This window comes from Homo sapiens, chromosome 7 (genome assembly GCF_000001405.40).
Source record: "Homo sapiens chromosome 7, GRCh38.p14 Primary Assembly".
Classification (NCBI taxonomy): Eukaryota; Metazoa; Chordata; class Mammalia; order Primates; family Hominidae; genus Homo; species Homo sapiens.
In genome coordinates, this window is record NC_000007.14 from 12,844,670 (window position 1) to 13,133,027 (window position 288,358).

Consider the following 288,358-nt stretch of genomic DNA (forward strand, 5'->3'; position numbering starts at 1 on the left):
TTGACAAATGGGATCTAATTAAACTAACATCCCATTCTTATATACCAATGTAGGAATCAAGAGCTTCTGCATTGCAAAAGAAACTACCATCAGAGTGAACAGGCAACCTACAGAATGGGAGAAAATTTTTGCAGTCTACCCATCTGACAAAGGGCTAATATCCAGAATCTACAAAGAACTTAAACAAATTTACAAGAAAAAAGCAAACAACCCCACCAAAAAATGGGCAAAGGATATGAACAGACACTTCTCAAAAGAAAACATTTGTGCAGCCAACAGACACATTAAAAATGCTCATCACCACTGGTCATTAGAGAAATGCAAATCAAAACCACAATAAGATACCATCTCATGCCAGTTAGAATGGCTATCATTAAAAAGTCAGGAAACAACAGATGCTGGAAAGGATATGGAGAAATAGGAACACTTTTACACTGTTGGGAGTGTAAAATTAGTTCAACCATTGTGGAAGACAGTGTGGCGATTCCTCAAGGATCTAGAACTAGAAATACCATTTCACCTGGCAATCCCATTACTGGGTTTATAGTCAAATGATTATAAATCATTCTATGATAAAGAGACATGTACATGTACATTTATTGTGGCATTGTTCACAATAGCAAAGACTTGGAACCAACCCAAATGTCCACCAATGGTAGATTGGATTAAGAAAATGTGGCACATATACACCATGGAATACTATGCAGCCATAAAAAAAGATGAGTTCATGTCCTTTGCAGGGACATGGATGAAGCTGGAAACCATCATTCTCAGCAAACTATCCCAAGATCAGAAAACCAAACACCACATGTTTTCACTCATAAGAGGGAGTTGAACAATGAGAACACATGGACACAGGGAGGGGAACATCACACACCAGGGCCTCTGGGGGTTGAGGGACTAGGGGAAGGATAACATTAGGAGAAATACCTAATGACGGGTTGATGGGTGCCACAAACCACCATGGCACATGTATACCTATGTAACAAAACCGCATGTTATGCACATGTCACCCAGAAATTGAAGTATAATTAAAAAAAAAGAAATATCTGAGACTGGGTAATTTATAAAGAAAAGATATTTAATTGGTTCATGGTTCTACAAGCTGTACAGGAAGCATGTCAGTGCCTTCCTTCTTCTGGGGATGCTTCAGGCAAAGTGGGAGCAAGCATCTTACATGGCAGGAGTAGGAAAGAGAGATAGGGAGGAGGCACTACACACTTTAAAACAACAAGATCTCCTAAAGACTCACTCACTATACAGTACCAAGGGGGGATGGTGCTAAACTATTCATGAGAACTTCACCCCCATGATCCAATCACCTCCCACCAGGCCCCACCCCCTACACTGTGTATTACAATTAGACATGAGATTTGAGCAGGGACAGAAATACAAACTATATCATTCTGCCCCTGACCCTTCCCAAATCTCATGTCCTTTTCACATTGCAAAATACCACCATGCTTTCCCAACAGTCCCCCAAAGTCTTAACTTATTTCAGCATAAACTCAGAAGACCAAAGTCACATCTGAGAGAAGGCTAGTCCTTTTCACCTATGAGTCTGTAAAATAAAAACAAGTTAGTTGCTTGCAAGATACAATGAGAGTAAAGGCATAAGGCAAATACTCCCATTCCAAGAGGGAGAAATTGCCCAAAAGAAAGGAGCTAAGGGCCCCATTTGAGGACAAGGAGTCTTTCCAGGGCACACTGGCGCAAGAGGTAGGCTTCTGAACCCTTAGGTGGTTCCGCCGCTGTGGCTTTGCAGGGTTCAGCCCCACAAATGATCTCATGGGCTGGCATTGAGTTATCTGTGGCCTTACCAGGTGCAGGGTGCAAACTGTCAGTGGCCCTACCTTTCTTGGGTCTGGAAGATGGTGGCCCTCTTCTCACAGCTCCATGATGCAGAGCCTCAGTCTGGACTCTGTGTGGGGGCTCCAAGCTCACATTTTCCATGTGCACTGCCCTAGTAGAGGTTCTCCATGAGAGCTCTGCCCCTGCAGCAGGCTTCTGCCTGGACATCCAGGCTTTTACATACATCCTCTAAAATCTAGGTGGAAGCCCCCAAGCCTCAACCCTTGCATTCTGTGCACCTGCAGGCCTAACACCATGTGGCATCTGCCAATGTTTACTGCTTGCACCCTTTGAATTAGTGACTGGAGCTGAACTTGGACCCCTTTGAGCCATGGCTGGAGCTGGAGTGGCTGGTATACAGGGAGCAGTGTTCCAGGGACCCACAGGGTAGCAGGGACCTAGGCCTGGCCCATTAAACCATTTTATCCTCCTAGGCTTCTGGGCCTATGATGAGAGGGGCTGCTGCAAAGGTCTCTGAAATGCCTTTGAGGCCTTTTCCCTATTGTTTTGTCTATCAATCCTTGGCTCCTCTTTACTAAAGCAAATTTCTGCAGCCTGATTTAATTGTTCCCCTGAAAATGGGCTTTTCTTTTCTACCACATTGCTAGGCTGCAAATTTTCCAATCTTTTATGTTCTGCTTCTCTTTTAAATATAAGTTTCAGTTTTAGGTCTTTTCCTTGCTCACACATATGAGCTTAGGCTGTTAGAAGCAGCCAGGTCAATTCTTGAATGCTTTGCTGTTTAGAAATTTCATCTGCTAGATACCCTAAATCATCACTCTCAAGTTCAAAGTTCCACACATCCCTAGAGCAGGGGCACAATACTGCCATTCTCTTTACTAAAGCATAGCAAAAGTGAGCTTTGTTCAGGAGTTCGAGACCAGCCTGGCCAACATAGTGAAACACCATCTCTACTAAAAATACAAAAAATTAGCCAGGTGCTGTGGTGTGTGCCTGTAATCTCAGCTACTTAGGAGGCTGAGGCAGCAGAATTGCATGAACCCAGGAGGCGGAGGTTGCAGTGAGCTGAGATCATGCCATTGCACTCCAGCCCAGGTGACAGTGTGAGACTTCATCTCAAAAAAAAAAAAAAAAAAAGTTGGCCTTTGCTTTAGTTCCCAATAAGTTCCTCATTTCCATCTGAGACCTCCTCAACCTGGACTTCATTGTCCATGTTACTATCAGTATTTTGCTCACAGCAATTTAATAAGTATCTAGGAAGTTCCAACTTTTCCCTTATCTTCCTTTCTTTTTCTGAGCCCTCTGTACTTTTCTACCTCTGGCTGTTACTCAATTGCAAAGCTGCTTCCACATTTTCAGGTATCTTTATAGCAGTGCCCTATTCCTAGTACCAATTTTCTGTATTAGCCCATTCTTGCACTGCTATAAAGAAATACCTGAGACTGGGTAATTTATAAAGAAAAGAAGTTTAATTGGCTCATGATTCTGCAGACTGTAGAGTAAACATGGCAGCATCTGCTTCTGAGGAAGCCTCAGGGAGCTTTCATTCATGGTGGAAGCTGCTGTGGGAGCAGGCATCTTACCAGGCAGGAGAAGGACCAAGAGAGAGAGAGGAGAGGTGCCATACATTTCTAAACAACAACATCTCAGGAGAACTCACTTATTGTACAGTACCAAGGAGGCATAGAGCTAAACCATTCATGAGAACTCACTCATTATACAGTACCAAGGAGGCATAGAGCTAAACCATTCATGAGAACTCTGCCCTCATGATCAAATCACCGGCCACCAGGCCCCACCTCCAACACTGGGGATTGCAATTCAACATGAGATTTGGGTGGGGACACAGATCCAAACCATATCTTCAGGACTTCCAATTGTTTTCTCATGTAAAACAGAGTGGAATTGAACTTTTAAATAGATGAATTTGAAGCCATAAAAATACCAAAGAAGAGAAGAAAATTTTAAAAATTCTTAAATAAAGGAGATTGTTTCCAAGTCAAAAACAAAACCCAGATACTGTAGAAGGACTTTTTATTTTGGCTGTATAAAACTGAGAAACATTTAAAGTAGTATTACATTGGTAAAAAAGAAAAAAAAATAATCAAATGCTTGTTAAGTATCAACTCTCTAAAGTTAATCTATGAATTTAGGGCTAAACTAACTGAAATACAAATAAGTTAGCAAGAAATATGGTTGTTGTTGATTTGGTTTTTTGTTTGCTTTAAACAAATCAATATTTATTGAAATAAATATTAGATAATTTGTACAGATTTCTTTTCACACCCCATAGCATAGAGAAATGGTTTTTTAATGTTTCAAATGTCTCCACCTGATCACGTCAAACTTCAATTATGTTTTAAGTAACAGTGAACCAATTAATTAAATTAAAATGCAATTCTTATACAATCCAATTCTAGAGGGTCCAATGAACTGGGAACAATATATTCTTAAGAATTATATTAAAGCCATCTATATTCTGGAAGCACTATCTTAGAATAATTATGTAAAACTTCTATGAGAGTAAATGTAACATCAATTAAGTAACAAAGTAAATTAAAAAGGCATCACTCAGAATTTTAATTTAAAGGGAGAAAATACATCAGGCATCTTTCTCTGTCTGTGGGTGTTCTGAAGTTGGATGCTCTAAATCGGAATTAAACCTGCACATCTTCTTGCATCCCTGAGCCCTCACAGATCACCCCTCTGCTCCACTGGGGACTGGAGGGTGCCCGGGGTACTCTGACCCTCATAGGCTGACACTGTGGGCCATATGTAGGATAGCAGGCCTTGGAAAAGGCTGGATCTCAAATTCTAATTCAACAAATCTTTGCTTGAACATTTTCTTTCCTTAGATTCTTAAACTTTCTGTTGATCAACAGGCCTGTCAACCAATTTTCTTGAGTTAGTTTCTCATGGGAGCTGACCTGTCTTTTGTTGAATAAAATGGTGCTTTCCATTTTCTTTCTCCTGGTCTTTGTTTTTTTCCTGTAACAGTCAAGCTTTTGCTGTATAAGGCTGATGCATTCATATACAATAGGACATTTCTCTTTTTTCTAAGCAGTCAATTCTCTTCTCCCACTGATTTTTTGCAAAGTTGCGTTTCACATTCTGTATGTAGTTTAGGCAGGGTCTGAAGTACCACATGCAGGTTTTGATTCTAACTTCCAAGCTGCATTTTCACCACTGCTTGGTTAGAGACTTTTGATTTAAACTACAGATCTTTTATGCTTTTTTTTTTTTTTTTTTTTTGCATAGCTTGTAAAATACTTTTTTTTCTTTTCTCTTTTTAGTTCTTTTAAATCAACATTTAAGTTAACATTATCAATGAAGTTTCATCAAGCTGATACCCGACTTATCCTCTTAGTCTCCGTTTATCGATTCATCCTCTCTTTCTAATTCCTTGTGGCTGTTAGCATGTAATATATACATAAAGCAGATAAATGTATCATCTTCAGCACAGATTCAGTCAGAGATTTTAATTGGCTGTCTTTCTCATTTACATCTGGTTTCCTTGTGTTTTGAAGTTTTCAAGCATTTCTTTCTGTTCTTTTAGCACTCATACTCTTTCTGTTTACCAAACGTCTTCTTGGGTGAGTAGTTTTCAGCTTTCTTGAAGGTAAACAGTTTCTTCAAAACCATTAACTGTTTCCCTATGATGTTGTAGTGTATTCTTCTGAGATGCTTTTGAAATAATCTTGGCCCCAATCACATGGAACCAGAGAACTTCTGATGCCTCTTTGAGTGATTGTGTCTGTTATTTAAGACTGTCCATCACCACCCAATGGAATAAAATTTAGGAGACTTTTCTGGTTTTGGTCAAGAAGGTCTACTGTATCTCCTTGTGAAAATGTGGACTTACTCATATCTTTACAAAGTTTTCCCAAACACAGATTTTGTGACTTCAGAAGGCTGGCCTCCACTGCAGGTGACTCAAGAACTTGAAAGGCTATGTAATGAGTCTGTTCTTCTCACTAATTTTATGACACTTTTCAACTCAGACAGAAAATCTTTTGGCTAGCTCATTTCCATTATTTTATTGTACAGCCCATCAAAGCAGCATTTTCTTGGAAAGGGACACTGAAACAGACTTGAGCCTTGTGTCCATAATTCAGACAACACCGTTACAGCACTGCATAGCTGCCACAGGACTAGCTGGAAGGACACTTTTTGTGGCCACCAGCAAGCCCTCTGTCTTAGTCAGTTCAGGCCACTATAACAGAATACCAAAGACTGAGTACCTTAAACAACAAACATTTATTTCTCACAGTTCTGGAAGCTGGGGAGTCCAAGATCTAGGTGCTGGTCTCGAAGGCTCATTTCCTTGTTTGCAAATGGCTGCCTCCTCAGATGGCATAGAGCAAAGAGAAATAGCTCTCTGGTCTCTTTATCCCCTTCTAAGGGCACTTATCTCATTCCTGAGGGCTCTACCCTCATGACCTAATTGAACTTCCAAATACCATCACATTGGGGAATTTAGGCTTTAATACATATATGGTTGGGTTTGGGGTGAGGAACAGAAATATTCAGATCATGGCACTCTTTCTGGCTTCAGTGGGCACTGCAGCTCTGCTTCTGGCCAGCTGCCTGTGGGCTACAACTGCCTACCCAGACCTTGTCCTTGACAACTAGGGCAGACCCTCAGAGGGGTTTCAGCAGGGTCCACACTTAACAAACAAAAATAAAAAGTGCTCTCTAACTTTGCTCTAAATTTGCACATGCAGAAAGGGTTCTTATTTGTGTAGTACATTGGGGGAAAGGGAAAAAGCCTATTATACCCAGAACGGACCAGCCTGTGAGCTGTAAGCAATTTAGGCCTACTCGTCTTCACAGGAAACCTCAGGGATTCAAGCAGTAACATGCCCTCACCAAACCTATAGAACAGAGTGGATAAACCTGGCTTTCTAGTTCTGCTTCTGCCTCTTCAATAGCTTCATGACATGGGTCAAAACAGCTTCAATAGCTTCAAAATAGGTTCAGTAGCTTCAAAAATATAATCAATATTTGAGGAAAGCAATATACAACATAAATCAACTTCCTATAGAACATCGTATTTAAGCCTTACTATCTTATGAGGTTAACCCTCCTAGGAGGTTGCTAAATCTAACTGATAACCTTTAGGTTAAATGGCTTGTGTAAGGGCACAGTTTATTAAGTTTGGGGATTGTATTCTGAATCAAAATCATCTGAGTCCAATACAGATTTCCTTGTAAATAATATATTCCTTAATGTGGATACCTCCCTGCTTTCTGCCTCCTGCTTTTAATTGTGATAAAAATATGTAACATTAAATTTACAATCTTAACCATTTTTAAGTGTACAGTTTATCAATATTATGTTCACATTGTTGTGCAAAAGATGTCTAGAACTCTCTGATATTGCAAAACTAAAACTCTACACCATTATACACCAACTCCGCCTCTCCATTCTCCCCCAGCCTTTGGCAACGACTTTTCTCTTATGTTTCTATGATTTTGACTACTTTAGATGTTTCATATGAATGGAATCTCATGCACTCAATCATACAGTATTTGTCCCTTTGGGACTGGCATATTTGCTTATCATAATCTCCTTAAGGTTCAAATATGTTGTAATTCATATTACATAACATTTCACTGTATGTATACACCACATTTTCTTTAGCCATTCATCTTTCGGTAGACCTTTGGGTTGCTTCCTTTTCTTGGCTATTATGAATAATGTGGCAATAAAAATGGGTGTGCAAATATTTATTGGATTCTAATTTGAGTTCTTTTGGATATGCACCCAGTAGTGGGATTGCTGGGTCATATGGTAATTCTATTTTCAATTTTTTGAGGACGCTTCATATTGTTTTCCTCCGCCCTTTAAAATAGGATGTAATAAACAATTTATAAGGACCATCCAATAAAAAAATTATCAGTCCCTTTATGATTCCTTTTTGCCTTTTTTTATTATAATGGCAAAGTGATCATTTTAATAACATGTATCATTTTTTCTTACCTAGGGTAAGAATGTATCATTTATTACTTACCTAGGGTTAATGGAAGAACTTAAGTTTTAATGTTTATTATCCATTCCGTTACTGCTTTCAGCTCAACAGGAATATGGAGAAACACTTATTAAATATTAACTGACAAACTGCTTTTCTTTCTTTTCAAAACTTAGTCCTCAGAATTATGCTGAAGAGATGCTTTGTAGAAGGAATTGGAATAATTTTAATAAATAATTAAATATCTTGAAACAAATAATTTTTATTTTCCTTGGGTATAAATATTTATTTTGCTTGGTTATAAATCATATAATATTTTAAAGAAAAATATTTTTATTTCATATTTTTATTTCTCTTGTTTGCATTTCTAAATCTGATAGAAGTTATTAAGGCAGATAAATTATTACTGTTGAACATGTTGTTACTATGGTTTCAGATCTACCATTTTTTATTAATTGATCCCCAATTTGAGGATAAGCCTATTTTTTTTTTTTCAGTTGCAAGATTTAATAGAGTGAAAACAGAGTTCCCATACAAGAGGAGGGGACCCAAAGGGGGTTGCCCCTCCCTGCTTGAATGCCTGGGGTTTGTATCCCAATCATTGTCCCTCCCACTGTGCTCTCAGATGATAGATGATTTGAGTATTTCTTTACCTCCTGTTTTAGCCTAATTGGTATTTTAGTGAGCCCTCTTTACTACCTGATTGGTTGGGTGTGAGCTGAGTTACAAGCCTCGTGTTTAAAGGTGGGTGCAGTCACCTTCCCCAGCTAGGCTTAGGAATTCTTAGTCAGCCTAGGAAATCCAGCTAGTCCTGCCTCTCAGTTCCCCCTCTCAACAGGAAAACCCAAGTGCTGTTGGGGAGGTTGGCCGACGACTGCTGTAACTGCTTCCTGCAGAATTGGGGCATAGTAGGGGTTGTGCAGTTGAGATTTCCTTGGGAGGGGTGCCTTCAATGTCATTAACATCGGAGCATGGGCTAGCAGGCCGGTCCAGGGGTCTGCGGTAGATCTTAGTCATGGACTGCATCTGGGGCTCTATTTGAAGAACAATTTGTAGTTTTACAGCTTCGATCTGGAAGAGACAAACTTAACAAGGAGGTTAAAGATACAGGGATTGAAATGTCTGGCCTAAAGTGCAGGGGATTATTTCTTTGGCACACTTCACGGGCCCTGACTATCTACTTCATAGTTTTGAAAAGGCCTGGTCCAGTTAATAATGATTTGGCAGGATGAGCCTATTTTTCTTTAATAATTTATCTCTATTTAAACTACCAGACATATAAAAAGTCACAGCATGTAAATACAGCCTACTACAGACACCAAAGTCACATATTTTAGCCAAATAATCCTTGATTTTTTTCCTCTCTCTTTATTGATCTAAAAAATGAAATCAGTGATAAGCCCCAAATAACAAAATCTTATAGGGATTATAGTTATAATCTCTATATATTAGTGTTATATATAGTGATACTATAACACCTCTCTATATACAGAGGTGTTATAGTATCCCCCAACACCTCTGTATTTCTTTTTCTTTTTTTTTTTAATGAAGGATATTTGTTTAAAAAGATAAGAATAAGCACTAAGAAAATAGAAATCTGGCTAGGTGCAGTGGCTCACGCCTGTAATCCCAACACTTTGGGAGGCCAAGGCAGGCAGATCACCTGAGGTCAGGAGTTTGAAACTAGCCTGGCCAACATGGTGAAACCCCGTCTCTACTAAAAATACAAAAATTAGCCAGGCGTGGTGGCACATGCTTGTAGTTCCAGCTACTCAGGAGGCTGAGGCAGCGGAATCACTTGAACCCGGGAGGTGGAGGTTGCAGTGAGCCAAGATCATGCCATTGCACGCCAGCCTGGGTGACAGAGCGAGACTCCATCTCAAAAAAAAAAAAAAAAAAGAAGGAAAATAGAAATCTATTGCTTCCATACTGTGAGGTGGGGGCGGGGGGGGGCGATCTGTTAAGAAGCTAAAGAAGAAAAATATGTGGATTTCCCAGATATTTTCCATAACCCCCATTAAACACATGCAAAATTCTGCGCATGTGTAGGAGAGGGGGCAAATGTGTGTATTTTAGGAAGAAGAGGCTCCATAGTTTATGTGAAATTCTCAAAGGCTTTTTTAACCCCTCAAAAATTTAAGAATCACCAAACTATAGATAGCTGTGCAAATTATTGTTTGATTATCAAATGCTAAACAACATTTAATTATTTTAAATTATCCCCTTCAAAATGATTAATTAGGGAATAATGATTTAGTTTTTCTTCATGTTATTTATTATTAGTTTTTACTTGTGGTCAGTTGAGGCACCAAGAGATGCAAGGCAGTGGGAGGTGGGAGGGGAAGTTAGAGGGGTATCCATTAGCTTCTCATAAGTCATGCCAAATAAATAAGTGAAATAAAATGCATTTGTTTGATATGAAAATTCAGCTTGAAGACAAGTCTGCTTATCTTTCCTTTCTACTAGAACATTCTCCTACGCCCATCTATCTAGGAATTTCTGGAGCTGCCAAAGTAGTAATTAGTGCTAGCAATATTTAAATTTACTTGAATTGCTCCCTAAAACCATAATTGCTTGTTTTTGCCTGTATCTGTCTTTTCACGAACATTTTGAGTTTAGCTCTGTCTTACATTCCCATCCCTAAAGATCATCAGGACTTTTGTTTTCGTGACAATGCTGGGACCAGATTGGCCTTCATCATCTCATAACACCCTTATTTCCTATGGAAAAGTAAAATTGAATTATTCCAGATATGATGACTTTAGGATATCCTTTTCCCTCTTGTACATCCTTCATTGTATTTGTGTTTTCCCTTTGGTCTCCAACGTCCCCACCACCCCCAATCCCTCCACGACTTTTAAGCCCTTGGAAGCCAACTTGATTAGTCAGGTTCTCTAGGGAAATGGAACCAATAGGATATGTTTATTTATTATGTATTATAAGGAATTGGCTCCTGTGATTATGGAGACTGGCAAGTTCAAAATCTGCAGAGCTGATGTTTCTGTTTGAAGGCCCCCAGGCAGGAGAACTCTTTATTACTCTGGGGGTAGGCCAGTTTTTTGTTCTATTCAGGCCTTCACCTAATTGGTAAAGCAAAGTATTCCTAAACGTAGATAACTTCTGGACCACTCACCTTATGGAGAGCAATTTGCTTTACTCTGTCTACCAATTTAAATGTTAATCTCATCAAATAACACCTACACAGAAACACACAGAGAATGTTTGCACAAATATCTGGGCACCCCATGGCCCCGTCAGGTTGGCAAATAAAATAATTCATCACCCAACACTTTCTTTTTGTTTTTTGAGACAGAGTCTTGCTCTGTCACCCAGGCTGGAGTGCAATGAGGTGTTCTTGGTTCACTGCAACCTCCAGCTCCTGGGTTCAAGTGATTCTTGTGCCTCAGCCTCCCAAGTAGCTGAAATCACAGTTGTGCACCACCACACCCAGCTGATTTTTTGAATTTTTAGTAGGGACAGGGTTGTGCTATGTTGGCCAGGCTGGTCTTGAACTCCTCAAGTGATCTGCCCGCCTCAGTTTCCCAAAGTGTTGGGATTACAGGTGTGAGTCACTACACCTGGCCCACACAACACTTTCAAAAAATCTGTTTTATTTCCCTTTATAGGCTTTCTTGTCCCAGATCTATCATTAGAAGAATACTTATTACTGAATGTTTATTAAATAAACACAAAAGAGTTGGGCTAAACCCTGAAACTAGAGCATTTTCCCTGCATTTCAGAGTATGTCTTCTACTTTTTCAGTATAAAAACCAAAAGAAGGAGGAAGTGGAGGGCAGGGGTTTTGGTGCAGGGGAGAGGCAGGCCATGAGCTTTACAGAGTCACACACTGAAAGTGAGCAGCACCTAGTATCAGTGGAGATTCTTTTTATTTTATTTTATAGATAGTCTTGCTCTGTGGCCTAGGCTGGAGTGCAGTGGCATGCAGCCTTGACCTCCTGGGCTCAAGTGATCCTCCTGTCTCAGGCTCCTGAGCAGCTAGGACTATAGGCACATATCACCACATGTGGTTTTTTTTTTTTTTTTTAATTTTTTGCAGAGATGGGGTCTGCTATATTGCCTAGGCTGATCTCAAACTCCTGGCCTCAAGCAATCCTCCCACCATGACCTCTAAAAGTGCTGGGATTACAGGTGTAAGCCACTGTACTTGGCCCAGCAGAGATTCTTGAAACTTACTCTCTCATGGTGGTTGCACCTCCAAAAAAGACACTACCTAAGTTACCTACTCTCCCATGGAGCGGGGTTTCTGGCTCAGTAATGCTCTCTCTTCTCTTATAAGCTCCCCTCAGGAAATGTCATGTCAGAATAAAAAGTACAGATTTTTACATTCAGTTTTGTAAGAATCCCTTTTCCTTCCTTTGCCTGATTAATTTCTCTTTTCATTCAATTGAAAAAATTTCTCAAGACAGGATTAGAGTTTTTCTTTCTTTCTTTTTTTTTTTTTGAGATGGAGTCTCTCTCTCTTGCCGCCCAGGCTGGAGTGCAGTGGCACGATCTCAATGCACTGCAACCTCCCCCTCCCGGGTTCGAGTGATTCTCTGCTTCAGCCTCCAGAGTAGCTGGGATTACAGGTGACTGCCACCATGGCCGGCTAAGTTTTGTATTTTTAGTAGAGATGGGGTTTCACCATGGTGGCCAGGCTGGTCTCGAACTCCTGACCTCAGGTGATCCACCCACCTTGGCCTCCCAAAGTGCTGGGATTACAGGCATGAGCCACCATGCCTGGCCTCCCTTCTCCTTTCTTTAGATGAATTATTTTTACAGTACTAGTTGTTCTACTTAGTCAGTCTTCTATGTTTCTTTAATTTTTTTTTTTTTTTTTTTTGAGACGGAGTCTCGCTCTGTTGCCCAGGCCGGACTGCGGACTGCAGTGGCGCAATCTCGGCTCACTGCAAGCTCCGCTTCCCGGGTTCACGCCATTCTCCTGCCTCAGCCTCCCGAGTAGCTGGGACTACAGGCGCCCGCCACCACGCCCGGCTAATTTTTTGTATTTTTAGTAGAGACGGGGTTTCACCTTGTTAGCCAGGATGGTCTCGATCTCCTGACCTCATGATCCACCCGCCTCGGCCTCCCAAAGTGTTTAATTTTTATTTTATTAATAACAGAAGAGTAGGATTGCCTTTATTTTTAGTACTTCTTTCTAAGGGAGGTGGATGTTTATAGTAGTTTGGAATAAGTGAAAGTATTGAGTATAGTTGTGGCTGGTGCTAGGGCCCACCCAGTTACAGGGCAGCTGTACAGTTTTCAGAGAAGGGAGATGGTAGACAGGATGAACATCCTCCCCCTCACCCCAAAGTATCTGCCTAAGGGAATTAGTAAAATTCCCAAAAACACGTCCTTTTTGCAGTGACTTGAAAATTCAGATCCTTGAGGTCATGAAATTCTGGCACACACATTACTGTACTTTTCTGAATGACTGCTGTCTTTATAAAACTCCACTTTTCAGGAGAGTTTTGGAGTACAAGTCATTTTAACTAGAATTTGCTGTAGAATTCCATAATGGCAAGGCCACTCCTCAATTAAATCTATTTATTGACTCAGGTCATACCTCATTCACCTTAGTAGTAAATAAAGTGAATGCTATTTATTGATTGATTTATTTATTTATTAGAGACATGGTTTTTCTCTTCACCCAGGCTGGAATGCAGGGGCATGATCATGGCTCACTGTGGCCCTGACCTCCTGGGCTCAATTGATTCTCCCACCTTGGCCTCTGGAGTAGCTGGGACTACAGGTGCACGCCACCGTGCCTGGCTAATTTTTAAATATTTTTGAAGAGATGAAGTCTCCCTATTTTGTCCAGGCTCGTCTTGAACTCCTGGATCAAACAATCCTCCCCCACCTTGGCCTCCCAAAGTACTGGGATTACATGCATGAGCCAATGCACCCGGCCCCAAATTTATTTATTTATTTATTTATTTATTTATTTATTTATTTATTTGGAGATGGAGTCTCACTCTGTTGCCCAGGCTGGGGTGCAGTGGTGTGATCTTGGCTTACCGCAACCTCTGCCTCCCAGGTTCAAGCAATTCTCCTGCCTCAGCTGGGACCACAGACACGCGCTACATGCCCGGCTAATTTTTGTATTTTTAGTACAGATGGGGTTTCGCTATGTTGGCCAGGCTGTTTTCAAACTCCTGACCCTTGATCTGCCTGCCTTGGCTTCCCAAAGGGCTGGGGTTACAGGAGTGAGCCACCGCACCTGACCCCAGATTTATTTTTGAAGAATTCTTTCATCAATGAGAAACACTGCAACTCATTTTTATAAGTTATTATATTAAGTAAACAGAAGGACATTCACAAGAGCTAAATATACTGTCTTACTGCCCAAACACAATTATAGAGTAGCTTCTTTTCTGCAAACACAATAATTAATTCAAATTAAGCTCTTGGCGAGTCTTTCCAACTTGACTCTATCACATGAAATGTTATTTTCATATATTCTAAAGAGGCTCAGATAAGAAAAGAAAGATGAATTATATTTTAGAATGTACTACTTTAAAGCTCTAAGCCCCTACTGTTAGCAGTTCTGTGCACAATTCTTAAATATATAAATCAGTTAATTTTTATAAATGTAGACTCCTATGTAACCACCATACAGATCTGTATCTGTTGATCAATATCAATATGGAATATCTCCAGCACTTTAGGAGGCTGTATCAATCGTTAGTTACTCCTACTAGCCGTATATAAAAGTTCCAGTGGCTCTATATGCTCACAATTGCTTTGTATTGTTATTTTTATTAAACATTCCATTGTGTATTGATAACTAATTATAGTTTTAATTTCCATTTCTCTGATGATTAATCTGTTAAGTACTTATTATATGGTTATTGGCCATAATACCAGTTATCTTTTATAGACATCAGTACTCAAACATTTCTTTTGGCCTTTAGTTTCTTACTATCTCTTAAGATTGTTGCCATTTATTTACTATTCTTAGGCTAAACCTAGTTTTGCTAAATGTAGAAATCACTTCAAGATTCATCCTCTAATATCCCAGAGTGTAGGAGTTGAAGTTTCAGAATGGAAAATCTTGTCTTTACGCTTGTGGTCTTTTAATAGGTTTTTTCTTTTTTGAATAGGAGGCTTAGATATAATTAAACTGCCTATCTTTTGATGCTAATGACAAGCACACACAAAGAAACAATTTACGTTGTTTTGTTTTCTCAATATCAAATTGAGAATTCTGTCAATTAAAAAATTTGTGTATATATATCAATTTAATACATATACATATATATAGTGTGTATATATACATATATATATATATATATATATATGTCCATTTAAGCTTTATAAATTTGTCAATTTATAAAGCCTGAAATAGGACAAGTTTTCCTTGCAGTGGTCTTGGTTTTCAGTCACCACACCTTGGAGAATGGAATTTAAAATGTCAGAGAACAGGGGTTGGTATTAGAGATGTCACATTACTTTTCACTATCATGGTTAAATGCACATTATTAAGATTAGAATGTGTTGCTTTCTGACATAAAGAGTTCCCATAACTAAATGTATTGAAGCAGAAACTAATGGCCATTTGCCAGATAACAAGAATGAATTTTTGCATTTAGTTGTAAGAGACGTTTTATTCTAAGTTTCCTTTTAAACTATAAGGTAATTTAAGCTCACTATACGGGAATTCTTCTTTATGACACAAGAATATCAATTACATGCCTCTTAAAGATACCTTCATGACCATTAGCTCACTTGATCTTAACAAGTCTGAAAAATAGGCTGTTAACATTTTTATTCCAATTTTATGGATGAAGAAAATAGAGCCCTAAAATTGTTCCATCTGGCTCGCCTATAAAGTGGCAGAGCCTGGAATAGGACATCGTTTCCCTGGCACTGGTCTTGGTTTTCAGTCACCACATCTTGGGGCTGGAATTTAAAACCCCAGAGAACAGGGATAGCTTGTTCACAGGTGCGAGAGCTTGCTCACATGCTCTTTGTCATATATGTATATGAAAAACACACACATATATATATATGCATATATTCATTTGGAGGATTTATATGAGATGAAATATATAGTATGAGATGTGATCATGTGCAGAATATGATGTAAGGTGAAAATTACAAAGTGGTAGCTCCAATAAGGTTTGAGTTTACATGAGTGTCTCGGGGTTTGAGAGATCCAACTGATGAAGAAATACATACTGTTAAGAGAGAATCAGTGCAAAAGTTGATATTGTTAGGTGAATGACAAATTGTGAGCATCCCATTTGTCATGTATTGTGGCGGAGAGTGAGACAGAAGGAGAAGTTTGACTATGTACTTGTAAAATTCTTGGTACACACATTCTACATGCCATTTTCCAAAGTTTAGGGAGAATATAAACATTAGCAACAAGTCTTTAAAAGCATAAGAAGAAATAAGGGAAAAGGGAAAAGAATATAACAATTTATTATTTAGCCATAATATTGTATTTATATAGACTTTTAAATTAGTTATTTGGAATAAAAGATTCCCAAATTTTAAGTATCAGCTTGGTAATGTGGGGAAATGTATCGGGCATTATGTTCGATTGTAAATATCAATTTTCTTCAAGAAACTCTTTGTGCTGTCTATCTGTATTGAAAACCAGATGGAAAATCCTGTCCATTTTTTATTATTTCCAGTGTGGCTGGTGTTTTATCAGTTGCCAAGTCATGGTCACCTGTGGCTCTGTCTTGGCAGCTATGTGTTTAACAGGCCAGACATTATGTTCACAGGAAGGGCCTCCTGAAGCATAACTAAAAAGCAAATAACTCACATGACCCAGGTTCTGATAATAAGGATTTGCTGAATACATAATTTGACGTGTTTTGCTTTGAGCAGACACACTATCCAGTGCTTTTGTTGGCATCACTGCCAAAGACTTTTGCACACAAACAATTAGTTGCAAGTCGTTTGATTTTCCACACAGGAAACCCAGCACAGAACAGCCAGTCCGCTAAAGATATATCTTCTCTTTTCCTATTGTTTTCATTCTGTTAAACTCCAGCCATTAACACATTAATGGACCCATAACTGGGGCAGAGGACTCCTCAGGGTGTAACACTCATAGTCCCAAGGCTCTCTCTAAATTTAGTTGAAAGACTTTTCATAATCATCAGAGAGTGGAAGCAGTAAATAGATAAGGTGCATAATTGGCTTGCTCTTCTAGAAGATTCTAAATGATGGTCCATTTTCATATATTCTTGGTAGTCTGAAATATGTCTTTCTCCTTTACAATGGTTTCTTCCATATTTCGCATTCTTATGCTGAATGTGGACTGAGTGCTAACACAGATTCTAATTAGCCATTTAATTACAGGCAAGACTATTAAGCTGTTGGGCTTCAATCAGCCTCACCTGTAAAATGAATGGGTTGGAGAATTGAAATCCTTTTCAGTGGTTCTTAATCTGGTCTTCACACAGATATTGACCTAGAGAATTTAAGAACATGCTGATGCCCATGCCCTACTTCTAGAGATTCTGATTTAACGTTCCAGTTTGGTGTATAATCTGGGTAGTACACTACAATATAAGACTTCTCTGCACAGTAGAATCACCTAGGGAGTTTTAAAAAACCAATGCCTGATCTGTAGTTTTCCCTAAAGGTTCTCAGGTGATGGATTACAAAGTGCTACCTAGCTTGAGAGTCACTGCTCCCAAATAACATAACCTGTCATTTTACAAAAAAATATAAAGGAGATATGTATTGGTACTACACAGTATATGCATATCAGATAGCTCGTACCATTTAGGCTGATTACGTTTTGCAGCCCTGCATACTCTGAGCAAACATAGTCGTTAATCCATTTCCTCAGAAAACATTTATTGACTACTCACTATATGCTACATTCGTTGCTAAGTATTTATTACTATTATTTGTAGAGATGGGGTCTTGCTGTGTTGTCCAGGCTGGCCTTGAAGTCCTGGCTTCAAGTGATCCTCTTGCTTCTGCTTCCAAAAGTGCTGGGATTATAGGGGTGAGCAATCACACCCAGCCTTTACCAAGGACTCATAATCATGTTTACAATGTTGCCATGTTCACTAAAGTTTGCTTGAAATGATAAAATAGAAAAATGGGTGTACCTCATATTATGGTCTAAAACTAAAAGTCCATTTCCAGACTAAAAGTTAATGATTATACCTGATTTAAAAATTAACATGGAGCTGGGCATGGTGGCTCACGCCTGTAATCCCAGCACTTTGGGAGGACGAGGTGGGTGGATCACCTGAGGTCAGGAGTTCGAGACCAGCCTGGCCAACCTGGTGAAACCCCGTCTCTACTAAAAACACAAAAACTAGCTGGGTGTGGTGGTGGGTGATTGTAATCCCAGCTACTCAGGAGGCTGAGGCAGGAGAATCACTTGAACCCGGGAGGTGGAGGTTGCAGTGAGCCAAGATTGCACCACTGCACTCCAGCCTGGGCAACAGAGCGAGACTCTGTCTCAAAAAGAAAATAAATAAAAAATAAATAAAAATTAACATGTAGGGTAGGGGCACAGCAAGATGGCTGTATAGAAGTCTCCACTAATTGTCCTGCCTGCAGGAACACCAAATTTAGCAACCAACTACACACAAACAAAGCATCTTCATAAGAATCAAAAATCAGGTACCAGCTTGGCCATGGAGGGTGGAGTACCAAGTGGGCTCTTGGTGTTACTAGATCCTTGGAATGTTGCTTTTCCAGCCAGAAACTTCTGTGACCAGTGGTGCCTTTGCCCGAGTTCTGCTCGGCCCGCTGGGCCCACTCACTCTGGCAGGCTATGCTCAGCTTGCATTACTGGTCACAACTCTGAAGAAATTGGACTGGAGTGATGAGAGGTGTGTAAGCAAGTGAGCGTGAGGGTCCGACCACTGCACACAGTCAGGCATGCTGGCTGCTGTAGTGGGGTGGGCGGTTCCAGGTGCTGGTATAGGTGCTGGCTTACTATGAGGCTGCAGCTGGACCAGGCACACTGCAAGCAACTTCCATGGCTAGAACCAGGGAATGTGGTGGTGCCTGGAAGCTTGGAGACTCCAGGAATTGCAGGGCCCGAAAGAGGGACTCACAGCCCTGGCTTGAGAAGCTCCCAAGTCTGGGATCCCCAAAGGGCCTCAGCTCTATCTTCCTTCTCTCTTCTCTCCTTCTCTCTTCTCTTCTTTTTGTTGCCCGCAATGTGGCAAGCAAGGGGTGTGTTTAGCCTTGTGTTATAGCTGTTTTAGCACTGCCATTCAGCAGATCCTGAATTCTTGCCCTGAGTTCAGGAAGAATGAGGTATGCAGACAAGTGGAGAGTAAGCAAGACAAAGAGGAAGCTTTATTGAGTGATAGAACAGTTCGGAGGAGACCTGCAGTGGGCACCTCCTCTCTGTAGGCAGGTCGTCCTGTCGAGTGTTCAGCTCTCAGCAGAGAGGGAAGTTCCTCTATGCTGCTGGTTATCCTGTCTTCTCCTCAGCTCTCAGCACAGAGGAGACTCTGGGGTGGGCAGCTCCTCTCTGCAGCTGGTTGTCCCATCATCTCCCCATAGTCTCTCTGTCCTGTGCTTGAGTCTGGCGGAGTCTGGGGTTTTTATGGGCCTCAGAGGGGAAGAAGTACATGCTGATTAGTCCATGGGTGGCATGGGCAGACCGAGGGAAAAGCACCACAAGTTTCCACTCCGGTCTGTGGGACTGGTGGCCTGACCCCCAGGCTTCAGGTTCTCCCTGGTTTGAAGGTTGGGCTTCACTGAGGACCAGCCCCCTTCGGCCTAGGAGCCTGTCTGCTTCCTGCTGCTTGTTAATGGCACCCAGACTGTTCATGCCAAGGCATGCCTGCAGGCCAGTACCAGGCTGTCCTCAGTCCCTCCTTGGCCTGCCTCCCCTGCTTGTTGGCACCCAAAGTCTGTAGGGAGGCTGACATCAGGGAGAAGCCAGGCAGTGGAAGCAGGCACTTTCAAGTCTGTGGTAGGGCAGGGGACCATCCCAGGTGCCTGAGAGTGCAGAAATGCCTGAGTTCACAGCTGCAGAAGGGAGGCTGCAGATGCACCTGGGAGCTCCCACCCCACCTGCAGGAGCGGGGCTCCCACTCGTCCCTGGCTCCCATTGGCTCTGTACAGCATGCAGCCCTGGCTGTACCTCCTTGCAGCCCGGGGTGGGGGCTCCAGGTCCTAGCTGGGCCCCTCTCTGCCTGCTCCTTTATGCCCACCTGCACTGCTCTTCCTACATTGGGTGGCTTAGTTTGGACCCATTGCAGTGGCCCCTAGAGGGCTGGGCTCCCGGGGGGCTCCCAGGGGCAGCCCTGGGGATTGTCTGCCTCCACCCTGTGCCCTCCGCGCAGTGGTGGAGGGTGAGAGTGGTGACACAGGTCCAGGGTCTGAAGTGGCGGAGGCTTCACGCCTGGGAGTGGATCCCCGCCACGTGAGGGTGGGGGTGGTGCAGTTGGCTGCCTTAGGAATGCTGGGCACAGGGGCCACAGGGCACAGGGGTCCCACTGCCACTACTGCCACTCCCACAGCCACTTCTGCCACTGCTCCTGGTGCAATGGCAGCGGGCACTCTGGATGGCTCACTGCTACCATTATTGGGGTCCTCAATTTCAGGCCTTGGCTCTTGGATGGCATTTCTGGACCTGTGCTGGGCCAGTGGGAAGCCACTGCTCTGAAGGCTGAGTTCCAAGCCTGGCAAGCATCACCACAAGTTGACTAAAGAGCCCTTTAGCCTTAAGTGAACATCAGCAGTAGCCTGGCAGTACCTGCTGTGAGTCTGTGGTGGGAGATGCTTCTCTGCCTGTGGAAAGGGGAGGGAAGAGTGGGAAGGACTTTGTCTTGTGGTTTGAGTGCCAGCTTAGCAGTAGAATACAACATCAGATAGATTTCCAAGGTTTTTGCCTCCAGTCCCTGGCTCCCAGACAGCATTCTGGACCCATGTGGGGTCTGGAGGAACACAATACCCTGACATGAAGGACACAAGTCTGTCTGGCTTTACCTCTTTCTGATTGTAGAGCCCTAGAGCCTTGAGTGAACGTAGACAGTAGTCAAATAGTGGTTACAGTGGGCCCTGGGTGAGAACCAGTGCTGTGCTGGCCTCAGGTCTAAAACAGCACAGTCCCAGTGGTGGTGGCCACAGGAGTGCTCATGGCACCCTACCCCTAGCTCAGGTGGCTCAGCACAGAGAGAGTGAGACTCCATTTGTTTGGGAGAAAGTAAGAGAAGAGAACAAGAGTCTCTACAGAAGTTGTAGTTGTAATCCAGAAAATTCTTGTCCAAGACTACTAAGGCGGTACCTCCATGGGTCTGCAGGAACCACAGGATTACTGGGCTTAGGATGCCTGCGAATGCAGACACAGCTTATATTACAACATCCAAGTCCTTTCAAATACCTGGAAAGCCTTCCCAAGCAAGGCAGGTACAAACAAGCCCAGACTGCAAAGACTGCAATAAATGCCTAATTCTACAATGCCTAGACACCAGTGAATATCTACAAGCATCAAGACCATGCAGGAAAACATGACCTTACCCCTGAACTAAATACACCAGGGACCAATTCTGGAGAAACAAAGATATGTGACTTTTCAGAGAGATAATTCAAAATAGCTGTTTTGAAGAAACTCAAAGAAGTTCGAGTGGGTAAATAGTAATAGAATGAAGACAGAGGAATTTTGACAGGTGATCTTGAATAATAAGATTATCCTTAATAGATTTCTTCGTTAATCACAAGGGAAAAACTCTTAAAATTCATTAGAAACTTCTAAAGGGGGAGGAATTGAACGTTGTTTTAGACAGCTTTAATTAGATTAGGTGTCTTTGGAATAGCCCTATTGAAAATAATTATGGATGACTTCGCATCAAAGCTAAGTCTTTAAGAACAAAAGATTTCTGGGAAGCAAAATAGTTTAAGGGATTAGTGATTTGGTTTATAAGAGCTACTTGGACTTAATGAGTTCATATTTTTTTGGTGGTGTTAGTCGGGTCAGTGGGTTTCATTCCTGAGAAAAATCTGCTGTGAGGCAACAGAGCGATGACAATGAGGGCTTAAATAACACATGAGCTTGTAAAGACTTTAAATGTCACCCAGTACAATGTGTTGAAACACGATAACTGGAAGATTCCAAAGGCTAAGACTTTACATAAAGCTTTTAATGTCAGGAAGTAATATATTATAAAATGTCATTATTTCATTTTACAAATGAGACAAATGCAGAGTAATTTTAATAAAATATTCTTCTCTTCAAAATAACATACATTTCAATATCGTTCATATCCACTAAAAGAGGTTCAATTTCACTTAATACCCCAATGGGTCTTTAAAAATAACATATACTAATTCTCTCTTTATTTTTTTAATCATGTTCCTAGCTAATAATATTAATAGGAAATAACTTATTCTGTAGTAGGAAACTTGTGCCACATGTGAATAAAAGTTTCAGAACTTTAAAAAACTTTTTAAAAATAGAGAATATTCTGTGAATATATAATGATTGAAGGTATTATAGGGGTAGAGGTATATTTCTGTAGCCAGTAGGGGGGTGGAGGGGGGTGTAACATACACAGTGCATTAATAAAAGAATTTTTTCACCGTGTAATAACACATATAGAAAAACTTTTAAAAATTCATTATATTAACTTGTTAAAATTCATTATTTTAAGTTGTTAAAGTTTCATTTATACATTTGCAATATGAACATAATGCAAAGTAATGAAATATTCTGTATAAACACTTTATAGAATTGTTTCCTATTGCATAGGTACTGTTCAAAGAGCGTAAGTGTACCATTTAAATCTTTACAGGGCTGTTTATACTATATTAATATACATAGAATTGCCTGGTGACAAACTCAACACTTATGATAGTATTGTAGTACTTATAGCTTCTTTCAGAAATAATGCTAACTCCTCAATCCACAGAGCTCTTCTAGGGTTTACTGTTTTGAATTACTTCAGAGAAATGTCTTCCAAATTGATAAATATTTTAATATTCACAGATTCGATTGGTCTTCTGGGCTTTCACTGATACAGATCTCACAACTGGAATTACTCTGGCCCAAACTCACCTTAGTCTAGCTCCACTGCAGAAACTTCTTATGGAAAACATGAATGAAGACTGTTAGGTAGAAAGTGTAGCAATTAAAATGTGTTTATTTATTTTATAATGTTTTTTATTAATATCTTTAGAGAGGTAGTCGAGGCATAGGACAATCTCATCTGAAAAATGAAATAATAAGGTGATCTAGCAGGTCTTGTTGGCATGTTAGCTCCAAGTCTGCTTTCAGGGAATCTCCAGTACTATGATCTTCTCAACCTCCTCATTCCCTTAAGATTTGATAGTGACATCCTGGACAAGATATCTCTCCATACATTGCTTCAGTTCGGTGGTGATAAAGGGCAGCCATTATCTGAAAGAAAAGTGTCTGGAGATATGGACATTCAAATACCTATTACAAAATTTTGTTACAATAGATGTGTGAGATGAAGCAAAGTTCACAGAAGCCATTTTGAGATGGTCTTATTATGATAAGAACGTTTTTTCCTTAGAGCATTGTACAAAATCAGTATGGGCTTTTGACCAAAATACTCTTGCCCAGTGGATGTTATAGTCCATTATTATGGCCTTAATAATAATGAGTCATTATATATAGATACTTTCTAGTCTCCTTTTGTAAAGAATCGTTCACTATGCTGATTAAAAATGACCAAGAAAATGATACCAGTAACTTCTTATTATAAAAAAGACTTTATCCCTTTTGGATACAGTAACATTTTGTTAGTAGACTGACTTCTTAGGTCAAATGTCTCATTGCCTACTCACTCTACAAACATATTAAGACTCTGTCCACATATATCCTACACTTTTACTTATAATACCATCAATTGAAATAAGTGCTTCAATAATCTGTTGAGACAATATTTCCATTGTAATGGCATAGTGAAATCTAGCATCCGCATGGGCAGATTATGGTTGAAGCAAAACAACAATATTAACATTCCTAGAGGAGGATTGGAAGGGGGGCTGGAAAGGTGAGCTGATTCAATGTCCTCTTTTATGCTCCATAGAAGGTATTAGACTGGGATGGTGATATAGGGTACGTAATGGAGACCAATGGGAAATGATGCTTTGCCTCCTCACACAACAAAGAAGAAAAGTGAACCCAAATAATAAAAATTCAGTTTCAAAACCATGTGCCATTTATTGCTACTAATAGGGTTTTTAGACCATTTATCTTCTTACATTTTGATATTCTTGAGAGCAGACAGAAGTCTTGAAGCCCATAAACTGATATTTGATGAAACCAATTCACTGAACTCGAGAACTAGTAGAAAAACATACAGACGGAAAAATTACTTAAGGTAGCTCAAAAAGTATTATTTTTGAAGCTGATGGTGGAACAAAATAGAATTTCTCCCTAGACTGTTGATTCTGCTTATAGAATTTAACCAGAGAATAGTGACTAATAGTTCTGGTGCTAACTTTCAGTAATTTGAGAGATTCCTAAGAGGCAACTTTGTAGAGCATCTTTGTACCTAGATTCAGGGTTTTAAACCTCGATTTGAAAGTGATTAGTTATGAGATTCAATGCAAAATTCTAATCTCTCAGGAAGTTGTAGCAGTAAATATTATTATGATACATTTGGATTCCAAAAAAATATAAAGACATAATATGTAACTGGTCATGTTTTATCTACATAGAATTTATTCCATGAAGATGATCTTCTGATATCCAGCTCTTTAACATGCATCCAATTGTGGAATGGAGGCTATGCCACTTCTGGAGATGAAGCTGTACTCCTCTGTTGTTTACCAGCTCTAGTACTGCAAAAAATTATTTAACTAACATTATGTCCTTTAGTCCAAGTGCTGAACTTCTTTTTGGTGAATATTCCATTCTAGTTACTAGATAATATTGCGTTGATATCTGCAGAGTGCACAAAACACTGGCCAAAAATTTTCCAATGAAACAACAAAATGGGATCATTCCATCTGGGTATCAGGGCCTCTTGAAGGTTGTTAGAGATCTAGGTCTCTTTCATATTCTAAGACTATCAGCTATGACAAAACAAGGTTATAAAAATTGTGAGTTATTTTAAATATTATAAATTTGTCAAGATATAAAAGGGTGTAGAAAAATAACTTTAACTTAATTTCTATTTTGAGATCTTGTGTATTTTCGATGGCAGAAAACATGGTCTTAATCATTTTTTTATGTTTCAATTATTTCATACACTTGGATGTGCAAAATACAACTTTTACTTTCCTATAGCTCAAATGAAGTCCTATTGCAAGGCTCTATTGTACATTTTGGCAGAAAATTTAGTCACTTCCCATACATGTTATAGTGGTATCTCACGCCTTGCTTTGGGGAGAGGCATCCGTTCTTTGGTTCCCAGCCTCTGTCAATATGGGCAGAAGAGATATGTTCAGTTTTCTGTCTTGTTCTTTGGTGTCAGCCACCTTCAAGTTGGCATCTGCTCAGATGTACTTATTTTTACCTGGGCTTCAGACTACAATCAATTCTATTTTTTTTAAACATTTTTTCTGAATTATGATCATGAGATTTCTTGGAATCCATTGACCTTGTCTTCTCCATGGCAACACATGAAAGGTTCAGCTAATTACCCTTCTATTTGAGGCCACAGAAGATTCTGGGCTGCCTTGGGCCATCCTTGACCATATTTCTTTTCACCAATTTCTACACTACCACTTTTACTCCATTATGGTATTTGAAACATTTCTTAAGATATCACTTCCCAGGTTTCCAGAAATCAACCTAGATGCTCTGCAACAGTGGATTAAAGAAAATGTGGTACGTATACACCATGGAATACTACACAGTCATAAAAAGAATGAAGTCATGTTCTTTGCTGCAACATGGATATAATTAACAAAATATTTTCTTCTTATCGCCAATAACTGGACTTATTCTCCATGTTAATTTTATTAATAAACTACCATTAAAACATTAAAATTTTATTCTTAATATATACTATATAAATATATAATATAATATTAATTATATTATTATGATTAATATATTAATAATTAATATGTATCTTTTCATATTAATAATATATATTATTTCAAAACTTGTTTCCTGAATTAATTATTTTAAAACAGCACTCCATTGGACAGTAAGCACCTTATGGACAGAGACTATGTTATTTATTTTTATTTCCCCTTCACTTCTTACAGCACCTAATGTGTAATAACAAACAGCACTTAAATGTTTGCTGGAAAAACAAGTAATAGAAATGTAAGAGAAACAGATAGGAAGGCATGTAGTGTATACCTCAAAGGGTGTATACTACACTAAGGAAAATGGTTGATGATGTGATAAGCAAACTTGTCTGAAAGTGACCTGGGAGCTCATTCTGTGGTTTGTAAAACCATGTTCTAGTGTTTCATATATTTAGTTGTTTCTAATCTGCTATTATAAATAGCGTGTAAAAAAAAATCCTGATAATTAAATATTTGTGCATTCTTCTAATTAGTTCTTTGAGATAAATTTCTAGATTTGGAACTACTAGGTCGAAGTATGAACAACTTTATGCTCTTTGCACATTACGCTGCTCCAGAAATTTTATACATATTTAAACTTCCACAGGTTACAGTTATGTTAACAGTTAAGGTTAAGTGACCCTGTATGTTGGCATTCTGCTTGACAGAGGAAGAGCTGCTTGCCTTAGAATTCAGTGGAATAATTTGTAAGATAATCATTCATACAGTATTGATGATTATGATTCTTACATTAACCTAGAACTGGAAGGGCCAGGGGCAGTGGCTCATACCTGTAATCCCAACACTTTGAGAGGCCGAGGTGGGCAGATTACTTGAGGTCAGGAATTCTAGACCAGCCTGGCCAACATGGTGAAATCCTGTCTCTACTAAAATACAAAAATTAGTGGGGCGTGGTGGCATATGCCTGTAATCCCAGCTACTTGGGAGGCTGAGGCAGAAGAGTTGCTTGAACCCGAGAGGTGCAGGTTGCAGTGAGCTGACATCACACCACTGCACTCCAGCCTGGGTGACAGAGTGAGACTGTCTCAAAAAATAAATAAGTAAATAAATAAATAACCTAGACCTGGCAAACTGTTTTGGGAAGGCCTATTTACTATGTAAAGAGAGAGAGATTTGTTTCTGTCTCTGTATTTCCTAAGAAAATACAAAATATTATTAATGCTATTTAGGTGAAACATACATGAATCATATATACATATATAACTCACAAACGTATATAACTTCAATCCATACTTTCAGCTTCCTGACATTATCTAGAAACTTACATTTATAATCACGAAGAAGTTCTGACGATTGCAGGAATAGTTCTCTTCTGTGCTTCTGCTCAGATCATTTATAACTCCTTGAATGCTCTTACCTGAGTTAATTCAAATCCATTTCCATGGTAAAGCCTTCCAAGACACTCTCCTCCAACTCTTCAGACTCAGCTATTCCCTGCTCTCTTCTACTTCCCATAGTAACTGTCTTATACCTAATTGAATATTGATTTTCAAAGTGTCTCCACAGCTAGATTGTGATTTACCAAGGAAAATAGACGATAAATTATCAATCTTTATATTTATTAACACTGTCTAGCCCAGAGTTTTGCACATTGTAAATGTTCAATAAGTGTTAACTGAATTGAAATGACATGTAATGAGGAGATAATAGTATCTGTGAGGCCAAATCCATCCCTTTAGGTTTCTATCTGTCATGCCACAGGACTTGGAAAATAATTTCATACTGTAACATGTATGGGCTAAGAAACAGGCTTTACAGGGGACAGGGAAATTTTACACAGAGGAAGGAAAGCATGAGTTGGTGTGAATTTCCCTGATTTTCCCATCATGCTGTTGAAAGGCATGCAGAGGGTGGGGCTGAGCTGTGGCCGCAGCTGTGTGGGTGTCTATGCCAGTGGGCAGACGTCGCCCTCACTTCAGTTGCTCTCACTTTTTACAGTGCAGCCCTGAGAACCACCTCATCTCTGGGAGGATACATGGGTGGCTCAGCAGCAGGAGGTCTGGATTTGGGGTACCAGCTGCCAACAAGTTATCTGGGAATGCCAACTTTATAGCACCAGGAGACTTTGGGCCAGTAGGATGTTATGGTTCCCCATGCTGGAAGAAGAAAGACACTGGTCCTTTGGGAAAGTGAGTTTAGTTGCAGTCTTCCACCTGGGGTATGGAGAGAAGTACCTCTTTCCCTTTTCCACCATCCAAAAAGGTTCCTGGTACAGGTCACACAGAACGGGCTCCCAGGTCACTTTCAGACAAGTCTGTTTATTGCACCATCAACCGTTTTCCTTAGTGTGGTATACACCCTTCGAGGTATGCACTAAATTGCCTTCCTATCTGTTTCCCTTACATTTCCGTGACTTGTTTCTCCAGCAAACATTTAAGTGCTATTCGCGATTACATGTTAGGTACTGTGAGAAGTGAAGGGCAAATAAAAATAAATAACAGTTTCTGTCCATAAAATGCTTACTGTCCAATGGAGCTCTGTTTTAAAATAATTAATTCAGGAAGCAAGTTTTGAAATTACATATATATACATATATATGTATATATAAGGGTTAAACTTTAATTTTAATTGTAGTTTATTAATAAAATTAACATGGAGAATAAGTCTAGTTATTGGCAATAACATGGAAATACTCTAAGTGTTAATTGTGCAAAACATCAATCTCTATGAATATAATCCATCTTTATTGACGTTTTTCTTAAATTCGTCTTCCATTTTCACATTGAACTCATGCCCTCTACCTGGGGAGCGTCTATATAGAGAGAGAGCTTCTATATAGAGAATTATATGGATATATAGTCATTTCTGAAACAAACACTAAAATCTTAAAGCATGTTTACTCATAATCATGTAATAGTTTCCCTGGATTAAAATGAATAAGATGCATAAAGACAAACTATTTATAGCAATAAAACTTGATACACTAAGATAAATTCCAGTGATGAGCTTTTACCATAACATGGATGAAATGCATCCATAGTCCTGATGCTGCAGTTCTGCTGAGCCCCTCTCTAGTGCCCATCTCAGCTGCTCAACTCTTTTTCCAAAACTGTGGCAGATTGAGGTAAAGGGCTCCACATCTTCAACCCTTGGAGCTAACCTTATTCAAGAGCTAAACTTACCCCGATGTACTCTGGGTAGCACAAATTAACCCTTTCCTCTGGGATGCAACAGATCATTCCTAAGATGGATTTGCTAAAGAACATGAAAAAAAATTGCTAAGATACAGTTTAAGGAAAAACAGCAATAATCAACACGTGAATTCTTATGATTAGGATACAGAGGGTAGGTTTACAACCACACTCAGCAGATTTAGTACTTTATTATTTGTGTAAAACACTCAGCTTTTATGACCTCGTACTTTCCACCTTCTCTCTCAGGAGTAAAAGGATGTCCTATTTTGAGACTGGCCCTAGTACTGCCACCCAACTTCCTTGTATTTTCAGATAACTTTGAAATATGTAGTCTACTGTTCTCGTAAAGCTCCATAGTGTGTGTGAAAGAATCTGGCATAATAGGGGACAATGCAGAGCTGGTATCTTTGATACATTCTAATTCCTTTTACCCAGTAGTATTTCTGTAAATCTTAGAGGATGAAGAAAATATTGTTTCGATAGTAGGAAAGTTTGTAGTTGAAGCTTTTATCCAAAGACATTAAACTTCTTTGTAACATACATCCTGATTAATCTTTATAGAGTTATTAACATTTTAAAGGAGCGATAAATATTAAATTATAAATCAAATTTACATTTCTCTTCAGGCAGTTTTTTCAAGACTCACTGGTTTGTACTTAGATTAAATCAATATAATAAAAGATAAAGAAAAGTCACTGATTGGCCGGGCGTGGTGGCTGACGCCTGTAATCCCAGCACGTTGGGAGGCCGAGGAGGGCGGATCACGAGGTCAGGAGATCGAGAACATCCTGGCTAACACGGTGAAACCTCGTCTCTACTAAAAATACAAAAAATTAGCTGGCCGTGGTGGCGGTTGCCTATAGTCCCAGCTACTCGGGAGGCGGAGGCAGGAGAATGGCATGAACCCGGGAGGCAGAGCTTGCTGTGAGCTAAGATTGCTCCACTGCACTCCAGCCTGGGGGACAGAGTGAAACTCCGTCTCAAAAAAAAAAAAAAAAGAAAAGAAAAGAAAAGTACATTGATTAATCCAATTCAGTCTGTTTTCACAGACAAAGCATAAATTGGGTAGAGAAGGGACAATTTGTTTACAGACGGTTCATTCGTATCTAGCCCTGGCATCAGCTGGGCACCGTCTGCCAGCGGCATTAGGGATTTTGGACGGTAGTGAAAGTCATGCTATGTCACTGGGCACCTGAGCCCACTATTTCTTAGCCACAGTGATCCTCCCAGCTTCTACAAATCTGGGGCTGCAAATACAAATGTGTTTACCCAGAGCACAGTATTTGGAGCTAGACTAACATGGGTTGTTAGTTACCTGAGTGACCTTAGACACGTTGTTTACCTATTTGGGCCTCAATTATTTCAGGTATAAAAGGAGGGTAATGGTAACATCTACACAAGGGAGTCTTTGTTGGGCTAATGCCAATTTAGCACTTCACACAGTTCTTACTTATAGTGTTCAATAAATAGAAGCTTTTATACTATGTTATATTTAACAATTCTAGTAAAGGTATGTAAGAGTGTGAGATGCAAATGAGGGGAATGAAAAACTTCCTGGGAGTTTGGAAAAGATCACAAAGAGTAAGGGCAACTGAGATGATTCATAAATGTTGGTAAAACCCAGAACTCTGCTCTTAAAGAGCAATCCAGCAGACCAATATGAAAATATTAAAATAAAAAGTAGGATACAATTTCACTATCTGAATTCATAGAAGTAAATCACTAAGTTCAGGACAATGACTTCACATATTTCTTATTCATCAACACGTATTGGTTCCATTCTTATTTATTTATTTTTTCTTTCTTCTCCAGCTAGGATGTTTGTGGGAGGTGGGGCTGGGGGCAGGTCAAAGGGAGCAGTCTTTGGAGCAACAGGATTTCAGTATGCACAGATGGAGGAAGAGCAGTCCAAATGATGGAAAAATACTATTTAAAGGAATAGAGATGAGATGCATGTTTAAGATATAAAGCATTGCAGTTTGACTAGACTGAAAAGTACTCAAGATTTAAAAAATTAGAATGTAAGACAAAAATAGTAGGATGTAGCCAGATAATGTAGACTTGTAATGCTAATTTAGATAGTGATTATAAAAAAAGAGTGAAAGGATACAGGAAGTCCTATATCACATAAAGAATGTGTCACACATTTATATTGGGCAGTGAAGATGTGGAAATTGATGAACTACATATAATTTAGTAACCGGAATTATGGTAATATCAACCTCAAGAGAAAAATGTGTGCAATTTTAAATAGTATACCATCTATGATAGAATTGCCCCTTTACTAATCATTTTACCCTTTTAATCATTTTTAGTAATTCTTCACTATTTGGTAGAATATAGGAAATAATATCCTGTATATAAAATAATCATTTAGAGACAAAAATGCTTTAAAAAAGCTACAAATTACATAATGCTGATGACTAACTTGAAAAATGAATTTATTACACAAAAATATATTTATATAAACATTAATACTAAAAGGTTCTTTTTTTTAGAAAATTATGCAAGGTGACCCTCAGGAGACAGAAATTGAAATGAGTTTCATTCCACACATATAATTTTAAATGGTAACTACATCAGTAGTTGTTTTCTAGTTTTATATTGAAGACAATTTTTTATGTTATTAATATTTAACATATTTTATCAACATTCAAATATATATTAAAGCCCTTTAACAGAGAAACATTGTAGAAACAGGTGTATTTTAATTATAGGGACTACATTTTTATTTAAGGACATGGATCTTTTCTGTTTTTCAATATTTATGCTTTAAGGTTTACTAAAATGTATTTTAATGCCACAGTAACGTTTATGGTATTAATAACCTGAATCTCTTAAAGGGAGGCAAAAAAACCCCTCAACATAATAGACTTGAATTTAGGGTAAACTCTCTATTAGTATGAGTAGTAGCTCTTTGGGCAGCATGGTGGAGTAGAGACACCCTTGGAATTCAATAAGTATTCTGTATTCTTTGTTTGAGAATCCCACCTCTTTGTCCAAGTAAGCAGACATGGAGATTGACTAACACCACAACAATGAACAATCCATTGTAGTTTATGACTATACAAGCCTCCAGAATACAATAAGCTTAGGCCCCAGGTACCCAATTTTACACTTAAGAAGAAGTGATTTAGGATGTGAGGGCAATCTGGCTGCGACATCTGTCGCCCCACTGATTACCAGGGTTGATTCGGCTGATCTGGCTGGCTAGGCGGGTGTCCTCTTCCTCCCTCAGCCCTCCATGTGTGTACCTCCTGAAGCGGACTGGTCTTCAGTCAAGGGTAGACGAGTAGCTGTGCTCCCCTGCTAGAACCTCCAAACAAGCTCTCAAGAAGGAGTGATTTAGACTCATCAATTTATAAAATACTTTGCTGTACAAGTTGGGTAAGCTGAGTGAGATCATCTATGATCTATCATTAATCATTGTTAACACCAGTTTTCAAGCTCTCTAGTCAAATTACATTTTGTTTTCATGCTAGGAGTAAATTATTTCAGCATTTTTCTAATGTTAAACAATTATCTATTTACATGAGATTTAAAAAATAATCATTTGCATCCTTTTGGTAAATTATAAGCTAAATTAACTATGTCATACATGTAGAAAGAGACAGTATGGCAAGATTCATGAGCAAACAACATAACTCCTTTGAGAAAATGGAGAATGGCATATTTAGAATCAGTGTTTACCCAGCAATACTGCTTGAATTGTTAAGGATAATCTATCGATATTGCGTGACACTTACATGTTGTAACAATTATTAAAATGAGACAATTGTGTTAGGGAAAGTAATGAATGTAAAGTGGAATAACTGCACTCTGCAGGAGTTAAATGTATTAAGATTGTGCAAGGAACACTTAAATGACAAATTGACATACAGATGAACAGTATAATTTGAGGATGATCTTTGGGATCTGAATATTGCTGTAAAATATACATTTAAAATCCTCAAACTTCTGAAAAGTATAAATCTGAGCATTTTTTATACAAAACTAATGTCATAATGTGGACTGTAATTTTTGTTTGTTGTGAGTGCACAATTTCACCTTCAGCAACTGTCTTTAATATATTTGCTCTGAATTTGATTAAAAATACCTTTGTAAACAAAATCTGTAGATCGTTACTAGCATATCAACTCCCCCTCTGGATTCTCTATGTTGTCATGCTGGTCTCAAACTCCCAACCTCAGGTGATCTGTCCACCTCGGCCTCCCAAAGCGCTGAGATTACAGGCGTGAGCCACCGCACCTGGCCTGTCTGCTAATTTAATATCCATTTCATTTTGTATTAGTTTCATTGTTTTATCTATCTCCATGTTCCTTCTTTGGAAATCTGGTAAATTTTTAAATTGAATGCCAGACATTATGAATTTTATATTTTGCATGCTCAATTTTTTTATTTCTAGAAATACTTTTGAGCTTTGTTCTGAGATACAGTCAAATTATTTAAAAATGAGTTGACGCTTTGGAGTCTAAGCTAAAGATATTTGTTTATTTTAATATCTTGCCTCTCTATATTAGCTTATTTTTATATTAAACATAAATTTTAAATAATCATAAGACATTTTGGTTTCAAAGTGGACTATTAAAATATCTAACAGCTACTAAAATTCTTTAATTAGTGTTTAATTGAAGAAAATTGAATAGCTTCCTTATTTATTGTAAACTTATTGTTTGGTAAGAATACTTTTCCAATCTATCTTACAATGTTATGTATATTTTTTAAAATTTCAGATATCTTGGGCCAGGCACGGTGGCTCACGCCTGTAATCCCAGCACTTTGGGAGGCTGAGGCGGGTGGTTCACCTGCAGTTCCAGATCAGACTGACCAACATGGAGAAACCCAGTTCTTTACTAAAAATACAAAATTAGCCGGGCGTAGTGGCACGTGCCTGTAATCCCAGTACTCGGGAGGCTGAGGCAGGAGAATCGTTTGAACCCGGGAGGCACAGGTTGTGGTGAGCTGAGAGAGCGCCATTGCACTCCAGCCTGGGCGATAAGAGCGAAACCATCTCAAAACAAAAACAAAAACAAAAACAAAACAAAACAACAACAAAAAATTTCAGATATCTCATGGATTTCCTTTAAGAGACATCCAAAAAGTTTCAAATGAATGAAAATTGTTTGTTTTACATACCAAGTCCAAAAGTTTGTTTTTAAAATTTCTCATTTTTTAGAGCCAGAGTCAAAATTACTGTAACATTATTTGTATAAAGCAAAATTATATATATGTGATTAAAATTGCTAACAAGATAAAAAAGATAATACAGCTATATTACTATGAGAAAGATATTTATCTGATGAACTTATTTATGAGAAAGCAATCAGGATATCTTATTTCATTTGATATCATTGAACTGGCATTTTCCCCCAAGTAACCAATGACTTTAGCCTGGTATTATAAATTTTGGAACTCATTATCATTATATACTATAAATAATATATAATTTATACATTTAAATGAGGGTCAGTCTTTAAAGACTGTGACCCTTATTTAAATGAATAAATTATATGCTATTACCAACACTTTTGAAAGCATCCTCTAGTGCTTTTCTGTATAACAAAACTTTCCTTTAAACCACAATAACAAATAAAACAGTAATCCATTTTTAGTTTCAATAAATGTTAATTCATTTTACTGAGGAAAATGTTAAAAATTTAAAAATAAAAATCCATTTAAGAAATACCTCAGTCTAGGAAGTATGAGAACTATTTATAACCTTATCTCAGAAGGATAAGATATATGGTTATGTTTTATGCTGATGGTTATTCCATGAGTTGAATATATGACCAGTTTTACCTGAGTCATGCTTGGCAGTTAATTACACATTGTTAAAGTTCTGGTGTGTCTGATTAAAAAAGAATTTTTTTAAGATGCAAGCTTAGTCTTGAATTAAAAAGAAAAAATCTGTTGCAGATAGTCATTACAATACATGGTATGTTTATAAGACTTTCATATGTAGGTGGAGAAATGAAAAATTATTTACATTGTATTCCAAAATAAGTAGCTTGATAGTACAAACTAATGGATGAGGGCCACCGGTGTGGTAACGTTTTCTGATATATATTAACTATAAATAACTTTTTTATTACAGTTCAAAAACAAATATAAATATCAATGTTTTTAAAGATAATTCAAATCAAATGTTAGTAGAAACTCTAAAGCACCCTAATGGAACCCTTGGAATCTGAAGAACACAGTTTTAAACCTATGGAAATGAAAGATTTCTAAAGCCTGGCATGGGGCTACTTTTCCTAAATCTCTACGTTTTGTAGGAAGTGAGTGGAAGGGGAGGTGTTCTGCTTAGAATTTTAGGTGTTATTTTTCCTTAAGGTACAAAAGCAAACATGGAAAATGTATAATAGTGTTTAACCATATTCTACATTAATCAGTTAAAGATTATAAATCAAATTTTATTGGACCTGATAATATTTTTTCTGTATCTATATTTTTTCAAGTATAATGTTAAGACTTTCCATGTAGGTCTTCATTATTGGGCCATTAATAGTTTAAGTTTTTAAAAGCCATTATTCTACTGAGAAAGCACCCGTACTTTAGTCAAATTTAATTATTATAACAACCTATGATATCATACCATTGACGCATAAAAGCAGGTGTTTGCTGGCATCTGAAATCATGCTCAGGGCAAATTTATTTGAGGGTTAACTGTATTTCTTTCTAATGTTGGTATTGAAATTTCCCATGTTTAATGGAAGATTCCATATAGGAAGGGGTTCTTAATTAAACTTGTATTAATAAATGGAGAGCTGTGGAAAGAAAATTAATATATTTATGTATGAACACTTATTTAATGGTATTATTATTATCATTATTATTATTTTTCTGAGACATGGTCTTGCTGTCACACAGGCTGGAGTGCAGTGGCACAATCACCACTCACTGCAGCCTCATCCTCCTGGGCTCAAGCAATCCTCTCTCCTTAGCTTCCTGAGTAGCTGAGACTATAGGTGCGTGCCACCATGCCAAGCTAATTTTTGTACTTTTGTGGAGATGGGGTTTTACCATCTTGCCCAGGCCGATCTCACACTTCTAGCCTCAAGCAATCCACCTGCCTTGGCCTCCCAAAGTGCTAGGATTACAGGTGTGAACCACTGCACCTGGCCTGGTATTCTTTAAATAGAAAGTATGTGTACTATTTTCAAGAGTCTACCCCATCTATTATATTTGCAGAATGAGAGTTTTTTTTTTTTAATGTGCTCTCTGGAGGCAGCCCATGTTATAGTGTGTTTTTCTGCGGCTCCAGTCCCGCTGGAGCCTTTATAGCCCACCACCAACCACCTGGGGTTTGGCGTGTGTACTTCATTCTTTCTATGATACCATTACTGAAAGCACCAGTTCTCTTTACTGTCCTATTATTTAATTTCCCATAAACGAATTAACCCAATACCATACCACATTGTAGAGTTTTTCTGAAGGCTTCGAGTAATGCAAAGAGAGTTTGTCATTTTATGGATCACAAACAACTGCAATAAATAGAAATTTGTAGCCATCAAAAACTAAAGGTATTTATACTTCAATCTTACAATTCCACTTTGGGGAGGTTATTCTACAGCAATACTTGCACATATGTAACTTGTACAAAGTTATTCATTACAGCATTATTCAGAGTTGCCAAAGACTCAGCACAAGCCACATTTTATCGATCAAAAACTTGTTAAATAAGTCATGTTGCATCTATAAAGTGGAATAGTATGCAGCTATAAAGAGAGATAACTCATTATCTACCCATATGAAAAGTTCCACAAAGCATAGTTGAAGTGAAAAAAATTGATTCAATATAGTTTTATCAACATGCTACTTTTTGTACAAAACGGGAAAATGACAATATTTACACTTATTTAAAGCACCTCTAGAAGGAATCATAAAAACTTAGAATATGGATTACACATAGGGAGAGTGTATTAATAGCTACCAACCAAACAGCTAAGATATTATATAGTTGTTTTAGATTGTTCTGGTTTTCAAATATATAAATGGATTACTTATTTAACAATTAAAAACTCATGTTAAACATCACTATTAAAAATTCTCTGAGAATTTCTCTCTTCAGCCATGTTTTCCACCATTTCCCCTTCATCTCTCCTGCCCTAATTCTCCAGTTGCTACATCTCTTCACATCTCCTAACATCTTATAAGTACTTCACTCTTTCTTTTTCAGATTACTTTTACGAATTTAAAATTCTATTTTTGTTATTTTACGACAATATTATATCCTTTTACCTCATCCTCATATATCTAGAATATTCTAATGGTTAAGTCCTTTCTCTTTCCCAAGTTAAAGATCCATGGGAATGTTTGGCAGGTGAAAGAATTCTGTCAAAGTTCTGTCTTTTCTGCAGGTGAAAGAGTTCAATGACCTGGTCTTCAGAGGCAGGGAGTTCAAATATTGCTATACTGGCATTATTTTCCTCCTATTTACCATAGAAAGTAAAATTAATTCAAATAAATGCAAAAAAAGTTCCTTATCTTTTGACTGTGAGATCTAATTTCCATTGTTTTTATTAATCTTTTCAGTAAACATATATTATTCTCTAAGTATATACCAGGTGCCAGTAAAAGACTTTTGGTAAAAAAGTTCATTCCTCCATTGGCTTCCTTTTTTAGTTGATTATTAATCGTTTATCAACTTGTTGGCTTAGAGCTAACCTTATTATAAAATAGAGAATGTGATTTCCAGGTATTACAGAAAGAAGAGGGAGAAGCAAGCATTGTTTGGGAAGGAGGTTGAGGAAGGCTTGCCTCATGGTTGAACACAGATTTTTAAAAAAACATATTAACTTCATGCTTGGTGACGGAAGTGTTGCTGAAACACTAGGGGTTTGGTCTAGATCCTGCTGCTTGCCCCACAGAAAGCCAATCACTGAGACAAGTACTGACAAGAAAGAAGGTTTTAATCAGATGCTGCAGCTGAGGAGATGGGAGCTCAGTCCCAAATCCATCTCCTTGACTGACTACAACTACAGGTTTATGTAGCAGGGAAAAAATGTAACAATATATAAGAAAACAAGAACTAGGGAGGGGCAACGAAGTACCTGGTGCAGTGATGTAGTGAGTTTCAGTTCTCTGATACCTTTCTGAGAGGGCTGAAGATCCTTTCCTGAGGAAGGAACTCAGATAAAACAAATACAAGTTTCAAGCTTTAACAGCAGAAGGGTCAATATCTATGTTAATTCAAAAACAACTGTCTGTTGGGACTATTGGGTGGTTTCAGAAGGAATATTAAGTGATTTATACATTGTCTCAATTACTCATATAGCAATTCTAAACCAATTATTATCATCCTTTCACTTTGAAGAAACTGGGGGTCAGAGGGGCTGTGCTTTTTACCAAGGTCACACAGCTCAGTGGCAGAGGTGAGTTTCAGACCTATCCTCATACTTGAGCACACTCTTGTCCAGAGACACTGAGATGCAAGTGTCACTGCCATAGCTTCAAGAAGACAGAAATACATTTTCAAAAGTAATTTAAATGAAGAACATGTATTCAAACAAAAAGGGAAAAAATAACATTATCCCTCCGAGAGTGAGACTGTTTCCTGTAACCTCTCTAAAACTGCAATCTTCATAGAACTCACCTACTCCCTCTCAGCATTTTTTTTCTTTCCTGGCTCATATTAAATATTTTCTTCTATCCTTTCTTTCACACAAGCATGTAAAATAAAAAACATAAACTGCTACCCCTAAAGGGAATTTTGACATTGGTCAATAGGTGAGGAGGGACAATTTTGGACTCTTTGCAGTCCTGGGATATTTTCTGGACCTTTAAATAACTGTACTCTCAAAAGCAACATAAAAGCAAATACGTTTTTTACATTCATGATTATTAAGCATAATTGATGAACTGGAACCAAGCTTGAAATTCTAAATATCAGAACTCGATTCATTGGAAGGTTGTCACAAAACAGCTCGTTCTGCTTTCTTTCTTTTTCTTTCTTACCTTTTTTTTTTTTTTTTTTTTTTTTCCATACTAAAGCATCAGTATTTTGCCCAGGCTGGCCTTGAACTGCCGGTCTCAAGCGATCCTCCTACGTCAGCTTTTCAAGTGCTAGCAGCCATGGGAAACTGGAGGAAGCATAGGCAAAATATATGGATGGGTAATAGATGGAGAAAGGAGGAAGGAAGGTAGGAAGGAGGGACTGTGAACCTGGAGGAGGGCATTCTATCCAGCTAGCACTATTAAGTAAAGGTTACTTTTTTTTCCTCTTCTTGGTGAAACAGAGTCAGTGTTTCTGGTTTGGGTTTTGTTTTCTTTTTTTCCCCTGAGCCAGCCAGTCTCTGACATTTCCTAAAGGATAATGAAGTGTTAAATATGTTAACTTCAAGTTCTTTTTTCCAAAGTAAAATAAGGCACAGAATCTACAGCTTTTGAAAAAAAAAATTTAGTCCTGACCTTAACTTTAGAAGCCATTAATTTATATGATAAATCTGGCAAGAAACAAGTAGCACCAAGGAAAATTGTTAGAAAAAAATTGATTTTACCTATTATTTCAAGAAGCACAGGTTTGTATGCATGAATCAAATGTTACTAAATAAAAAATGTTCTCTATTACAAGAAGTGCTTTGGCATTAGATGTTTGTCCATTTTTAGTTATTGTATGGCTAATGTCTCACTTTTACATCATAGATATAGAGTCCAAGGAATGTAGTTATTAATATACGTGAGTGGGCTAGGATCTTAGATCATGCCAGAATGTGTGCTGGACTAAACTTAAGACTTAGAGTAATGTAAAAAAAGTGAGATTACAATGAGTAGGATTTTTAAATGCCTTGGAAATTTGATAGTCATGTACCACTTCATCTCTTTCTACTCATGTCTGGCATTTTAATGTGAGTAATTATTAACAAATCAGTTTTCTGTAAGTAGAACTTTTATGTTTATTTCAGATTAACTGTACTTATTCCATTGCAAAGGCTCAGTTATAGTCTATTCTCTAATACAGATTTTAAAATGTATTTACTGCTTCTTTGTTTCTTCCTCAGAAACAAGGATGATATAGTACACAGAAATTACTCAACAAACATTTGTTCAATTAGTTTATCATTGACACCATAGAATAACTGAATTGCGTCAGCATTTCTGTAGTGATATATCTTCATTTCCCTCTAATTATATTTTTCTTGTGTATTTTGATCCTGATTTTGGAAGTTAGGTGTCCTTCAGAAAAACACAACACAGAATTTCTAAACAGGAGCAATGTCGAAGGTGTCTTGATCCTTTCATTTTGCACAATAATTGTATTGTGCACAAAAATAATTTTTAATTTTTTTGTTTTCTAGTAATGCCCTCAAGTTTATTCTAATGTCTACCAATAATACAAGTGTGTGATAATGGCTGCATTTTTGCCAATATACATATACAGAACAAAACGGTTTCTGTAAATTCTTTAACAAAGCTGTGGTCCTAGTATAAGCATGCTTTCCTGGGTGATGAGATCCAAAGCCAACTGACTGCCCCTTGGAGGGCAGCTAAAGATTCCATGCTATGCTTCAAATGAATTTTCTTGTTCCGAGTCATACTATTACTTATTTCAATCATTTTCTTCCTGTTTCTACTAACTGTATAACCACTGTTATTCCTATCACCACACAACTAAGAATTCACACAAAGAGGATTCTTTTTCCTTTTTTGAGTTTAGTGTTAAGTTGACTCAGTCACTTCAATAATTACTGCTGTTAGAAAGTGATATTGATACTTGGATCTTCCACTTAGCAGTTAAGAGATGATAGCACCTTTATTGAGGAAGAGTAAACTCTGGCTGAGAAACTGTGGGCATGGAGAAATCATGAAAGAATTACTTCAGCGTCACCAACTTTTGGCAAATTACCCTGCAGATATGGAGTTAAAATCAGTGGTCTTACTGTTTTGAGGGCAGGGTGGCCTCATAGCAATTGCTGGTTAGGAAGCACCTAGAAAGAGTGATTCAGAGAATAGGTTTAGAAACCAATAAGCCTGCATTTGAAGCCAAGCCCCGCAACTTATTAGCTATATGTAAAAAGGAGTTAACAAAATAAGTACACAAAAAGATGCTGGACATCATTAGTCATCAGGGAAAGGCAAATCAAAACTACAATGACATACAATTTCATACCCACTAGGATGGCTGGAATAAAAAAGTCGTATAACAATAAATGTTAACAAAGATTTGGAGAGATTGTAGCACTTGTATGCTGCTCGTGGAAATATAAAATGGTACAATTATTTTGGAAAACAATCTGGAAGTTTCTCAAATGATTTTAAATGCAGAGTTACCATATGACCTAGCAATTCCTCTTCTAGATATATACTCTAGATAAATGACAACATAGGCACACAGAAACTTGTGTGTGAATGTTTATAGCAGCATTCTTCATAATAGCCAAAAGGTGGAAACCACTCAAATATCCATCAGTGGACAAATGCATACACAAAATATGCTATTTTCATACAATTAAATATTATTTGTCCATAAAAAGGAATGAAGTGCCTGTATACGCCACAATATGGATGAACCTTGGAAACATTATGCCAAGTGAAAGAAACCAGTCACAAAAGACCATGTTCTATATGATTCCATTCACATGAAAGCCTACAACAGGGAAATCTATAGGGACTAAAAGTAGATTAGTGGGGAAGGGAGAAGAGAGGATGGGTATAATTGTTAAATGATACAGGGTTTCCTTTTGAGGTGATGAAAATGTTTTAAAATTGACTGCGGTGATGATTGCACATACATTGAATATACTAAAAGTCACTGAATTGTAAACTTTGAGTGAATTGTACAGTATATGAATTATCTCACCAAAGCTGCTAAAAAATGAAATTAACATCTACCTTATACTATACTGTTGTTTGAGAGCTAAAGGAAATACTGCATGGAAATATTTAGCACTATGCCTCGTAATGACACATAATAAAAATTGTCATTGCTATTATGACCTTTTATTCTTCTATGTCTGGATTCTCTCTTCTTCTATCTCTTCTACTCCTATATTTTTCTTCACATTGTCTTATCCTGTGACACTTGTAGTCAGGATTTGCCCCTGTTGGAACTTGTCAGCAAAAGAAATGATTGTTCATGACCCTTATGATCATACTTTTACCCCAAGCACAAAATATATCTGTTTAAATTTAAATAAGACTAATAATTAGCCATATGTGGCTTCCATTGATTAAAAAGAGAAGGGAAGTTGTTTTCTAGTATATCTCTGCTTTGAATGGAATGAAGACAATTATCTGGATTTGCATTTTATTCAGTTGTAGTACATTTTTCAGTATAATTTTTACTAAGGAAAATCTTCCAAAATTGTATGTGCCATTTTCTAATCTTTCCACTGTTCCTTTACATAGTAGTTATATAGTTAATTTTAATAAAAGCTATGTTGCAATTTTATAATGGCATAGCCATGCATACTCTATCTGAAAATTTTTAAAGGGAAGTAAAAATAAAATCATGACAATAGGTTCAAACATATGTATGCACATGTAGATAGTTATTTGTTATTTAAATTAATTTATGGGTTTACATTATTCAACTGATATGAAGGTTTTAAGTATCATTTAAAAAATAAGAATGATCCATAATTGCCAGTTACTAAAAGTAAATTCCAGAATTAATTTTTTTTAATTGACCATCCCCAACTATTTAAACCTTATTAAATAGTTTGGGGAAAAACTCTGTAGTTCTGTATCAATCATTTTGTTTTTATCATGCTTAAATATCAAATATGATTTAATTACATTTTTTATTTGTATACCTTGTCTATAGTACAAACTATAACATTAGCACTTTTTTATGTTATTCAAATAGTAGATTGAAAGTTTGTAGAAGAGTATTTATTTTAGTGGTACTAACTTATTTTAGAAGAAATAACACAATATGAAAATAAGGATTGTGTATTTTTCAGCAAGTTTATTCAATGCAGGCAATCAATCTACATCATTTTAAAACAGCGTACGCAACATGCAGCCTGCCATTTCCTGCCTTCACAGACAAAATCGCTCAGCCTCCAGGGTACTCTTTATGTCTGAGACTAGCTGCAGCCCCAAGTAATCTTCAACATGGCCTTCTGGACAACCACTACCCATCAGGTAGGGTTGTCAAAGGAGGTGAAACTCATGTGTCATTCTGGATGTTAGATGAGAATGAGTCTTAGGATTTTCATTTTTTTCTTTTCCTACTTGAATGACAGGGATGATTTATCTTACATCAAAACAGGAATGAGGTAACTACTTTTTCATTTCTGATAAACTTGACCTAATAAAACCAAAGAATTCACCCACACTGCAGTGATCTCCAGGGATTTGTCAACTATATTATCAAGGAGGAAGTAATCTTCCAATACATACATTTGGACTATAAGTTTCAGATGAAGAGAACTAAGTCATTACCCTTCTAGAACTTAAAGCTACTCTACAGTACCTTATTTTCAGGCCGTTTACTATAAAATAAAATAACACAGTCAGTGAAATCTCTGTTCTTTGGAGCACCGTAGACAACCATGAATATAGCAGAGAATTCTCTATTTAGGCATCCTAATACAAGAATATTGACTCACTTTCCTGAGTGATCGGGTACTTTTATACTATTATATTAATGAGTACACAGCCATGCCTCTCCCTCCCCAGTTTGAGTGTCATGTAGAATATTAACAATTTTCAGAAGTTGTTACAATTTTCAGACATTGTGTTATTTTTATTTTTTACTTTTTTTTTTAGTCAGGGTCTCACTTGGTCACCCAGGCTGGAGTGCATTGGTGCAATCTCAGCTCACTGCAGCTTCAACCTCCTGGCCCCCAGAGATCCTACCACCTCAGCCTCCCTAGTAGCCAGGACCACAGATAGGCACCACCACGTCCAGCTACCTTTTCTTTTCTTTTCTTGCACCTCAGCCTCCCTAGTAGCCAGGACCACAGATGGGCACCACCACATCCAGCCACCTTTTCTTTTCTTTTCTTTTTTCCTTTCCTTTCCTTTCCTTTCCTTTCCTTTCCTTTCCTTTCCTTTTCCTTTTCCTTTCCTTTCCTTTCCTTTCCTTTCCTTTCCTTTCCTTTCCTTTCCTTTCTTTCCTTTCCTTTCCTTTCTTTCTTTCTTTTTCTTTCTCTTTTCCTTCTTTCCTCCCTTCCTTCCTTTTTTTTTTTTCTTTTTTTGCAGAGACGGGGTTCTCCCTATGTTGCTCAGGGTGATCTCAAACTCTTGGGCTCAAGCAATCCTCCTGTCTTGGCCTCCAAAATTGCAGGGATTACAGGTGTCAGCCACCTCATCTGGCCAAAAGTTGTGGTTTTTTTTTTAAACCACAATTTAGCTTCTGTTTTTTTCTGTTGCCGTGGTATTTTGTTTCCATTCCAGTGGAGTCATAATGTTTTGGAATGATGAAGAAAATTCTGTGTTGTGTTTGAATGGAGAGGGACCTTTCTATTTGAAGGGCATGTAGCCATGTACTTCTGAAATAGGAGAACTAGTCACAGCGGTACTTATGTAAAATTGTCAGTGAGGATATGATTTACTTAATACACATTACAGAGGGAATAGTTAATTTACTTTAGAACAGAATATCTTACTCTTAAAAATTAGCTTACCCCCGGAAATCTTTTGAGCAATTAAATTAGGAAACCCAACATAGATCTTAAAAGAAAAATGCTGTGATTTGTCAAAAGTTTGAATTTTATATATTTACCCAAATGGCCTTTGAACAGACTACTGTGCTATTTGTAGAATTTGTGAAGGAGATTACAAGGATTTCTAAATGATACTGTTTGTAGAAATGAAATGTCATGCAGAGCTGTTTCCTAGTACATTAAATTGAACAAAAGCACAATTGCAATTTTCCAAATGATATTACTTAGTGATTTACTAGCTCTAGTCTTTGAATCCAATGTGAATGTCCTGTGGCAAATTGCTGGCTGCTAGTCTTTTTGGATAGGACATTTAATTATATGGTTCACAACTTTTAAGTTCTACTCTCCATAACCACCTCAATGAATATTTCCTCCAGTATGTTTTACATGTGGAAAATGTGAAGAAATTCTATTTTTATCTTTCATGGTGTTTAGATTCTTTTGACTTAAGAAATGACTATATCCAAATGGAATTTGAGATATTACTACTTTATTAAAAGGGGGGGCCGGGCGCAGTGGCTCAATCCTGTAATCTCAGCACTTTGAGAGGCCAAGGAGGGTGGATCACCTGAGGTCGGGAGTTCGAGACCAGCCTGACCAACATGGAGAAACCCCATCTCTACTAAAAATGCAAAATTAGCCAGGCGTGGTGATGCATGCCTGTAATACCTGAACCTGGGAGGCGGAGATTTCGGTGAACCCATATTGCACCATTGCACTCCAGCCTGGGCGTCAAGAGCGAAACTCCATCTCAAAAAAAAAAAAAAAAAAAGATAAATTTATTTTTTTTAAGTTTTGGCAAATTTATTTGGGCCTTTCACATTTGTACCAATTGGTACTTCACTACCCAGGGGCTACATGGATCAGAAGAAAGAATAAAGTGATGTAGAAGTTACTGAGGGTTTATGGAAGGCAAAAATTGCTTATTTATTTATTTGATTCCTACAGAGGGCCCAATGCTGTGACTATAGAAGATTCAATGATAGTAACTTGAAACTTGCTTTTAACAAGCTGTTACTTTCCTGTCTCTACCTACTTAACATGTTGCTGATGGGTATTATAAAATATTGTTCTAGCTCCCAAGGCATTTTTAAAGCCCGGGATGACATGATATGTAAAAATCTTTTAGAATATAATAAGCTACTCTCTTATGCTAGACAAGCAAAAGTTAGGTGTCATTTTCATTGCATGTCTTTTTAGGTAAGAGTCATAATCTGACTGAAAGAATAAAAAGTTTCAGTTATTCACTTATGTCATTATCTCTTTCAAGAGATTCAAAGAGAAATGTATTTTTAAGAACATGGAGACTTAATGAATCATTTTTGTTTGCTTTTCAAAAGTCATTAATATTGAAGCTTTACTTGGATATTTTGTTAATTTGGTTGTCAATATATTTTTTTTTAAGGCAACACTTTTGAATTGTATTATTTCTAATTTTCTGATTTGACATATTCAAAACAAAGCATCAATTTTTGATGGTATGAATCATTAAACCCATTCTTGATTTAAAAAAAATCAAAAGAACACTTGCCTCAATCAATATTTGTAAAAAAAATCATATGTTGGCCTAAGTTATTAGAGCCATGTAGCATGCGGACAAATTCCTAGTGAGTCAGTCCTCTTATGAAAATCTTGATAATTTCCTTATGATCTTAATCGCAACCAGGGTTGCAGAGCCTTTTCTATCCTTAAAACAGATCCACATTGAGATTCTATTTTCATTACCTAAACCTATTCATTTTGTTTTCCATTGGGCAGTGGAGAGGCAAGAGTTACAGAGACAGTAAAAACATTTCTGTCTTTCACCTCTTTACTCCATTATTATCCTATTGTTGTTATTATTATTCTCTCATGTACTCTGAGAAAATTCTGAAAATTAATAGCTTACCCTGGTATATTTTGAAGAGCAGGGGTGAGCATGAGAGAGTTACTTGGTAACGAGGAGAGAATAATCTGCTTTGAATTTTCTAATGTTTGAAGTATTAGGACCATTGAAGGGGAACTCAGTGTATAGCCCTAGGTTCTAAATCAAACCAGGGAAGTTTTCATATCTTAAAATTTTAGGAAAGAGAAAAAATTTAGAAAAATGGGTCAGTTAAGTAGGGAAAATACATAATTTTCATTTCATAGACACAGGAAACACTATAAAATAATGTCTAATATTCCATCATAATTCTGAATTAACTTTCTGTTAATTAACTGAATTAACATTCTGTAAGCATAATTGTTTAGCTTTTATTTGCTCGTTTGCTTGTTTTAAAAAAATTACTACTTCTATGGTCTGAATTTATATGTGCCATGAAAATTCATATGTTGAAATCCTAACCCCCAAGGTTGATAGTAGGAGAAGGTGGAGTCTCTGGGAGGTAATTAGGTCATGAGGGCAGAGCCCTCATGAATGGGATTAGTGCCCTTACAATGTAGGCCCAAGGGAGAGTTTGTTTACCCCTACTACCACATGAGGGTACAGCTGGAAGGTGCTGTCTGTGAACCAGAGAGCAAGCCCTCATCAGAACCAGATTTCCTGACACCTTGATTGTGGACTTCTCAGTCTCTGGAACTGTGAAAAATAAGTTTCTATTATTTTTAGGTTATCTAGTTTATGGTATTTTGTTATAGCAGCCCAGACAGACTGAGACAACTACCTAAATGTTATTTTTTTCAATTTGATTTTTAAAAGCTTATTGTATCAGTTTACATTTCTAGGGTATTTGCATAAATAACGTCACAGATCATTTATTTTCATCAAGATTTATGAATGATTATAACTGTTTTGCACGGACTAGTAAAAGTATACTTCTGTGGCAAGAAAAAAGAGACTTACAATTCTCCTATGAAGGTTAACTGCAAAAGTGATGGCTTTCATATTCTTATTCCAACATAAGAACCACTTTTTAAAAGTAATTAAATCTAAAATGTATTATCTTTAAAGGTGTATGGAGAAAGATGATATGATATAAGTGAAAATCATATTTATAAGTAAAGTTTTACAACTAAGCTTTTAAAGTCATAATGGACACAAATTATTTCCAGTGAAATTCAGTGTAAATGAAATTTATGTTTCCCCAGGCTTTAAGCCAGGGAATGAATCTCCACAGTCACTAATATCTTACCTGTTTCTGGTCTCTGAGCAGTCTTTTGATTACTGTTGCATGTTCGGGCTCTCCCTCATGGAGAAGGAGAATGCGCTACTTCTTCATCAAGTGCACTGTCTGGAAGGCCAAATGGTATTCAATGTTTTCTCTGTTGTCTGGGGCTGCGTGTAACTCCACAGATATTTCATTAAATATTGTACCTACTACATGTCAGACTCAATGTTGGGTGCTGGGGATAGAGTAGTGAATAAGACAGACATAATCACAGCCTTTGTGGTCCTTAGTGGGGTCCTAGTTGGCAGCTGAACTCATCTGTGAGATACCTGGGAGCTCCTGGCAGTTCCACATTGCTCTGTTGCCATTGTGCCTGCCCAAGTATACTCACATTTGCAGTGGGTACACAGCTTAGGTTTTTACTCTGGGCCTGTTATTACATAATTTGTTGAGCTAGTAAAAAATACATTTTCAATAAAGTATACTTTGGAACTGGCTTCTGATTTGGCACAGTAATATCAAACTCAAGTTTTGCTAATGGGAAATGTAACCTTTATACCTTGCAGAGCAGACAGTAATCTATGTAGTAAACGTAACGTTTATTTTGCAGTCATTCAGCACCATGTCCACCCTGTGAGTTTGCTGAAAGGCAGATTCTCAGACCCCACTTCAGACCTGCTGGGTTAGAATCTCTGATGACAAGAACAGAATCTTTTTTTTTTTTTTTTTTTTGAGACAGATCTCACTCCATTGCCCAGGCTGGAGTGCAGTGGTGCAATCTCGGCTCACTGCAACCTCCGTCTCCCAGGTTCAAGTGATTCTCGTGCCTCAGCCTCCCAAGTAGCTGGGATTATAGGTACGTGCCACCACACCTGCTAATTTTTGTATTTTTAATAGAGACAGGGTTTCACCATGTTGGCCAGGCTGGTCTCAAACTCCTGACCTCAGGCGATCCACCGCCTCAGCCTCCCAAAGTGCTGGGATTACAGGCATGAGCCACCATGCGCGGCTCAGAATCTATGTTTTAAAAACAAACTACAAGTAAGCTTTATGCATGTATGTAAGGTAAAAATATGTTTCACTTAAAGTCTATATTTCTTAAACTTTCAATTAATTTAACCCTCATGAATTTCATGTAATTTTAATATATGGGATATGCCACCTTGGAATTTGGCATCAGGGCTGCCAAGACATGTCTGAGACTAGTCCTGGGATTCGGCTAATGACTTCACAGGAAAGAACTTTCTCAATTTCTCCCATCACCATCTGCTACTCCTCTCCTCATGCTAATGGAAACTATTGTTTCCTGTTGACACACTATCCTTTCAGCTTGGTATTTTTATATTTTCTATTTCTTCTGTTACTCCTCGTTTTGTGTGTGAAATATTTCACCACACTCTGCATAACATTTTTCAAGTGTAAAGTTTTTCTAATATCTGTGGAAAAAATTTTTGTATTATTGCACTTTCCCAATATTGCTATGAATTCATAATGACACTTGTCAAGTTGTACTATAATAATGATAATAGTTTGAATTTCTGTCTCCCCTTGTAAATAAGGAGTTTTCCCAGGACATGATTTGGATTCTGTTCCTCTTTGTATGCCCCATAGCGTCCAGCGCATTGCATGGAATGAATGACTCTCATTCTACATGTGCACGTCAATTCAGCGTTGGGGATATTGTCCACAAAAGCACAATTTCAACTTCTCTTGCTTCATTCAGGAAAAAAGATCCCAGACATGGGATGTGTCATTGTGAAATGATTTCTTCACTCCCCCGTTAATGGTTTAGTTAATGCTTTTCTTTGACTAACGGAGAATTTTTTTTTTTTTTTTTTTTAAGACCGAGTTTCGCTCTGTCGTCCAGGCTGGAGTGCAGTGGCGCCATCTCGGCTCACTGCAAGCTCCGCCTCCCGGGTTCACGCCATTCTCCTGCCTCTGCCTCCCTAGTAGCTGGGACTACAGGCGCCCGCCACCGCGCCCGGCTAATTTTTTGTATTTTTAGTAGAGACGGGGTTTCACCGTGTTAGCCAGGATGGTCTCGATCTCCTGACCTCGTGATCCACCCGTCTCGGCCTCCCAAAGTGCTGGGATTACAGACGTGAGCCACCATGCCCGGCCAGACTAATGGAGAATTCTTTTGCCCCATCGATAAGCTCTTCAAAGTCAATGTAGAGCAGAGGAAGGGAAAGTCACTTCTTACACATTTCTGTGACTCATGCTTTTATTTCAGGCCTCTACTTGTGAGACTGACACTTGTGCCTATAACATGCTGTCCTCACACTTTAAGGAAAGCTGGAGGAGCAAAACACGTTGGCCATCTTTCAAGACATTATAAAACATACCAAGAAATCCCCAAACTTCCAGTGAATGATACTTTATAGATGCTCAACTTAAAATAAAAGGTTAATGTTGCTGTTTGTAACTGTGATCAATCAGTTAAATATGTGACAAAAATTAAGAAGAAAAAAATGCGGATGAAACATTGCAATTTATAGCTGGAAAACATGTCTGACCCTGTGAACCATAAAATGTCTCAATAGCATGTAACTTCTATTTTTTACCTGTATATAGTGAATGATTTCAGAATCTCCCTAATGAGTGATCTCATGGAAAGCCTCTCCAAAGTTCTACCAATTTTAGATTATTTCTATGTTAAGGCTATAGGACATTGAGATAAATTCTATATAGTATATTAGAAAGTACATGAGATTTTCAGTTGGATGCCCCTTACTTATAACTTTTTAAAAATTTTTTTTGGCCAGTTTCATGCTATGTTACTTAAATTATCTTAAGCTCCATTTTGTTGGCTATAAACCTGGGACAACTTATAGAGCTCTTTTTATAAGAATATTGTGTGAATTAAATAATATGATATACATAAACCTGTCAGGGTTACTTAGCTACCTGACATTTGTGAGGAAATCTTAAGGTTGGTTGATCTTCGAGTTGCTGTGGGAAGAAACCATCTTTTGGACTCAGATCTAAGAAAGGGATGGAATCCAATGGCCTTGGGCATTATCTGAAGAGTTCCATTGCTGTGCTGAATTTTCTTACAAATTGGTTATCATTTAGCATGCCTTTACTTCTCAAGTAGAACAAATTGTTCAAAGTTAAAATGTCGAACTTCTTGCAGCTGACCATTAGCTGCAAAGGATTTGCAAGAAAGACTGCATGCCGAACAAATGGGTATTTTCCAGAAAACTGAAATTGGCAATTGGAAGAAGTCTTGCATCTGACTCTAATTAAGGCTTTCTTTGTTTCAAAACTGGCTCTCACAATCACAGGAATGTGAAATGTGTCCCTTAAAATAGTTTACGATTTTAAAAAGCTAGATTCAAATTCAGCTATGTCCTTTTAGTAACTGATAAATGGTTGCACTTCCCCATCAAGTTTATTATTCATTTTTATGGCTTAACTTAACTTAGATCTTGGTTAAATACTTTTAGCTTAATATAATTTACAATCCACTTATTCAGAATACAGAATTAGATTGAAAGTGCTATTATGTTTCACTTAAAGCCTGTCTTTCTTAATCCTTCTGTTAATTTAATCTTCATGAATTTCATTTCGTTTGGATATTTGTCCCTACTCAAATCTCATGTTGAATTGTAATCCCCAGTGCTGGAGGTGGGGCCTGATGGGGGGTGTTTGGATCACGGAGTGGGTCTGTCGTGGCTTGGTGCTGTCTTGCTCGATAGTGAGTTCTCCTGAGATCTGGTCATTTAAAAGTGTGTGGCACCTCCCTCCCCCACTCTCTCTCTCTGATTCCCACTTTCACCGTGTGATGTGCCTGCTCCTGCATCGCCTTTCACCATGATTGGAATCTTCCTAAGGCCTCCCCAGAACCAGATGCCACGATGCCTTCTGTACAGCCTGCAGAACCATGAGCCAATTAAACCTTTTTTTTATTTTAATAAATTATGCAGTCTTAGGTTTTTTTAATAACAACACAAGAATGGCCTAATACATTCATGTATTAAAAAAGATAATGGCATTTCACAGAGGCCTTGTGTTTTCATGCCCCTGACAATCTTATAAATTCCAAAAAAGATAGGTTCACCTATTGATAGATTTAAATGAACTTCTTTCCTTTATCAACACTCTCCCTCAAATGGTGGCAACTATATTATGTTTTCTTTCATCTTGTTAGGATCAGCATTTCCTCCTTTTCCATATTTGCATTTCTCTCCATTTTTGAATGATGCAATTAATTACATTTTAAATAGTTAAGCAGTTCTTATGTTAAAAAAGGAAGGCTACTTCCCTTTTTTTTTAATCTTCCACAGCTGTCTACATTTCTTCTTTATAATGACTTGTTCAGAAAAGACAAGGGCAGAGGGAAAACCAGGCCCCTCGCAGGAGGAATTAGATAAAGAAGAACAGCTCAATAAGTCTGAGATCATAAATGGATTAGCACCTCTCTTAGGCATACCTAACACTGGGGCAAAAGATTTATTTCAGGGAAAAAAATTTATTTCTGATTTATATCAGAGAGAAGTGACTGATATATTTTATGTTAAAAGAGTTTGAGAAGACCTGAATAATCTACAGTGCATCATGGGTATTATAAAATTATGTACAGGTTATAAAACTATAAATAGGATGAGCAAAACCCTTAAGGTGTTACTAAGATATGACTGAGGGTACCCAACTAATATTTGCAGCCTAAATTCAGGTTGGATGTCAGACTGCATTGAAGGTGGTCTACACAATGTTAGAGGTAATTCTCTGACAGTGACTGGTTACATAACATTACTGTTAGCTTTCTGGGCTGCATATCAAAAGGCAAACATCTAGCATACCTACTCATAAGCTGTTTATTCTAATTTCTCTTTGACAAATTAATCACACTCCAAATTTATTGAAATGTTTGTTGAAACATTTCCTTCTAGAATTGTTCTTGAGGATTTGTGATTGTTAAGAGTTATGTCTACAATAGCTTCAAGTGATTAGATTAAAGATAATAGTGCAGTGTAACAGCTTTCTGAGTTAGACTAGATGTGGTAAGCATGTAATATTCTTATATCATTGGTGTGTAGTAAATTCTTTTTAGAAGAACTCATTTATGTAATAGCCATAAATTTTAAGATGCTCTGGAGGTGGATAAAAATGAATAAATTCCTATATTTGGGTAGTTAAAATTTTTCAAAACACTGTTACAAAAATAGTTTTCCCACTTTAAAAAATTAGGTCTCTTATAAACAGATCAGAAATGTTACTATGGCCTAATAAAAATGTTAAGCCTTTGACATAATTTTTTATGGAAGTACATTGTGTTATGTTTAAGATGTTAAAAAAAATTCTGCAGGAATTACCCATGTGAAGATGCTATGATACAATTTCTTTTATATTTGTATACTAGCTACTTTCAAAGTGCACATGAGTTGATTTACAGTAAAAGACACATATACAAGAAAAGGAGACAGCAACTGTATTTTGAGGGTAGAATTAGTGTTTCTGATATTAGGGGGTTGGGGAATGGGTCTGAGCTTCATGGCAACCAAAGCAAAAAAGATATATGGTAGGTCTTATAATTAATTTTCAAATAACAAGAGAAATAATCTTTGAAAGAATTTTTTCCTCATTCTATATCTAAAATATGTATATCACATAAGATCTTACATAGGAGACATGCAGCGTAATAGTTACATCTCTAAAAGATATTCAGTAGCAAACATACACTTTTTTTATGTCATTATAATCAAACTCAGCAGAAATTTTTCTACAAAGGGTTAAATTAATGGCTTTTTAGTGCAACTTAATTCAAGGACAGGAGTCAGAAAATGTAGACAAGCACATAGCAAGATGTCCTATCAGACAATGTCTCCATAAATGTAACTTCTCTCAGCTGGTCTTATGATGACAGCCAGAGAAGAAAGGTCAAGACCATGCTATTGAGGGGCTTAAGACAGCACCTAAACTGGTGCTGTCTCTGGTGCTGAGAGGAGATCCTCTCCCACGTCCACCTCTTTAGGGATCACTGCAATGGCTCCTTAACTGGCCTCCTTATACTCTCATCTGCATCAGTCCATTTTCCACATGACTATGAGTGCCTCAGATCCAAGTTGGATGGATTTTCATGTCCTGCTTAACATCGCTTAATGATCTTCCCTAGACTCCACAGTCAAAGGAGCCCTTTATGGCTCTCCCTTTCTCTCCAGTAGCACATCTCACCACTCCTCCTTACCTATCCCTTGAAATCGGGGCTCCAGCTACACAAAGTACTCTGTAGTTCCTAGAGAGGTGCATGCTATTCATTGCCTCCACACGTAAACTTCTTCTGCCTGGAAATACCTCATTTTATTGGTTTCCTTGGCAGAGCCCTCCTCTTCTTTATTCCTTCAAAGATGCACACGCTTCTGGAAGATGTCTGAAAGCTCTTCCACTTGTTTTCTATACAAGCGCATAACCCTCTGTATCTACTTATATCATAATTGTAGCACATTATGCCTAACTGTAGTCAGTTAGACATTATCACACAAATCGGACTACTTGAGTCATTGCTTTGCTAACCAGTATCCCAAGCTAGAATATCAACTGTCTGGATATGGACTCTTTATCTTCCCTCTGTACAGCCAGGCCCAATCAACACCCGGCACAGTATGTGCTTAGTGTATGTTTGAGAATTTAACTAATCTTTATTGCCTGAATTCCTAGGAGAGTGCTAAGACAGTTTCTGTCACATAACACATGCTCAAAAAATAAAACACTAGTTGCAAGAATGGAGATTGTTGATTGAGTGAGTGAAAGGATGCAACAGAAGTAAGTCTGATATTTTGATGTGAAAGTGGAAGATTCTAACCTAGTTTCACGATAGAAGAGAGAGCTAATTAGTGAGCAGACAAGGCCCCCAGATTCCTTAAAAACCTGAGTGTTCAGTTGAAACACCAGAGGGGATTACAATCTGCAGAGCAAAAAAGTTATTAAGCACCTCATGCACAAACAATCCCTGTCCTTACCCCTGCAGAATGACTTGTTTTTAGCAGCACTGATACATGTGATATTCATAAACAGATCTCTGAGCCCGATGTTTAAGAACAATAAAATTCAGAATATGTTTGGTTTTGACACAGCACTTCTAAAATCAGGTTTTGCTGTGTTTCTTGTCCATTTAGAAATGAATGACTGACATGTGTTTGACTGCAGAAAAAATGTAGTTTGTCAAGACTAGGGCTTCTTACACAAAGGAAGCTGCTTTCTGAGATGTGTCCACAACACCGGAATATCATGTTTCTATTTGGCATTCGTGGGGGAAGCCAGAGCAATCTTGAACTTGTGCTTTACCATTATTTAAATGCCACTTATTGAATTCCACATTGACTCAACTTCCCAGGTCATAAAAATCAAGTTTATAAAATTTGCAAACAATGAAATTAGATATTATATAAGAAATGACATTTTAAATCGAAAAACCATCTGCCCGGCCCAATGTTATATTAATAATAATGTTATTATTTAACTAATTTTGGAAATACCTAGGATATACATGTAGATGACTATGTGGGTGGGAAATTGAAAAAATATGCTTTTATTTTAATGTTTTTGTGCTTTACGAAAAATACAAAAATACAAGCTGATGTACATGTTACAAATATATGTAAGTATATTAATTGTAAGGTTGAATGTGGTCATTTCTACTTATAAAAAAGTCATTTATTAATATAAATTTATTGGAAAATAATATAGAACTAGAAGATAAATCAGTTTAACTGGGAAAATCAGGCATCAAATACTAAAACCAAGATTTACTGAAATACCTTTTTGTCTTAAAAAAAAAAAACTCCATAATTTGCATTCTTTCCTTTTACAATTTGACCATATGGAAGAAATCCAGGATTAATTGCTTGTTACAACGTTGATATAAAGGACATTTAATAATTTTCTGTGTGAGCGTGCCTTTTTCATAATAGCAGTTTCTTTGTTGGAAGCATGACAGATGACTGGCTAATGGCTGGTGGGAGAGAAGAGAATGTTAAGAGTAATGCCACATAGGGAAAGAAGCATGGCAGACAGAGTTCACCAGAAGAAAGACATGATGTAAGATTTAAATTCCAAAAGACTTTTATTGTTTTTGAATCATTTGTTACTTTCTTGGGTTGCACACAAAATATCCATGGTTATGTGAAATAGTTCCACAAATGTCTTATTCGTACTTAAAGATGAAAATTATTTATTTTTGGAGCCTAGACAGATTATATCCTTTTTCTGTTATTCCTACCGTGATTTGTAGGATAATTTTATGAAATTTATTTATTTCATTTTCTTTTTATTAGCCAATTGTAAGGTGGGGGTGGGGGGAAGTTCTTTTTTTTTTTTTTTTGAGACAGAGTCTCGCTCTGTCGCCTAGGCCGGAGTGCAGTGATGCGATCTCGGCTCACTGCAAGCTCCGCCTCCCGGGTTCACGCCATTCTCCTGCCTCAGCCTCCCGAGTAGCTGGGACTACAGGCACCCGCCACCATGCCCGGCTAATTTTTTGTATTTTTAGTGGAGGCGGGGTTTCACCATGTTAGCCAGGATGGTCTCGATCTCCTAACCTCATGATCCGCCCGCCTCTGCCTCCCAAAGTGCTGGGATTACAGGCGTGAGCCACCGCGCCCGGCTAATTTTTTGTATTTTGAGTAGAGACAGAGTTTCACCGTGTTAGCCAGGATCGTCTCTACCTCCTGACCTCGTGATTCGCCCGCCTCCGCCTCCGAAAGTGCTGGGATTACAGGCCTGAGCCACCGTGCCCGGCCGGTGGGGAGAAGTTCTAATTGTGAGACACTACAGATGGTGTATTTAAATGTAGGCATATATTAAAATGATGTTACAGTGGTATGACTTTTTTAATTTGGCAAGCTCAGATTTCACTTAAGTTACATTCTTGGTGACATGGTATAGGGCAGGCAGCAGTTCAGAGCACACACCAGAGAGTGAAGCTGCCTTGGGTGTATGCCTAGCACTATCTGTTATAGTCTGTAAAATCTTGGACAATAAACTTAGTCTTTCTGGGTCTCAAATTCATTTATAACATTAGGATGATGTCAGTCATTTCTAAACTCACAGGGCTGTTATGAAACTAGATGTATTAATGTATTAAAAGCAGCTAGAATACTGTATGGCTCATAGTAAGTGCTATATTGCTAACTATTTTTATGATTAAATGCTAGAACTGACCTCACCTGTACAAAGACCATTCTGGTACATTCAGACAATTTCGGGGTGGGAAAACATCCACAACTCTTCGTGCTCCTGGTAAACGATGATTACACAATTTCTAAGGAATGCCATGAAATAATAAGTCACCAGTGTAGATTTAGGTCTAGGGAAGAAGAAGAGGTATACTTAACAGGAAAAGAGAGAGAAGAGAAAATGAATAAAGAAAATTCATGTGACTCTTGGAAAGAAATTAAAGATTCATTCAAGCAACTTAAAAGAGTGACAGAGAATGAAAAAGTAGAAAATAAACTTAATCAGAGCTGAATTATTCATTTCTCCTTTAGTGAGAGAGACCTGTGGGTGAACAAGGAGGCTATAGACATGGAATGTACCCCTTTTTCTGTTAGTCAACGGATCTTTTCTAGAAAGGCAGCAGCACATGGAGAAAGACTCTATGGCATTGGGGGGAATGATGGTGAAACTCTCTGATTTCCTCTGCTGGAGGGTTTCTATAGATCATCGACAGGGTGGAGAGGTGGAGGAGAGTCAAAGGACAGTTTCCCAGAACCTTGTATGTCTGTCCTAACTTGCCCTGTAGAAAGCCAAGCCCAAATGCTATAACTCCTTCCAAATAATTGCAAGTTGGCTTCGTTTTAGAATAATAATCTGACATTATAAAAGCAGGGAACCAGATAACGACCTAATTTTACAAGGTGAATGAATAATAAACTAGTTGTGCTGTTTTGTTGAAGCTTGGTTGAGCTAGATAATCTTTATTTCTATGGCTACCAGGAAGCATGAACAGATTTATCACATTGATTTTCTTGTATTGTGTGCATAATTACAAACCATAAATGCAAACACTCTCTGAGTGGGCTCAGCCCCAAGAGCCCTTAACCATGGTGGAAAACATTACCAAATTATTTCTCTGGTAACATATTAAGGACCTAGTCTTCAAAAATCAGGATCCACTATTGGTGGTTAAAGTCAGGCTCTGATGTGAAAAAACAGCTTAATTAGTAAATCCAAATAGAAATCACCAGGTTTTTAAAAAGGCAATTTAATTCTATTCCAATTCACTTCAGATTTTTGAAGAAAGGCAGTTGATGAGTTTATCAACTAAACTACAATGTCTCAGAGGTGGTACTGGTTCTAGAGTTACTTTTTGTAAATACTGTAGACATTGACCTTCATTTGTCTACAGTCATGCCTTTCTTTTCTCTGTCCCTCCAATTCATCATGCTTTGTTGCAGCAACTGAGGTTTCCTTTAGGTAACTGCAAACTAACAGGAAGGCCAAGTGAAAAGCCATTTCTTCCCCTGAAGTAAATACCCGTGTCTCATGCCATTTCAGGCATTAATCCTATCCCTCAGTTTTTATGCAGTTGTTTGATATTTGATAAATAATCCACGTCAATAGAATAGTGCCTGACAATAGATTATGTTCCATCTTGTTGCCAATACAGGTCATCTGGAGATGCAATGTCTTAACCCAAAGAAATAATTCTAAATGGTGTATTTTTCATCCTATAGTAAGTTAGCAGAAAGAAAAGACTTAATACGGGAATGCGCTTATGATTCATTGAGTTATTCTTCTAAGTAGTTATCAACTTATCTTGGGAAGAGTCTGTACTTTGCTGGACAGCTAGTACCAACCAGTATATGAGGTAACCACATAATTATATAATTATATAAAATGGATGTTTTTGAGAGTAAAAGAAAGATATTAATAATTATGTTGGACTGCTGGGCACGGTGGCTGATGCCTGTAATCCCAGCACTTTGCGGGGCTGAGGCGGGCGGATCACAAGGTCAGGAGCTCCAGACCACCCTGGCTAACACGGTGAAACCCCGTCTCTACTAAAAATAAACAAATTAGCCAGTCGTGGTGGCACGCGCCTGTAGTCCTAGCTACTCGGGAGGCTGAGGCAGGAGAATTGCTTGAACCTGGGAGGCAGAGGTTGCAGTGAGCCAAGATTGAGCTGCTGCATTCCAGCCTGGGCGACAGAGCAAGACTCCATCTCAAAAAAATAAATAAAAATAAAAAATAATAATCATGTTGGACAACAGATGTAAACCAGGACTGTCCAAGGCAAACAAATGAAATATATGTTCACTTTCTGCCCAGATGGCAGCTAGGTATTCTTCTTATTCTGTCACTATGAATTCCTTTTCTATATTATAATTTATGGCTTAAAGAATAAAAGGTTACTGCTATATTTATTTATTAATTATGTCTCTGGGATAGAAGCTATATTCATAGAGCATATTGTGTCAAATAATTTATGATATTTTTAGAAGACCTTGTACTTCTAAACTGGGCCTACGTTTTTCTGCTTCAACACTTTTATAATTTTATTTTACTACAAATATATGTATACACACACACTTGATTTTAGGCAGTTCAGCAGCAAGAACTGGGCCTTTGGAGTCCGAAGAATCCTTGTTCAAATCTTTATTATCACTATCTGGCTATGTAACTTTGGATATATGACAGTGCTGAATATTTTTTAGGCTCTCTTTCTTGTAAAGCAGTGGTAAAATACCTACTGTGTTATGAGGATTAGTTCAGAGCTGGAAACGTATGGTTTTCCAAAGTAACTGTTATAGCTGATAGATAGAGAGAGAGATAGATACATAAATAGTAGTTTTAATTAAGATAAAATTGTATTAGGTTGAAAAATAAGTTCTATAGAAAAGCAATCACTGGATGTTCTCACTTATAAGTGGGAGCTGAATAATGAAAACACATGGACACAGGGAAGGGAACAACACACACTGGTGCCTGCTGGGGTGGGGGTGCAGGGAAGGAGAGCATCAGGAAAAATAGCTAATGGATGCTGGGCTTAATACCTAGGTGATGGGTTGATTTGTGCAGCAAATCACCATGGCACGTGTTTAAGTATGTAACATCCTGCACATGTACTCCGGAACTAAAATAAAATAAAATAATTTCTAGGTTTCAATTATTTATAGCTTTAATAACTTTACTTTGATAGTGCCAATATGGAAAGACATGGAGCAAGCTATATTCTTCAGATGTGTAAACCAAGAGAAGCTCCCCAACATGCTAAAAATGGTAGCAAATTTGAAACAGTAGTTTTTAAGTAAGTCACACTTGCTTGACAGATGGCTTAGGCATTGGCCATGTTTAAGTTTAAACAATCCAATTTCAACCTGGCGGAATTGAAAATATAATAATAGAGCTGGCTGAGAAAATACAACATCCTCATTACATCATGAAAAACAACCCCTTTAGTTATAAAATAGATCCTTACTATTTCCTTTGAAAAAGGACAAAAAGAAGTAGAGCAGAGAACAACTAATTGGATTTTTGCACATGCCTTTGTTTATAACGTGAACAGTCGTTAAGCGGTTTCACAATTTTGCTCATGCAGAGTATTAAACGTGTTTCTTAAGTAAACTGGGGCAGCTGGGAAGGGAACTGCTACGTATATTTATACTCAAAGCTGGAAAACACATGATGTTCAAAATATAATGAAGTGTAATTTTTCTGCCTAGCTTTGAAAAGTTTTGGGACTAATACATGAAAAATTATGTTGATTCTTTTTCTGCCTATGAATGTAGAGTAATAGTATTGCACTTGACCAATCTATATGATTTTAAAGAGGGAATTGATGATTTTATGTAATAGAGCATCCTATATACTGTGCTTACAAGAGTCTCTTAGTGATTACAGATGTTTAGCATACTAGTGCAGTGGTCCTCAAACATTAGCATGCATCAGAATGATCTGTAAGGCAATGTATTGAAACACAGTTTTTATTGAAATATGCTGCTAGAGCCAGTAGATAATCACATACAAAATAATGCAGTTGTACCCTAACCTCAAATCATACACAAAAATTAACTCAAAATGAATTAGAGATTTAAGTATATGGGCCGAAACTAAAAAAAGTATTACATTTAGAATAAACTAGTGACTGTGGTTTAGACAATAGCTTCACAGATATGACACCAAAAGCATAAGCAGCAAAAGGCAGAATAGTTAAATTAAACAACAACAACAAAATTTAAACATTTGTATTTCAAAGGACACTATAAATAAAGTGAAAAGACAGCCAACAGAATGAGACAAGTTTTTGCAAATAATATATCTAAGGGACTTGTGCTAGAATAAATAACAATTATAATTCAATAATAAAAAGACATGTAACTCAATTACAAATAGGAAAATGACTTGAATACACATTTATCCAAAGAAGATACACAAATGGCCAGTAATCATATGAATATTTGACATTATTACACATCAGGGAAATGCTCTTCAAAACCATAATGAGAAATCGTTTTAAACCCACAAGGATGTTGAGAATCAAAAAGTCAGATAACAACAAGAATTGGCAGAAATATGGAGAAATCAGAACTCTCATACACTGACGGTGGAAAGTTTCTGTGGAAACTACAATGGTGCAGTTTCTATGGAAAACGGTTTCGCATTTCCTCAAAAGGTGAAACACAGAATTACCATATGATTCAGCAATTTCATGTTTAGATATATACCCAGGAGAAATGAAAATATATGTCCACACACAACTTGTACATAAATGCACATAGCAGCATTGCTCATAACAGCCAAAAAGTTGAAACAACCTAATCATCCCTCAATTGATGAACGGCTAAATAAAATGTGGTATATCCATATGATGGAATATTATTTGACAATTAAAAGAACTGAAGTACTTATTCATGCTGAAACATAGATGATCCTTGAAAATATTATGCTTAATGAAAAAAGTCAGTCACAAAAGACCACATATTGTATGGTTCCATTTATATTAACTGTCTAGAATAGGCAAATCTGTAGAGTCAGAAAGTAGATTTGTGTTTGCTTAGGTATGGATGGATCAAGAAATGAAGGTGTGATGGCTTAAGGCATGCAGAGTTGTTTTCAAGTAATAAAAATGTTCTAAAATTAACTGTAGTGGTGGTTGTACAATTTTGTGAATATACTAAAAGTCATTGAATTTTACACTTCAAGTGGAAAAATTGTATGGCATATTAAGTACATCTCAAGAAAGCTGTTAAAAAATACGCTGAGTGCTTGAGTTCACCTCTGTTACCTCTGCATTGGTATATGTGAGAGGGAAATTGAGACTTCACATGTCTGGCAAATTCCCAGGTTGTTACCACAGATGCTGATCCAGAAACCATACTTTGAGAACAACTGCAGTGGTGCTTTACAGCCTTGCCTGCTTATTAGAATCACTGAGAAGCCTGGAAAAAATCTGGATTCCTAGGACTACGACAGTCTCTCTGGCGTGAGGCCCACGTAACTTTCTAAAGCTCTCCAGGTGATTCAAACTAATGTTCAATAAAGTTTGGAACCTCTGACAAATAGGTTAACACTAATAGTTGTGGGAGGGGACAAGAGCCCTACTACAAGTAGGTGCTTTATACCTCTCAATATTCTAAGTAAGAGAATTAGCTTTAAGTGGAAGTTAAGAAAATAATTATCAATTCCAATACCATATTGACAAAAAAGTTGATCTTCCAATTCTCACAGCGAGCATCAAAATATCTCAAATCCATGAGAAGCAAGATTTCTCTGAAAAAAAAAAGAGAAAAATATCAAATTCAAATGAAATCCAACACATTCTTTTTTTTTTTTTTTTTGACAGTCTCTCTCTGTCACCCAGCCTGGAGTGCAGTGGTGCGATCTCGGCTCACTACAAGCTCCACCTCCCGGGTTCACGCCATTCTCCTGCCTCAGCCTCCTGAGTAGCTGAGACTACAGGCGCCCACCACCACACCCGGCTAATTTTTTTGTATTTTTAGTAGAGACGGGGTTTCACCGTGTTAGCCAGGATGGTCTTGGTCTCCTGACCTCGTGATCTGCCTGCCTCAGCCTCCCAAAGTGCTGGGATTACAGGCATGAGCCACCATGCCCAGCTGAAATCCAACATGTTCTTAAAGGTTCTCCATATTATTTTCATTGTATCTCAGGTATTTTTTCATAAATATCTAAGATCCTACAGAGACTTTTTCTCCCTATGTAAGTGCTCCTGCACCAGAACATTGTGTAATTCTGCTGATTTTTCCCCTCTTCTCATCATAAAAACAAATATACACCTCCTTCATTCACTAACAATGACAACAAGAAACAAAGCTGTTATTAAAAGTAATGGGAAAAATCACAATTACTTTTGAACCAATCTAATACTATCATGGCCATTATCATAATTTCCCAGATGTTCAACCCAGGTAAGTAGCACAAACAAAGGTTAGTCACGGTGTACAGGCAGGGACTCACTTGGTCTGGAAGTGGTAAGCTGGAAAGCCAGCTCAGGCAGCAACAAAATTCAAGAACATGGGCATGAGGTAGGGTTTGGCACTCAAAGCTAGCATAAAGGAACAGTCATGAAATGACATTTTGACATGCAGACTTTGAGCAAAACTAGGGCATAAACACTGATCCATGGGAGATTCTGCCAGCCCTCTGCTCTGGTTTAAGAAGCATTTCTCTTGTGGGTTACCAGGAATAAGCAAGACTCAGCTCTGTAGTTGCAGATGAGTGCAGTAGGAGGTCAAGTGCTCTGGAGAGTCCCCTGGTTTCCCAAAGCCCCTCTTAGCCCCACCTGAACCTGAAGTTTGAGTAAAAATGAGCTGGATGACGAGTGAAGATTAGAAAGGAGGGCCAGGGTGAGAGTGTATATAGTGTGGTTTGGCAATAAAGGAAGAGGTATAGGCAGACATGAGTCAAGAGAAAACATAGTAGTTTATAGCGGGGTGTCCAATCTTTTGGCTTCCCTGGGCCACATTGGAAGAAGAATTGCCTTAGGCCACACATAAAATACACTAACACTAATGATAGCTGATCAACTAAAGAAAAGAAAAAAAAAAAAAAATATATATATATATATATATATATATATATATATATATATATATAATCTCATAGTGTTTTAAGAAAGTTTAAGAATTTGTGTTAGGTTGTGTGGCCCGTGGGCAGCGGTTTGGACAAGCTTGTTTTATGGGGACAAACAGAAGTCCAGTTTTCCTGAAGTTTAGAATTCAGAGGGGCAATGGTCAGATACCCACACATGAGCCTCCATTAGATAATGGAACAGAGAATTATCCTCAAGCAGTTTTCTCCCAGTCATTACATTTTATCCTAAGTGATCTATCCTTATGACCAGTTTATAACACTTACTGTTTATATGCCATGATTTAATTGCCAATTATACAGTGCTTTTTTCTGATTATTTCATATATTCTCCTTATCTCTTTAATTAGTTTATAATCTAGCCAAGGATGGGAAAATTTTTCATATTTTTGCACAGAACTAATCTCAAGCCGGGCGAGGTGGCTCATGCCTGTAATCCCAGCACTTTGGGAGGCCGAGGCGGTGGATCACGAGGTCAGGAGATCGAGACTATCCTGGCTATCACGGTGAAACCCCATCTCTACTAAAAATACAAAAAATTAGCCGGGCTTGGCGGCGAGCGCCTGTAGTCCCAGCTACTTGGGAGGCCAAGGCAGGAGAATGGCATGAACCCGGGAGGCAGAGATCATGCCACTGCACTCCAGTCTGGGTGACAGAGTAAGACTCTGTCTCAAAAAAAAAAAAAAAAAAAAAAAGAACTAGTCTCAAAACTGAGCATATGAGAATTAATTTAAAAATTTTTTGAGCCTTCTCCTTCAGCCTCATGCAGACTATCCTCTAGTACTTTGCACTGTGACCTCCCTATCGCTCCTCTGGCTATATTTATTAAATAAGAGATGAGCACTTAAGCAGCTTAAGTAGGTGCTTTGTCTGAGGAATTGGAACAAAGACCAAGAGACAGCCAAAATTACGAATATATGTCAGGAATTGTAGCATGTAAAGTTGGGAGTATGGTATAGGCATACCTAGTAGGAAAAGGGAGAAATGGCTAAAGCCCATCTACAGAGAAAGAGAAGAGAAGGTGATGAACTTCTAGTTTAATTAGTTTTGTTTATAGATGTCCCATAAGATTGAGTTAAATTATTGCCTCGGGTCCTTGAACTGCTTCTTTAGCCTTGAAATAGACCCTGCCTCCTCACCCTCTCATACCCCATCTTAAAATTTGTTATTAAAAGCTAAGTTGATTTGGAACTCTTAGGCACTTTTGCCATAGGAAATGAGAAAATGGGACTGGATTACCTGGATGCTGTTTGAGATCCCAGGAAGCCATAGCCCATAATCAGTTAATAGATGGCCAAAGGTGTGGATCTGAGTCACTCACTTCTCAGACAACTCTATGAATATTTTGTCTCCATTCTACAATGAGGCTCATGAAATTTTCTCATAGTGAATACATTCAAATTCCCTTTTATGGCATCAATTGTAAGTGGAACATGGTGGGACTAATTGTTAAATCAACTCCTTTGGTGAAGTAAGAGCTGAGTCAGATCTTGGTCATGATTTGCGAACTTCACATCCTTTGTCTTCCCTCCAACAATTAAAATTTTTCCATCCATATTTTTTCAAAATTGAAAGTTAATATATTATCTGGAACTTTGTTATTGTATGTGATTTTGAAATTTTAATCTTATATTCATTCATTAACTCTCCCAATTTGCCAGGAACTGAGGGGATTCCTGAATGCAGGCCTTCTCAGGGACCTAGGAAGGTCCCTAAGGATTCAGGACAGCTGGTAACCCCAGGACTGGAGTAGCTGTCATCTGGTCCAGCCTTTCCATTTTATAGATAAAGTAACTCACTGGTTCTAGTGCTTAAGCATCTATAGCAGAAAAGCCTGGACTGATCTCAAGGCTCTCAATCTCTGGCTGACTGCTCCACGAATTCATTACATTGTACTTCTTGAGGCTAGATATGGACACCTTTGCACCCACTCATCACAGCTCCTCCCTCTACCAAATGCTTCCGTGATTATGCTCATTACATTGTTGTGGAATGGATGAAAGAAGAATCTTTAAGTAAATGGATTAAATGCTGTACTGTTAGTATGTATAAGCAGAATTTTCATTATAAAACACCAAATCTGCATGTAAATGGTATATGTCCATTTGAAGGTTAAAAACTAACAGATGTAACTAGTATCAGATCCATCTAGGTTTCTTGGGCCTGGACATTGTGTAGAAGAAATTTGAGGGAAATTCAGGGATTATATCACAAATTTAAATCTAGATTATTAGAAAAGTACAGTTTAGAGTTGTAAGAGTCCCAATAAAGGTGAAGTATGTAATACCCCTTTCAAATGGTTATCCAGTTTGTTCTTCAGTATTCATTGGAAAGCTTACCTCACCAACTTCCAGTGTAAAAATTCTATTTTGGGGTAATACATTGGGACATTTATTTTTTTCAACTGAATTTGTTTCTCTCCCTAAAGTTTCCATCCACTGACCCTTGAAGCAAAAGGTAATACATCTTATTTCTTCTCAGTACAAGACTTTAAATAGCTAAAACCACTAATTTTCATATTATTCTCAATGTTTAACTTCATTAATCTTTAATCCTAATTCAAGGAATATTATTTTATTTTCCTTTCCAACTCTTACTTTCATTTTTGAAACATATTCTAATGTGTACACAATACTTTTGAAATGTGCTCCTCATACCTCATGTCAGATTTACTCTGATCTTTCCTGATACAGTATTTTTTTTTTGTGAAATCTAAAACTAGATAGCTTTGTTTTGTAATCACACATATTGTTGATCTGTTGAGCTTACTATGAGGTGAAAACGTTAACAGTTTATTGGAAGGACAAGAATATTTATATAGACATGTTTCCTGCCTTTCTTTTCCTCCAGTTCTCCAAAGAAGATGATCTTTTCTTCTTATTCTTTTCTAAGGAACATCTTGCTTTGTTAGACAGGCTCTTCTTGTTTTGTGATGGTGAATCAGAGAGCAGGCAGCGAGTGCCAGGGCCAGGTGGGCAGTAAGAGGAGGTTACAAAACTTGGGGACAGAAGGTGGCATTTTACAGAATATAGAGGATGAGAAGAATAAGTAGGTATTAATAGTCTTAGCAGTGGGAGTAGAGAAGTGTGTTTCAGGGAGTCAACAGTGGGAGTAGAGGAGTATGCTTTAGGGAGTGAAGGTTTGGTACTGAAGCAATTGTGTGAGTGAGAACAAGTGAGTGGGGGAGGAAAAAATAAGTGGATCCTAAGAAGTATTGCTGGGGAGAATTGTTTATGACATTTAAGAAATACTACTAAAGGACTTTGGTTATATTGAAATTAATGGGGACTCTATTCTTGTGATTTGGATGTTACTCTAGTACTGACTCAGAAGGGTGAAGGCTTAAAAGAATTGCCTATGTATTTGCTGGGCACAGTGGCTCATGCCTGTAATCCCAGCACTTTGGGAGGCCAAGGCACGTGGATCACCTGAGGTCAGGAGTTCAATACCAGCCTGGCCAACATGGTGAAACCCCATTTCTACTAAAAATACAAAAATTAGCTAGCCATGGTGGCACATGCCTGTAATCCCAGCTACTCCGGAGACTGAGGCAGGAGAATCACTTGAACCTGAGAGGCAGAGGTTGCAGTGAGTCAAGATCATGCCACTGCGCTCCAGCCTGGGCAACAGAGCAAGACTCTGTCTCAAAAAAATAAAAAAAAAAAACAAAAAAAAGAATTGCTTATGTAATTAAACAATCCATGCTTTACAAAGTATAAATATACATGCTTTACAAAGCTATAAATACATATATTTGTGTCTTACCCAGAGAGGTTAGGTTACTTGCCCAAGCTTACACTGCCTCACTGTACTTTCAGAGCAACTCAGTGCGTGAGAATATGAGACCCTGATAGTGGAGGAACTATGCCCTGTGAATGATACTGGAGGGGTAAGTCTAGGCCCATTTCTGCTCACGGGAGCTGGCCTAGGAGGAAGCTGGGAGACCTCTGATGGGGCTTTCTTCTCTTACATCTTGGCTAGCCTTCTAATATGGGCTTTGCGTTAAGACAAACACGTTCACACATGCACATTCTCTATCCTGAAAGATTCCTTCCTTCCTTCCTTCCTTTCTCTTTTCTTTTTTTTCTTTTTTTTTCTTTCTTTTTTTTTTTTTTTTTTGATAGAGTCTTACTCTGTCACCCAGGCTGGAGTGCAATGGCACAATCTAGGCTCATTGCAAGCTCTGCCTCCCGGGTTCAAGTGATTCGCCTGCCTCAGCCTCCTGAGTAGCTGAGATTACAAGCACACACCACCACACCCAGCTAATTTTTGTGTTTTTTGTAGAGACGGGATTTCACCAGGTTGGCCAGGCTGGTCTCCAACTCCTGACCTCAGGTGATCCACCTGCCTCAGCCTCCCAAAGTGCTGGGATTACAGGCATGAGCCACTACGCCCAGACTCTCCTGTAGGATTTTGAGACTCTTAGTAAACATATGTTTTAAAAGATATGTAATGGAATAGAAAATATCCTGTCAAATATGATTATTTTAAGAAATTATTAATGTTTGGAATCTTTTATCTGTGAAGACCATCCTCTTTTCCTTGCTTCCTTTCACATTTCAAAGCCTCTTGAAGATGATGAGAATTCAAAGCTATGGTTTATACATAGAATAAGCATGAAATATATGTGAACAAGGTATAAAGATGTGAAATAGGTATAATCATATGTGAAATAGGTATAAAGATGATAAATACTACATGACATGTAAATTAGTAAAATGATGAGTACAGTGGTTTTCCTCAAGTGCTTGAAGGCATTTCTCTGAAAGGAAGGGGGAAAATTGGCAAGCTGATTTCATCTTGAAAAAGCTTTCTAAGAAGTTTAACTCGCAGAGACGCAAAGAGATTACAGAAGCACATGAACTATGCCTGACCTCACCTTCCATTACTGCCTAAGTTACTGACTGTTGGTTGACCAGTGGGTCACTATGGGAGAAGAAAAGCACTGATGAAAGGGTCAGAGGTCATTCTCCTGTTATTTTGCTTGCATGTTAAATTAATATCTAAACTGACTTTGCACAGGAACACAGCAAGGTCCGCTGAACTCTATAAGTTCTTAATTTAGAACCCATATTTTGCAAAAGTCTTGTGGATTAATTTTTTTTGCTGTTCCCTATATTTGTTACATTGGTTGTTTGTAAAGAAAAATTATTTTATCTAGTAAAGTTATTTTTAAATGAGTATTAGAAGACCCGAAAAAAGTGAGGTGTGGATGTGTGTGGCAAGTTCACTTTTTAAATGAAGAAAACAGAGAAAACAAAAATACTGTAGGAGGGGCTATATTTATGGTTGGTATTTGTTGTTGTTGTTTATTTTTCAGAAGCAGAAGCTCCTTCTCAGATTGGGAGAGATGGAAGGATTTTCCTTTTCTGGTTTTGAGGTTGAATAAATAACAATGCAAATAAATAATACTGAAAATAACTAGGGATTTTGAGGGAATGAGGCAATTAAGGCTTCAGTAGTAGAGTTTCAAAAGGACTCAAGAAATAGATAATTACAAAGTTTTGCTGACAAAGGAACATCAAATTGAGAGTATTTGTCTGGCAGTCATTCATTCACTCGTTCACTCACCTATTCAGCTCCTTTTAAAAGCCAGTCCTGGTCAAACCTTCCTTGTTCTACACAGGAGGAAATCAAGTTACCAGGAAGTCAACTACAAGCATGATATATATATATATATATACACAGTTAATGTTTAGAAAACTGTGTCCATTTTTGACTCTTGTACAATTTTGAATTCAGTTATGTATTATTATCGCCTCAGATTTAAAGATGAAGAAACCAAAGTTCCCAAGACTAGTGAGTTGACTGAAATAATGCAGCTGCTAAGAAAAAAAGCTGAGATTAAACTAAGGATTGATGACACCATTCACTTCTTTATCATTTATTAAATTTTTATTGTGGGTTTACTACATGTCAAAGCACAGAACATACAAAGATGAGTAAAATGCATTTCCCACCTTCAAGAAGCTAAAAGGAGTTAAGGACCTGTTAATAGAAAATATCACTTAGTGTGGTAAATTGTTCCACAGAGCTAGGCAGTGCTTTGGAGGACAAAGGATCGAGAGGCCAGGAAAGGATCCTCAGAAATGGAAGTGACAACTGCACCAAGAAGTGAAGGCTGAGCAAGAGATAACTAGTTTGCATGTGAGGGGAGGGATGTGGAGCATCTGTGAGTGGCTGTTGGACAGTGTTCAGGAAGAAGGGCTAGCACACGGAAAGGGCTGGAAGCAAGTGAGAACAAGGCCCAATTTGTGAGGGAGAGAGGGACTTGAGACAATTCAATATGGCTGGAGCATACAGTTGGAGGTGAGAGGAGTTAAAAGATATGGCTTAAGGTAATTAGAGTCCTTGAATTTTATTGAGACCCTTAACCCGTGTTAGAAAGTTTTTACATTATTCTATATGAGGATGGTTAAAAATTGAAACATTTTAAACAGGGGGTGATATGATAAGAATATATTACTGAGATCTCTTGTGATGTGGCACTGAAAATTGATCATGTAACTGGTTATTGCAGAACCTAAGCTAGACCACAACATAGTTGTAGGAATCAGAAAATTGGAGACATATAAAATAAAATTAGATTATCAAAATGGCATGACTGTAAGATTGATCTGATATGGAAAGCATAGGAGAATAATCAAAGATAACAGTTTTCTGACTAGGAGAACCAAATATTTTCTGAATTGGTCTGTCTCTTCATTCCTATGTGCCCTCCTCATCCAAGCTACCTCCACCTATCTCTGGACTCCTGTAGGAATAGCTTCCTGTTTGGTCTCCTTATACCATTTTTCCTTCTGTTTAATCTTTTCACTTTAGCCAGAGTGAACTTTTAAAAACATCTTATCATACCAGTACCTCTTCATAACTCTTCAATGGGTTCCTTTTGTCCTTAATGTAAAGACCAAACTCTTTAAGAGGCTTGCAAGGTTAAGCACAGTATCTCTCCAGATGAAATACCAATTATCTCCTTCTCTCTCTCTCTCACTTAATATGCTTTAGCCAGAAAGACCCTCCTTCAATTGCTAAAATATGCCAAAGGTTGTCCAACCTTAATCTAGTTCTGGCAGTGCAGTTTGGAAGGAAATTATGTCAATGGCGCTTGGCCTTTGAGTCTTCAATTCTTTCTAGTCTTCATTGAAATCTCTACCAAACTGACGTTTACTTGCTTCGGGCTCTTGTGTAACACTCTTAAATTTTAGATTTTTAAACACTGTTGGCTTCCTGGTAAGAAGTGAGATGGCAGGACCCCAGGCGATCTCATGCACTTCAGCAGTAGAGAAACTATTAAATTACATTCATCTAATTTAAAGACAAAGATCTAGGGTCTTTAACTTGCTCATCATATTTGAGAAGTTTCAAGATTCTTCAAATTATAGGGAAACTTCTTGTCACCATTAGTATAATCAAGCTATGAAATATGTGAAAAACAAAAATTCAGTTTTGGTTATCCTCAAAATAGTTTCTGAAGTCATAAAAACATATTCCTCTCCAATCAATCACCTTTTTATCTCTCTTTTTACACTTACTAATACTTCTTGCTTAGAGGTCTAGTTTCTCTTTTTTTTCTTTTTTTGAGACCTAATCTCACTCTCTCTCCCAGGCTGGAGTGCAATGGCGCGATCTCAGCTCACTGCAAGCTCCGCCTCCAGGGTTCACGCCATTCTCCTGCCTCAGCCTCCCGAGTAGCTGGGACTACAAGTGTCCGCCACCTCGCCTGGCTAATTTTTTGTATTTTTAGTACAGATGGGGTTTCACAGTGTTAGCCAGTATGGTATCAATCTCCTTACCTTGTGATCCGCCCGCCTTGGCCTCCCAAAGTGCTGGGATTACAGGCTTGAGCCACTGCACCCAGCCTCAGAGGTCTAGTTTTTCTATAACAAGAATCAGTATGTACAGCATTGGATCCCACTAATCAGAAAAAGAATAAAAGGATAAATACATCAGGGTCCATATTTTGGCATTACGTAAGGAGGTACAGTCATCCCTCTATATACTCGGGCGATTGGTTCCAGGATCGCTGCATGTACCCAAATTCTCCTGTACTCAATTTGGCTTCCTTATATAATCCTATTTTGACTAAATGGACATATCTGGTCAATTTGCATCCATGGAATAATAGCCTTAATATTTATGTAAACTTTCACTAAATCCGAAAATACTAAATTGACATGTAAAGAACAAGTCAAGCATCCTTTTGTACCAGCAAAAAAATGTGGCTTGAGGAAAATAAAAATATTCTAAATTTTATGCTCTGTTTAAGAAGGCAAATAGAAAGTAATATTTTTAGAATAAAAATCCTTAAAAGTAAGGGAAAAAAATCATAGAAATCACCTTATTTGCCAATATTCCTTGGAAAACTTATTTGAAAATCTGAGGTAGTAGTAAGTGTCCAGAAACATTTTATTTTTCATTAAATCTTGTTTTCCTTCATGTACATTAATACTCCATGTACAGTATTAAATAGCATCTCCATGCTCTGATTATATATTTAGTCTGCTGATTTCAGAACCAAAAATTTTAAAAATATCTTCCCTTGGCATACTCTCCCTGAAAGTTTATTATTTCTTCTCTCTTCCACTTTCTTCATTTGTATATTTTTCCTTGGCTTGGCTTCCTGGCAAATTCCTTTTCCTTGCTTTTTGCCTCATCTTGCCTTATTTGAGGTAAAATAATAGTCCTCATGGAGCAAATGGTAAAATTGTATGTAGATGTAGGATTTGGACAAAAACCTACAATGAAAAATGACCTACCACATAATAATAGCAAAGGGTTATACAACACATTTATTTTCCATGAGGAGTGCTTTGTTATTCTATTTTTATCAGTTCAGTAATCTGTGATGATAAATAGGGTAATTATATTAAAATTACCACTCATCGGAAGTACTCTGCTCAACCTCACCACCTCCCTCCCTCACCCATTGCTTTTTTTCCAAAAGACTTGTGATGGGGTATAGATTACTTAGAAGCACATTATTTAGCTTCAAGGATATAGACAGAAAATGATCGAGAATCCCTACACCTCTCGAGTTTTAAAATGTCACACTTTCACTATATGAAGTGATATTGTTTAGACTCCTGTGTTACATTAATGAGGAAAGCAAAAGAGAAAATTTGATATGAAACTTTCTGGGTAAACTGCTGTGATGTGATAAGCATGAAGTTTCTACAAGTTCATCCTCCAAGGATCACAGGGTGAGGGTGGCATGGAGATATGTGAAGATGCTCATATAGGATTTATTCCCTCTGGACATGCTCGTAACTTTGCCTTTGTGGCTATCACCCTTCCCCACACCCTCTTCCTGGGTTTTGGTTGGTAAATTTGTTCTTTTTTTAAGAGTAAATAATATTCAATTTTGAAATATTCTTTTTTAAAAATATTTTATTTTTGGTTTGGGGTAACATGTGCAGGTTTGTTATATCGTTAAACTTGTGTCACAGGGGTTTGTTGTACAGATTATTTCATCACCCTGGTACTAGGCCTGGTACCCAATAGTTACTTTTTCTGCACTTCTCCCTCCTCCCACCATCCACCCTCAAGTAGGCCACAGTGTCTGTTGTTCTCTTGTGTTCATGTATTGTCATCATTTAGCTCCCACTTATGAGTGAGAACATGTAGTATTTGGTTTTTTCTTCCTGCGTTAGTTTGCTAAGGGTAATGGCCTCCAGCTCCATTCATATTTCTGCAAAGGACATAATCTTCTTCTTTTTTATGGCTGCATAGTATTCCAGGGTTTATATGTACCTCATTTTCTTCATCTAGTCTACCATTGATGGGCATTTAGGTTGATTCCATGTCTTTGCTGTTGTGAAGAGTGCTGCAATGAACGTACAAGTGCATGTGTCTTTATGATATAACAACTTGTATTCTTTTGGGTAGATACTCAGTAAGGGATTGCTGGATCAAATGGTCATTCTGTTTTCAGCTATTTGAGGAATTGCCACATTGCCTTCCAGAATGGCTGAACTAGGTAAATTCTTTCTTTATCTTCAAGAGTTCTATGGTTTGAATGTTCCCTCCAAAACTCATGTTGAAATTTAATTGCCATTGTAGCAGTATTAGGTGATGGGACCATTAAAAGGTGGTTAAGTCATGGGAGAATCTGTCCCCATGAATAGATTAATGCTGTTATCTTGAGAGTGAGTTTGTCATAAAAATGAGCTCTCTCCCATGCATTCTCTTTCCATGTGATGTCTTCTGCCAGGTCCTGATGCAGCAAGAAGACCCTCACGTGATGCTGCCAACTTAATATTGAACTTCCCAGCCTCCAGAAATGTAAAAAATAAATTTATTTTATTCATAAATTATCCCATCTGCTATAGCAGTGGAAAGTGGACTGAGACAGACAACTATATCAAAGACTTCAGAGATGCCTTCCCTGACAACTTCCTTTCAATCTAAGTAGGCACCCCTATGGGGTGTATTTTATCCTTACTGTCATACCATGTTGTGCATACTTTATTACTGCTCTTACTCATTGCTTTTCTTGCCTGACTTCTGAGTTATTTGAGGATAGGGAGAATGTATTTCAAGCATTATGTCTTCAGGTACCTCAGACCCAATCTGTGCTTAAAAATTATGTTGACTGAATGATGAAGTATATACTTATGAGGGAAGGTATAAAGAAAAGAAGCTGCACTTAAAAGCTATTTCTGAATTATTTGACGAAAGTATTATTTGACATAACGGTACTAACAGGTATGTTTTTCATATGTGTTTATTTTTTAAAAAACAGTTGAAAATTGAGATGTTATGTAGATTATATTGCCTTTTTTGGGAAGGAGGTGTTAAGACAATGTAAGTGAAAGGAACAATAACTTTAAATTTTATAAAAACAAAGTCTAGGGATTAGTGACATGCCTCAATGCAGTATTGCTACAGTGCCTTTGGCTTTTGAAACCATCTTTCCAGCCATTTGATTCTAAGATACTTTAAATTCACGATCTCATGTGTAGCAGGGTTCTTTTTCAGAGTGTTTTATATACTTCTAATTGACCTCCACTGTCCTCAGTGCAGAAAAACTGAGGTCAGGGATACATAATGGTCCAATTCCGATGAGAGGCATCATAATTTAGTCTGGAGAGCCTGATCCTGGTGTCTTTTCCGTGTTAGTGGTTGTGGGTATTACGTGTAACTGTGTTATGATAAAAACAAGACTGTGGCACCGCTGAATTAATTAGACAAGAGTATAACTAAAAAGGAAAGCTCTTCAGCTTTGTAACTGCTAATGGTAGAAAATGAAGTACAATTAGTACACACCAAGCTTTGATGAGCTTTGCTTTTGATTAATTAGCAGATTTTAAAGTCTTCTATAATGTGACAGCTATTCTATTGATCCCCCTAATTAAGAATCATGAAAGTAAAAGGGACTCTTCTTCACTTTGATGACTGATTCCACTTGAATCATCCAAACTGCTCCGATGGCTGTACTGAATAATATTGGCCATGTTACATGTGCTATTCAATATGTGTGTATACATTCTTGTGAGGTATGTCTATTCAATTTTTTATTTTACTTTTATTTGGATATTAGGTGGAGACAAATAGGGTGAAATTACTGGGAAGGGGCAATAACTTTAAACTTACTTTAAATGCCCCATCAAATGCCATGCAAAGAGTAGATTTTAATTATTTATTACTATTGACAACCCATTTGACTTATCACATTTATTCACTGGATGCTTATTCCAGCATGAGGCACTGTGAAAAACACTGACACGTTGTATTAAAATTTGCAATAGCTGGGTATGTGATATTTCTCAAACAAATCTATGCTGTAATAAGAGTTCACATAATTGCATGTACTCTTTTAGCCTCGATATAAGACATAGAGAAATAATAAAAGAAAACATGGGGAGTCACAAGTCAACCATGTGTGACAGTCAGGGCCTGTCTTTTCACAAAGGTAGCAACATCAGATGCTAGAAAAAAGTGATGAGAAATTATCTAGCTGGGAGAGTTCTCAACAAAACATGGGATCTGTTCTACATGAAGATAACTCTGGGCCTCAGCCTGCCATGTGGTGTTGATTATCCTTAGGCAGGGACACCAGAAGTTCTGTAATTATTTCCATTTTGGAAAGGTAGAACTCAAGGTAGAAAAGGGTGTTCAAAATGATGGGCAGCTACGAATATCTGTGTCTTCCCATAAACCTCTGGATAACTTTCTTTCCTTCCTTCCTTCCTTCCTTCCTACCCTCCCTGCCTCTCTCCCTCCCCCCGCCCATGCCTCCCTTGCTCCTTCACTCCCTTTACTCTATCTTTTGTTCTTTCTTTACTTCTCTCTTAATTATTTCTTTCCTTTCTCTGTCTTGTGCTCAGTCATATTAATTGGTGTCCTTGTGAAACCATATGAAAATGTTGCAATATAGAGAATGATAAAATGGCATAAGAGAGTATAATATTAAATTTAAGCATTTTAGAAATTGAGACATCTGTGGATTGGTTTAAATTTTATAAAGGAAAAATTAAATGAAGTCTGATTACCCTTCTAGCGGTTAAATGTTTATTTTTCATAAAGTAAGTATTATCTTGGTGAAAGCAAATAAATTATTCATAGTGGTTGTTCTAATTCTTCTGAAAACGTCATGGGCAATTCGTGTTTTGTATAACTGCAAATACCCCATTTGTTACTTTAAAGACTTAAGAAAATGTTGGCCTAGCAGTTCTGACAAGGCAGAGACTATTAACTCAATTTCTGTCTTACACCCACTTGAGAGCAAGTAATATTTTACTCTTTTCAGTGAATAATATTTTCTCATATATATTTTTAAATGTATAAATGAAATGCCAGGCTGCTGCTTTGAATCAGTGGCAAAGAAATTTTAGATATAGAATTTTTAAAAAGCTCTAACATCTGGTAAGTCGGTTGAAGGAAAATATAAATTCCCCCTTTTTAAATAAAATATCACCAGTTTCTGTTTTTCCTGTTTTCATGACAATATGGAATGTAATATAGTTTTCAATATAGTAGATTCTTAAAATTTTAGACATACAAAACATGGTAAACTATAAAAACATAAGACTTTTCCTTTCTTTTCTTTTTCCTTTTTGTTGCTCAAAAGTAAAAATATATCATTATCAAAATGGGGACAGGGCCACGTTAATTATTAATTTGTATCCTGCTATGGGTAAGCTGTACAATTTTATGAAACTACAGATCAGGAATAAAATATTGTATGCTGTTCAATATAGTAGTGGGATACAATACTTTCAGTGTACAAAGCTAGAAATTTCTCAAGACTGTATATAATAATGTTTGGTACTGTTTAAATTATGAATAATGAAGAAGGAGTCAAGTTTTGTTAACAAAAAAAGCAACCATGTCTCCTTTGAGAAATATTTTTTATTTTCAAAAATTCACTTTCCTCTCTTCCTTTAACAATTATATCCATGGAAAGACTTCTGAACATTTTAAATATGGTTCTTTTGAATATTTATTTGAAACTACAATCTAAGTGAAGACAATGAACCCTAAATTATTGCTAATGACTTATTTCCCCCAGTTGCAGGGACTTTATTCGGAGAAATAGCAAATGAGTTTTGAAAATCACAGTCTATTTCCAAGTCGAGCAACTAAGCAGAACAAAGCTCAGATGTGAAGCCAGGAGTCACCAAAACCCAGGGCGCTGGCTCTGCCCAGGAGTGTCTGCTTCTTTATGCTCTAGGATTTCCTCCTTCTGCGGCCACACCCTGAGACCATTTTCCAGGGAGCCAGGATGCATGTGTGAGCTCCACCTTTGACCCTATCCTGACTCTTTTCCTCTTATTTCTCTCTCCTGCAATTGCTAGGGGGATTGAGCTTATGCCCTGATTTTTTCCCTCTCCTCCTCCTCCTCCTCCTCTTCCTCCTCCTCCTCCTCCTCTTCCTCCTCCTCCTCCTCCTTCCTCTTTGCTGGGTCCTTTACTTCATCATGGCAAGCAGCCCAGGTCTTGGGGAGTAGGGAGCTTTTGCCTCTCTTTGAGCTTCTGGACTTAGATTTCTGACAGCTGCCCTGCTACCGCACCCCAGCACATATAAATTAGAGTTGTCCTTTCTCTTTTTAATCTTACCTCTGTGTGGTGAGGAGAAGGTAGCTGTTCTGCACTGCCTAAGTGTTAATTGACAGAGTAAATAGTTTTTGTTTCTGTTTTTCGTGTTTTCATGAAACACAAAAACTTTTGGAGGAGGGAACTTTATATGGATATGAATTTGGACAGTGTTTCTGAGCACCACCATCTTGCCAGAGCACAGTGTTTAATAATCCATAGTCTCTATGTTTTTATGGGGCCCATAGTTAGGTATGTGGTTGACTCAGGTGATTCTTCCTCTGATCTTTAGTCTATTAAACTTGACAACAGCCAGAATCATGTTTCTGAACTTCAAAGCAATGATAAAAGAGAATAATTTGGATTTACAAGATTTCTTGTTCCATACAAGATTAATGTTAATATTTTTCCATATTGTGAGAATAGGTCATAATATACCTGTTCAGTTAATTTCTAAGCAAGACCCTCGAGAAAGATTTACTGCCTGTCCTTGCTAGTGGAGGGCCAAGACATCTGAGGCACCATATTAAGCTGGGGGGCTCCTACTAATTTAGCTCATTGATGAGCTTTACTTTAGTGAAGGGATTCATCTCTGCCAGCTAGTGCTTTGCACATATGTAACAGGTTTTGGGAGTGGTTTGCATGGTGTACATACGGGTCAGTCTCCTAATACCTGAATTTTGTGTCGCAAATACAATTCATGTTGTTTTAGAACTCTGAATGTAGGAAAGATAAGAGTGAAATTTGTCTAAGGCTGATCTCCTGCAAGCTGATCCCTTAGAAAGAACTGCTTCTTGCAAAGTACCATGGAAAGCAGTTATGACTTTATGTTTCTGGTACTAACAAGCTACTGAACTTGGAACCCAGCTTCCCCATCATGCCAAGGCAGGGGCTAGTGCATTCTTGACCAGAATCTTGGTGTGATGAATCCTACTATGACCTTCCTATGCCTTGTAGCTGTAATTTTAAGGCTTGGATGCCTGATTATATAAAGGCCTAGTATTCCGCCCCACAGAGCTGGACACAAGATTCTGCCATGTCACACAAGTCTTAAAAACCCCTCAGCACCACACATCTGGGGGACATCTGGCTTCCAGAGTCAGTTGTCTGATCCTGTGAGATGGCTGTGCATTGCCCCAGAATGTGATGGGGCGACGGTGACAGGGTTACCTGCTACTGATCCTGAATCCATAAGCTTTCTCTGGTGAACACTGCTCCAGAAGTCAGATATATGCCCTGTTTGGCTGATTCCCTTCTTTGCACAACGATATTCAGGTTGCTTTACCTCTTTGTTGTGTAAGATGTTGCTGAGATAAATTCAAATGGTGAATAGTTTCTTGAAAATGAAGCAGTTTGTTAAGTTCTTTCTCCAAGTGGTTAAGTGTCATTGAACTCAACCTATATGATACAGAATGTACTGGGTTTGTCTTATGGTAATAACAGATCTGCTTTTAATCTTGAGGGGGAAATATGACCTATTCCTTAATAATGATAATGAAAGATATATGTAGTAAGGGAAAATCTAAAAGGTATTATGAGAGTCACACGGGGAAAAGAAATTACTTTTATTAGCAGTTTCTAATGAGGCTTTTTGATGGCTTTAAGGATGAATACAATTTATGTTCTTAAAGACCAACTAAATGTCGTTCTACCTGGGAGTGGGAAAGCAGAGGGAAATAAAGTAGAAAATGAGCTAGGCTGGAGTGGATGCTTATGGGACACATAGTAGAAAATTGATTTTGTAAGACAAGTAGCATCAAGACCATAGATTGCCTTGGATGACCAGCTAAATAATTTAAATTTCATTAGAATTAGTCTCCAGGATGATTAATCTGGCAGTGATGTGTAAAAGACTTTGGCTTCGGAAGATTTGTTCCAAGGCTGACGCAATCCAGGTGAAAGGTAGCAATCTGTCAGACCTCTTGGTTTGAACAGAGGAAAGCACTAACAGGGATCTAAAACTACATCTAAATCTAGAAAACTACATGGAGGGATATGAGAAGCATTGTTTGACGTAGTGAAGGAAATATATGAATAGGTTTTAACAGGGCAGCATAATAGTGGCCCTTTTCAGAGTTAATTCTACAAGGAGTATGAATACACTGCATACTAACAGTGTGTCTTGGTAAGCTGTCCTGACTTTGTGCTTATACAACTTGAATTTATGGTATTGAAAATTTACATAAATAAATGGGTCAACAAACTTGGTTGGACCCCCCGTCCCAGCCCCAGTGCACAGGCACTCATTACAGAATGACATCTGGCTTTGCAATTTTACTGATTATTATGAGTCTAGTTGCTTCCAAAAAGAATTTGATATACTTATGATTAAAGACAAGCACATGATTAAAATCAAGGTAAAGGCTCAAACAAAGTCACTGTGATTCAGAACAAAGTTTCTCTCTGTGTTTTCAGGTATCCAAGACAAACATTGTTATGATAAATTACAGACTTGTTAACAAATTGTTTGATACATTTTTTTTTTTCTGGTCCTTGGTGCTATGAGAAATATACTGCCCATTAAAAAGGCATATTTGAACAAAAATGGACAGTACTGTCAATCTAAGTTTCTCTAAAATGTAAAATGGATTTTCATGTAGTTACTTCGTATGATAATCCTTTATGAAAATCAGGGAAGAAAAGTGAATTATAATTCTGCAAAGCCACTTCTGTGAGAAATTAGAGTAGATAGTTCTTATATAAATTTTCTGGTGCTATGATTTGGTAAATGAATGAAGCTTAAGGATACTAGGAATGCTTGTCAAAATGTGATTCTCACTAGCATTGCTTATAATACATGATGAAAATAAGGACTTCTGTCCTGTTGAATTTGAATCTCTGAAATCTCACATATACACACTTTCTTTTTCTTTTTCTTTTTTTTTTTGAAATGGGGTCTTGCCCAGGCTGGAGGGCAATGGCATGATCTTGTCTTACTGCAACCTCCACCTCCCAGGTTCAAGTGATTCTCCTGCCTCAGCCTCCCGAGTAGCTGGGATTACAGGGGCCCACCACCACGCCCAGCTAATTTTTTGTATTTTTAGTAGAGACAGGGTTTCACCATCTTGTCCAGGCTGGTCTCGAATTCCTGACCTCGTGATCCACCTGCCTCGGACTCTGAAGGTACTGGAATTACAGGTGTGAGCCACCGCGCCTGGCCACATATACACGTTTTCAATATGACCCCCAGTGATGCGTGTGTGTGTGTGTGTATTTTGCATATTAACATTTAAGAGCCGCTGATCTTGAGAAATAATTGAACAGCTTGTCTCTTAATCTGCCTTGAATATGTATTCTCTTAACTGAGATTTTGACAGAAGCTATGAAATAGTGGGTCTATCAAAAGCTAACAAGTTTCTAAAATTCAGGTGCTCTCCACTGTTGACCAGAAGGAGATCTGTATGCTTTGGATGTCAGGTATATAGCTGGCAAAGCTGGCCTGCTTTGTTTGCTTGCTCAAGTGCATGCCATCTTTCCACTACTGACCATTGACCTCTGGGGTTTCTTATTATAACATTGCAGACTTCTCAGCTAGAGATGCTTTGGAAATAAAAGCAATATGTTTTACCTTTAATTATTGTATTATTAAAATTTGGGAGCACAAGAGTTTTCAAAGTGAAGAAGAAAGGACGCTTAACCTAAATTATTTCAAAGAAAAAGAGAGGCTTTACATTTGAAATGCTTATTTTCTTATGACAAATAATAGCAGTTGGTAACATGAGCAATGTCATGTACATATTACTGATAGATAATTCAGTCCTTTTCAAAAAATCTGTAGATAAGTTTGTTGATAATTATTAAATATTTAAACTATTTTTAAGTGAAATTTGCAAAGAAGGCTTTTTTTTTTTCCTGTTAATTTTAGCCTCTTATTAGAGACTACTGCCCTACTTTCCTGCCCTGGGTAGCTCTAGTCAACCTGGCAGTATCTTTGCATGAAACCCAAAGAAAAAGCAGCCTGTGCCAGATTCCCTGCTGCCTGCATTCAAAAGTTATCAGCTTTCCAGAAGAATTAAGGGCATTGAAGTCCCCTCCTCTGAGAACCATGTTATGGCTGAGGTCAGCTTTAACTTGTTCCTGGCTGAGAGAGAACAAGAGGCTTTCATCACACCATCCTGGATTTTACAGACAGGAAATGTTTAGAAGTATTAGAGACTTGTATTTTCTGTTACAATTAGGGACAATATTTAGCTTTGCTTATTTTCTTGCCACTTTGGTTCAACTTGGTTTCTCATATGTCTAGACATTGCTCAAAATCACTGTTTATTGTTTGAACAGAAATATCCTAACGTGTCTCATAAAATTTAGCTTTGATTTGGTCTGTCTAGAGATTCTGAATATAAGGATGCCTTTCTGTTTCTTTGCAAAAATCATTATTTAAAAGAGCACAGGGTTTAGGAAATCTGTATATAATTTCTGACTTGGTTAGAATCTTGCATGCAAGAAAACTGGGTTTTGTTTCCCTAGTAACACAAAGATCATATTTTAGTGGTCTAAAATAATTATTGATACTCCAGTGAGCAATTAACTCTTTGGCATGAATAGTATCAGGCTCAATAAATGTTATAAAATAGTATTTTTCTTCCATGGATTACAATTCATCAGATACATCAACCTTCTTATTTTTACACATGTTGGTAGCAGTAGCATGTAAGATATTTTTTCTTTTTGTTTTTTTTTTTTTTTGGAATGATGTAGTATTTCTTTTTTCTGAGAATGATGGGAGCTGTCATTTATTTTCATGGATATTCATTCTAAAGCCCTCCCTGGTGCTCACATCTTTTCATGCTGAATACAGAGGTTTAAAGGCTGCACTGTCTGTTTTAAAGTTTAAATTTATGTTGTAGTCACATATAATTGATAATAAGTTTTTTGTAAAGTATAAAGAAAATAAACCTCAGATTAAACAGACCAGAAATACATAAATGTTACAATCGTTAAACAATTTTACAAGCCCAGTTCAACATAGAATATATTGAGTTTAATGCCATGTAGCCTCCAGCAGGCATTAGGCACTTGGACCAGTGGGACAATACTTTTGCCTATGGCATTTTACAGCAGTCAGAATGATTTTCCTTAGATTATCTAATTTGACCCTCCTGAGATTAAAAAAAAAAAAAGTCCAATAAAATTGACCTTGAGGAACAAAGGCTAAGATGGTTAAGGATCCTGGTGGACAAGCAAGCAATTAAAAGTGCAGGGACAACAAGTTGGACCTCGGCCACAACTTATTAATTTCGTGACCTTGAGGAAAGTTATTTAACTACACTGTTTAAGTTGCTGTTTCTTTGTATAATAAATTGAAGCATAAGATTGTGAGAAGTAAATGTTCCAGGCATATTTGTGAATGAAGAAAAGAGTTCAATTGGATTCAAAGGGAGGAAAAGGATGCACTCAATGGCTCACATCAGCAACTGTAGGAAGGAGAGATTTGAGCTAGCTTTAGGGAGCCCTAGAAGTAAGGGCCGCTTAAACATACAACCCTGCCAGATTCCTTCTCTATCTCTTTTCCCTGCTTCTCTCTTTGTGTATGTGTCTCTGTGAGATAAAGGTTACAGTCGTTTACATACCAAGCATCACATTTTTACAGTTTTGCTATTAGAGAACAAAAAGTCTCCTTTCTTCTAGCCAGACTGAAAAACATGCATGAGAGTGTTCTGAACTAACTTCCTTCCTTCCTTCCCTCTCTTTCTTTCCTTTCCTTTTTCCTTTCCTTTCCTTTCCTTTCCTTTCCTTTCCTTTCCTTTCCTTTCCTTTCCTTTCCTTTCTCTCTCTCTCTCTCTCTCTCTCTCTCTCTTTCTTGGTGAGTGGCGTACATCACCAAGGTTCACCTACTGTACAGTTTAAATACCTTTCTGCAGGGTTCCAGAGATCCAAGACTGACACACCCACAGCAAACATATAATTAGAGAAGCATTTTTCAGAAGGAAGGCTATGAGACAGGGAGAGGTCAGTGTAACATTGTAAATAAATTAACGAATAAAAACCAGTAGAGAGGGTGAAGAGGTAGTGCCTGGTCTATAGAAAGCCCTTCATAAATGATGGGCTCCTTTTGTTGCTTAGTTGTCATTACTGTCACTAGTAGCATTGTCTCCTGTGTCCTTTCTGAAATGTATTTAGTGTCCTTTCTACTACAGCCCTCTGACACAAGGAAAAGTGGCTGCCAACACTTAGCATAATGGCCAAGTAGGTAAAGTTTGTCTTCTCCAATTTCTCTTTGTGATCTATCTGTCAAGGGTCACTCGCCTGGGCCTGCCTTCCTTCAACTATCCAACGGTGCAAAATTACTTCTCCCTCTGTGGTAGCTGATAAAACCAGTAACATTTAAATATGATTGATCCTACAAGCCCTTGATAAGATTATTTTCTATTCAAAAGAGAAGGCTACAAATCTTGATGAATCTTTGCTGAGGTTATGAGTCTGAATTGGAAATGTCAATCTTGGGCTTGGTGATTCTCCAGGTCTTTTGCCCACAGGGCACGCCACCTCCTTCCCACAGCACTGTCCATTCCTCTCCCCATATTTTGCCTTCCTTGCCCCAGTCCTTCTTCTCTCGTACCCTCAAAGCATCGGTAACTTACAAGTCACTTTCTGAAAGGTAAACATACATTACATACGAAATATATCTTTTTTGGATCTCTGGAAAGACATTCAAAAGATAAGTCCTATGGAAATAATATATATTAAGTCCAAACTACCTATGCATTAGGAGGTAATAGAGGCAAAATCTCATGTATCATACTGGGGAAATGAGACTAAGAGAACAAATCATTTCTCTCTCCACAGTTGGTTGTATATTCTGTGTAGCAATATTGTACTTCCGGAGTTACAAAGACTTCACAACTATGGAATCCATCCTCAAAGAGATTATAACTTTAGGAGGGGAGACAAAAATATTACAGAGATGAAGCTAAGGAACAATTCTGTAGCCTTTCAAAAAGAGAGGAAAGAACACTGGGGGGAGAAAATTACAGCCAGGGAAGGCTTTAAGAAGTATGTTAGTTATGAACCACTGGAGAAAAATTAGGAATTTTATCACAAAACCGAAATCTAAAATAAGTTCCTTGCTCTTCTTTTGTGTATTGATAATCCAACAAAGGAACATTAAGTTTCTATTCTCAATGGAATACTTGCTTATAAAAGTTGGCAGGGAGTGTATTCCGTTATCTAACTTACTTATCAGTATTTCTTCACTGCTTTTTAAAATTTCCCTATACTTTACTAATAACTTATTAACTTTCAGTGAGTTGAGTCACTGGTCCCCAGAGAGGAGATACCTACTAAAACCTCAGGAGGTTGGCTGAAGTGAGATATTCATTCAAATGCACTATCTCATAAAGTACTATCTCATAGACTTCTAGAGGCTTCTGATAACACTACATATAAATATGTCTGTATGAACAAGCAAAACCTGCTTGTAGGTCAAAAGTTATTTTAAGCTTTTTAATCTTTGAATTAAAGATTAGATTGTTGAAAGACCTGTAACCTATAGGCTCTAACAGCTGGCTTTGGATAGAAACAGGACCTTCAAGAAGATTAGTAAGAGAACTGACTATCTCTGACACCAACAAGAGCCTGTTTTTAAATGCTTTTTGTTTTTTAAAGTGAAATCACCACAGTGTCAGGTCTAGAGAGATCAGCCCTTATATGGCAAAGTTTGAGGATTCAGAGAACAAAAGCAGCCAAGTCCCATTTTCATGAATTTTTCCAGCTTGAATATCCTTGATCATGCCCTTTGGCTACAAAATTTGATACATCCATCCCCTTCTCACTTTCTTTCTTGTTTTTGAGTTGTAATGTTGTTGTTTTGTTTGACTTGTGTTAATTTTCAGGTCCACCTAAGTAGATACCATCTAATATTCATTGAGGAATGTATCACAGAAATATCATTTCTTGTCTCAGGAGACTTCATTTTTTGGACAAAATTTAAATTAATTCATTTGTGCTTTTTTTGTGGTGACGGACATGATAGGGAGACTTGTGTGTTGAGGAGTAAAGACATAACTATTTTTCTTCCATATATGGATGATCACCAGGTTTATAAACCCTGATGTTTATATAGAAATCCATGGTTTCCAACCGCTTTCATATATATCATATATATTCTTATTTGATCCCCATTCTGGTCTCTCTTCCTATTTGATGTCTTACTCTTTTTTCTTTCTTTGTTAGGAAAGGAGGGAAAAAACGTAGCAGAACATAGATTGAATAACATAAAAATGCTTTATAGTTTCTTTGACAGAAATTCTCCCAGACATAGGGACAGTAGATTTACTTCACAAGACCCTGTTGCAACACAGCATCAAAGACTTTAATAACTCACACACACACACATACACACACAAAGAAAAAAAATAATGTGACTCAGCTGCTTGCTGGTTATCAGAGGAATATATCAAGAGTTGATGCGATGAATATACTTTGCACTATCTTTCAAGAAGTCTTCAATAAAGTATGTTTATCTCTATGTGCAAAATTTCCTGTGTATAAGCATGTCTGTAGATAACGTATCCTACTTAGGTCATATGCTTCAAGACAGCAAATGACCCTTAAACTTACACAGTTTAGATAGAAGGGCTTTAGAATTTAGCATATGGCTTTGTTTTTTCTTCATCCTGTTTTTAAAATAGAGTCATGATTATGGTGATAACTTTTGTAGATAATTCTGGTCCCTACAATGAAGAACTGAAACAAGGATCAATATACCACTTTTAGTGATCAGAAAACTAGTTGATGATTTGCTTATGATTATATATAGTTTAAGGTAAAAGAACAAAAACAAAGATTTCGAGGGCATACTGATTTGGTGAGCTTTTAATCTTTAGAATGAAGGTGGGGTTGGGAAGACGTGCTACATTTAAAGATCAAGAGCAGGGCATAATGAAACATGGATTGGGTGCACAGAGTGGAAAGGGAGCTCTGGTTGGGTTATTCAGATTAAGTCATTAAAACTTTCTACCTCTTGCTTTCCTTGTGTATAAAATGAAGATAATTTTAAATCTAAAATGTCTTAACATCTCTTATTTGTCTTACTGCTAAGATGCAGGTACACAGAAGACCAATCTAACACTCGAAAGAAAGGATGAGGGCAACTTAATCCCTAAGCAAAAACCTTCACAAGAAGAGAGCTCAGCAGGTGTATGCTTTAGGTGCCAGATGTGGTTTGGCCGTGTTCTCATTCAAATCTCAACTTGAATTGTATCTCCCAGAATTTCCACGTGTTGTGTGTCGGACCCAGGAGGAGCTAATTAAATCACGGGGCCGCACTTTCCCCTGCTGTTCTCGTGATAGTGAATAAGTCTCACGAGATCTGATGCGTTTATCGGGGGTTTCCGCTTTTGCTTCGTCTCTCATTTTCTCTTGCTGCCGCGATGTACGAAGTTCCTTTTGCCTGCCGCGATGATTTTGAGGCCTCCCCAGCCATGTGAAACTGTAAGTCCAATTAAACCCGTTTTTCTTCCCAGTCTCGGGTATGTCTTTATCAGCAGCATGAAAACGGACTAATACAGTAAGTTGGTACCAGTAGAGTGGGGTGTTCCTGAAAAGATACCTGAAAATGTGGAAGCGACTTTGGAACTGGGTAATAGGCAGAGGTGGGAACAGTTTGGAGGGGTCAGAAGAAGACAGGAAAATGTGGGAAAGTTTGGAACTTCCTAGAGACTTGTTTAACAGCTTTGCCCAAAACGCTGATAGTGATATGGACGATAAAGTCCAGGCTGAGGTTGTTTTGAAATGTGAGGACGTGAGATCTGGAGGGGTCAGGGGCAGTGCCCTTGGAAATAACTTGCTTTGTCGTGCCGTATTGTATCTCTATAGAAAAATTAAATGAAAATAGATTTATGTCTGCATTATTGTAATTCCAGCACATTTTCTTATGCTATATTATCATTAAGAAATGCAAGCTCTTACTTTGATATGGAAAGCTTTAAAAATATTACAGGAAAGTGTCTTAAAAAAGAAACTTTATACATATACATGACTATATATAATGGTACATATTACTCTGTTGTATTATCACAATGAACCAGATAATTGTATTATCACAACGAGCCTGTTTTTCTACTTGTTATTTTGGATTTTATTTTGGAACAAAACCTCAGGTACTGAAAAAATTGGAACATAAAATGTGGAAGTTCGTGAAATTTGCACGACATACTAATCTATAGCAATACTGTTTTAAAAATATGGAGTGACTTAAAAAGTTTTATATTGTTGGCAATGTGAAATAATAAATGTTTTCATTTTTGTTTTCTCCTAAAACACTGTCTGTGGCCAGGGTTTCTGCTACAAAGCAATCTGACACATAGATGTGGTTCAATCCTGAGGCTTTTGTTCTTAAATTGAGAGATATTGTTACATATGCAGGATTATGGTACCGTGTTGTTCTTCTCTTGTAAAAAATACATTTGAAGACTGTTTGTGCAATATGGCCAGTAGCCTATTTGCAGAGGTGAGTGGTTGGGCTGCAAACATAAAGATTATATCTGTGTGTGTGAGGAATTATTTGGTCAGAACATTGGAAAAATACCTGAAAATGCAAGTGCACATAATTTTAAATCAAGATGCATTTAACACAAAGGAAAAATTTTAAATATTATATGCATTTATGCATGAATTTAGTTTTGGGGACAATCTAGTAATAATGGTAGAAATAGCTTGACTCATCAAGATGCTTTCTCAAGTTTAAGTTTTTAAACGTTTAAAAAATCTCTCAATAAACAGTATAAAAATTGGTGTCAAAAACATGAGTGTGTGTGTGTGTCTGTGTGTTTGTGTATGCTCACACACATTACTTTGAAGGATAATTTGAATAAGACCTTTTGATTTCAAAAGGAAGAAGTTGGGCAGAAATATTTTCAGACATATGGGCCTTGGTTTAGTGGTTAGGTAAGTGGTGTAGTGGCCATGACTGGTGGTTTTACCTTGTTCTCCAAAGCATCTCTTCTCAGTGGTGAGTGTTAATAACTATTTTAATAATTTTTATGTGATTTCTGAGCAAAGTCCCTCCTAATTTATGTGTTATTTTAAATTTTGCATGGAAAAAGTTGATGCAGTTGTCTTCATCAATCTTAAACAGTTGAAGAGGTTGTAAACCATTGAAAGAGTTCTAGTTTCTTAAAAGTAAGTACGTGCTGTCAGAATACTTGTCTATCCTATCAGTCATAAATATTAAATTTGTAACAGACTTACAAAGGAACCTCATCTTGCTGATAAAATATTTACAAGGAAAAATACACATTGTACAGTATTTAGTATATATGTAATATAGGAAGAGAGGAGTGCTGGAAAATATGTAGACTATAGAAAATAAGATTACGGAAATATATATTATATTATTATATATATAAAATATTCAACGTATAATATTTTGTATATAAACATGTATAATGTTCTTGTAAAGTAGCTATCCAGTATCATGGGAAGGTTGGATGCCTGGGGAGATTTCTTAGTAAGAAAAAATGACCTCAGGAAATAAAAAAATGAGGCAGCCATGGGCTGAAGTTATATCTGAAGGTATATATTGAGAGGTATCATTTGGTCTGTCAATATTGTTGTTTCAAAAGCCCTAAAGAACTGAGATTAACAGTGGCACTGTATCTGCACATGAACTAAAAAATATGGCTATTTTTCAAACTAAATAATCTACCTGCAACAAAAGAGAAAATAGATTTAAATGTGGATCATCATACTTCCTTTTTTCTCCACCAAAGTTAATGTTCACACAGCAAAAGAGGAGTACAACTTGCAAGAATAATCTCCAAATGATTCAAGCAAATAAACGAATGGACACAACTCTTGTTTAGTAGATATAGCAATGACAAATAAGGAAGATATATCTGAGAGCATTGGTTCTAAGATTTTATGTTGTATAGATTTCTCTTACTTTGGCTAATTTTGTCCAGGATTTAATCCATACAACATAGTGTGCATATAAATAACATTATTACATTTTAAGTTTCTAACAATTTCTAGTAGAATTCTGACCACAAAAATCTAATCGATAAAGTGGAATCAGTAGTCTCCAAGACTGAAAGTGGTCGCATAAAATGCATCAATTCTTGGTTTTTGTTAACAACTATACAAGCATCTAAATTTTCTGTTAAGCAAAATGGAATCATATTTAATGTATGCACTTTTTCTCCTTTTATGCAACAGATATTAATAAATACGTGACCCTTGCATATTTTTGTATCAAAATTTTATCATTGAGAGATATTGCTTTACAGAAATTATCAGAAAAATGTACGTTAAAAGCATTATTTCTTATGAGTCAAATTCGTGAAAAAATTTCTAAGTCAGACAGTTTTTAGGGAGTATATGGAGCAAAGGGAATTCTCATGCACCTTATGTAGAGAGATAAATTGGTAACCTTTGGAGTAAAATTTGACTATCTTAGGCAAAGCTGAAGACATATGCATCCCATGTCCCAACTTATTCCACTTGTGAGCTCTAAAGAGAAATATTTACACAATAAAGAAGGGTGTATATATGAGCTTTATTTTAATGGTAAATATTGGAAACATCAAGATATATGTATGCATATATACACACATGTGCACACACACGCACACAATGGAATACTATTCAGCAGTGAAGATAAATAAGCTACAGCTACATGGATTAACATTGATGAAACTTGCAAGCATAATTTTGAATGAGAGAAAAAAGCTGTAGATGAATATAGGTTTTTAATGTCATTAATATAAGTTAAAATATAAAAAAATACATTTTTAGTGATAACATTGTTATTCTGTAAATGTAAATAAATGCACACGAATGAGAAACCATAATTTCATAAGAACAATTACCTCTGGGATGGAGGAGTTGGGTGGGGAAATGGTATCCACAAACTTTCAAAGATTTTGGTTGTGTTTCATGGCTTAAACAAAGGGGTCAGGACACAAGGATTTGCTACTTTGTAAAAATATGTTTTTATACATTCTAAATATTAATACAATTATTTTAAAATTTCAAAAGAAGTATTGTGTAGAAGCCTGCAGTCAATGTGTGCAGATTCTTTATTATTCCTTGGAGGTTAGTGACTACATTAAATTCCTAGGTATTTAATAGTTCACGAAAACGGGAAAGGGGGAACAGTTAGATAGAGGGTTACCTTAAATTGTTGATAGTGGTTTTTTTCCAGGAAAGTCAGAGGTTTATAATAATGTAAAGTGATTTTCATGTTTTGTTCTGTATAACTGAGTTATGTGATTCTTTTATGATAATACACTTGTGTATTACATAAATAAACAACAAAAGTATAAAAGAGAGGATAAAGTATTCTTACCATGTCTAGAATACATTTGTTTTTCTATAGATTACCTTGGGTAGTATGGCCATTTTCACGATATTGATTCTTCCTATCCATGGGCATGGAATGTTCTTCCATTTGTTTGTGTCCTCTTTTATTTCGTTGAGCAGTGGTTTGTAGTTCTCCTTGAAGAGGTCCTTCACATCTCTTGTAAGTTGGATTCCTAGGTATTTTATTCTCTTTGAAGCAATTGTGAATGGGAAGTCATGCATGATTTGGCTCTCTGTTTGTCTGTTGTTGGTGTATAAGAATGCTTGTGATTTTTGCACATTGATTTTGTATCCTGAGACTTTGCTGAAGTTGCTTATCAGCTTAAGGAGATTTTGGGCTGAGACGATGGGGTTTTCTAAATATACAGTCACGTCATCTGCAAACAGGGACAATTTGACTTCCTCTTTTCTTAATTGAATACCCTTTATTTCTTTCTCCTGCCTGATTACCCTGGCTAGAACTTCTAACACTATGTTGAATAGGAGCGGTGAGAGAGGGCATCCCTATCTTGTGCCGGTTTTCAAAGGGAATATTTCCAGTTTTTGCCCATTCAGTATGATATTGGCTTTGGGTTTGTCATAAATAGCTCTTACTATTTTGAGATATGTCCCATCAATACCTAATTTATTGAGAGTTTTTATGAAGGGCTGTTGAATTTTGTCAAAGGCCTTTCTGCATCTATTGAGATAATCATGTGGTTTTTGTCTTTGATTCTGTTTATATGCTGGATTACGTTTATTGATTTGCGTATGTTGAACCAGCCTTGCATCCCAGGGATGAAGCCCACTTGGTCATGGTGGATAAGTTTTTTGATGTGCTGTTGGATTCGGTTTGCCAGTATTTTTTTGAGGATTTTTGCATGAATGTTCATCAGGGATATTGGTCTAAAATTCTCTTTTTTTGTTGTGTCTCTGTCACGCTTTGGTATCAGGATGATGCTGGCCTCATAAAATGAGTTAGGGAGGATTCCCTCTTTTTCTATTGATTGGAATAGTTTCAGAAGGAATGGTACCAGCTCCTCCTTGTACCTCTGGTAGAATTCGGCCGTGAATCCGTCTGGTCCTGGACTTTTTTTGGTTGGTAGGCTCTTAATGATTGCCTAAATTTCAGAGCCTGTTATTGGTCTATTCAGGGATTCAACGTCTTCCTTGTTTAGTCTTGGGAGGGTGTATGTGTCCAGGAATTTATCCATTTCTTTTAGATTTTCTAGTTTATTTGCGTAGAGATGTTTATAGTATTTTCTGATGGTAGTTTGTATTACTATGGGATCTGTGGTGATATCCCCTTTATCATTTTTTATTGCATCTGTTTGATTCTTCTCTCTTTTCTTCTTTATGAGTCTTGCTAGCGGTCTATCAATTTTGTTGATATTTTCCAAAAACCAGCTCCTGGATTCATTGATTTTTTGAAGGTTTTTTTGTGTCTCTATCTCCTTCAGTTCTGCTCTGATCGTAGTTATTTCTTGCCTTCTGCTAGCTTTTGAATGTGTTTGCTCTTGCTTCTCTAGTTCTTTTAATTGTGATGTTAGGGTGTCAATTTTAGATCTTTCCTGTTTTCTCTTGTGGGCATGCATTTAGTGCTGTAAATTTCCCTCTACACACTGCTTTAAATGTGTCCCAGAGATTCTATTATGTTGTGTCTTTGTTCTCATTGGTTTCAAAGAACATCTTTATTTCTGCCTTCATTTCATTATGTACCCAGTAGTCATTCAGGAGCAGGTTGTTCAGTTTCCATATAGTTGAGCGGTTTTGAGTGAGTTTCTTAATCCTGAATTCTAGTTTGATTGCACTGTGGTCTGAGAGACAGTTTGTTATGATTTCTGTTCTTTCACAATTGCTGAGGAGTGCTTTACCTTCAACTATGTGGTCAGTTTTGGAATAAGTGCGATATGGTGCTGAGAAGAATGTATAATCTGTTGATTTGGGGTGGAGAGTTCTGTAGATGTCTATTAGGTCTGCTTGGTGCAGAGCTGAGTTCAAGTGCTGCATATCCTTGTTAATTTTCTGTCTCGTTGATCTGTCTAATGTTGACAGTGGGGTGTTAAAGTCTCCCATTATTATTGTGTGGGAGTCTAAGTCTCCTTGTAGGTCTCTAGGAACTTGCTTTATGAATCTGGGTGCTCCTGTATTGGGTGCATATATATTTAGGGTAGTTAGCTCTTCTTGTTAAATTGATCCCTTTACGATTATGTAATGGCCTTCTTTGTCTCTTTTGATCTTTGTTGGTTTCAAGTCTTTTTTATCAGAGACTAGGATTGCAACCCCTGGGTTTTTTTGTTTTCCATTTTCTTGGTAGATCTTCCTCTATCCCTTTATTTTGAGCCTGTGTGTGTCTCTGCACGTGAGATGGGTCTCCTGAATACAGCACACTGATGGATCTTGATTCTTTTTGCAATTTGCCAGTCTGTGTCTTTTAACTGGGGCATTTTGCCCATTTACATTTAAGGTTAATGTAGTTATGTGTGAATTTGATCCTATCATTATGATGTTAGCTGGTTATTTTGTTCGTTCGTTGATGCAGTTTCTTCCTAGCATCGATGGTCTTTACAATTTGGCATGTTTTTGTAGTGGCTGGTACTGGTTGTTCCTTTCCATGTTTAATGCTTCCTTCAGGAGCTCTTGTAAGGCAGGCCTGGTGATGACAAAATCTCTCAGCATTTGCTTGTCTGTAAAGGATTTTATTTCTTCTTCACTTATGGAGCTTAGTTTGGCTGGATATGAAATTCTGGGTTGAAAATTCTTTTTTTTAAGAATGTTGAATATTGCCCCCCTACTCTCTTCTGGCTTCTAGGGTTTCTGCCAAGAGATCTGCTGTTAGTCTGATGGGCTTCCCTTTGTAGGTAACCGACCTTTCTCTCTGGCTGCCCTTAACATTTTTTCCATCATTTCAACCTTGGTGAATATGACGATTTTGTGTCTTGGGGTTGCTCTTCTCGAGGAGTCTTTGTGGCATTCTCTATATTTCCTAAATTTGAATGTTGGCATGCCTTGCTAGGTTGGGGAAGTTCTCCTGGATAATATCCTGAAGAGTGTTTTTGTAGCTTGGTTCCATTCTCCCCGTCACTTTCAGTTACACCAATCAAACGTAGATTTGGCCTTTTCACATAGTCCCGTATTTCTTGGAGGCTTTGTTCGTTTGTTTTTACTCTTTTTTTCTCTAAACTTCTCTTCTTACTTCATTTCATTAATTTGATCTTCAATCACTGAAACCCTTTCTTCCACTTGATCGAATCAGCTTTTGAAGCTTGTGCTTGCGTCACGTAGTTCTCGTGCCATGTTTTTCAGCTCTGTCAGGTCATTTAAGGTCTTCTGTATGCTGTTTACTCCAGTTAGCCATTCTTCTAATCTTCTTTCAAGGTTTTCAGCTTCCTTGCGATGGGTTTGAACATCCTCCTTTAGCTTGGAGAAGTTTGTTATTACTGATCTTCTGAAGCATATTTCTGTCAACTTGTGAAAGTCATTCTCCATCCAGCTTTGTTCCGTTGCTGGCGAGGAGCTGCAATCCTTTGGAGGATAAGAGGGGTTCTGGTTTTTAGAATTTTCAGCTTTTCTATTGTGGTTTCTCCCCATCTTTGTGGTTTTATCTACCTTTGGTCTTTGATGATGGTGACCTACAGATGGGGTTTTGGTGTGGATGTCCTTTTTGCTGATGTTGATGCTATTCCTTTCTGTTTGTTAGTTTTCCTTCTAACAGTCAGGACCCTTAGCTGCACGTCTGTTGGAGTTTGCTGGAGGTCCACTTCAGACCCTGTTTGCCTGGGTATCACCAGTGGAGGCTGCAGAACAGCAAATACTGCAGAACAGCAAATGTTGCTCCCTGATCCTTGCCCTGGAAGCTTTGTCTCAGAGGGGCACCTGGCTGTATGAGGTGTCAGTCAGCCCCTTCTGGGAGGTGTTTCCCAGTTAAGCTACTCGGGGGTCAGGGACCAACTTCAGGAGACAGTCTGTCCTTTCTCAGTTCTCAAACTCCGTGCTTTGAGAACCACTGGTCTCTTCAACGCTGTCACACAGGGACATTTAAGTCTGCAGAAGTTTCCGCTGCCTTTTGTTCAGCTATGCCCTGCCCTCAGAGATGGAGTCTACAGAGGCAGGCAGGCCTCATTAGCTGCGGTGGACTCCACCCAATTCGACCTTCCCGGCCACTTTGTTTACCTACTCAAGCCTCAGCAATGGCGGACACCCCTCCCTCAGCCTCACTGCCGCCTCGCAGTTAGATTTCAGACTGCTGTGCTACCAGTGACCAAGGCTCCATGGGCGTGGGACCCGCCAAGCCATGCACGGGATATAATCTCCTGGTGTGCCGTTTGCTAAGACTGTTGGAAAAGCGCAGTATTAGGGGGGGAATGTCACAATTTTCCAGGTACTGTCTGTTATGGCTTCCCTTGGCTAGGAAAGGGCATTCCCTGACTCCCTGTGCTTCCCAGGTGAGGTGATGCCCTGCCCTGCTTCAGCTCACACTCTGTGGGCTGCACCCACTGTCCAACCAGTCCAATGAACCCGGTACCTCAGTTGGAAAAGCAGAAATCACCCATCTTCTGTGTTGCTAACGCTGGGAGCTATAGACTGGAGCTGTTCCTTTTTGGCCATCTTGGAACGAAAATGGCCATTATCTTCAATTAGGGTGAGTATTACTCATAATTTTCTTCTTTCTGTCTCTATTCTGTTACTTACAGGTACTATTGAATCTTTATTCTAGGTATCTGGCTAGGTCCAACCCAATGCACAGCCCTAGCTGAGTGTCTGTTTTCTTCATCTGGACCAATGCAACCACTTTATCACTCACAAGCCAGTAGTCTTGCTCTTCTGATCCAATCTCTTCATCGCAAATCTTTCTCTAATGAGAATTTGAGTATTTAATTTCTTTACTTAAAACCCTAAAACTCTCATGATGGAACCTAACTCTTTAACATGGTTTAGAAGCCTCTCAACATTTCTTTCTCCTTCTGACTCTTCATTCCTTACTCCTCAGTTATCTGGCTAAGTCTGGGCCATCACTGAAGGCTTTGGTCATTTGCATTTTTCCGCAAGATCTGTGAGGATAGAAATTGTGCTTGTACTCTGTTCATCAGTCTATCCCAGGTGCCTGGCACTAGGTAGATGCTCAGTAAATATTTGCTAAATGAATATAAGAGTGATCTGGCACAGCTGCATTTCTAGTCATTTCTGTTGCCTGTATCCCCTCAACTTAAACTTTATGTTCCAGTTATATTGAATTTATTTTCAGTTTTCTGAAGTCATGCCCTCTCTTGTCTTTAGTCCTTTACACATGCTTTTCCCCTACCAGGAGGAACTCTGCCTACGTGCTTTTATAATATAGTTTTTTATTCCAGCACTTATCAAACTGTTTGGAAAGTTCTAATGCACAAGTCTTTATTTTCCCTGGGCATGTTCTCCATGAACATGAGAACTACATTTTTCCTTGTTTAATCTCCAGCATCTAGCAGAGTACTAATCTGTGTTATGTGCCTAATATACATTTCTGAGTGCAATAAATGAAAGAGTGAGGAAACAAATGAATACACGGAAGAAATGCATATAAGATTAAAAAATATGTTAAGGTTATCTACGATATGATGAAAATGATGATATATTTACATAGGAGAAAAGTCTGAAAAGTTTCTAAAATGTCAGCATGACCAGGTGAGTGATGAGACTGGGGTGATTTATTCTCCTACCTATATTTCTAAGTTTCTTTAATGTACATTATTAATTTTATAATATTTCAAAATATTTGGAAAACTGAAGAAAAGCACAATATAAATATAACTGGTGAATGCACCAATATCATTAAATATGTTGATGCTCTTAATGAATAGACATATTTATAATTGCCTTTACAATTTCTGTTAAATGAGAGAACATCTGGGAGTTACCTGAAAAAAAAAAAACAAAACAAAAAAACAAAAAAAAACAAGGTAGGAAATCAAACTCTGCATACGTAGATTTCAATTTTATTTTCTTTTTCTGCTAGGTATATGAGTTTGAGATTATATCTGTCCTTCACTTGTGTGAACAGGCAGAGTTAGACAACAAAAAGCCTCCTTGTCAAACAGAAAGGTATAAACACACTAGATTGCACAAGCAGAACCTGACTTCCTTTCAGGCTGATCCATGTACTTAATGAAGGACACGTGAAAACTCAGCCGGGAACTCGACAAGTCTGTACAGTTCATCCTATGTGAAACTGACTTAAATATCTTTGTACGATTCGAAGAGTTATTTGCCTGTGGGCTCTTCTAAGAACGATTTGAAAATACGAGTTATCTACTCATGTACAATCCACCAAAATCTTGACATCTTGAGATATCCCCGTTTATTCCTGTAGGGATATTCCAGAAGCCAGAATGACTTTATCTGCTTAAGAACATGGATAATATCAATGAGACAAAAAGAGCCAGATAAAGGTTTTCAGGTTTTATACAGCATGCCTCCTTCTCAAGATACTTAAATATTTTAGAAAATATGTTTATAAATATGTCAACTAGGATATGAGTTCTTATCCAATTTGATTCAAAACAGACAGATTTATATGAAATTTTCACTCTCTTGTTCTCTTAGGGTTTTATAATTCAGTGCCAATTATTGGCTGGGATCCAAATCTTTCTCTCTGCCTATATCATGTACTAGACTAGTTGGTTAAGCATATACAAACATAAAATACCCCTCTCTTTTAAAAGTGAGCATCCAGCCACACTTTTATAACTGTTACACACGTTAATAACCATTTGTTAATAAACACTAAGTGGTTTTTGACAAAAAAGCTATTTTTAACCACTTTAAATATTTTGAAATGAACTACTTCTCCAATGGAGGAATGTAGAAGTTTAAGTGAACTTAGAAAGGAATGTGGCATTTTAAACAGGTACATTCCTTCTTTCGTGATTTAGGTGGCCTTTAGATAGAATGTAGGTCACAGTAAGAAAAAACACTGCCTTTTTACTTAAACAATAATTAAGTTCTAGCCTTCCTCGTAACTTGACCTTGCACAAGTCACTTAATGCAGAGTCTGCTGTGTTCACCTTTAAGATGGGACAGTGACATCTGTTTTTCTCACTTTACAGGATGAGTGCAAGGATAAGTGAATTATTGTAGGCGAAAGTGCTTGGCAAGTAGTTAAGCCCTATAAAAATTTCAAGGCAGACATGATGTTAGCTATGTCAACAATAGCTTGTTTGGATTTCTTCAGCTGGATTTTTTGCTTTGCCAGCTTGTTTTGGCTCAGGCAATAATTAACCTAGACCTTAACGAGAGAGTTGGACTTGGAATAAAGACCACAAAACAGATAAGCAGATATGTATTCCAAGTCTTCAGTGGTCAGAAATAGCTGCCACCTGGGTAGTTCCAGGACATTTATTACCCTATCTTGGACTTGGCTGGAAATAGGTTACCTTAGATTCCCATCCACCCACTGTCTTTGTGGGGGATAGCGTGAAGAATTCTATATGTGCCTATATACTAGATACCAAGCAGCCTTATAAAAATGGCTTGGGGTTTTACATTTGACATATATGCCATATATATGTATGTCATATATATCATGTATATGATATATAGTTTGTCTCTGTTCCCACCTAAATATCATTTCAAATTGTAATCTCCACATGTCAAAAGAGGGACCTGTAATACCCACATGTGGAACTGGGGAAGTAATTGGATTATAGGGGTGGTTTTTCCCATGCTGTTCTTGTGATAGTGAGAGAATTCTCATGAGATCTGATGGTCTTATAAGTGGCAGTTTTTCCTGCACCCTCACACTCTCTTATCTCTCATCTGCCACCATGTAAGATGTGCTTTTGCTTTTCCTCTCCTTCCACCATGATTGTAAGTTTCCTGAGGCCTCTCCGGCCATACAGAGCTGTGAGTAAATTAAGCCTTCTTCCTTTACAAATTATCTAGTCTTGGGTATTTCTTTATAGCAGTGTGAGAATGAACTAACACAGCATATCTATCTATCTCCTGAACCTTACATTCCATTAGATATTGACATTCCACTAGATAAATATGATAGATGTTATACCTGTTTTATCACTAAGGAAATCCAGACAGTAGAAAAGTGACTGCTCTAAGACACCAAGTCAGTTGTTTATTTTTGTTGTAGATGATCTTGGGTAAAATGGAGGGAGGATTAGACTTCAAATGCCTAAATTAAAATAAATTTTCTTATTTCACACTGTATTACAGCTTTGTGATTTTGCAATATTTTCACACATTTTTTACTGTGCTGTCCCCTTTACCTGTCTTATCTAACTCCCTTCCTTACCAAATACCTCTTTTCCAGCAGCAGGAACATTACCTTCTCAGAGAAACATTCCCACCTGTGGTTAGGCCTCCTACCTGCACTCATCCTTCGAATGAAATAAAGCCTTGATCATATACCATTGTTTGTTGGTTTGCTTCTGACTCACCCACTGCTCTGTGAAAGCCTTGATCATTCATAGAACAAAATGCATAGTGCATAAATAAATGAAGTTTCCATGTTACGAGTAACAATGTAGATTTGGTTCTTAAGACCTAGCTATAGTTTCTGCTAAATTACCAACACTGGTTAGCTCTTCTTTTCCCAACATTTGTGGATATTCCCAAATTTTTACATACTCACTGTTGTCTTCAGTAATAATCTTAATATAAGCAGGAGGGGTTTTCAAGGAGTTTTAGCCTGATTATCTATATTTTACCTTTACCTTTGTCATTTAGACTAGCTCCCGAATTATGATTGGACAGGGTTTTTTTCTGTCTGTATTCTTGAGGTTCAATCCCCAACTTCAATATTGCACCCAGATTTTTACTTCTGTATGCCTGTGCCAGAATCTTGGTTGGCATGCCAATTTCCTCTCACCGTATTCTCTCTGATAAACTTTTTTTTTTTTTTTTTTGTTTTGAGACAGAGTCTCGTTCTGTCACCCAGGCTGGAGGGCAGTGGCGCGATCTCGGCTCACTGCCAGCTCCGCCTCCTGGGTTCATGCCATTCTCCTGCCTCAGCCTCCCGAGTAGCTGGGACTACAGGTGCCCGCCACCACGCCTGGCTAATTTTTTGTATTTTTAGTAGAGATAGGATTTCACCGTGTTAGCCAGGATGGTCTCAATCTCCTGACCTTGTGATCCACCTGCCTCGGCCTCCCAAAGTGCTGAGATTACAGATGTGAGCCACGGCGCCCAACCAAACTTTTTTTTAATATTCTAAAATTCTTCCAGGAATTTCCCCACTTTTGTATAATATTTTTTTCCTCTCACTCAAGCCTAGTGGTCATGGGCTTTGCTTTCTAAGAAAATATTTTCCTAATGCTGATTGTGTCTCTTCCTTTAGGCATTTTAAAATCTAATCTATGCGTGGATTCTCTGTCATCAATTTTATATTGACTAATTTGTATTGAACTTCTTGAATGCCTTCCCTTCTATTCCACACGTTACCTTTTTGCCTAGACTATCTTTGGTCAGTGAATGAAAATAACCACACTGATCTTTAGAGCCAAAACTCAAGATTCATCTTCCCAGGAATGTTTCACAATTCACACACTGACTTTTAAGTGTATCCTTTGTCCACAGGACTTTATTTATTCCGCCTAGATCCTTGGACTTGGCCTGGCAAGTTTAGCTTACTTCTAAATTCTCTTCACCCCAGCCATAACACATTCATATACAGCAGTACATCCACTTATGGAGCATGCATAGAACCAATAGCCTACTTATAACAATGGGAGGGAAATAATATAAAAATGTAGGAAAATTTTCTTCCAGAGAATCTCCTTCATTTTTAAGTATATCTGAGATCAAATAATTAATCCCATCAAATAGTCTCATCTGTGTGATTAGCAAAATTCATAAAAATAATACTTCATTGGACAATTTAGGTTAGTCATATGTAAATTGATCTTTCAATTATTCAAATAGTGTAAATGTACTATGAAATAATTTTTAGAGGGCAGTTTAATAGTTTGACTTACTAGATTCAGGAAAATAAATTGTTGATATGACATTAAAATACATATCTAAAATAATTATTTGGTATTAAGTGTATTCTGTACCTACATCAGTGAAGAAAGTGAATTCACATAATCTTTTCAATCACAAAGATACATTTTTACACATGTAAATACCCCTTTTGAGTCATCGTAGAGAAATAAAATGTATTTTTTGTGGTTAACTTAAATTTATATTTCTATTTTAGGAACTTGTTTAATTCTATAAACTTCTATAATTTTTCTTATCTAAGGCTAAAATGTTTTCTGGGTAGTTCACAATTCTGATATAAAAACTGGAGATTTATTCTCAACAACTATCATAATTTTTTTTTGATAATCCAATTTAATGGTATAAGTTTGGAAAGACTTATTTTATATATCATGTACTTCAAATGGTCTTTGTGGTCATCCTCTTTCACAAGAATATTTTCTATTGCCAAGAGAAATGTAATAAAAGTAAACATAATATGCAAAATAATGTGCCTGCTTTGCCACTGGATTCATGGCAAGAAGCCAGTTAGTATTTACTGTGTTTTTCTTCTTATGGGTAGATAAAATCTGAAGCCACGTAAGTAAGATAATGCAAAAATTATACGTTTATTTACTCCTAGTGTGGTTCTTTAATTTGTTTTTAAAATTCCTTTGGAAGACCAGTATCCTTGGGAAAGTTAAAACTCAGGAGTGGTGAATTCTATAAAGAAGCAATTGTGTAGGTATCCCTAAATAATTTCATGTTTCTCACAAAAAAATTAGCCAGGGGGGCACCTGTAATCCCAGCTACTCAGGAGGCTGAGGCAGGAAAATCGCTTGAACCAGGGAGGTGGGTGTTGCAGGGAATTGAGATCGCACCATTGCACTCCAGGCTGGGCGACAAGAATGAGACTCAGTCTCAAAATAGTGATAATAATAATAATAATAATTTCATGTTTCTGTAAGATTCTCCAATCATTTACCAGTTAGAGCATTTAAGGATTATTTTAAATTTAAGAAGTCTTAATATATTTTAGCTTTATCTTAGTTGAATAATTTTCATTGCCTTTTTATTTTCTTGCAGGGTACAGATTTTTTTTTTTTTTTTTTTTTTTTTTTTTTTTTTTGAGACGGAGTCTCCCTCTGTCACCCAGGCTGGAGTGCAGTGGCGCGGTCTCTGCTTACTGCAACCTCCGCCTCCCAGGTTCATGCCATTCTCCTGCCTCAGCCTCCCGAGTAGCTGAGACTGCAGGCGCCTGCCACCATGCCTGGCTAATTTTTTTAAATTTTTTTAGTAGAGACGGGGTTTCACTGTGTTAGCCAGGATGGTCTCGATCTCCTGACCTTGTGATCCGCCTCGGCCTCCCAAAGTGCTGGGATTACAGGTGTGAGTCACTGTGCCCGGCCTCTTGCAGGGTACAGATATTTAAAATATTAACTTATTTTAATCTGTCAGTGATGTCTTTATACAGTTTTTTCTTTTGCTGACAAAATAATAATTTGTTTCCAGATATGATAAACAGCCTGTAAATTTCTCTGACCTTCAAAATTTTTCTTGAACTTTTAACTCTACCTGGGGTGTATTTGGTTTGATTTTCAAGATACATTTCCAAGTTTTCTTTCCGAATTGCTATTTAGTTACTCTGTTTCCATTAGTTATTATCTTTAAAATAATCCTTTTAATTCTCTTGTTTTACAAACATAGGGATGTTATTAGAGTTTATATTTCTGGAAATTAAACATGACATACATACTCAATAATAAATAATGTACATGTAAGTATGTATTGTACTACTAATCCAAAATCCTGTTTAAGGAAATTTTGAAGTGACAGGTACATTCATCTTTAATCTCTCTACCCTGCCACTATCCTTTAGAAGTTAATTATCCTCTTATTTTTAAAATAATTTTGTCAATATTTTTCAGTTTTGCAATTTTTTTAGAAATTTACATAAATACAGTAGTAATATGTGTTATGTTGTCATACGTTTTTTACACATTATTTTTATAAGAGTCTTCTATGTGATAAGGAAAGTTGTAGTTCACTAATTTTCAGTGTTCTTTAAAATTGTATTGCATGAATGATACCAAAATATGCTTACTCATTTCCATGTCTATGGACATTAGCTTTGTTTTCAGGATTTTGCATTCGTATAATGCTGCTATGAATGTTATCCCTCCAATAACGTTTTTAGACATGTGGAACTCTTTCTTGGCTTTTCGTTTGTTCACATATCCATATTTTTATGTTATGCTTATATTGAATACCAAGAGGCGTTTTGAAGACAACTAGAATAGTTTAAGATACATTCTTATAACCTATATGACATTATATTAAATTCCATTTAAAACCGTAGCATAAGAAGCATTGTATCTGGCACAAAAATACAAAGGGATTTTGTTTACTGAGAGACAAGATAAACTATATACTAGAACTAAAAGCTCTATAAAATATTTAATGAAAAATTCTGTAGTAATTTTATGTGAGGTTTTTTAAACAATTTAATTTATCTTTTCTGGCTTTTTTTTCTTTTTTCTTTTCCTCCTTTTAAAAACTTTTTAAATTATTTTTTATTTTTATTAGGGACAGGGTCTTGCTTTGTTACCTGGGGTAGTCTAGTCTCAAGCTCTTGGCTTCAAGCCATCCTCCTGCCTTGGCTTTCAATGTGTTGGGATTACAGGCGTGAGCCACCACGCCCAACCTGATTTATCTTTTCTGAATTGATAGCTGGGTGCCAATAATAAACTTTAGAGTATAAATCTCTGATGAAAATCAAGACCTGATTACCAGTTTTTTATTCCTTGCTTTTTTTTCTTAGAGACTGATATTAGCTTGAGATATCCACCTCCCAAAGTCATCAGTAATGCAATAACGCTTTAAAATCATTTTCCTCTTTGCAATGTCACGTTGTTTTCCTAGTACCTTTCATTAGTGAAGTTACATAGCTCACTCCATAACAAAGGCAAGACTGAGGCAGAGTGATGTTCCATGGCTAAATAGTAAATCTGCAGTATAGTTTGGAAAAATGTTTGTATTTTTGAAGCTAGATTTTAAATAATCGATTATTGATATTGGAATGTGAAGGAAAAAGCAGATTGGCATATTTATTGCATACCATTTCCCAATGGAAATAAGGTATAGATTAATAATATAGCATAATCAGTAAATAAGTAGACAAATGTTAGAAGAGACAGTTTATACATAGGAAATGATCGTATGAATCTGTAGGTTAAGAGCATGGATTTTGGCCAGTTTTACCGCAGATGAGCCCTGACTCTTTGCTTACAGACTGTGTAAAGTTGGGCAAATTACAAAGTCACTCTGGACTAAGTTGCTTCAGCTATGAAGTGGGAATAAAAGTAGAACCCACTTCATATAGTTGTTGCAGGATTAAGTGAGATTATATCCCAAAATCCTCATTGTTATGTCTGAAATCTGTAAGTACTAAACACATGTTAACTTTTATTAAGAGGATTTCTAGGAAAAGTGCCATCCCCTTGTGAAGTGTAGTGAAAATGGGACACTCCTATATTACTATATCAGTGAAAATTGATCTGTTCCTTTTGGAAAAATCATGGCATTAACTTTCAAAAGACATAAAATTGTTAAGTGGCCTTTTTTTCCCCTAAAACAATACCTGTAGACAATAGCTCTACAGATAACATCAGCTGCATGCAAATTTTCCAGTTTTAAGGTCTGCCAATTTAAGGTTCTCTCCTTATCAGAGTGCTAGATAGAAACTGAAAGAGCCAATAATAAATCTGTTTAACTGGATAAAATGATTTGTAACCATTAAACAATGACTATGAAGATGATGATAAGACATAAAAATGCTTACAGCAGAAGTGAAAAAAATCAGGTAAGAAATTTGTGTGTGTGTGTGTGTACTATGTAAAAACATTGCACTAGAAGGGACCGTGGTGTCCTGTTTACACAGTGCCTGTGAATAAGCATTGATAGGGAATTACAGTGGCAGCCCACTGACTTAAGTCAAAGCATTCTTCGCATCTAATAAAAACAAGTGCAGTATCTTGCATCACCTCCTGTGAGTTTCTTATTACTTTTAGAAGTAGCAAGTGAAAATTTCCCAAGGGCCTAATTTAGTTCACATTAACTCAGCTTTAACTCTTCTCATAGCTATCCCAGTCAGCGCTCATTCTTTGTGTATTTATCTACATGTTTCATCAAGCATGTGGCGGTAACAAGTTAAATATAAAGTCCTCCAAAGAAAAAAATAAAGAGATGTCAATATGTAAGTGTCCTTTCTGAGCAGCACAGCTTCATAATTGTGCACTGAGTACAAAGAGATTCTGTCTTGTCTTTAAACTGGTCAGCAGCCAGACAAACTTGTCTTTATATAACAGGATTAATGGTAGGACTACAAGTACAAACCCAGTTTGTGGGTCCAAACAAGCTATGAGTTTGCAAAGATGCAAAGACATGAGAATGAGCTTGCTGGTGATATTCAGAGTCCAGCAGTAAAATGACAGATGATATTACATGTAGTTAGAATCCCTATGCCCCAAAACTCCAAACTTCTTTTTTCTCCGTAGAAAATAAAGCTTTATAAGGAATATAATTTGTGAGAGATATGTATATATGTGTGTATATATACACATATGTACACAAACACATGTAGATACACATACAAGGACTACATATATATATATATATGTATATATATAATACAAAGCCTGTATGGACTTGCTTCGTTTCATCTTCTAATTCAGACTGTCTTTCTTTTCTCCACCAAAAAGTATAGGTCACTAATGTGGATTATATGTACTGAATGATTTTTCAGTTGGCAGTGTCTAAAGATATTATTCAATCACACAATAAACCTTTACACTGTAATAGTGCTACATTCTGTGATTACACAAAGGTGTGTAGAAGATGGAATGGTACACAGGTAATACCTTCTAATGTAATGCAGAACTCTATATATTATCAACTAAAGATGTTGATGTACACGTATTAAATGTAAAGATGTGATTGACAGCAAAAGTCAGTTTTTAGTTCACTTAAAAAATAAAACCAAATGTATATCATTGTAGTTAAATGTTTGTTATTTGTATATGATAGCTGCTATAATATATAAAATGGTTCATGTTACCAAAGGAAAAAATATTGCACTTTAATTTATTCTTGTCATTCTTCCTGTCTGCAAATATGGTCCCATTTACTTCACATGCTGTAGACTATGGAGGAATCTGAAATAGATACTAAAAAGAGTCAAATACTGCTAATGAAAAAGTATTGTCACCAAGTGTGTAAGGATGATGCCTGGCAGAGTCTTGGACTATATTTATAAAGAAACCATTTGAAGAGTCTGTCAGTTGTGCCACAACAGGTCCCCAAAACAACAGGAAAATTAGTTATCTCCAGCTCCACTTTCCAGTGCTTGTTTATAAGAAATTTATGGTAGCAGAAAATAATTGGAAATAACTGACCACATATTTTCAGTTCATTCACTTGGCATTTGTACCTATAAAGTAAAAATAATTTAAAATTGCTAAATCATTATTTTATCTAAAAAGTTTATTAAAGGAAATCTGTTTCAATATACGGTCAAATATGTCAAAAGACTGTCAAATTTATTTGTCCAACATGCATTAAGACCTGTGTTGTTCTTGGCACTGGTCTCAGACCTAGGGTTAAATAAAAATAAGAAATTATCTCTTCTTCAGAAACTTACAAGCTACTATGACTTTATGAAATATAATTCTATATTAAAGAATTTATCTAGCCGGGCGTTGTGGCTCATGCCTGTAATCCCAGCACTTTGGGAGGCTGAGGCGGGCGGATCACGAGGTCAGGAGTTCAAGACCATCCTGGCTAACATGGTGAAGCCTCATTTCTACTAAAACTACAAAAAATTAGCCGGGAGTGGTGGCGGGTGCCTGTAATCCCAGCTACTTGGGAGGCAAAGCAGGAGAATCGCTTGAACCCGGGATTGCGCCATTGCACTCCAGCCTGGGTGACAGAGCAAGAATTTATCTTCTAATTAATTTAGCAAACATTTTAAAAGAATAGTATTTTAGCTTCTTTCTGTTTTTCTCTCCACAAGCAATCACATTTCTCTTGGCACTTACTCACACCGTATGTTGAGAAGATGACTGGATAAGAAAGTGAGTCATTTAAACAAACAAAGCTTCAGTTGTAAGTCACAGATGTCAAATCAAGAAGGTAATTCTGAGAAAAGTTGAAGGCTAAAGAAGAACTAACAGAAGAATTCAGTTTTCCTGATTTTCCTATTATTTGGGATATGGCCTAGGTCATGAAAATAAATCCAGGGTTGGCAAGGCAACAAATAAAAGCACATTTTTTTGGGTAACATTAGAGTCAAAAGTAAAATAAGAATTTGTAAATAGCAACTTAGATGATCTGAGTTACCCCAGCTGGTATGTGGGAATAACCATATACATGCACAAATGTGGCATTCTCTGAATATTATGAGGGCATGTATATTTTTGAAGACATATCTGTTATCCGTATTACTAAAATTTGCCTGTTAGACTCCAATTACAATTGTCGGCTGCCGCTTCACCAACAGCTCAAATAGATGAGAGCTACACAAAACATGCTACTTACTTAACCACAATTTACCTGTCTTGCCTTGTCTTATTGGTGTTGTCTTTTTAAATAAAAATAGAGCAATACTTACAGGTAACATGCCAACATTTTCACTCGATATAACTCTTCTGTGGTGATGAAAATTTAATATAGGTATGATTATTTTAATGCTTTGTTCACACATATGACGTGGGATCAATTATTATATAGACGTTTACCTATGGTTTAGAATAGTTCTATCAGATAAAACCAAATACAGAAGGAACAATTTGGGAATAAATGAGATCATTGTCATCGGACACATTCAATGTTGTGGCCATGTATTCTCTTTCCCCCACTTTTCCTCACAAGTCTGGATTTATCATGAGGAATCCGTATAGTTCTAGAAAAGCTGACTTAAATCCTGTTCTGAGAGTAGGAGCACATGATCAAGGCTACATCAGTAGGTGATTCAGCCCCTGGGCCACATTCAGTGGTTCTTGAGTGAGCATGTGATTTAAGGTAGCATATCCTAGCAAAGTTGGGCCTTTGCTTGGGTTGTCAGGACAGAGTTCTTCCTGTAAGTGAAGAAGGTGGCATGTGACCCTGGGGGCTGTTGGCTCTTTTCTAACCATGAGAGGGGTTGCCTTTAGGAGGATTTAACATCATGAAGGACCCAATAGAGACATGGATAGAAGGTAGACCATAATGGCCTTTTTTGCCATTCAATTAAGACTTCCTTGAAATTGATTCTACTTCTGAACTTTAGCATCGCGAACCAATAAATTACTTTTATTATTTAAGTTAATTTTAAGTTGAGTTTCTCTTAGATGCACTTAAAAAGCTCTTTAATGGATACATTCAAACATATGCTGAGTAATATCATTAAAGACATGATAGCAAAGGGATTCAGACTGTAGACTAGTAGTTGAACTGGATGATCTTTAAGAATACTTTCAACCTTGCAATTTTAATATGAGATGAATCCAGATTTCTGTACTCCATTACCGCCTCATGGGCCTAAAAATATTAATAAGATCTTCTAAAGCCCTATATTTGCTATAAACAATGTGTATTTCAGTACACAAACGTTAGGACTATACAGTTCTCAGCTTAGTTTCATTATTGTGAAATGGTTACATTTTATTGTTCCCATTAATCTAAAATGGTCCTTGAATAATTCTAATTAGAACACATTTTTCTGAGCATGATTATTTTCTAAAACAGTCAGTGTCTAGAGCAGAAGAGCAAGATTTGGCAGAGACCTAACGTGAGATGTAGGCAACACAGGGCTTAGCCAAGTTTTTGCCTTTATATGTTGCTCCTTCTTATTTGTTGAAAAAGAAGGCTGGATATATCATTTTTGATCTAAGTACTAAATATCTCTGCTAAACAGGAACACATCTTTCTCTCTGGAATGAAATTTTGGATTGAAGTTTATTGTAATCCAACCATCTTCAAATAGTGTCCTACATTGAAATTGATATAAAATATGGGAAGTCTGAATGCACCTGGGAATCTTACAGAATAAAGTAATACATGAAGACCACCTCCAGGATTGACTAAAGTCACATCTCTGTGGTGTCACGAGCCAAATTGACTACTTTCTCTATGAAAAAAAGGATTCATCTAGATCCTGGAGATAACCAGAATACAGAGCACAGTGGTGCCTTCTTAGTCTGTTGCCATCTAATAGGAGGTTGGATTATTCCTGGCATTTAAAAGAAAAAGTCTAATTCCAGGAGTGGGTCATCACCTGAGCTTGTCTGGATGATTTCCAGAGCAGGATACTTGTCTTACAAAGAATGCCTGTTATCTTCTTCCTGGAAAAAGTGTTTTGGAGCTTCACATACTTGGCTAATGCACCTCCATTCCCTTTGAGCATATGTACTTTTCTTCTGTGGATGGTGGCATTTTTCCCTCATTAATTGTATGTTTGTTTTCAGTCTTCCAGAGCAAAAGGAATTACCTAAAAACATATTCAGTATTTACATGTATTTCAGTAAGGTCTTTAGTGCTTTTTAAAATATTTTAAACCTCTTTTAGAAATAGAATATTTTGTCTAGTTTTTGCGCTTCATCAATGTGAGTCTGGAGGAGTAAGGGCTGGATTTGGGGAGATGAGTTAATAAACTTCATAGTGCCACTGATGCCAGGCCTGGATTCTCAAAAGTAGAGTTTCATGTAGTTCTCAAGAGTGTAAGTTATTCTACTCTGACAACCCCCAAAATCATTTTAAATAGTTTCTCAACACCTCTTTTATTTAGTACTTTATTCATTTTCTATAAATAGTTTAAAGACATTAGTAGCATTTACTGTTGTTATTTTATGTTGTTTTATATACACATTGAGAGAACAGAATGGGACCATATTTTAGGTTAAAATTCAGTCTGCAGGCAAAGGCTTCTACTTCTGTATGAAATACACTGGAAAATTTAATCTGAGGAAATTGCTTATGTCAGCAGCTGTCACAAAATGTGTGGCCTGCTTTGGAATCTGGAGTAGCTGACATACTGAAATACTATTTCTTTTTTATGAGGAAATAAGAATATCAGTGGAATCTGTTTTCTTTGAAGTGCTTCAGCCATTTTATTTCTAATTTCAGATGTCAGCAGCCTGTTTGGGATGACTAAATGAGGCAGAGAATATTCCAGTGAGCCCTTAATATCTGAGGTATTCCCCAGATATTTTTTAAGCATAGCTGGGTGGGGAACATCCATTCATTATGCCAGATGCCATAATGTTCAGAGGGAAAACATGCTCCAGGCTTCTGTGAAGGTTACATAGGTTTTCCACAAAATGATTTATTGATGGTTTCCTGGAAGGAACATGGACTCTTCACTCCATCACCTGACACTCCACACCATTTTCCCCAAGCTACACCCTATGCAAGACTAGCCCTTCTCAGTTTTCCCAATGTGTCATTTTCTCCCATTCCTCAAATAGCTTAGGAATCTTCATTTCTGGAAGAAGGCTTTCCTGATTAAAAATTGTTAACTATGCAAGGGATGTTTTCCTACAAATGCAGAGGCCTAGACTTCCAAAGTGTACCTGTAATTTTGTTTTTACATAATAGATCGTTTTAATTTATATATCTCTTTAAATTATTGACCATGTATGTACACTTTGCATAGCTGGTCATCTTGTGTGTCTTCTGAATTAAAAAATAACAGTGCAATGAGATGGACCTTGGGATGGAAATTAGAGGATAACCTAGCTTTTGATCCACTTTATGTCCTAAGCTCACAGCAGAGTGGCCAACAGTAGGCTGTGTTTTGGCAGCTCTAGAAGAGTCTGATATTGTAACTGCTAAGAATACAGGCTTATTAATACCATATACAAGAATTTTAGTGACTTCAGGTATGTTTCTTACACATCACGCCACTTTACTGATCTGTAAAAAGTACGGTATGGTGCCTTCTTCAGAGGATTTTTGTGATGTTAAATGGAAACAATGCACATAAAGTACTTAGCATAATGTTGACTATTATTAATACGGTTATCCAACCTCGAGTCAGTGAAAAAATCTCCTCAAACTACGTCACAGTCATCAGTATAAGAAAGTAAATGTCACGAGGTTGCAGGAAAGATTAAAAAAAACAATGACAGGCCGGGCGCGGTGGCTCATGCCTGTAATCCAGCACTTTGGGAGGCCGAGGCAGGCAGATCACAAGGTCAAGAGATCGAGACCATCCTGGCCAACATGGTGAAACCCCCTTGTCTATTAAAAATACAAAAATTAGCTGGGCGTGGTGGCATGCGCCTGTAGTCCCAGCTACTTCGGAGGCTGAGGCAGGAGAATCACTTTAACCTAGAAGGCAGAGGTTGCAGTGAGCAGAGATCACGCCACTGCACTCCAGCCTGGCAACAGAGTGAGACTCCATCTCAAAAAATAAATAAATAAATAAATAAATAAATAAATAAATAAGCAATGACATGAACAAGAGTCACTTTTCTTCGAAAAAAACTAAAAAAAAAAAAAAGAAAATGTTGGAATAGCCCGGGCTATTGGTAGTTCACGCCTGTAATTCTAGCACTTCGGGAGGCTCAGGTAGGTAGATCCTTTGGGCCCAGGAGTTCAAGACCAGCCTGGCCAACATGGCAAAACTCCGTCTCTACAAAAAATACAAAAATTAACCAGGAGTGTTGGCGGGTGCCTGTAGTCCCAGCTACTTGCAGGGGCTGAGGCATAAGAATCACTTGAACCTGGGAGGTTGAAGCTGCAGTGAGCTGAGATCATGCCACTGCACTTCATCCTGGGTGACAGAAGGAGACCATCTGAGAAAAAAAGAAAAAAAAGAAGATGTGCGGAGTAGATGTACATATGTGCACCCATATGATATCTGTGATTACTGTGTGATAAATCAATATTTTTAAAGCATGATGATCCTTATGAAAATACTTTGTAAAATATAAAATGATACATAAGTAATCAGCGTTGTTTTTATTATTTTCACATTCACCATTACCATTCCCAACAAAAAGAACCCCATGACATGGGGTAAGAAGATCAGGTACAATAAAAGGCAGAATCCATAGAGGGAGAGTTTCAAAAAATAAAATAAAAGCAGTTATTTAATATTATCCGAGACATTAAGTAATCTGAGAACAAAAACGTTGATTTCATTATGAAAATATTTGTTCATTTTTATGAGACTTTTGAATAGACTCTATAAGATAAAGTATTCTTAGATATCATGAGTAAAATGAGACATGAGAAATTGTTTCAAATGGTAAAATAGTATTGAAAAGTGAGATGGCAAAAAAAAAAAAGAGGGAAAACATAAAAATCTGTGAAAATAATTCCTCCAAGCTTTATTATTTTAGAAAGAATAAAGGGATGTATTTTTTTGTTCCCCACAAGTATTCCTGATCATGTGTCATCTATGTTCGAAAACAGGGCAAGAAAGGTGAGATGGAAATGAGAATAATAAGTGATGTGAAAGAAAGGTACTGTCCTTAGGGTGCCTACACATAAAAATCTGAGAATTAAGAAAAACTTTTTTCTTTAAAAGGGTAAAAAAACAAGTGGGTGTTGGGAAGAAGAAAGAAAGAAGGAAAAAAGGTGAGTATCAGGGAGGAAGAAGGAAAGTTAGAAGGAAGAATGGAATCAAACCTTACAGTGTTGAGTAAAAAACCAATCTGATAAAGCTAACATAGGAGTTTGAAAGGGAAAAGGATAGGCTGTTTCCTTTATAAAATGAAATGGGAAATGGATGAAGCAAATGTTCATATAAGCAATGTCAGCATTCCATTTGCCTTCTCAGACTCAAAATTCCCGTTGCAGTATAAAAATCTCTAAATATATTTTACTGTCTACATGCAAGAACATTGGTTAGTTTCACACTTTATCTGAGAAAGATGCATATCTTTCATGACATCAGTTAATTTGCAGTTGAACATTTTAATTCGATAATCATTTCTTAAAGTTGTTCTGCACCAAACACTGTTCAAGACAGTCATACACTGACTGATAAGAAATAGAACAGAAGATTGACAGAATCTGCCTGGTCTTGTGCAGCCCAAGTGCCTAGAGGGAGGGCCAGGGTGTGGACTACTGATTTCATGATGGGAAGGGGGTGATAAACGCCATCACAGCAGCACTAGCTGGAGTAATAAAAGCACAGTGTAGAATGAGGGTAATTCTGCCTGCTCATGAGTTTTTCGCACAGGCTCCTTGCGAAACTACACCAAACTCATTTTTCTTCTAGGACAGAATTTCAATCAACTGGAGCTGAGAGTTTATCTTTGGTTCAGAATGCATTTCTCCCCGCCTCCTTTTTTTTTTTTTTTTTCCCCAAAATAGAGGTGCTCTGATGCTAAAGACTGTTTTTCATACAGAAGTCCCATATCCCCAGCTTTTAGCCTTGAATTAAGAAACACTTGTAAAGATGATCGGTTTGAAGCAAAATGAAATCTAAGTATTCAACCACTCATTCTTCAGTTATTTCCACTTGCATTGATTGAACTGATTAAGATTGCCCCCGTCATTGCACGTAAGTGAAGGTAGTGCAGAGATTTCCCAGCGTTTTCTTTTTTTCTTTTTAATTGTAATAAATATCACTTATTCTTATTACTATAGTATTACCATTTTTCACAGTTTATCAACCTGGAGGTCACCCTGACTGTTTAAATCCAGAGTGTCATCAAATTAATGAATTCCATGGTAATTCACAAAATGATAGCGCATCTCACTCCCAAAGATGTCTTGTATTTGATGACATAGGTATTTTTAATCCTCCATCCGGAGAAATGGGATCTGAAAGGCCAGGACCCCCCAACTAAAGAATTCTGAGGAAGAGAGGGCTGGGGCCAGAGAAGGGTTCCCTGCAGAGGCTTAGAGAAGTGCCACAGCAGTCTCAGGCCCCACAATTCTGGGAAGGACTCTATAATCTTGTTCTGTGCTGATCTAGCCTGGCCTGGGTTTGTTGCTTGCTATGACCCTCAAAGCCTGAATCACCCCAAAGCAGATGAGCCAGCATCCTTAATGAGATTTATGGGGACTCCAGGGCACTTGAGGTGTGAGTCTCAGTCCACCTGTAGTGTGGACCTGGGCAGGTAGCTTGATCTCTGCCAGCCTCAGTGGGCTGACCCGTAGCTTAGCTCTCATTTATAAGCGAGAATAAGTAGTAGTTGATTTTCCATTCCTGAGTTGTTTCACTTAGAATAATGGCCTCCAGATCCATCCAAGTTCCTGAAAATATATTATTTTATTCTCTTTTATGGCTGAGTAATATTCCATGGTGTAGATATACTACATTTTCTTTATCCACTCACTCATTGATCAGTGGGCACTGAGGTGGTTTTTGTATCTTTGCCATTGTGAATTGTGCTGCCATAAACATACACGTGCAGGTGTCTTTTTGATATAATGACTTATTTTCCTTTGGATAGATACCCAGAAGTGGGATTGCTGGATCGAATGGTATATTAACTTTTAGTTCTTTAAGAAATCTCCATAATGTTTTCCATAGAGGTTGTAATAATATACATTCTCACCTGCAGTGTATAAGCCTTCCATTTTCATGACATCCATTCCAACATCTGTTGTTTTTGACTTTTAAATAATAGCTATTCTGGCTTGGGTAAGGTTTCACTGTGGTTTAATTTGCATTTCTCTAATGATTAGTGATGCTGAGCATATTTTTTGTGTGTTTATTGGCCGTTCATGTATCTTCTTCCAAGAAATGTCAATTCATGTCATTTGCCCACTTTTTGATAAGATTATTTTTTTTTTCTTGCTGATTTGTTTGAGTTCCTTCTAGACTCTGGATACTAGTTGTCAGAGGCATAGTTTGCAAATATTTTTTCCCATTCCGTGAATTGTCTGTTTACTCTGCTGATTATTATTTTGCTGTGCAGAAGCTTTTTAGTTTAATTAGGTCCCATTTATTTATTTATATTTTGGTTGCATTTGCTTTTGGGGTCTTAGTCCTTAGTTCATTGCCTAAGCCAATGTCTGGAAGAGTTTTTCCTAAATTTTCTTCTAGAATTTTTATGGCTTCAAGTCATATATTTAAGTCTTAATCCACCTTAAGTTGATTTTTTATATGAGGTTAGAGATAGGGATCCAGTTTTATTCTTCTACATGTAGCTATCCAGTTTCCCCAGAATGATTTATTGAATAAGGTGTCCTTTTCCCAGTTTATATTGTTGTATGTTTTGTGAAAGATCAGTTTGTTTTAAGTATTTGCCTTTATTTCTGTACCACTGGTATATGTATCTACTTTTGTACCAGTATTCCTCCTGTTTGGTGTATGTACTCAAGGAAAAGCATTTTTTTGGTTCATTCAAAAATAGGGCACAATTTATATTTTCTATATGATATTCTCTGCTTAGAATTCGCAGTGACCAGCAAATAGAGTGTATTTGCCTCAAGCAATATTGTAGACATAGCACTCTTACATATTTATTGTGCTTTGGGTGAATAGTCATTACACAGGGAGAATGTCAAAGAAATCATTATATAAAACATGGGGCCAGGCGCGGTGGCTCATGCCTGTAATCCCAGCACTTTGGGAGGTTGAGGTGGGTGGATCACGAGGTCAGGAGTTCGAGACCAGTGTTGCCAGTATGGTAAAACCCTGTCTCTACTAAAAATACAAAAATTAGCTGGGTGTGGTGACACGCACCTGTAGTCCCAGCTACTTGGAAGGCTGAGGCAGGAGAATCGCTTGAACCCAGGAGGTGGAGGTGGCAGTGAGCTGAGATTGCGCCCCTGCACTCCAGCCTGGGTGACAGAGCAAGACTCCGTCTCAAACAAAAAAATCAACCAACCAGCCAAACAAAAAAACAAACAAACAAAACCATAGTGTAACTTTTCAAGAGCCATTATAATGAAAAGTTGAAAACTGACCAGTTATTGTGTGTATGTCTATTTATACATCTATACATTTGCCTACATTTATATAAACTGTGGTGCAGAATGTAGAATACGAAATCCATGTTCACATGAAAACTGTAAAATAACAAATTTCAAGCTTTGTAATAGTTCGCTTCAGCATGGACCATTCACTGCCATGTGGTGTATTTAATCTCCTCTACAGAACTTCAGAATGCTCCACTGTGATAAAAATTTTTGAGAAAAATTGTACAGCCCAATGCTTGATCCTGCCACTTTAGAGAGAGTTTTGCCTCCACGCTTCACATTTTCTCTAACTTTTCTGACATCTTCTGTATTTAGAGAAAGGAGATGAGATGTGGAGAGAGAAAACAACAGTGAGAAAATTAAAGTTGTTGGCTGCGATCCTGTCTTATGTTTTGAGAATCTGACACCAAAGAAACCTGAGAACATAGTTAAAAAGAAAATTAAACAAAATTAATTAACAAGTATTCACCAACCAAAACCTCTGCTATGTTATTATGGATTAAAAATGAGCGCTTTTCCAAGAAAAAAAATCCATTCTCATAGAATTGGCAAGAAATATTTTATATGTAGGAAAGATCGAAAAAGTGATTACTATTCCCCATATTAAGGAATTTCCTTAGGACCAACATCTTCTTCTAAGTGACTTATTAAAAGGGAAAGCTTTTCTAGTTGAAAAAAAGTTTCTGGATTTCAAATTCCATGCACTATGCCTTGCAGAATAATGGGGAACCAGACAGACACTGTAAGCAGAAAACAAATGAAAGAATCACAGATAAGGGACAGGAAAGCCCACAATTCTTGGAGTAAGCAGTTTATATATTTTTACTTCAGAGAAAAGGGCAAGGGAGCCTATTAATAAAATTCTGACATATTGGTAATGTCGGTTACCAGCTAAAATAATGGTTTTATGTAATTATGTGGTTTTAGTTATCTATTTTTAAAAAGAAAACTTGCATTCATAACATATGTGGTAATGAAGAAATTATGGAGATAAAGCCATTTCCATGTTGCTTACTGTATTCAAACCCAGAGAAGCACAGTGTGATAATCAGTTAATTTATAATTTTATTAAACATCTAAAAACTCTATTTGAATTGTTGAAAATTTATTTTGAAACAACACAGTTCTCAAGAGTTTCTCAAGGTATTTGTTTTGATATTAGCCTTCGTTTGGCTAAACTGAAAAAGCCAAATAAAAACACTAAAGGCAAATTAATATGCATTATTGTCACACTGAAATATCATATGTACCAATTAGTTTATATTTATTCACTACTAGGTAAAAAAGACCAGTGCAGTTAATCTATTAATGACACTATTTTAATTCTATAGGTATAGATAAACACTTTAGGATCTTCTGATCTAAAAGTATTTTGAAATCATATCAGAGTGTGCTTGTTACTTGAGGTTTCTGAAACAATTGAATTGAACGTGGATATTTTAGCTTTTAAAATCACAGATTTGCAAAGCATGCTATTTATAGGATTCCTAAATAAATAGGACAAGATGCAGAGCAAAATGCTTAACCATAATTTTAGGTGCAGCTAACAAAGGAAAGGAAAAGTACTTAGAGAGGAGAGAAAACCTTCCCATTATAGTTCATGGAAAGATTATTTGCTTATCATTGTCCCACATGCCTAGCTTTAGCCTTGTGATCTGCCCAAGGCAGCTAATCACTTTCACTCTAGTAAGCTGGCGGCAGGCTGGCCTTAGAGGAGTTTGTTCTAAGACCTTCCCCCTCAGAGAAACCAGAGAGAGAGAGAAAAAAAAGCACATCATTTAATAATTAAGAACCCAATGAACATGCCAACGTGAATTTCTATCACATTGCCTTTTTTCTTTATCCATTGATTCATTCATGCAACATATAATACTAATGGCTACTAATATTAATGTTAGGTAATGTCCTTTTTTTTTGGAGGAGAGGAAGATCTGAGGCAGACGGATCATTTAGAAAGCTGTTTTTGTGCTATGTTTGGGTCTGCAGATACAGGGGCAATTGTTGAAATACTATTGTAAGGCAGAAACTGTAAAAATGTGATGATGAAATTTCTGTTCTGGATTCATTGATGGTAGTCACTGGAATAGCATCAGGTAGAAACATGCCTGGTAACAAAGCTCAGGAGAAAGAGTAGGCATGGAGAGAAAGTTTAAAATTGTCTATCATCTTTAATATTAATATTTATATGAGTAATATTTAATATACTATTTATATTTAATGTTTATGGAGCTTTTACTATGTTGTAAGCTTATGATAAGCACTTTACATGAATTCTCTCACTTAAACCTTGCAAGAGGTCTATGAGTTACTTACTGTTCTCATCCTTCTTTTATAAATGTGATCTTCCAGCTAGCAGAGAGATTCTAAACCAGGTCTGACTTTCCAATTTCAACATCTGTGTTTGAATCTCAAATGTTATATGGTACCCTGCCTTTGCATTGTCAGTGTCCAACATCCATATCTACTTAGTGAATGACTGATTACATATTAACATTTGTGCAGCAGGACAGCCTGAAAGTGCAAACAGCATGTCTAAAGAAAGAAAAGCATAGGGAGCCAAAGGATTTTAATTGTTGAAAAAAAAATTCAATTGAAAACATTTTAATTGTTGAAAAAACTCTGAAATTATAAAGATTAATTGAGAAGTTTTTAAAAATGACTAAGCATAGTAATAAAAGGTTTAGAATGATTCAGTAGTTTCTGGGGCTATAGGGGAGGGCGAGAGAGAGAGATGCCATAAATTTTAGGAAAGTTTCTATTTCTGGCCTGAACTGTATACATTTGTACAGGTAGGATAATTCAGTAGGTTTGGAATTTATTTCATGTTTCCATGGGTAAATTGTTCTCATTTGAGGAACATCAAGGTATTTGTAGCTGATTTTTTTGTGGGTACCAACGGTAATTTCTACTCACAGTTAATGTTGTTGAACATCCACTCTGCAAGATCGTATAGCACATTCTGTGGAAGGTATAAAGTACATATATAAGACAGTTCTCTACTCAAGAAACTTTATCTGGGAGTTGGGGAGGCAGGATGGAAACATCATTACCTTCAAGACCTACCATGATCTTGCCCCCCACTGTCCCAGTTCCCTCCCCACTTCCCTCACCTTGCCCCACCCACACTGACATCCATAAGACATTGCACACACTTGCCTCTGAGGCTTTTTTTCTTGGCGGGGGAGGGGAGGTTGCATTTGCTCTTTCTCCTCTGGGGTTTCTCCTTTCAAGACATCATTCCCTCACTTCCCTCAGGGTTCTGCTCAAATATCAAGAAATTAGTAGGGGCTCCTTTGACTCCATAATATAAAATATGCAGATATACCTCATTCCACTTACCCTGTTTATTTTTCTCTATGACACTTACAATAATCAATTTATACATACTTACACAACTTACGCATCTGATGTACTTATTTATTGTTTACCAGCTGTCTCTGGCCACTAGTCTGTGAGTTGTTTGAGGGGAAGAACATTGTCCATTTTGTTTGTGTCTGTATCCTCAGCAGCTAGAACAATGCCAGCCACGTGATAGGGACTTCATAAGTACTTACTAAGTGAACGAAGGAAGGAACTTATTAATGAAGATACATATAACTGCACAAGAGCCAAATTGTTGATAAAGGTAATAATCACTGGGAAATTCATAGGAAATTCTTGGGTATACACATTTCCCCAAATTTTACAGGGTGAAAACTACTCAAGGAGAGATACTCTGTCTCTTAAATATTATATCTATAAGGAGTGTTATGCCTGGAGGACTACTTAATATATTGCAAGTTTTGATACATATTTTTGGAGAAGTTATGTTTCCAAGAGGAGATGTATCTTTATCAGGAGTTTAAAAATTAGAATTTACACGAATGGCAAGTAGAAGAAATGAGATCAACCTCCCACATGCAGTTTTCATGACATGGTGTTGGAGGATGCTGGCAAGAGCTGAAACTTAAGGTAAAAAAGTAGACACTTGGGAATTCGCAATACATAGTTTATGTGCTAATATTCCCAGAGTTTTGGGGATTTGTGGTTGTCATTAATTTATTTATATCTCAAATATTTATTGGGCACATGTTGTTTGCCCAGAATTCTTCTAGGGGCAGAGGACACAGCAGTGACTAAACAGAATAAACCTCTGCCCTTATGTAGCTGACATAGTTTGAGGAAGCAAAATATATGGCATATTCTATCTATGGAAAATAATTGTTGTGGAGGAAAGTAAAGCAAGGAAGTCAAGTAGGAATTGTAAATGGGGAAGGCAAGAGGATCATAATTTCAAATAGAGAAGGTGAGCAAAACCTCAAGGAGATGTGGATGTCAGGAAAATGAATGCCCTGCTCCTGCTTTCCATGTTGCAGGAGGAACAAGGAGGCCAGCGTGGCAGCAGGGAGGAAAGTGGAGCAGAGCAGGCAATGAAGGCCAGCAGTAAGTGAGGAGGGGACGATCCTGTAGCACCTGCGGGTTGGGTTCGCTCTGAATAAGGGAAAACAGTGGATAATTTGGAGTAGAGAAAGTACATGATGTGACTTGTATTTTAAATGGGTCCTCTGGTTGCTCTGTTGATTAGAGCTGTGAATCATCTGGAATGGCAGTGGGCTTGTTGCCTCTAGTTGGAGGCATTTTTGGTTAGACAAAATAACTTCACAATTTGATTTTAGAAAATACTATTTGTATTCCCCAAAAAGGGTCTTTTTAGGTTTTAATTAAACTTCTTTCATTTCCACATAAGCACATCTTTTAAAGTCTTCAGCATACCTCTCATCCTCACTGCTACCATGAGAAATTCACCTTCAGGAAGCTTTCTGGGTTAGATAGAGTTTAAGTGGCCAACGAATCATCTTGTTCATTGACTGTTCTCAAGTGCAGCTTACATTGATCTGCTTGCATTCTTACTTTTCCTTCCTTGATATATGTTCTTTCTATTGAAGACTAAGGTGAAATGTATTTGCGAGAGAAATCTGTCATAGATTTCCTATACTTTCCTTTGCATTCCATTATATTTTGAATTATGTATCTAATTAGGTCTAACACCCATTATATTATGAAAACCTATGCCATATAATATTGAAAATTGTGTTTTACTGCTGTGTCATTTAAACAACCAACTCTAGAAAAATTTCAAACAGGTCTTTAACCTACCCTGGTAGGTCTGAAACTTTTTGAGGTACATTTTATATTTACATTAGTCTTATAAATATCTAGAATTCTGACCTAAATTTAGCTCTGCTATTGCAAGTAATTACGAATAGATAGCTACTTTACAATCCAAGTTGTGGGTTTCCTTGCTTAAAACCTATTTAAGCATGGGGACTTGAAATCGGTATGACATTTATAAACTGACATATCTGTTCATCACTTTTTAATAAGGTTAGTGTTTTTCAGAGCATGTTGCCATGATTGCCATGCCATTTAGGAGAGGCCACTCATTGGTTCAGTATTCATAGGTTATTGTAAAAAAATTACATAATGCCCCATTGAAGATGAAGTGAATCCAGCACACCTGGGAATGAGTCACAGTTTTCTTTGATCTCTGATAAACACTTACTTTAAGAATCTGAAAGGTGTTTTCTTTTTAACGTTTGATTCAAGTAGTTTAGTCAACAAACTAAACTTAATAAGTAAACCAGATAAAATAAAATTTGCAATCTGTTATGTCAGCTCCTTGGCTCAGGTTATGCCAAATTACCAGATAATGGATGATTATACAATCATGTGTTGTATGATACAATCAACCAAGATTAATATAATTTAATTAACTAAATTGAAGTGAGGCAACCACTCTGAATATTCTTGAAATTATTAACCTTCAAGAAAATTAAGGGTTTAATTGAAATAATTCAGGGAATGCCTTTTACTGTTATCTTCTATTTCAAACAAACTCTAAGATCTATTGGGTATTTGACCTGATATATTGAGGTCTCCTACATAAATTTCTAAAACTATAATCATAATAAATCCCATTTTTGTGGAGTACTTTTCTAAGACCACCACCCTCCTTAAATAAACTAAAACAGACTATAACTTATTAAGGCTGTGAACTGGCTGGAATATATTCTTTTCACTGTTGCCATAATTAGATAATGAAAAATGAAAATGCTTGGATTCTCACAAAACAATGCACACATAAAAGGCATACCAGTTTGGTTCTGTTTATTCACAATATTACCACCCCCTGTGCCCACCATTTAGGACCCCTTTGACTATGTAAAAATTCAAATCCAGTTATGCCCTGCTGCTCTGAGCCAGGGGTATGAGACTCACAACATTCCCTAAATGATAAACACAACTGTCTCAAAGAGTATAGCTTGATATAAAAAATGGCTTAGAGAACTGTGGAAAATACTGAAATTTTAGAGACAGATGTTTTTCTGATGGGATTTTCTATGAAGGCAATGAGGAAATGGTTCATCTTGCTTCCAAGGAAATAGGATGCCAGGTCTATTCTAACACTCTCCCATGATAATACTGCAGAGATAGGAAATAGATTGAAATTTTTTTCTGGTTTGACTGTATCTGTCATTTATAATTGCATAGTTACTCTGATTACCTAAGCCAACCTTCCTTAGCTATCTTTTTCAGTCTTGATGTAATACCTTCCATATGCATGTCTAGGAAAATATTTGTATAGGTGTGCATGTGTGTTATGTATTGATTTTTTAAAAATCATTTGTTTAGTAAATAAAAAAACTGGTAGAGATTGTCTTTTGGTTAAGAGGTCATAAATTTGAAAGGTTTGCTTCTGAAAGAATTTGTTGAAATTTTCTGACTGTTATGGGAAAATGGGCATTCAACCCTACACAGATCATTGGGAAAATGAACCAGATTCAAGACCTCAGCTATAAAAGTCACAGAGAGCATGAACTTTTGTCTGGGGTTTTATTGTAGTGTCTCACAGCTGCATAATAATCACCTTTGCAGAAAATAGAGGCATTCAGGTACTCAAAGAATGACTCTCATTTTGGAGACTCAAAAGGTTTTATATTTTCATTAGAAAAGAGGCACTTTTCTATACCATAGGATATACAAATATTGCATCATATCTATCGTTCAGTAAGCTTTCAATAAATAGTTGTTACTTTGTGAGTTGATAAAAGAAGTTGATAAATGAAAAAATACAAGTTTTTGATTTGCTTTTTTTGGCAACATAAGGTTATTTGGAAATTAAACATTATTTAACAAGTGAATTACTTGTTTATTTATTCATCAAATACTCCTTGCCTTCGACTTAACCAATGCCGGTTACTTAGGAGAAAACAGTGAATCAGATGGACATCATCCCTGATCTCATGGTGTTTATAATCTAATGGGTTATGCTGTTAGGATTAAACATGTAGGTTACAGACACATAGTCTGAAGGTTTCTTAAACTAGTATCCGTACTAAATTTGTATTCAATGGATGTTTTCTAGTCAATTAGTGCCTTGCTGAGCATGCCGTCAGTTTTGAAGTTTAGTTATACATTAGTGGTATCCAGGGAATTTGTATATACAGATTTACAGACCCTAAACCAGACCTACTGAATCAGAATCTCTACAGTTGAGACCTGGAAGTCTGAATATTTAAGGAACTCTGTGGGTTTGTCTGATAAAGCTAAGCTGGCATTCACAAATCAGTATTCACGGAAAGATAGAAATCTGAAATCAGTATTCATATAAAGTTTTATGTTCATGCCAAAACAAAAGTAAATATCAATGGGCTATTGTTCTGTGTCAAATCATTTCATGGGAGAGGTGATCAAAGTAGGCTCAGTCATTGGCCCTACCTCATTACACCTAATATTACAATCTCTGTCCCTAGGGTTTGCCATTAATGTATGGATTTTACTCCCTTGAGCCTTCAGTTACTGAGTAGCATTCTCTAGACAGTGAATCTTCTCTTCATATTTCCTTGTCATCACTCTTTTTCCTAAAGTGAAACCAACTCAGGACATAACTTTCCCAATAGAAACTTGGAGGGTTTTATTTCACTGGCTCCAATAACTTTCACTGTAACCAAAAGAATGTTGCCTTCTCTTACCATCTCTGTTCTTATTGTTTAATCCTCACCTGTATAACAATGTAATTACTCGTGTGTATAGTAAAAAAGATTCAGTTTTTGATTTCCCATGTATAAGGGATTTTGGACACAAAATCATATATTCAAAGTTACTCATAATTCTCAATCATATGGTCTCATTGCTTTCATTCTCGGATACTTAACTCTCAAAGGACCATCTCTATGAAGCTTTCAACTTTTCTCCCCGTGGGTCTGTCCACTTTAAAAGCTGGGCTAAGTTATCACTTAATGTCATGAATAGCTTATTGGAAATGGCAACTTTAAGCAAAACGCTGTATAAGAAAATCATTTTTTTCCTTCTCATCAACATATAATGAAACAATGTTGAATAAAACGACATTATTTGAGGTGTCATTTTGCTTAAAATTGTGGTTTCCAAGACCCTATCAATGACATTAAATGAGGATTTACTGTACTAGATTCTGCCAGCCAGCTGGGCAAAGGGTCAGAACTGAGAAATAACTCGACTAGACTTTATCAAATGCTTGCATTGTTTTCCAGGAATTAGTTACTTTAGAACTCATGACCTTGGGAAAACTGCAAGCTATTCTAACCAGCAGCAAGTGGCCCTGGCTATGGTTTTGAAGAGAGGATAAGACATACTGAGCCAACAGGCTTCCCTCTAGAATGGGGTAAGGAGTGCCTTGTATCATCCTTTCTGCAAGCAGAGATCTGCTTCACTGCCTTAGAACTGCAGAGTGCACTTTTGCTGGCGGTACTCAATGCAGAGAATTAAAGACTCTCAATGAAGAGATTAAAGCAGAGAGTCTGTCCAGACAAATAACTTCTCCTGAATAGAGGGAATCTGACTTTGCATACATTCTCCTTGTTGTATAGAGGTGAACCATCTTTATGCATAAGCATCTTTATACGTCAAGAAAGAACCACTAGTTGTTTCTGTTTTTCACGTTTTGTTTTTTAAAGGTAATAATCAATTATTAACTTAAAAAAACCTGTGTCTTATTTATTTAGCCCCAACCACTGTCCTAATGCAAAAACATCAGAGATCCCAAATTAGAACCACTGGATTGAACCCATAAACTCCTAAATCCATTATTAATTGATTATTATTTTATACGATAAGTTTATGTGATTTGGTATACATCAAAAGATAATCTCTCTCTTTCTCTGCTTTGCAATTTTTTAATGATGTTATTGTTGAAGGAAACCAGGTTGCTTTTCCTTTAGCATTTCCTACCGTCTAGATATTGAGAATTGTACCCCCCCATATTGTTTAACATGTTCCTCTGTTGTATGGTTCATTTTTGAGAATAAGACACATATGTAGTTGTGTTGACAATGACAAAAAATATCTAAAATTTGGCAGTGTGAACCCCAAATCATCAACTGTGGTTAATTGCTGCATGGCGAATAATTTAATTGAAGTGTTTTTTGTTTGTTTGCTTGCCAGTTTTTGTATAGCTGTTTAGAAAAATTGATAATTAATAGTTATTGTTTTTGCCATTTATATTTAACAATGAAAACATAATATAATAAGAGTAGTAAAATTTTCCTGGAATATTTTAAGACATTTTTAGGCATTATTTTAAGAAAAGCTAAGCATTAAGAAATAGTGAAAGTTTATTGATTTTTCAGTCTTAAAAAGCTCTATCTAGTGAAAACTTACAAAGAATGATACATATTTTGGCCTCTGTCCACCAAGGAAAAATATAAAACTCTTCTTCTTTCAGGTTAATCTTCACATTGACCTGAATCTAATGAATCTCTTGATATTTATCTCATTTTTAAAAACTGAGGTAATTATGCAGTTGCTTTTTAAAATGCTTTGGGTTGTGAGTTCTGTTTCTCTTTCACATTTTATAAGGCTTAGTCTGACCTATATACAGAGAGATGTGCTGTAAAAAAAATCTAAGCAAGTAGCAAAGGGGCATGCAAGTTTAAATTAATGGCTGTGGGAATTAATGAGGGTGAGAGATGATTTTTCTTTTATATGGCTTATTAGCATAATTTGAAATCAACCTAAACAACTGCTTCTGTTTTCAGCATTCTTGAATTTTGCAGTATTTTCAGCATCCTTCTGAAGGCTAACAACCACCAGGCAATTAGTTTTTGATCTTTTTGCTTGAATTGCCATTGTTTTCATAAATGCTTGAGCTAAGCAAAAACAGCCTGTATGAGGTTCCTTCTCTAAAACTTTACTTCTTTTATACACATTTTAATTCACATTTATAGGAGAGACTATCAGCATGTCAGGATGGAAGTTTATTAAGACATTGGAATGCTCACATTGGACCAGCAATGCAGAAAATTGCAGCAGTGTTTCTCAACCAAACCTTTGGCTGACGCAAATGCTTGGCTTTTATTTAATTGAGGCGAATACAAAGCTGATTTAGAATGCCACCTATTTTTGTTATTTGAGTAGCCTACATTCTTAATAATCTAATTTCCATTGTGTGATGGCCCAGGGCAAAGTGCTTACTTGGAGAGGAGCAATTTGTGAACACAGATGGGCTTGAATTGAAACAGCCAGATCTCCTGTGACCTCCCTGAGGTTGCATTGTCCACCTGAGAGACCCCAATTGCAGCTTAGCCTCGCTATGTCCTAACCTCTTCTCACTTCCCCTTCTCACAGTCCTAAATTCTTTTCTAAATAAGTCTGAATGTCTGGTTAAGAATAACTGCTGTGTCTTTATTATCACAAAGTGGGCATTTAAATTATAACTCCAGTATAAGTCATCCCCGAAAGAAAAGCTGGTCTCTAAGGCTTTTATAAAGTCTTTAATTTCAATAGTATTACATGTCTCAGGCTAATTCCCTCATTCCTTCTTCTTTTTTTTGCTTGTTCATTTGTTTATTATTGTTAGTAGCAGTATCGATTGTTGTTTTAAATATCTACCATGTGTCAAATAACATACTGGGTGCATTAAGTTTAATTTCCCACAACCCAACATTCTAGGCATTATTATCTCTGTTTTGCTGATGAGGGAACTCAAACTGTGCCCTAAATCCCAAAGCTGGAAAGTGGCAGAGCAGGCCAGGCATGGTGGCTCACACCTGTAATCCCAGCACTTTGGGAGGCCAAGGCGGGCGGATCACCTGAGGTCAGGAGTTCGAGATCAGCCTGACCAACATGAAAAACCCTGTCTCTACTAAAAATACAAAATTAGCCAGACATGGTGGCACATGCCTGTAATCCCAGCTACTCAGGAGGTTGAGGCAGGAGAATCGCTTGAACCTGGGAGACGGAGGTTGCGGTGAGCCGAGATCATGCCTTTGCACTCCAGCTTGGGCAACAAGAACAAAACTCCATCTCAAAAAAAAAAAATAATAATAAAAGAAAGTGGCAGAGTCAGATTCAAATTTAACTCATCCTGGGTACTTTTCACTCTTCTGTGTGGTTGTAGCCATATTCCCCTTTTATTCCAAAGTAGGTCATAGTCTCAAGGAAAAAACTGTACTTTCACTGCTTATTAATAGTTGCCATGACTTTGAGCCTCCAGGCTAAATGAGCTATCCCTTCTGTACCACAATTGCATTTTGAACACTGAACAGTACTCTTAACTCATAAATACGTGTGGCTCTCCTATTAGTTAGGCTGTGAGCTCTTTAACACAAGAACTACATTAATCTTGGTATCTGTAGTGTCTGACACACAGTAATTATTCAATAAATGAGATGCCCTTCCCTGAACTAGTAAGTTTACTCTTTGCTCCACCTGCCATCAGTTCCTCATCCTCCTCTATTGAATTTTAGATAAAAGTGGAGGTAATACATAGAAGACTTTATTTATTAGAAACAAGATATAACTGGCCGGGCGCGGTGGCTCACGCCTGTAATCCCAGCACTTTGGGAGGCCGAGGCGGGCGGATCACGAGGTCAGGAGATCGAGACCATCCTGGCTAAAACGGTGAAACCCCGTCTCTACTAAAAATACAAAAAATTAGCCGGGCGTAGTGGCGGGCGCCTGTAGTCCCAGCTACTTGGGAGGCTGAGGCAGGAGAATGGCGTGAACCCGGGAGGCGGAGCTTGCAGTGAGCCGAGATCCCGCCACTGCACTCCAGCCTGGGCGACAGAGCGAGACTCCGTCTCAAAAAAAAAAAAAAAAAAAAAAAAAAAAAAAAGAAACAAGATATAACTAAAAAGCTGGCTATTCAATAAAAAGGTGGAGTACATTTACTGTAATGTAACAATAAACAAATAATGTATTTCATATGCTACTCTGCTCATCTCTGGTAACGCTTGGTTTCCAAACATTGTCCTAAGTTTATATTCCAAACTTCCAGCATAAAATTTCAGAAAGTACAAAGGTAGTATTTTCCCTGACAACATTATTGATGTATGGTTGACTAGGTATTGATAAGGAAGGAAACCTTATTTACACAATAAGATGAGATTTAGCATGAATAAGCGTAGAAACTTACATTTTAATAATAAAAATCAATCATATACGTCAAGAAAAGAATAATGCAAGCTTGACAGAAGTTCATATGTAACACTTTGGGAGGCTGAGGCAGGCTGATCACTTGAGGTCAGGAGTTAAAGATAGCCTGGCCAACATGGTGAAACCCTGTCTCTACTAAAAATACAAAGATTAGTCGGATGTGGTGGTGTGTGCCTGTAATTCCAGCAATTTGGGTGGCTGAGGCGTGAGAATTGCTTGAACCTGGGAGGCGGAGGTTGCATTGAGCCAAGATAGCACCACTGCCCTTCAGCCTAGGGGACAGAGTGAGACTCTGTCTCAAGAAAGAAAAAAGTTCATTTGCAAAATATTCAGAAATTTTAAATTATCTCCAAGCCTATCATAATCCGAAGGTGCAGAAAAGTATCCATCAAAAAATGGAGTGTGCAGATCATGATTAATAAAAATATCAGGTTTTGCCGTTTACTATTTTTCTCACATTGGACCTTTGTTTTCCTTTCTGTTCTAAAATGAAAATGATACATATTAGTTGTCATTTTATAACAATATACTCATGAGTGTTTACTTCTTCCTACATAAACTGCAAGGGTCTACGACATGCTTAGACCATTGGATAGCCACATTTTCCAAAGGATATTGTACATTCACAAAAATATAATGAGATTGTGAAAAGGTCTGAAAATCAGTCCATACAATGAATAACTGAACAACTTAGGATGCCTAGCTTGTGGAATAGAAGACTATTTTGAAATAGAGGTGCATACCATGTGGAAAATGCTCAATTTATGCTGTACTTCTATAGAGAAAATTTATAAGAAGAAAGTGCTCAGTTCATTAAATGAAAGAAAGGGTTAGTAATTAGCAGACTTGGAATAAACAATTTGGGAAATATTAAATTTAATGTAACCAGTACTATTCAAATAATAATCTGTTAAGGATGCTATAGAACACTGCTTCTCACATTTTATTACACATAAGAACCACTTGGGAATCTTGTTAAACTGCAGATTCTGAGTCAGTAGATCTGGGGACTGCGATACCACATTTCTAACAAGCTCCCAGGAAACTGTCCTCACAACTACTACCCAGGTTAAGAAACAGAACATTGCCAAGCTGTTCCAGCATCTCCTACATGTGCCGTATCTCATTTATAGCCTTCTACTTCCCTAAAGTGTAACCACTATCCTGAAGTTTATGGTAACCATTTTTTTCCTTTTTGCATTTCTTTGTGTATTTATTATCCAGATGTGAATTTCTAGAATCTATAGTGTAGTCTTGGCCAACTTTTAAGTTGATATATCTTTTGTTTTTATATATATATAAAATATATATTAAATTTTATATATATATTTCATATATATAAATATATATTAATTTATTTCCACAGATTTTTGGGTAACAGGTGGTATTTGGTTACACGAGTAAGTTCTTGAGTGCTGATTTGTGAAATTTTGGTGCACCCATTACCCAAGCAGTATACACTGAACCCAATTTGTAGTCTTTTTCCCTCAAACTCCACCCACCCTTTCCCCCAAGTCCCCAAAGTCCATTGTATCCTTCTTATGCCTTCGCATCCTTATAGCTTAGCTCCTACTTATGAGTGAGAACATATGATGTTTGGCTTTGCATTACTGAGTTACTTCACCTAGAATAGAAGTCTGCAGTTCCATTCAGGTTGCTGTGAATGCCATTAATTCATTCCTTTTTTATGGCTGAGTAGTATTCCATCTATCTATCTATCTATCTATCTATCTATCTATCTATCTATCTATATCACAATGTCTTTTTCCAGTGGTTGATTGATGGTCATTTGGGCTGGTTCCATATTTTTGCAATTGCAAATTGTGCTGCTATAAACATGCATGTGCAAGTATCTTTTTCATATAATGACTTCTTTTCCTCTGAATAGATAGCCAGTAGTGGGATTGCTGGATCAAATGGTAGTTCTACTTTTGTTTCGTATTCTACCACTATCCTTTTCTTTTCCTCACAATTTATCTATTGAAGAACCTGGGACAGTTTATCTGCAGTTTCCTGCATCTGGATTTTGTTGTTGACTAATGGCGCAATTTGACAGGTTCCTCTGCCTTTTTTTTCTGGAAATTGGCAACGTTATTCAGAAATCTAATCAGACTCAGTTTTGATCCCTTTGCAAAGACTATGTATAGATGGTAGTGTGTTTTTTCATCAGAGAATCCATAATGCGTGATTGTCCTTCCTTTTTGAGTTACCAGCCATTAATTCTCAATATCTGGTTCATTAATTAATTGGGGAAGACAAAATAGTGATATTCTTATGTTTTATCATTTCATTTACATTTATTAACTTAGATGATTTTTATAAGAATATGCTTCCTTTCATCTTTTATGATAGTGTCATTTTATATAGGAAAGGAAGAATATGTTTTTAATATTTTTATCTTATTTGTCCATTTTCAACATTTATAAATTAAGTTCCTGTCATCACCTTGAGAAACTAGGTAGTTTTAAAAAAATCATATGTCATTATGAACTGATGAACTGAACATTTTTTTATATTCAATGCATTGTAATTCTTATTGTAACTCAAACTCAAATTGCCCCATTTTTTGGCTAGTGGGAATCTGTTTAAGTTGGCTCCTGAGGTTTTTTTTAGCAGAGTAGTCTATGGAAGCTTGCTAGGTGTCTGGTATGTCAAAATGTTCCAGGCTCATTCAGAGTATTTCCTGACCCAGGCCTGGATTCAGCCATGTATCCAAGAAGCTCTGGTTTCTTTTAATAGGAAATAGTATTTTATGACAACTCTCTGGAATAAGTTGCTACTAAGTTGTTAGTGTTTCTAGAATGTCTTAGATAAAGCTAGGATATGATGTATTTAGAGATAAAGGAATTAGAGATAAAGTAATTTATGCATAAGTTTGATATTGTCAATTCAGATTGAGGATTAAGAAGCTTTTTCCTAAACTCCTCTATATAAATTTTTATTTTTTCTTCCATGCTGAGAATCCTGGTTCTTAAGAACACAGAGATGAAAGTATCCGACAATAGTTCATTTATTAAAATTCTCACATTACACATATAACTTCATACCAATAATACTACTATTTTCTAATTTTTTAAATGAAAAAGTGTATATATTTGTGGTGTACAATATTATGTTTGATATATGTATACATTGCAGAATGGCTAAATCAAGCTTATTTAGCATATGGATTATCTCACATACTTATTTTTTGTGGTGAGAACACAAAACCTACTCTTAGAAATTTTCAACTATAAAATATATTGTTATTAACCATAGTTGTCATGACATACAATAAATCTCTTGAACTTATTTCACCTTTCTAGCTGAAATATTGTATCCTTTGATGAATATCTCCCTAATCCCTCCATCCCCCAGCCTTGGATACCACTAGTTTTGATTATTCCTCATGATGAGGTCGTATCCTGCAAGACAGTCCTGACAGAATAGTTTTGAGACACGCAGAAGTTAGATTACTGTAGACCCTTCAGAACATTTTACCGTGGGTATCCCACAGTCACCCTTATTACGAATGGACAATGGTCCTTCCATTTTCTAAAGTTATTTTCAAATTGGGCTGCCTCTTTACAGTGAGTACCTGTTGGCTAATAGCAATTTTTGCTTCTAAAATTTGTCAGATTCTCTGTTGCTTCCCATGCTTTCTCCTGCACAGATGCTAAGTTATAGATCTTACTGCTGTTGGTGGCTTATCTCTCTACCTGTTGTATTTTTAAAATCCACATTATCAAAAAATAATTTACATACAGTGAAATGTATTAATTTCAAGGGTACAAATTTATGAGTTTTGACAGTCAACATAGAGAAAAATCTCAATTGTCCCTAAAACTTCCCTGTGCCCTTTGATTTTCATACCACATACCTCAGGCCCTAGACAAACTCCATCTGCTTTCTGGTAATATAATTAGTTTTATTATTTAGAAGTCCGTATAAGTGATATCACACCAAATGCATTCTTTCTTGGCTGACTTCTTTAGCATAAAGAAAATATTATGACTTTGAAATATGTCTACCTGATTGCATTAATGAGAAATCTGTTCCTTTTCATTACTGAGTGATTTTCCATTGTTTAGATGTACCATAATTTGTGTATCATTCACTTGTTGGTGCACATTTTAATGGTGTCCAGTTTTTGGCTTGCCTGGATGGATTCTGGATGTGAAGTCTATGGTGATCCTTTGTTTCCCTGTACATGTATCTTTTCCCTCTGGCTGCTTTTATCATTTTCTTGTAGTCATTTGCTTTACACTGTGTTAACTAAAATCTGTCACGTTGGAATCATTTTCTTTCTTTACTTGGTTCACATATGTTTCCATTAATGTGGTAGTATGAGAAGGGAGGATTTACTATAGTTTCAAAATATATTTACCAAATAAGTGAGGTGACTTGACTCAACTCTACGCAAATGAATTTTTAAAAAACCTACAATAAGTAAATAAATTTACAGAGAATTATAAATTGCTAAAACTTATACAAGAAAATATGCACAAATTTAATAGACAGCATAGATGGCAAAAAATAAAATGGTCGTGGTTACTTTCCTTAAAAGTTTCCAGACTCAGATGACTTCTTAGGTGAATTTTATCAAACATTTTTAGACAGATATCCTTGAGGCTTTAAAAATGTTTCAAGCACACAGAATGAAAAATAAAAATGCTTCATTTTTAAAAAATAAGCAGCATAGTATTGATCTGACAAACTAATGCAACAGAGAAAAATTAGAGACCAGGCTTACTTACAAGTGTTATTGAAGAATCCTAAATAAAATGTCAGATAAATAATCACATTAAAGAAATAATGAATTATGACAAGTAAACTTCATATCAAGAAAATAATGAAATTCAATATTAATAAATCTATAATTTATCATTTAATAAGTTAATAGGGTAAATCCTATTTGTCTCCAGAGATGCTGAAAAGGCAATTGATATGATTTATATCCATTTCTTATTTTTAAAAAACACCCAATCAAAAAGAAACAGATTAAACCAAAAACCAGGGTCATTGTCAATGATGAAGCAGTGGATTCATTTCTATTAAAGTCTAGCGGAAGAACTGCCATTCACTGTCATTTCTATTTAATATCATTCTATAAATTCTAATCAAAAAGATTAGAAGAAGGCAAAGTGTGAGTAGTGAGAAAGAAGTGACAAATTTATTACTATTTGCAGTTGATATAATATTTACTGGAAAATCCAAAATAATTAGTTTTAAATGATACATGATATGAAAGAAAAAATATTTTACTAAAATTTCTGGTTACAAATTTGATGTAAAAATCAACAGCTTAATAATAATATGTTATATACTTGCAAATTGCTAAAAGGGTAGATTGCTAAGTACTCTCACCACAAAATAATAAGTATGTGAGGTAATGGATATGTTAATTAGCTTGATTTAGTCATTCCACAGTGTATACCAAAAACTGTATACAATTTCTGTCAACTAAAAAATAAGTTTAAAAAATCAATAGCATTCGTATACACGAACAAAAAAATGCATTAGAAAATATAAAAAGGTATCTTATTTCAAATAGTAAAAGATAAAATATATTGGAACAAATTTAAGAAGACATCTAAGGGATCTAAATAAAAAACATTTTGACTCTAGTTATGGACTTTTATAAAGGAAAGCTCAACTAAGTAGAAATACATTGTTCTTGATTTAAAAAGCGTCCTGAAAATGTGTCAGAAATCTCTAAATTAATTCATTAAATTAAAAGTGCTCCCAAACAACAACAAAAAACTAGCATTAAAAGAAATAATTTGACAATTTGGTTTCAGAGTTCATTTGGAGACGTTATAATGCTTAAAATAATTTTCCATATCTCTTTCAAGGATAGAAAAATAGAACAGAATAGTATAAAATAGCTATAATTTCGTATGAGAATTCAGCATAAAATTTGATTTCAAGTATTTATGTATGTAGTATTGAGGCAAATGTTAGTTCTTTGGGGAAAAATATTGCATTTCTTCTGAACTCTTTTTAAATTTAAAAATAAAATTGAATTCATAATGAACCAGGGGATAATAAACATTGGTGAATAGATTTTACTGAACAGTGCATCACAGAAACCTTTTGAGATCTGGCACGCAAACATCTGTATTACTTTAATAACACATATTTTTTTATTTAGGACCATATTATAACTTATGTAAATATAACCTGTGGCTAGGCATTCAGTTACTTCCATATTAGAAGCAATGCTAAAATGAACATCTTTTCACAAATGAATAAGTGATATTTGTGGGAGAAATTAAATTGCAAAAGAGTATGATGTACTCACATTTTTAGAAAATGATATAGTCACATTTGTCTTCTGTAATATTAAATTTCAACTTCAAATGTTAAGAAAAAATTTTAATTGTGTTTGTGCCTTGGATAGAAAGTGGGTTTGTGAAATGAAAGTGACATACCATTTTATTGTACATTAACCAGTGCATGTTATTTATTAATGAACTTGTTAGATAGTTAAAGGGAGGATGTCTACAATGGAAGTGAGGAGAGCCAACTGCAGAGCGTTGTGGATCTGTGGTCTTATTTTTACAGAAAGATAATTTGAACTCAAAGGGATTGGAACAAAACGAGAAGAGTTATAAATAAAAAAGAAAAAGGGAATAAAATAACGCTCTTGGGAAGACATCAAAGATATCTGGATTTGTTTCTAATTATTTTTCTCAATTAGCTAAAATTAGATTCAGTTCCAGGAAATATGTCATTAATATTTCATGACAACATTATTTAAATTAATAAAAAAAATATATCTTGTCAAAATTTTAATTTTTAAAACCACATTATTTCTTCCCTTCCTGTTAGAATCTCACAACTCTTTTAGTGTACAACATGGTGGCTCACAGTCTCTAAAAAGTGTCTGGTAAATATATACGATGGAGAAAAATACAACAGGAAAGCCCAACCAAAATTAAACAAGGAACAAGTGTTTGATTTGTAGTGCATATTTCATATATTCTTTAAAACAAATTACTAAAAATGTTATGAGATTAGCAATTCTGTCATCAGCGAAGAAGGAGTCTGGGTTTTTATTTATGTAAAATCCATCTCTTAGATAATATGGTTTTATTTAAAGTTTACATCAAAAACAATTGAGAATGCTATTTAGCTCACAAGTTCAAGAATCATTTTCTTCTGGACTTCAGTGGAGTAGAAAATGAAAAAAAAGGATTTGAGTTATTCTGCATCTGAGTTTGTCTGTATAAGGTATTTCTAGCTAATCAAGATAAAAAGATATTTAATCAGCATTCTTTATTTTCATTTGCTGGTTGTATCAAGAAACAGTGAAGAATGTAAGAAATAAGTCAAAAAATGAGAAGGTTTATGGAGGTAGATGTTATTCCTCAAACCACATTTGACATTGTGAGATGCAAATAGATTTTAGTCCAGAAAGTGCAATACCATCTAATTAAATGGATCTTCTTTAGAATGGTACAAGACCCCTTCAGATATCTACTCAAAGGGCGTTTTCTCAATGGAACCTACCTGGACCACATCCCGTTTAAAAACTGTATTCGCCCACCCATTCCTTCATCTGGATTTTTTTTTTTTTACTCTGTTCTGTGTGTTCCTTTTTCATAGCACTTACCACCTTCTAAAAGTTAATAGACTTATTTATTATATTTATAATTGTGTTTATCTCCCCTCCCAGAACCTAACTTCCAAGAGGATAGAGATCTGTGTAGATTTGTTCTCTGATGTACACATGGCACCTGGAATAATGCTTACACATAATAAGCGTTCAATAAATATGTGTGAATAAATGAAGGTATATGGAAGAAATTCCTAGCCATAAAAGCAAAACATCACAATACATTTTTAGGCAAGGCTAGAGATTTAACTCTTAAGGAAGGATTTAAAAGCATTCTTAATAGACTGAGTAGAGGAATAGATTAATTAAAAATTTAGAATCTGTAAAATATTTATGAAGCGCCTCTGTGGTAAAATACATTAACTCAAGGGTATGATTATATTAATAATTAAAATCACAATAAATTTTAGAATTGATATTTTAAGTAGTTTTTTTAAAACATCCAATTTGCTTTCCTAGAAACAATATATTTGCCCTCTCTCATTTGGTCATGTGCATTCACATCCCAATAGCCTTCTGACCACAGGATCTTGGGTAGATATTGCATCCAATGCTTTTCTCATCTTCATTTCCAATATCCTTTCCCTTCTCCCCTTCAGCTGCCCATTCCCAGGACCACACCTTGAACCTTGCCAACACTTGCAAAGCTTTCACATTTGATATAATCAGTTTCCACCTGTAGTCTTCTGACCGTGATTTCCTATTTTGCACTAAACTCAGTTATTCAGCCAGTTATTCAAACTAAATCTAATCTTGAATCTAAGGGTTGAACCTCATGTCCACTGAATGTTTTCCTTTGCCTCAAAGCATCAGCCACTTTCTGTAGTAACTTTCCACCTTTGCAAGGTTAGATTTCATGACCTATCACTTCATCCACTCTTCTTCTACACAGATAGTATTAATATTAATACTAATTCCATGTTAAAACTAATATTAAATTTAATGCCAGTACTAATATAGTTAACATTTTTGAGCACCTGCTACATGCCCAACATTATTCTAATCTCTGTGCATGTAGTGCCTAGTTTAATCTTCACCACTCCATAGGTAACTTTTGTGTTATCCTCATTATACATATGAAAAAAACTAAAGGAAAATATGGTTAAAATTATGGCTTAAGGTGGCACAACTGAGATTTGGAACTAGGCTACAAAGCCCAAAAATCAAGTTCCAGAGCTTATACTCCTAACCATGGTATCTGCCTTCACACTTTGTTGAAACTGCCTTTGCAAGTTTACATTGGCCTGCCTATTGCTAAGTGTAATGAACACTTACTCTCCATGGCAGATGGGTGAAAGTATACATTTGTGATCTCAAATCTCAACTGAGCTCTCGAATTCTCTCCAAAGTCTTCTGGTTGGTTGACTCTCCAGGTCTCTGTAGTGACTCTATCAAATCATCTGTACTTGTTCAAACTTTACCTCCCATCTCATTTATTATTAAAACATAAAAATAACCCCCTTGTTAAAAAGGTAAACTGAGGCACAGTAATTTTTTTTATAGAGTTTATTTGAGCAAACAATGATTCATGAATTGGGAAGTTCCAGACAAGAAGTGGTTCAGGAGATCCACCAGGAAAATGCAAGAGGGAGGTTTTTATGAAATGAACACAGAAGTAAAGCAAAGAAGATACTTGATTGGCTATAGCTATACAGTTGCCTTATTTGGTATATACTATTGGATAGTCCTGAGTTATATAATTATAAGTCTGTTGGCTGCTTCCAATTGATTGAGCTTAATTTCTGTTTTTCTTTAATGTATGCATTCACAATAAATAGCTCAAGTTAAGTTTCACTTATGTTTGCATATTGAGCAAGGTTAAAGTCGCTTAAGAGGCCTGACTAGATTTGATTGCTCAGGAGTTTTTCAGTCCTGGTTTCCATTTCTATTTACTTTAATACTTGTTGAAGGGGGAAAGTTGAAAGTATCAGATAAATTTACCCATAACTCTCTCATACCTCTTACTACCATGGACAATTATTTCTCCTCCTAGTTAGTTCTGTTCCTCTAGCCTTGTCCTAATTCATATCTCCTCCTGCTTCTCAGGGAGCAAGCAGAGCTTACCACTTTTGCTTTCACAGAACACTTTTACCTTTCCTGTCACTGCAGTCTTACAACTTTGCACTTACTTTGTGACTGCTTATTTTTATTCTCTGTTGCCTTCTATTTCTCTGCGTTACTCTTAAGTTCTGGTGTTTATCAGGATTCAACTCTAGGCTTTATTCTTTTAGCATGCTACACATTACCACTAGCCTCTATCATCCATTTTCATTGTTTTAGTTATTACAGATAGCCTAAAATTTGTATCTTTCACTCAGATCTCTCCTGAGCTTTAAACCAGTATATGTAACCATACTCTGGATATTTCTGTTTGAATGCTCCATAAGCACCTTAAATTCAGTGTCTAAAAGTGAACTCTCATTCTCCGCAATGAACCTCCTGTTTTGCCCATGTTTTATAGTGAATTGGGATCACTATCCACTCAGTTGTGTAAGATATAAACTTTAAAGTTGCATCGTTCAAAAATGTTGCCTTTCTCTCAACCCTGACATCCAATCAGCCTTCAAAACTTGCCCATTCTACCTTGTATATATATCTTGAATCTCTCCACTTCTCTGTAGGTCAACTGACATTTTCCTAATGTAGGTAATAATACATACTTTTTACTGGAGCATTGTAATGGTTCCTAATTGCCCTCTCTTCATCTAGTATACTCACCATAATCCACGTTCTTAACAACTGGAGAATATACTTCCACCTTCCCAAGATGTCTCAGTGTCTCAGCCCATTCTGGGATTAGGCTCAGGCTTGAGGTGTAGAATCTTGATATTCCAATCGGTTCCAGGTAAGGATGAGACAAATATGGTTTCTTTCAATTGGAAAATCTGTGAACTAAAGAGATAAGTTAGCTGCCTTCCATACACCCAATAAGAGTGGCGAGACAGGGACAGAATAGCCGTTACAGATACTCCTATTCAGTAGGATACTGGATGGCAGAGACGATGAGAGAGAACAGGAGAAATGTAGCGGTCACTAGTCCCAAGCAAATTCTGAGATGTAGATAGGCAGATATCTCTAGCTCTACCTAGGTTGCCATTTGAGTTCCTGGGAGTGGGTTTCTGTGGCTCTTGGCTCCTTCATCTGGGCTTTTAGCTTCATGACTTGAGTCACTTTCTCTTTTTTGTTAGAAATGGTCCATGCTTGCTGGGGAGTAGTTTCTCCTTCTGATTCCTTTCCAGGAAGGTTGTGAATACTGTTTGTCTCTCCAATCAGGCTTTCTGTGTGAAAAGCCCTGGTATCTTCTGCTCACAACTGGAATCATTCTTTATAGTGTGCCAGAAGTTGTTCCTGGTGTACTGGGACATGCATTCTGGTGGGTGCTTGGAGGAGAGGATGGAGGGATTAGCAACAGACTTGGATGAAGCAATCTGGGGAAGTGTCACATGATGTATGTACCTCTTCATCTGTGAATACTTTCTCCTTTCCTTGGCATTGGCTTCCTGGAAAGGTCTTCCTGGTATTAGTGGAGGAGGTCATTGTTTTTCTCAGGCAAACTACTGAAAGTAATAATATTAAACCAATACAAGGCAAAATAGCAAAAAGCCCTTTCCCATTCAGTCATTTTAAAAGTTAATTCACCAAAAGGAGTAAAGTTTGGTCAGAGTAATTTCCACCAAGGAAAAAAAAAGATTGTATTTTTAGCGTACTTTACACAGTTAATCTAACAAATCATTTCATTAATGTTGACTGTTCTTCCGGCCAAAGAGCAGAATTGAAAGAAACTTTTTACTGGTTGAAGCCACGTGCGAGCTTTTCTAAGTCCCCTGACCATTTGAAAGTTTAAAAGGTCCACAACTTTCCAATTGTTAGCCTTAGGGTAAATGGAAACTTAAAATGGTCTGGGAGTACCTTTCTTATGAGAATGAAAGTAGCCTTCAGATTTATTTCCCTGAAATTGCATTCCTGCAAAAAAAAAATACTAATAGATAATTACTAAGAAGCCTGGTCTTTAATAATGCACTTACCTTGTTCTGAGAAGTATGTGAATTACAGATCAGGTGTCTGTCTGGGTAAGGCTGAACCACTTCTCACATATAATCTTGTTTTTAAATCCTATATTAACATTGTTTTCCTAAATCTACTTCAGCATCTTTATACTACTCAGAAAATAGAAATAATTCATATTTGCCCATATGTGTAGCAATAAATAGGAAGGATTGCGCACCACAGACAATGTTTGCTTCCTTCAATGACAGTGTCCTGAACAAATGGAGTGTTAAATTATTTAGAAATACTTCTTCTCAGATTGGTAGTATTTGTCTTTTTGTCAGAATATTGCCAAAGATGGGCACAATATGACTGAAATTATATATTTACTGAGAAGAGCATGATTTGTACTTGTTTTCAAGTGAGGGAATTATAAATCCAATACTTTGCTACCCTTCTATGTAGAATTTCTGTCAGAAGTAAGCATTTAATCTCTATTCACATTATCATAGTTGAAACTGGAATTCTGGTTTTATTTTTCAAACACTGATTTGAAAAAAAAATCATTATGTCTTCTGCTTTAGAGGAGATTTTGAGCACAGTATCTGTGATGGTTTGTATTGTGTCAGCTTGGTTACACTGGAATGATGTTTCTCCAAACCCTCACCCTTCTGTGGTCCTGGGTTGTGTGAGACTTGGAAGGTGGAAGTGAATTAGTAGCTGTTAGTGTCTGAAGGCCAGTGTTGTGAGAGGCAGTCAAAAAACCCAGATGTGAGGGCAGGTTCAAGTGTGTCCTCACTCTCCCCAGGTTATCACTCCTGATTGCTGGCTCTGCTGCCCAGCCATGGCCTTCAGGCCCCATAACTGGACCTTGGGCTGCTGACTAACAGAAGCAGTAGCTACACAAAGGCAACAGCTTTCCATAGACAACTACCCCAGCAACATTACATGGCCCCATGTCCACAGCTGTATGTGCCTTTCTCCCTAGATTCCTTTGCAGGCTCCAATTTGTCCACCTGCACCAGGGGTTTGACAGTTGCCAGCTCTGATAACAAAGCTGTTTGTGGGTAGATTAAATCATTGAGAAATAGCATGCGGGGATTACCTGGGAATATTAGGAGTATCTGTTTTAATTAGTAAGATCTGGTAAGTGTTTATCTAAAACTGTAGCAACCACTAAACAGTGTGACTTAAGAAAAAAAATTTTTAATTTTATATAATTTTAATTTAAATTACAACACCAAAGTAGTATAAAATATTTTTCCATTAAACCAACTTTATTGTTTTGGTAGAACTTACATTTCACATTGCATAAGATGTTATTGCCTTATTGTTAACATGCAGATTGGCTGCATGCATCTAGTCATTGTTAATAGATTGATTCAGATTGAATGCATTTTACATTTTAAATGAAGGCTTACTACTGATGCAACATTGAGTGAAAATGCTACCACCAGAATAGTAAACAGAAAACAAGAGATTAGTAGTCATGTTACAAATTTCATGAGGAATGGAATTGCATTTCAGTAGGGCACAGCAGAACAAAAAAGCGCTTTTATTTTTATGTAAAAAGGTAAAAATAGTGGGCAGCGTTTTTGTTGTGGAAGAAGTGTACAACATGAGACATTTTCAACAGATTTATAGTAAATTTGATAAGATATTTTTTCTAACAAAAAGTCATTGAGTTTAGCCACTTGAAATAATATTTTAAAAGAACAGACAAAACGAACTGATGAATTGGTTAGAATTGGAATTAAAAGACTAACAAAAAGTTTTTAATGATTTTTCAAAAGATCTAAGCTTGTAAATAAGCTAGGTTTTTTAAAAATAAGAAACCATTTTTACATGGAGAAATGGCAAAAATGATTAATAATTTCACCTTTTAATTTTTACTTTTTAAAAATATGGCTACCAATTAAAAATTATATATGTGACTTGTATTTTATTTCTCTTAGTGCTGATTCAAAGAGTATATGGAGACTTGAGGTAAAGTCTCATTCAGATGAATCTGAGAGGCCAGAAAAGCTTCCACTTCAGCTTTCCAGATCTTTCCATTTCCAGGGGACCTTTGCAAAGTATATTTTAGTTTTTACTACATAATTCATAAAAATTTGATGTTTTACTGTTAAAATTACTGGCTACTTGTGCCTGTATGCCTTAGTAAATTTCCGTGTATTTAAAAATATTTCTTCAGAAACGTAGACAATAAAGAGGAAAAAACAATGAGGAAAAAACAGCCAGTTAAAATTACTGGCTACTTGTGCCTGTACGAATTAGTATATATCCATGTATTTAAAAATATTTCTTCAGAAACTTGGAAAATAGAGAGGAAAAAACAATAACATTTTAATATTAGTATTAAATGCTAATACCATCATTGTTAGCATATCAATAGCTTTTCTTTTACAACACAAAAATCTCATTTGAAATAAGTAAAAACATAAGTGAACACGTGAAAAAGACTATTGGAAACAAAGCCTTTTTAAGAACAGCAAACATGACATTATGTAATTAAAAATACAGAAAAGTTTTGCCAACGAATATTACATTCACGAGTTTTTAGTGGTAGATATTTGGTAGAATAAGAGATGGGACGTATCAGCATACCCATATTACTTGGAGTTGGTTCTTGATAACCATGCTGTTTATAGCTAATTATTTTTGTATAGTCAGAATAATATTTGGTATAATATTAGGTTACATTGCTGCATTTGAACTATCAATTTAGAGTTTAATTATCTTGCCTGTTGAATAACCAATCTTGGATTTTTCTTTTGCTGTGCAATTTCATTTGTGCCATTTCTAACCATGTTGTATTGTTTTTAGAATGACTTTCTTCTTCAAATAACAAGTAGCCAAACTCCTTGAAAAAGGTATAGTGCTCTATCAGTATAAAGGTTGGGTTACCAGGTTTGGCAGCCAACACAATTTAATGAGTAAACAAACACTCTGCAGAAACTTAGACCTGCTTAACCCCTTCAGGCAATTTTAAGTATTTTAATTCTGCCAGAAATGTAACCTACTGTTTTAATGAATAGTCAGAAAATATCCTTAATACTTGTGGATATTGATTCCAGCTGGAGATGCCTATCACCTGAGTTGACATTTAATATCTTTTCAAGGGATTCTCTTGAATTGGAAATAAAAGAAAAAAAAGAACTAAACTTGCTTTATCATTCTTGAAAGTATTTATCAAATTGAAAGAACCTCAGATTTTAAAAAGTAAACCACCTTAGGGAAAAAGCATAAATGTCATTGCTGCCTAACTAGGTTTTAGGAGTCCAGAAGTCGGAGGGGGCCTTTATAGACAAAGCCTGATTCTGAAATAGTTTTGATTCCTGTATCTGAGAATATATCAGTCCTATTTGTACAGTGTATGTGGTCATGGAAGTTATCAGCATATTAAAATGTATTCCACATGGATACTTTTTCTGCCATTCTTCTCATTTCGTACTCCTAACCTTGTAAAGTAGGAAAAGAAATTTAAAAGGGGCATGTCATTCAGAATAATATATTTATGCTACTTGGCTAAATATCAAACTATGGAATGTGAAGGACATGGAAATTCCAGGATGGCAGCATAAGGTGCTTGATGAACCCTTCCCCCAGCAAAACAACAATAATTTAAAGTCCCTGGAAATTGTCCTAAAACCGTAGAGTAAATGAAACAGTGAGAGGCCGTGGCATTTGAGCCACGAGGTTGTGTCCATTTAACTTCCACCCCCAGCTCCATGTTAACAGAGGTGCTACCCCAGGTGTTCTTCTCTGGGCAGCTGCAACCAAGAAGAGAGGTGCTCCCTCTCCTCCAGCCTCCCAGTCTCGGGCCATGGTTTCTACATCTCACCGTCATCCTAGTCCACTGTTGCAGAAGTTCTCTTCCAAGCGGATGTGGCTTAGAGAAATAGATCTTCCTTTCCCTACTCAGTACCTACTCATAAAGATGAAGCTCAACCCCAAATGCAACACGCTGAAACTACTGGGACCCCTATCACCTTTGCCCCAACATACTTATAGGGCGAAAGTTCCATGTCAGTGGGGCAAGCTAAGAAAATAGTGGCAGCCACCCTGCCCTTTTGCTCGTCACAATTCATAGAGCAGATGTACTCTTGAAAAAGTATGTCCCTACCCCAGCTCTGGTGAAATAGTACAAGGGTACCACCCAGGAGGAAAGGCAGGCCATAAAGACAAGGAGCTCTATATCTTTTCCTCAGGAAACTGCCTTTATTTGGAACAGAGCATAGAGAATTCCATGACTTAAGAGCATTTTTAAAAATTATGGAGATCTTGGCAGAAAGTGATTTAAAAAGGCTGGTAGCTCTATGAAGTATGCAAAATGGCAGAGCAACCAAAGGTTTAATAGAGAGTGACAGAGAAAAAGATAACCAAAAAGAGCCCTCTTGGGATCATAGTCAATTCTTGGGGGCAGGAAGACTGTGCACATGTGCTTTCAGAAACAACCAGAGATCCCAGCACTCTGGGAGGCCGAGGCGGGCGGATCACAAGGTCAGGAGATCAAGACCATCCTGGCTAACACAGTGAAACCCCGTCTTTACTAAAAAATACAAAAAATTAGCCGGGCGTAGTGGCGGGCGCCTGTAGTCCCAGCTACTCGGGAGGCTGAGGCAGGAGAATGGCGTGAACCCAGGAGGCGGAGCTTGCAGTGAGTCCAGATCGCACCACTACACTCCAGCACTCTAGCCTGGGCTGTCGCCCACGTCTCAAAAAAACAATCAAAGCAGGATATGGAAAGACTTGAAGCATCCCCACAAAGTGCACAGGCCCATCAACACAAGGCAGAGCCCGCACTGCCACAGGCTTAAGAACAGCTTCTGATCAAACACAAATCAAACAATAACATGCTCTAACCTGGGAGCTGCTCCTAGGAGGATAAATATAAAATAGAATCACACTAGTTCCAGACAGTCTGTATGACTGTATATGCCCAAAGCTACTTCCTTCTTGACAAAGTTTGGAAAGATAACTTTCAAGATACTTGGCTGTGGCAAAAACACAGGGCAACAAATATAAACTCCCTGAACTCTGATAGCAGCCTCCAGGCCACCAGCCCTTGATGAGTAAGTGGCTTATGCAAACCCAAGGATGATCCCTAGGGAATGAGGCCAAGAGCTAAAACAAGGGAAAGAAATCTGTGCAGGGACATCAGAGGCTGCACACTTGGAGGGAATTAGAATTTGCAGAATTGGTTTAATTAAGTAATTAATCAAATAAGCAAAGGACCCAGCAAACAAGAAGAACAACCCCCCCCAACAGTATTCAGTATCCAGATTTGCTAAAAATAAACCTAAAATGTCTAGCTTTCAATAAAAAAATTATCAGATATGCAAAGAAACGGGAAAATGTAACCCAAACACAGGAAAAAGTAGCAGGCAATAAAAACTGCCTTTGAAGATATCCTAATGGTAGGATGGCGAATTTAGCAGACGAAGACTTCAAAAAAGCTATCATAAAGATATTCAAAGACTAAAAGAAGTCATGTTTACGAATTAAAGGAAGGTCTGATGATGATGCCTTATTAAATAGAGAATCAATAAAGAAAAAATACTTAAAAGAAACAAATTGAATTTTGGAGTTGAAAAGTAAAAAAAGAAAAAGCCCAAATGAAAAATTTTAGCTGGCAGAGGAAAGAATCAGCAAACTGAAGATAGATCAATAGAAATTAGGCAATCTGAAGAACAGAGAGGAAAAATAATTAAACGAAAAACTTAAGGAAATAAAGGGCACTATTAAGCGCACACACACACACAAATACGTGTAATGAGTGTACCAGAGGTAAGAGGAAAAGGATAGAAAAAAATATCAAAAAAATTATGTCTGGAAATTCCCTAAATATGAAGAAAAACATTAATTTTCACTTCCAAGAAGCTCAACAAAATCTAAGTAGGACAGATGGAAAGAGATAGACAACCGGACACATTATTGTCAAAATGTTGAAAGATAGATGCAAATCTTGAAAGCAGCAAGAGAAAAATAACTCATCATGTACAAGGGAAGTCCAGTAACATGAAGAATTAACTTCTCAAAAACAATGAAGGTCAAAGGCATTGCAAGTCATAACCAAAGTGCCGAAAGTAAGAAAAAAATCAAATAGAAAGATAATGAGAAGGGTTGGTGAGGATGTTGGGAAACTGACACTCTCATACTTTGCTAATGGGAAGGTAAACGCAGCTGCTTTGGGAAACATTTCAGCAGTTTCTTTACCTGTTAAACAGATACCATATGACCTAGCAATTCTACTCAGCTATGTATATTCAAGAGAACGAAAACATAGATCCACACAAACCTTGTATGTAAGTGTTCATAATAGCATTATTCGTAATATCCAAAAAGTGTAAATTACTCATATATCTATCAACTGATGATTGGATAAAGTGTGTTAAATCCATAAAATAGGCTATTATTTGCCTATACAGAGGAAAAGTACTGATGTATGCTAAACACAGATGAATTTTGGAAATATTATGCTAAGCATATTATATTATTTCGTTTATAGGATATGTCCAGAATATGCAACTTTATTGATAGAAATAAGAATATTCACTGCCTAGCACTGGGGGTGAGGGTGGGCAAATGTGGAGTGACAGCTAAAGGGCAGGAGGCTAGGGAGAAAGAAAATGGTTTTTTTTGTTGTTGTTTTGAGATGGAGTCTCGCTCTGTCATCCAGGTTGGAGTGCAGTGGCGCTATCTTGGCTCACTGCAACCTCTGCCTCCCGGGTTCAAGCGATACTCCTGCCTCAGCCTCCTGAGTAGCTGGGATTAGCTGGGATTACAGGCATGTGCCACCACACCTGGCTAATTTTTGTATTTTTAGTAGAGACGGGGTTTCACCATGTTGGTCAGGCTGGTCTCGAACTCCTTACCTTGTGATCCACCTGCCTCAGCCTTCTAAAGTGCTGGGATTACAGGCGTGAGCCACCGTGCCCGGCTAGAAAATGTTTTAGGGTCAGATTTTGTGGTAATGGTTACACAATCCTATGAATATACTAAAAATGTTTGAATTTTACACGTCAAATGAGTGAATAGTATGTTCACTATATCTCAATAAAGCTGTTTTTTAAAAAACAATTGTGATCTGTGAAGGCAATGGTATACATCTGTTTAAAATTCACTTCTCTTTTCCATAGTTCTTAATTATGTCCCTTGTATCCTATTTTTGTACCTCACTCCTGAGATACTCAACAGATAAAATTGATCACTACTTTTACTACTACTGTTTATAATAGCAGATAAAATTGAACTATTTTTATAAAAGGACATTTTCAATATATTGTCTGCTTGGTTATCTATGTGCATTGAAAAAAGTCTAGCTTTATGTACATGATAGTCATGAAACTGATACTCAGGAAAATTTGTATTTCCCATTTCTTTGGCTAGCTACAAACCAGATGTAATAATCTTATTACCTATTCCATAGCTCCCATAAAATATATGTTTCCTCCCTTTTCAGAGGTAGACTCTGCTAGTGTTCAACATTTGTGCATCACTTTGCTTTTAAATGGCCTATCTTTAGTGGTCTCCCCTAACAGCCATTATCAGGATCAGTGTTTATGAAATGCCTGCTACTGTTCACCTTGCTAGTGATCTTTGAGTCTATTAAGAGGGAGGAACAAATTAGTTTTGCAGACATTTTTCCTGCATACCGAGGTCCCAAAATAATATTGTGGGAGTCCTGGGATTAACACTCAGTTCTCTCATCTCAACTGCACCATAGTTTACTCACTTATATCGTTTCGCTGTAGGAAATGGTAAGCAGAAATATCTCACTGCACCTCCAGTCTGTAATGTGTTTGTTGAGCTCTGCATATTTTAGCAAACTCTGAGGGTTACAGCTCTATAGGTAAAGTCATGCCACCCCTAGGCCTACATTTCAACTACTTTGCCATTGGGAGCACTCCATCTGGAGTTCCTTTTTACCAGTTTTTTTCATTCCATGCTGTTCTACTAATTCTTCCGTCTTTCGTGTCTTTGCTATGTGGTGGGCTCTACTGCTTGTAACTTGAGGAAAACAATCAAACATTATTTTTACTTTCTAGGAGGGTGATGGAGAGGTTAACTATCAAAGTTTATGTTTTATTTTGCATACCTGAATTTTACAAAGTAATAATAAACCAGTTCCAACCCAGCTGTTGTTAGGACATTTTCCATATCTATAAATCATAAATGTTTCAAAACTGGTGTCATTCTTCTTGTTAGAGACTGAGGATAAGAGTAGGTATGAAATTTTGTGAGCACAGGTGATATTTTCCTCATCCTTATTTTCCACATGATTGGAAGAAAAGAGACTGAAAGAAAACCCTATGTACTAACCAAAATTGTTTCCTTAATGTCTCTGAAAATGTACGTGCATTTTCAAACATGTTGAAGAAATAAAAGATGACCACATCTCCGTAGCAACTCCTTTATAATATTAATATTCTTTCCTTGTTCCTCTTCCCAACATGTATGTACCCACAGAAAGCCTCATATAAGACTCAAAATTGCTTAGGTTTTAAAAAAAATTTTCAGATTAAAAAAAATCCAACCTTGCTTTTAGTTAATAGCTGCATAGATGTTAGATTTTCAAAATGACAAGTGGAAAATTTTCCCATTCACTCACATTAGGCCAACCATATTTACTGTATCAACAGTATGAATTTCCAGTGTGTCAACAGGTTATTTTAAAGAAGGTCTTTCATGAGATTTCTCTCTCTGCAGACTATGAATCATGCAAATTAACCCATCACTAGAGATATCTGAGTGTGTGTGTGTACATATATTTTCTGTGTAATAAATTGAGGCTATAAAACTGTTCTGTCCCCAAAAAGGAAACTACAGCATTCTGTGACTGTATGTGTTGGAGTATGTATTGCTTGGAGGAAAAAATAAGCAGATATCAGCAACCAGAAATAGAAAGCTATATGCTTACATCACGGATAAAATAACCCATAAACCATTCCTGATTCAGCACCCAATATCTTGCTAGCTACACACTGTTAAAATGTCTCCATATACCTAAAGTTGTCTATCCTGGAAATGTCAAACTTCTGTCTACCATAGATAAAATTATCAGGCAACATTTATTATTTTTTCAGATTTTTTATGACATTTATTACAATCCAGAATTATTCATTTGTTGTCTCTCATTGCCTTCCCAAACCAGAATGTAAATTTTGCAGGAAAAGGGACCATATCTGTTTTGCTCATCCCTATGTCCCTAACAACTTGTACCTGTCATACCACAAGTGCTTAATAAATATGCAAATAAATATGCGCTGTAAAAATATCGTATGCATTTGGAGAGAGAGATTGTAGACTGATTAGTCCATTATATATTAAAAAATAATTTATTAATGAAATCCCTTTCCCCCAATTTTTCCTCTCAGAATGTTTTTAATGTTAATTACTCTTAATTTGTACTTCACTAAGTTTATAAGTTCTTCTCAGATTTAAGACTTTTTGAGACACACACAGACATACACCCTGCAAGTGTAATTTTGGTAAAAGAATCACTGATACTGAAGCACAGGGTTTCAAACATATATTTTCAAAACCTCCATCATCTTTCCAGTTTTAAAATTTCCTCCTAAGGTCTTATAATATTTATTTTATTCAAACTGGGTTAAACTTCTTAATTGTAAAGATGTCTACATCTGTTTCTACGTAGGCTTTAATCTGATATAAAGTTTCTGATTCTCCCTCCCTATCCATCCCTCTCCAATTCTCTCTCTTTTTCTCCTTCTTTCTCCTCCCCATTATGGTTATATTAGAATTAGAATATTGCTCTCTTTTTTGCTTTTTTTTAAACTTTTTTTCTTCACTGCTTCATAAGAGCAGAGAAAGAAGATAGAATTACAGACCCATTTAATTTGCAGTTTATTAATGGCTTCCCTTACAGATGTAGGTGACAGAAAATTTGGAGGAGTTTGAGAATAACATATATGGATAAAAATGCACTATTTGACCATCATGCTCATAAGATTCTTATGCTTATAGAGAATAGATTATTCGGTTTAATTGCTTATACCACTGTCCACTCCAAGGGAGCTCTATTTGGGCAGTGGCTGGGAACTATTCACACCAGTGATTAGTTTACCACTTGTGTTCCTTCAGGTCAGAACCAAATTGCTATCTACCAACTGTCAAGGGAAAATGTGCCAGAATAGGTAGGTTTTCCATTTCTCCACCTGGCTGGCTTACCAGTTGGATGAGTAAAGGATAAATAGTGAAGACCATTCAGAGGGGATTAGAGGATAGAAGAGATGACACTTGTGAAACGGCATTGCACCTCTTAGCACACAGATGGGGTATATGTATTTAGGTTTTGGCATTATTTCTCCCTGTTCAAACCTGCTGTTGTATCTGGGAAGGGTTATTTATCCAATGCTTTGTACTTTAAATTTCCACTAGTGTCTCTGAAATTTATTAATGGTGGATCTCTTCCTTGACTGTGCATTACAATCATTGGGAAGCTTTTACAATATAATGCCTGAGTCCCAATAAAGATAAATTGTATCTCTGGGGTAAGGATCTAGATATTGGAATATTCTTTGAAAGCCTTCCCAAAGTGACTCTAATATACAGTCAATATTGAGTCCTGCAGTTATGATATGGGAATAATCTAAGTTTACTTTGCGTATATGAAGAAAATAATTATCTCTCTGATGATATCCAGTTACTATATGAAGACTAAGAATATACCAAAGGAGGATCAAGATGATTGCCAGTTACAGAGAACTCAAGCAAGTTGGATAGCTGGAAACTGCAATGGCATTAATCAGTTGATTTATCATGCTTGCATGCAAATAGGCATTGATTCATTCAATACAGATTTGTTAATGGTCACAGTTTACAGTACTTGACATGGGTGAATAAAAGAGGAATAGATACAATACTCTTGACTTTAATATCACATTCAAGTAATGAACATAGATATGTAAACAATTACAGAATCTACTTAATGATATAATTATGTCTAAAATATATAAGCAGCACAGAAAAGGAGTGATTAATTCTGTCTTCAGGGAAAGGAAGAGGAGAAAAGAAGCTTCTTTTAGGTGGTAGTGGTTATGCTGAGTTTTGAAAATGAATATTAATTTCTAGGCATTCCAGTGAATGTGGCCGGAAAGATCATTTCGGGAAGAGGGGGCAGCATGTGAAAGGGCACAGATCATGATATATTTAGGGATCTAAATTATTTTTTTGCCATTGCAGAACCAAGAGTTATTGAAGTGGTGGGAGATGGATAGATAAATTATATAAGGCCTAACATTCTATATTAAAGAATTTGAACTTTATAGAAAATAAAGAATCAGTAAAAATCTTAACTCCAGGTGAGAGACATGATGGGACTTACAAAATGCTGGCAGTTTTGATATATTTTGAGAAGGAGTGAGATAAGAAGTGGTGAAAAGTAGTTAGAAAGCTGTTTCAACAGTCTGACTAAAAGTCGATGAGGTTTTGAATAATGCAGATTTTCAAAGTAAAAATAATTTTTTATAAGAATCACTCAAGATTTGGATATAAGAGATGAAAGAAAGAAACCTAAGGTGAGTCAGTCTTCTCTCCCCTTCCTCCCTTCCTTTCTTTCTCCCTTCCTTCCTTCCTTTCTTCCTTCCTTCCTCTCTCTTTTCTTTTTCTCTTTCTTTTCTTTCTTTCTCTTTCTTTTTCTTTTTCTTTCTTTCTTTCTGTCTTCCTTTCTCTCTTTCTTTCTTTCCTTCCTTCCTTTCTTCCTTCCTTTTCGTTCTTTCTCTTTCTTTCCTTTCCTTTCCTCTTTCCTTTCTCCTTTCCTTTCCTTTCCCTCTTTCTCTCCCTGTCTCTCTTTCTCTTTCTCTGTCCCTCTTTCTCTTTCTTTCTTTTTCTCAATTATAGTAGGAACACTTAACATGAAATCTACCCTCAACAAATTTTACAGTTTAAAATTGGTATTGTTAATTATAGGCATAGTCTTGTACAGCAGATCTCTAGAATTTATTAATCTTATACAACTGAAAGTTTATACTAGTTGAACAGCAACTGCCTGTTTCTCCCTCCTTTCAGCCCTGGAAACCACCATTCTACTCTGTATTTTTCCATGTTTGTGACTATTTTATATACCTCATTTAAGTGGAATTATGCAATATTTGTCCTGCTGTGATTGGCTTATTTCACTTAGCATATTAATGTCCTCCAGGTTCATTAATATTGTCATGTGTGGCAGAGTTTCTCTTTTTATTTTATTCATTTATTTTTTATTATACTTTAAGCTCTGAGATACATGTGCAGAATGTGCAGGCTTGTTACATAAGGATACATGTGCCATGGTGGTTTGCTGCACCCATCAACCTGTCATCTACATTAGGTATTTCTCCTAATGCTATCCCTCCCCTCGCTCCCCACCCCGCAACAGGCCCCAGCGTGTGATGTTCCCCTCCCTGTGTCCGATGTTCCCCTCCCTGTGTCCATGTGTTCTCATTGTTCAACTCCCACTTTTGAGTGAGAACATGCAGTGTTTGGTTTTCTGTTCCTGTGTTAGTTTGATGAGAATGATGGTTTCCAGCTTCATCCTGCAAAGGACATGAACTCATTCTTTTTTAAGGCTGCATAGTATTCCATGGTGTATATGTGCCACATTGTCTTTATCCAGTCTATCATTGATGGACATTTGGGTTGGTTCCAAATCTTTGCTATTGTGAATAATGCCGCAATAAATATACATGTGCATGTGACTTTATAGTAGAATGATTTATAATCCTTTGGGTGTATACCCAGTGATGGGATTGCTGGGTCAAATGGTATTTCTAGTTCTAGGTCCTTGAGGAATTGCCACACTGTTTTCCACAATGGTTGAACTAATTTACACTCCCACCAACAGTGTAAAAGTGTTTCTGTTTCTCCACATCCTCACCGGCATCTGTTGTTTCCTGACTTTTTAATGATCGACATTCTAACTGGTGGGATATGATATCTCATTGTGGTTTTGATTTGCATTTCTCTAATGACCAGTGATGATGAGCTTTTTTTCATATGTTTGTTGGCTGCATAAATGTCTTCTTTTGAGAAATGTCTGTTCATATCCTTTGCCCACTTTTTTATGGTTTTATATTTTTTTTTTGGTAAATTTGTTTAAGTTTCTTGTAGATTCTGGATATTAGCCCTTTGTCAGATGGATAGATTGCACAGTTTTTCTTCTATTCTGTAGGTTGCCTGTTCACTCTGATGATAGTTTCTTTTGCTGTGCAGAAGCTCTTTGGTTTGATTAGATCTCGTTTGTGAATTTTGGCTTTTGTTGCAAGTATTTTTGATGTTTTAGTCATGAAGTCTGTGCCCATGCCTGTGTTCTGAATGGTATTGCCTAGGTTTTCTTCTAGGGTTTTCATAGTTTTAGGTCTTACGTTTAAGTCCTTAATCCATTTTGAGTTAATTTTTTTATAAGGTATAAGGAAGGGGTCTAGTTTCAGTTTAATGCATATGGCTAGCCAGTTTTCCCAACACCATTTATTAAATAGGGAATCGTTTCCCCATTGCTTGTTTTTCTCAGATTTGTCAAAAATCAGATGGTTGTAGAGTGTGGTGTTGTTTCTGAGGCCTCTGTTCTGTTTCGGTACCAGTACTATGCTGTTTTGGTTACTGTAGCCTTGTAGTATAGTTTGAAGTCAGGTATCATGATGCCTCCAGCTTTGTTCTTTTTGCTTAGAGGCTATACAGACTCTTTTTTGGTTCCATGTGAAATTTTAGGTAGTTTTTTCTAATTATGTGATGAAAGTCAATGGTTGCTTAATGAGAATATCATTGAATCTATAAATTACTTTGGGCAGTGTGGCCATTTTTCATGATATTGATTCTTCCTATCCGTGAGCATGGAATGTTTTTCCATTTGTGTCCTCTCTTATTTCCTTGTGTAGTCGTTTATAGTTTTCCTTTAAGAGGTCCTTCACATCCCATGTAAGTTGTATTCCTAAGTATTTTATTCTCTTTGCAGCAATTGTGAATGGGAGTTCACTCCTGATTTGGCTGTTTGTCTGTTATTGGTGTATAGGAATGCTTGTGATTTTTGCACACTGATTTTGTATCCTGAGACTTTGCTGAAGTTGTTTATCAGCTTAAGGAGTTTTTGGGCTGAGATGATGGGGTTGTCGAAATGTACAATTATGTCTTATGCAAACAGGGATGATTTGACTTCTTCTCTTCCTGTTTGAATACCCTTTATTTCCTTCTCTTGCCTGATTGCCCTGGCCAGAACTTGCAATACTATGTTGAATAGGAGTGGTGAGAGAGGGCACCCTTGCGTAATGCTGGTTTTCAAAGGGAATGCTTCCAGCTTTTGCCCATTCAGTATGATATTGGCTGTGGGTTTGTCATAAATAACTTTTATTATTTTGAGATACATTCCATCAATACCTAGTTTATTGTAATATTTTTAGCATGAAGGGGTGTTGATTTTTATCAAAGGCCTTTTCTGCATCTATTGAGATAATCATGTGGTTTTTGCCATTGGTTCTGTTTATGTGATGGATTCTGTTTGTTAACCTGAGTATGCTGAACCAGACTTTCATTCCAGGGATGAAGCCCACTTGATCATGGTGGATAAACTTTCTGATGTGCTGCTGGATTTGCTTTGCCAGTATTTTATTGAGGATTTTTGCATCAATGTTCATCAGGGATATTGGCCTGAAATTTTCTTTTCTTGTGTCTCTGCCAGGTTTTGGTATGAGGATGATGCTGGCCTCATAAAATGAGTTAGGGAGGAGTTCCTCTTTTTCTACTATTTGGATTAGTTTCAGAAGGAATGGTACCAGCTCCTCTTTGTACCTCTGGTAGAATTCGGCTGTGAATCCTTCTGGTCCTGGGCTTGTTTTTGTTGGTAGACTATTAATTACTGCCTCAATTTCGGAACTTGTTATTGGTCTATTTAGGGATTTGACTTTTTCCTGGTTTAGTTTTGGGAGGGTATATGTATCCAAGAATTTATCCATTTCTTCTAGATTTTCTAGTTTATTTGTGTAGAGGTGTTTATAGTATTCTCTGATGGTAGTTTGTCCACGGGATCGGTGGTGATATCCCCTTTATCATTCTTTTATTGTGTCTATTTGATTCTTTTCTCTTTTCTTCTTTATTAGTATCTTCTTTATTGGTATCTATTTTGTTAATCTTTTCAAAAAACCAGCTCCTGGATTCATTCCTTATTTGAAGGGTTTTTTGTGTCTCTATCTCCTTCATTTCTGCTCTGATCTTAGTTATTTCTTGTCTTCTGCTAGCTTTTGAACTTGTTTGTGCTTGCTTCCCTAGTTCTTGTAATTGTGATGTTAGGGTGTTGATTAGATCTTTCCTGCTTTCTCCTGTGGGCATTTAGTGCTATAAATTTCCCTCTATACACTGCTTTAGCTGAGTCCTAGAGATTCTGGTACATTGTGTCTTTGTTCTCACTGGTTTCAAAGAACTTATTTATTTCTGCCTTAATTTTGTTATTTACCCAGTAGTCATTCAGGAGTAGGTTGTTCAGTTTCCATGTGATTGTGTGGTTTTGAGTGAGTTTCTTAATCCTGAGTTCTAATTTGATTGCACTGTGGTCTGAGAGTCTGTTTGTTATTATTTCCATTCTTTTGCATTTGCTGAGGAGTGTTTTACTTCCAATTGTGTGGTCAATTTTACATTAAAAGTGCTATGTGGTGCTGAGAAGAAAATATATTCTGTTGATTTGGGGTGTAGAGTTCTATAGATGTCTATTAGGTCCACTTGGTCCAGAGTTTAGTTCAAGTCCTGAATGTCCTTGTTAATTTTCTGTCTCGTTGATGTAATATTAACAGTGGGGTGTTATATTCTCCCACTATTATTTGTGGGAGTGTAAGCCTCTTTGTAGGTCTCTAAGAACTTGATTTATGAATCTGGGTGCTCCTATATAGGATGCATATATATTTAGGATAGTTAACTTTTAGTGTTGTATTGATCCCTTTACCAGTATGTAATGCCCTTCTTTGTCTTTTTTGATCTTTGTTGGTTTAAAGTCTGTTTTATCAGAGACTAGGTTTTCAACCCCTGCTTTTTTTTTTTTTTTTTGCTTTCCATTTGCTTGGTAAATATTCCTCCATCCCTTTATTTTGAGCCTATGTGTGTCTTTACACGTAAGATGGGTCTCCTGAATACAGCACACTGATGGGTCTTTACTCTTTATCCAGTTTACCAGTCTGTGTCTTTTAATTGGGCATTTAGCCCATTTACATTTAAGGTTAATATTGTTATGTGTGAATTTGATCCTGTCATTATGATGATAGCTGGTTATTTTGCCCGTTAGTTGATGCAGTTTCTTCATAGTGTTGATGGTCTTTACAATTTGGTATGTTTTTGCAGTGGCTGGTACCTATTGTTCCCTTCCATGTTTACTGCTTCCTTCAGGAGCTCTTGTAAGGCATACCTGGTGGCAACAAAATCTCTCAGCACTTGCTTGTCTGTAAAGGATTTTATTCTCCTTTGCTTATGAAACTTAGTTTGGCTGGATATGAAGTTCTGGGTAGAAAATTCTTTTATTTAAGAATGTTGAATGTTGGCCCCTATTCTCTTCTGGCTTGTAGGGTTTCTGCAGAGAGATCTGCTGTTAGTCTGATGGGCTTCCCTTTGTGGGTAACGTGACCTTTCTCTCTGGCTGCCCTTCACATTGTTCCTTCATTTCAGCCTTGGTGAATCTGACGATTATGTGTCTTGGGGTTGCTTTCCTTGAGGAGTTTCTTTGTGGTGTTCTCTATTTCCTGAATTTGAATGTTGGCCTGTCTTGCTAGGTTGGGGAAGTTCTTCCTGAAGTGTGTTTTCCAACTTGGTTTTATTCTCCCTGTCACTTTCAGGTCACCAATCAAACGTAGGTTTGGTCTTTTCACATAGTCCCATATTTCTTGGAGGCTTTGTTTGTTCCTTTTCATTGTTTTTTCCTCTAATCTTGTCTTCATGCTTTATTTCATTATGTTGATCTTCAGTCTCTGATATCCTTTCTTCCACTTGATCAATTAGGCTATTGATACTCTTGTATGCCTCACAAAGTTCTCGTGCTGTGTTTTTCAGCTCCATCAGGTCATTTGTGTTCTTCTCTAAACTGGTTATTCAAGTTAACCGTTCCTGTAACCTTTTATCAAGGTTCTTAGCTTCCCTGCATTGGGTTAGAATATGCTCCTTTAGCTTGGAGGAGTTTGTTATTACCCAGTGGCTTCTGAAGCCTACTTCTGTCAGTTCGTCAAAGTCATTCTCCATCCTGTTTTGTTCCCTTGCTGGTGAGGAACTGTGACTTTGGAGAAGAAGTAGCATTCTGATCTTTGGAATTTTCAGCATTTTTGCGCTGGTTTTTCCTCATCTTCGTGGATTTATCTACCTTTGGTCTTTGACGTTGGTGACCTTTGGTTGGGGTTTTTGCCTGGGCATCCTTTTTGTTGATGTTGATGTTATTGCTTTCTGTTTGTTAGTTTTCCTTCTAATATTCAGGCCCCTCTTCTTTTTTTTTTTTTTTTTTTTTTGTTTTTTTGAGATGGAGTGTCGCTCTGTCGCCCAGATTGGAGTGCGGTGGCCCAATCTCAGCTCACTGCAAGCTCTGCCTCCCAGGTTGAGGCCATTCTCCTGCCTCAGCCTCCCAACCAGCTGGGACTACAGGCACCCACCACCATGCCTGGCTAATTTTTTATATTTTTAGTAGAGACGAGGTTTCACTGAGTTAGTCAGGATGGTCTCGATCTCCAGTCAGGCCTCTCTTCTGCAGGTCTGCTAGAGTTTGCTGGAGGTCCACTCCAGACCCTGTTTGCCCAGGTATTACCATTGGAGGCTGCACAACAGCAAAGATTGTTGCCTGCTCCTTCCTTTGGAAGCTTCGTCCCAGAGGGGGACCCACCAGATGCCGGCCAGAACTCTCCTGTATGAGGTGTCTGTTGACCCCTGCTGGGAGGTGTCTCCCAGTCAGGAGGCATGGGGATCAGGGATCCATTTGAGGAGGCAGTCTGTCCCTTAGGAGAGCTCGAGTGCTGTGCTAGGAGATCCATTGCTCTCTTCAGAGTCGGCAAGCAGGAATGTTTAAATCTGCTGAAGCTGCACCCACAGCCACCCTTTCCCCCAGGTGCTCTGTCCCAGATAGATGGCAGTTTTATCAATAAGCCCCTTACTGAGGCTGCTGCCTTTCTTTCAGAGATGCCTTTGCCCAGAGAGGAAGAATCTAGAGAGGCAGTCTGGCTACAGTGACTTTGCCGCACTGTAGTGGGTTCAGCCCAATTCGAACTTCCTGGTGGCTTTGTTTACAAGGTGAGGGGAAAACCATCTACTCAAGCCTCAGTAATGGCAGACGCCACTCCCCGCACCAAGCTCCAGCCTCCTAGTTTGACTTCAGACTGCTGTACTGGCAGCGAGAATTTCCAGCCGGTGCATCTTAGCTTGCTGGGCTCCATGGATTGGGACCTGCTGAGCAAGACCCCTTGGCTCCCTGGCTTCAGCCCCCTTTCCAGGGGAGTGAATGGTTCCGTCTCACTGGTGTTCCAGGTGCCACTTGGGTATGAAAAAGAAAAACTCCTGCAGCTAGCTCTGTGTCTTCCCAAATGGTCGCCCAGTTTTGTGTTTGAAACCCAGGGCCATGGTGGTGTAGGCACCCGAGGGAGTCTCCTGGTCTGTGTGTTGTGAAGACTGTGGGAAAAGCATAGTATCTGGGCCAGATAGTATCATACCTCATGGCACAGTCCCTTATGGCTTCCCTTGGCTAAGGGAGGGAGTTCCCCAACCCATTGCACTTCCTGGGTGAGGCAACACCCCACCCTGCTTCTGCTCACCCTCTGTGGGCTGCACCCACTGTCTAACCAGTCCCAGTGAGATAAGCTGGGTACCTCAGTTGGAAATGCAGAAATCACCCACCTTCTGCATTGGTCTCGCTGGGAGCTGCAGAATGGAGCTGTTTCTATTCAGCCATCTTGTCAGCTGCCCCAGAATTTCTCTTTTTAAAGGCTGAATAATATTCCATTGCATGCATAAACCACATTTTCTTTATCTATTCATGCATTGATCAACATTTAAGTTGCTTCCATATCTTGGTTATTGTGGACAATGCAGTGAACATGGGAGTGTAGCTATCTCTTTGAGATACTGATTTCAATTCTTTTGGATATACACATGGAACTGTGATTGCTGGATTATACAGTAGTTCTACTTTTAATTATTTGAGGAACTTCCGTACTATTTTTCAGAGTTGCTGAACCGTGTTACATCTCCACCAGTAGTGTAGAAGGGTCTCAATTTCTTCACATCCTCAGCAACACTTGTTGTGTTTTGCTTTTCTAAGTAATAGCAATCCCAGTATCCTAATGAGATGATAACTTATTGTGGCTTTAATTTGCATTTACCTGATAATTAGTGATGTCGAGAACCTATTTAGAAAAATGTCTATTTGTGTCATTTACCCACTTTTTAATCAGGTTATTTGTTTTTTATATTTGCTATTGAGTTGTAAGAATTTCTTATATTAACCATTCATCAGATGTGGTTTGCAAATATTTTCTCCATTCCATAGGTTACCTTTTCACTCTATTGACTGTTTCCTTTGCTGTGCAGAAGCATTTTAGTTTGATGCTGTCTCACTTGTTAATTTTTGCTTTTGTATAAAGCTTGTGCTTTTGGTGTCATATCTAAGAAATTATTGCCAACTTCAATGTCAGGAGTTTTTTTCCCTAGGTTTTATTCTAGGAATTTTACAGTTGCACATCTTACATTTAAATCTTTAATCCATTTTGAGTTGATTATGTGTATGGTGTAACAGAAGCCTTCAGTTTCATTCTTTTGCATGTGAATATCCAGTTTTCCAACATTTTTTAATGGAGGAGACTCTCCTTTCCTCATTGTGTACTGTTAACACCATCATAGATTAGTTGACTATATATGACTGGGTTTGTTTCTGGGCCATTCTGTTCAATTGGTCTATGTGTCTGTTTTATGTCAGTACCATATAATTTTGATTAATGCAGACTTGTAATATTCCAAAATGTGGAAGTGTGACACCTTCAGCTTTGTTCTTGCTCAAATTTACTTTGTTATTTGGGAGTTTTTGTGGTTCCATATTAATTCTAAGATTGTTTTTTCTATTTCTGTAAAAACTACTATTGAGATTTCTGATAGGGATTTCATCACATCTGGAGACTGCTTTGGGTAGTATGGATATTTTAATAATATAAATTCTTCCCATCCGTGGATACAGGTTACCTTCTCATTTATTTGTGTCTTATGTTAATTTCTTTTATCAATGTTTTATAGTTTTCAGTATGTACGTCTTATTACCACCTTGGTTAAGTTTATTGGTTAAGTATTTTATTCTTTAGATGCTATTGTAAATGGGACTGTTTTCCTAATTTCCTTTCCAGATAGTTCATTGTTAGTGTCTAGAAATACAACTAGTTTTTATATGTTGGTTTGCATCCTGCAACTCTGCAACTTTACTGAACATTTTCTAGTTCTAACAGTTTTTTTTTTTTTGATGTGATCTTTAGGGTTTTCTACATGTAAAATCATGACATCTGCAAACAAAGGTAATTTTACCCCTTCCTTTTCTATTTCTTTCTTTCTTTCTTTTATTATTATTATTATTATTGCCTAATTATCCTGGCTAGGACTTTCAGTACTGTGTTAACTGGATGTGGCAAGAGTGGGCATCCATTTATTGTTTGTGATCTTAGAGAAAAAGCTTTCAATTTTTCACCATTGAGTAGTGGTGGCCTTTGATTATGTTGAGGTAAATTTTTTCTATACCTAGCTTGTTGAGAGTTTTCATGATGAAAGGAAGTCAAATTTTATCAAATGCTTTTCTGCATCTATTGAGATAATGATGTGGGGTTTTTTTGTTTGTTTTTTTTTGTTTGTTTGTTTTGGTTTTTTAGATGGAGTTTTGCTCTTGTTGCCCAGGCTGGAGTGCAATGGAGTGGTCTTGGCTCACTGCAACCTCCACCTCCTGGGTTCAAGTGATTCTCCTGTCTCAGCTTCCTATATACCTGGGATTACAAGCACCTGCCACCACGCCTGGCTAATTTTTTGTATTTTTAGTAGAGACAGGGGTTCTCTATGTTGGCCAGGCTAGTCTCGAACTCCTGACCTCAGGTGCTCCACCCACCTCGGCCTCCCAAAGTGCTGGGATTACAGGTGTGAGCCACCATGCCCGGCCAATGATGTGATTTTTATCCTTCATTCTGTTAATGTAGTGCATCACATTAATTGCATTGGTTGTGTTGAGCCATCCTTGCATCCCAGGGGTAAATCCCATTTGACCATGGTATATGATCTTTATAGTGTGCTGTTGAATTTTCTTTGCTTGCATTTTACCGAAGATTTTTGCATCTGTGTTCATCATGAACTGTAGTTTCCTTTTCTTGTAGTGTCTTCATCTGGTTTTGGTATCAGTATAATGCTGGCCTTGTAAAATGGGCTTGGAATTGTTTCCTCCTCTTCAGTTTTTAGAAAGAGTTTAAGAAACATTGGTGTTAATTCTTCTTTAAGTGTTTGGTAGAATTCACCAGTGCAGCCATCTAGTACTGGGCTTTTGTGTTTGGAGGTTTTGATTACTAATTCAATCTCATTATTTGTTATTGGTTTATTCAGATTTTCTATTTCTTCATGATTCAGTCTTGATAGGTTGCTTATTTCTAGGAATTCATCCATACCACAATATCTGATTTAGAGACATATCATTGTTCATCACAATATCTGATTTAGAGACATATCATTGTTCATATTAGATTTTATCATCCTGCTTATTTTTGTAGCATAAGTTATGATGTCCGCTCTTTCATTTCTGGTTTTATTTATTTGAGTTTTCTCGTGGTTTTTTTTTTTTTTTGTTTTTGTTAGTCTAGCTAAGTGTTTGTCAATTTTACCTTAAAAAATCAACTGTGTTTTAATTTTTTTTTCTATTTTTTAATTCTCTGTTTGTGAATTATTGGTATCTGATTTTGGAGCACTGGATGTATATGATGTCAACACTAACCAAAATGCAGTAAGACAAGAAATTAAAAAAATAAGTTTTTGTGATAGGGGATAAGATGATGAGTATGATTATTGCATATAATGAGTGTGGGATTCCCAGAGAACATCAAGGACAAGATCTTTTATTAAGTATAGTTGGAAGTTCAAGAGACATGTCTGGTGCACAAATATTGGTGTTTTTATCTTGAAGTTTTTCAATCTGCGGAGGTAATTATTGAGGACATTTTAATCAATTTTATTCACAGGATTCTTTGAAACAATTTCATCCTATCCTTAGGAATGTTCAGCCTATCTGTACAATGGGAGAAACATGTTAATGCACTTAGCATGATGATTTTTATCAGGAGGTTCTTAGTATGATTTTACAAAGCACATATTAAACCTCACAATCTTATAGACCTATTCCAAATGTCTTGGGTGTTGTGGGTCTTAAAGATCCACTTTGAGACTACACCTTGTTTATGTAAAGGAAAAAATGTTCCTTATATCATTTTATAGCTTTCCTTCACTTTTCTTTCTTTCTTTTACTCTTTAAGTATTAAAAATTCCCTGGGAACACATTTTTTTAAATTTAATTTAAAGGATCCAGTTGAGTTTGTCGCTAAAGAGCAAATGGAGAATAAAAGAATTTTATCTTTTCTGCTCCTATTTTCTTATAGGCTTCTGTGCAAGCCTGACATCTGTAACACTAGGCAAGTGTTTCAACAGAGTAAAAGTCTTGATCAACATAAGCCCCTGCCCTCTCCACAAACATATTTTCTTACATATGGGCTTATAACTTTAATCAGTGTTTTTTTTTTTTCTTCTCTGAACATCACTTGGCTGCCCAGGAATTTGATTAGCAAAATTCTAATAGCAAAACAATTAAACAATGGCAATTTCATTCAAATCTTAATCTCTGCTTGCCATGATGGGATATGGATTATATTTCTCTATTTAAGTGATTTTAAAACCACAGCCACTTTTTTGACCAATTATTCAGAAATATCGAGACCCAAATTCCTTCTGTGGTCTCTGCTACCTCTGCCTTCCACTTCATCAGACCATTGGCAGTAGGGTTTATAATCCCATTTGGCATGAGTGTACCACATTGGTGCCAAGAGCAGCCCATTCCTCAAGTCCTTTCACTGTTTTCCAACTTTGCCTAGATTCTTTTTACCTTGCCTTCATAGTAGCATAGGTAGTTTTTTCTTTTGCTGATAACTAACTGCCTGTGCCCCTCATTTGCATCCTGGTAAGATTGGGTTTGCCCATTTTGTGATGTTGATTCAGTAACCTGCCCCTTACAGACTATGAAACAGGACTTAATCTTGTTTTTTGGAAAAAAATAACGCTCTCCTAGGATTTCCCCTGTAGTGTTGGGTATTATCTGTACTAGTTGTTAATACTGTATGATATTTTGTAGTATCACAAATTGTGATCTGCAAACCGGTAGCATTGGCATCACTCAGGAGATTTTTAGAAACACAGAATCTCAGACCCCACTGAAAAACCAGTGAATCAGAATCTATATTTTAATAAGATGATTAGATTATTCATATGCACATAAAATTTGAGAAGCACTGCCATGGTATGTGAGCACAGCTTTGCTAGTAGCTTTTATTACTTTTCTGCTTTTTTATCCTCTCTTGATGCTCTAAGAAAGTTATTCCTTCTCTTACCCATCTTTCAGTAAATTGAATATGTCGGGCAAGGTCTGTGGTTTCGCAGTCAGAGCTTGAATGATTCTATTCAAACTAAGAGGCTTGATCTGTATTTCCAAACACTTTGCTGTCTTCTTCGCTGGTCTATTATATGGTCTTTAGCCTTGAATTATGAGCAAACATCTCTTTTCCATCAATCTGCAATGTGGTCAGGAGGCTTAACAATACAGCCCTCTGCTTCTGAACTTTCCCAAATCCTTTCTGTAGCACTTGATCATCATCATCAAACATTATTTACCTTAAGATTATGAAAGGTCTAAATATTAGTTATGGAAGGATTCCTCAATATTGGCTGTTTGCTGCTTGTTGAATTTATCACTCATAAATTTGAGTGTAATATGTACATATTATGTAATTTTTAATATGTAAGTAGTCTTGGCCTAACTGTCTCCTGGAGCCTCAGGTGAAATACTCCTCCTCCAGCAATCACTGTGGATAACCGACTCCTTACTAGCCGAAGTGGTTTCACCCATCTGAGATCAATGGCATCTTGAGTCTGTGATATCTCTCATTACTTCTGGATTCTAATAAAATATCACACAGCAAGCCATGGATTTGCCTTTCAAGTAGCTGCCAAAAAGCCCAGATGATTCAACCTAAAACTGTGATGAAGTTAAATCCAGCTGAAGAAAACTTTGACCAATGAAAGACAGAAGAATAAAGTAGATAGATAAATCACCTTTCACTTTCTCCAGTGGATGGAACTTTCCTAGGCACAATTCCACCATTCCTCCTTTCTATAGATTGCTCATGTGGCTAGGCAGGTATATCCGATGAGGTCTTATGAAGCAGAAGCCAGTGCATTCACATGTTATATTTTTTCACTTCCTGTCCTTCTCTGCTTTGCTTTTTTGGGATTTCATCTTTAAATAAATGACTGTCCGTTAATCGTTGCCTCAGGCTCTGTTTTCTAGGAAACCAGGATAGTTCTAGGAAGCAAACCCTTAGGAAGAGAATTGGAGATGGACTGCTCATTTCTATAAAATAAATAAGAACCCTTGTATGGAGATAGTGGTGTGATACTAACTTCGGGTATCAAAATTACCTCAAGCTATCACTATAGTTAATAAGGAATAAGTGAAGTTGGAGGGAAGAAATGTAGAAATCAAGTACCTGCAGCATTTGATCATTATAGGAACAATGATAATTTCAAGGATAATAAAGTGAAGTAACTCCTTTTAATGGCACAGGAAATTTTAAAAGGAAAATGATAGGTTTAGGCAGCTAATTACAAACTTAAAATTCATGTTCTACAGCCAGAGGACCTGTATGGCAGCTGTAAAGGAGATTTTTATTTCCTGCAGCCACAGGGCATTCTTGCTGAACACCAGGCTTAGGATTTGGTTATATACTTAAAAGGAGAATAAATCCTCAGCCTAAACAGATCTTCCACCAAAGACAGAATCCTAATGGAGAAGAGGTGGAATTCTGAGACTTGGGATAGTGACATTTCAGTGGATGAGCTAAAAAATCTTGGACCCTTCCCAAATTTCCTAGAATCTCCTGGCTGGAAACAACAACAACAACAACAACAACAACAACAACAACAACAACACAAAACAAAACAACCCAGAAAACAAAACCTCCCCATTGCCAGAGGAGAATTCTGGAATGACTTTTCTGAAGCAGATGACTTTAAAGACAATGTCTGTTTTCCACAAGACTTATTGTCACCACCATTCATTGCTCCTAGATATGTAACAGAAATCAAGTCTTGGCCGGGCGTGGTGGCTCACGCCTGTAATCCCAGCACTTTGGGAGGCCAAGGCGGGCAGATCACGAGGTCAGGAGATCGAGACCATCCTGGCTAACATGGTGAAACCCTGTGTCTACTAAAAATACAAAAATTAGCCAGGTGTGGTGGCGGGCACCTGTAGTCCCAGCTACTTGGGAGACTCAGGCAGGAGAATGGCGTGAACCTGGGAGGCAGAGCTTGCAGTGAGCCAAGATTGCGCCACTGCACTCCAGCCTGGGCAACAGAGCAAGACTCCGTCTCAAAAAAAAAAAAAAAAAAAAAAAGAAAAGAAATCAAGTCTTAAAACAGCTTGAGCAGAGAGGTATAAGAACGACCTTTGCCAGTAAGAAATAGCTTTTACTCCAAAAAACTCGAAGCACAGAAAGGATCCAGAAGAACATGTGAAAATGAATTTGAATGGAGTTATCTTGGGGAAAGGCTGAATATAAAGCTCAATGGGGAAGAATTTATTGTCATAAGGATGTAGGAGTTTCAATATTTTGGCGAGACCACATGGAGGTAGAAAATCTGAGCTAACATAATGTGCTAACAGTGTTTGAAGATTGTGTGATAATGGCACATCCTGAGAACTATTTCAGCTTTTGATAGTAGTTGATGTAGTTTGGATGAGTGTCCCTGAGCAAATCTCATGTTGAAATGTAATCCTCAGTGTTGGAGGTGGGGCCTGGTGAGAGGGGATTGGATCATGGGGGTGGATTTCTCATGAATGGTTTACCACCATCCCTTGTGGTACTGTCCTCATAACTGTGAGTGAGATCTGGTCATTTTAAAGTGTGTAGCAGACATGCACAGTGGCTCACACCTGTAATCCCAGCACTTTGGGGGGCAGAGGCGGGCAGGTCACTTGAGACCAGCAGTTCGAGACCAGTCAGGGCAATATAGTGAAACCCAGGCTCTACAAAAAATATGAAAATTAGCCAGCGTGGTGGTGCCCACTTGTAGTCCCAGCTACTTGGGAGGCCGAGGTGGGAGAATTGCTTAAACCTGGGAGGCAGAGTTTGCAGTGAGTGGGGGTCATGCCACTGCACTCCAACCTGGGCGACAGAGTGAGACTGTCTCAAAAAAAAAAAAAAAAAAAAAAAAAAAAGGCCAGGCACAGTGGCTCACGCCTGTAATCCCTGCATTTTGGGAGGCTGAGGTGGGCGGATCACGAGGTCAGGAGATTGAGACCATCCTGGCTCACACGGTGAAACCCTGTCTCTACTAAAAATACAAAAAAATTAGCTGGGCGTGGTGGTGGGTGCCTGTAGTCCCAGCTACTTGGGAGGCTGAGGCAGGAGAATGGCATGAACCCAGGAGGCGGAGCTTGCAGTGAGCCGAGATCGCGCCACTGCACTCCAGCCCGGGTGACAGAGCAAGACTCTGTCTCAAAAAAAAAAAAAAAGAAAGTTTACCACCTTCCCACTCGCTCTCTCTTGCTCCTCTTTCATCATGTGATGTGCCTGCTCCCGCTTTGCCTTCTGCCATGACTGGAAGCTTCCTGAGGCCTCCCCAGAAGCAGATGTCACTATGCTTCCTGTACAGCCTGCAGACCCATGAGCCAATTAAACTTCTTTTCTTTATGAATTACCCAGACTCAGGTACTTCTTTATAGCAATGTGAGACTGGCCTAATATAGTAATGTCATCAGTAAGAGGATGAATAATTTCTAGTTTTGAGAGTTAATCTATGTAAGTTGCTCTAGACAAAAATCTAGTCTAAAAGAGCTATCTAATACATTGATCTTGATATGCCACTTAAGAAATACGATTTTAAAATATTTCTTTTTGCAGAATACTTTTCACATTCTCAATAACTTTCAATGAAACTTCATTTGAATGGCTGTGAAAACATCACAGAGAATCACATAAGTAGTGCTTTAGTGATTAAGGTGTCTACAATCACTTCCTGATCACAATACCAATAAGTTGCTTTCTCAGCACCAGTAAGATTGGGCAAGTCAAGTTCCATTTTCATGCTGCATCCTTACAGGGTAATCTCAAATAACACACAAGAAAATGAGCAGATAGTACTGGCTGTAATCTAATATTACTAAAATTGTCTTTGGAAAAAATGGGTTGTGCCATAGAACAAAAGTTGTAATATCCCATGTGTACTTGCCTAATTTTCCTTCAATATTCCTTTTTAGTTGGGGTACCCAATAGGGTGATAAATTATAACACTAAAGAACTCATCTATCAAAATTAGCATGAAGTCCAGTGTTAACCTCTGCTCACACCACCCCTGTCTTCCAGCCAACAAACCTCTCAAGGTAGTGGTTAATTGATTTTGTATTTGCTTTTGCTTAGTAGCTTGAGATGAACTGAGACATTTTCTTCAAATTCTGGATGATTCCATGACTGCTACTGTCATTGGGTTCAGAAGTCATTTTTACTATTATCATTCCCCAAATCTGGAAAGTCCAACCATTAACGTTATTTAACATGTATGATTCTGTTATTCTAGTCTATCTAGAGAAATTCAAAACTTCTTCTCTTGAAAGGGGAATTGGGATTTTTTTATCTCATTTATTATATCAAGTTCTTAGATTTCTTAAGCAAATTTAGTTTTTCTCCTCCAGCTTTCGTTAAACTCCGTATATCAATAGATACCCTTGTATAAAATAACAAAATATCTACCTGATTAGCTCTACAATCTTTACTGTATTTACTTGCCTACTATGTGACAGTTAATGTGCTAGGACTTTTTTTACATATAGCCTCATACCTGTTCTTCACCATATCCATTGCTTTTCTCAGTTTTACAGAAAGGAAACTGAGGTTCAGGGTGGTTAAAATGAACTTGTCAATATCACAAAGCTAGCAAGCGGCAAGGCTGAATCTGAAATATAGGCCTTCCTGGCTTAACAGTCTGATCAATTTCTATCACACCACCCTCCACTTGTTGAAAAGATCAGCTTCATGATTCCAATTGGGGTTGTGTGATGGAGGGAGTGCCATCCTGCACATGGATCACTTAATCGATTCACCTGATAAAATGTACGCTAACATGCTAAACTTGGTGGTGCCCAGCTAGTTAGAAATTTCATTCTATCTAGAACAGCAATGGATAGAAGGGTACAATTAAGAGAAATACTCCAGTCCAAATAAGAGAAATACTCTTTGTTTTTAGTTATGCTTTAGCATGTAGGGAAAATATTCCTTATCTAGACTTGTTTTATGAAATCAAGACCACATTTGAGACTTTCTTGGTAGTCAAAGTGTTAGCAACCATCAATCAGAAATGAAAAAAATGAATTCTACACCCAAGTTTGGGAGAACAAATTCAGTGTTTAGTATTTCTGGTCCCAAGAGAGTTTGGCTGAGAAAAAGTTAGATCTATTGAACAATCTCAATTTATGTGTCCTAGGTTTTAATTCAAATGAGAATATGTCAGATCAGGACAGGAGAAGAATGACTCAGAATTATGTAGGAGATCGGTAAAATGGCCTTTGATTTTTCTGACGCCTCTTGTGGGAACAGCTCTGATTTTAATATGCCGGGTGGAATGATATTAAACATTACCAGACCAACTTTATACTAGCTACACTGTACCATGCCTGGGGAGAGAACAGAGAACTCATTAAATAAATGAAGATGCAAGTTCACATCCAGACATTATCTATCATTACTTTTAGACCTAACAGATTCATTATCTTCAGTACTGCTTGGAGTATTATTTTTCTAGATAGTTTGCTACACTATCAGGAAAATCTGGTAGAGGAAAACTGATACAACTTAATGAAATAGCCAGCAAAGGGGATATCTGTAGTTTGCCAAGTGTCTATAAATTTATGTTGTCTTTTCTTTTTTCTCCAAATGAAACATTGCCTGTCAATCAATTAAAGGTATTTACTGAGCTCTTATTCTATGGCCACATTACTGTAGGTGAAAAATGCAGATTCAAAGAAAATGGTAGGACCGGTACCTGAATTCAGAATTTATTTTAATTTTTAAGTTTTATAAAAGAAATATATCGTAAAGCTCAAGTATGTTCTAAGGCCAAGATTTTCAAATACTTATTAAAATTATTGAGGAATCCAAATAACTTTTTCTTATGTACTTAATATCTGTCAGTGTTTACCATGTTAGAAATTAAAATTGAGACGTTCAAAAATATTTATTCATCGGTTTCAAACAGCAAAAACAAATCTATTATATATTAACATAAATAGTAGGTTTTGTGAAAAATGTTTCTACAACAAAAAAAATGAGAAAATTGGCCTTGTTCTACATTTTTGCAAAGCTCATTAATGTCTGGTTTAGAAAAGACAGCTGGAGTCTTATATCTGCTTCAGCACTTAATCTCTTGCAATATCATGTCATGTAGCCTCTGGAATATTTTACTGTACTCTCATGAGAAAATCAGTATAAAATGGAAAATAATATCTTAGTATTAGTATGAAATAGTTTTGACCTAATAGATCCCAAAAAGGGTTTCAGGGACCTCCTGCATAGATCACATTTTAAAAAACCCTGTTTTAGGATAATATGATGAGTAGAAGTGATAACTCAGTATTACCCTTTCAATATAAAATTGAAAAATGCAGGCATTCGGATGAGATAGTATTTATTGAGATCTGCTTTTTAAAAGCTGATGTTAAAATATTGATCCAGAGTTAGCAAAATGAATACAAGTTGAAGGAGATTTAAGTAAATTTCACATTGCTGTATACAAGAAGATTCATGTAAACACATGTATGCTTTTTTGTCTATTTTGTTAAATTTTAAACTCTATCAGCAAAAGACAATTATTTGCATTCTAATTTTTATGTTTTCCTGCACAATACTGTTTCAACTTTAGAAGGTAGCTACTAGCCATTCTTATTATATGGTTTATTTATTTACTCTACTTTTGTGTAGACATCTGTTTTTAAAGTTAGCTATCTGAAAAAGTCATCTTTTCAGTTAGGTAACACTAGCAATCAGAACCACCCACAATTTGGAGTGAAACACCACTTTAGAGGAGAATGAATCCAGTGGACAGAATGGCTTATATTACTGCAAGAATAGCTGACTAAATGTCAACTGAATAGTCCAAGTTATCCAAAAGAAGAAAATATTAACAAAAAAATATTTTTGGCTCACCATATAAAAGGCCCATTATGCTTTACTACTACTACCAATAAGTAAAGATTAAATTTGTTTATGCTATACCAGAGATCTGACACTATAAAGTAATTTTAATCATGATTAATTTTATGGCTTTTTGAAGAATCAAAAATCCTTATACAGGGGCATAATAGGTCACTTCATATTTTTCCACCTGAAATCTAGGAATAAACTGACAGATTCCATATCTTCTACTCCCCAGTTTTCCTCATTTGTTGCTTACAATATTCAGAATTTAAAATGATAAATGAAAAAATATGCTTTGATGGAATTGAGAGAAACAAGGACTGTTGTTATTTAAGGAATGCAAAGGCTCAAAAGTGAATATTCTTCTTTTTCTCTATATTTTACTTCTTCCTTTACCAACCTGATAAAACCCTCACATTTTGGGAAGAATGTATTTAGTTCTAAAAACAGGCTTTGCAACGGCTAAAGGACTGCTTATTTTGTGGATGGTCCTTCTGTACAAAGAACTGTGTGTTACTACTAGTAACACAATAGTCCAGCAGGTAATAGAAAACTCATCAATAGAAGGAAAGAAAATGGCAGTAGAACTGGAAGATAATCTGCATTTTATGTCAAGTGCAAAGGCAGCCCTGTTCAGCTATGGTGTTTAGACCCCTGAATTGCATCTGGTGGTACGTCTATGGCTTCATATACACATAGGTTGGACCTCCTTTTTTATCTTGTATTTGAAATATTTATATTAACAAAGAAAAGAAATGTGAAAAATAACTAGCTTAAAGCTGTCTAGAAAGATGTCTCCTTTCTTCCTTTCCTTTAAATTGCATTTCCTGGAACACCTGAGAAATCCAGTAACTATGTATCCACACCATAGAGCCAGGAATGAGCGTTACAGAGAATGATGATGTCTTGAGTTTATTATAGCCCAACTCCAAGAAATCTAAACTTCATCCATTCTTTAGATTATAGATGACATTTCAAACTCACAGCCATAGAACAGAGAGTGTGTTCACAACTGCACGGAATTGCTTGTTATGATGATGGAATTCTTTACATCTTAAAAGACGATAAAAGTTGCCTAATTCGTGTATGATACAATAAACTTATTTGCTGACATAGCAAGTCTTACATAATAACCATGCTAATGATAGGGGAGTGCTGGGAAGGAAAGAGCATGGTCCCTTTAAATTATATGGAAGGGGGAAGGGAAGTGCTGGGTAAGAGAAAGGCGGGTCCCTGGCTAGGGCTCCACCCCCACGGGCCTAGGTGAAGACAGCCACTCCTGCTTTCCTGCCCAAATGTTGCATTTTCTAGGACTACCCTGGCCCACCATGCCCCCATCTTGATAAAAACCCGAGACCCTAGTGGGCAGACACACAGAAGCAGCTAGATGTGGAGAGGAACACATCCGGGGAAGAAGACACAAGTGGCTGGTCATTGAGAGCACGCCAGCAGACGAGCACGCTGATGGGCACCTGCAGGCCATCGACCAGCGGAAGGACATGGAGTTTGGCTGGAGCAGTCAGAGAAAAGTCCAGCCACTTGGTCCAGGGGAAAACCATCTCCCATCTGGCTCCCACATGTGCTGAGAGGTACTTCTACTCAATAAAACCTTGCACTCATTCTCCAAGCCCACATGTGATCTGATTCTTCCAGTACACCAAAGCAAGAAATCCTAGGATACAGAAATCCCCCTGTCCTTGTGATACGGAAGGGGGTCTAACTGAGCTGGTTGACACAAGCCGCCTATAGATGGCCAACTAAGAGAGTACCCTGTAACACACACCCACCGATGCTTCAGCTGTAAACACTCACCCCAAGACACTGACGTGGGGTCGGAGCCTCACAGCCTGCCGTCTGTATGCTCCCCTAGAGGTTTGAGAAGTGGGCAATGAAGAAGCAAGCCAGTCACCCTGTTGCACGCCCTCCAAGGGGGACAAGGGAACCTTTCCTGTTTCACTAACATTCTTCACAAACAGATTTTGAAAAACATCCATTCAGCTAAAATGCATATATCCTTATGCTAAGAAGGTGGCAAGATATTTTGAAATAAAAATTTAAAAAACAATGATTATATTTTAATCATTGTGTTACTTTAAAGCACCGATTAACAAAGCTTTGCCAGGTTGAATCACTCATCTTTGACTGAATTTCCATTTTCAAGCTGTTTCTCACTGAACTTTGTAACTTCACATGACTCACAGACTTCAAAAGCCGCCTTCATAATTGCTTTTCTCTCCAATACATTATATATGTACATTACATATAAAATGTCAAGAAACAGATATTAAAGGACAAGATTTGAAGATCTGAAGTGAAGAAAATGAATCAGTTAGTGATATTGCACAGATTATCTAGTTTGATTTACATAGATTTTTTTCAATGTGATTTTTGTGATTGCTTTCAATGAGATCCATACCTGCCAGTCCTGGGTGACCTTTCTCTCTTTTTCTTTGTGTGGGAGCCTCAGCTTCTCTAGCACACAAAGGTTGTGTGAGGCCCACAGAGTGTGGAATGCTTTGGATAATGGGAGAGCAGTCTAATCAATTCGCTACTGATAGGATGAAAGGGAGACTAGAGAGGCTGCTTTTGAAGTTGTCTCCTTTGTGGATCTGAGTCATCCACAGCTGTAGGATTCCAGTCTGTTTGTTTTAAGTCTTAAAGGAGGAGCAGGAACACCAAGTTTTACATACCATGTTTATGTTCTTCTGCCAGTTTGAGTCCTATAGAGCAAAGACAAATCTCGGCGTGGCATTTTTAGCTCTAAGCCAAATGTTCAGACGCCCACATGCCTTAACTTAGTAGGCAGGAGAAGGAACACACCTTATATGTGAAATTGCACAAGATAACATTTATCATCCAAAATAAAACTGGTGTTGCCTTCCTGTTCCAGCTTACCCACCATTGGGAAAATAATGAATTTTCTGGAGATAAATAAGCTCCTTTGCTTGCTTGCTTTCTATTTCCCTCTGTCTCTTTCTTCCTCTTCTTTTTTTTTCTTCCTACCCAAGGTGAAAAAATGTGGCTCTAAATTTTCACAAGTAATGTTTAGGGCAATGACTACCTTTGTTTTCTGTTTTCCTCTTTGTGTAAATTGGCCAGACTATAAAACCACAAAGGTCTTAAGGAAATAGAATCTGAACTCTTGAGTTTAGGATTTAGCCCTGCCTCCTTACTGTGTGAGAAGCTTACCCTGCAGCAGTTTCCACAGGGTTTCATTTCTTCTACCTTCCTAAAGTGAATTGTCTTCCTTTAAGGAGAGATATTTACAAATATATTTTGCCCCCTTTTTAGGGATTTAAAAATTATTTCTTGATTTGAGTTTCTGTGTAATAAAAAGATACCTTCTAATATTAAAAAAAATTATTTACAAATAGCCAAATAGTATGTTTAAATTTATTTTTAAAAAATATTTATGTAGAATATTTTAAAGAAATATTTTAAAGAAGTATTCAATATTAAATATTCACGCAGAATATTAATATTTTTGGCAAATTAATTTAAAGATTACTTGCTTTGTTATGTTTGAATTAAGGATTGACTGTATGTTAAAATTTACACTGAGTTGAAATATGTGTTAGGGTATGAAAAAATGATTCAGTGAGCTAGTATTTGTAATTCTTGCATTTTGCACTTAAATTCATTTTTAAAATAATTTCTTGATTTTTATTTGTAAATGAAAAGATAAAAAATGCTAAGGCTACTTTCCAGTTCTTGCAAATCCAAATAACACATTCTGGGCAAGGATAGAATAGTTTTTCAATAAATGAAAGACTAAAATGAATACAGTACTTTTGTACTCTCCTATGTTTTTGAAATACAAGAAATAACTAAGAAATAAGCTAAATAAGAAAATTGGTGAGATGAATGCAAATTATGAATCTGATAAATCAGGAGACACACTTGCAAAATTATTATTTGTATCTGCCCCATTAATTTGCACTTCAATATCAATGTTTCTTACGTCCGCAAGCAATGGTCTACCTTGGGTGGAAAGTTCACAATATATGACTTGGATTAAAACAATTCAAAACTGTTTTGTTCAAAATCACCATGGAAGGCCATCTATTTCAGCTCAGCCACTGAGGGCCTGAGTCAGGAACAAACACATGTGGCCTCTTCTAAGATCTTACACATATTCACTCCAGAGCCACTCAGGTGCTCAGTGCAGCTATTTCAAATGGGAACGGACATAAATGAATAATTGTAGTTGATTTAAAATACATATATATCAACAGATCTAATTTCTTCTGGTACAGTTTTAGTCTTGAAGTTCTGGATTATCTTTCTAAACTTCCTGTGAAGTCTTACTCAGGCAGTGCTAAGGTAGGAATTATGATACTTATGATACATTTGTCACCTAAAGTTTTGTCTTGCTTTTTAAAAGCTGTGGTTTGGATGAAAACAACAGGATTTTCTTGCTCCCTAGATGTAGGTATGTATCATAGATATTTTGTTTTTTGGATTAAGTAGCTGCTTTCACTGTGAAAATTTAAAAAAAAATCTCTCAAACCACAAACAACCCCCACCACAAAAAAAACACAATTTTCTTATTTTCTAGACACAGAGATAGTTTTAATTTTGATGTATATCTACTTATTCATTAATTATTAAATAATATTTTACAAAAAATTGGGTTATTAATATCAATATGGTTGGCAAGGTGGTTGATTTCACGTGTTTCCATACCACATGATTAAAGTGATTATTAGTCTACACGATGTTTCCGTTTGCATTTTTTCAGTTGTACTATTTTCATGATATAGCTATACCATATTTTTATAAGCCTTTTAAGTTGGATATTTAGGTTGATTTTTCTTGTTTTTCTTTTTTTATAAATAAACCTGTAATAAATATCCTTATGGATATAGATCTACATATTCTTCTCATTATTTGTGTTTTTTTTTTTGAAAATGGGATTATTTGATCAAAAGTAATTCACATTTAAAATTTTTTTCACATGAAATGTGGTTGAGGGATTTGGGTTCAGAAATGACATGATTGAACTTAGCATTCTGACTAATCTTAGGACTAATCTTAAATCTAATCCCAAAACTAGCATTATTTGGGATAAGAGCAGAAGCAGAGAGTCCAGTTAGGAGACCATTGCAATACCATGGAAAGAAATGATGCAAGTAGGACACAAGTAATAGCGCTGAAAATAATGAAATTTGGTCAAATCCTGAAGCTAAAGCTGATAGGATTTACTGAAAGATTGTAAGAGGGAGTGAGAGGAAGAAATAGTGAAAGATGACTCCAAGGGATTTTTTTGTATTTGAGTAGAATGTGCAGTTACCATTAACTAGATGAGAAAGACAATGAGGAGCATGTTTGAGGAAAGATGTCAGAACTTTGGTGTTGGACATGATAAATAGAGAAAAGTCGGGCATAGAGAAATACTTTTGCGAGCCATTAACATTCCATTAGCTATTGCTGTGTAAGAAACAACCATAGAATCTCAGTGGAATGTGACGATACGATTTTATTTCTCGCGTGTCTGCTAGTTGACTTATGATTGGCTCTTCTAGACTGGCCTTAGCTAGGCAGCTGTGCTTAAGCTAAGGGTTGCACTGGACGTCGCTACTCTCTACGATCTGGGTTTTAGTCCTCTCCACCTGTATCCCTGCTGGGACTCAGCTTTCTTCTTACGGTCATAGACATAAGAGGGTGGGTACCATTGCCCAAACACATTTCATATCTAATATTGTCTCATTGCCTAAACCAAGTCACAAGGCCAATCCCGAAGTCAGGAAATAGGGAGTTCCGTTCCCCTTCTTCTGGGAGAAAATTCAAAGTTACCTAGTAAAGCCTGTGGATACAGACAGAAGTGAAGCAATGAGAACACTAATTAATTCTGCCATGGGTATGTGTATCATACTTAAAACCATGAGCCTAGATGAAATCCAGAATGATTCACCTATTGCTTTCCCATCAGCTATATATGAGAGTTTCTGTTTCTTTTGCTCTGTGTTATTATTTTAAAACCGATTTGACAATGTGAGGGACAAAAAATAACACTTAACTACAATAATTGTATTTCTAAACCAAGGTAAAGGCATAGAAATCCTTGGAGTCACTGTGTGATTTGATTTTCCAGCAGGATTTTCTTTCAATGGTTTATTATGCCTTGGTCTAGTGACCAAAAAAAGAAACGTTTCCCAATAGATTTTATTCCCTTTTATATTTTTAACCATCTTTTTTATATTTAATAATTACCAGATATAAGAATAATTTCAAATAAGTGTGGGAAATAAGTGAGAGAAAGAAAATAATCAAAGATGACTCCAAAGCATTTTTTTGTGTTTGAATATGCAATGGCCATTAACTAGATGAGAAAGACAGGGAGGAGCAGGTTTGAAGAAAGATGTCAGAACTTCAGTGTTGGACATGATAAGTTTGAAATTTTAGAAATGTGGAATAGGCAGCTGGAGTTAGAGAAAAATCAGACACAGAGAAATACTTTTGTGAGCCCTTAACATTTTCCATCAACTATGTCTGTTTAAGAAACAACCATAGAATCTTATAACTCTAATCCAACTGATAGAGTTTACTCTCCTTTAGTCACTGCTTATTTATCAGAAGAGATTGTGTTTTGGTGAGGACCAAAGAAAACAATGGTGTATATTACAACTCTAAGAAAACCAACTGAATCTCAGCTCACACATGCAGTGTTGACAATATGATAAACCGTAAAGCCGCCCCAGAAAAACTTACCATGCTCCTTTGCAGATGGCGGGGCCTTCTCATTTTGAAGGCATTGTTGTGAGAATGTGACCTATGTGCCTCTCTGTGGTTAAAGGCTCACACATGCCTGTCCATTCACAGCAAAGAGCATTATGCACTGTTTACAATGCACACAATCTGTTCAAGGATTTTGAAATTCATTATGTGTGGGCTGCATATATTTTCATTGAGTTGAAAACACCCTTAAGGTTTCTGAGGTATTGTAAAAATACATACTTTTAGTGACTGAAATGTTTATCTTAAGAAAGGAATTACAATATTAGGATCACAAAGCATTTACATGCAAATCGTACATGGGTTTAGCATTGATCTTAGAAACAAGCACATGGACGAGGAGCTATGGGTAAAGCTTCAAATAGGAAAGAATATTTTATTTTCAGCAGTTGCACTGGATGACTATGCTTTCCTCTTGCATGTGATAAAGAGAACAGTACTGTATAGTTTTAGTGTAAAAATAGAAAATCCATTAAGGAATAAAGGCACTGTTCATTCCATTGCTCAAGAAAATATTTTCCTATTCATTCACAGTAGCTTTGTTCTATCGGAACAAGACTTTTTACATTATTTTGAATTTGATCCTAATAAATATGTGTACTGAGCTCTAAGAAACTAAACCACAATGATTGTATGTTTGAATTTAGTAAGTAATAGATTTATGATTTTCTTTCTTCATGTGCCCTGCTTTGACATCAAGCAGACTTGATCAATACACACATGCAGTATATGATTAGTTCGTTGTCTTTTTAGATTCAGAGGCAAAGCTTTCCTTTTTCCTAGTAAATGCCAAATATGCTTAGTGCTAAAAGTGTGTTTGTAAAGATAATTATATGGATGCTGGGCCATTATTTGGCTTGGAGAGTTCAGGAGGGGGAAGTCAAACACAGCTGGATTCAAAGGGGTCTTGATACCTCTTGGGAGACAGTTCCTCCAACTGAGTCAGAGTGAAAAGACTTCATATGCATGCAAAGCAAAAAGTTAAGTGTTATAATTAATTTAAGCTTTGTTAACATAAAATAAAATAATTAAATCCAAATAAAAGCTATTTGAAGGGCATGAACTTTCTAACATGATTGTGTTTTGATGTTGTCTCATTAACTACATATGTCAATTCCACAGTTTTTATTATATAGTTATCTAAAATGTTTATACAATCTGAAATGTGAAAGACATGTAAGGCAAATGATAGTCAACTGCAGTCTGGTGGTAGGTTAAGTAGATGGTGAGGATGAATTTTATAAATGCATTTTTCTAGTGCCTGCTTCTTGTTGTTAGGGCTAATATTTGAGGCAGCCATATAACAGTAATAAATGCATTGTTTTAAATTATATCCTAATTCCCAAGGATACTCAAAGATCAGTATTTCCATAAGCATTTTAAATATTTCCAAATGGCTTTTTCTAAAGTTCTGTGACAATTTGATCCAAAGTCTTCAAATACACAATTTGTATTAGAGATATGCAGGGTAAATAGGTAAGAAATCTTCATGTAATGACCTAAGTATAGTATAGACACAAGTTGTTGTTTTTTTTTTTCTTCTTCTTCTTCTTTTTTTTGAGACAGAGTCTTGCTCTGTTGCCCAGGCTGGAGTGCAGTGGCGTGATCTCGGCTCACTGCAAGCTCCGCCTCCTGGGTACACGCCATTCTCTTGCCTCAGCCTCCTGAGTAGCTGGGACTACAGGTGCCCGCCACCAAGCCCGGCTAATTTTTTGTATTTTTAGTAGAGACGGGGTTTCACCATGTTAGCCAGGATGGTCTCGATCTCCTGACCTCGTGATCCGCCTGCCTCAGCCTCCCAAAGTGCTGGGATTACGGGTGTGAGACACTGTGCCCGGCCTAGACACAAGTTTTTAAAATGACCTAAAGTGTGTATGTGTATGCATATAAGGTAAGGGGAGGAAGAAAGAGTGGGAGCTGGAGAAAGAGAGAGAGAATGACTATTGATACATATATGCCAGCTGTTATATTAAACAGCAGAAATATGCCAGCCAAAGAAATTAAACAAATAAACAGACCCTACCCTTGACAGCACACACACACACACACACACACACGCACACATCCATAAATCTCTTTTTACCAAGATACTGTAAAATTAACAGATGTTTAGTTTTGATTTGTGTGAAGATTTTATTAAATTGATTTGTGTCTATTTGTAGCTAAAACATTCCTTTTTACATTAACCATAATGTAAAAATGTATGATTGCATGAATTTGGCTTGATGTATCTTAAAATTTTAAAGCTGTCCCATTAGCAATATTTATATTGTCTATCTGAAAGGAGAGAATGGCATTTTGATATGGTCACTTGAGGCAGCTAATTCATTTTTACCAAGCTTCATTGACTCAGATTCTCACTTGGCTTGAATAAATTTTAGGATTAAGCTTTACTGTTAAAACTGCATCATGCCAGTGAATGGTATCTCAAAAAGGATTTCATTATCTAGTGTTAAATGAACTTTTTTTTCTCTATTTGTTTCTGTGAGGGGATGGGGTAAAAAGTTCTCACAGCTGCCAGACAAAGAATGACTCTATTTAAAGAGTGGTTGGAAGCACAAATGTTGATTATCTGAATGAAAGAATTTAATTAAGTTTCCTAAAGAACAGGATACTACTGACATCAATGATTGGCAAAATGAAGCAGGGAAATACAGTATTTAACATTACAATATTTTTCACTTAATGATGCCAGTATTAGATCTTGGCTGGTATCCTGGAATATGCACAATGGCTTGGCAACAAATTAATTATTTTGCAATTGCAGATGTGGAGCTTTGGGGTGTGAAAGTTTCTTTGCCAAGATGGTTTTGGGAAGAGAACCAAAGCAATCATTTTATTTCCTCATCTATGTGCATATCCTTGTTTATGAATATTGTTGAAATTCTTAACGTCAGATGGTCACAGGACCACAAGCTATATTTGATGAACCTCTGAAAGTGATTCTTTAACACAACAGACTGAAGCCAAAAAAGTGTAACTAGCCTGCATCCTAGTCCATAAAAATAACTTAAAATTTGTACAAAGTATCTTCCCATTGTTCATATCTCTATAAAGTGGATCGTTTCTATTAGTTCTTGATAATTATTATTTTAATGATATTTAAGGTCATATTAACTTTCACTGCACCTGAAAATTGTTATGATGGCTGGTGTTAATGAGAGTTGTAGATCATACCATTCTTATATACCCGTAAAACCCCCCACAACCCTAGAAGAAAACCTAGGCATTACCAGTCAGTACATAGGCATGGGCAAGGACTTCATGTCTAAAACACCAAAAGCAATGGCAACAAAAGCCAAAATTGACAAATGGGATCTAGTTAAACTAAAGAGCTTCTGCACACCAAAAGAAACTACCATCAGAGTGAACAGGCAACCTATAAAATGGGAGAAAATTTTCACAACCTACTCGTCTGACAAAGGGCTAATATCCAGAATCTACAATGAACTCAAAACAAATTTACAAGAAAAAAAACAAGCAACCCCATCAAAAAGTGGGCAAAGGACATGAACAGACACTGCTCAAAAGAAGACATTTATGCAGCCAAAAAACACATGAAAAAATGCTCATCATCACTGGCCATCGGAGAAATGCAAATCGAAACCACAATGAGATACCATCTCACACCAGTTAGAATGGCAATCATTAAAAAGTCAGGAAACAACAGGTGCTGGAGAGGATGTGGAGAAATAGGAACACTTTTACACTGTTGGTGGGACCGTAAACTAGTTCATCCATTGTGGAAGTCAGTGTGGCGATTCCTCCGGGATCTAGAACTAGAAATACCATTTGACCCAGCCATCCCATTACTGGGTATATACCCAAAGGACTATAAATCATGCTGCTATAAAGACACATGCACACGTATGTTTATTGCGGCACTATTCACAATAGCAAAGACTTGGAACCAACCCAAATGTCCAACAACAATAGACTGGATTAAGAAAATGTGGCACATATACACCATGGAATACTATGCAGCCATAAAAAATGATGAGTTCATGTCCTTTGTAGGGACATGGATGAAATTGGAAATCATCATTCTCAGTAAACTATCGCAAGGACAAAAAACCAAACACCGCATATTCTCACTCATAGGTGGGAATTGGACAATGAGAACACGTGGACACAGGAAGGGGAACATCACACTCTGGGGCCTGTTGTGGGGTTGGGGGAGGGGGGAGGGATAGCATTGGGAGATATACCTAATGCTAGATGACGAGTTAGTGGGTGCAGCGCACCAGCATGGCACATGTATGCATATGTAACTAACCTGCACATTGTGCACATGTACCCTAAAACTTAAAGTATAATAATAATAAAATTAAAAAAAAGAAAAAAAAACCCACAAATGGGTAAGGAACCTCAACATTATAGTCATCAATACAGGAAATATTGATACCAGTATTGGGTCTTGGGTATAAAATGATACCTAACATAGTATTATTATAATAATATATACCCTGATAATCAGTCTAGCACTTATATATGGCTCTGTTAGAGAAAAATATGAAGTTGACCATAGTATTGAGGGTCAAATTTCTTTTTTTATGATAGACCCTGAATACATCAATTGTAGTTAAGAACTGTACATTCATCTTTTTCTGTGTGATTTCTGTGTAAATGGAATTAAGTCACTGAGCAACAGATTCAAGGTAATATTAATTCTAAAACTAGCTTTGCCGCTTGCTTGTGGTGTGAAGTCCAAAAATATCTTCTTTGAGTCTAAATGTCTTAATTTGATAAAAACAGATAATATTAAGATCTACCTTAAAGGATTTTTTAAAGATTAAAATATGATATATGTGTAAAGCATTGAACACATTCCCAGAACAAAGTTTGTATTTTTATAGATGTTAGCTATATAATTTGACACATTTCTATATTCACAAATGTATGCATATACATTACATATAATTACATATGCATACTTATATGCATATGTTGTCTAAATATATACAAATATGAATGTATATCCAAATTATTTTAGATTTTCTTCTTCTTTTTTTTTTTTTTGAGGCAGAGTCTCACTCTGTCACCCAGGCTGGAGTACAGTGTTGCGATCTCAACTCACTGCAACCTCTGCCTCCTGGCTTCAAGTGATTCTCCTTCCTCAGCCTCCCAAGTAGCTGGGATTACAGGCGTCCGCCACCTTGCCTGGCTTATTTTTGTGTTTATAGTAGAGATGGGGTTTCACCACGTTGGCCAGGCTGGTGTTGAACTCCTGAACTCAGGTGATCCGCCCACCTTGGCCTCCCAAAGTGTCGGGATTACAGGCGTGAGCCACCACTACCGGCCTAGATTTTCGTCTTACTGCATAAAGTATAAATCAAATATGCTTATTTAAACATGTACCTAGCATACAGATCTTTCTTCACCTGCACCCAACCGCCCATTCCTACATCTCTTCCATATCCAACACATGTAGTCATTTACCTAATATTATGCATACAATGAGAGCTTTGTTTGAAAATATGCTGAAAGTGTGTAATGTTGACTTCTGCTTCTCTGTCGTTAAGTGAAACCAAAGATAGTAGAAAAGCATCTATTTCACAGTTGGTATATGTAAGGTCCAGGGTGCTACTTTTGTTTACATTTGGCTAAACAATATGGCTTCCCCTTAAAAATTAGCTTATAACATAAACTTTTTACAATATCAACAGAAAAGAAAATAAGAAATTTAGGATAATTCTAAAGAATAAGCATCGATAACAGGATAAACATTGAACATCCATAGAAATGTAGAAACTACATATCCCCAATACTGTAATGTTGACAGAAACAGATGCGTAATTTCTTGCCAACTTCCCCAAAACTGTAACAAAGAATCTTTGTTTTATCTTACTTTCATCAGAGAGATCCAAGTATAACATACTGGCCTGTAATAATGCATGCATATTATTTGAAGATAACTTGGTATTCATTTGCTACTTTATAAAATGTAACCATAAACTTAATTGCAGTGTTCCCCAAATCTAGTGCTATGGAGTATATGGTCAACATTTATTTTAAATATTACCTAATACCACAATTACTGAAACATATTTCTTTGTACTACTCCTAATAATTTTATCTTTTTTTTCTGGTAAAACTATTGTCAAGGATTTATCTTTCTGTAAATATCCAGAATTATATATCCTCACACTTATACCAGAAACACAAAATCCCTGTCCTCTATTTTCTTAATGGACTCTTCTCAGTAGACTCTTTATTAACATATTAACCTAGACATTAATAAATATTCACAAGGGGATCTAATAAATTGGAATGTGAAAGAACTAAAGTTTCCACTCAAAAGCATTTTGAGTAGAGTTCATACACAAAGTATTATTCTAAGTTAGATTTTATAAAATAAAATAGGATATTTTAAGTTTAGCTAACATATTAATTAAAAGATTTAACAAGAAAATCTACCTCATGTTAGTATTAACAATCCTGTGGTTTACTTTCAAAATTGACCATTGTTCTGAGTTTAACCTCAGGGATATTGTGATAACAATGTAAAAATAAAAATGATGTAAAAAATTCCACCCCTTGAAGCTGAGCCAATGTAATTTATGATTAGGATGTTTTCTGTTCTTTCGTTGCTTATGCTTCCTAGAAATTGTTTGAGGTGTTTCTAAAACTTCTTCATGTTTAGACTCTATTTTTAAGGAATAAACTCAGCTTCTCTTTCTTATTTTATATCCTGAATCAAAAACATAACTAAACTAATGCCAAAATTAATTATAAAAAGATAAGTGTTTTCGCTTATTAATGATAAACAATGAGAGGAATCCATTGTGACCCTGAGATATGTTGTGTTACTAAACAGTTAGCTTCTGACATCATTGCCTGTTCGTTCTGTGATGTGATGGGACATCTGTGGTTCCACAGTATTTTATGTGAAGCATGGCACCCCGAAGGCTCTGTGAAACAGTGATAACCTGGGAATATTCTAAATCTGAATCTCTTGAGGCCAGTCTCAGCATTTCTTTGAACATTTCTTTCCTTGGTTTTTAAAATCTAGATCCACAGAATGACCTTTAATTTTTGATCCCTAGGAGTAGAATTTTATTAGAAGTTATCATGGCTTAAGGAACAGGAGATGGAGCAAAGGAGCTATTTACTATGGTTGTCAGGACGTCTTGGGGAGATGCTATTACATCTGGTTGTGTTTAATGTTTTTGTTATTGATACAAAAGGGCTGTTGAAAAGCGCATTAAATTAATCTCATGGGAGATACTGCAGACTACAAAGGCATATGAAAAACAGTACAAACAGGATAACAGGAAGGAAAGTATATTTTCTTTGGACTATAAGCCCTAGCACAGTTTTTTTATTTTTTTACTTTTAGTTGACATAATCACTACATATTTATGGGACACAAAGTGATATTTCAATACATGTATCCAATGTGTAATGATCAAATCAGGGTAATTAGCATATTAATCACCTCAAGCACTTATTAGTTCTTTGTGTTGGGAACAGTCAAAATCCTCTCTTCTACTTTTTTGAAAATATAAATGATTGTTAGCTATATTTACCCAGCACTGCTATAGAACACTAGAACTTGTTCCTTCTTTCTAGCTACAATTTCATATCTGTTAACCAACCTCTCCCTATCCTCCTCTCCCCTCCACCCTTTCCAGTTTCTAGTAACCACAATTCTACTGTTTCTATGAACTGAACATTTTCAGCTCCCACATATGAATGAGAAGATGCAGCATTTATCTTTCTGTGCCTGACTTATTTAACTTAAAAAAGTTTTCCTGCAGGCTGATGTATGTTGCTACAAATGACAGAATTTCATTCTTTTTTATGCCCGAATAGTATTCCGTTGTGTGTGTGTGTGTGTGTGTGTGTGTGTGTGTGTGTGTGTACCATATTTTCTTGTTCCATTCATCTATTGATGGACATTTAGGCTAATTCCATATTTTGGCTGTTGGGAATAGTGCTACAATAAGCATGAGGGTGCACTTATTGCTTTGATATACTAATTTCCTTTTGTTTGCATAAATACACTGTAGTGGGATTGTTGGATCATGTGGTAGTTCTACTTTTAGTTTTTAGATGAATTTTATTCTGTTTTGCATAATGGATATATTAATTTACATTCCTACCAACATTGGTCTATGCAAAGATTTTGTGGGTAAGACTTCCAAAGTACGGGCAAAACAAAAATAGATAAATGGGACTATATTAAACTAAAAAGGTTCTGCACAGCAAACAGTGAACAGAATGAAGAGACAACCTATGAATGGGAGAAAATATTTGTACACTACACATTTGAAAAGGGACTAATATCCAGAATATACAAGGAGCTCAAACAATTCAACGGCAAAGAAAGCTAATAATCTGATTAAAAAATGGGCAATGGATCTGAGTAGGCATTTTTTATAACAGACAAATGGGCAACAAGTATATGAAAAATGTTAAACATTCCTAATCATCAGAGTAATGCAAATTGAAACCATAATGAGATATGTCCCTCTAGTTAGAATGGCTATTATCAAAAAGACAAAAAATAAATGCTGACCAGGACGAGCAGCGTAGTATTTTACTGGAAAAAGAAACAAAGACACTCCCTTTCCACCCACCATTAGCCACCCAGCATTAAAAATTATTAATTCAAATGAAGAAATATCATGGTGGCAACTTACACAAATCTAATTTACTTCTCTAGAAAGAAAAAGTGATTTTAGGCTTAGATAAAAAGTGATGTTAGGCTTATATTAAGACTAGAAAGGTGAGGCAAGTAATTTGTCCAAGTACAGTAGCTGGTATCAGCATCTAAACTTGAACTCAGAACTGTCAGACATCAAATTCATATATGTTCCACTTACCTGGACTACTTTGCTTCCCAAAATGTAGAACTTAGAGCAAGGAAATCTAGTTAGGTTTTACTCGCAAAAGACACCAAGTATTTTAGAAGTATAACCCACTTCTCTGTGCTTCAAAACCTTAATCAGAGCTCATCAGGTTTATTATGTATTCCAAATAATTGTAAAAGCTAGAAAAATGTGATATATGAACTTGCCAAACTAATAAAACTTTAACTGGCGTAAGACAGACAAGTGAAATATATAGCAAATATTTAAAACAATATTAACATAAGAGTTTTTTTAAAACAAATGATTTACATAATCATCGGTTTATATTCAAAATCTTAAAAGAATGGAAGTGTCTATTTGTTAAGGTCAAAGTCAGTAAGGAGATTATAGGAAGAAAATAAGGAATATAGGAATAAATCTGTCTTCTCTGTATTCATACTAACATTCTATTATAAATTATCCACAAAATTTAAAAGGAAATATAGTATTATAATTAAGAGAATGGATTCTGGAGCCTCACTGCCTGTATTTAAATAGCTTACCAACTTTTGCCAAGTTATTTTTATTTCTCTGTTAATTTGTAAAACCTTGTTTTTTCCTCCATCTGTAACACAGGCACAATAATTACAAATAATATGTTGTGGTACAAATGGTACAAATGCACATAAATCACCTTAATCCCATATCTAGCAAAAATCAGCTGGGCTATAACACCGAATAAATGTTAATTATTATTATTAGCTATAAATTTATATTTCAAAATTAGTGGGATCATTACTATATTCCAAATTAGATTTGGTAAATGGCAAATACGTTTTTCTTGACTAAACTTTACCAAGTGCATTAGTGCTAACCTAGAGTGTCATCTGTATGTTTAAGCGGAATTGGGCTTAGTGCTAAGATAAAAGTGTACCCCACAAATCCCCCCACAAATCCTTGATGTTATGTTCAAAGTAAGATAGTAAAATAGAGTGAGCTAACTTCAAAGTAATCCCTAATTGAAAGATAGATATTTATTCACCAAAAGACGTTGTCTTCTTCTTATTTTTGAGATATTCATCTGGAATTCGCCAGTGGCATTTACAAACATATCCACAATGAGTCAGTGCTTGATAACCTTCACCAGTTGCCCAAGAATTCAATTTGAGAAAACAGGCATTTGGAGCCAAACCTGATGAATAAGGTGATTGATCAAGACTGGGTTAATTGAAATGATGAGACTAATTTTTGTGTGTGACTCATAAAAAGTTCGGAGAACAATTCCAGTATTTGGGGTGATGGCAGCAATTCATATGTTCCAAGTTCTTTGCCACAGGTTTATGTGCTGACTTTCAAAAATGCCCAGGGTGATTTCAGGTTAAAACACACTTTTTTTTTTTTTTTTGCATTGATATCCTTGAGTTATGGGTAGAAAATCAGTGTCTACTAACTTAAAGCCACGTGTTTATCAACTTTGATCATCAGTTTAAAAAAGATATCAGTAAAGGACAAGAGCTTAATGATGCTCTTCCTGCAAACACAGATGTCTGCTGATGAAGATTCTCAGAGGCCTTTATTTATCCGCATGTTTGGAGCTGTCTCTACAAAGGGACAATATTGAGAGGGAATGGTAAAAAGGAAAGGCAAGCATCATTCCAGAGAGGCTGCGAAGAATTTTACATGATGAAAAGTAGTTTCAAAGATCAATGGATAGAACAATTGGAAGGGATCTTTGCAGATCAAATTGCTGAAAGGCTTTTTAGATTTGGCCTCCCTTAGCTGTGTGATGCTCTCCTTAAGGACACATTGTCTCCTGGCCACCTTCATGCTTGACTTGAACTCTTTTGGACTGTAGACAATGAAGGCAGGAATGCTTTTTTGTGCAGTTTTCCCAAATGAGTGGGTTCCAATTTAGTTCTTAAACTTATAACTAGAGTTGAAAAATAAAATGCAGGTTAAAAATAGCCCAAACTGTTCGTTAACACTCTTGGAAGCAATGTTTTATTTTATCACCTTATTTTTGTTGTACTGTTTTGCCTTTTGTGAGTTTCTAATTACCCTTCCAGTGACCTTCTTCACTGTTGCTCTGATAATAGTCACTTTTTTCATGGGAATTTGGCAAAGGATGTCAGACCATGCTATAACCCTGTTCAGTTGCAGATGGATGAGGTGACGTCTTTTTGCCACCTGCTGGGGAGCAGTTGAGAGGCTGCCTCCTCATTCACCCTGAGAGTCACTGTTGTCTGGAGACTCTCAGGCAGCAATTGTAAATGAGACTCTTCTGTGGCCTCCTTCTTTAAAGCCTGAGCAAGTCTTTCTGTGATGCACTATAATTCTTTTTTCCTGGGCACCAGGATCAAAGTCCTTTTAAACTAGTGTCTCCACAGCCAGAATCAAGCTGGCTTTCTCTCCCGAAAAAAAATGTTTATTTCCATATAAAAAGATGATCTCAGTTCCCCACAGATGATATAAAACCAATCAATCATTTACATATATATTACATCAACTGGTTTTTGTCTTGACAAGAAACAACAATCTCAGCTTCAAACAGCTTTCTTAAATACAATCCATGATTGCATATAGATTTCTTCCCGCATATAGAAAACCTAAGAGAAGCAAAGAAAAAACTGAGTCTGTGTTTATTATTGTTTATTTCATAGGAGAGTTTTCTTTATTCCTCATTTTTCAATAGTGTGCTTTCTACACACTGCACTTAGAGATTTAGTACCCATTTGTGTACTTCCCCATTAGGGAAACTACCTAAAAACATGTCTGTGGTAGCAGGAATTTTATGTGAAAAGAAAATGTTACCTAAATAAAAAAGTAACTTTTGAAGAGCTTTTATTTCTTTAAAAAAAAAACAACAATAAAATTGGGCCACTACCTGGAGGTGTGCCTATCATTTTTATAGCAGCAAAGTCTGAGTTTGTTATTTGAGAAATATTCATAGTGAGAGCAGCAGCTATTATAATTTATAAATGTTTGTTTTCCCTCTTGGATTAATCCCAGAGTGTCAGGGAGAATGAACTTTAACTAAGCATGCACTGGTTTACTAGGAGGGCTGGTGGAATTATAAAGAGAGCAAGGGCTTGAGAAACTATCCCATGGATTTTGAATGCTATTTCTGCCACTTTACATCGGACAATCTCGGGCAAATTGCATATTCCTTAAATCTCAGTTTTCTTGAAAGAAAACCCAACTCTAAAATGAGCAAAAAATTTTCACATTTTCCCAAAAAAGATAAACAAATGGCCAAAAAGCACATAAAACATGTTCAACTTTGACTGGTCTTTAGGAAAATGGAAATAAAACCAAAATAATATATCATTTTATATCCATTATGATGGCTACTATTAAAAAAAGGAAAAATAACAAGTGTTGGTGAGGATGTGAAAAATTAGAATCCTTGTGCCTTGGCGGTGGGAATATGAAATAGTGGCAGCTACTGTGGAAAACAGTTTGCCTCAAAAACTTAACATAGGGTGACCACATGATTCAACAATTTAACTTCTAGATATACTCAAGATAACAAAGCAGGGATTGAAATAGACACTAGTACACAAATATTCATAGCAGCATTATTCACAATAGCCCAAAAGCGAAAATTATACAAATGTCCATCTACAGGTGAATAAATAACATGTGATATACAATGGAATATTATTCAGTCATATGAGGAAATTCTGATACATGCTACAACATACATGAAACTTGAAAACATGGTAAGTGCAGTATGTCAGACAAAAAATGAAAAATATAGTATGATTCCATTTACTTAAGGTACCTCAACTAGGCAAACCAATGTCTGGGGAGACTGGGAAATCAGTAGTTTTTATTTAAGTGGTTCAGAGTTTCTGTTGGGAATGATGAAAAAGTTCTGGAAACAGATGGCAGTGATGGCTGAACAACATTGGGAATGTACTTAATGTGATTGACTTGTACACTCAAAATCGTTAAAATGGTGAGTTTTATGTTATATATTTTACCACAATTTAAAAAAAACCCTCAATTTTCTTCTCAATAAAATTAGAATTTTAATTTTATTAAAATAAAAATGATAACTACCTTACATAAAAAGCATATATATGTATATATATATACACACATATATATATATAGCAAGACCTAGACAAAGTGGCAGACATCTGTGATTTCACTGACTGGCATTACCATACTTTTGGGATCAGTATTCTGATTTCCATTTTGGTAAGCCCACCATCTCATCTGATTTGTTTCACTACATACCAGCTGATATAATTTGGATGTTTCTTGCCTCCAAATCTCATGCGGAAATGTGATTCCCAATGTGGGAGTTGGGCCTGGTGGGAGGTGTATGGGTCATGGAGGTGGATCCCTCATGAATAGCTTGGTGCCATTCTCATGGTAATGAATGAGTTCTCACTTTGAGTTCACCTGAGATCTGATTGTTGAAAAAGAGTGTGGCACCTCCCCTCTCTGTCTCTTACTCTGTCACCATCTGATACATCCAGTCCCCCTTTGTGTTTTGACCCTCACCAGAAGCAGTTGCTGACACCACACTTCCTGTATGGCCTGCAGAACTATGAGCCAAAATAAGTCTCTTTTTAAAATAAATTATCCAGCCTCAGGTATTTCTTTACAGCAACACAAATGGACTAACACAGAAAATTTGTACTGAGAGTGGATGTTGCTATGAAGGTACCTGAAAATTTAGAAGTGGCTTTGGAACTGGGTAACAAGCAGAAGTTGGAAGAGTTGGGAGGGCTCAGAAAAATATAGGAAGATAAGGGAAAGTTTGGAACTTCTTGAGACTTGTTAAATGGTTGTAACCAAAATGCTGATAGAAATATGAATAGCGAAGTCCAGGCTGAGAACATCTCAGATGGAAATGAGGAACTTGTTGAGAACTGGAGCAAAGGTCACCCATGTTACGCCCTAGCAATGAACTTGGCTGCCTTTTGCCCATACCCTAGGAATCTGTGGAAGGCTGAACTTAAAAGTGATGATGTAGGAGAGGCGTCCCCAACCCATGGGCCATGGATGGGTACCTGTCTGTGGCCCGTTAGGAATCAGGCTGCAGAGCAGGAGGTGAGCAGCAGGTGAGCAAGCATTACCATCTGAGCTCTGCCTCCTGTCAAATCAGTGTTGGCATTAGATTCTCACAGTAATGTGAAACCCTGTTGTGAACTCTGTATGCAAGGGATCTAGGTTGTGTACTTCTTATGAGAATCTAATGCCTGATCTGAGGTGGAAGAGTTTCATCCAGAAACTATTCCCCCACCACCAGTTTGTGGAAAAATGCCTTCCACAAAACAGGTCCCTGGTGCTAAAAAGGCTGGGAACTGCTCTCCTAGGGTATCTGGCAGAAGAAATTTCTAAGCAGCAGAGCATTTCAGATGTGGCATGGCTGCTTCTAACAACCTGTGTTTAGATGTGAGAACAAAGAAATAACTTAAAGTTGGAACTTTTAATTAAAAGGCACTAGCTGGGTGTGGTGGCTCATGCCTGTAATCCCAGCACTTTGGGAGGCTGAGGCGGGTGGATCACGAGGTCAGGAGTTTGAGACCAGACTGGCCAAGATAGTGAAACCCCATCTCTACTAAAAATACAAAAATTAGCCGGGTGCAGTGGCATGCGCCTGTAATCCCAGCTACTCAGGAGGGTGAGGCAGGAGAATCTTGTGAACCAGGGAGGCAGAGATGGCAGTGAGCCAAGATCACGCCACTGCACTCTAGCCTGGGCAACAGAGCAAGACTCCATCTACAATACAATACAATACAATACAGTACAGTACAATACAATACAATACAATACATAAAAAATAAAGTAAAATAAAATAAAATAAAATATAAGAAAATGCTCCATGCTTTCTTTACTGCCTGCAGAACCATGAGCCAAAACAAACCTCTTTTCTTTATAAATGACTCATTCTCAAGGATTTTTTTTTTATAGCAGTGCAAATGGACTAACACAACAGCTATAGGTTAGCCCCCAGCTGGCTTAGGGTTTAAGGATAGACTTAAACTCTACATTGATGCAATCAAAATGAACCTTGGAAATCCTTACTGAAATGCTGGGAAATAATGTCTTCCTCTCTCATGGAGTCACAAGGGCAACTGGTGACCATCTTGGGACTGCAGTGGAAAGTTCCCAAGAATGTAACAACATCACAAGTAGACAGAAAAGAGAAATAGAAAAAAATCTATCCTCAGTCTTATGGGCTTAGCTACCAGATCAGGCAGGTTTTACTTAAAGGCAGTCATATCTTGCTCTTTTTCAGTTGAATTAACACATTGCCTTTTCTTCCTTTTTTTTCCCCTTTGCTTATGTTATTTGGGTGTTTATTGGTTATAATGGTTCTTGATATAGTAGGCATTTAATAGACCTTTATGTAATATTTTCTTATCCCAACACCTGAGAAAGAATTTCATCTCCCCAATTCATCCAACCTAACTCAAAGTGAATTCTCCTGTGCTTATACATAGGTCTTTTAATAATAATAATAGATTATGTGAAAATGTGATAGGGTACTTCCATAGAAAGTGAGAATGAGAATGCAAGCAATGTCATATATTTTCATCCTCTAAAATAATATAGGTATCATTTGAATTCCTAAAGAAAAAATGTAATCCAGTCTATCCATATGAGGAACAAGTAGGTAGTTAGTATCTTGTTTATGGATGACCATCACTGTATTTTAAAGATACTGGGGTCTTCTCAGCCTCCTTGTTACAAATAAAAACACTTCAACCATGTAACATCATTAAGATTTACAGGAAAGCCTCATAGTCAGTTCCTATGACTACTCAACAAATCTGGTATTAGCTCCCAAGTGAGATAATCTTAAAATAATGTCATCTGTATAAGAAAGTTTTGTTTAGAACATGGTGGAAAGCCACAAAGGAAGCACCATCCTCTAAGTAGGCAAATTGGATATTATGTCCACGACTGCAAGCTCTTTATCAAAGCCTGTTTATACAAGTTATAAACACTTCTACTGAGCATGTTTAGCTGGTTTTTGAACACTCAGAGAAACTTACAAGTGGAGGAAATATTTGCTACCCTGTCAGCATGTTATCTGAAGTTCCAGAAAGATTTGGGGAAGATTCTTTTTTTCTTTTCTTTCTTTTTTTTTTTTTTGGAGACAGAGCCTTGCTGTCACCCAGACTAGAGAGCATTGGCAAAATTTCGGCTCACTGCCACCTCTGCCTCTGGGTTCAAGTGATTCTCCTGCCTCAGCCTCCTGAGTAGTTGGGATTACAGGTGCATGCCATCATGCCAGGCCAATTTTTGTATTTTTAGTAGAGATGGGGTTTCGCCATGTTGGCCAGGCTGCTCTCAAACTCCTGACCTCATGTGATCCACCTGCTTTGGCCCCACAAAGTGCTTGGATTATAAGTGTGAGCCACTATGCCTGGCCTGGGGGTAGGGAGGATTTTTCAATTTGTGAATAGTGAAACCATGTGGGGAAATATTTCAAATATTCGTGAATCCTAATAGAGCCAAGGAACATTACCAGAGTTTTGAAAAGCCTAATAGCTCTCAATGTGAACACTTCTGTATTCAACTATTAAGCATTTACTTGACATCTACTATATACAAGGCATTCTACCAATCACTTTTGGATATATGGTAAAAATACAGAGTCCCTGACTTCAAGTCATTAAGAAAAAGCTACTGTTTTGTTCATCTCCATTTGGAAGGAAAGGGAACAAGTTCAATTAAAATGGCTCTTTTTTAAAAGTTCTGTTACTGAAGAATAATTATTAAACTCTAAAGAAAAGTCAACTTTATCGAATGCATAGTTTCTCAACAATATTTGAAGTTTTGCAATATTTAAATAAAATATGCTGTACTTAATTTTTTCTGAAGAGGTAAAGTGATTTGGTAGTAAATACGCATGTACATATAAAACTGTATAGTGTTGGGCAAGGACTCTTTAAATATTCTTAGACTTATAATCCATGAACCACTTAAAGCATACTCATGGCCTTTGTTTAAAAAAATTGAGATTTTAGAACCACAAACCATAAAGTCAGGCCTGATAATCTGTATTTAAAATTACCTTCCTAAAATATTCTTGGGCATATTAAAGCTTCAAAATCCCTGATGTAGGTCATCAAGATGAGCAACATGTCCTCATCAACCTACATGTTAATAGACAACTTAGAACATATCTACAAAAGGTGTTAATATTTTTCTGCTTTAATCAATTTAAATTAAATTTTGTTTCGGCTTTAATCATTTTAATCAATTAAAGATGATTGTCCTGAGTTTTCATGAAGGTTTTAGGGAGGCAATGTATTTGAAATACTACCAGTGTGTCTTTTTAATCTTATAATTAATGTTTTCCCCATGTGCTGCCTCCTCTTCAAACACCTAGAATACTCTATCCTTTATGAACCCAGGAGACAGATGTGATCACATAAAAAGTGAAAAAAAAGTAACTTCTTTTTAATGATTTTTATATTTAAAAGCTAATGTCCTTTAGGGGAATAAAGCCAATCTTGGTTTAGAGTGGAATAAATCAGTGGCTCTCAAATGTAGCATGCTTTAGAATCACATGGATAGCTTGTTAAATCATGGATTACACTATCTCTTCCCCCAGTTTTAAAGTTTCTAATTCATAGGTGGGAGTATGGAATTTTTAACAAGTTCTGGGTGATGCCAATTTTGCTTGCACAGGAACTATATTTTTTTAATTTAATGAATACATATTTGAAAATTTTGTGTTTGAGGAGGGTCAAGGTTCTCTTCCTCACCTATGCAATTTTATACTCCCCAGTACCTGATTGACAGAAAAAATTGCCCTAGTTGGGAGAGGGAAATGAGAGATAAAGTGATCAAAAGGAAGCAGCAAAACCCAATATTTGTGAGATCTGAGAGAAAAGTGCACTCTCTGCCTTCAGGGACATAGTGAGACCTAGACTGGCTGCATAATGAGTTCAGGCAGATGGTTTTAGGCACAATCAGAGTGTAGGTCATGCCCTAGAGTAGCATGGAGAATGCAACGTGATTTCCATCACCCAGGGATTTCCATTGTGGGCAAAACTGTTTGGATCGGAAGAGGCCAGGTCACCACCCAAAAGGAAGATCTCCATGATGATATGCGAAAATTTTCTGTTATTCTGTAGATAACAGAAAAGACATTTGAGAACCAGGTAGTTCCTTCCTCTCCAATCCTTTAAAACTAGGTATGGATCCTGGAATTTAGAACTGACCTGGGAAAATGGGGAATCCAAGATTGACTGAGATTAGATTTTTACCACTCCAGTAGTGGATATGGGTTTAAGAACTAAAATAATTTTATAAAATTAAGTTTTATTTCTTACACAACTGAGAAATAAATTGAGAGCCAGATCCACTACATGGTGATTATAATTTGAAGTAATGATGATGCACAATTGGTGTATTTCATGTCTCTGTTTTATTCTTTGACCAGTACTATTTTCTAAAATGATTACAGATTCATTAAAAGAAAAGAAATTAAATTTGAGATACTGAACTCTCCTCTTAAATGATGTTTAGATAAAAATGCTTCATTTCATATCTACCTTTGCTGATAATGTGTCCTTTCATTCACCTAATCTGTGAGCCTGTCTGCTACTCACATCTGATATATTGTTTAGAATGAAAACAAAATAAGTCTAATGGAACAATACCACTCTTGCCTGCTATCTTAGCATTTGCCCAAGTTGCAGTGGTTTCATTTGTAGAAGGAAAATAAAGCAAACATCAGCTTGTCTGTGCCACATGAAATAATTTTAACCTGTGAGATTTTATGTAAGATTACTTTAACCTGTGAGAATTTATGGAGAACATGTGTCTGTGTTTTGACCTAGACAACCATAGTTCTGGTTGTCTAGGTTAAAGCCAAATTCACATCAACATATCTTTCATTTACTGCAAGATTTCAAGATAAGAGATGAAAAAAAGAATTTGGACTCTCTCTTTGTTGACATGCAAATCAAAATGAGATATTCAGCAACCACAAAAATAGATAGAAAACAACAATACAGCAAACCAATTCTAGAAGGAGACAAAGTATCAAACTAAAAGTTAATATAGAAATAATTAAGGCAGCCAGGTGTGGTGGCTCACGCCTGTAATCCCAGCACTTTGGGAGGCTGAGGTGGGCAGATCACCTGAGGTCGGGAGTTCGAGACCAGTCTGACCAACATGGAGAAACCCCGTCTCTACTACAAGTACAAAATTAGCTGGGCGTGGTGGCACGTGCCTGTAATCCCAGCTACTTGGGAGGCTGAGGCAGGAGAATCACTTGAACCCGGGAGGCGGAGGTTGTGGTGAGCTGAGGTAGCGCCAGTGCACTCCAGCCTGGGCAACAAGAGCAAAACTCTGTTTCAAAAAAATAAATAAATAAATAAAAATAAAAGAAAAGAAATAATTAAGGCAAAACTGACATTTCTTTATTAATATAACACTGCGCAATAAGTTTAAATTGATTTCATAGCAAGGGGTGTTATTAAGTTAGTCTTACAACAAACTAGAGAGAAAAATCAATTGTATCATCAAAAGTTATTTTGAAATTTTAGAATTCAAAATAGAGGGCAAAGAAAACAATACAAAAGCAAAATGAAATAAAAAACATTGCAACTCAGATTTTCACATTCTTTAGGTGTTAGCATCTGACATAGAAAAGTTTTTTTTACAAGTATTGTGATGAAAAATTTAATTCACCTATATGTTGGCTTATTTTAATTCATTTAATTGCAGTCAAGACACAGTTAGGTCCACATACTACATAGTGATAAAACAAGGGAAGTTTGTTTGTGGCAAATCTCTTATTATGTAACTTTTATATATTACGTGGCCAGAAATTCTCACCTTGATCCTCACTATTTTTTTGTTTCAGTAAAATATTTTTTAAAAAAAAAAGTCATGAAAAACTTTATGTAGTGTTTAATACGTTAAGACATATGATTTTTAAAAACTTTGTAATCAATATTGGTCACTATTGTCTGTCTCTGCCACATGCCACATCTCTCCTTAACCTATTTATAGCCTTCAGATTTCTGTTTTTAGTTCGTGATGGTTGTCATTGTCACTGTATGTGTGTGTGTGTCTGTGTGCGTGTGTGTGTCTGTGTGTGTGCATGTGTGTGTAGTCTCATTTTGTTATTATGTCCTCTGCCACTTTCTTTGTAAATGCAAAGAGGGATAAAAATTAAGCTTAATATGAAGCAAGTACTTGGCACCTGCTTTCAAAGAACTGTGAATCATAAATGGAAGACGGTTCATTCGGCTACCTCATAACTGTATTTAAGACCAGCCTGCCGGGTGCGGTGGCTTATGCCTGTAATCCCAGCACTTTGTGAGGCCGAGGTGGGCGGATCACTAGGTCAGGAGTTCAGGATGAGCCTGGCCAGCCTGGTGAAACCCCATCTCTACTAAAAATAGAAAAAATTAGCCTGGCATGGTGACGTGCGCCTGTAGTCCCAGCTACTCAGGAGGCGGAGGTGAGAGAATCGCTTGAACCCGGCAGTGGGAGGTTGCAGTGAGCCGAGATCGCGCCACTGCACTCCAGCCTGGGCGACAGAGCGAGACTCTGTCTCACAAAAAAACCCAGCCTGTGGATTATTTTAAATGTTACACTTTTCTATCCTGGATTCTCTGTTTGTTTATTGTTTATATGTTCTGTTTGTCCATCGAATTTTCCTATTTCTTGAATCGTTGTCAGCATATTATCCTTTACTCATTTTAACGTAGTTTTTCTTAATTTTTGAAATGTATTTGTAATAGCTACTTTGTAACTATTTTGTAGCAATCTTTGCTTAATCCAACATAGGGTCCACTCAAAATCACTTTCTATTGACTAATTTATTCCATATGCTTTTCAAATATGCATTTCCACATCACTCCTAAGTTTCTGGTCAAAGCTGGACAATTTTATGTGATATACTATAGTAAGACTGGATTTTGATTGCTTTTTCTAAAGGTTTTTGGATATTATTTTATTTTGTGATTTTGTTTGTGCCTGTACTTAAACTGTGGGATCTGTCTTGCCATGGTATTCAGCTATTTATATCTCTTTACAATATTTTTCTTCTTTTTTAATTCCTGATTTCCAGGGGTCATTTCCTTGTAGGCACTGCTATGTGATTAACCAATGGTTTGGGCAGAACTTACAGTCAAATGCCTCAAACCTATGAGGCTTCTATTTGACAATGTAATTGTGTATAGGTAAAAGAAAAACATTCAAAATTCAAGCAACTTTAAAGTCTGTTTCAGCTTTTACTTTCTGCCAGGCCCTTGGATCTCTCCTGCAAATATGTGTAATTTCTGAGTCAGCCAGGAATGTGTGCTTACCTACTCTTTCTATGGCTTTCTTATTTACAGGGTGTCCCTGTTACATTTCTGGATCATGCATTGCTTGTCCCAATTGGGACAGTAACCTCATGGTTGCAGAGATACAGGTTTTACTATTTGTTTCCTACTGAACTTGTTACTTTCACTGACAACACTACTAGACATTTGGTTTTACACTCTGCTCACAGTTGGATTATACCTTCTGCCTGTGCTGTATGCTGCCCAGCAAGGATGGGACTGTAGATTCCCATTGTTATTAGCCAGAGATCTAGCAGCTTTGTATGTGTAAACACTTCTCAATGTGTGCTTTCCCATTGGTCAAATGCTAGAGCCCTGAAATTGATATTACATTTTTTCCCAGGTTTTCACTAGTTTTGGGGGAGAGGATTCCCTTACTTATACTAATGTTACTAAAATTGTTGTTCCATTCTTTTATTTTTTTTTAAGAACCTCTGATTCAGAAATAATTTGAGATTTACAGGGCAGTTGCAAAGACAGCACAGACAGTTCTTGTGTATTTCTCACATTTCTTCCCCTGTGTAACATCTCATATAACCACAGAATTTAAAAATTAACATTTGTAGGATTTTTAGACTCTATTTGGATTTCAACAGTTTTCCCATTGGTTTCCATTTTCTGTTGCAGGATTGAATTCACAGGTCCATGTTGTATTTCGTTGTCATGTCTCCTTGGTTGGCAATATATGAACGTATCTCAGTCGTGGAAGACATTGACACTTTTGAAGAGTACAGGTCAGGTATTTTGCAGAATGTACCTTAACTGGGGTTTTCTTATGATTAGACTCGGGTTGTGGAATTTGGGGAAGAATATCACAGAGGCCAGGTGCCCTTCTCATCACATAGTATAGGGGTACATGATATCAACATGACTTATGACTGGTGACGTTCACCTTGATCTTTTGATTGTAAGGCAGTGTCTGTCAGGTTTCTCTACCGTAAGCTTTACAGTTTTTCCCTCTCCATACTTAGTTCATTAGAAGTAGGTTACTAAGTTCAGCCCACAGTTAATGGAGAGAGAATTATGCTATATCACCTGGAAGGAGGAAGGAATATCAAAGTTTAAAGTTGTGTCAAAACCACGTGGTAATGAATAAATGATTTAAGGGAGGTATTTGAGACTCTTCTGTAAATATCTATTTCTTCTTAAAGTTTTATTCACTAATTTTTAGCATTAATCAGTGAATCTTCACTGCAATAATTATTACTGTGGTATTTAATGGTGATTTAAAACAAATTTACTAATTCTATATTTATTATTTGGATTTTTCTGTAGGCATTATTTTCTATTATTTTTGAAACCAGTTTTTCTGCCTCATTTATTTCAAAACATAATTCCTCAGATTCACCATGAATTGTACAACACTGTGGCTTTAAACATACGTGCCATGGGAATAGTCTGGAATACCTTTCTCCTGTCTTGTTATCAAACACGTTTTACTGCAAGAATCAATGAAATGCTCTTACTAACGTCTGAAGTCTTGACTTACAATTTTTACCATCTTTAGGAAAATGATTATACTATGGATTTGTGTCTTCAAAAAAGATATATTGAAATTCCCAGTATTTCAGAATGATACCTTATTTGTAAATGAGGTCATTGCACATATAATTAGTTAAGATGAGGTCATACTCGGGTAGGGTGGTTCTGTTATCCAACAGGACTGGTATTTTTATGAGAAAAAGACACAGAGACACACAAGGGGAGAGCTCCATGTGACAACAGAGGCAGAGATGGGAGCTGCAAGCCAAGGAACACCGATTGCCAGAAACCATAAGGAGCTAGGAAGAGACAAGGGAGATTTTTCCCCTGCAAGTTTCATAGGGAGCACAGTCCTGCTGATACCTTGATTTTGGACTTCTAGTCTTCAGAACTGTGAGACAATAAATTTCTGTAATTTTAAATCACCCGGTTTGTGTTACTTTGTTACAGCAGCCCTGTGAATCTACTACAATTTACAAAACAACACAGTTTAGACCAAAATGTGAAATATTAAGTTAAACTTGTCACAGCCTCAGAATGTGTAACTCTAAAATTAAAATTGGTTGAATGCCCTTTTTAAATTTTAGAAACTCAGAGAAACGCTGGCTTTTTCTTTGGCATAGAATTTTATTTAAAAGATTAGTCCCCAAGTTCGGAAAATTTGTAGTATATTTATGTGATGTCAATGAGAACACATATCATTTTAAGAGATATGTAGATGTTGACATCATTGTAAAGAATGAATTTAACTGGAAAGTGAAAAAGTTAATCAGTATGCCTTTGAAAACAGAAAGATCATAGGAATTAGCTTGTTTTAATATTTACATATTTTTGAAACTAGGGAAAGACAAAAAATTATAGAGTGCATGGTTTGAAAGATGGATTTAGAAATTATCCTATTACTAATTAAAATTACTAATTATTAAGTAATTATATTACTAAATTACACATTGTTTAATGTAACTAACATTCATTAATTATCCAATATGTGCCAGGCACGGTGCAAGGTGCTGGAAATATAAATATCCACAAAATAAATTCATTTTCTTTATTTAATAATTAAAAAGCAACTCAAAGAGAGGAAAGGCAGAATAACAACAAAGTCATTCATGTTTACCCTCATGTGATTGTTGAATTACTGTATACTCTTTATTTCAGCTGACATTAAAAAATTGCATTTTATGGAAACTCATGAAAGTTTATGTGCATAAGGGAAATTAAGAAAATAAGAATGATTTGTGATTAAATAATGGCTTAGATTTATTTCAGATTAGATCATTCAGATGTCAGTAACGGTATTTAAGTACACTATATGCAATGGTGTGAAAATACGTAAGGTAAAAAGTTTCCGATTAATGCAAAATTTATTCAGACTACATAGGAGGAAGCATGACAGGAAAGAGAATATACGCCATGGAGAAAAATGATGCAGGGAGGGAAGAGAGAGGGTGACCAAGACTGGACGAAATTAAAGTTCGTGAGGCAGGAGCATGTTTACTCTTTTAGAGGAATTGCAAGGAGGCCAGTGAAGCTAAAACAGAGTAATAGGCAAGAATGAAACATGTCGATTAAGTCAGTGAATGGCTGGATTATGCAGGACCTTATTGACCATTATAAGGATGTTTGCTTTATTCTGAGACACAGAAAAATCACTGAAAAAATTTGAGGAGAAAAAATGATCTCATAATCATAGAAGTGATGATACGTGTAAACACTACAAAGAGACTGCTTTTCTGCAGGCATTAAGGCCAGGGAGAGAAACCCAGGAAGAAGTGAGCATTAGTTGTAACTCTGTGTAAGTGACTTTGTTTTCTTCTTTGGTATGTTTAAAACCTTTCATGAAGTGCACTTTTTTCCCTGTTGCTAAATCACAGAGTTGGGCTCTGCTACCCTGAGACTATGTTTAAACTTGATTATAAGACACTGGTAGATAATGACGGCTGTAATAACATCCTATCACCATTAAACATAAAAGCTGATGATAATTACCAGCCCATCTTGACATATGTTATATCATTTTCTGAAAAACGTGTTTTTGTTGCTTGCTGCTTCAGGAAAGTAAACATATTAGACTTTGGACGTCATCACCAGGGTGTTATTTTTGGATAGTTTTAAATATGTTATGCTCTATGATTGGTAAAGAAACTGCATTATATTCTATGTGTAAATAAGTATAATCTAGAAAATACTTTTTAGAAATGGCTAAACTTGACCGTGTCAATTTCTGTCTTGTTTCTAGCATGTGAAACATCTAAACCACCAGTAGTGATCTAACATATAAAATAAGACATTGAGCCTAATGATTTTTTGTTACAATTTCAAATGTGTCATTTTCATTGCTATATCACATTGTACAGTGAACAATAGTGGTAGAATTTCAGATGTTTATGAATACATGTAAAAGATGGCTCATGGAAATCAGAATGAAAATAGGTTATGATGCAGGACTCTTGTAGGCTCAGAGACAAACAAAACACCTCCAAACTCAAAAAAAATCCACACATTTTTGACCACTCGCAAGTAAATTTTCTTTGCCAAGACACATAGGGAAGAATGAGTAAACAGAAGATGAGGAATTATTTCAAATAGTAAGCTCTTAGGTTCTTAGTCATTGGATGCATGAAAAGCAATTAGAACTCTTAGATATACAGAACCCAGGCTATAAATGTAAAATATTCCTCCTATCTTGATCCTTTACCCATGTCAGATATCATGAAAATACCAACATTATTTTCTTCATAGTTAGAAATAGCCTCAAAACCTTTCTTACAGATTACAGTGACGTAGGATTGAAACTTTTTGTTATCCTTGAGCTAGGGCTCTATTTCTCAACACCGACACTATAGACAATGTGAACCAGATAATTCTTTGTTTTACACGGCTGTGCTGTGCATTGTGGGGTATTTAACAGCATCTCTGGCCACCACCCACTAGAGGCCAGTAGCAACTACTCTGTTTATCCCTACCCCCAAGTCGTGACAAAGAAAATGTCCCCAGACAATATTGCCATTGTTTGACAACCACTTCCCTAAAGATAGATATACCTAGTAAATAAAGGACTTTAAGATAAAGCATAGAAGAAAATTCTTAAACTTAGCTTGCTATGGTATTAGAAATGCCATCATCACCTTCTCTGTGGCTATTCTTCCCTCTAGCATGTTCAGCATGGTAACTTCTGGCTCTCACCCTGGTTTTTAAAATTTCATGTCCAGGCATCATCTGTCTCACAGCTTTTGCCTAGGAGATCCTGATGAGGTACTGAAAAGATATTTGGATATTAAAAACAATTGTCACTTTAACGTCAGTCTCAGGCTGATGTTATTTACTTATTTAATGAGTGAGTTTCTGCATTGGGTGATGGTATATAATTTTATATAGATCCTCATGTATGTTTATTTGTTTATACATATACACATATAAAATCTATCTGTATGAATAGACCTATATAAATAAATAGTTTTTTTTTTTGTTGACTGACTTGATTCTTAATTTAACTCTCGTATGTAGTTTTTAATTGTGATGTTTTGTGAAAGAAAAATTCAATGGATGGTAACAGTATTTGTCTTAGAATATGCTGAAAGCCAAATGAAAGGGAGAGAGTGAAGTCTCTGTAAGTAATATTGCATTTTGTTTTGCCATTTCCCTCTGTTTAGGAGCATCTATTGCTTTTAGAAAGCTAATGTTTAGTAAAGGAACCCTAAGAACAGGAATTAGGTAGAATGATTATTTATTCTCTTTTTAATAGCCACATGGTTTTCCCACACATACAGCTTCTTACACCGTCAATGGGAGTTCTATGCCAAGGACAGAGTGACAACAATTGGAAGGAAAATTGAAATTTACTTTTGTTGTTTAGATTATTTTGGTAACCATGGTAATGGAAGACCAATATAGCACTTTAACACTCAAAAACAAATTTAGGATAAGTTTTATTTATTGAGATAAATATTATGTTACATTGGGAATACTGGTATTTTGTGGCTGAACATTTTGGGCTTTAACAGATGGACAATTTATTTTTTCACCTTTCTCCTTCCAAAACTATAGGCAGCAGCATCAAGAAAAGGTAAAAGACTTTTAGATAATGCATTTAGTAAAAAAATAAAATAAAAATAAAAAAAAGTATTACAGAGAGATAGCAAAAATATATTGATAACACAAGTATATAGAATTCAATCAAATTTGTTTCTGAACTTCCTGGTAATTAGAGTATAAACACATAAAGTTATTTAATTTAAAATTGTGAGGATCATTATGGAGAATAATACTGTGAAAATAACTTTGACTGATGATTATCTGATTTTTTTAAAGTTACTTTTCTCTCATCAAAAGCCATGCTATAAGGATAAGCTTATTGATATCTACTGTTGTCCTGGAATAGTATTAAAATTGGACATACAAAGATATTTTTTATTTTACTTAATTGTACATTAGTGTCACCAAAATATTTGATAAAAGTGTTTTGCCAACATATTTTTTAAACACTTAACATTAAGGAATTCTATGTTTTATTTACATGGAGCACTCAATTCAGAGATTCTTTTCACAAGGAAATTTTGGCTCCAGATCTTCTATTCTTTCTTTGTTTCTTTCTTTCTTTTTTTTTTTTTTTTTGAGACACGGTCTTGCTTTGTCACCCACTGGAGTGCAGTGGCATAATCTTGGCTCACTGCAACCTCTGCCTCCCCGGTTCAAGCAATCCTTGCGCCTCAGCTTCCCAAGTAGCTGGAATTACAGGCACGCGCCACCACGCCTGGCTAATTTTTGTATTTTTAGTAGAGACGGGGTTTCACCATGCTGACCAGGCTGGTCTTGAACTCCTGACTTTAAGTGATCCGCCCACCTAGGTCTCCCAAAGTGATGGGTTTATAGGTGTGAGCCACCCCGCCTAGCCAGAGTCTTCTATTCTTTAAATAAGGCTGCCTTCTGGTAACTTGTCTGGGCCTAAAAGCCAAGAGTTTACACATTGTATAATTATACTATACAATGCCTGGCTTTCAAAATCTTTAGATTCAAGTCAATATACATTAAAAAAAAAAAAAACCCTTAAATTGTTTTTAAATTACTTTTCTCAATGACTATTTCAATTTACTCTCAGGAAAACCCTGTGAGACAACATAGATATTTTCTTCTTTTTTTAAAATAAAAAAATACTGAGGTATACAAAATGAAATATGATATAGTAGCATAAATGAAGCTAAATCTCAGGGGTTCTAGCTTTCAGTCCTTTTTCTGTATGTGACTGAGCGTTTGCTCTCTCTCAACACACACACACAGACACACATATTCTTGTATGATACACATACATATATGTTTTTATTTAGACAAAAATTTAGGGACTATCTTTTTTACTTCCTTTTCTATTTTAACTTTGGTTTAATGGGTTGATATTACACTGAAGTTTTCTTAAAAACATGTTTAGAGCTGCCAGTTTCTTTTTGTAAAGAAACTGATAGAACAATTTGATGTGTGATCTGTGTTTAATATTTAGGGCTCAAGGATCAGAAAGAAGAGTGTTATCCTAACATATATAGTTATGCTGACCCTATGTCCTAGTTTGCTTGGAATAGTATGAATTTATGCCTGTAGTCCTGAGATAATTATTAATAGCATTTCTTCAACTTTCAAAAGTGTCTCAGTTTGAGGACAATGTATGGTTATTTTACAGCCCTTCTCAAAGTCTCTGGAGAAAAAGGAGCGTTGAAAATAAGTATAAATATAAATTTAATCGATTCAAAAGTGAAACAGATGACTAAACTGTTCTTTAGGGCCTAGAGGTCAACTAGAGAACATAGCCTGGAATGGAACTGCTGAAAAGCAACAGTTATTCCAACGTATTGTGCTATTGTAAATGAAAAATAAAAGCTGAAAACAATGTCAGTCTTTATGTGGAGGCAGAAATGCCATAATACCTTCTCTGTGGCTATTCTTCCTTCTAGCTTGTTCAGCATGGTAACTTCTGGCTGCCATCCTGGACAAAAACAAGCAATATAATTATAAACACTCTTTCACTTTTTAGTTTAGTTCAGTTCCTAGAACTAGTAATGCTTTAAAGGGGTGAGGTGCCACTTTTAGTCTAGGAAATACAATGTTGCAAATACTAATTTTTAAAAAAATAAATGAGGAAGAAAATAACATCACAAACGCTACTCAAAAATCTTTTATACCATGCAACAGTTTTGGTAGTCATAATGACATCATGTGATTGACATTATAATAACTTAAATTCAATCACATACAAAAACTCTACATAAGGCCTCCCAATTTTATGTTATTGTCACAATTTATATCTATTAATATTGTGTATCTTTTAACATCTTTTTAGTTACAACTACTTTTAATACATGTGTCCTTTTTCATACTAGAGTTAAAAGTGATTACAGGCCAGTCAGTATTCCAGTTAACAATACTTCAGTTTTCCCCAAATGTTAACATTGTACCTAGCTTCAATACAGTTATCTAAACCAGGAAAATGGTTTTCTGACTGTATTAGTCGCCTAGGGCTGCTTTAATAGGTCTTGCAAAAGTACACATATACTTGTCTTATGACTCAGCAATTCCACCGTTAGTATTTACCCCAAAATGATAAGCAATTCTGCAAATATGCTTCAGTTTACATATTTAGACAAAAACTAAGTAAAATTATATGAACTCATGTCAACTCACATAGATAAAGCAGCTTATTAAGTGTATTAGATTCCTGGCAGTAGAACACTTCAGATTTTAGAGATGACATATTGCACAGTATAATAATTTAAGAAAGTCAATATGGAGTCTCACTGATCTATTTGATCCTTCTTTTACCCTACCATATTCTTTCTTTGTTTAATATTTTAAACTATAATTTTAATTTTCGTCGCAAAATATTTCAAATATATAAAAAAGTACAGAGAAGAATATGACACATTTCCATTTTATCTAGATTTAATGAGTAATATTATTTTGGCTTACTTGCTTATTTTGCTATTACTTTTTAAAGACATTAAATGTTTTAGAGGGACCCAAGACATCAGGCCCTCTCCCATTCCTCTGTTTTCTGCCAGGTAACACACATCTTGAGATGGTAGCTATATTTTTTCCTGCATGTTTTCTGGAAAACATATTGCATTTTATTAAATATACTTCATTTTATTTAATATGTGTACCATGGTAATATATCTTATTGTCTATGTCTTTAATATTTACACGTGTTATTTGCATCTCTTTTAATCTGTTTTATTCATTCACTTTTTTCAAGAAGCATTTGTGTTGATATATGCAGATCTAGTCACTCATTGTTATTGTCATTTCTGAAATGGAATACTGCAGAGTATGATCTCATTATCTAAATACACTACTGTTTATTCATCTAGTCTCCTATTGATGGGCATTTTTTTTGTTTCAGCTTTTTTGTTTTTGCTGTTACAAACAAATCCTTGAAAAATATATTTGTACTTGTCTCCTTGAGTATTTCTGGTGTGTATAGGATTTATGCGTGGAAGTGGAATTATTTTCATTACAGACTTTCCTCAACTTATGATGGGGTTACATCCCAATAAACCCATTGTAAATTGAAAATATCATAAATTGAAAATGCATTTAATACATTTGATCATCATAGCTTAGCTTAGTCTCCCATAAACATGTTTGGAATACTTACATTAATGCACATTTGGGCAAAATTGTATCCAAAAAATGCTGGCAACATAGTACACTGTAGAGTATAGGTTGTTATCCTAGTAGAGATCATGTGAACAACTGGGAGCTGTAGCTCACTGCTATTGCCTAGAACCTCATGAGTGTATCAAACGACATACCTCTAGCCTGAGAAAATATCATAATTTGAAATTTGAAGTATGGTTTATACTGAATGTGCATCACTTTTTTACTGTTGTCAAATCAAAAAATCATTAGTCAAATCATCATAAGTCATAGACCATCTGTGTTACTCTTGAAACTCTACTACTTCAAGCTACAGCTTAGATAAGAACACATCATTCTTTAAAGTCTGAGGGACGAAAGTCAGAGTCTCATTGAGTCTTCTCCTTAGCAACACTGAGTACTATCAAAACTTCAAGTTTTGGCTGGGCGCAGTGGCTCACGCCTGTAATCCCAGCACTTTGGGAGGCCGAGGCGGGCAGATCGAGACCATCCTGGCTAACACGGTTTCACCCCGTCTCCACTAAAAATACAAAAAAATTAGCCGGGCATGGTGGCGGGCGCCTGTAGTCCCAGCTACTCGGGAGGCTGAGGCAGGAGAATGGCATGAACCCAGGAGGCGGAGCTTGCAGTGAGCCGAGATCGCGCCACAGAACTCCAGCCTGGGCGACAGAGCGAGACTCCGTCTCAAAAAAACAAAAAAACTTCCAAGTTTCTTGCTAATTAGATATGAAATGGTATCATATTTGCTTCAAATTGCATGTTCTTGAATACTAGTAAAGTGAATTATTTTATCATGTGTTTGTTGGTCTTTTGGATTTTCTCCTTTGTAAATTGCCAGTTTTTAATATTCTGCCCATTTAAGAAATAGGTTTTTATCTTTTTCTTATTGGTTTGTAGGGGTTCTTTATAGTTGAGATGGTAATTCTTTGCAGAATATTTGCATTGTAGACATCACCCATCAGTTGCTTGTGTTTAATTTTGTTTGTGGTGAATTTTGTCATGCTGAACATATAAATACTTATATAGCGAATTCAAAATCTTTTCAGTTCTTTGATTTTGTGCACATTTTATTTTTAAATTTAATGTTTTTTCATGTTCTGAGTTCTAATCCTTCTGAAACTTATTTCTTTAGGTAACATAGTATCTGATTTTTTTCTATATTGATAGACAATCTTTACTCTCTCTTCAGTTCACATTTGTCATTTCTTAATTTCATTTATATCTAGAATTTGATTTCAGTGCTTGCTGCTTTCTTCCAATGACCTGTGTATTCCGTTGTTTCAATACTATATTTTATACAAAGTTTCTATGAGATTGCAGGAAGAAGAGGGTAGTTATTAACTGCCATGTTTCTGAAGTTGAAATCCAGTCATTTGCATTTCTTAAACAAATGTTCTTATTATTTCTAATTGCAAAGCAAAGGAGATTTTAAAGGAAGGACCTAGAAATCAGCTGTGTTACGGGGAGAGGAGTATCTTGTTCTTGAAAATTATTTGCCCCTAGAATGTCATTTGATAATGTATTTTGAGTAGAAGAATCATATGCCACTGATGTTGGTATAACTGTTCTTGTCTTTAGGTAAATCCTTTTAGGTAAATTCTATGTTTCTCCACTCAGCAGCCGTGTACAGTCATTAGGTTTACAGGGATACCCCTGTGTTTTTCACAGAAACCATTTCAATATAGTCTTGTGTTTTCTGTGTCTCATTTATGTGTGTCTATGCATGTATTCTTTTCCTGTTTCTCTTACATAAAACTATCTTGAATATGAATAAAAAGCCCCAAGATTTTTCACACCCTTGATTTTTTTCCTTAAAAAAATGGCAAACTCATGGATGACAAACTCTAACTGCTCCTACAAAACTTAGATTGTTACCTGGTGAATGAAAAAATAAGTGCTGGCCCTTTTCTAAGTGTTCTTTGTTTTTGTGATTATTTTTTGAGACGGAGTCTTGTTCTGTTGCCCAGGCTGAAGTGCAGTGGTGCAATCTCGGCTCACTGCAACTTCCGCCTCCCGGGTTCAAGTGATTCTCTGGCCTCAGCCCCTGAGTAGCTGGGACTACAGGTGCATGCCACCACACCTGGCTAATTTTTGTATTTTTAGTAGAGATAGGGTTTCTCCATGTCAGCCAGGCTGGTCTTGAACTCCTGACCTCAGGTGATCACCTGCCTCAGTCTCCCAAAGTGCTGGGATAACTGGCATGAGCCACTGTGCCCAGCCACACTAAGTGTTCTTGAAGTTGAATCACCACCTAACTACCATGAAAACCTGGGGCTTGAAGAGAAATTTATTAGAATTTAACAAAATAATGTGCATATGAAAAATCTCCATCTTAGGGACATCTTTAATTTTGTCCTTTATGGTCACTTAGATCTCATTTACATGTGTAACAGTTAGATGCATTAGAGCCTGTAATAAAACTTTAAGCCAGTGTTTTTGTCTGTTATTCTTTATTTCTTTCTTTATTTTTACTATTTGTTTCTAATGAGAAAATGTGTTAAAGAAGTTAAAATGCACCATCCTGGTATTCGCAAGTGATATTATCACTAAGTTATCTATGATTTGTGATCTGGGTGTTGCTTCTGTTGTAGTTGTTGTTTAAAGGTAAGAGAAGCTACAAAACTTATCTTGATTTTAAGGAAAATTTACCCACCTGCCCACTACACTATTCAAATCTTTCAATTTTAAATAATAGAAAACAAAAAAAGGAACAGGAGTAAAGTGTTCCTGGTTCCGTTACCTCCTTCTTTCCCAAATGCTCACATTGTACATAGCTTCAGTACAGTTATCCAAACCAGGATAATAGTTTCCTGACTGTAATAGTTGCCTAAAGCTGCCTTACTAGGTCTTGCAAAAATCCACATATAATTATCTTAGGACTCAGCAATTCTACCTTTAGTATTTACCCCAAAATAATAAAAACTTATAAGTACACAGATGCTTAATAATGGATGTTCACAGAAGTCATATTCATAATAGCTGAAACCTGGAAATAACCCAAAAGTACCTCAATAGGTGACCTTGAAAAATTGTGGTATATTCATCAGTGGAATTGTATTCAAAATAAATAGGAGTAAACTACTGATATTTACAACAGAGAGGAAGCATGAAGTATGATGTGTGAATGGAATTCATTTTTCAGTGTGATCCTCCGATAATGTCTTCCTTATGTTGCCAGATATTCTCATGATAGGAAAACTGGTACACTTTAAAGGATACTGACATTATAGAGGTAGAATTGCATTTTTTCACGTTATTCTTCTCTAGTGTTTATATATAACTCCTACTTTCAGAGCAAGGCCAATATTAAATATAGTGTTGCTCTACGTTCATTACCATGACACAGTACCCTACATCTGTGTTTAACTACCTTTTCTCCTTTTGAGAGTAGCAATTTGGGTAGTTGCACTGCCAGCCAAATGGCTATTACCTCCGCCTACTTTGAAAAAAAAAAAGCAAACAAACAGGAAAAACAGACTATAAGAAAAACAGACTATAAATAGAAGTATGTATCAATGTTATAAAAAGTGCAATGGAGCTGGCATTCTCTAGGGTTGTGAACAAATGCTTGATTTATATAAAAATACGATCCTCTAGATAGTTTCCAACTTATTATGCAAAACTCCAATTAGTTGTTCTTTTCCTTCTTCGGTGTTGCTTCAGGTTTCTGCTTCCTATTCTATCTCGTTTATGCCTGCTGCTTCCTGAGGCTATTCCTTTTCCACCTTCCTGATCCATAATCATGATCTCAGGTATCATCATCGTCTGCTACACTCTTACCCCAAGTCAGCTATGAAAGAGCTGGATTACCATTGTGTAGAAAAACATATTAACAAATACTTGTGAATGTTAAGCCATATCTAGTTTTCTCTACCTATGATAGGGGCTATTAAATTTCCATAGAGCCCTGTTCTGATCCCTAGAACCAAGCCTAATTTTAGGCGGGAGAGAACCAGTAGGCTGGAACTTACAAACTCACTGTGTGCTAATCTGCTAGCAAGCAGTATGACTGTTGTTTTTAGTGTTGCTGCTGGAACCTTATTGATGCTACTAAATAAAATCTTAGCCTCCTGATGCAGCTAATCAGCAAAAATTCTAAAGCCAACAGTCACTTGCAGTTGTTACTAGACCCACATTTGCCCACAGTAGTCCACAGCCATCTGTTATTGCTGTTGCTTGTGCTGCAAGGCTATGAAAAGCAGAACAAAAATCTTGCTTCTGTCTGTCTTCCTACTTCCTGTCAGAGCGACCACTTGTAGAAACTAACCAAGAGTTTCCCAGCAAATGGGAAATGTAGTGTGTACCTTTCTAGCCTCCTGAGTTACACAGGAAGCATAGGATAGAAATAAAGCTGAGAATCAAGAGGCAGCTAACCCATACAGTACATAACTGTGTCAGTCCAACAATTTCCTATATTTAGGTTCATTTTGATAGGAGTGTTTTTTCGTTTTCATTTTTCCTTACACAACATAGATCCTGGATATTATTTAGAAGATAGGCTGTTTATTGAGATGCTGTTGAGTAGGCAAAATACTAAACTCCGTAGGTCTAATCAATATAATAATCTGATACTAAATGCAATAAATAATCCCAGATACCTAACCTTGAGTGGGAAGGCTGAAACTGGCTTTTGCAATATATATGTATATTAATTTGGTCGTCCAAGGGATTTTCAGTTAGTCTGTATTTTCAGTTCTCTTTGTAAACTGGAATTATCTAGAATAATAATTTGAAACAAAACATTGAAAGCACCCATCAAATCTGCTGATGTCTAGGCTAATGTGTGAAGAATAATGTGTGTGTGTTTGTGTGTATATTAAAGAGAGAGAGAGAGACCAACAAGAAAAGCAAAGGACCTATAATTGATAATATATTCAAACTCTAATCGAGATAATAAATAAAAGAAGTTTATATTACAGCTAAGATACAGTTTAGCTAGAATATCAGGTCATTGTTTCTTTCATGTTAATTTTGGGAAGCTGTCAGTGAGAAGTAGTGATCAAACCCTGCTCAATAATCAGGTAATCCCAGTGCAACAGTAGCAGAGAATGTGGTCAAGCAGTTTCATCTTGTTTCTATAACCAAATCTCTGCTTTACTGGGATTGAGATTGTTAGAATCTGCTAGCAGGCTATTTTCAGTCTTTTCCAAATTATTCTTTCTTCTGAGGGAAAAAAAGCCTATTTTATAAAATCCTTAATGTCATAACCATTGTGGTCATATAAGCGTTGCTTCAACTATTTTATCAGTTTCCTCCAAAATGATACCTAAGATTTTAATGCATCCTTTATTATTCATAAAGACTTGAACCTGTTAGGTTATTTGCTTGTCAGTTTAGTAAACATAAATATAATGTGGAAATTAGACATCAAAATTTGCACTGGCCTTAGCAGTCATGAAATCTTTCCCAGTTAAACCTGAACAGGGCTTGATTAAACGAAAGTGAGGTTCGTTAGAACCAAGAAGGACAATTATCATTAGCTTCCAAGAAACTAACTTGGTTATTGTCTTCATTTCCAGGGAGTTTCCTGGTCTGGTTTTTGGACAGGATTTGATCTTCCGCTTATAGATAAAAGTTTGTTAGTCACTGAAAAGGAAGAACTGACGAGCGTGGAAAGATGGACAGGCTTATGAGATGTGAAAAGGGCAGGAGTTTGTGCAGAGGCAAACTGCTTCCAGTCCAAGAAAACAACAAAAGTCATATTTTGTCTCACTTCCTTTTTCTTCATCCCCTTGCTTCTTGTAGTATGACATTATTGGTTAAAAACACAGAAATCCAACGACCTAAATTTACATATTCTATAATGGTTTGTAAACTTAGAAAGTGAATTCTTCTCTCCGTGCATGAGAACTTTATAAAATGCAGACATCATAGCACCTACCTCATAGATTTTTTTATGAAAGTTAAGGCAAAATGTAAGCATTCTATAAATATCAACTCATTTCCTTTTTTGTCCTTTCTCTTTCACTTTGCTCAGCTGTTACTGTTTCCCTATCAATTTGTGCTCCCTGGTTTTACTCATTGCAGTTTTCTTCTTTTTCTTTCTCTGTTGTTCCTCCTCCTTCTTTCTGCTTCTCCTCATGTGGGTCTTCTAGTCAACAGTTTCCACTTTTCTATTTCCCTCTCCTTCTGCTTCTCTTCATGTCTTTGTCTCTGACCTTCTTGCTTCTCTTTAATTCTCATCTTTCTTTCTCCCCCCATGTGCTCTCTGTTCTCCACTCGCACAATAACTTGTCTCATTCGCCATGGCGGTACTTACTTTATCTTTAAAAGAACTTGGCAGTGTTATTTGTCTATCTTGTTTATTATCTCATTAATTTGCCTTCGTAAAACAAATGATGTGGGCCAGCTGTGGTGGCTCACGCCTGTAATCCCAGCACTTTGGGAGGCCGAGGGGGGCAGATCACGCGGTAAGGAGTTTGAGACCAGCCTGGCCAATATGGTGAAACCCAGTCTCTACTAAAAATACAAAAATTAGCTGGGTGTGGTGGCGCGTGCCTGTAGTCCCAGCTACTTGGGAGGCTGAGGCGCAAGAATTGCTTGAACCCAGGAGGCAGAGGTTACAGTGAGCCAAGATTGCGCCACTGCACTCCAACCTGGGCGACAGAGCGAGACTCCACCTCAAAACAAACAAACAAACAAAAAAACAGATGATTTGTTTCCTTGCCTGGTGATAAGGAAAAACAGAAAATTCAATATAGATATTGTAAGTGTGCAGTCTAATGATTATACAGAGCTAATCATTTAAGGATATGTTTCTTCTGAGCCTAGAACAGCCTCACAGGGCATTGATCACTTACGTCAGTGCCTGGGATCACCATTACCTACTTACCAAGAAAAAATTGGCTCCATCAAACCGTAGTTTCTGCTTTTTCCCAGAATGACTTTCCTGTTTATCTACATAATGAGAAGATTGAGGCCACAAACCTTAAACTACACCTCATTTAGTTCTGTTTATTTCTACTTTCATATCTTTCTTCCATTATCTTTTTCTTTCCTTTCATTTTAGAGAAAGTTTTCTTCACCCTTATTTCCAAGCTTTGTCTTGCCATATTTTTATATTCTTCTCATCCATTACTTTCTTGTCAGTCTTTCCTTTTCTTTTCATAATCCTCAAAAATCTCCCGTCTAGGATTCTTCCTTCAATTTTGAAATATACCAGCCTCTTAAAAGGTCACTTGGTTTTATTGTCTTTATCAATCATCAAGTTATCCTTTCATGAATAGTTATTCATACATGAATGGCCTCTACATGCTACTTCCACCTCCTCTCAGCATATTCTAACACTGCAATTTTATTTCTTCCATTTGTCCAGTGAATCACCAAGTCCAGTGATATTTTCTTAGGCCAGATCCTCCTGGACTTTCTACAATTTGATAATTTTTTTCTAGATTTCACTTCTTAAGAGAATATATTCAAGAAGTAAGAGGCACACAAAATGGAAGCTAAAATTGTTCTGCATTATGTAATTGTTTTTAGTTTGTAATATGGAAATAGGTAAAAGTCCTCTTCCCTTCATCTTTCAGACTAACCTCCTAGAAATAATCTTCTAGCATATTAATGTTAATTCCAATAACTATAGCAATTTAGTTTCTTTAGTTTCTAGTAATTCAGTTTTTTTAAAAAGCTGGAATAAACATCTTTTAAAATCTTTATTTGAGTCTTTATATTTATCATGTGTACAAATATATATGCTATTTTAAGTGTAATATATAATTTATAATATATAATATACATATTATATTACATATAATATGTAATTTATTTTTTAACTCTCCCCTTTTGCTGATTATATTTTCAAGCTTATCTTTTATTTCTTCAGATATATAAATCATACCTATAATCTATGTCTAACAATTTATGTCTAAATTGTGAGAGTCTGTATCATTGGCTTTTTGTTTTAGTTGTTTTTTTCTTATGGTGCTTAGTTTCCTGCTGTGTTTGTAAATTTTCAAGACTCTGAGTTCTCATTTTCCTTGAGAACTTATGTGTGAAGATTCTTTAAGACTTGATTTATAGATAGTTTCTCCAGAAAAGAAATTGTGTCAGAGACTGGGGAAAACTATCAAATAAAGGCCACGTTATTTCAATATTTTTGACATTGAAAAATGTTTATGGAAATATAAGTTACCTGTAGAAAAGTGTGTTAAGTCAAAAATTGACCTTATGAATTATTAAAAGCTAAAGACACTAATCATTCAAGTAAAATAATGGGACTTTGTCAGGAACCTCCCGGTGCCCATTTCTTCACTTCTTCCCAAAAGTAACTATCACCTTAATATCCAGTCTGCCTGTGTGTGAACTTTTCTCTACAACTTTTTAGTTTTTTTTAATGTTTCAACCTAGAGAAAAGTTGAAATAATAGTAACTTGAATACCCAGTGTTTGTTTCTTAGATCACTGATGTGTCAGCATTTTGCAGGTCCAGGGCTTTACCTTCTGTAAGTTACCAAAATCCACTTGGCAGGGTCTAGCAGAAACTTTAAGGGTGAAAGAGTATTTGACACTAGGTTACATCTCAGCGTTCTGGGTTGTACTTCATTTTGAAGCTCTGTGTTTTTCATACTTTGATGTCAGTTCAGTGTTGCATTTAGAATGACTTTTTAAATATATATTTTATACTGCATTATTGTTTCATTGGAGGGTTGTGCAGAATATCTAATCTACCATATTGTTGAAGCAGAAGTTTGCTAGATTTTAGATGTAATTATATAGACATTGGTTTAGAGAATTAGGAGAAAAACATATGAGTGGAAATCATAATGGATGTCAATACTTCTGAAATTTAAAAGGACGAGCCACTGAGTTCTTATTTATTATAAAGAGTGCCGACAGACTAGGCTGGGGAGAATAAATAACCTTATATGTATGGTGAGCCTATCTAATGTGTTGTCTAAGTGAGACCATTTTGAAAGTGAAGCGACACTGGTGATAATTACTCTGATGGGAAAAAAAAGGCGTAACTTGTTCTTGTCTGGGGCAAACTGAGATATGCAGTTGCCCTAAGTATAGGTTACTATACTTTTTAAGAAATGACTTTGAAAGTAAAAATAAAACCAGATATGTGTGTGTGAGCCTCTTCTTAATGTCAAAGTCTTTATTGAAGGCATATGCTAAGTGTGCAGATGCCAGCATTCGCAGAGCTTCATGATAACACTCGTGTAAGTACAGTGGGATTAAAAGTCTTGTTTTCGCCTGAAGACAATTTAGAAAAAAAAAATCTGTATGTCTTATGAAAAAAGATTAAAAGATAGAAGTAGTTTCTCCATTAAAGGCATTCAAATATAGACTTGAACAACTACTCTAAGGATTGTTTTGGTGGAAATTGAAATATTAGTCATGTTCTTGAATTACCTGAAAGGTCACTTTCAACTTGGAGGTTTTGTAATTCTGTTTACTCTCTATGCATTCTTATGTTTAGGCAAAAGAGCCATATCCATTTTCAGAAATGTCGAAGATTATGAAAGAGAAATACATGGAAAATTATCAAGAAACACTTATTAACGATGTAGAAGCTTGTCATTCTTTCATTGTTTCAGAATGTCAGAAAATCATATTTATTCTGGCTTATACTGTTAATTGATATGAAAGGTAATTAACAATTTCTCTGTGGTTTACTTAGAGTAGTAGGAAAAATATCAAATATTGGTCTTTGCCACCTTCCCTATGTGTCCTTGTTCTTGGTATGGAATCCTTTAATTATTTAGTAGAGAGATTGTCACAATTATAAGCACAGAAGTATCTTTGATTTTACATTGCAGCTGTTCCAGCTACGTTATGAGGGGCTCAGCTCAAGGGGCTCCAGGTCCCATTATCTGGGCAATGGAAAAGTCCATTCTTATTCAGCCACGGTGTACTTAGGATCCTTAAGAGAAGCTGTGATGTGTTTAAGGTCAAAAAGCCTTGTTTCATCATCCTAACCAGCAGTTTTACCATAATACAACCTTGAGAGGCTTATTTTGAAGGTCTTTCAGCACTTTATGAAAACCTCTTAAAAAATCTCTTTGTTATATTTTAAGTGTTATTATCTTTTTATTTTTTGGCCACTCATGTTACCAAAGTTTAGAATGTAACTTTTTAAAGCTCCATTACTTTGGCTAAAAGAAGAGAGAAGTTTAATTAAGAAACTTAATCATCTTCAATTATGGCATAATATATAATTTCTTGATTTATTTTTAAAAGAAACAGCAATTTTTTTCTCTCTTCCTGTATAGCATATCCTTAAAGAAAAATTTCTGTTGGCAAGATTGCCAATGTTTTGGAAAAATAAAATAAGGAAGGATGGAAGTACCTGACGGCATATCGTTTTTATAAAGTTTTGGATTATGGAATTTTCCTGGTAAGAATCTCTTCTCCCTCACACCTGCCCACACACGTAATTGGATGACACTTAAATGCATCAGCTTCTAGAGATTGCTAATAGCAAAAGTTAAATAGCAAAAAATTAAACATATCTCTGTCCCTTCCTGCTTATGAAGAATCAACCACCCTGTCTTCTACTTTCAATACTTTATTATTTTCTATTATAAAATGAATAAGCACAATGCAGATAATTCAATGAATAAATATATATTCATTGAGAAAAAACACTGAATAGTTTTTGTTTTCTAAATCACTTCTTGAATCTACCAATTTTCTGAATGCTCTGTCAGTGGTTATTATTTGACCTTTTTCTTCCAAGCATCTAATAAACTATTCTTTGTATGTTGTGCCTTGTATTAGTGAGAATCTATTGCTTATATAGAACAGAAACACTCTCAGCAATCTCCAGAGTTAATGATTTATTATAAGGGTGCAAATGCTAAAGCGGTAATAAAGATGAGTCAGGCCTTGAGATCCAAAGAATAAGGCATTGTGAGAGAGCAGGAACCAAGGTATCAAAATGGGAAATTGAAGTTAGGTAGAGATGTTGGCATCAAGAGGTTGTAAATCTTTACTCTTAACACTCTGTTGTTAATGAGCTCCAGCTACCCTTCTCATCTCTGTTGCCCCAGACACCGTAGAGCGCGTAGCTCATTTTTCCTAAGAAGTGGATGCCTTATCTTCTGTCCCAAATAGCTTGCCTTGTAAGTTATAACTTATGCGTATTCATGACTTCAGTTGCTTCAGGACTCATCAAAGCTCTCGTCCGAAGGCCTTGCTCTGTGTATCTGAATAACTTCAGCTCCCACTGCTTATATCCTTCCACTTCAAAGTCAGTGCTGAAAGAGAGAATGCAATTGATCTGTCCTCTTATCACTGCACTTTACTGTAAGGTGGGCTAAACCACCTCAGAGGCTTCATACAGTCAACTCTCATTGTGGAGGATGGGAAAACAATTGTAAATTACACGATAGAGTTGCTTTAAACTTCTTTCTTTACAAAGTTCTGATGTGCAGCTGTTTCTCTTGGAAAAAGCTTGTTTCTGCAGTAACGTGATGATGATTCCAGCCTCTTCTCAACTTAGTTCATTTGGGCAACCCCCCCACCGCCCCTGTACACTTTGTTGAAACTACTCTTGCCAGGGTTATCAATGATCTCAATTTTGCCAGATAAAATTATCATGTTTTGGCTGGGCGCGGTCGCTCACACCTGTAATCCCAGCACTTTGGGAGGCCGAGGAGGGTGGATCACGAGGTCAGGAGTTCGAAACCATCCTGGCCAACGTGGTGAAACCCCATCTCTACTAAAATACGAAAAATTAGCTGGGTGTGGTGGCACTGCCTGTAATCCCAGCTACTCAGGAGGCTGAGGCAGGAGAATCGCTTGAATCTGGAAGGCGGAGGTTGCAGTGACCCGAGATCGTTTCATTGCACTCCAGCCTGGGCGATAGGGCAAGACTCCGTCTCAAAAAAACAAAACGAAACAAAACAAAAATTACCATGTTTCATCATTCTTCATCTTATTTGTTCTTTCTGTAACAGATTAATTGACCATTTTATTCTTGTTGAATTTTTTTCTCCTTTTCAGAACTCTGCACTACCTTGGTTTTCCTCCTATCTACTAAGTAGTTTAGCTCAGTCTCCCCTGCTAGATTCTCCTTCTCTGCTGACCCTGGAATTCTAGGACCCTAGGCTTAGTCTGAAATCTTCTGCTCTTCTCGACCTATATTCTTTCTTGAAAAAAGTCTTTTCCAATTCTCTAAACATCACCTATATTTAAAGACTTACAGATGTATATCTCTAGTTCTAAATCTTTCCTCAGTGACAAACTCCTACTTGACATAGTCACTTGAATTCCAGTAGGCTGGCTCACATTAAATATGATCAAAACTGTATTCTTGATACTATGACCAAACCTGTTCTTACTTGCTTCTCTATTCCTCCCAGATGCTCAAGCTCAAAAGAAGCAAAGAAAAAAAAGAACACTTAAACAGGCAAAAAAATTAAAAAATTATTCTCATCTCTCATATGAAATCAATCAACAAGTACTATCAGCTGTGTCTCCAAAATAATTGTCTTTCTTTCACCCTTCACTGCTGCCCCTTAGCCCAAACAACTATCATTATCCACCTTACTTTCTTCAATGGATTTTTTTAACGAATCACTCCTTTTTTTCCCCATAATCTATGCTCTGCAGCCAGAGTAATAATTTAAAATGTGATTAAAACCATGTCACTCCCTGAATAAAAATCCTCCAATGGCTTCCACCTCCACTTAGTGAGAAAAGGAAAGTACACAAACTCCAGCATATTCTAAAAGGCCTTACATTATTTGTCTTTTGCCTCTATCTCTTGCACCTCATATCTATCTTACCATACTTTTCCTTCCTTCACTTTCCTTTTCTGCTTTTCAGTTGTAGCAAGCTTATTCTTCCTCCAAAGACCCTTTAACTTTCAAATCTGTTAGATCACCCATCATGTCTTCAAACGCTTGGCTCTTTTTTCCATCCAGGTTCAGCTCGGGTGTTAATCTCCTGTGAGAATTTCTCAGCACATCCAAATAAAGTTACTTACCCTAGAACTATTACTTATTTTTGGTTTTATTGACTTCATATTATTTATTGTGTTTGTGTTAATTTATTGGTTTACTTATTTATTGTCTGTCTCTCCTACTGGAACGTAAGCTTCACAATAGAAAAAGGCTAATCCTTCATTATCATTTTATTCTTCATTTTCATTGTCTAGAGCACCACTTAGTATATGATAACAATTTAATGAGTATTAGTTGAATGAATAATGAATCATTTGCTGCATATTGAAAACACAATGAGCATTTGAGTATCAACTAATAGTTGATACATAACTATATTTGATTATCAACTATTTGAGTATAAACTGTGCTTTAGGTGCTAAACATATGTTATCATTAATTATTAATTATTCATCTATTCAATACATATTTATTAATTACCTAAATAAATGTCTACCAAGAGGAAAAACTATCATCTGTACTCATAGGTGACTTGTTCTCTAATGAATACACTAGTAGGCCAACAATCAAACATAATGATGCAATTGACATGATGGAATAAGTTAAAAACTGGCATAAACATAAATACATGATAGCATAGACTCATACATTTGTCTGCCTGTGGTCGGTAGCAGAGATACCAAATAGACATTTTTACTTCACATTGACAGCCATAGAAATTAGTAGGCAACCCATCTTGGAAAGGACATTCCTTTTAGGTAGAGAAGGCAACTGAAAGTGCTTTGGATGTATGACTGTAAAGTGCAGTTAGTGAATTATCAGTACATTTTGGAATATTAAAAGAGGAAACAGTGTAAGTAGATAATTCTGGAAGAGTAGGCAGAAACCAGCTTATAAAATGTTTGAGAATCTAATCTAAGGAGTTAAAATATTCCCAGGTAGGCATTTCTATAATTCAGTATTTCCCAAGCCTTTTTAAAAAACAATCCTGGCTGGGTGCGGTGGCTCACGCCTGTAATCCCAGCACTTGGGGAGGCCGAGGCAGGCAGATCACGTGGTCAGGAGATCAAGACCGTCCTGGCTAACACGGTGAAACCCCGTCTCTACTGAAAACACAAACAAAAAATTAGCCGGGCGTGGTGGCGGGTGCCTGTAGTCCCAATTACTCAGGAGGCTGAGGCAGGAGAATGGTGTGAACCCGGGAGGCAGAGTTTACAGTGAGCTGAGATCGCGCCACTGCACTCCAGCCTGGGCGACGGAGCGAGACTCTGTCTCAGAAAAAAAAAAAAAAAAAAAAAAAAAATCCTAACCATTGTTTTTTTTGAATCTGGAAAATTATCCTGAAATTATTTTTGTCATATAGCTTAAGAAAAAAAAAAGTGAGCAACAATTAGTTTATTTTGAAAAATTCCATGAAAGCTTTTGATATTTTGATGACAATATTGGTGAAATTAGCTCTTTAAATTTGTAAGAAACAGCTTTGAACCACAAACTACACAAGTTTCTACATGGTTAACATCCTAATTCTTTAATGTTTGGTAATATCTGTGCTGAGGAAATGCTGAGGCAGTGCTGGGGATTCCTTAAACACTATAGAGTATGATTAGTAATCTAATTTTTTGGGACAGCCAATTAATGCATTTTGGAATAATAAGTATCGTTTTGTTTATATTATTTATTAAAACAATCAGATATTTACTGAGTTTATGTTATTTACATAAACAGATGTTTCAGTAAATAATATATTTCTGAGGAAAAAATGAGGCACTTTGGCAGATGTCTTGACATTATGTTTAGTAACTTATTTAAAACTAGAAAACCATAGAATGTGAAGAGAAAATGAAATATTTATTAGAGCAGTGAAAGTTTTTTCCCATTTCCCATTTTTAAGGGAGCATCCCCTTTTGGGAAATTAAAGCAAAAGTGAAATTTTGTAAAAAGCAATTTTTTTTACACTTTTAGCAACATTTTAGAAAATGCTACAATAAATACATAATAAATATCTATGTAATAAATATACCATATATATCAAGTAGAATTCAAGATTAGGAATACCTACATTGATTCTCACTTATCGTTATCAGTGGCTTACATGTTTCAGCTGTTAGGATCATGGCAGGAATTTCCTCTTGAGGAAAATAATTTTTAAAAAATTGTGAAGGAAAAGGAAAAAAATATAATAGAGGATCAAGAGACAAATTTTAAAATTTGACTTAGGAATAGTTCTTGTTCTTGTTTGATCATCCTGAGAAGGACTTACTCTTATCAGTCTCCACAGGGCCACAAAAGTAAATGTTTCCTGTGCATTAAAAAACAAACTACCAAATTTGTTTATTCTTTGCTGAGCTCCAAAGTGACTGAGATAGGAGATGGCCCTGAGCTGGCCTGAAGAGCTCAAGAGGGCGGCACTGTGAGTGGCTAAGCAGACAGGAGACAACAGATGCCTGAAGCGGTGGGCTGAAGCCACAGAACTGCAGTGAGGGCAAAGACGGTGCTGCCTTTCCTGCTGTTTCTTAATGGAGAAAAGGGGGCAGATCACTTTATTTAATACAAAAGCTCCCGGCACTTTGTGAAGCCGAAGCAGGCAGATAACCTGAGGTCAGGGGTTTAAGACCAGCCTGGCCAACATGGTGAAACCCCGTCTCTATTAAAAATACAAAAATTAGCCAGCTGTGGTGGCAGGCGCCTGTAAGCCCAGCTACTCGGGAGGCTGAGGCAGGGAGAATTGCTTGAACCCAGGAGGCAGAGGTTGCAGTGAGCTGAAATGGCACCATTGCACTCCAGCCTGGGCAGTAGAGCGAGACTCCATCTCAAAAAAACAAAACAAAACAAAAGCTGCCCTCCTCATCTATAAACCCAGAAATGGGAAAGACCTTTTTTCTCACACTATCTTACTTTCGAAACCCAGTTAAAAAACAAAACATAAATGTAACGAACTCTCATCCTCATACTCCTGAACTTACCTGCAGCTGAGTTTTTACTCTATCATGCCGGGAGCAAAGATATTGGGTGGTAACGTAGGCTACAGAGAAGCTACATTTTGGAGGTCAGTGGACACTAAAGATTACATACCATCTGTCTATATATTTAGTGTATAAGTGCTGCTTAAAATTTCAGAGATTTAGTTTCTTCATATGAAAAATCTATATTTTCACGTATATTTGGGGTTTCGAAATAGTGACTATAACTGTCTAGGAGAGTACATAGCACATAAAAACTCTCAGTAAGTGATAGCTGTCTTTATTTCAGAGTCTATAAACTAACATTTCAGCTCATAGCCCAAATTACTCCAGCCCTATTTCTAAAAGCCAGGAAAATCTCTTCTGAAGACTTCTATATCAATATGTCATGAATTTTCAAGGCTCAAATGTGATATTGAAGGTGAACATGTTTAATAAATGGGAGAATGTCGTATCAGCAAATCTCAGATCGACTTTCATGCCATTCTGATGAAAGATGTTAATAGATGTTTCTCAAAGAAGGTTTTGTGATTAGATAAACCAAGACACACAGAATTTAGGATGTTTTAGACATTTTCATATACCACTGTAATTTCTAAATTTCCTAGTATAGGGTGGGTAGAACACATAACATTTCCCAAATTTTTTTGGTTGTGAAACTTTTGTTTTCATGAGGCTTCTCCATGATTACTCTCCACAGAAAAAGATTTTGAAGTGAAATAAGTTTACAGTTATTTTGTAAGTAAACTAAAAAACACAATTCTTTCCCAGTGAGTCTCAATCATGTTTCTCCTGCTAGAAGCACTTTAATCCATTAGATAGTGGAAATCAGACTTTAACATATTACTGGAAATACTTTAAGCAACATAATGCTGCAAATAGAGATTCTATTATTCATTTAAACGTTAGTTTAAAAGTAATGTGGAAATGCTATATATAATTATTAAGGCAGAGTAAAATGAATGGTTTTAAATAGGCTTGCAAAGTTATGATGGAATTAGATTGCACTGCATTGTTTCCTAGGTAAGAATGTGCTGTGCTGCAAACCACCATGGCACATGTTTACCTATGTAACAAACCTGCACATCCTGCCCATGTACCCCTGAACTTAAAATAAAAGTTGGGGAAAAAAGAATGTGCCTACTGATTACAGGGAAAGACAAAAAGCAAAAGGTGATTGAAACATAGTTCTAAATAACAAGAAGGGAAGTTTTCTTAAACTGATCATCTGTCTTATTGTCATGACAAAGGGTAAAATTTTATTTTCAGTCCTTTAGTGCTTTTTAATAATTCACCATACATATTTTACTTATATCCCATTAACTGTGGGACTTAGCACAGTTTACATTTTCAGTCATGTGAATATAATTATCTGTATTCCCTGTTGGAGTGATGGGGGAAATTGGATCATTATATAATTTAAAAGACACCTCCCCAGGCACCCATTGTGTTCTTAGGAAGTCAGGAACAGAATTTAAGATTATTAATTTCACACACCATGTTTTATCCATTAAATTAGTATATTGGATTTGACACTTTATAGATTGTATAGACACTTATATGTGACTCCAGAGAGCAACAGAAATGTTATTAAGAGTTCTTCAAATAATTTTGATAATCAAAATCACATATAATGGTAGTGCCAGGCTCTAGTGGACATTCTGATATGTTAGGCATGAAAATCAGTGAAGGAAAACAGCCTCAAGACGTAAAGAAATAGGGACATTGGTCATTTCAGGATTAGAGCCTACTGAATTTATACCGATCAGCAGAATAGCCCAGACAGATCTATTTTTTCACACAGTCTCTCTCAATAAATAGCCTTTCCTATCCTGAGATTGATATTTTGTTTTAATAATCCATTCTATCAGAATGGTTATGTTACTCTTTATAATAATCACTATATTGGCATGAAACCATAGCTTGGCAAAGGAGAAATTATGAAAATGGTAGTTAAGGGTATACATACTTGCATTAAATCCTAATTTTGTCAACATCACATACAGCCCTGAATCAAAACCAAGCCTCTAAAAATCTTCCCCAGTTGGTTTCCTTTGATGTCTGACTTATCATATAGTCATACAGCTGTAATGCTCTTCTCTTGGTAGCAAGGGTAGTTCATTACATATGTTTAGAAAGTTATTATTGTTGTTTTGAAGATGTAGAACATAAAGTTGGGACTGGGACAAAATCAAAGGAGAACAGATGTTTCAGAAGACATTGTTTATTTTTCTTAAGATTTTAACCTTACTAAGTGAGCTAACAGAACAAAGCCAGGATAGAAACAGGCTGTCTATGGGATTTAGTTGCAATGGAGCTCTGTTTTAGTTTCTGGCAACTGCCATAACAGGAGAACACAGTAACAGGCTAGGCCAGATGCCCTTCAGCATCCGAATCAATTCATCAAATTACAGCAGAGAAGCAAGAGTCAAAGCTGCCAGTTCAGGGAATAAATCTATGAATACCCTAAGACCAATGGCCATTTAATAAATGTAGAGACACAGAAGCTGCTCTCTCTTTCTCTGCATATATATGTGTACATATGTATATATGTATATACATATATACGTATATATGTATATACATATATACGTATATATGTATATACATATATAGGTATATATGTATATACATATATAGGTATATATGTATATATGTATATACATATATAGGTATGTATATACATATATAGGTATATATGTATATATGTATATGTGTACATATTTATATGTATGTATATGTGTATATATGTATGGGTATATATACATATATGTATATGTGTATATATACATATATGTATATGTGTATATATACATATATGTATATGTGTGTATATATACATATATGTATATGTGTATATATACATATATGTATATGTGTGTATATATACATATATGTATATGTGTGTATATATACATGTATGTATATGCGTGTACATATACATATATACCTATATAAGTATATATGTGTATATACCTGTATATGTATACATATATATGTATGTATTTCGTTTTTTGAGACAGAGTCTCACTTTGTCGCCAGGCTGGAATGCAGTGGTGTGATCTTGGTTCATTGCAACCTCTGCTTCATGGGTTCAAGCGATTCTCCTGCCTCAGCCTCCCGAGTAAGCTGGGACTACAGGCGCGTGCCACCATGCCTGGCTAATTTTTGTATTTTTAGTAGAGACAGGGTTTCGCCATGTTGGCCAGGCTGGTCTCGAACTCCTGACCTCAGGTGATCCACCCTCATCGGCCTTCCAAAGTGCTGGGATTACAGACTTGAGCCACTGTGCAAGGCCAGAAGCTGTTATGTTAAATCATTTTCATATCAATATGTGAAATATAAGTTAAGCAGGAATCTTTGAAAGAAAATTAATGTGGTAGAATGATTTCCCATAGATACTGCGTTGGAAGAACTCTCTATAATCCTGAATATCTGATAAATGTTAATTCTTCTCTAGGTACCAAGGTAATAACTTGCGAAAGTTACTTGGATTTCTATAGTTCTAGTTTATAAGCATTTAAAGAAAGTCTTTGAGGCCTGAATAAAACAAACAAAGAGAAGAATTTATGGGAAAGAAACAAACCAATATATGACTTTATTAAGTTAGCTTTATTGTGTAAGCTTGAGCATACTTTGATAAATATATAAATCTTGGGTTTATACCAACATATATCAATGCAGACATTTTGCTAATAAATATTGACTTGTTATAAATAAATTTTACTTCTGGAACTTTAGACATTTGCATCAAACACACAGGACAAACCCATATCCTCTTGCTTGCCTGAGCCATCTTTATAGCATTCTGGTATTATGGTATCCCATTTTGCTGATTTTATTCAGTGCTAAAACTTGGGGTGGTAATAGTGGAGTAGATCGCCTCAATATCCTATACTAAGAAAGAAGGCTACCTGCCATCCTTATAGAACAAAATTGATAATCTTAAAACTTTGAACTTTGATAGAAATAGGCCTAGGGAATGCTTAGGAGTAAGGGAAAATGAATGAATTAGAATTTGTATCACAGTTTTGCCACAGTTAACAGGGAAATGAATGAATTGGAATTTGTAACACAGTTTTGCCACAGTTAACTTCGGGCTGCCTCCAACAGGTGAACTTCCTTCTCCATTAGCCCTTGGCCATGTGTGGACTAAAACTCCTACTCTTGGTTTTCCTTATTGCTGCTGAGAAAGGCTAGAAGTTCCCATAAAACATTGTTAAATTCCTAGGAAAACAAAATAAAACTGAACTTGAAGAATCTGAAAAAACATGAGACATTTCATTTTACAGAGTAGAGATTTGAGTTTACTAAGCCTGTTATTTTCAGATAACTGCATAAATTTGTTCATAGCTTGACTGGGAATTGTACTCTTATTACTGTCTTCTGGAAAGTCAGCATATTTTGACTCAAAATATGGGAATAACATCTCAGTCATCTAAACACTTTTGTTCAAAGCAGAGAGTGGCTTACTTGGCTGCCTATCAAAAAAATTCTTCTCAGTTTCAATTCAAATTTCCCTCAGGCACATCTAATTGAGAACAATTATGTAATAGCATTGGAAATACGTTGGTTAAACCACACACACACACACACACTCACACTCACACACACAAATTTACCAATTCGAGAACGTCTAATAAGAGGGGGTAAAAAGGAATTGGGCTTTCTTGTATGTGTGTTATTGAAGGAGAAGTGTAATACAGTGGAAGACAGCAGGGAGACCAGTAGATCTAACATAGGTCCACTCTCCTTCTAATATTGATAATTTGTGTTTTTGCTCTTTACTAGTCTGCCTAGGGGTTTATCAATTTTATTGATCTTTACAGAAAGCCAAATTCTAGGCTTCATTGGTCTTCTCTATTGTTTTTCTCCATTTAATTTCACTAATTTTAGTTTTTAAAAATTTTTTTTAAACGTAGGACAGCATATTTGAATGTATTTCCATTCACCCCTGATATTTTTGGAATTTGGTCCTTTCTGCAGCAATTGAAGTGCTCAACCTGTATTTGCTTATCAATTACTAAAATTTTTTTATTATTTTTTTTTACTTCTACTTACTTTTAGTTTAATTTGCTATTCTTCATTTAATTCTTAAGGTGCCTGTTTAGTCACTTTATTTAAAACATTGTTTTTGGCCAGAAACGGTGGCTCACACCTGTAATCCCAGCACTTCGGGAGGCAGAGGCGGGTGGATCACCTGAGGTCAGGAGTTTGAGACCAGCCTGACCAACATGCAGAAACCCCATCTCTACTAAAAATACAAAATTAGCTGGACGTGGTGGCGCATGCCTATAATCCCAGTTACTCGGGAGGCTGAGGCAGGAGAATCACTTGAACCCAGGAGGTGGAGGTTGCGGTGAGCCGAGATCACACCATTGCACTCCAGCCTAGGCAACAAGAGCAAAACTCTGTCTCAAAAAAAAAAAAAAAAAAGAATTTAATCTAACATAGTATAATCATTTATTTTTTCTTACCTAACAGTATAATCATTTATCCTGCTGTAAACTTTTTTGGTAAGTGCCTCTCTAGTTGCATCCCACAAATTATGACATATTGCCTTATCATTATCGTTTAGTTCAAAATATTTTCTAATTTCTTTTGTGATTCATTCCTTAACTCATGGGTTATTTAGAAGGGTGTTGCTTCATTCTCAAATACTTAGCCATTTTCTAGTTGTATATTTGTTATATTGTTATTGCTTTCTAATTTATTTTTGCTCTTATTTTAAAAAGGATGTTTTCACTTATTTTAGAATTCCAGGCTGCAGGTTTTTTGTGGATTTGTTGTGGTGGTGGTTTTTTGTGTTTTTAGTCTAAAGTTACTGTTTTCTTCTAGCCTCTGCTATTTTTCTTTAGAAATTGACAGTCATTATTGCTCTTCATCTGTGTATCTGTATTTAGGTGCTGGTTATCTCAGGATTTTTTCTGTATTTTTGACTGTATGCATATTTATTGTGATTTGTTAGTGTTTTATTATTCTGCTTAGATCTTTTTCTGTTTTTATTCCTTTTTTGAAAACTAAATTTGGAAAATTTTTGTCTAATATTTCTTCATAGTTTTGCTGCTCCAATGCTTCTATTTTCTCTCTTTAGACTCCAATTACAATTATGTTAGAGAGTATGATATTGTCCAACATTATGTGTTTTTTTTCTATTTTTTTCTTTGTACTTAAGTTTGGATTATTTATTTTGATCTGCAACCAAGTTCACTGACTACTGCTTTTGTTGTCTCAAATTTGCATTAGTGAAATTTATGTTTTAAAATATACTTTAGTTCTATAATATCCATTTGAGTCTTTTTTAAGTTTTCATTTCTAAAATTTCCCTGTATATCCTTTGTGATCATATTTATTCATGTTTTTGAACATTTAAAAAATAGCTGCTGTATACTCTTTGCTTATTAACATCTCATTTATATCTATGTTCCTATTGTGTTTTTAACTTTGAACATGGTTCACGCTCTCCTCTTTCTTCACATCTTGTGTTTTTTATTGAATTATTGACATTGTGGATAATGTGTTCTAGATCCTCTGGATTCTGTCTCCTTCTGCAGAGTGTTTTGTTGTTTTCTAGTACCCAGTTATGTTACTGGCTGATCACTGTGAATCTGTGTTTTGTTTTTATACTTTCTTAAGGCAGATACATTTCAGTATTGCCATTAATGCAAAGAAAAACAAGTATCCCTGCTACATAGCCTTTACTTGAAAGGTATGACCCTTTGGGAATTTTAGTGGAAAGCTTCAGGTATTTAAGACCCTCTAAGTTAGTGTGATTCAAAATCTTAATTCTGCCTTCTCTGCAGGGGTCAGCATCTGAGATAACTGCTCACTTTTTCAGTCTTCTTATAGACTACTTTCTCCTGGGTTCCTTGAAGTCTTCACTATACATGTGCATTTCAAGGATCAGATAATGGTAAGAGGGACATTTAAATACATATATGAGAGGGGAGCAACCCCTGAATCTTCTTCCTTTATTTTATTTTATTTTAGACAGGGTCTCACTCTATCGCAGGCTGGAGTGCAGCAGCACTATCGTAGCACTGCAGCCTCCATCTCCTGAGTAGCTGGCTATACGGTACATACCACCATGCCTGACTAATTTATTTTTACTTTTTTATAGAGATGAGGTTTCACTATGTTGCCCAGGCTGGGCTTCCACTCCTGGCCTCAAGTGATCCTCCCACCTCAGCCTCTCAAAGTGCTGGTTTTACAGGCATGAGCCACTGTCCCCAGCCCCTTTATTGTATTTTTAGTGTCAGTTGCCATTGTTCTGGCAGCCTCGCGTTTCTTTCATGATGTTCAAGCTAGTAAAATTTCATATTTTTGCTTTAATTCTCCATGTTCCATGTCGAAAGATGTTGGAAAAAGTTGAATGTCGAATACCCTACAGTTTCTGACTATTTTGCTTCTTTTTATTTTATTTTATTTATTTTATTTTTTTGAGACGGAGTCTCACTCTGTTGCTGGAGTGCAGTGGCACGATCTTGGCTCACTGCAATCTCCCCCTCTCGGGATCAAGTGATTCTCCTGCCTAAGCCTCCTGAGTAGCTGGGACTACAGGCGTGTGCCACCACAGCTGGCTAATTTTTGTATTTTTAGTAGAGACGGGGTTTCACCATGTTGGTCAGGCTGGTCTTGAACTCCTGACCTCATGATCCACCCGCCTTGGTCTCCGAAAGTGCTGAGATTACAGGCGTGAGCCACCGCGCCTGGCCTGTTTCTATTTAAAAGTGCTTTTAGGGCATAAAACATTCCCTTCCTTCCCCCAAGGTTTTAATAATTAGTATTATTAGTGGGAATCTTATTCTGATTGAATCTGTCTTGCAATTACTGGAGCCAGAAGACATTTGAGCAATACACTTTTGTATTTGAGGCTCTTCAATATGACAGTATATCCCAGTAGGCTATATTTTAATCAAAGGCATAACTTTTTCTTCACATTTGTTTACATCCTCTTAGTCAATGGTAGGCCTTTTCCTTCTCCAGCCTGCTCCAGGACCAGGAACCTGATTCTCGGTATGGAAATTGTATACTGTCTGCTTGGTTATGAAGGGCTTATTTTGTTTAATATGTAGCTCATTAAATCTTCCTTGCATTCACCACTTATGATAGCCCCAAAGAGAAGCTTGATTTACATTTCGTACATTTTTCCTTGTAATTAGTACAGGAGTGAAGTTATTTTACATTGTTCTACATCCTAACTAGAAGGGGAGATGATCTGCTTTCATTTTGAAAAAAATATTTTTACTGGATATGGAAATAAAGGTTGGCAGTTATATTCATTTAGCATTTTAAAGATATCATTACATTGTTGTCAGGTTTCCATGAATTTAATGAAAAGTCAGTTGTTATGCTCACTGTCATTTCGTGGCAGGCAATATTTTATTATTTCCTTCTTCTTGCTGTTTTTCAGACTGGTTTCTTCCTTTCTGGTTTTCAGAAGTTTTGCCATAGTGCTTAGGTGTGATTTTCTCTATTTCTATTATATGTGGGATTTGCATCACCATTGGAATTCAGGGCTCAATATCTTCTATGGCTATGAAAATTCTTTACACTTATCTCATTATATACTGCTCTGACACACTCTCAATTATAAAAATTACACATGTATTATATTTTTTCCCATGATGGTACTATATCTCTCACACTCTTGTCTATATTTCCCATCCCCTTTTTCTCTTTATGCTACAGTCTGGATATTTTTAATTGATATTTTATCCAGGTGAATAATCTTCTGGGGTTTTTTTTTGTCCAATCTCTAATAATTTATTAAAGGAAGTTTAGAGGTTCAGAAACTATTTTCTTGGTCCTTAAATAATTTTTTATGATTATGTGATTGCACAAAGTACATAAGCACAAACCATTTTTGTAATCTTTATTCTCTTCACCAAAGTCAATGCTTGATACACCTTTTCTCCTGGTATCTATCTGTACTGATCTTTATGATTTCCCCTTCTATCACTTTATTAAATGTCCTAATTTTAGTTACTTATTTTATTAAAATAGCCCCATTATTGCTAATTGTTCAGACCATTCATTCTACCCTTCCAATCCACTCTACAAAGCCTAACAGATTGATTTTCAAAATAGATGTTACTTACCTGCTCAAAAGATTTTAAATTTTCTCCAAGCAGTCAATCCATATTTTTAAAATATTTTCTCGTCTTGTGAATCTTGTTGTTAAAAAACCAGCTTTTGGGTCAGGACATCATGTAAAACACATAAAATAAACTTGCTGCGTTGAGGTTGGGATACCAGCAGTTCTTTTCTCCTTCAGGGATCTTTAGGGCACAAGTTGAAATCACCTGGCTTCAGTGGTAGAGGATGAATTTCTTGACATGATTTTTAGCACTGTCTACAGTCAGTTTACAAGCTGTCTTGGCTATCTTATATCCCACTGTTTTTCTGCATGAGCAGAGTTGATGTCATCTGGAAGCTCTTAGAAATATAAAATCTAAGGTTTCACCTTATACCTACTGAATAATCTACATTTTAACATTAATGTGTAGGAAGCATTGCACAGGACCCCTATAGTGTAAGTAATAAGGTTTTCTCCTGTTTCTTAAGTATTTATCTTGTTTTTATTCTTTGCTTTTCATAATTTATTTGTATTTTTTTCTGTCTTCATTCTATGTACTTTATCCTGAATTCAAACTTATCATCTCCTCTAATTATATTCTAACACAGAGTTATCTAATCATTCCTCGGCCTGTCTACAGCCCTTAGTTTATTCAACTTGTATAATATTCATTAAAAGTTATATTTTGATTATGTGGACTTACAGCTACTAGATTGTGATCTTCCTCAGTTAGGAATCATATCCTTTAAAAACTTCTCACCCACAGTGTCCGACACAAAACCGCCTAAAAAGGTCTGTTTAATAGTTGTTGAATGAATGAGACATTAGTCATGTTCAGAGTTTGGTATGGAATTTAAAGGAATGCAAATTATTTATAACACAGTTGTATATTAGGTCAACAGTCTTTCTACCCTGTATGAGTTTTAAAAGAAGAAGTGTTTGTCTTAATTTCAGCACTATTGAAGGAAACATAATCTATACTAGGAAGCTAAACTATAGCAAGCTAAATATGCCTGCCTAGCATTACCTATACTCGTCTCATATCATTCAGTGTAGGATAGGTAGTAATATTGGAGTTCTTTTAGGAATGGGTATTTTCTCACCTGCTAATTTCAACACATGGTATACTGAAATGGTGCGTGATTGTGAGTATTAATACCATGGGAGGTTTTAACAATTTGAGAAAATGAGCATGTTAGCAACAAATCAGTAAATGAAATAGATTGATTCTTTCAAAATTAATCCTAAGGTCTTAAGCCTAGTTACTTCTCTGGAAAAAATAAAATTAGTGTCAGGCATGAACAAATTTGTCGGGAAAAAGTTATTAAACAAAGTGTTACTTCCAATAAAACGCATCCAGTTATTGTTCTGTTGCTAAGGAGTTTCATAAAATTGCTCCCAGAGAAAAAGCAGCAGAAGCAGGCATAAAAAATGATGAGTGTGATAGATGGTTTATGGCTTTTCCTGTATGAGTCGAGTACCTGGGAGATGGTAGGATGTTATGTGAGTGTAAATATGTACTGGAAGAGTGTTTAAAGTTTGAATTTCTACTGACACATTGTCAGGTTGTAAGTTAGCTAACCTCACTACTATCTGTAATTTTTTAATTTATTTTTCTTTCTAATGCAGCTCTTCAAAAATGATCACTACTCTTCTGAAACATAAACTTTCAAAAATTTGTATTATTTTTATTTCAATAAGAAGATAAAGCTACTGCAACTCTTTCAGCTTTCCTCTGTCACAGTTCAATGTTTCTCTGCATCTTCAGTGATGTTCCTTTCTTTCGGCTCCAAGTAATAACAAAAACCTTGACTTAATTGGCTTTAAAAGTTGAGATTTTGGCTGGGCGCGGTGGCTCAGTCTTGTAATCCCAACAGTTTGGGAGGCCGAGGCGGGCGGATCACCAGAGGTCAGGAGTTCGGACGAGACTGGCCAACATGGTGGTGAAACCCCGTCTCTTTTAAAAATACAAAAATTATCCAGGTGAGGTGGTGGGCGCCTGTAATCCCAGCTTTTCAGGAGGCTGAGACAGGAGAATCGCTTGAACCTGGGGAGGCGGAGGTTGCAGTGAGTCGAGATTGAACCATCACGCTCCAGCCTGGGCAACGGAGCGAAACTCCACTCAAAACAAAAAAAAGTTAAGATTTCATTATTTCACATAAAAATACGTTTAATAACATTACCAAAGGCCCAAAAGTATTTAATTTTTATGTTCTCAAATCTCCTCTACATTGTCATTAGATTTCGACCCTCAAGAATGTAAGATGACTACAACAGCTACAAGCTGCAAACTTTCACACTAAGGAATCAAAAATGGAAGAGATGAGGATTGTATTTCCTCAGTTTGTCTCATTTTGAAAATACGCATTTTTTCTGAGAAGGCTCCCTCACCCTGCTCTTCACGTTTCCTGCCCACTCACTTTTCACTGCAGTTTATCTTTCTTGCTTGCCTCATTTTTCTTTTTAGCATTTCTCACCATTTGACATGCTGTGTGTTTTACTTATTTATCTATTGTCTTCAGATTCTTAATAGACCCTACTTCTCATGAGGACAGAGATTTTTTTTCACTTTTTCCATGAATGTGCTCTCTCATGTGTGCTTTAGACATCCCCTTTCCTCACAAGTATCCTGTCCTTGTGTGTGACACAGAAAGTTTTATGGTTTTGTTGTTGTTGTTGTTGTTGAAATTTACCTCCTTGCTTGGCATGTAAGAGTGACAAAAAACTCACTTCGGTTTTTTCTTACATCTGTGGTCACCTTCCAACTTCTCTGTTTATTCTCAGCCTCCTTCAATGAAAATAAAACCAGAGCTGGATTTTTTAAAATGGAGCTTTTACAATCTGTTTTAATGTACTTAACTGGGCCAATTGAATTGAACACCAAAACATAGGCAATTGCAAATAAATATTTGTCTACATATTAGGTGTAGTAAATGAAGAAAGGAAAGAAAATATGGAAGGTACCTATGGCCTCATTTTTTACTAAATCTGATTCCAAGTCGGCATGTTCTCACAGTCTAATAGCAGATCTACTTTCATCTGTGTCTGGTTATTGTTAGCTGTACATTCTCAATCTTCATGACTTAACTGCATTTAGCCCTCAACTTTGGATGCTGTGTATTAGTCAACATAGGATGGGTTATCCGTGCAAACAAATGGCCCAGAAATTCATAGCTTAAAACAATCATGCTACATCTTAACTGCAGAGAAGGCAGGCTTTGCTTATTATAGTCATCCAAGGACTAATGTAGTAGTCATGAAATCAAACATATCTAAAGGGGCTTTTGTAGGCAATTAAGTGTTCTGGCCAGAATTTGATATAAAGTCCCTCCTAACTACAGAGAAATTAGGAAGTATAATTCTATTGTAAGCCCAGGAATAAAACAGAACTGGAACTGTGTTCTGTTTTTAAACAGAAATAATGACTGCAACATTGTTATTCACATAGTGAGTCAAAGAGTCATGTCAAATATTAAAATCATTACCTGAACAAGCAAGATAGGTCTAATTCCAGATGAGGGCTCTTGATCATCCACCTAGGGTTGAAAGATAAAACACAGGATGCTCAGTTAATTTTTTTTTTTTTGAGACGGAGTCTTGCTCTGTCGCCCAGGCTCGAGTGCAGTGGTGCAATCTCGGCTCACTGCAAGCTCCGCCTCCCGGGTTCACGCCATTCTCCTGCCTCAGCCTCCCGAGTAGCTGGGACTACAGGCACCCGCCACCATGCCCAGCTAATTTTTTTCTGTATTTTTAGTAGAGATGGGGTTTCACTATGTTAGCCAGGATGGTCTCGATCTCCTGACCTCGTGATCCGCCCACCTTGGCCTCCCAAAGTGCTGGGATTACAGGCGTGAGCCACCACCCCCGGCCTTTCAGTTAAACTTTAAATGATAAATAATTTAAAATTATAATTATTTTACAGTATTACATGGGGTCATACTTATATTAAAACATATTCATTGTTTATCTGAAATTAAAATTACTTACGCATCCTGGTTTTTGTTCTTCTAAATCTAGCAACCATACCTCTGCCCAAGTTATTATTATGATATTCATTTTTTGTTGATTTAGTCCTAAGACTAGTCCAGAGAACCATAGCGTTGAATTGTTTGATTAGTTTCTTTCTTTTTTGAATATGGACACACAGTTTGATCTGTTAACAACTTTTTGAAGCTAAGCACGTTGTGTATCAAAACATATTCAGTATGTTTCAAGGTGAGAACATTATCACAACATTCTTTAGAAAATTTCTTTCACTACTCTACTTCAGACCTTAAAATACAGGGTATCATTGGTGTCTCCTATCTTCAATATTTCTGTTTTAAAATTTCACTTGTCCTTTATTTGTACTGGTAGAGTTTAAGGAAATGGTTTTTCTGTGAAATTCTTATTAAAAAACTTCAGTATATTAATTAGATAAAAATGTTTTATGTAAAGTATATTTTAAGTTTAAATGAGTTTAAACATAAACTTAAATAAGTGTGGTTTTCTCTATTTTTATTATATTTGGGTTTATAATAATATGCCTATTATGAATATGTTAACAACAATAAAATTATTTGATTCACGCAAAAAATGTGAAAGGTATATTGGGGAATATAGTTGTAATCCTATATTAGCTATAGCATCAAATTGATTTCTGTATTATTCGGTTTTACAGAAATGAGAAAATCTTTATTCACATGTTACAAGTGATATCCTTGGTTTTTGTTTGTTCATTTGTTTGTTTTCCAAACAACCTGCCCTGAAGTCTCAAGATACTCTTCATTTAAAATAAAGAGAAGCTGCTGGACATTTTTATCAAAATGATGCAGCAAAATCTAATATGTGAACCTGTTCTCATACAGTTAAATATTCAATTGAGAGTTTTTCATGTAGACACCAAGTCTAATATGATAATAGCTTTTGAAGCTAGGCATATTGTGTACCAAAATTTATTTAACGTATTTTTCATTTCTTATATCAACATGAGAACATTATCAGAGTGTTATTTAAAAAGTTTCCTATATCTCTTCACTTCTTGATGATTTTTAGATAAAATATTTATATGAAACTCCAATATATAAATCAGATTAAAAAGTTTGTATGAATGTATATTTTAAATTTAAATTTATATAACATGCTCATTATAAGTCTGTTAATAGGCCAGGAGCAGTGGCTCACGACTGTAATCCCAGCACTTTGGGAGGCCAAGGCGGGAGGATCACGAGGTCAGGAGGTCGAGACCATCCTGGCTAAAACGGTGAAACACCGTCTCTACTAAAAATACAAAAATTTATCGGGGCATGGTGGCGGGCGCCTGTAGTCCTAGCTACTCGGGAGGCTGAGGCAGAAGAAGGGTGTGAACCGGGGAGGCAGAGCCAGCCTGGGTGACAGAGCGAGACTCCGTCTCAAAAAAAAAAAAAAAAAAAAAGTCTGTTAATAAGAACAATGAAATTATTGAAGTCATTGTTCCATAATTTCATTATTAAGTTATTGAATTCAAACAATTACAAGTTACAGTCTAACTTGTAATTGTTTCCTAGAAAATACTCTTTCAAATTCATTTTTTGTAATAAGAGGTTTAACAATAAAATAACACGTATCAACTGCTTCATGCCTATACTTATTAGAAATTGTCTCAACATTTCAAGGCAGTCACATTTGTCTTTTTTTGCACACTAAGTTCAAATGTATATTCTTCTTTCATTCATCGAGCCACTGATTACTTTATCTACACAGATTTCACTGTATAATTGTGAATGTAATGTAATATAATGTAATATACATTCCACATTGTACATTGTGGAAGATCTACATTATGTGTAGATCAGAATGTTAACATTCTGATCTACATTGCCAGATTGAGTTCATCTGCTTAATAAATTCAGGGCAGAGAAACACTATAAAAGCCAGAAAAACTTTGAAACTATCCCTTACATCATGTTATAAGGACTAGAGTTGGTACACATTACTGAGAAAGCATGCACTGAGGACAGGGTGCCAGGCCTAGTCTTCTGACGTTCATCAGGGTGTTGCCCTGTTTGCTGTATTTGAGTGATTACTAGTCTATTTTAAGTTAATATACACATTTTTAATCTTCCTTAACAATGAGATATTCTCAGTAAGTGCAAATGTTTATTCTGAAATTGTAGAAAAAAATTTATTATGTGGTTTTCATAAAACAGGCTAAGCTGGCAGTATAAATTAATATATTACTTTACCCAATATGTTAAAATTTTATAATAACATGCTTAAGTATATGTTTTAATACAGATTTTTAACTTAACTAAACTATAGAATTTCTCTATGCATGTCTAATACCATTCCATGGTTTCAACTGCTATTTGGTGGAAATAATTTCTACATCTACGTGTAAAATTCACAGCCCCATAATTTCAGATCCATTACTTTGAACTGTCTGCCCTGCTGGAATCTCTCCTGGTAAAGAAGAAGAGTTACCTCTTGCTTATTTAACAATTCCCAACTTTTTCTGCCCCTACAGGCAAACAGTAAACCAGGAAAGTCTTTAAATGAAAACCATCAAAAGCTCATTTATATTAAAACTGTAGCCCCAGTTTTGAGAGTGGGTTTATCTTGTTGTTTAAATTTTTCCATTAAAAAAATACCATATAGTTATATAAGCCTGAGATTCTTTTTAATATTAAGAAGTGGTACCAAATTTTTACCCTGAAGTGCATTAAAGTTCCTTTTCCAAAAAGTTATCATTTGGGGGATTATTTGAAGTTGTTTCAATGGCAGGGAAAGATTTGGAATTTTGTGAGGGTAGGCACGTACCAGTGTTAGAGTGTATGAATTTAGATATATACTCTTTGAACACGAGTTTCAGAGATCATTATCTAAGTTTGAAAATCCAAGGCAGACTGGACATATCTAATTCAAATAACCTCCAGGCCTCTATAATGGTATATGAACTCTAATTTGATAATTCTGTTTCTAAATCATCCAATTCCTTCACCAGATACTCAAGCTAGAGTCTTAAGGTGATTTGAGTTCTTGTTTTTCATCCACTTGATCATAACCATTTGTTCATGAAGGCTGTTTAATTTTAAATATAAAATGTGTCATACATCTGTTTTCTTATTTTCATTTCTAATGGCAATTCACTTTTTCAGACCTTCACATCTGGTTTGTGATTGCCAAATTCCCAATTTTTCTTCTTCTAATATATTGAACATAGAACCTCAGGTTTTGTTTTTTAAAAACACAAAATTCAAGTGACTCTGTTCAGAAACGTGTGAAGTCTCTTAGTGTGTTTCGAAAACTCTCATAATATCTTCATTTCCCTTTACGATCTGACACATAATTACATGATTTCTCCCCAAACTCTTCACACCTACCTCCATCAAACACATGCAATGGACACAACCCATAGACTAACCAACCATACCAAAACTAAGATCCATTTTTACACTGCACCATTCACTTTCAAGTCTCTGGTCCTTAGTAATTTCTGTTTCCTCTACCAAAAACCTTCTTTCCTAAAAGTCTTCTCTATTAACATCCTTCTCATTTGAAAACCTTCAGGATATAGTTCAAATGCTACGTGAGACGTTGTTCAATTTCTCAAGTTGGAAGTAATTTCTCCTTCATATATGTTATTTTAAAAAGCTTTATGACATTGCCAATTAGAATGCCAATTATCAACAATATCACGATATTTTATGGTTATTTTTGAACATGTATGTCTCATTTGCCCCATTCCACTCCCTCACCTTAAAACTCCTTAATAGAAGTTATATTTTTCTCACTTTATTCATTTTAGGCACTGAATAAATATTTTCTGATGTATAAATGAATGAACAAATGGATAAACATGAATGATTAAAAATGAAGGATAAAAGAATTCCCACAAGTAAAAAACCCAAAGAGTAGATGAACCAGCATGAATAGTGGTTTTTTTTTTTGTTTTTTTTTTATTATACTTTAAGTTTTAGGGTACATGTGCACAATGTGCAGGTTAATTACATATGTATACATGTGCCATGCTGGTGTGCTGCACCCATTAACTCGTCATTTAGCATTAGGTATATCTCCTAATGCTATCCCTCCCCCCTCCCCCCACCCCACAACAGTCCCCAGAGTGTGATGTTCCCCTTCCTGTGTCCATGTGTTCTCATTGTTCAATTCCCATCTGTGAGTGAGAACATGCGGTGTTTGGTTTTTTGTCCTTGCGATAGTTTACTGAGAATGATGATTTCCAATTTCATCCATGTCCCTACAAAGGACATGAACTCATCATTTTTTATGGCTGCATAGTATTCCATAGTGTATATGTTCCACATTTTCTTAATCCAGTCTATCATTGTTGGACATTTGGGTTGGTTCCAAGTCTTTGCTATTGTGAATAATGCCGCAATAAACATACGTGTGCATGTGTCTTTGTAGCAGCATGATTTATAGTCCTTTGGGTATATACCCAGTAATGGGATGGCTGGGTCAAATGGCATTTCTAGTTCTAGAACCCTGAGGAATCGCCACACTGACTTCCACAATGGTTGAACTAGTTTACAGTCCCACCAACAGTGTAAAAGTGTTCCTATTTCTCCACATCCTCTCCAGCACCTGTTGTTTCCTGACTTTTTAATGATTGCCATTCTAGCTGGTGTGAGATGGTATCTCATTGTGGTTTTGATTTGCATTTCTCTGATGGCCAGTGATGATGAACATTTTTTCATGTGTCTTTTGGCTGCATAAATGTCTTCTTCTGAGAAGTGTCTGTTCATATACTTTGCCCACTTTTTGATGGGGTTGTTTGTTTTTTTCTTGTAAATTTGTTTGAGTTCATTGTAGATTCTGGATATTAGCCCTTTGTCAGATGAGTAGGTTGCAAAAATTTTCTCCCATTTTGTAGGTTGCCTGTTCACTCTGATGGTAGTTTCTTTTGCTGTGCAGAAGCTCTTTAGTTTAATTAGATCCCATTTGTCAATTTTGTCTTTTGTTGCCATTGCTTTTGGTGTTTTAGACATGAAGTCCTTGCCCATGCCTGTGTCCTGAATGGTAATGCCTAGGTTTTCTTCTAGGGTTTTTATGGTTTTAGGTCTAACGTTTAAGTCTTTAATCCATCTTGAATTGATTTTTGTATAAGGTGTAAGGAAGGGATCCAGTTTCAGCTTTCTACATATGGCTAGCCAGTTTTCCCAGCACCATTTATTAAATAGGGAATCCTTTCCCCATTGCTTGTTTTTCTCAGGTTTGTCAAAGATCAGATAGTTGTAGATATGCAGCCTTATTTCTGAGGGCTCTGTTCTGTTCCATTGATCTATATTTCTGTTTTGGTACCAGTACCATGCTGTTTGGGTTACTGTAGCCTTGTTGTATAGTTTGAAGTCAGGTAGCGTGATGCCTCCAGCTTTGTTCTTTTGGCTTAGGATTGACTTGGCAATGCGGGCTCTTTTTTGGTTCCATATGAACTTTAAAGTAGTTTTTTCCAATTCTGTGAAGAAAGTCATTGGTAGCTTGATGGGGATGGCATTGAAACTGTAAATTACCTTGGGCAGTATGGCCATTTTCACGATATTGATTCTTCCTACCCATGAGCATGGAATGTTCTTCCATTTGTTTGTATCCTCTTTTATTTCCTTGAGCAGTGGTTTGTAGTTCTCCTTGAAGAGGTCCTTCACGTCCCTTGTAAGCTGGATTCCTAAGTATTTTATTCTCTTTGAAGCAATTGTGAATGGGAATTCGCTCATGATTTGGCTCTCTGTCTGTTATTGGTGTATAGGAATGCTTGTGATTTTTGTACATTGATTTTGTATCCTGAGACTTTGCTGAAGTTGCTTATCAGTTTAAGGAGATTTTGGGCTGAGACAATGGGGTTTTCTAGATATACAATCATGTCGTCTGCAAACAGGGACAATTTGACTTCCTCTTTTCCTAATTGAATACCCTTTATTTCCTTCTCCTGCCTAATTGCCCTGGCCAGAACTTCCAACACTATGTTGAATAGGAGTGGTGAGAGAGGGCATCCCTGTCTTGTGCCAGTTTTCAAAGGGAATGCTTCCAGTTTTTGCCCATTCAGTATGATATTGGCTGTGGGTTTGTCATAAATAGCTCTTACTATTTTGAGATACGTCCCATCAATACCTAATTTATTGAGAGTTTTTAGCATGAAGCGTTGTTGAATTTTGTCAAAGGCCTTTTCTGCATCTATTGAGATAATCATGTGGTTTTTGTCTTTGGTTCTGTTTATATGCTGGATTACATTTCTCGATTTGCGTATGTTGAACCAGCCTTGCATCCCAGGGATGAAGCCCACTTGATCATGGTGGATAAGCTTTTTGATGTGCTGCTGGATTCAGTTTGCCAGTATTTTATTGAGGATTTTTGCATCAGTGTTCATCAAGGATATTGGTCTAAAATTCTCTTTTTTTGGTTGTGTCTCTGCCCGGCTTTGGTGTCAGGATGATGCTGGCCTCATAAAATGAGTTAGGGAGGATTCCCTCTTTTTCTATTGATTGGAATAGTTTCAGAAGGAATGGTACCAGTTCCTGCTTGTACCTCTGGTAGAATTCAGCTGTGAATCCATCTGGTCCTGAACTCTTTTTGGTTGGTAAGCTATTGATTGTTGCCACAATTTCAGTTCCTCTTATTGGTCTATTCAGAGATTCAACTTCTTCCTGGTTTAGTCTTGGGAGAGTGTATGTGTCGAGGAATTTATCCATTTCTTCTAGATTTTCTAGTTTGTTTGCCTAGAGGTGTTTGTAGTATTCTCTGATGGTAGTTTGTATTTCTTTGGGATCTGTGGTGATATCCCCTTTATCATTTTTTATTGCGTCTATTTGATTCTTCTCTCTTTTCTTCTTTATTAGTCTTGCTAGTGGTCTATCAATTTTGTTGATCCTTTCAAAAAACCAGTTCCTGGATTCATTAATTTTTTTGTAGGGTTTTTTGTGTCTGTATTTCCTTCAGTTCTGCTCTGATTTTAGTTATTTCTTGCCTTCTGCTAGCTTTTGAATGTGTTCGCTCTTGCTTTTCTAGTTCTTTTAATTGTGATGTTAGGGTGTCAATTTTGGATCTTTCTTGCTTTCTCTTGTGGGCATTTAGTGCTATAAATTTCCCTCTACACTTTGAATGTGTCCCAGAGATTCTGGTATGTTGTGTCTTTGTTCTCGTTGGTTTCAAAGAACATCTTTATTTCTGCCTTCATTTCGTTATGTACCCAGTAGTCATTCAGGAGCAGGTTGTTCAGTTTCCATGTAGTTGAGCGGTTTTGAATTAGTTTCTTAATCGTGAGTTCTAGTTTGATTGCACTGTGGTGTGAGAGACAGTTTGTTATAATTTCTGTTCTTTTACATTTGCCGAGGAGAGCTTTACTTCCAACTGTGTGGTCAATTTTGGAATAGGTGTGGTGTGGTGCTGAAAAAAATGTATATTCTGTTGATTTGGGGTGGAGAGTTCTGTAGATGTCTATTAGGTCCGCTTGGTGCAGAGCTGAGTTCAATTCCTGGGTATCCTTGTTAAGTTTCTGTCTCATTGATCTGTCTAATGTTGGCTAGGATTGCAACCCCTCCCTTTTTTTGTTTTCCATTTGCTTGGTAGATCTTCCTCCATCCTTTTATTCTGAGCCTATGTGTGTCTCTGCACGTGAGATGGGTTTCCTGAATACACCACACTGATGGGTCTTGACTCTTTATCCAATTTGCCAGTCTGTGTCTTTTAATTGGAGCATTTAGTCCATTTACATTTAAAGTTAATATTGTTATATGTGAATTTGATCCTGTCATTATGACGTTAGCTGGTTATTTTGCTCGTTAGTTGATGCAGTTTCTTCCTAGTCTCGATGGTCTTTACATTTTGGTATGATTTTGCAGCGGCTGGTACCGGTTGTTCCTTTCCATGTTTAGTGCTTCCTTTAGGAGTTCTTTTAGGTCAGGCCTGGTGGTGACAGAATCTCTCAGCATTTGCTTGTCTGTAGAGTATTTTATTTCTCTTTCACTTGTGAAGCTTAGTTTGGCTGGATATGAAATTCTGGGTTGAAAATTCTTTTCTTTAAGAATGTTGAATATTGGCCCCCACTCTCTTCTGGCTTGTAGAGTTTCTGCCGAGAGATCCGCTGCTAGTCTGATGGGCTTCCCTTTGTGGGTAACCCGACCTTTCTCTCTGGCTGCCCTTAACATTTTTTCCTTCATTTCAACTTTGGTGAATCTGACAATTATGTGTCTTGGAGTTGCTCTTCTCGAGGAGTATCTTTGTGGTCTTCTCTGTATTTCCTGAATCTGAACGTTGGCCTGCCTTGCTAGACTGGGGAAGTTCTCCTGGATAGTATCCTGCAGAGTGTTTTCCAGCTTGGTTCCATTCTCCCCGTCACTTTCGGGTACACCAATCAGACGTAGATTTGGTCTTTTCACATAGTCCCATATTTCTTGGGGGCTTTGTTCGTTTCTTTTTATTCTTTTTTCTCTAAACTTCCCTTCTCGCTTCATTTCATTCATTTCATCTTCCATCACTGATACCCTTTCTTCCAGTTGATCACATCAGCTCCTGCTTCACCATGAATAGTTTTCTTGTTGAATTACCAAATAGAAATAACGTTAGAGCCAGAAGATACGGAACTGAAGGAATGGCTCAGAGGCCTTGCATGCTGTGTGCTCTCTCTGCCTTTTCATTTGAGCTAGTCACCAGTACCTCTGCTCTAAATGCAAACTCTTCTACCTGCCAGGCAGAAAGTGAAGGGGTTTTGACAGTAACAACTATGGAAATCTTATGATGATAATTATTACTAAACACTTTGAAGTCAATCACGAACATGTTGTCAACATTTATTTAGGCTAAAGATTGTGGCTCTTGGCTGGGCACGGTGGCTCACGCCTGTAATCCCAGCACTTTCGGAGACCAAGGCGGGCAAATCACCTGAGGTCAGGAGTTCAAGACCAGCCTGGCCAACATGGTAAAACCCTGTCTCTACTAAAAATACAAAAATTAGCCGGGCATGATGGTGTGTGCTCTAATCCCAGCTATTCAGGAGGCTGAGACAGGAGAATCGCTTGAACCCGGAAGGCAGAGGTTGCAGGGAGCTGAGATGGTGCCATTGCACTCCAGCCTGAGCAACAGAGTGGGACTTCATCTCGTGGGGGTAGAAAAAAAAAAAGATTATGGCTCTCAAAACCAACAAACAAACAATTGGACCTGGGAAGGAAAACATCTGTATGTAAATGATGTCAATGAAAAAGTATATTCCATTTAGTATTCTCCCTACCAAGTTTATGTACTGCAAGAATAGGCTGCAAATTATATACCTTTACTGATATTTGAAGAACAATTACCTGATAGTTGGTATTTAATTGTGCCCAAGAAAGGAGAACTTATTTTGGTGATAATTTTTAACAGTCTTAGCTGAGAGCTACTTGGAGTTTATAGGGCTTACCTCAAAAATAATGGGTAGGTACATTGAATTGTCTCTCTAATTGGTGTCTTTGTGGAGGTAAAAACTAACATTAAGTGCCTGCCAGGTAAAGTAGATTGTAGGTGTTTTACATTTATTATAAAATGTTTATTCTTGTGATAACTCCATGAGGCAAATGCATACTTTTCATATGAGAATACTGAAGACCTGAGAAGGTTTAGCAGTATGTTTTAAGTTATTAAGCAAGCGATGTGTTGAGTTACAGTTTCTGTTTATTAATTGGCCTGTAGTAAACCATACTTCTAGTTAAACATAAAGCCATGTTAATACCAGTAAAGTATTTCCTTAAATTACCAGAGGTAAAAGTAGTTTAATTGTGGTGTCAGAGTAAAAATTAAAACCAATTCCACCTGGTGCCAAGGCCTGTCTTCATCTTTTGATAAAATCATACTCTCTGTGGTAAACTGGTTCATAAATATGGAGATGTTTACAAGTTTCCATGGTAAATGAGCTCTGTGCTTCCATTTGTCATCAGTGTTCTCGAAATTCCATTTTATTCTTCTTTACCATGGAGCTTTATTTAGTTCGCTATTACAACTTTGAGTTTATTTTTGAGAATATTATTTTATGTCCATAAATTTTCATAATCATACATTTATCCTGCTTCTCCAAGTTCCATTTCTGATTCTCACTAATATTTTTGCTATTGTAAGTGAATACTACTCTACTTTCTCTTCATTTTATGCTTTCCCTCATACAAATGTAGATCACATGTGTATTTTTAACAAGCAAGGATTAAAAATAAAATTAAATAAGGCTTATTTCCTGGAAGAGGTCATAGTCAAGCTAGGAGAAATGCATATGAACAGATTGCTATTTGTGAGTCTCCAAGATCACCCTCTGATCAATAATTAGAATAAATAGCAAAGGCCACCCTTCAGAGCTTGCTATAGCAAGCCAACCAGCCAGCTTAAATTGAGTTTGGCTAATAATTAAGGGCAGGGAGGGTAATGAAAACAATTTCTGGTGGAATAAAGGGAAGGCTTCAGGTATATCCTGATTGGAGGCTGTTGGAATGGGAAGTGGAAGGCAGGCTAACTAGACGCAGGCATCTTATGTGATTGGTTGGTGGAGCATATTTAGCTTCTCTAGTTCATTCTGATAAGAAAATAGAGGCAAAATTAGGGAATCTGATAGTTATTGATTAAGTCTTAAACATTTTGGGCTAGTTGCTACAGAGGTTATGGTTTGACTTCACCAGACTGGCATCTTCAGTCTGTGAATTAGAGTACTGTTTTTTGTTATGGTTTGGCCATTGTCTATTTGTGTCTTCAGTCTCTGAGCTTTATCAAAAAGCTCATAGAATAATAATCTATTAACCTTTTCAGCCCAAACAACAGTGTGTCAGAGCAATGAACATGTTTTGTGACAATGGCAATGTGACAGTGAGTCCATGTCCATAAGATCCACATCTTATTACTATGTCCCTATGTCCAGAGGCAGCCCTGAGTGGCTTGTCTCAATTAAGGTGCGAGGTTGGGGACAATCCCCAGTGAAGTTATGTAAGAAACTGGCAGATAATATATAACGTTCTGTCTGCAACAGCTGAAGTACTCAGATCTGGGAATCAAGGAGTAGAGGTAGAAGTGGTTCTCACCATCATTCCAGTGACCCAAGAGGTAAATTTGTGTTTCTCAGCCCTCCAAAATTAGTCTCAGCTTGATTAGAGGTTTAGTGTTTTTGACTCATGGAAAATTAGATGTGAATAAATTCTTCCTCTTTTTTCCTTTTGCATGAACTCTCTTGAAATGCAATTTATGTGGTTACTAGTGAGAGTTGTCTGGGAGATGGAGCAATTAATGCATTCTCATATTGGTTCTCCATCTCTTTCCCTTTCTTAACTGCAGCTCCATGTGATTTGTCCTTGCTGATGAAGCAGTAACATATACAGCATTGCTCTAGTGTCTGCATTCTGTGGAACGGAGGGTAAGATAACAAGGTCCCAAGAATCTCTTAGCTTTTTAGTTTATGAAGTGCATTCACTGCCCTGAGATAGCTGAAAAAAGATTAGGTTTAGGGCTAAAAGATCATTCATTGAGTTGGACTTAATAACTAATTTAGACATGCAGAAGAAAATACTAGGGAGGAATTTGGATATATGCATATGCAGCTCAGGAGACGTCAAGATTGGTTGCATAATATGATGGGAGTCATCAGTGTGTGGATTGCAGCTGAAGCTCTGATAGGCATGGATTGTTTACGGAGAGAATGTGGAGTAGTAAGATAAGCAGAACTGTGAACAATCTTGGGAAATAATACTACATGTATTACTCGAGGTGAAGAAAATGAAATTATATAGAAGTAGAGAAGCAGCTGATATGGAACATAAAACAACAAAGCAGGAGATTATGGAAGCTAAGAAAGAATAGTAGCTCAGACTTCAGGTGATTCACAACAGCATAGAATGCTACTGCAGAGTCAAGTAAAATAAAGAGCCAAAAGACACTTATTAAATGTGAGATCATGAAGATTATTGGTGATACTGGGAGAGGAGAGGTATTATTTCCTTAAAGAGTAAAGGGGGCAGAAGACACATTGAGCATTAGGAAATGGCACAAAGATAAGAAAGAGAATGGAACATCCTGTAAACTTCCTTCAATCTAATGGTGTTAAAATATAGCAGTAAGACTGAGTGAGGGATGCTATGTGGAGGGGAGTCTTTTCTAAAAAGACACTTTGTATTGCTATGAAAATTCTCATAATGCGAGGAAAGGCGAGTGTGTTTGTTTTTTCTACTTGGAAAACATCTAATGCAGTAGATTTTGTAATAGCCTGTGGTCCCTAGATGAAATAAGGAAAGACTTCAGGGGATAAGTAAACACTCTAAATTTGTATGAAAACTGTGTGTGTGTGTGTGTGTGTGTGTGTGTGTGTGTGTGTGTGTGTTTTACTAGGGAAAACAGGCATTTATCCAGTTTTCAAAGAGGTTCAAAAATTCCAAAAGATAGTCACTTATGTAGGGTATGTTCCAGAAGCTCTGTTTACAGAAGATTTGTTGCTTTAAAAGCAAGAAGGTTTTAAAATTGCTGAACAAAAATACAGGACTGTAATTATGATCATAAGTATGCTTGTGTGGATCTGAAACGTGGGAAACCATGCAGACTCTGATAGCAGCAAGATAATTACAGGCAGCATGCAGAATGTAATTGCAGGTGTGAATGCCAAGAACTAAGAGAAGCATGAACATATAAGGAATATAAAAAAAAAGTTAAGTCAAGGTGCTTGAAATAGCAGGTAAGGTAATTTAGGTTTCCATGGGGCAATTTCTAGAACAGTGGTAAGACATCAATCTGCTGAATTATTAATTATATTTGAAAACCAAAGATCTAAAATATTAATTAAAAAGCAGGCTCTTTCCGTGGGCTGGAGTGGTCTGTATTTTCTTCAACCTATCCCCTGTGGTTAACATAAAAAGTAACAGAAAAATGATAATTTGAGAATTATCATAATAAGAAATATAACATTATTACATTTTATATATTAATGAATTTATAACATCCACTTTTAGTTAAAAAACCTTTTTTCTGTGTAAGCTCAGGTTTGCAAATATTATGAAATAGAAAAAAACTGCCAAATACTAGACATACTTTTTCCTATTTTATGTGTTTTTTAGTAATACTTATTATTTCTCCAAATAGTAAATATCAGTGAACTATTAATACTAGGAAATTCACAGAGAGAAGGACTCCATATTTGATTTTTGACGCTTTTTTTGTCATTATATTTCACATATTTAGCTCAATCAAGCGAGATTGGAGTTTCTAGAATAGAAGTTGGAATCAAACGCAAAATGCAGACTTAGCTCTAAATCTGTTGCTTTTCTCTGTTCAGAACTCTATCAGTTCTATTCTAATGTTTCCCACTTGTTGATCAAACCCTCTCCAGTGCATTCACTTTTACACTATTTGTGTTTCTTTAAGTCTTTTGGCTCCTTTTCATTCCTTCCATCATCAGGCTTGGAGTTGCTCCTGTTAAACCTTCAGCTCTAATGTTCCTCTCCACTATGAGTGGAGACTTCCATGGTTCAGCTACCTTCTTGTACTTATGGCATACCTAAAGTAGCAACTCTAGTTATTATATCTTATGTTCTTTTCAAGTTTCCTTTTTCAGTAACCGCCAAATAACCTTCATTGTTAGTTCCTTTTCTGCCTAAATTAATATGTTGGTACTGAACTCATAATTTCCTCCCACTTACTGCTTCCTGTTGTTTCTTGTTACAATTCACTTACTAGTTATAAAATATTGAAGTTATTTTTTGTTCTGTCTCCCATTCTATCATTTTCTTTAATATCTGTTATTGATACATTATTTATTTACCAAATATCTCTCAGAATTAAAATCTAGTTCCTTTAAGAATTAGAAGTGTCTCCAGCTTTCCTAGTCTCTCTTTTGTTTTCACTGAAAGCGCTCTGCAAGTGTGTGGGGACTCAGTCAATAAGGCATCCATCATTTACACAAATTCATTCTTAGATCTTACTTTCTAATGCTTTGATTTTGACTTCAAGAGGTACTTTTAGGTTTATAACTTTATAGAAACAGAATAATAGTGGTTTCTAAACTAAATTATATCTTTTGCTGATATGTTAAGCTGAATTTTTGATTGGGAATTCTTGCAGTCAGAAATTGCAGAAAGTGCAATAGCAATTTGAATGGATGTTTGCAAGAAATAAATGGGGGAGGAGACAACATGGATAACCCTGGAAGACATTATGTTAAGTGAAATATGCCAGGCACAGAAAGACGAATACTGCATAATCTCACTTACATGTGGAATCTTAAAAAGTCCAAATCATAGAAACAGAGAGTAGAATGGTAGTGACCGAGGGATGTGATAGGGAGGGGTTTCAGGAGATACTGGTTGGAGGATACAAAATTTCAGTTAGAAGGAATAAGTTCAGTAGATCTATTGTACAATATAGTGATCATAGTTAATAATGCATTCCATACTTAAGAATTGCTAAGAGAATAGATATGAAGTGTTCTCACACATTAAGAACACATGAACACAGAGAGGGGAACAACACACAACAGGGCCTGTTGGGGGACGGAGAGTGAGGGGAGGGTACTTAGAGGATGTGTCAATAGGCGCAACAAACCACCGTGGCACATGTATACCTATGTAACAAACCTGCACATCTGCACATGTACCCTCCCCCCCCTTTTTTTTTTTAGAAGAAATAAATTTTTTTTTTTAAAAAAAGAATGGTTAAACTAAGCTCTCTTCCAGCCAATCCGTAACCCATCTGAAATGCCAATGTGGTCAATAAACACTGTTTCACTAGCAAAAAAAATGTTATCATTACAAAAAATAAGTATATAAGGTAATGAATGTGTTAATCACCTTGATGTAGTCATTCCACAATGTATACATATATTGAAACAGTGTAATTTACACTACAGTTATATGGAATTTTTGTTAATTTTTTTAAAAAGGTGGGGCCGGGCACAGTGGCCATTGCACTCCAGCCTGGGTGAGAGAGCAAAACTCCATCTCAAAAAAAAAAAAAAAAAAAAAAAGGTGGTATACCCTTTCTATCTCTCTTTCTCTCTCTCTCACACACACACATTTTCACCTTCTCCCTTGTTGTTCAGAAATGTCCATTCCAAAGCAATTAAATAAATAATGTACAGTCTAACTCATGCCTAATTCTGAGGGATCCTAAAACAAAAGCAGCAAGTGACCTGTGGATTGTTTTGCTCAACATTAAAAAAAGTAACTTAAAAAGTGTTTTTACCCTTTAGCTAAAATGTTTGTGTAAACAGAGCATTCAGTCCAAGGGTTGGTGAATTACCTAAAGGTATTAAACACATTATCCAATATGTCAATAATTGTTATGTGTTGTGTCATACATTATGGTGGCAATACATTATCCATCAGTGTGATATGTATGATACTTTTTTAGCCAACTGTGCCGTTCTTTTTTTCTTTCCATTTTTCTGTAGGATGTTCCAAACACCAGACAGAACAGATCCCAGTAGAATGTAAGTCAGCAAGACTGGCAGGAATAACTGCAATAAAGCTAAGCTCAAGTAGGGACTTTTGTAATCTAAAAGCCATTCTCTCTCATTTACCTTTATGGAGCCCTGTGTTAACAGATAAGTCCCAAAACTTTCCTTAGGCCTATATTTGGTAGACCTGGCACTGAAAGTTTATGAGGTAGTGGGAATGGACATGGTCAGGCTGGTTGACCATGGTCACAGCATGGTGCCAATCTCTTACGTACTTATGCAGGTAGTCAGGGCATCTTGGCTTAGAGGTTGCAATTTTTTTGAGGATCATTTGCCTGGTGTACTTTGAGCAGCAGCTAAGGAGAAAAGGAAATGGACTTCCCTGTCACCAGCCAGGGCACAGCACTTTGGTTTGACCCCTAGTGAGAAAGGGTAGACTGTGTGCACACATGAACTGAGTTGCAAGATGGGGCCCCAAGTGTGCCTGTGAGGATCTACACTCTCCCAGCAACAAATAGAAAACACCATGAAAGCTTGAGAGGCAGAAGAAGAAAGGAACACGTTTGATATTTCAGTACACTTAATGGCACTTTTTCTTGCTTTCTGAATAAGAAACCAAGCATTTCCATTTTTCACTGGGAGCCACCAATTATATAGCTGGCCGTGGGCATGGATGTCAAGTTTCAAGTAGGATTTTATATTTAATGTTTTTTCTTGTCTATTAGGTAGTTATAGTGTCAAGATTTACTCAAACTTTTAACACTTTCTCTCTACCTCACTCATCCGGAGTATAAAAAGGAAGTACAGTTCATGGAACAAGAAAAGGCAATCAAACCAGAGAAAGAGCCTCTAAGTATCCACTATGGGAAGGGACAACTGTAACTGGTCTACCATTAAGTTTATCTATTTGGCTAATATTTGAGGGGCGTTGATGAATGAAGGTAAAAAGCTGATGACAAAGTCTCCAGACAGATTCACAATGGTATGCCATGGTATACATGATGGTCCTGTGGCAGGTGGCCTTGCTCTGCAGAGGTATTCTTTGGATATTTGTCCACTAGGGGAGAAAAGTGAGTGTGGGTCGTTATTAATGAAAATACCTGAAATCAAAAGTGTAGTTGCATAAATATGGAGGTATTTGGGGAGGAATATATAATAATGTTAGTGAAAAGTCTGGGTTTGGAAAAAGAAATAATTACTTCTTTTGGCTAGTGATATTTGGAATTTTGTTAGACCATCATTTGGAATGAAATTTCACATTTGGAATGAACCTTCTGCTGTGGTAAAGAATTATAGACTTAAGAAACAAATCTATGGTTGGGTTATGTTGATTTGGTTTGCACACTGGGACACTGTGAAATAGCTTCCCTAAAACCTTAATTTTGTTTTGTAATGCTGACTGTAATGAGTACCATGAAAGGGAGAGAATTGTGTTAGATTCATTATAGTGTTGCCCAACACAATTGCAAGCTTGGCTTGGAAATCTAAAAAGAGCTTGATGATCCCTAGGGCTGAGAGTTTTGTTTGTTTGTTTTAGAAGAGGACTTGTTGGCCTCCTCCCTGACCTGCTTGCACATTGAATATATCTTTCTCCGTCTTTATGTCACGGGAGAGACTTGGGTAACCGTATTTTTAAGCAACATAGAATAATTCTGTTTACAGTTTGAATACAATTCTGCCTTTTTTAATGCTTTATGTTTGTTTTTGAATGAGTTATGGTCTAGAATTTGCTTAGAATTTGGAGTATTTTAATATTTTAAGATCCTACAGATAACAGGCCTTCAAAGATATTTGTTAAGTTTAAATACATATGCAGAAAATTCCATGCTTTTAATCCAAATAGCACAGGAGACGTAAAATTAAATTTCTATTACTGAGAAAAAGAAGACAATAATTTTAAAACATATAAAGTCTGTATATAGCACATTGAATAGATATTAATAAAATAATTGTTTTAACTGATTTATTTTAGCTAAGATAAAATGTGATCAGTCTATATAGATGATATTGTAAAATTTAACCTGTGTTGAAAGTTATATAAAATATTTTTTGAATCAATATTTCTTTGGCAAAACCATTATTGTATGCTGTTAGACGACATGGCCTAAGAATCTCTTGTTCCCTAAATATTTATTCACCCTGTTTTTTGTTTGTTTGTTTTTCTTAGAGTTCTAGCTCTGTTGCCCAGGCTGAATTGCAGTGGCGTGATCATAGCTCACTGAAGCCTCGAACTCCTGGGCTCTAGCTATCCTACCACCTTAACCTCCCAAGTAGCTGGAACTACAGGCACGTGCCAGCACACTGAGCTTCACCTTATTCTTTAGGCTTAAAACACTTAATAGTGGAAACATAGAAACAACTTCCATTCCATGATTTTTTTTACCTTTGAACAATGTATACTGAGAAAAGGACATATTGGTTGAATTCATGGTCTGTATATATAACTGACACATTTTGATCAAGAAAGAATAAGGAAACTGGGCAGAGGGAATTTTGACCCCAAAGGAAAGGAGAGAAAAAGGCTGTAAAAGTTACTGAAGACAAGTGCCTATTTCATAATTTCCTCCTGACTCTTAAATTCAGAAAGTCAGGTGACAAGACTTTAATGGAGTATTCATTCTCATTCTTATGTGATAAAATATTATAATCCACTAGGGGCCCTCTTAATCACTACGTGATATGCTTTATGAAACAAATCCTCTAATCTCTCTCAAAAGGGCTAGAGGAAATAAAATAACCCACAAATTCCACTTTGAGATTAGTGGCCTTTTTTTATAATTAAAAATATCTTGAGGAGTGAGATTAAATGAACCGCTTCTCAATTAAAATGTACAAGTATTACTTTACTAGGTTATGAATGACTTTAATATCCCTCAAAGCATTGATGCATTCAGATCATTGGCTGCATATGAACTTCTGACTTTCTAGTTTAATAACAGGAGTGCCAGAACATGTCTTACAGTGATTGACTTCTCTGAGGGGCTATAAAAACAAAGTCAATTCAATGGAAGTCTTTGGGACCTATTGTTTGCTACACTCTGTAGATCTAGGGTTCTCACCCTGTGATCTGTGAGTATGTTTCAGCAAGTCAATAAACACTGTAAAAGAGCGTGCAGTATTTGGTGTGTATGTGCTGGTGCTGGGGTGACAGCACAGGTTTCATCAGTCACTTAGAGAGTGATTCATAACTAAAACAAGTAGACGCATGACAGCATGGTTTCTCAGTCTTAGCACTGTTGACATTCGGTGTCGGGTAATTTTTGTGGTGGGAGTTGTCCTGTGTGTTTTAAGATGGTAGGATGTTTACTAGCATCCCAGACCCTTAACAATTAGGTGTCAGTAGCCGCTGTTCCCTATACTAACCAGTTTGGGCCAAAAACAGGCTCCACATGTGGCCAAACCTTTCTCAAGAGAAATCATCCCAGGTTGAGAACCACTACACTACAGTACAGATATTATAATACATAGAGGTATATATTTTTTACTGGCATATAACATTTTATTTTATTCTTACCACATCTTGTGACACATATAATTCCAGCAGGCAACTGTATTTATCCCTAAATAAGCATAGTAAAAATGCAACCATTTATTGTTCTTTGCCTTAGAGTAGAAGAGAAGGTAGACACAATCATATGGCTTACCACTAAGCCTTGAATTATAAAGTAGTCAATTTTGAAGCAAAAGAGATTTCAGTCTTAGTTTCCCCATTTTTACACAAGTGCCTTTGAAAATGTCCTGGATGGATCTTAGTATCTTCATCTATGAAAGGTTATTCATATTAATTAAGCCTATGTCATAGGGTGTTTCAGCATCAAATAAGATCCTGGGTATAAAAATGTTCTGTAAACTGTAAAGTGCTTTTGAAACATAAGGTGGCATAATTAAAAGACTGTGGAGAGTGGCAGGAAAAGCGAACTCTCTCTCAATATGTTCCCTCTCAATAAATACATGTGGAGGGAACCCCAAAGTGGAAGGTACCCACTTTTCAATGTGGTCAGAATGACCCATACACTGTTGAGTTAATTCATTTTATCTCACTGTTAAATTTACCCTTCCTCTATGTTTTTTGTTTGTTTGTTTGTTTTTGATGGAGTCTCACTCTGTCACCGAGGCTGGAGTGCAGTGGCGTGATCTCGGCTCATTGCAGCCTATGCCTCATGGATCCAAGTGATTCTCCTGCCTCAGCCTCCTGAGTAGTTGGGACTACAGGTGCACATCACCACAGCGAGTTAATTTTTGTATTTTTAGTAGAAACAGAGTTTCCTCATATTGGCTAGGCTGGTCTCGAACTCCTGACCTCAAGTGCTCCACCCACCTCGGCATCCCAAATTTCTGGGGTTACAGGCATTGGCCACCATGCCTGGCCCCTTCCTGTATGTTCTATAATACTAAATTGTGTGTATAGAGTATTACAACTATATTATTTATAAATAGGTCAAATCACATTTTTTTTCAGTTTATATTCAAAGGTGTTTTAACAATAGAATCATGAGCAAAAATTTTAGAGACCTCCATCCTGGAAAACAGTGTTCTGGAGAACAGTGTGAGTCTTGTGGCTTGTGGGAGTACTTTTTTATTTACATGATTTCAAATTATTGCATTAGCTGCTAAAAAAATAAACTAGGGCTTCTCAAGTTGGATGAGCATCAGGATCACCTGCAGAAGTCTGTTAAAATTTGACGGTCTTTGCACAGCCCTAGATCTGCTAAATCAATTCCAGTATCTCCATGAAACCCAGCATCCATGCAAACATGATAAGAAGTGACTTAAACCCTTAGCAGTTAATAAGCTAGCTACTAATTATTGTCTTTACAAATTTAACAAATATAGGTAGGAGTATTTAGGAAGATTTCCAGAACAGAGGAAAGAGATACAGATAGAAATGTAGAAAGAAAAGGTTATATTTCTAGTAGCATTTTTCTAGAACAATCTCTGGCCTTTGTATTTATCTTTATATATAACTTTAGACTCTGTACTGTAAAAAATTAACACCTTATTTCTTTTTTGCCCCTATGCTATGGATTTTCAAATATTGGAGAATTAGAAAATGCTATGAATTATCGTTTTTATTATTCCTTGTAGTCTTTTATCTTTAGTGAGAACTATTCTTTAGGTACTGCAGAGATTTTATAGCTTGTCACGGTTTCTACTATATTAAGAATCAAGTCTAACAAAATCAGAATAGATGCTAAGCCTGGAAACCCACAGGAAACATGTTATTCTTCAGTATTTGCAAAGCACTGATAAAAACATCTCTCTTCTCTCAATCTTGCTTCCTTCTTTTCATTTACTAAATAGGCTTTTGAGCCTCACAAGACTTTGAGATTTTATGGATATGAAACCTGCTATCATTTAGCATCCTGCCTCTGGGAATAGGTGAGTAGTGTTACCTTTGATAGAAGAGCTAGATCATTCTGTAATGATGAATAAAGATTTTCTGGGTAATTGGAATTCAAGGGCAGGATTTTCATATATGTGGCTGTACCACAGAAAAGCTGTATGTCAGTGGGTTCTTATCTGTTTGTGTTATTTTTTAGATGAAAACATTTGGCCCAGTGGTGTTAATTTGCTGCATTATTTAAGAATATTCTATTTTATCCATTGAAAATAAGAGAAATTAATAAGGTAGGTGAAATGGATTATAGAAGTATGTAGCTTGTGAGATATATTGACAGAAAGAAAGTAACACATATAAATAAGAAGGAATGGTCCCTCTCCCTCTCCCTCTCCCTCTCCGTCTCCCTCTCCGTCTCCCTCTCCCTCTCCCCTCTTTCCATGGTCTCCCTCTGATGCCGAGCAGAAGCTGGACTGTACTGCTGCCATCTCGGCTCACTGCAACCTCCCTGCCTGATTCTCCTGCCTCAGCCTGCCCAGTGCCTGCGATTGCAGGCGCGCGTCGCCACGCCTGACTGGTTTTCATATTTTTTGGGTGGAGACGGGGTTTCCCTGTGTTGGCCGGGCTGGTCTCCAGCTCCTAACCGCGAGTGATCCGCCAGCCTCCGCCTCCCGAGGTGCCCGGATTGCAGACGGAGTCTCCTTCACTCAGTGCTCAATGGTGCCCAGGCTGGAGTGCAGTGGTGTGATCTCGGCTCGCTACAACATCCACCTCCCAGCAGCCTGCCTTGGCCTCCCAAAGTGCCGAGATTGCAGCCTCTGCCCGGCCGCCACCCCGTCTGGGAAGTGAGGAGCGTCTCTGCCTGGCCGCCCATCGTCTGGGATGCGAGGAGCCCCTCTGCCTGGCTGCCCAGTCTGGAAAGTGAGGAGCATCTCTGCCCAGCCGCCATCCCATCTAGGAAGTGAGGAGCGCCTCTTCCCGGCTGCCATCCCATCTAGGAAGTGAGGAGCGTCTCTGCCCGGCCGCCCATCGTCTGAGATGTGGGGAGTGCCTCTGCCCTGTCGCCCCGTCCGGGATGTGAGGAGCGTCTCTGCCCGGCCGCCCCGTCTGAGAAGTGAGGAGACCCTCTGCCTGGCAACCGCCCTGTCTGAGAAGTGAGGAGCCCCTCCGCCCAGCAGCTGCCCCGTCTGAGAAGTGAGGAGCCTCTCCGCCCGGCAGCCACCCCGTCTGGGAAGTGAGGAGCGTCTCCGCCCGGCAGCCACCCCGTCCGGGAGGGAGGTTGGGGGGTCAGCCCCCCGCCCGGCCAGCCGCCCCCTCTGGGAGGTGAGGGGCACCTCTGCCCGGCCGCCCCTACTGGGAAGTGAGGAGCCCCTCTGCCTGGCCGCCCGCCCCGTCCAGGAGGGAGGTGGGGGGGTCAGCCCCCCGCCCGGCCAGCCGCCCCGACCGGGAGGGAGGTGGGGGGGTCAGCCCCCCGCCCAGCCAGCCGCCCTGTCCAGGAGGGAGGTGGGGGGGTCAGCCACCCGCCCGGCCAGCCACCCCGTCCGGGACGTGAGGGCCGCCTCTGCCCGGCCGCCCCTACTGGGAAGTGAGGAGCCCCTCTGCCCGGCCACCACCCCGTCTGGGAGGTGTACCCAACAGCTCATTGAGAACGGGCCATGATGACAATGGCAGTTTTGTGGAATAGAAAGGGGGGAAAGGTGGGGAAAAGATTGAGAAATCGGATGGTTGCCGTGTCTGTGTAGAAAGAGGTAGACATGGGAGACTTTTCATTTTGTTCTGTACTAAGAAAAATTCTTCTGCCTTGGGATCCTGTTGATCTGTGACCTTACCCCCAACCCTGTGCTCTCTGAAACATGTGCTGTGTCCACTCAGGGTTAAATGGATTAAGGGCGGTGCAAGATGTGCTTTGTTAAACAGAGGCTTGAAGGCAGCATGCTCCTTAAGAGTCATCACCACTCCCTAATCTCAAGTACCCAGGGACACAAACACTGCGGAAGGCCGCAGGGTCCTCTGCCTAGGAAAACCAGAGACCTTTGTTCACTTGTTTATCTGCTGACCTTCCCTCCACTATTGTCCTGTGACCCTGCCAAATCCCCCTCTGCGAGAAACACCCAAGAATGATCAATAAAAAAATAAATAAATAAATAAATAAAGAAGGAATGGAAGGTATTATGGGTTGAATTGTGTCCCCCAAATTCATATATTGGGGTCTTAACCCCCAGTATCACAGAATGTGACCTTGTTTAGAATTAGTGGTGTTGCAGATGTAAATGGTTAAGATGACATCATACTGGAGTAGGGTGAGCTCCTAATCCAATATGACTTGGTGTCCTTATAAAAAAAGAAATTTGGACACAGACATGCACAGAGGGATAACGGCATGTGAAGATGAAGACAGAGATTGGGGTGATGTAGCAGAAGCCAAGGAATGCAAAAGATTGCAAGCAGACCACCAGATGCTAGGATGGAGATGTGGGATAGATTCTCCTTGAAAGCTCTGAGCAGGAATCAATGCTGTGGACATATTGACTTCAGACTTCTAGTCTCCAAAACTTTGAAACAGTAAACTTCTGTTGTTGAAGCCACATAATTCATGGTACCCAGTTATGGCAGCTCTAGCAAACTAATCCAGAAGGACTTAGGCACAAAATGTTCATGAGGAATTCAGGACAAATGCATGTGGCTTAAGTAGGATTCAGTAAGTGCTTATACCCTGTGCAAAGTGTATTAATTTACCTATCTCTTTCCTGTTGATTTTTGTTGTGTGTTTAAGATTGACTCAATAAGCTGTGTGATGTAAGCATTTCAATTTGGTTTGTGAAACTTCCTGTTTCATGACATGCAGATTAGCTTGCAAGATCGTATACTTAGAAGCTTTTTGTCACATTAGTGCCATATCCCAAGTTCATAAGACCTTTAGAACCTCAAATCTAGTTGTTTTTGCACTCCTCAAAGTACTGTGTGGATCTTTATGAAAACTGTAATATTTCCTTATATTTAAGTTTTGTTATAATAGAAAACAGGTTTAAGGCTGAGTGCAATGGCTCATAGCTGTAATCCCAGCACTTTGGGAAGCCAAGGTGGGAGGATTGCTTGAGGCCAGGTGTTTGATACCAGCCTGGGCAACATAGCAGCAAGACCCTGTCTCTACAGACAAAATTAAAAAAATAAATTAGCTGGGTATGGTGGCACATGCCTCTAGTCCCAGCTACTCTGGAGGCCAAGGTGGAAGGATTGTTTGAGACCAGGAGTTCAATCAAGGTTGCAGTGAGCCATAATCGTGACACTGCATCCTTTTTCAAAAAAAAAAAAAAGAAAGATAAAGATGGAAGGAAGGAAGGAAAAGAAAACAGGTTTAAGACCTTCTCATGACACTGTATCCTTTCTCAAAAAAAAAAAAAAAAAAGAGAAAAGGAAGGAAGGAAGGAAGGAAAAGAAAGCAGGTTTAAGACCTTCTGGAGAATGGACAAGTCTGGAGAAGTTTTATTTGGAAATGTGAGTGTCATCTACTTTAGGAAAATTTCGATTTTACTAATGATATAATTAATATTTCCCCTAGTCACAATTCTGTTTCTCGTTTTTATTTCTGGGTTGTGATTTTATTTAAGAAATATTAAAGATGTTTCTGAAAACATTGACTTACGACAATGAAGTCTACTTTTTTCCCCACATTTATCTTATGTGATGATATAAATCTGTTTAAAATGTTCACCTTCATTTCATTTTTATTCTTACTGAAACATTTCTAAAGTCTTAAAATAAAGTCACAAAGAAGCCCCAAAGTCCTTAGAAATAAATTTTGTGAAGGATGTTCTATATTTGCTTATAGTAAGTAACCTCCTGATTGCATTGATTTTCAAGGCTTGCCTGACATTGCTCAACTTCTGCATTTGTAGGTTAGTTGTTTGTCATATGTGCAAATTCCCTTCAGGTATTTTTAGGTTTATGTTTATTTCTGCTCTTTTATATTTAACTTCTCATAGAAACCAGGAGGGGTATCATTTGATGGTTTGCTTATTGTTTGATAGTTGAGATTCTCTTGAGGCAGGGGTCAAATTAACTCATGAGTTGTGATCCTAGAATTTACTTTTCCTCTGCCTGTTTCTTCCTATAAGTAGGGATTTACCATTCAAACAACCTATTTCAGTAAGGGATACTGAAAGTGAACAGCCTGATTGCTAATAAAACTGAGTAAAATTAAATAGTGCAGGGCTAAGTCTATCCATCTCTAGTGGTGAAAAGACCTTTCATTATAAACATAAAGCAGTGATGAATTCATCCACTTCACCAAAACAGGTTTTGCTTTGGCTACTAGATATTTAGACTTATAAATTTTAGTCTAGTTATTTCCAAAAAGTAATTTTGTAAATCAGCTAGTAGCATGTTGCTTGGATCCTTAAGCCCAAGAGTCAGCCTCTGTGTGAAATTCTGGCTGTAGCCGTAGTGCCTGTGTGACCTTGGGCCAGTTACTTAATCCCATAGGCCTCATGCTTTCCATCTGTGAAATGAGGGTCATAAAAGCAGCCACTTTCCAGGGATATTATAAAAATTAAACAAGATAATACTATAGAAAAATTCTGAGCATAATGTCTGGCATGTTGGAAGGGCTTTATACCTGCTACCTCTTACGAATTTTTACTTTCTAATATTCAGTTTGGTTTAGCATTGTATTTATTTTTCTTTCTGAGTGAGGCATTTGGATTAGAAAGCTGTCAGATACTGACCCTTTCATGGAGGCTCTCAGCAATCTAACTGAGGAGAAAACACACATGAAATTATTTCACTGTATTAGGATAAAGACATGCAGTGGGTACACTGTCAGTACAGAAGAGGGTACTCACCCCAGTGTGGAGAGTCAGGAAAGGTTTTCCACACAATCATGAAAGCTAAGTGAAATGTAGTCAGGGGGTTAGAAGGAGAAAGCTTGAGCAATAGCCAAGAGCTATATAACACCCTACTATATGCAGGCAACCAAAACTCGCTGAATTCTAAACAGTAAAATACAAAGTGGGGAAAATGGAAAATGAATTGAGATAAATACTCTCCTGGTAATACCATACTAAGGAGCTTGGCCTTTGTTCTTTGAGTGATAGAAACCAAGTGAAGTACAGTCATGCACTGCCTAACAATGTTGTGGTCGATGATAGACTGCATACATGTTGGTGGTCCCATGAGATTATCATGGAGCTGAAAAATTTGTCACCTAGTGGGCATGACATCATAGCACAATGCATTACTAATGTGTTTGTGGTGATGCTGCTGTAAACAAACTTACTGCACTGCCAATCATATAAAAGTATATCACATACAATTATGTACTTTATATAATACTTGATAATGATAATATACAACTATATAACTAGTTTATTTTTTACAACACTACACTTTTTAATTATGATTTCAGAGTGTACTCCTTTTACTTATAAAAAAGAAGTTAACTGTAAAGCAGCCTCAGGCAGGTCCTTCAGGAAATATTCCAGAAAAGGCATTATTATCATAGGAGATGACAGCTCCGTGTGTTACTGCCCCTGAAGACCTTCCAGTGGGACAAGGTGTGGAGGTGGAAGACAGTGATATTGATCATCCTGACCCTGTGAAAGCCTAGACTAACATGTTTGTTTGTGTCTTAGATTTTAACAAAATTTTAAAAGGTAAAAAATAAAAATAAAAATTTAAAATAAAATAAGGATATATATTTTTGTACATCTATACAATGTGTTTGTAATTTAAGCTAAATGTTATTACAGAAGAGTCAAAAAGTTAAAACAAAATTTAAAAGTTTCTAAAATGTTAACATTTATAGGATTATAAAAATGTTACAGTAAGCTGTTTATTTTTGAAGAAAAAAATTTTAAATATAGTGTGGCCTAAGTGTACAGTGTTTATGAAGTCTACAGTTGTGTACAGTAATGTCCTAGGCCTTTGTAGTCACTCCTCACCACTCACTCACTTACTCACCCAGAGCAATTTCCAGTTTTACAAGTTTCATTTATGGCAAGTTCCCTAGATAGGATGAGTATTTTTATCTTTTATGTCATATTTTTACTGTACATTTTCTATGTTTAGATACACAAATATTATGTTACAATTGCCTACAGTGTTCAGTACAGTAACATGCTGTATGGATTTGTAGCCTAGGAGCAATAGTCTATCTCATACAGCGGAGGTGTGTAGTAGGCCATACCATCTAGATTTGTGTAAGTGCCCTCTGTGATGTCCGCACAACAATGAAATTGTCTAACAATGCATTTCTCAGAACATGTCCCTGTTATTAAGCAACCCATGACCATATTTAAGCAGAGTTGTGCTATGGAGCTCTCTGGTTGATGTGTGGAAGATACATTTAAAGAAGCCAAGGCTTCTTTAACAGAAGAGAGAGAAAGGTAATAGAAGTGATCATGACCACTCATATTGAGGAAGCAACAGCAGAGGTGGAGAAGACAAGGTGGGGATGAAAAATATGTGGATGGTAAAGCAGGCAGGACTTGATGATTGGCTGAAATGTAGGCGTCAGAACCAGAAAAAGTGGGATGAATCCAGGTTCCTGGATTGTGTAACAGTGTGGATGGGGCTGCTACTGAAACAAAGAAGACAGGAGTAGGATGAAGAGTAGGGGAGGGGCAGAGGGAGAGGAAAAACTGTAATGATGTGTTGACTTTGACACCTTTTCTTATGAGACATCCAGGAGAAAACAAGGATGCAAGGATGAGGGTAGTACTGAAGCCAATGAAGCAATAGTTTGTTACACCATATGTTACTTACTAGGTGCCAAGAAGAAATCACACTTGAATCCACATGAGTATTTAAAACTTAAAGCAGGGAAAAGTGTTGAGCTTTATAGTGAAAAGAAATATAATTTATGGATGATTATGTTTGTACTAAACCTCTCTGCTAATCCTGTTAATTTTATATATCTACTTTTTTTTTGAGACAGAGTGTCGCTTCGTCGCCCAGGCTGGATTGTAGTGGCATGATCTCAGCTTACTGCAACCTCCGCCTCCCGGGTTCAAGGGATTCTCATGCCTCAGCCTCCCAAGTAGCTGGGACTGCAGGCACACGGCACCACATCCAGCTATCTTTTTTTGAATTTTTAGTGCAAACCAGGTTCCACCATGTTGGACCGGCTGGTCTCGAACTCCTGACCTCAGGTGATCCACCCACCTTGGCCTCCCAAAGTGCTGGGATTATAGGCATGAGCCACCACGCCAAGCCTATCTACTATTTTATCTATAAGATTTATCTACTATATCTACTTGTTTTGTTTCAAGAATCTGTTATTCTTAGCTTTGTTTACAAATTTCTCATTTTTATTTTGTTAGGTTGAGAACTCAAAATTTCATCTAAATGCTCTTTTAAAAACAAATTACACATTCAGTTAAAGCCAACATAATGTTTATGAGGTACTTTCTCTCTACCAGAAGCTGAAAGAAATGCTATAAACAATATAAACTATTCCCTTAAAAGAAACTCATATATTTTCAATTAATACCTTCAGTTAATTTAAATAGAATTTTTTCAACTTTCTGGCTATCTTTTCAAAAAGTTCAATCCAGTTAATCTCAGAAATTTTAATAGCTTTGAGAGATGATGTCAGATCACACATGAAAGAAGTGGACTAAGCACTGGTTGAAGAGTGACTTGTACATATGTTCAAAACTTTATCGTTGTTACAGGATCCTTGGAGTGTTGCTTTGCCAGCTGGAAACCTTTGTGGTTGGTGGCACCTTTGCCCGAGTTTTGCTTGGGCCCACTGGGATCATTCTGTCCACTTGGCCTGGCAGGCTGCGCTTGGCTCATGCTACCTGCCCAAAATCCATACCTGCCAAGGGCAAGCCAGGTGTGGAGTGGCCAAGGGTGTGTGAGTGAGCAAGCAAGCACAGGGTCTGGCTGCAGTGCACAGCCATGCACGCTGGGTGCAACAGGGCAGGCAGCTCCAGGCACCGGCACAGCCCCCAGCTCCCTGCAAGGCTGTGGCTGGACTAGGCAACTGCTTCCATTGCTGGCACCAGGAAACGTGGTGGCACCCACAAACTTGAAGACACCAGGAACTGCAGATTCCCAAAGAGTGTGTCACAGCCCTGGTTTGGGAAGCTCCTAGGTCTGGGCTCCCCAAAGGCCTGCAGCTCTTCTCTCCTTCTCTCTTCTCTTTCTTGTCACCCACAATGTGGCAGGCAAGGGGCATGCTTCAGCCCTGTTTATGTTATAGCTCTTTCAGTCCCACCATTCACGTTCTTGTCCTGAAACAGGAAGAATGAGGTACAGGGACAACTGGAGGGTGAGTAAGGCAAGGAGGTGCTTTTTGAGGCAACAGTACAGCTGTCAGATGACCTGAAGTGGGTAGCTCCTTTCCACAAGCAGGTCATCCCGATTAGTGCAGCTCTTAGCAGAGAGGAGACCCACAGTGGGGAGCTCCTCTCTGCAGGTAGGTTGTCCCGACATCTGCCCTTCTGGCTGAGTCCAGGGATTTTATGGTCTTCAGAGGGGAGGAAGTGCATTCTGATTGGTCCATAGGCAGCCATGGGTGGGCCCAGAAAAAAACACCATAAGTTCTCACTCCAGTTCACAGAACTGGCAGCCTGACCCCCAGGCTTCAGGCTGTCCCAGGCATGAAGGTTGTGCCTCACCAGGCACCCACCCCTTTCTACCCATTAGCTGCCTGCCTTCTGCTGCCATCAGCCTGCCACCCTTGACGCTCAGGCTATTCATGCCAAGGGGTGCCTGCAGGCCTGCACTGAGCCACCCTCAGCACCCCCTGCCCCTGCCAACCTCCCTCCAGTGCTTCTCAGCGACCAAAGTCGGAAGGGGCCAAGGTGTCACGAGGCTGGTGTGTTGGTGTACCCTAAATGCATGCACACCCGGTCCAGTCGTGACAATACCTGGGCTCAGCCTCAACTTGTAATTAAAAAGTAAAGAGAAATTTATTAATATTATCCCAACATTGTGTTAAAAAGAACCTGAAACTAGAAAATTATTATATCTTTTTAAAAAAATAAAAGAACATAGATGAAAATGTGACAGTCATTATCTATCAGTGGTAAGATTTGGGGTTTTTTTGTGATTTGCTTATTTTTCCTAAGATTTCTATAATAAAATAAATAACATTTTTAAACAAGCAGAAAATATTTGTATTACTGCAGTTATATTTTTATGACTTAAGTTTTTAGGAAATCAACTCAAAACAAGTAGTCTGTCCTACTCGAGTTTAAAAAAACTCTCATAGCCATCATTTTATTTATTCTTTACATTATGTACTCTAGGGAAATCTAATAATCTTTGGTTTGTAAATCACCACAGAAAGCCTGGGTGATTAAATAACGTGCTTAGAGTTATAAAACCAGGTGTCAGAGGTGAGCCTTAAACATCCTTTTTTTTTTTTTTTTTTTTTTTTTTTTTTTTTTTTTTGTAGGAGACCAGAGTTTTATTATTACTCAAATCAGTCTCCTTGAGCATTCCAGGATCAGAGTGTGTTTTTTGTTTTTGTTTTGTTTTTGTTTTTGTTTTTTTAACGAAGTCTCCCTCTGTTGCCCAGGCAGGAGGAGTGCAGTGGTGCCATCTTGGCTCACTGCAAGCTCCGCCTCCCAGGTTCGCGACATTCTCCTGCCTCAGCCTCCCGAGTAGCTGGGACTACAGATGCCCGTCACCACACTTGGCTAATTTTTTGTATTTTTAGTAGAGACGGGGTTTCACCATGTTAGCCAGGATGGTCTCGATCTCCTGACTTCGTGATCTGCCCACCTCAGCCTCCCCAAGTGCTGGGATTACAGGCATGAGCCACTGTGCTTGGCCCCAGGATCAGAGTTTTTAAGGACAAGTTGGTGGGTGGTGGGAAGCCAGTGAGCCAGGAGTGCTGATTCGTCAGGTCAGAGATGAAATCATAGGGAGTCAAAGCTGTCTTCTTGCATTGAGTCAGTTCCTGGATGGGGACCACAAGATCAGATGAGTCAATTTATTGATCTGGGTAGTGCCAGCTAGGTTCATTATTTATGCTAAGAAACTCTGTGTTTTTCTGACTTTGCCTTTTTATTAAAACATTTTTCTACAACCTCATATCTTCCAAAAATAAACATAATCTAAAACATCTTTTTTAACAGTATGAAGTTTTTGTCATTAAATTCACTAATTCATTCAGTGAGACCAATATTCATTGAGCAATATTAGGTACAAGGCATTGTTCTCCCCACTGGGTACTGATCTGTGAAAAAGAGTAGCCACATTTCATGATTCATGCCTTTAATCCCAGCAACCAGGGAGGTGAAATGGGAAGATTGCTTGAGGCCAGGAGTTTGAGACCAGGCTGGGCAATATATCAAGACTCCATCCTTGAAAAAAGAAAACAATTAGCTAGATGTTTGGCATATACCCAGCTATTCAGGAGGCTGAGGTGGGAGGATCACTTGAGGCCAGGAGTTTGAGGCTGGCTGCAGGAGCTCTGGTTGTGCCATTATACTTCAGCCTGAGTGACAGAGCAAGACTCCAAATCTTATAAAAAAAAAAAAAAGAGAGAGAGAGAGACTTAAAGTGTCTACCATATGGAGCATCTTTCTGATGGGGAAGATATATAATAAAAGAGAAAATTCAGTAATAGAAAAGAAAATATATAAAAATAAACTAGATAAGTACTAAGGAGAAAAATCAAGGGAGAGCTAAATAGTGAGAGTTTGCATTTTATATAGGATAGCCTGAGAAAGTCTTACTAAAAATGTGAAATTTAAATCAAAGCCAGGTGTGGTGGGACAGGCTTGTAATCCCAGCTAAGGCAGGAGGATTGTTTGAACCTAAGAGTTCAAGCTTAGCGTAGGCAACGTAGTGAGAACCTATCTTTAAACAAAACTGGGCAACACAGCCAGACTCTGTCTCTAAATAAATAAACACCCATGAAAAAGTTGATGTTCAAAGGGAGTGTGGTGTGAGCCATGGTATAAAATTGGATAACGGGAGGGAAATATTTAAAAACTTTATGCCACAGATCTTTATTGAATGTTTACTGCATGTGAGAAAAACCCTGGTAAACTACCAAGGCTAGATCGTGTTTTCCTTGAGTTTGAAATTTAGATTTTAATAATTTATAAATAAATCTTATCTATCAGATTGCATGGTTGATCTAGGCAACTTAGAATTAATAGTCCTGCTTAGCTTTAGAACTCCCCAAGAAGTGTATTTAAAAGGAAAAGTAAAATTAGAACTAAATGAATAAAGATGTAACTGTTTTAACTAGAAATTATACTCCAAAACCAAACCCATTTTTGTGGGAGGGGTGGGAAGGAACAACAACAAACACTGAATGTGGAGTCAGTGACCCTGGTTACTCATACCAGCTCTACTTCCAACCAGGTGTGCTGTCAAAATGTGGACAGGTCACTTTTGGAGTCTGGGTTAGTTGGCTTTTGTGATCAATTTCATAAACCTCGGAATCTATTTTAATAAACTGAATGATATAGAATGAGCTTGCCCGAACCATGGCCCACAGGCTGCATATGACCCAGGATGCCTTTGAATGTGGGCCAACACAGATTTGTAAACTTTCTTAAAACATTATGATATTTTGTTGCAGTTTTTTAAAAGCTCATCAGCTAGCATTAGTGTTAATGTATTGTATGTATCGCCCAAGACAATTCTTCTTCCAGTGTGGCCCAGGGAAGCCAAAAGATTGGACACTCCAGATATAGAATAAAAAGTGTTTTATTTTTTGCATTTTAAAAATTCTTCTGGGCGCGGTGGCTCACGCCTGTAATCCCAGCACTTTGGGAGGCCGAGGCGGGTGGATCATGAGGTCAGGAGATCAAGACCATCCTGGCTAACACAGTGAAACCCCGTCTCTACTAAAAATACAAAAAATTAGCCGGGCGCGGTGGCGGGCGCCTGTAGTCCCAGCTACTCAGGAGGCTGAGGCAGGAGAATGGCGTGAACACGGGAGGCAGAGCTTGCAGTGAGCCGAGATGGCGCCACTGCACTCCAGCCTGGGCAACAGAGCGAGACTCCGTCCAAAAAAAAAAAAATTATTTAATCCTGTATCATTATTAGGAAAACTTACTCTTGTTGGTACTATGCTACAAGTTCAATCAGTACCAATCACAATACACATATCAATACTATAGCACCATCACCACACTTTCCCTTTGTTAATTTTTTTTTCTGCCTTAAAATGTTGTGGGTTCTTAACAACTGAATTTAAAAACAAACCAACAAGATTTTGGGGAAATACTTAACTTTTTCACATTAACTATAGTGTATTTGCTCCCTATGGCTTAGGAAGAGATTGGCTGACAGTTATTGGAGACTGGCTGGGAAGCACCTGGCTCTTGTGTATCTCAGTGAAAGTAGAAAACCAGGCTGCCCAATGTTAACTCTCTTTAACTCTTTTCAAGTTTGCAGGAAAGCTTTAAAAATCTTTCATTTGCTCTTGATTTTACCCAATGCAATTTTATCTTTTATAAGACCAATTTTTGTGTACTTAGTGGATAGTAAATAAAATGTACGACCATATTTCCATTTATTAGGAGAAAAATAATTATGGATTCTAAATCACTCTTCCTAAGGTCACACAATCAAAGGCAAAGGCTTGTATTTTTATATTTATTTAGGGGAAACTTTATTCAAAGCAGGGGATAGGAGAGTCAACAGAACAGACACCTTTTTCCATCGGTCAGCAACAGTTCATGCAGTGGTTGCTCCTTCCAATTTGAAACACACTCTTTCATTGTTTGGTCTCCCAGACCACAATTTGCCTTAATTGTCTTCCTAATTGTCCTCTCCTTCCATATTGCCTTCGCTGGTTCCTTATTTCCTCCCACCTTAAACATTAGATTATCTTCAATGGTCACACTTTTTTTTTCTCTTCTGTCACTAATTCCCTCAGTTATCACTCTTTTCCAATGTCTGTATTTATTTATTTATTTATTTATTTATTTATTTATTTATTTATTATTTTTTCGAGACGGAGTCTCACTTTGTCGCCAGGCTGGAGTGCTGTGGTGCGATCTCAGCTCACTGCAACCTCCGCCTCCTGGGTTCAAGCAATTCTCCTGCCTCAGCCTCCCGAGAAATTGGGATTACAGGCACCCACCACCACACCCAGCTAATTTTTTGTATTTTTAGTAGAGACGGGGTTTCACCATGTTGGACAGGCTGGTCTTGAACTCTTGACCTTAGGCGATCCACCCGCCTTGGCCTCCCAAAGTGCTGAGATTACAGGCGTGATCCAGTGCACCCGGCCTCCAATGTCTTTAAATATCTTCAATGCACTGATAACACTGAGTCCTGATCTCTCTTCTGAACTCCAGACTTAGGTATCCAGCTCAGCATTTCCATGTCTAATTGGCATCTCAATCTTAACAGGTTCCAAATTCCTTGTTTTACCCCCAAGACTTGCTCATGCCACAGCCCTTCCATCCCCATTTTAGCAAATCAAAACTCTGTTCTTCCAGTTGCTCAGACCAAAAAAAGGAATCATCCTTGGCTTCACTCTTTACCTCATAACCCCACTTTCAGTCAGTCAGCAATTCTCTTCAGCTCTAATGTCAGATATCATCTGGATTCTGATGACTTCTCTTAACTTTTATCTCTAATCAGCAGCCATCAGTATCTCTCCTAGGGGATCACTCAATAAAGCAGAGCTTGTATTTTAATTCAGATTTCCTGACTTCTAATCCAGGGCTCATTCTAAGCAATGGGACAAAATGAAACCTAGCTTACCTCCCAAGGCTGCCCTGCACTGGACTCTTCTAGAAAAGCCAGGGATACAGAGTGGGTTTTAAAACATCGCCACATATCCATGTTTGCCTTTAAGCAAAGGCTTCTTAGAGATTCAAAAGGAGTTGCAACATAACAAGATAAGACACGCAAACTGCCTTCTTTTTTTTCCTCACAGAGATAAAATCAGTATCTTTAATCCATCAATGCTGTACATAAGTAGTGTCAGAAATGAGTGCACAGACAGCATTGGAACTTTGTGTTCCCAAGAATTCATTTGGAGTACCCTCTGCTGGGGAGCCAGACTTCAGAAAACAAAGACTAAAGTAGGAATGGAGGGAAGGCTTAGCTCTGCTACATACCCACGAGTAAGAAAAGAATCCAGGCAGCCGAAGCATTTGGGGAATTCAGCTGCCTGGGATTATGGGCATTAAAACCCCCTACCCTCAATCACTTCCATCCCCACCCAAGCACACAAAATTTTACCCGAAGATGTTTGTAGCAGCTGTGAAACTGTCCAACTATTAGAAGAAAGAGTGGAGAAATGGGAGTCTCTGCATATTTTATGTCCTAGTTAACAATAATTTACTTCTTTTATGGAAATTTAAAATAATATCTTCTCAATATTCAGATTGCATAAACCCTGGAGATGTAAGACACTTTTGGATTAAAGGTTTCTATGTAGGAATGGTTATATTCTAGTGATAAATATTTCCTCATATGGAATTTAAAATTCTTTAGCTACTCCATCACTACCTTTCTCCCAGTTATTGCTAAGTCATCAGTATGCTGGAGTGGAGGGGTGTCTGGGAGCTTCCATATGTCACATGGAATACAGAAATAGAAGGATGGTAAGACATAGGCCACAAGTAGATTACAGTGCAGTGGATATAGCTGGAGGAAAGAAGTACTATGTAGATCAAATGTAATTCATTTTGATACTTGCAATACTACACATCCATTAGCATACTTTTTACTTTTTTTTCCTTGTTAACAAGTTAAATAACTGTCTTCATTATGTAAAAGTGGCAACAGACAGAAAAACCTATATTCTACCTCTAAGTCTCTTGGTTTTGTAATTCCAATCTGAAATTGTGACCTTTAAATATGTTACAGTCTTATTGGGTTTCAAAGGGGATGATGGAAAGAAATGGCACTTGTGGAATTTCTACTGTGTGTCATTCTCTGTATCTTACTATTTCTATAATCGTAACCTAATATAATCCTAATAGAACTGTGTGAGGTAAATCTTATAACCATCTTTTCATAGCTGAGGAAATTGAGGCTCTGAGAATCCACAGTATTGTAGCTAGTGAGTGACAACAGATACCATGCTCTTCTTCTGACACAATGTCACTCAGGTAAGGAAGATGAGGGGTCCGGGGAAGCAGGGATATCACAAGCCTCCATTTTCCATCTCTTTCTTCAGGGGAGATCTCAAATAATTTTTCTTTTGATAGTTTTCATAGGCAAGTTTACAAGACCAAAAGAGAAATCTAAATTTAGTGAGGATGAAAATTATTTTTCTTGTTATATTTATCCACATATTGCTTTTTCTTATATCTGTATATAGATACAACACTTGCAAAATTATGTAATATTTTTCTTTGTGTATATTGTTTCAGTTATCTTCTCTTTTTGAATTTGAATTTGGAAAAAAATGTGTATATGTATGTCCCACAAAACACATAACACATTTACTGGGTCAAGATTGTGGCAGAATGATGAATCATTGGATTTAGGTTCATCAACCTTATAAGATGCTAAATTATTTTGTACTTTTCCTCTCTCTTTTTTTCTAGGCTCTTCCATTGCATAAGTGGTAGAATGGTGTAGAGTTTCTCCCCTGTACTGCAGTTTTTGATTTATCATTTCTTTTATCCATTTGAGATAAGCTGCCAATTCATTTGAAAGTTATTATGAACACAGACATAAAGTGCTGTCTTCAGCACTCAGTTGTATGCAATCAACTATAATGTCTGTTAGAGTGTTCATTTGCTTAAAGTACCTAGGAAGTATGATTATAGGTGATGGGGGTGTGGTATCCTCTGGGCATATCAATAATATTGGTTAACAGCTCTGTAGTTACAATACTACCCTCTAATGGCACATCGAAGTATGCCCCAGGATATGTGGGAAGATTTTCTCTGCAATCTTTTGGAGGAAATGTCTGAAAACAAAATTAGAAAGATTATTCCTCTGAAGTCTGACAGGTTATTCTATAAGAAAAACGTGCATCTGAATAATTCTCCAAAATTAAGATAATATTATATGAATTTGTCCTTAGTCTGCTGTATATTTTCCCAACAGTCACTTCGAACATTTTTGGCCAATATAGAGAAAAAATATTATGAAAAACAAAACAAAATAAAGAAAACTTGGCTTATTAGAATTTCAATTTCCTAATTCTTAGCTAGATATGTTTTCTGATTTTAAGAATTTATTCTTTGCAGTGCATTTATATTGAAGTGAATATGGAGATTTGAAAAATATGAACTTGAAACTGTTTTAAGTAACAACCCATGTTTGAAACATTTCCCAGTGTGAGTGACAAGCAATTAAATCTACTTTGCATAAACTTGAACTTGATGTGGAAACCAACTGATTCTTTGAAGTCCTAGAAGAAACAAAAATGAGCTGTTTAATCTTTTGCTGCATGCTGTGGTTCTCTGGAGCAGCAAAAACAATTGATGGGAAATGGGGAGAACATAAATGTTTATTTTTGCAACAATGTTAATATTATCTAAATGCTAATTCTTAAGGAAGAATATCAGAAAAAAGAAATAAATCATATGACTAATGATGTGGCTCACATATATCATTATGGATCAGCAAATAGGTATTCAAAGAGGATTCAAACAAAATACTCTGAGTATTCGAATGAGTTTTTCTGATGTGCGTGCTGTCTACAGGCATACTTTGTTTTGTCGTGCTTCACAACTATTGTATTTTTTACAAATTGAAGATTTGTGGCAACCATTCCTCAAGGAAGTCTACTGGGGCTATTTTGCCAACAGCATATGCTCACTTCATGTCTCTGTGAGCTTGATAATTCTTATAATATTTCAAACTTTGTCATTATTATATCAGTCATTATTACATATTTTTAATGTTACTATTGTAATTGTGTTGGGGTGCCATGAACCATGGCCATGTTAGACAGCAAACCTAATAATGTAATTTGTGTTCTGACTGCTCCACTGACCTGTTGTTCTCCTATCCCTCTCCTTCTCCTTGGGCCTCCCTATTTCCTGAGATACAACAATATTAAAATTAGGCCAATTAATTGCCCTACAGTTGTCTCTTAAGTGTTCAAGTGAAAGGAAGAATTGCGTGTCTCTCACTTGAAATCAAAAGCTAGAAATGATTAAGCTTATCAAGGAAGGTAATTCAAAAGCTGAGATAGGCTGAAAGCTCAGTTCCTCGTGCCAAACAGTTAGCCAAGCTGTGAAAGCAAAGAAAAAGTTCTCAAAAGAAATTAAAAGTTCGACTCCAGTGAACACACAAATGATAAGAAAGTAAAATAGCCTTATTGCTGATATGAGGAGAGTTTTAGTGCTCTAAGGCTAAGAGAGGCAAGGAAACTGCAGAAGAAGAGTTTGAAGCTAGCAGAGCTTGGTTTATGAAATTTAAGGAAGGAAGCCATCTCCATAACTTAAGAGTGCAAGGTAAAGAGGCAAGTGCTCTTGGAGAAGCTGAAGAAAGTTATTTAGAAGATTTAGCTAAGATAATTGATGATGGTGGCTACATTTAACAACAGATTTTAAATGTAGACCAAACAGTCTTCTACTGAAAGAAGATGCCATCTAGGACTTCCACAGCTAGAGAGAAGTCAATGCCTGGCTTCGAAGCTTTGCAGTACAGGCTGACTCTGTTGTTAATCGCTAATGTAGATTGAGACTTTAAGTTGCAGTCAGTACTCATTTACCATGCTGAAAATCCTAGGGCACTTACTCTGCCTGTGTTCTAGAAATTAAAGAAAGACTGAATGACAGCACCTCTGTTTACAGCATGGTTTGTTGAATATTTTAAATCCACTGCTGAGACCTACTGCCCAGAAAAAAATATTTCTTCCAAAAGGTTACTGCTCACTGACAGTGTACCTCATTACCCAAGAGGTTTGATGGAGATGTGCAAGGAGATTAATGTCATTTTCATGCCTGCTAACACAACATTCATTCTACAACCCATGGACCAAGGAATAATTTGGACTTTCAAGTCTTATTATTTAATAAATATATTTTATAAGGCTATAGCAGCGGGATGTAGTGATTCCTCTGATGGATCTGGGCAAAGTACATTGAAAAACTTCTGGAAAAGATTCACCATTCTAGATGCCATTAAGAACATTTGTGATTTATGGAGGGAGTTCAAAATATAAATATTAACAAGGGCTTGGAAAAAGTTGATTCCAACCCTCTCGGATGTCTTTGAGGGATTTAAGACTTAAGTAGAAGAAGTACCTGAGATATGGGAGAAACAGCAAGGGAACTAGGATTAGAATTGGAGCTGAAGATGCTACTAAGTTGCTACAATCTTATGATAAAACTTGAACGTATGAGGAATTGCTTCTTATGGATGAGCAAAGAGTAAGTAAGTTTCTTACGATAGAAACCACTCCTGGTGAAGATGCTGTGAACATGTTGAAAACAAATAATTTAGTGTTACATAAACTTAGTTGATAAAGCAGCAGCAGGATTTGAGAGGATTGACTCTAATTTTGAAAGTATACTGTGGGTAAAATGGTATCAGACAGTATCACACACTACAGTAAAATCTTCTGTGAAAGAAAGAGTCCATTGATGTAGCAGATTTTATTGGTGTTCTCTTTTATGAAATTGTCATGGGCACGCAAACCTTCAGCAACCACCACCCTCATCATTCAGCTCCCATCAACATCAATGCAAGACCCTCCAGCAGCAGAAAAGATTATAACTCGCTGAGGGCTCAAATGGTTATTAGCATTTTTAGCAATAAAATATTTTTAAATTGAGATATGTACTTTTTTGTATTTTTAATTAAGGTATGTACTTTTTTAGACAATGTTATTGCACACTTAATAGTCTACGATAGAGTGTAAATATACTTTTCTATGCAAAAACAAAAAAAACTGTGTGATTCACTTTGTTGTGATATTCACTTTATTGCAGTGGTCCAGAACTGAACTCACAATATCTCCAGGATATGCCTGTATTTATATAAATACTTATATAAATTCTACAAAATATAATATTATAGGGCCTTGTACTTTGTCTATTACAGACTGACACAGAAAATCAAAAATTGAAGCAACTTTTCCTTTCTATAGATACTAGAATCAAGTCTAAGAGGATCTGTTTTATTGGTACCAGACATCTAAATCCCTTCCTTAGTAATGATGTCAGGATTCACCAAGAATTCCTTCCAACTATTTGGTTTTTGGAATCTAATATTCCACTGTCAGGCTTTCACCTTTACATACATTACTCTTCTGAAGACATTTTATGCCAAACACATTACTTTTATAAGGGAAGAAAAGGTTGAGTGCCCAGGGTTGAAAAAGCTAATGGTATACCAAAATTTTTTAAAAAATATTTTAACTTCCAAGATCTTTTCAGTTTTTTTTTTTTAATGCCTTAAGTTCTAGGGTACATGTGCACAACATGCAGGTTTGTTAGATAGGTATATATGTGCCATAGTGGTTTGCTGCACCCATCAACTTGTCATTTACATTAGGTATTTCTCCTAATGCTATCCCTTCCCCAGACCCCCACCCCTCAACAGGCCCTGATGTGTGATGTTACCCTCCCTGTGTCCATGTGTTCTCATTGTTCAGCTGCCACCTATGAGTGAGAACATGCGGTGTTTGGTTTTCTGTCCTTGTGATAGTTTGCTTAGAATGATGACTTCCAGCTTCATTCATGTCCCTGCAAAGGACATGAACTCATCCTTTTTTATGGCTGCATAGTATTCCATAGTATGTGCCACATTTTTTTTTAATCCAGTCTATCAATTGACATTTGGGTTGGTTCCAAGTTTTTGCTATTGTGAATAGTGCCACAATAAACATACATGTCCATATGTCTTTATAGTAGCACGATTTATAATCCTTTTGGTACATACCCAGTAATGGGATGGCTGGGTCAAATGGTATTTCTAGTTCTAGATCCTTGAGGAATCGCCACACTGTCTGCCACAGTGGTTGAACTAATTTACACTCCCACCTACAGTATAAAAGCGTTCCTGTTTCTCCACATCCTCTCCAGCATCTGATGTTTCCTGAACTTTTTAATGATCTCCATTCTAACTGGCATGAGATGGTATCTCATTGTAGTTTTGATTTGCATTTCTCTGATGACCAGTGATGATGAGCATTTTTTCATGTGTCTTTTGGCTGCATAAATGTCTTCTTTTGAGAAGTGTCTGTTCATATCCTTTGCCCACTTTTTGATGGGGTTGTTTGTTTTTTTCTTGTAAATTTGTTTTAAGTTCTTTTTAGATTCTGCATATTACCCCTTGTCAGATGAGTATATTGCAAAAATTGTCTCCTATTCTGTAGGTTGCCTATTCACTCTGATGATAGTTTCTTTTGCTGTGCAGAAGCTCATTAGTTTAATTAGATCCCATTTGTCTATTTTGGTTTTTGTTGCCATTGCTTTTGGCATTTTAGTAATGAAGTCTTTGCCCATGCCTGTGTCCTGAATGGTACTGCCTAGGTTTTCTTCTAGGGTTTTTATAGTTTTAGGTCTTATATTTAAGTCTTTAATCCATCTTGAGTTAATTTTTATATACAGTGTAAGGAAGGGATCCAGTTTCAGCTTTCTACATATGGCTAGCCAGTTTTCCCAGCACCATTTATTAAATAGGGAATCCTTACCCCATTTCTTGTTTTTGTCAGGTTTGTCAAAGATCAGATGGTTGTAGATGTGTGGTGTTATTTCTGAGGCCTCCATTGTGTTCCATTGGTCTATATCTCTGTTTTGGTACCAGTACCATGCTGTTTTGGTTACCGTAGCCTTGTAGTATAGTTTGAAGTCAGGTAGCGTGATGCCTCCAGCTTTGTTCTTTTGGCTTAGGATTATCTTGGCTATGCAGGATCTTTTTTGGTTCCATGTGAACTTTAAAGTAGCTTTTTCCAGTTCTGTGAAGAAAGTCAGTGGTAGCTGGATGGGGATAGCATTGAATCTATGAATTACCTTGGGCAGTATGGTCATTTTCATGATATTGATTCTTCCTATCCATGAGCATGGAATGTTCTTCCATTTGTTTGTGTCTTCTTTCATTTCATTGAGTAGTGATTTGTAGTTCTCCTTGAAGAGATCCTTCACATCCCTTGTAAGTTGGATTCCTAGGAATTTTATTCTCTTTGAAGCAATTGTGAATGGGAGTTCACTCATGATTTGGCTCTCTGTTTGTCTGTTATTGGTGTACAAGAATGCTTGTGATTTTTGCACACTGATTTTTTATCCTGAGACTTTGCTGAAGTTGCTTATCAGCTTAAGGAGATTTTGGGCTGAGATGATGGGGTTTTCTAAATATACAGTCGTGTCATCTGCAAACAGGGACAATTTGACTTCCTCTTTTCCTAATTGAATACCCTTTATTTCTTTCTCTTGCCTCATTACCCTGGCCAGAACTTCCAACACTATGTTGAATGGGAATGGTGAGAGACGGCATCCATGTCTTGTGCCGGTTTTCAAAGGGAATGCTTCCAGTTTTTGCCCATTCGGTATGATATTGGCTGTAGGTTTGTCCTAAATAGCTCTTATTATTTTGAGATACGTTCCATCAATACCTAATTTATTGAGAGTTTTTAGCATGAAGCGTTGTTGAATTTTGTCAGAGGCCTTTTCTGCATCTATTGAGATAATCATGTGATGTTTTGTCATTGGTTCTGTTTATGTAATGGATTACGCTTATTGATTTGTGTATGTTAAATCAGCCTTGCATCCCAGAGATGAAGCCGACTTGATTGTGGTGGATAAGCTTTTTGATGTGCTGCTGGATTCAGTTTGCCAGTATTTTATTGAGGATTTTTGCACTGATGTTCATCAGGGATATTCGTCTAAAGTTCTTTTTTTGTTGTTGTTGTGTCTCTGCCAGACTTTGGTGTCAGGATGATGCTGGCCTCATAAAATGAGTTAGGGTAGATTCCCTCTTTTTCTATTGATTGGAATAGTTTCAGAAGGAATGGTGCCAACTCCTCTTTCTTCCTCTGGTAGAATTCGGCTGTAAATCTGGTCCTGGACTTTTTTTGGTTGGTAGGCTATTAATTATTGCCTCAATTTCAGAAGCTGTTATTGGTCTATTCAGAAATTCAACTTCTTCCTGATTTAGTCTTGGGAGAGTGTATATGTCCAGGAATTTATCCGTTTCTTCTAGATTTTCTAGTTTATTTGCATAGAGGTGTTTATAGTATTCTCTAATGGTAGTTTGTATTTCTGTGGGATCGGTGGTGATATCCCCTTTATCATTTTTTATTGCATCTATTTGATTCTTCTCTCTTTTTTTCTTTATTAGTCTTGCTAGCGGTCTATCTATTTTGTTGATATTTTCCTAAAACCAGCTCCTGGATTCATTGATTTTTTGAAGGGATTTTGTGTCTCTATCTCTTTCAGTTCTGCTCTGATCGTAGTTATTTCTTGCCTTCTGCTAGCTTTTGAATTTGTTTGCTCTTGCTTCTCTAGTTCTTTTAATTGTCATGTTAGGGTATTGATTTCAGGTCTTTTCTGCTTTCTCTTGTGGGCATGCATTTAGTGCTATAAATTTCCCTCTACACACTGCTTTAAATGTGTCCCAGAGATGCTGGTATGTTGTGTCTTTGTTCTCACTGGTTTCAAAGAACATCTTTATTTCTGCCATCATTTTGTTATTTACCCAGTAGTCATTCAGGAGCAGGTTGTTCAGTTTTTATGTAGTTGTGCAGTTTTGAGTGAGTTTATTAATCCTGAGTTCTAATTTCATTACACTATGGTCTGAGAGACAGTTTGTTGTGATTTCTGTTTTTTTACATTTGCTGAGGAGTGTTTTCTTTCCAATTATGTGGTCAGTTTTAGAATAAGTGGGATGTGGTGCTGAGAAGAATGTATATTCTGTTGATTTGGGTTGGAGAGTTCTGTAGATGTCTATTAGGTCCACTTGGTCCAGAGCTGAGTTCAAGTCCTGGATATCCTTGTTAACCTTCTGTCTCACTGATCTGTCTAATATTGACAGTGGGGTGTTGAAGTCTCCCATTATTATTGTGTGGGAGTCTAATTCTCTTTGTAAGTCTCTAAGGACTTGCTTTATGAACCTGGGTGCTCCTGTATTGGGTGCATATACATTTAGGATAGTTAGCACTTCTTGTTGAATTTATCCCTTTATGATTACCTAGGGGCCTTCTTTGTCTCTTTTGATCTTTGTTGGTTTAAAGTCTGTTTTATCAGAGACTAGGATTGCAACCCCTGCTTTTTTTTTCTTTCCATTTGCTTGGTAGATCTTCTTCCATTCCTTTATTTTGAGCCCATCTGTGTCTTTGCACTTTAGATAGGTCTCCTGAATACAGCACACTGATGGGTCTTGACTCTTTAACCAACTTGCTAGTCTGTGTCTTTTAATTGGGGAATTTACCACATTTACATTTAAGGTTAATATTGTTATGTTTGAATTTGATCCTGTCAATATGATCTTAGCTGGTTATTTGGCCCTTAGTTAATGCAGTTTTTTCATAACATCAGTGGTTTTTACAATTTAGCATGTTTTTGCAGTGGCTGGTACCAGTTGTTCCTTTCCGCGTTTAGTGCTTCCTTCAGGAGCTCTTGTAAGGCAGGCCTTGTGGTGACAAGATCTCTCAGCATTTGCTTGTCTGTAAAGGATTTCATTTCTCCTTCATGTGTTAAGCGTAGTTTGGCCAGATATGAGATTCTGGGTTGAAAATTCTTTTGTTTAAGAAGGGTGAATATTGGACACCACTCTCTTCTGGCTTATAGGGTTTCTGCAGAGAGATCAACTGTTAGTCTGATGGGTTTCCCTTTGTGGGTATCCCAAACTTTCTCTCTGGCTGCCCTTAACATTTTTTCCTTCATATCAACTTTGGTGAATCTGACAATTATGTGTCTTGGGGTTGCTCTTCTTGAGGAGTAGCTTTGTGGTGTTCTCTGTATTTCCTGAATTTGAATGTTGGCCAGCCTTGCTAGGTTGGGGAAGTTCTCCTGGATAACATCGTGAAGAGTGATTTCCAACTTGTTTCCATTCTCCCTGTCACTTTCTGATACACCAGTCAAACATATATTTGGTCTTTTCACATAGTCCCATATTTCTTGGAGGCGTTGTGCATTTCTTTTCACTCTTTTTTCTCTAACCTCATCTTCTCATTTTATTTCATTAATTTGATCTTCAATCACTGATATCCTTTCTTCCACTTGATCGAATTGGCTGTTGAAGTTTGTGGCTGCATCACGAAGTTCTCGTGCCGTGGTTTTCAGCTCCCTCAGGTCATTTAAGGTCTTCTCTACACTGTTTATTCTAGGTAGCCATTCATCTAATCTTTTTTTGAGGGTTTTAGCTTCCTTGTGATGAGTTAGAACATGCTCCTTTAGCTTGGAGAAGTTTGTTATTACCAACCTTCTGAAGCCTACTTCTGTCAACTTGTCAAACTCATTATCTGTTCAGTTTTGTTCCCTTCCTGACGAGGAGCTGTGATCCTTTGGAGGAGACGAGGCACTCTGGTTTTTGGAATTTTCAGCTTTTGTGCTCTGGTTTCTCCCCATCTTTGTGGTTTTATCTAACTTTGGTGTTTGATTTTGGTGACATACAGATGGGGTGTTGGTGTGGATGTCCTTTTTGTTGATGCGGATGCTATTCTTTTCTGTTTGTTAGTTTTCCTTCTAACAGTCAGCCCCCTCAGCTGCAGGTCTGTTGGAGTTTGCTGGAGGTCCACTCCAGACCCTGTTTGCCTTGGTGTCACCAGCAGAGGCTTCAGAACAGCAAATATTGCTGCTTCATCCTTCCTCTGGAAGCTTCGTCCCAGAGAGGCACCCTCCTGTTTGAGGTGCTTGTCGGCCCCTACTGGGAGGTGTCTCCCAGTCAGGCTACATGGGGTTCAGGGACCCGCTTGAGGAGGCAGTCTGTCTGTTCTCAGAGCTTGAGTGCCATGCTGAGAGAACCACTGCTCTCTTCAGAGCTGTCAGACAGGGACATTTAAGTCCAAAGAAGCTGTCTGCTCCCTTTTGTTCAGTTATGCCCTGCTCCCAGAGGTGGAGTCTAGAGAGGCAGGAGTCCTTGCTGAGCTGTGGTGGGCTCTGCCCAGTGCGAGGTTCCCAGCTGCTTTGTTTACACTGTGTGCAACTCAAGCCTCAGCAATGGCGGATGCCCTTCCCCCCGTCAAGCTGCAGTGTTGCAGGTTGATCTCAGACTGCTGCATTAGCAGTGAGCAAGGCTCCGTGGATGTGGGACCCACCGAGCCAGGCACAGGAGGGTATCTCCTGGTCTGCTGGTTGCTAAGACTGTGGGAAGACCACAGTATTTGGTCAGAAGTATACTGTTTCTCCAGGTACAGTCTGTCTTGGCTTCCCTTGGCTAGGAAAGGGAAGTCCCCCAACCTTTTGCACTTCCTAGGTGAGGCGATGCCCTGCCCTGCTTCAGCTCGCCCTCCATGGGCTGCACCTACTGTCCAACCTGTCCCAATGAGATGAACCAGGTACCTCAATTGGAAATGCAGAAATCACCCATCTTCTGTGTTGATTTTGCTGGGAGTTGCAGACTGGAGCTGTTCCTATTCGGCCATCTTGGAAGCGACCTCTTTTCAGTTTTAAAATCTTTGTAATTCCTTGACTACAAGCAACTTGTAACATAAAATCAAATTGTACACCTTTTTTTTTTTTTGGCAAAATGTCTTTTATTTATTTATTTATTTGGCTTACAAAAACAAACATTTTCCTCATTCACAGTCTGTGGGTTGGGTGGAGGGGCTGTGATTCAGGTGGTGGGTTGAGTACTGATCAGTTCCATATGTCTCCCCTGGAAGCAGCACCTACCTGAGATGGGCCCTTCTCATTACAGATGGAAGCAGCACAAAAAAAGGGCTAGCGGAAGCTTTTCGTTACTCTTTTTTTCTCATAGGTTTTGGGGGACAGGGGATGTTTAGTTACATGAGTAAGTTCTTTAGTGGTAATTTGTGAGATTTTGGTGTACCCATCACCCCAGCAGTATAACTGTATCCAATTTGTAGTCTTTTATTTCTCACCCCCCTCCAACCCTTTTCCCCAAATTCCCAATATCTTTTAAAATGTTAAAATGTATTCATATATTAATATAGCAGGCATTTATCTAGAACCTGTAGACATTGTTTATATAGATAAACAGATGTAATTCTTTAAAGAGTTTGAAATATGGTTGATGGTGGGAGTGGGCTAAACAAACAAAATAATCTGATATAATCTGATGAGTGCTGTATTAGAGGTGAATATAAGCATTTGTATTAGTTTCTAGGGCTACCATAACAAATTGCCACAGATTGGGTAGTTTAAACAACCAACAGTTTTTCTCTCAATCTTTCTCTCCCTCTTCAAGAGGTCAGAAATCCAAAATAAAGATGTCAGTACTTTTGATTTCCTCTGGGGGCTCAGAGAGAATTGTCCGTGCAGAGATTCTGGTGGCTGCTGGCAATCCTTGGTGTTTGTTGGCTTACTGATGCATCAGTTGCTTCAATCTTTGCCTCCATCTTTACATCGCCTTCCTCTCTGTTGTGTCTCTTTCCATATTGCTCTCTCATTTATTTCAGGAAAACATCATTGTGTTTAGGGCCCATCCTAAGTCCAGTATGATTGTATTTCAAGATCTCTAACTAATTACATCTATTAAGACCCTATTTCTAAATAAGGTCACATGAGATCCTGGGTGGACATGAATTTTTTGGTGACACAATTCAACCTGTTAGAGGTGTTAGGGGTAGTTAAAGATAGGCATCTAATGCAGCCTGGGCTGGGTGTGGATGGGAGGTTCAGGAAAATTTCTTGAAGCAACAGGTGCCTAAGTTTAGTTGGAGAATATGAGGTTAAAGGGGAAGAGAGTAACCAGGTTGTGGAGCATCTATTTGCCACCCTGAAGAGTGTGTATTTTATCCAGTAACTCAGTGATTCTCCTCTTTTGCGTTCTGTAACAAATTTGAAGAATATGAGACTCTCACATTAGAAACATCTGCTGTTTCTGGAAATGATACTCAAGTAAGCCTGTCATACATCAGAATCTTAGAAGTTAATGTGCAGTTTGAAAAAGTCCAGTGGGTGATTCAGGTTCACCTCTTGTCTTTCCAACAGATTGAATATTGATAAGCAAATAGTGAAAGGATTTAAGCAAAGAATGCATGTATATAATTATGTTACCTTTTGATATGTTAATAATGTCACATGTAAAATAATACCCTCTATCTGTCGACCTATCTGTTTATACATATTGCCATGGTTCAGGATGGAAGTGAATTAAAACAGGATGACTATAGGCAGAAAACCAGTTAGCAGACGAATGAAATAGTCCATATTAGTGTTTGTGCAGGTCTGATTATGGAAATGTTCAGAAAATATAAAGGTGCGAATAAATTTAAGAGCTATATGGGAGGTAGAATTAGCAAGATTTTACAAAAAAAATTATAAATAAGACTGGTAGTAATGATTCTCAGGTTTCTTGCCTGTAATCATTATATCTGGAAATCAAAAGTCTTCTTGAAGAAAAGTAGTTTTGGTAATATGGGGGCAGAAGTGATATTATTACATGGACTTGAGGAGTAAGGAGGAAATGAGAGGTGAAACGCAGCATATATCTCTAAATGTATGAGCATATTTTGTATGTTCGTGTGTGCGTATCAGTTTCTGTATCTATATATAGACATACAGCATATTTGCTAGGACAGTCTTGAGCATATCTGGCACTTGAGTCAATTCAGCTGTAATCTTAAAATAAGTAATTGTATTGTAAAGGCTTCTTCCTGAGGAGTTTATAATCTCAGTAATATAAACTATCAGATTTGAATTGACATCTCCTTTTTAAATCACAGTTGTTCAATTTATACTTTATACTAAAATCTTATTATAGTATATATAAAGTACATTTTAGTGAATTTTTACATCAATCACTATAAGCTGTTGAACAGGGACATGTTGGCACTATGTTCATTTGTCTGTTACAGAAAAGAAATATCAGAGTTTGCCCTGTGGAGTAAAAAGTAAAGAACAGATTTAGAATGATATTGATTTCTTTGAGAGTATAACTTTTATTGAAGAGCTATCACTCCCATGCTACTGCATTATGTTTGTAAAAGGAATTGAAGTTGTTCAAGGTTCTCTGTGCTTTTTATTACAATTTATCCCATCAATGAAACTGTAATTGATGTTCCACTCAAACAAGACTTTATGTAAAGAACATTTTTAACATTAGGACTTCCAGTTTATAGTTTGTGGATTTTTTTTGTTTTGTTTTGAGAGTTTTTTCTCACCAATTATTGATGACTTGCCACATGTAGCCATTTCTAATCACTCTTTACAATTTGTCAGAAAGAATCCTTATAGAATTACAGGGCAGGTGCAATGAGAGATTTAGAGGTTGTTTTATATTATCTTGTGCATTTTAACACATCTGTTTTCCAGGTACTGCTAAAACTTCAGATTTTCAATCATATTTGTAGCTAGTCTAGTTCCCTTATGATTGGCTTTGAGGTCTTGGAGAAGAATGTGCATGAATGAGATGATAGGGAGAACAGGTGGGAGAAAACCAGCTGTGCACATTAATTTTTGAGGGTCACCCTGAAAGAGACCAATGAATAGACAGGAGCTTTTGTTGCTTAATATGCAAGTAATATGTATAAGCAGGGTTTGTAGGTGTGTAAGATTCTTTACTTGATTTATTCATTCACAGTATGTTTTACAACACACTGTGGAGACAGACCACTTTCATAGAGTGACAAAAATTATCCATGAGACTGAAAATTTTATCATAACAAATACACTGACTTTTATACAGTTTTAAATGCGTATGCATACTTGAAACATATTTTCATCAGTGATTTTTATTTGTAATATATATCTAATGCAATTAGCACATCTCTTCTGTCCTCAGCTGATATCACCATTAGTAGATAAAGCATGAAGACTCAAGCATTTTCCATTCGGTTCAATATTTTTTAACTTTGATTAAATACAGGCTTTTGTACAACTTCATTCTGAAGTGCAAATCAGTGTCTTACTCTTTTCATTCACTTTAGCTATTTGTACATAGCTTGAGTACATGAATGAGACATGAAAAACATCAGGGTTAGTATAGTTATTGTGCAAAAAAAAGTTGCACAATGGTTATTGTGCAAAAAAATCACTAAGTATCAAATGATAACTACGTAATGGAAATAGGAATGCGGACAACTAAAAATTAAGAAATTGTGAAAACTTTATAAACTTTGGCATAATGAATTTACGAGTATGAGAGACAAGATAACACAGTAGTTAAAAAGGCAGTCTCCTGAGACTATCCTGATTATGAATCCTGAGCCCACCTCTTAAGAGCTTGTGATGGCTGGGTGTGGTGGCTCACACCTGTAATCCCAGCACTTTGGGAGGCCAAGGCGAGTGGATCACTTGAGGTCAGGAGTTCAAAACCAACCTGACCAACATGGTGAAACCCTGTCTCTTCTAAAAAATACAAAAAATTAGCTGGGTGTGATGGCATGCACCTGTAGTCCCAGGCTACCCAGGAGGCTGAGGTAGGAGAATTGTTTGAACCCAGGAGGCGGAGGTTGCCGTGAGCTCAGATCACACCACTGTACTCCAGCCTGGGTGACCAAGCAAGACTGTGAGAAAAAAAAAAAGAGAGGGAGAGAGAGCGAGAGAGAGGAGAGAGAGAGAGAGAAAGAAAGGAAAAAGGGAAAGGGAGGAAGGAAAGAGAGAGAAAGAAGGAAGGAAAGAGAAAGAAAGGAAAAAGGGAAAGGGAGGAAGGAAAGAGAGAGAAAGAAGGAAGGAAAGAGAAAGAAAGAAAGAAAGAAAGAAAAAGAAAGGCAAGCTTGTGAGTAGGAGCAAGTAGCAGCTAACCTGTCTTAACATATGGTATACTATCACTTCAGTAGACTGGTGCATGAAACCTTTTGATTAATCAAATATTCTGATGTTCAAAACATTTTTCACTGAAACATTTCTTGGATTATAAATTTGAATAGAATTAGCATATAATATGGGCACTTAAGACTAAACCAACATTAAAGATGCTTTAATTGGCAAAGATTCTCAGGATAATTTATATAATAGTTCACTTTTATTGAGCAATGACTGAGTGCTTTTTAGAATGCTAAAAGTTTTACTTTTATTATCTAATCCTTTAGTTTTATCCATAGTTCATTGAGTTTTATGCAAATATTATTTCAATTTTCAAATAAGGACACTGAGATACAGACTGTTTAATTAATTGACTCAAAGTTTTAAGAAATTGGCAATGCCAGAATTGCTGAGTGTAAAAAGCAAGCTCTAAAAGGTTACACGCTTTTTTTATATAACAAATTGAAATGACAAAATAGTTAAAATGGAAATCAGATTAGTGCTTGGATAAGGGTTTAGGGAAATCAGGGTTGAAGGTGGGGACAGGGCAAAGGGATATGGGTGTGGCTATGTTAGTGCAATTGGAGAAATCTTTGCAGTGAGGAACCCCAAATTTTGACTGTGGTGATGGACAAACAAATCTTCATGTGGGAATTTAAAAAATACATAGACATAAAATATTTTCAGGGCTTGGGCTTCTCAGTGGAACTAATTAATACAAGGCAGATACCCTCCCCTCCCCGACAAAAGTGAACCAAGCTGGGTCTTTCTCAACTATTAGGGATCAGAAAAATAAAAGGAGGTAGGAAAGGAGGAATAGTGAGAGAAGAAGATAGGGAAAGAGAAAAACAAAGAAAGGGTTAAAATAGGGCAGAGTTATTAATAGTGAAGATGCTGGACAAAATCAAAAGAGAACAATTTTGAAATACAATGAATAGAACTTGGTTGGTTAATAGGTGAAGGAGGGAAACCAAAGAGTCTAGGATAATTTGTACATGTCTTGGCTTAGATGATATATATATTTATGATGGTTCTTGGAGGAGTAGAAGGTTTTATGTGAGAATGATAAATAGAGGCTTATTTATTTTGGATGTCCCCTCCAAATCTCATGTTGAGATGTAATCCCCAACATTGGAGGTGGGATCTGGTGGGAGGTGCTTGGGTCATAGGGGCAGATCCTTCATGGCTTCAAGCTGTCCTCACAGTAGTGAGTGAGTTCTCATGAGATCTGGTTGTTAAAGTGTGTGGCACCTCCCCAAGTCTCTCTCTCTTGCTCTTGATTTCATCACATGACATGTAAGCTCCTGCTTTGCCTTCCAGCATGAGTAAAAGCTAAGCTTACCTTGAATATTTACTGAGTTTCAGCCTATCCTCTGTATATTTTGAAATTTTAAAACCTAAGTAATTTTTATTTAGTAGCATGTAATTATAGGCAAGTAATTTAAGTTCTAATCAGGTAATGCATAATTTGCCTAGAAAATCACAAAAACTATGTTCAATTTAAAACACATGATGACTTTTGTTTCCATACAGGATGGAGTAACAGAGATAGGATTTGCTTCCCCCTGTGAAGCATGAAGAAACCTAACCAAAGCATATCATAAGAAAATTTGTCAAATCAGTTATAAAGAAAATAATTTTAGGTCAGCCAAAGCAAAGAGACATTGCTTAGACAAAGATAAGGACAACAACAGATTTCTTATTGAAAATAATGTAAGTTGAGAAAATGGTGGGGAAGCATATGAAAAATAATAAAAGCAAGACTTCA

The 288,358-nt window shown here is 36.9% G+C and overlaps 1 long non-coding RNA gene and 2 pseudogenes across 1 annotated transcript, besides 10 other annotated features; 2 read left to right on the forward strand and 1 right to left on the reverse strand.

The window, feature by feature from the left end:
* RN7SKP228 (RN7SK pseudogene 228) lies at positions 32,015-32,213 on the forward strand (annotated as a pseudogene).
* Positions 77,175-77,469: a silencer, noted in NCBI's record as "tiled region #14677; K562 Repressive non-DNase unmatched - State 7:EnhWF". NCBI's record gives its function as "represses a minimal TATA promoter and a strong SV40 promoter by Sharpr-MPRA in K562 cells {active_cell/tissue: K562}" and the evidence as "EXISTENCE:reporter gene assay evidence [ECO:0000049][PMID:27701403]".
* Positions 77,675-78,251, reverse strand: RBMX2P4 (RBMX2 pseudogene 4; annotated as a pseudogene).
* Positions 78,762-79,961: an enhancer, noted in NCBI's record as "BRD4-independent group 4 enhancer chr7:12963056-12964255 (GRCh37/hg19 assembly coordinates)". NCBI's record gives its function as "activates an origin of replication core promoter dependent on BRD2, P300/CBP, MED14 and CDK7 cofactors, and independent of BRD4, by STARR-seq in HCT116 cells {active_cell/tissue: HCT116}" and the evidence as "EXISTENCE:reporter gene assay evidence [ECO:0000049][PMID:35650434]".
* Positions 86,055-86,349: a silencer, noted in NCBI's record as "tiled region #12730; HepG2 Repressive non-DNase unmatched - State 24:Quies". NCBI's record gives its function as "represses a minimal TATA promoter and a strong SV40 promoter by Sharpr-MPRA in HepG2 cells {active_cell/tissue: HepG2}" and the evidence as "EXISTENCE:reporter gene assay evidence [ECO:0000049][PMID:27701403]".
* LOC105375158 (uncharacterized) lies at positions 87,009-217,328 on the forward strand. Its single transcript, XR_927044.3, has 3 exons — positions 87,009-87,093; positions 198,797-198,903; positions 216,713-217,328. It is a non-coding gene; the product is annotated as an uncharacterized LOC105375158 (long non-coding RNA).
* Positions 104,635-104,929: a silencer, noted in NCBI's record as "tiled region #6845; HepG2 Repressive non-DNase unmatched - State 7:EnhWF, and K562 Repressive non-DNase unmatched - State 7:EnhWF". NCBI's record gives its function as "represses a minimal TATA promoter and a strong SV40 promoter by Sharpr-MPRA in HepG2 and K562 cells {active_cell/tissue: HepG2 | K562}" and the evidence as "EXISTENCE:reporter gene assay evidence [ECO:0000049][PMID:27701403]".
* Positions 145,862-146,062: a silencer, noted in NCBI's record as "peak6391 fragment used in MPRA reporter construct". NCBI's record gives its function as "represses an SCP1 promoter by STARR-seq MPRAs in K562 erythroleukemia cells {active_cell/tissue: K562}" and the evidence as "EXISTENCE:reporter gene assay evidence [ECO:0000049][PMID:32103011]".
* Positions 171,948-173,147: an enhancer, noted in NCBI's record as "CDK7 strongly-dependent group 2 enhancer chr7:13056242-13057441 (GRCh37/hg19 assembly coordinates)". NCBI's record gives its function as "activates an origin of replication core promoter dependent on BRD2, BRD4, P300/CBP, MED14 and CDK7 cofactors, with strong dependence on CDK7, by STARR-seq in HCT116 cells {active_cell/tissue: HCT116}" and the evidence as "EXISTENCE:reporter gene assay evidence [ECO:0000049][PMID:35650434]".
* Positions 172,457-173,072: an enhancer, noted in NCBI's record as "OCT4-NANOG-H3K27ac hESC enhancer chr7:13056751-13057366 (GRCh37/hg19 assembly coordinates)". NCBI's record gives its function as "activates a minimal SCP1, AML or CMV promoter by ChIP-STARR-seq in naive and primed H9 embryonic stem cells {active_cell/tissue: H9 hESC(naive and primed)}" and the evidence as "EXISTENCE:reporter gene assay evidence [ECO:0000049][PMID:30033119]".
* Positions 213,032-213,131: an enhancer, noted in NCBI's record as "active region_25666". NCBI's record gives its function as "activates an Ori minimal core promoter by ATAC-STARR-seq in GM12878 lymphoblastoid cells {active_cell/tissue: GM12878}" and the evidence as "EXISTENCE:reporter gene assay evidence [ECO:0000049][PMID:35858748]".
* Positions 213,262-213,321: an enhancer, noted in NCBI's record as "active region_25667". NCBI's record gives its function as "activates an Ori minimal core promoter by ATAC-STARR-seq in GM12878 lymphoblastoid cells {active_cell/tissue: GM12878}" and the evidence as "EXISTENCE:reporter gene assay evidence [ECO:0000049][PMID:35858748]".
* Positions 218,202-218,402: a silencer, noted in NCBI's record as "peak6392 fragment used in MPRA reporter construct". NCBI's record gives its function as "represses an SCP1 promoter by STARR-seq MPRAs in K562 erythroleukemia cells {active_cell/tissue: K562}" and the evidence as "EXISTENCE:reporter gene assay evidence [ECO:0000049][PMID:32103011]".